We start from the raw sequence: 236,036 nt of genomic DNA, 5'->3' as shown, positions 1-236,036 counted from the left end.
TTGATATGGTACTGACGTATGGATGGCATCCCTTTTAATTTAAAAAGGTGCCAGCTATTTCTAAATTGATAATGGAGGAGAAATTAATAATTGCAGTTTTTGCCTGGCTGGAATTATATTACTCCAAGTCTTTCATCTATTGGAATAGAGTTGTGAAAGAAAAAGCTCGGAGCAAGATTTGTACCGCCTCAACAATTTGCACAGTCTGTTCCAACTGAATGTGGTGGACATGTGCTAGTAAACAGTAGAAAAAGAGAAAGAAGAAGCCCCTCCCTGCTGGTCCAATTGCGTTTAGTGCGTTCTTGAATGCAGATCATAATACTTTAATCTTATCAATAAAATATTTAACATATGTTCATTGTCTTTACAAACTCCACCCTGAGCCAGGCACCAGGGTCCTTTGTATGTATTGTGAGTGCACACACACCATTATTTCAACAGTACACAACCAGCTGGTTTAAACTGAACTTTTCATGCTGGTCTAATCTTGGCAACTCCAACCCTGTTCCTCGTGAGCTACTGCCCTGTTTGTGTTGCAGCTAACCCTGCTGTGGTAATTACTGGGTAGCTGGACTGAGTGAGCCCATTTTATGACCTGATCCAGGGGGACCAGTAATTGCTGAAACAGCGTTAGCTGCAAAACAAGAAGGGCAGTAGCTCACGAGGAACAACGTTGGAACCCAACTCCTCTTTGCTATCACCTCAGACAGGTCGTCCATCTGTCGAAAGGCCACACACAAAGACAGTTAACCAAACACTTCCAAGAGACATTTTCGGTATCTCTAATCAGCTCACAAAACAAGTTTTTGGAATTTGCAAGGAAGCGGAAGTGCTCGAAGAAAACCTTTTCATGTGCAGGGACACCATAACTCCCAGCAAAAAGGACCCAGGCAGAATGTAGACCAGAAAGCATCTTAATGTGAGGGGAAAGTGTTGACCACCACACTGCAGCTTGAAGGTAAAAACAGAACCCCAAACTAAACCAAAAGCCAACATAAGAGTAAAATACTTTTCTATTAATCCTAGTGAAATTCTCAGTATGGGGTAGATTGCCATCTGTTTTCATAGTAACTGGGAGGTTGTCTAGACTTGTTTTTTGCATCGTGGTGTTCTGAAGATCATTTTAAAAAACTCTCTTTATCCTCTTTTCATCTTCCTTGTTTCATAAGAAAACTTGTTTTACGTTTTCTGCACAAGGACGATAAAAAGGTCTGTTAGCTTGTTTATGTCCTGTGAGGGCCAGTCGAATGACAACGTAACCCCCGTGATATTTCTTGAGGAGGAGCGATGCTGCAAAAAGAAATGAACAGAATCATTTCTAAACATGAACACTTGGTACTCTGTTAGCTTTTGAAATCACTTTTCAAAGTTTGTTTGTATGCGCATCCTTTTCAACCAAACAACTCTAATTGCAACACACATCAAGTTGTGGAACGAGATAAAGTAATAACATCTCAAAAAAGAAAAATGCAACTTTGAAGATGGGTAGGTGGGAGAATGTGACATGTGTCAGACTGGTTAAGCTACATTCACATAACTTGATTCCACCACACCCTTCTTCTTTTTATGAAGTGGCAAAAACGGACCAAGCTCACTCAACAAAACTCCTCCAGCACCTGAACTCTCCATCTTCTTCTGCAGTGAGATCTCCAGTCAGGAACAGCCATGAGTGTGAGGAAAAGGCACAGGAGCACACGTGGAACTCCCATTTACTCTCAGGGATTCAGTAGTAAATCTATGGGATCCCACATCTCACCAAAAACCAGCGCTCCTGTCAGTGTTGTAGCTCCAGCCATGGTTGTTGCCACTGATCAAAACCTCCTTGAATCGCTCAACTTGGAGATCGACCCCAGTGTTATATCTGCTTACACCCAAGAGAAAGAGCAGATCAGGACTCAAAACAACCGCTTTATTTCATTCATTGATAAGGTAAGAAGAAGCCAAAACAAAACGAGATGTTGGACCATTTTTGTGACCTCTGTGAATTTTGACAGGCTTCTTTACTGATCTTTGATCTGATGTCTGTAGCTCAGAGATAATGATTTCTAAATAAGGTTTTGCTTTTTTGCTTGTGCTCAGGTTAGAACCCTAGAGCATCAGAACAAAATGCTGCAAACCAAATGGAAACTGTTGAACGAGCAGACTGACTCTCACTCCAACATAGAGTCCAAACTGAAACTGTACATCACCCACCTGGAAAGGAAGCTGGATGATCTGATGACATCCAATAAACACTGCGAGGAGCAGAGGGAGGCTTTGCATCACCAGGTGGAAGAATACAGGGAAAGGTGAGAGAAAAAAACAATAATTTGGTGATTCAAAGTCTAATTTAACAAATAAAGTGATCATATGAAAGATGTTAGGATTGATAACAAAATGTTTGGGATGTTTTAGATATGAGCAAGAGTACAACACGAGGAGTGATGCAGAAAATGCCTTTGTCCTGTTGAAACAGGTAAATAACAACTCCCTATTTGGTTTGATTGGGCAAGTTGAGTCTTTATTCTATTATAACTGAATGATTTTGGAAATAAAAACATAACAGATAAAGCTTTGACAGAAGTTGTGGAACTGTTTGGCCAACAGGAAGTGGATATTGCAACTATGTCAACGGCAAACCTTCATCAAAAGCTGTCTTTATTAGAAAATGAAGAGGAATTCCTCAAGACTCTCCATGACGAGGTACACAATAACCCCAATATTTGCTTTTCTTAAAACTGAATAAAAAAAATGAAGTGACAGTATTTTCTTCTGAATTTCACTTTCTTCCATGTCGTTCCTCTAAAAGGAGCTGCATGAGCAGCAGCAGAGAGTGGCGCCCTCATCCGTGGTGGTGGAGATGGACAACTGTCGCAAGCTAAACATGGATGACATCATGTCGGAAGTTAAGGCTCATTATAAAAGCCTTGTTGCTCATGGTCGTGAAGAAGTGGAAAGCTGGTACAAGGCGAAGGTGAATATTTGAAACAGGGGTATGACGCCTGGCTTTAATGAATGGTGGGGATTTTCCATTATCCCTTGTGCTATCCTAGGCACTTTAACATTGGGAGTTGGGTCATCTAGACCCCACAAGACAGTGCGCTGAACCTTTTATTCTTCAATGATTTGTGATCTTTACTGGTGTCCATGATTACATGAAATCATCTCCACCTTTATCCACCTTTGTCATGGTAGGGAGAACACGTCAACGTAAGGCTGGGGTCATAGGAGAGCACAAGGGGTATTGCAGCAACATTTTTGGGTTTCCTCCAACATGCACAACTGCCAAAGTCCACAAAACAGGCAGCAGTTTGTTTTACAGTGACAGACCTATACTCTTTTTTACACTTCCTGCATATTTGAGGTTTTTGACATAGTAAAATGAGTCAAACATATTCTCCTTTGTGTAAGGCAAACACTCATCTGTCTTCACAAGAATTTGTCTTGAAAACGCCCTAATTGTTGGTTTCTCTTTGTCTCTCTCTTTGGTCTCAACTTACATCAGTTAAATTACATGGCAGCTGAAGCAAGCAGGAATGACACAGAGCTACATGACAACAAAAACAAAGTAACTGAACTTAAAGAAAACATCCGGCATATTGAGATGGAAATCCAAGCTGTATCATCACAGGTAGAAAACTATGAGTACTTGTTTCACTAAATCTGAACAAAAACGTCCAAAAGAAAGAAAGAAAGATTCTCAGATTTAGTTCTATTTTCACTTCTGTGCAGATCTCTTCCAGCAATAGATGGCTCGCTGAGGTGGAACAGAGAGGGGACAAGGCTGTGATGGAAGCCAAAAGCCACATCAAGGATCTGGAGCAAGCTTTGCGTGGCGCAAAGCTTAGCATGGCAAACCAAATCAGAGATTACCAGGGCCTCGTGGATGTCAAGATGGGTCTGGAGATGGAGATATCCACATACATGAAACTACTGGAAGAAGAGGAGAAAAAGTAAGATGTGCCTCTGGATTCTTAACTAGTCTTGTTGTTCTTCACCTCTGGGCATGTTCCTTCAGGGGTCGCCACAGCAAATCAGCTCTCACTGATTCGCACATATGGTTTGGCAGAGATTTTTACACCAGAAGTCTTTCCTGACACAACCGTGTGTTTTATCCAGGCTGGGGACCGGCACAGGAAGACCCAGACTTGGGTCCCCTTGGCTACATAGTAAGGCAGTAGCATGAAGTGTCTTGTCCAAGGACCCACATCGAACGAATCTCATTGCGCCCTCTGGGAATCAAACCCTGGTTTCCCATGTACCAGTCCTCCACAAACAACTGAGCTATCTGCCCAAATTTAAACTTTTTCATTTTAAGTCCTTGATAACCATTTATGACTGAACAGGAGGAAAATGATTACCAGTTTACTAGTTTTATTTACAAGATAAAAACGTTTGCTTTTAGCATGCCAGTGTTTACGTTTTTTGACTCTCATAAAGTTGCAGTTAGACGGTCAAAACGTTGCTCCCTGCAGTCTGCCTAATGTAAATTTCTCTACCATTTAGCAGTGTTCACACAATCTTTTTCTTACTTTATTCCCAGGATTCAAAATCCATCCTTTCTCAACATCAGAGCAGGGGTTGCCAGAGGTGAGTATTTCACAGGTAGCTCAGTGAACTTTGCTGCAAAGCTTAGTTGTGAGTTTTCTTTGACTTTTGTGTTCTTTTCACAGCAGTCACCCCTGTTCAATCACCAAAGTCGGGAGCCCTTCTAATCAAGATAATAGAGACCCATGATACAACATACAGCTGAAGCAGAAATCATTTTTTCATATATATAGATCTGTGATCAACAGACATTTACTTCTTCCTTTAATAACAGCTTTTGTAAAGCAGCACTGCTGGGAAATTAATGGCGACCACTTTGAAGCCCAATTAATCACTTGTGTTGCAGAGAGATTTTGATGCACACCTGTTGTGGGATATGCTGAATCAGCATGTACACCAGAGTGCATGCTTCTTTAATGGGTTCTTGAAAAACACTGACATCCAAACTAATATCACTAAAACATCAAACTCCAGTTGTTGGTTGGTATTATCTTTATTGAAATAATGATGGGAATTAATTTAACACAGGAAGCATTAAACAAATATTTATATTTTGCTTTGTCCTGAATAAAACTAAGGAAATACTTTACTCATACCCTTAGCAAAAAGTAGTACACCTGAGGTATATTTTATAAAGTATACTTGAGTATAAGTTTAGCAGGTGAATTTTAGACCACGGCCATGTAGTGTAGGAAGTATTCTAACTGCATACGTTCGTAGACCAATATAAGTTTTAGATTTACAATGTATAGATAGTATTGTAGCAACCTGGGGGTTAGCCCCGCCTTCAGCCCTTAAGACTCGTGGGAAGTGGGGAATCTTGGGTGAAAACCATGAGTGAGAGGGCTGGGGAGCGGAAGTGTCATCCATGCTGTTTGGCTGTTTGTTGTGTATTCAATTAAATGGGCAGTGATGCTGAAATGGAGATTTTGCTTCTTGACTACTTCTTCCTCTCTGACACTGGCTGGGGTCATGTGGTGTAAAGAGCACGGACAGCTCTCCAATGAAGCCAATTAATTGGCAGCTTGGCTCTCGTGTTTCTGCTATAGTGATGTTCCAGCTGGGTTAACACATTTGTGTCAGAAGTGTGATCCTTAGCCAATTCTGCTATGCCATGAAGAGCGACGACATGGAACAAGAGATGGCTGAGATGGAGTAACAAATTCCCATCATGGAGACAACTGTGACAGTAAGGGCGAAATCATCTCCCTGATGGTACGAGCACCCGCCATCATCTGCAGCCTGTCCCTGCGAGTCCCTGCAGGTATCCACGCCAGTGATGAACCGTCCAGAGCAGTCTGATGATGACGGTGCGCAGCCCAGTCAAACTTTCACAATGCAATGGCTTAACACCACTGGAACCACACCTGGCTCAGGTCAACTTGGCGACCGGCTATGAGGGCTGGAGTCCCGAGGAGACTTGTTACACACCCAGGCCTGGCGTTGGAGGGCGCTACACTCCAGGTACTGCTGGACCTCTCATCTGCAGAGCTGCGAGACCTGTCGGCACTGACAGCAGCATTAGAGCGACGCTTTGGAGAGCAGGGTTCGACAGAACGGAACCGACAGCAGCTAGAGTTTCGTCGCCATAGAGACAACGAACACCTGGGGACCTTCGCTGCTGATGTGCAGCTCTTCACTTGGAGAGAGTCTACTCCACCAAGGCGACGTGGACCCTGAGGGTAGTATTGCCACCGCTGTGGGGACAGTGCTTGATTCTGCTGGCTGGGCACCTACTGGCACGGAACTGTGTCAGTAACAGGTGTGCGAACCCAGCTAGCTGGGAGGAAGATTGTTGCACGGTGGTGGTTGGAACCCAGAATTGTGAGCATGAGTCTTCAGCCAGTGTGTTTTACTGTCTGTGTTGTTTGGTTCTCAGCTATGTGAGGGTTGTGGGGACACTTAACCCTAGTGGGGGCAGTGTAGCAACCTAGGAGTTAGCCCCGCCTTCAGCCCCTCAGACTCACGGGAAGTGAGGAATCTTGGGTGAAAACCATGAGTGAGAGGGCTGGGAACATAAGTGACTTCCATGCTGTTTGGCTGTTTGTGGTGTGTTTGAATAAATGGACTTTGATGCTGAAAAGGCGATATTACTTCCTTGTCTACATCTTCCCAACTGACACTGTTCGGGGTCGTGCCTCGAATTGGACAAGGACAGCTCACGGATGAAGCCACTGAGGCGGCTTAGCTCTTGTATCCCCGCTAAAGTGACCTGCTAGCTGGATTGTTACAGGATATAATAAAACAACTTTAAATGCTCCCTCACTTTTAGTCCATAGACCAAGTATACCTGTGGTACACTCAAATAGACTGCTTTTGGCTAAGGCTAAACGGGTATTCATCTTTGCTTTGAGAGTAACTCGTATTTAAACCATTTGGATGTGTGTGACTGTCAATGCATAGAGGGTGATAGAAGAATAGAGAAAAGGACGAAAAAAGTCAACATTATATCCACTCTTGGAAACTGCCACAAGCTGGGCCACCCGTATACTTCATTGGCTTTTCAACCAATATTTACTTCATGTTTTATGGGTTCAGGGGGTGGGAGAAATAAGGGGGGGGGGGGTCACTGTCTATTTTTTTTTTTGTATTGTATGGCACTTTTTGCAACATTGTTTATATCAATAAAGATTGATTTTATTTGATTTTAAACTGAACATTTCCTGATTTTTTTTCCTTCATACAAAAAAAACAGTTCTTGTACTGTAGCATATTATTTATGTTTGCATTTAAACATGAAGAACATTTTTTCAGATAAATCTAGAAAATCAAGTTGAAAGTTTTAATGTATTAAATGTGTTAAAGTCTGAATCTAACCTATTGACACATAGCCTTTGTACTGACATTATGACCATAGCTGATTATTTAATGTAAATCGGAAGATTTGAAACCCCGCCCCTAAGGTCTCCTTTCCTGCAAGACCTAATTCAGGGTTTCAGTTGTCCACTGCACTTCCTGTTTTTTGCATACTTTGGCCTGTAGTCACGGTTTACACAGGAACCCCACGTTGAACTTTAAAAAAAAAACCCAGACTTTTTACATCAAGTTTTGTCTGTTTTCCATCACCAATCCTGTCAAGGTAACTTTGTATTTTTAAAATAACTATTTGAAGTACCGTACAGGTCTCAGATCACAAAAATAGTTGATCTTACAGTGTGGTTTTGTTAGGAAAAGATTGTTTTCATTTCTTGTAACTGTGCTTCTCAGTGATTCGAAGCATGGACAAAGCTGCTGTGCTGACTCAAATGCTGCGGACAAAGGAGACATCTGCATTACTTGGTGGAGAGAGTCCTATCACTGTATAGTAATTAGGGGCAATAAGTACATACCACTACTCGCCGGGGCAGTCCAGGGTGACAACACTGTTGATTGTGCCGTGGAGGCTGCTCTGCTCGATGAGATCAGAAGCGTCGTACTCATCGGGCCAGAAGGATCAGGTAAAAGCACCGCCTTGCAAAAGCTTGCTGTGGACTGGGCCCAAGACAAGCGTCTTCAAAGTTTTTCATTTGTTTTCCACTTCAACTTGAGAGAGTTCAATTCCTTTGAAGGTACACTTTCTCTAAAGGCTCTGTTGCAAAGCAGTCACCCTTCATTCACTGCTGGTTCTGCGGCCGTGGTACCAAAGAGGTCTGAGGAGGTTTTGTTTGTACTTGACAGTCTTGATCAGTACAGGCACAGTCTAGATCCCTCCATCCATGCCCTTTGCTCTGACCCAAACCAGGAGGCCTCTGTCTCCTGTTTGGTGGCCAGCCTGCTTCACAGGTCCATGCTCAGAGGAGCTGCCTTCATTGTGGCCACCAGGCCAACAGGCAACTTTGAATATCTGAGTGGTACTCGCATAGAAGTGCTGGGTTTTTCAAAACCACAGAGAGAGATCTACTTTAAAAATTTCTTTAAGGATGCCAATGCTGACAAAGCCTTACTCCACATGGAAAGGACATTAGAATTTTACGACTTCTGTTCTTCTCCAAGGTTTTGTTGGACAGTTTGTTCAATTTACCAGCTCCTCCTGGATTCGGGTGCTAAACTTCCAGAGACTTTATCTCAGATGTTTGTAGACATTCTGGTCCACCTGATGAAGACGCTGTGTTTGAATGAAGCCAGCGTCAGAGCGCTTGTGTTGGCCCTCGGCAGGATGGCCTCCCTTTGCTTGCTTGACCAACACTCAAACACCAAGGAGTCAATAAAATCCATTGGCTGTCCACAGCTTCTTACTTCAGTTGATGCTTTCCTGATCGTAGACGGGGACCTGGGGTCGGATAAATGCACCTTCTCCTTCCAATCCCAACTGATGCAGGAGTTCCTCTTGGCTTTAGCCTTCTTCTTGAGCGAGTCAACAGATGAAGGTGTAGAACATTTGCTGAAAAAACACCAAAAGAGGGCAAAGTTTCTAGATTTCTTCTTGTCTGGGCTCTCAGAGGAAGTCCAATGTAGACCACTGGAGACCCTGCTGGGAAAAGCAAACCCTGATCAGATCAAGGATTTCAGGTACTGGTTGAAAAGCAGCTCAACAGAGGCACTGAGGGGATATGAGAAAGCCAAACATTATAGATGTTTTCATCTGCTACACCAAGTACAGAATGAAGCTTTGGTTAAGGAAATCATCACCCCTTCAGCACAAGACGTTGTTTACCATGAAAACCTGAGTCTCTTGGACGGCGTGGCTCTGAACTACGTTGCCATGTCTCTCCATACAATACCGACTTTCAGTTTGTCCAGCACAAACATTTTCACAAAGATGGCAAAAGTCCTGGCTCCAACCATGAGTCTCTCACACATTCTGACGTAAGCCTGATTAATTAAAAAAAAAAACACTTTTTAAACTTCAATAATTCCTTTGATGGTTAGTATGATATGAAAAATGTTCTTTCCACCCTAGCTTTTCACACTGCACCTTTAGCACAGGAGCCATCCTTCACTTGGCCTCAGCTCTCAGCAGTGGAGTCGTCAGCGAGCTGAGTCTGTCCAATTCCCACTTCAGTGATGAAATGCTTAACATTCTTAGCACATCACTCCAAAACAGCAAGCTCCAGAAGCTCAGGTAAGAAGAATGATCTTAAAGCGTTTCTGCCCACCCATCCAAGTGTCTTTGGGCAAGACACCCCACATTGCTTTTGTTGGTGACAGGTTATCTATTGCCTTGCGTGGTAGTGGAGCTGCAATCAGTGTGTGAATATGTATGCATGGTTGTGTTCATGTTTTGCTTTTAGCCTTCATGCCTGCAACCTGACAGAAGGCTGCTGTGAAGACCTGGTTTCTCTGCTGACCTATCAGACCTCTCAGCTGTGCACGCTGGTGATCAGGTATAATCAGATCGGAGATGATGGCCTCAGAAAACTGTGCAAAGCACTATACTGTCCTCGCTGCAGACTACAAGAGATTGAGTATGTAAAAAACGCCTGAATATTTTTGAGTGAATACATTAGACGCAAGTAAAATAGCTTCTTTTTTTTAAAGCATGGAGATGTGCAACTTGACTGCCGCATCCATGGAGGCTTTTGCAGAAGCTCTATGCTCCGGTCAATCCCAGCTGAGAAAACTGAACCTCACAAACAACAAGATTGGAGACAGTGGAGTGAAAGCTTTGTCTAAATCTCTGCAGCACTCGCTTTGTAAGATGCACAGCCTCATGTAAGTCTTTTCTAAGGTGACAAAATTCCACTCTGTGCCTTTTATTTTTTGTTTCACAAGATCCTGCTGTGAAGGATGTTCCTGACATCTGTCCTGATGTGATTTTTATTTACAGACTGTTTGATAATGAGCTAACAGGCACATGCTGCTCTTACTTGAAAGAAGCCCTGGAGTCAGAGCACTTCTCGCTGTTGGAGCTGGATCTGTCGGTGAATGATTTGGGCCAGGAGGGGGCGCTGCTACTCTGCCAAGGCTTACACCAACCCGGATGCCCGATTGAAAAACTCTTGTGGGTCCCTAACTCTTAACTAGGAATGATTTTAACTACCAATGTTTATTATTTAACTTAATTTAATATAGCAACTCATTTTTTTACTCCCTTAAAAGGCCAATTCTTTTTGGTTGTGGAAAAAAATCTATGTAAGTCTTGGTTTAAAGTGTACAAAAGTGGGATATTCTTTAATGGAAACTACAACATTTAAAACCAACCTGAAAGGAGTTTATGCTTAAAGATACAATTCATTGCCTTGAAAAGAAACATTTATTAATGAACTGAATGAATCTGTGTTGTATTTTGGGAGATTTGACCTTTTTGAACCCAGCCTGAGCAGCAGTACTGTAGTTTTCCATTGCTTTTTGAAAGTAATTCTGATTCATTTACGTGTGCGTTAACCAACACTCTGCTTCACCCAACAGTCTGAAACGATGCGGGTTATCTCAGTCCGTCCTCAAGGAGCTAGCGTCACTCCTAATAACCCTTGTGCTATCTTAGATGACCCCACCCTTACATTGACGTGTTCTCCCTACCATGACAAAGGTGGATAAAGGTGGAAAGATTTCATGTAATCCATGGACACCAGTGAAGATCACAAATCATTGAAGAAAAAAGGTTCAGAGCACTGTCTAGTGGGTCTAGATGACCCAACTCCCAATGGTAAAGTGCCTAGGATAGCACAAGGGATAAACGGGACGCTTAGATCCCTGAGTGTGGGTATCAATGACGTGGGAGACCAAGGGGCCAAATATCTTTGGGAGGCTGTTGCGCACCCAAATTGCTTGTTGGAGGAGCTGGAGTGAGTTGACAGAGAAAGATGACATTACAAAGCATTTGTTATTTTTCTTCTAAAAACCATTACCTCTGTATTGCAGTGTTGAAATGACTGGTTTGACGGATGCCTGCGTCGTTGACCTGTGTGCTGCTATAAGAGCCACCAAGACTCTGAAGAGCCTGGAGATGAGAAACAACTCCCTGACGGATGTCTCTGTGCCGGCGCTCGTTCAAGTCATGCAGGACAGCGACGTCATGCAGGACTTAAAGTGCGGATGGTTTATTTAAACCTATTGGTAATTTTAACTAGAAGTTATCGAGAAAATGACACTTCTTCTAATCTGAGAATGGTTTCACTTTCAGCTTGAGGTACAATGACTTCAGTGAGGATGTTCTAGGCATGGTAGCCAATGGAAAAATCCAATACTGAAGGAGGCCAACACCTATTTGCCTCAGGAGGTGTGGTGGTGAACAGGGGTTCCATAATATTTTTTATGATCTTTTTATTATGCATTTAATGGATTCTATACGCATGTATATTGTATTGCAGAAATATGCTTGATTCCTGCACTCAGTAGCAGATAATGTGCCGAGGTCACCAGTAGGCCTGTTTTTGACTTGTGGTCTCTGTTTTCTCTCTGTACTGGAGTGCTTATGGAGCCACGACACCTGCAATAAAGACTAGACAAAAACACATCATTCTAATGACGTATTTTGTAGGTTTTCATCTTCCCTTACTGAATAATGAAAAAGCCTTTTTGCCTTGAGGACGGTGAGAGCGGACAGCCACAAAGCCTAACCGGTCGTGTTTCTCCACCTCTCCCCTTTTGCAAAAGGTCTGAAAATTCATGCAAACTATAGTGTCTTTTCGTTTCCCAACTGCACATTCTATTTTTGGACGTCCTGAACCATCCGAATCTGCGAAGGCCGGACGAGACGGCAAAAGAGGCTACAGGAAAAAAAAAAAAAAAAAGCTACAGGAATGACTGATTCATCGAAACCATTGATGGAAGTCTGGAGTGTAAAGATGAATTTGGCCATTTTACTTAGAAACAAACCGGTTCTGTGATTAGCTGTGAACTTTAACTAGGGGCGGTAATGCACTCAGAAATGCACCAGGAAAAACCTGACCCTAGAGACCATTCCCAGTGACAAATGGGACCCAGAGATGCACTTGTCAAGCAATGCAGAAGCTGGCAGAACAGAAAAACAACTTTTAGGAAGTTGACTCCAATTTCCCTGAAGATACTTTTTTTTATTTTCAAAGTAAACTTGAGTCTTTGTCAAACCAGTTTTATCTCTGAAAAGGGAAACAATTGAGAATGCAGATGACAATTCAGTCTGAAAAAAAAAAGATCCAACAATAAACTAGCAGATGTACAAAAACTTTCATTTTTTTCCATTGCATTTTGAAAGACAGTAGACTCATACACTGATTTGTCATCAAGTAGTCCTTCTGATTTTTGGTATTTGATGTCATAAGTACAAAAGGTGAAGCAGCACATTCAGCATGAATTTCTTGGTATTCTTAAATTAGAATATACACACACAAAAACCTTACATTAACATACACATTTGATGCAGCGATTTCCTTTTTCTCTGCAGTACTATAAGCATTTGTTTCAATGTAGTAAATCCTAAACTCAGAGCATTTGCAGTGTGGGATTTTTCTTTTCCCAAACAAACTTTACTTTCTGCTGCCGCTTGCAAACAAGTGTAAACATCGTGCTGGAAAACTCAAAAGTTTGGGTGCCGCACTTTCCTGAAAATCTCAGCACCTCACTTTGGAGAAACAAAAAAATGTCAGCATAGAGAAGTGGGTCTGACAGGCACTTCTGGAAAAAGTTGGAAAAAATTGGAAATAAATGATCCCCCGCCACACACAAACACCCCTCCTCTATTGAAGTCACAATTGGCTCTGCTGTCCTTTAGGTCTTCTTGTGATTGGGGTTCCCATGACTGTTGGAGTAAACATCTTCGTCTGAGCTGCTCTCTACGTCACTGCGGTCATCTTTAGCCACCTGTGGGGGAAAACAAAACAAAAATAGAAAAACAGAGGGAGATAAGGACTTCAGGTTGAGACATGACTACTTAGGAGCCCATGCTCTGTAAAACTACAGCCGTCTCAACATACTTGGATATTTTATGTTTAGACCATAATTCCCTGTTACACTGAATCTGCTCCAGTCAGAATTAGTTTTGGATGGTTGAAATGGCTAGTTGGCAAAAAAATAAATAGTTAGAGTATGGGGGGGTTTAGAAAAGAAAGGGCAAAATGTGTGTGGAACAAAACTGACCTAACCTCCTTTGCAGCTCCAGATGCTTTTTTTTTTTTGAAGAAAAGTTTTTAAATTTTCTTGTGACACATTTCTAATAATGCATTTCTAAAATTGCATTTCTGAGTATTGGTCAACTCAAATCGTTCAGAATCAGATGAAAAAATCCAGTTGACAAAAGCTTGCAAGTGTGACGTAGAAAATACAACAAACATCTATTCGGACGCATCCACTTGCAGACGACTAGAACCACGTAGGTCTTTGTTTTCCTCGTCCGAGCTGGCATCTGGATCAAAACTGTACGGCTGGATAGCTCCGATATTGCCCGCTGTTTTTTGACGCACCGGTAATGTTAGGTTGGGCCTGTAAGCTAGCAGCAAAGTGTGTAAACAAAGAGCCCTCAGCAATGGGGAGGGGGGCGGAGATGCTCCACGCCAACGGCAACTCAGAGCAGAGTTTCTAATGAGCTACTGCCGCTCTATAGAAACTATGTCCTGGAAATAAACTTTTTTATTTTTTTTTATTTTAGCTAAAAACAGCATTATTATAATAAAAAGACCACTGGGAAAACATTACAATAGATTAAAAGATGATTGGCGTGGGACTTTAAGTATTTGATTCCTAGTCTCATACCAAAACCAGCTAAAAACTCTTTCAGTTTTCTCAAAAAGTTGTGGTACGCGTTCCTCGATTTTTAGCCGAGGTTGCTGTCTCAGATTAGCCGCAGGTTGCACACAAACATTACAACCAGAAGTTCAGATAATGAAATGCAAATCTGAATGTATTTGACTACATAAAAAAAACAATTGTTAAATAGCATAATGTCTGCACTTTCAGTTCCTCTCTGACTTGATGACACAAGTACACGAGTTCCCCATGAGGAAATCAGAGTGACCAAAAGGTTTTAGTATCGATAGCAAACCAAGGGACAACTGACCGTAACAGAAAATTGCCTCAACACAAGGCTAGAAGGTGTACTAACCTTTCCCTTGAAAATGGCTTTGATTGCAATACGAGCGATGAGGTAGAACCAAATGACATGAAGACACTGCAGCACAAGCAGCAACCCGTTCAACAGCCACCATGCTCGGTACGGCCCCACGATCTCCCAGCTCTCAAACAGTACGCTGTAAATAACCCTGCAAAACAAGACGCCTATGACGTCACCGAGCTTGTACAACTTCAGCGTGACGTGGAATTACGATGCACGGATAGGATCTTACCAGAAAGGAAAGACGACAAGTCGAGTGAGAAAAAATATCAGCGTGAAAACCACAAACATGCTGTCACACAGCCTTTGGTATTTGGCATAGTTTGCCAGCTTGGCTGCCTTAAGGAAGAAGAAGATATCGAATTATTCACAACTCAAACAAATTAAAATATTTTAAGGTTATAGTCATTTTAAAATAAAACAGTTGTAAAAAAAATTCATTCATAAATACACATTCATAAAATGTTTTGGTAAAAAAGGCGGCAATTTTTTTAAGAATTAGCAATTTCACATACAGACTTAGTAGACTTAGTTAGATACATCCCACTAAAAAAATAACACCACCAACCCACATGTCTTTACCTCCAGGAAAATGTCTGATGCATCATGCAGAGACATGATCATAGTGCCGACCCGTACCATGTTGTTGGTATAGGAAAAAGTGATAAGCAGTATGGTGGCCAAGTGGTGAACAAACATGATGAAAAAATCCTGTCGTAGGAAAAGAAAAACAAACAAACAAAAAAAAGTAGGGGCATGAGAATGAAAGATGAGTATATGAATGAGTGTCAATTATTCTGCAAACTGGAAGATCAAATGACATAAAATACTGTCCTGTTGACGTTTATGGATAAAAATCAAAAGACTTTTTGTAAATGTATTAAAAATGGTTGAAATGGAGAATAATTGAAATTGTCGCATGCAGCCTTAAGGTGAACATCAAATGCACTAAAAATGCTTGAATCCCTTTCAAAGCCTTTAAATGGCTTTTGTAGTTTGTTAACACATTTCAGATAATATACACCCTTCCCTTTATTTACTAAAACAAAACAAAAAAGTTGACTTTCTCTTTTTTCCCAGAACAACAGAGAGAAAAGCGGGTGGTCTAGGTTTGTGTAAGCATCAGCTTCCCGGTGCCGGTAAACACTTGAGTCACTTCACACAAACCCACAACTGCATGCGGTCATTTCTCTTCACAGGTGTTGGTAGATGCATCACAGACATTTGTGTGTCATAATGTGTCAGAGGAGGCACATTATGCTGACATGAAAACACAAAAAGTATGGCATCCAAGTGTAGTGGGTTCATTCAGATTGGTCCATTTCCAACATGGGCTTATACCATGGTCTGGGTGAATACTCGATTCTGATTGGTTGCTGGGTGTGCATTAAATAGTGATTTACCACAGTGATATACCACGCCTAAAAAAATAGTTCCGGTCACATAGCATAATTGTTCTTAATCACTGCGCTGGCTTCTCTAAAACAAACTTTAGCTTCATCATCTGGACAAAAAAAAGCGGTAAGAGGTGAATTTTCTCTCTGAACTGATGCTTTATTTAACCCATCAGGACGATCAGCATAGATATCTATATCGCTTTATATCGCCGAATCTTGACTGCAACAGTGGTGCAGTGCCTTGTCATGTTACCATGACAACACACCACGTAACAAATAGTCAGCTTTTCGTGAAATAAAGCGATCAAAATCGGGGGGAATTTCAGGAATTAAGGACTAAAAACTGTTTAATATTTATTTCTTTTGTAAGTGACCATGGTATAAGCATGGATTTTTGCAACCATCCTCCGCTTCGCGTCGGACAGTTCAGGCTTCCACAGCGTGCGTTAAAAAGTGATAATGCACACTTCGTCAGCCATTAACCCTTACATAACTTATAACTGAACTATCTACCGTACTAATAGAGTTTTAGCTTCACTTTACTTGTCCACCAAACATATTCCCTTTTTTTTTTACTTTCAAACTTACTTTTTTTTAAACAAATTAACAAAAGTATTCAAGGCAGATGCACTTATTTTTCTCTCACTTTGTATAATTTTCTTCCAAAGACTTCAACAGTTTTGTTTAAGTATCTCTAAAACCACTAAAGCCTTGTAGCTACATTATTTTACAATAATAATCCTTTTGTAATGGCTACTTTTTGAATGAGTGTGGAAAAGTGTCATTAAAAAAATCCCACAAACACACCTACGCTGATCTGTAAGTAAATAGACTAATCTGGCTGTGAGCGTCAGGCCTTCTTATTTCAAGTGTAAAAGGGTTTATGGTAGTTGAGTTAAGGAAAAAGAGAAACTTCTGTGTATTTGCTTTATTTGTAAAGTTGTTTCAACTGTTTGCAGCAATGCGAGAAGGAAGAAAAATAAATGTACAAATTATTTTTTAAGTATTATGGACATTTTTAAGGAGTCGTGTCACTTTTAAGACCAATTTCAACCTGAAACAAACTCCAACATGTATGTGCAACTATGACAAGGCAGCATGGCTGTTGGCGTTTAGCTGCTATGGTCTCACCTTACGTCGGATGTCTGTAAACTGGGAAAACATCAAAGACGAATAGAAAGCCAGCTCTGCAAGGTAGTAGTAGAACTGCCCAGGACTCCGATGCTTTATAGGGAAGTAAAAACAAAACACACCTCTGACTAATGTGGCTTTTATAATGGCCTGGCAACAAAATACTGCTGAAGGTACAAGATCATCACAACTGCATAATTCTGCCTTTGGAATTCATTTAAAACATAGATATATCCACCTGAAAAGGGTAGTTGTGCCAGCACTGTCTGGTGTCCCACATCCAAGGTGACTAAATAAAGGAAAGTTTGTAAAGTAAATGATTTAGAGAGAAAAGCAAGAATGAAATGTTCCGTAAAAGACTACATATTGTTAAAATATAAAGTTAAGAACCACTTCACATCAACAAAAGTCACAGCTGAAATGTCAATGGAGCGCTAAGTTGAACTTACCACCCACAATTGGGAAAGGCCATAGATAAAAATCAGCAGATAAAAGGTGAATCTCCACCTGGAGGCAGACAAAAGCAATGGGCCTAAATGAGGATGTAACTTGTTCAGAGGAAACATTAACTAAACTGATAGGAATGCAGAGACGTTTTACAAACATTCCTCACAACGGCAAAACCTGAAACGCGTCCGTAACAGAAACGTAAAGTTAAAACACATTTGCCTAATTTGTACCTCACGATTAGATGCAGTTTGGGTACAAAATCGCTGTATTAACTCTGGATCTGCAGATAGGGTAACTTTGTGGAAATCTATAACTGGTTCACTATAAAACGAAAAGGAAAACTGTTGCAACAGCCAAAGTCCAGATCTTAACCTTTCAAATGATGTGGTTGGACCTTAACTTGGCTGTATGCCTGACTTAAATGACTGTGTTCTCCTTATGAGATTATATTTACTCATTCTAAGAATTTAAGCAAGTAATATGTAAAATCCCATTCTTATTTTGTTATTATCTGCTGCCATCTGTTTAATTATGTCATTGATTACAGATTTGTCAATCATGTCACATGTTTCACTCGTGTGGAGCAGAAGTACAGCGTTTTTAGTGACCTACATGCTCTCACAGAACTTGGTCTGCATGCTGGGTTTGTCCTGGTTCCGACGGACGCGAAACCACCTCTGGATTTTCCGTTCATCCCAGTCCAGCTGCTTGGAGAGTCCCTCCAGGTCCCTCGAGCTCGGAGACTGGGAAGAACACGGATAGATCAAAAAAGGCTTCCCCTGAGAGTAAACACTTGCATAACACAGAACAAGGTCTTCACTGAATGTGTAACTGGGAGACTGTGGTGAGGTGCTGCTCCCGTGCAATAATGCCATCCATGCTGCTAGCGTGTGGAGAAACACAGTGCTTGTGTACCGTGTTGGACTGATACAGCTTCTCCAGAACGGCGTTGGGCTGAACTCGCCGAGGCACTCCCGCCTGAATCTGAAGTATGTGGGCACAGGGCTTGGCCACTAGCCTGTGTACACACAGAGAGGTGCAAAAAAAGAGAGGGTGGGGTCACAGGGATTGCATGTATTATGAGTGAGATTGAGCCAGTCAAAAAACTATAGTAAGCCAACTGACTCCAACTAACCAGGGGTGGAGAAAGAAAGCATGGCTATAGGGCAAATTCAAGAAGTACGAGTTCCCTGGAGAATGTAGATCCAAACAGACCAAGATGACCCGTCATGTGAGAGTACGGCAGGACGGGCCAGACCAAAATACTAATAGGTGTCACAAGACAATCCGGTTGAGCTGACCTCAAGATAGGCAAAAACTTGGAGACATGTCAACATAATCGGAATTTATTGGGGTGAATAGAACTTTGACTAGATTTTAATTTACCTGATTTATTTGCAAGAAAGTAAGTTTGGGAAACAAACCTTTAAACAATCAAACAAACCAAAAAAAGGTGGAGAAAAAAAAGCTCAGCAGAGATTTGAAGGTAGCATCATCTGACAGCCATGCTAACTCCTCCAGCAGCAGTGACTCCTGCAAAGGTTCAGCTGGATTTTACTTTGAATGCCACGTCACATGGGAAGAAGCCTGTCTCTGTTTTGGATACATGACGCCTGCGGAGACGGGCTCTCCCCTAGAGAATTGTGAAACGTTGACTTTTGTTTCCGTCAATGTATAATGCAGAAGACAACTGCGAGTTATCAAACAGGCTCACGCGCCTCAGGAGGGGGAAAAAGTCATGAAAGTGATGAACGGTAAACTTCAGGTCTGACTTACCTTTCAAACAGTAGTCTCGATAGTAAAATCCCCACCGCCAAAGGCAAAGCGTACACCATGTGACCCAGCTTGGGGTATTCCACGCCGGGTGGTGGATTCTCCAAATCGGCCCAGGACACATTTTCGGGAAGCCAGAATCTCTCGCTCCAAATCCAGTCCGAGATGAAGGAAGTCATCGGAGAGCAGAGGGTAACCGCGGAGTCCGCGGTGAAGCAAGCTAGTCCTGGGAGCCCTGCCTCGTCACCACAGCGCTGCAGTGAGTTAGCATCACTTCTGCTAATCTCTCTTGAGCAAACTGCGTCTGCGACTTGTAGCTCGACGCGCAAAAGTCACAAGCAACTCCCACAACTTTGCCAGTGTGGATTTACCTTCGATGAATCGCTGCTGAGCGAGGTTGGGCTTTAGCTGTAGCTGGCCAATCACGCGCCATTGCTAAAACCAACCCACTATTCCCTTCATCTGCTTTTCGACAGTTCATAACCGATCACGTTTTTTTATAAATATACACATGTATACTTTTTTGTTGTTGCTGAAAATGACAAATGTTGCCACCCATCGTTTTATTTTTATATAGCCTTTTTTTGTACAAAAATGTAAAAACGAGTTTTGTAAAGTTATTTGTAAAATAAAATAAAACTTTATTGATCACACAATCATTGTGTGACAATGAGGAAATGACCTTTTTTCTGTTTCTTTTCTTTTTCTGTTTCAGGGGAAATTACCTGGATACCATAGCTCTATAAAACCAGTAAATAGATAATAAATAAAAAATACGCTTTATAAATTAATAACAACAACAACAATTATTGATGTTGTAGAGTTTAGCTGATAGCTTTGGTGAAGTCTATGTGGAAAAAAATAGCGTCCTGGGCAGAGTTCAGAATTTTTTTAAATGACATTCTTGCGTCTGCTCCTGATTCATAATTATTTGATTAAAGAAATACTTATAAATACTATTGTCATGCTAACTTTCTTTATAAATATCCTCCATTATATGAAAAATGCTACAAAAACATGTTAAAAACATCAGTAATACAATTTTCTTTGGAGTGGAGTCTTTATAAGCACGATTACATTTTTCTATATGTTAAAAAACACTTAATTAAAGTAAATCATTGCTATTTAAAAGAGGTGTAGGCTATGGCATGTTTAGTTTAGGCTATTGATGAACATCTGTCTATATATGTGTGTCATTACCTGATAAGTAAAGCTTGTAAATTCTTAAGTCATCCCTTGACTAACTTTACACAAACCTACATTTCATGTGGAAGTCGGTATCAGATTGACAATCCTTGTCCTTCCAGATCTTCGTAAACTGACACTTTTCGGGTTTCATGGATCACTCAACCTGAACATGCCAAAGGAGAAGTCTCCTCAGTGGAAATCTGGAAAGACCCCAAAATCCCAGAAAGGTATGTTAGTCTTGCAAAAGAGTCGAAGGTATTACAAATATCCTAAAAAGGTGTTACATTTGACATTGAAAAATGTACTTCCTTTAAGATACTTTTAAGAGCATCAGGTTCTGTTTGATGAACGAGATGGCTGAAGTGAAAAAAAAAAAAAAAGCATAATAGTAATTAAATGAATAGATCATCAGAGCTTGTGTATTGTGTGGACGAGTTGTACAAAGCTACAACTCGTCCCCTCCCGTCCAATGTCCCTTCATTCTTGTCACACACCTTTATCCTATTCCTTTAATAAGCATTTTTAGGATGCCAGCCAGCATGAATCTGTTGGTCACTCTGGCTTTAACAGCACATTCAAATCTCTCCTTTCCACTTTCCATTTAGGAAATTTCAGTTGGGTAATAGTTTGTTACCAGGGTGTGACAAAAAGGGATTGCCACTGATTGTTTAGTCTCATCTTTATATCTCTCTCCATGGATGTTGCCGCCAACAATGACCTGCTTGATTTCTAAATTACTTGAAATGTTGCCCCGCACCATGACACTACCTCCACCAACTGATTATACTCTATCAACGCAGCAATCTGCAAAACATTCTCTGGAGTTTTTTTCCATGCTGTGACTCTGTGAACCAATTTTTGGGGGGGAAATAAACCGGATTTCCAAAGGTCTGTTTCTTGTCAAGAAAAAAGGAATATTAATTAAGCATGTAGATAAGTGGAATTATCTACTTTTTATGCTGAGTCATGAAGTGTTTTAAATAATGAAAAATACTAAAGTTACTTAATATATTATATTTCTTAAAAAAAGCCAAAGTAGGTGCTCTCTACACAGAACTCATGGTCATTACTAGCTAGAAATTATCCTTTATAATTATAAATAATGATTTTCTTTCTCTGATTCCTTTTTTCTTCTGATAAGTTACATAGTATTAGTAAGTTACTAAAAATACTGAACATTTTATAATTTCTAACAAAGCATTTTTTTTCTATAAAGTTTATTTCAGGAAAAAATGTATATTTTAGTTTAAAAATAAACCCCTCGCTTGTTTGACAAATGTCAATTCATTGAAACGATGATGGTGTTCGTTGAGTTGTAAAGTAAGGTGCTTATGCAGCAAAATAGTGTTATTAATTGGTCAAAATGTTTGTTTTATAACATTTGCTCAATCCATTTTAAGTTAACATATTCCAGTGTAGAGGCACAGCAATCTTGAGTGTTTTTAACTTACACATAATTTTCGCAAATAATAAAGAAGTTTTCAATGAATAAACATGTATTTCTTTAACTCCTGTTTTGTGAGATCTCATTTTCTATTATTTTTAGTACTAAATCCATTAGTGTTCAATAAAAATGAAAATTTACATTGGGAAATGCATGTTTTAGGTGTCTGACAGTGTGGTTTAACATTTGTAGCATGTTTAACTTTAGTGAAGAAAAATAGTTGTAACCCATCGAGCACAAGATGTCTGCCCTAGATTAGATAACTACTTCTATTGTAGATGTCTACTGGACATCTCAGACAACTCTATTGTGTTACTCTAAGATGGTCTTCCAATGGTGTTCTGAAAGATATCTGCATATAGATATCTTTGCGTTAGACGGTTCTTGCCTCCAATTTATTTCTAACAATGGACACCTCGTCTGGCAATATCCATTACATGTACTCCAACGGCTTTGATACAGTCTATTGAGTTTCCTAAGAACAGACAATCTTTGAAATGAACCATAGCATGCTTTATTCCTGCAGAACACTGTTTGCATTTTAAGGGAAGAATATTTCAGCGAGATAGAGTTACACTGCAACATTCGGATTGCTTCACATCACGAGTTCAAAGTTCAAATGCGGTCAATACCTTGGATTTGAGATAGGCGGAGACAGCTTGTAATTTCAGAGTATTTGCTATTTTTACTGACACCTCGACTCAAAAGGTGTCAACCTTATCTTTTTTGAAATGTTACATTCACACTTTTGTCAACAACAATCCCAAAAGGAGCCACAAAGTCGTGATTGTGGCAAAACAGAGATACCTCAATAGAGGGGTTCTGTGGGTTGTGGGTTCTAAACCACAAAAGCCTAAAATGACACATTATCTTACATACTATCTGCACAACCGAATTACGTAATGTTAATTGAGACACCTAATATTAGTTAGGTATAGGGTCAATATTTTGACCAACTATGGAAATGTATGATGCTTATAAATATATGTGCAGACTTAATTTATCTAAGTACAATGTGATGGGTTCTTTGTACATCTTTGAAAAGAATCACATGCATAATCTTTGCCATAATTAAGCAAAATTTAATAGAAAATAATTAATAAATCCTATCCTATCCTCAAATCCTTGTCATTGATGTGAAACTGTACATGCCCTAATAAGTATAATTACTTAATCAAAAATACATATAGATTAGACTTTTTCTGTCAGTGACTTTTATAATAACTCCAAAATTGTTCTTCTAAAAATCTCAGAAACAAAATGTATTAATATAGCACACCTCACGTCTAGTTATGTAGGTATACATTATTTTAAAAGGATCTAAGCTGTGCATGTAATTCATTCCTCTAATAGTTTCAGCACAATTTCAACCTCAGAACGAGAAGTCTACTTAAAGATCAGTGTGTTCTAGAGTCTAAGTGATACACAATCGAATGCCTGGGTGAGATTTCTACATCAGTACCATCCAGCTAGAGAGCAGCTCAGCACCCCAAACAAAACCTCTCTGTGTCAGAATGCAGCTGCAGCTTCCGTGATGCCCTACACAAATACATGACCCAGTGTGGAGGGGCTTAGGACTTCAGCCATAAAACAGGGGAAAGGAGGCTCCTACAGCTGAGTTCAGCTTTTTCAGTTGCCTCAGTAAATCTTTTATATCATCCTTAGATATTTATCACTTTACTACAACCAGGTTTTTACCTCTGTTTTGCCCAGCGCATGATGATGGAGCTCACAGTTCTTGTTTTCCTGCTGGAGTCCCCCCTTCAGTGCTTGGACTGTTCCATTTCAGGTCTAAAAAAACCTGACAGTTGGGGAAGAGTTCTTCTCCATGTCACGGACGACTGTGGCCTCAGCTGAGTACTGTAGCTCCTTCCTCACATAAGGTAATTATATTTTATTTTGTATTTTTTAAATGTATTCTCTTAGGATCTTTAATATCTTTTCTTTTAGTGGTTAGGTGCACTTAGAGCATTTTTTGGTTTACTTTTTTTTCAATAAATAGGAAATCCTTAAAAGTAACACTTACATCAATGATTGTTTTAACATTGCTGCTAAATTTAAATCTGTAAACTTTGTGTGCAGTTTGTTTTAGCAGAGGAGCAAATGGATCAGAAAGAGATGAGCGATCCTCTGAACAATGTGTCACTGATAAAAGGTAAATCATCTCTTGTCGTTACTATAAATTTTGTATATTAGCACTTATTTGCTCCTTCTAGAGTTATTACTTGATGCAGCATCCCTCAAATTATTATACTGGGGCGGAAAAAGACAGAAAGAAAGCATGAGTCACTGGGTTTGGACCTACATGCAGTTCTGAAGATGGCCTTGTTTTGGAGGTTAGAGTGTCTTGTGTTGACAGGAGGCATTGATGTGTGTTATCTTTACATTTTGGTGACTCGGATATCTAGAAAATCTCCAGAAAGCAAATGGTCAAGCACAGTGAGCCAATGAATTTTGCATGATGAATGAATTTGTGATGGTACCGCAAGGAGTATTACAGAAAGCACAAAGCAGACAGTGTCCACCGTGTCATCTCTGAAGGATGCCACGATTCACAGAACAAGCTGGCAATGGGGAAGTTCTGTTTTCTTGTGTTCAAACATAAAATTGTTGATAATTGGAGCGAGAAGTGCATTGCGCTTTGGACCGCCATCACACTAGGGAGAAAACAAACAGCAGGGAAAAGAGGGGCCGTGATGGCTCCAGCCTACAGCACAGGCGCTAAAAAAAGACGTTATCCTACATTTATTCTGTTGCCACTTGAGGCGATGTGATGTTCAGTCTTCCCTACTAATGTGAAAGGTATTTTTATTCAAGCTAATCCCAGTGCTGCTTTGTCAGGTGTCATTCTGTGGTATAAAAACAGACAGCGGATGTTATAACCAATGTTTCTAAAGATAACATCATGCACCTTTTTTGGTGAAATATCCTTTCAAGCCGTCTGCTATTCCTCAAAGGACATACTTTTCCAGACAAAGTGAACAGGAACAGTGAGCCCACTCACATTCCGACCCTCACTCATGCATATGCATTCATGGGGGAGCACGCAACCACAAACTGGGCAGAGCTCTGCCCTCTCATCCTTTGTCTGGCACATGGCTGAGGTGGTCATGTGCTTCAGTCAGAGTTCCTAGCCTTTGTCTCATGTCGTTTCATTTTGGGTGAAGCTCCATCAAGGCTGTGGCACCACAAATACACTCAGTGACAGCAATGTTTCCACGACATCTGCTGCATTTTACTGCAGTCCAGCTCCTGTGATGTGTCCTTTTATGGCGCACAACTTTGACCCGTATTGGTTGCTGTTGCAGCCTCCAGCAAATGCCTCTCTGCGATGAGGTCATCTCTTTTTCTGGTCAAGATAGATTAGAGGATCAAGGTTTTAGAAAAGTGCAAGTATTAGTGGAGCTTGTTGCCGTCTCTGGGAAACAAAACAGACTGTCAACAGTACAGGGAAGTTTGGACCTGGAACTCTGAAACTTGACTGGAGGATGGGAATTTTAGTTTGATAGCTTGCTTAAAAAATGCAGAATGCAGTAGTTGTGTCTATGTCTTGATTTGCAATTAGTTTTATATAATAGGCTTATTTGGATATTTTGGGAAATTATTTATATATGGGACTGCAAAGTTATCATGATCAAATGTTTTTACAACTGAATTTTTGGGGTAACCCGTTTTTTTAATAACTTTTGGGCTCTCTCCATTCTGGCACAACTCGATTGTGTTTTTTCTATCTGTGGCCGTCAGATAATCTGACCAGATCAAACATGGAATCCTCTGGTGACTCGGACAAAGTGATTCAACGCTTGAATGAAGAACTGCGACAGGCTCAGGAGATGGCCAATACAGAGAAACATAAATGCATGGAACTGCAAGGTGGATGCATGTCAACTACTCCCACACATACATCCATGTCCTGCTATCTTTAAATTAATCAAATGATGCATTTTTCTTTTTTAAGGTGTCTTGGAAGAAGAGCGAAAAGAAAACAAAAAACAAGCAAATGAATCAGCAAAGCAGATAAAGCACCTTCAAGGTAAATTTGCCTAGTTGTGGACTCAGTAAAGTTCAACGAAATGCACGCCGTAAAAGCTTATCTCGCTGATCTTGGTGTTGGCAGGCCAGCTGCAGCAGTTCCAAGAGGAGATGGGTGTTCTCAGGGAGCAGATGGACGTCGCCTCCAGTTCAGCCAATGAGCTGCAGATCGCCCGGGACGAAGTGAAATCCCTGAAGAAAGCCCTGGAGGTGGCCAGTGCTGAGCGCGACCGAGACATTGCTGCCATCCAGTCTAACCTGGCTGCTGCATCAAATGACCTGGACAAGTGGCGCCAGACCGCTAACAAATATGAACGTGAGATTGACGACCTACAGAGGGATCTGCAGCAGCAGAGCAAGCAGTGGCAGAAAACTGCAGAAATCCAAGGTTTAGTATGTTGCAAATGAAAACTTCATTTAGACAAACACATCTTTCAAAAATTTACTACAATAGTTTTGGATAAAATATCTGCTCAACAACCAAGAAAGGAAATGAGCTTCATGTAGATCCCTAAATTTATACATAAAAAGTGAATTAGGTATCAGATTTTTTACTAAAATCAATTCTCAGGAACTGCTTGATTTTAGGCTTTTGTTTAGAAAAATGGATTGAAAACTCCATGGAAGAAAATGCCAAACATGCCAACAATTTTTTTTCTATTTTTATTTTATTTATAATTTTGAATCTTTGTTGAAGCTAATTAAGAACAGACTGTCTGTTCATGTAAAGTGTCATTAAATCAAACTTTTTTCCCCCTTACAGCCAATGAGCTGCAGTCAGTTCAGATGGAGTGCAACAGCCTTCAAAAGGAGTGTTCTGTCCTGCGCTCTGAGAAGCAGGACATGGTGAATAAGCACCAGAAAGAGAAGATCAGTCTGCAGAGTGAGTGTGCCTCTCTCCGGGCTGAAAAGGAGGAACTTCTGAAGAGTCACCAGAAAGAGAAGGCCAACCTGCAGAGCGAATGTGCAGCACTGTGCTCGGAGAAAGAGGAAGCGGTGCAGAAACAGCAGCAGCTGCAGAGGGACCTTGTTAGGTCAGTGCAGCGGCTTACATTACCTATAGCTCAGCGTTGCCCATCCTCCCTCCTTTTGTTCCCACTGTCCCGTTCGGTTGACTCAGCTGCCGTGTGAATAAGTGCATTTATTCTTTTTTTTTTGGGGGTAGTTGTCGTGACCAGAACGCTGAGCTGAATGACAGCCTCAGAGCCATTGAACAGTCTCAGCAGGAGTTACTGAAGAAGCTGGAGGGCCTGCAGCTCCAGCACCAGCAGGATAGCAACGAGCTGCAAACGCAGCTGGGAGAGGCAGACAGCCGCTGCAGAGCTCTGCAGAGAGAGGTATGGCCTTCAAACCGAAGACATCTGTGCAATTTTCCAGATCAACATACCTATGATTCTTTCCACTTTTGCAACACTTTAACGCCTATGCATTGTATTCCTTTTTTTTTTTTTTTCCAAATCTCTGCTGAGGATACAAAATCAAGACAGGTCCCTTTTTTAAGAGATCAGGCAAATAGGTCCATCTGTGAATAGAAGATGAAGTATAGATTCAGATGCTGAGCAGGCCACTTTACAGGGCTGACGTTGATGCAGAGTTACAATATTAATGAAAGGGGAATTTCTGTACTCACAGCAAGGACAGGAAGTTCTGTCTGTGAAAGTCACTCCATACTTTTCCAATGGAGAATTACAAATCGTATCATCTACACTGAGTACATCATCAGTAATTTGATATAAAAAGCAACAACAATTAAAACTGAACACAGGAAACACATCATTTCCATTACATAAAGAATTCTAGTTGAAGACCCATTCCGATTAAAATGGCGTTTTTGGTGTTTTTAACATGTTCTTGTGGCATTTTTCTGATGACGGAGGACATATATAAGAAAAATTATTTCTGAGCATTACTTTATTCAAATTGTTGTGAATCAGGATAATACGACAAAAAATGGTGCTGAAAAAACTGCATTTGTGGCGTAGAAAATCCTCTTGGTGGGCCACAAGCTCCCTGCTCCACTTCATTCTGATGCATCCACTTGCAGACGATTAGATACATGTACATCTTCGTTTTCCTCATCTGAGCTGGTTTCTGGCTCAAACCTGTATGGCTGGATAGCTAAAATATTGCTTACCATTTTTGTTGTACCGGTAATGTCATGTTGGGGTTGTGAGAATCTGTAAGCTAATGAAAGAACAAAACTCAGAGGTAAATTTCTAACGAACTCCTGCCGCTCTGCAGAAACTATGTCCTAAAAAAACACAACATATTTTTTGATTTTGGCTAAAAACTGCATAATCCAAATTAAAAGACCACTGGAAACACTTTTAAAATAGATCAAAAGACTTCATTTTGATAAAAATGACTGTTGTAGTAAAGCTGCATCAGTTCATCTATTTCACATGTGTTTCATAGTATTTTCAAAGTTCCATTTGTGCTTGCAGTTATGATTTTATGTGAGAGCAAACTGAGAAACATCAATTTTGAAGAAGAATTTCCTGTTTGTTTCTAACATGATGAACAGCAGCAGTTTACGGTTGAGAAATCCTTTCGAAAATCGAAATAAACTGACATCATTCTGCCAGTAACTGTCACTCACCACAAAATTCTTTAAATTATGTTCCTCCCCCAGGTTCAACGTTCTTGGAACTGTGAGCCACTCAAGAGATGTAATGTGATCCTCAAAACCACTGAGGGATGTTTCACTAAGTGTGATGTCTTATGATGCCTACGTTGGACATTATCAACACAACTTCATTTGTGGCTTCTTGGAAAAAACAGAAAATACTGCAATGGCAAATCAAGAATTTAGTACATGTGAATTCTGGGGGGAATTTTTAAGATTTCTGCTAAAGCCACAAACCTAAAAAAAATGTGTAATTTTGTGTGAAACTTGTGTGTGTTAAATTCTCCTGCACTCTTGCATGCTTTTAGTCAGAAGAAGCAAGCTTGACAAGTGATCCTCTGCTGTTGCTATGCTAAAACAGCAGCGTCATTGTTAACAGGAAGAAAACCAAGATGAAGTTATTCTCAACTGCATTTCATTCCTCTTGCGTTTTTGCTGCCTTGTCAGTCACTGAATAGAAAGGGGACTGTTTTCAGTCATTTTGTCATAATGTTAACTGGGATTTGTTTGGTTTGAAACTCAAAAAAAGATTCCGCCTTTTTTTTTGTCTTACAGTTCGAAGGTGCTCAGACTGAGTTATCTGACCTGAAGGAAAAGTTGGAGAACAGCCAGCAGGAAAAGCATTCACTCTTAGATCAGCTCGAGGAATGCAAAGCAAGCCTGAGTGACATACAGGAGAAGGGATCTAAGGTTAGTGCTGATACTGCGTAATCAAGTGGGAGCAAAAAAACAAGCATTCAAGGAGGTGCTTTAACTGTTTCAAATGCTATAAAAGACTTTGAACACAAAGATGCATTATTAAAATGGTAACACCTTCACCAGTTGTGTTGTCATGGGAGCTTAAGCTATGCCCCCAAATCTGCAAGAACGTTACCCTGGGCATTTGTTTGCCATGAAATGTGAATCTCTTTGAAGATTCACGATTTCCTATTTTATTTCAGCAACCTGCTCATCTGTTCTCATCCTGCTGTAGCGTCTGGTGGGCCGTTCACATGTGCAGATTCTGAAAGACGGGCTAAATGCAGCAGCTAAATGCCCCCCTCCGTGCAGCCCAGTCGAACACAAGTGACTCTTTAAGTCCACACACAAACACAATAGGAAAATGGCTGTTTATGTGGACATTCTTAGACATGGTGCAAGCTCCACCCAAGGGCCAAAAGTAACAACACTGTTTTTCTTTTAGATAGCGGAGCATAATTTTAGCCTGGACTACAAAATCATGAGCGCAAACAGATGTTATTTAGTTTAGGATCTACTGAAACACCACTTAAACACCAATACTACTCACTGCGTAACTTATTAATATAGCTGTGGCCAACCAGTGTGTCCCTTCCCTTCTGTAGACCTCCCTATTGCTGCCTGTTCAAGCCACAGTCATCGGCCTTATCCTGGCTTTGCTGTATTGGTGTTTCGGCGCATTGTGGTAGTAAAGGTACACATTACTACTGTCAAGTTGGCCTACATCTGTCATTTTCATTAGTATCTTTTGGATCATTGCATGGCCTAGTCAGGTTTTCTTCATTTCCCTGAATGCCTTCCTCATGGGGAGATTTTAAAAAAAGAATCTAAAAATTGCTGCCTTAAAAATCTAACCTCTTTAGTCATCCAGATGCATCGTTTGACATGTTTGTCCTGTCCGAATGGCTAATGATTAACAACTTGTCTGCTCAGCTTGCCTGGTCCTTGTTCACATTTATTATTTTGTCTTTTGGCTTTCTATCATCCGTGCTTTTCCCAGACTCAAAGCTTGTCTTGCTTAAGGGATAGGCTACCTTTTGGTGGAAGGGTGATGCTGAGCTGTTTCCCTGTTGTCCCTCTCTTTTCCAGAAACCGTGGATGATCTGGGGCACCATGGTTGCGGTGGCTCTGACAGCTGTGACGGCTGCTGTGATCTTCAAAACCTAAGGGGAGCGCTTTCAAACATTCACACGCACATTCGGGAAACCCATGTTTGTCACCAGATGTTGAAACTTGCCCCCTAATCATATCTTCACTAATAAGTGGGAGGGCTCCTATTTAATAGTATAATTGTTAAGACGCTTTATCTTAGATGGGATGCTAACAAACGAATGTTGGTCTTTTTTTGAGTGAATCAGTAAGTTTGTGTGTCTGTTACTGGAGGGAAGTTTAGCTATGTTTCATGTCATTTATCAATTTGACTCATAGGATCATCCATTAATGAATGTAAAACTGCTTCCCCAAATAGCTTAGAGTGTTTGTCATCATAAAATAGTCTCAGCCACCGGAGGATGATGGGTAACAGTCCACTGATGGGTGTTTGCTTAGTCAATGGATGTCTTGCGAAATGTAAAGATGGATAAATGTCAAAGTTTGAAAGAGAATTCTTTGATTTCATTTTGTTTCTTCCACTGGAGCATCATTAAACACAAATGAAACAACTTCCTTTCTGAGCCGTAACTTTGATTTGTAAAACCAGAGAGGCTTTTCATTTGAAGCACAGACGGTAAATTCATATTGTACTAGCTGCAGTTCACTCAAATGCAATATGACACATAATGGTGCTACTTTATTTTTGACCCATTTTTTTCCAATATCTTGAAACGTTTTAAGGAAAAAAGATTTGAAGTTCAGATGCCGTGACTCAACTTCACGACAATGTCGCCAGGATAAATGACATTGTTTCAATGAAAATTCAAACACATTTCATTTATTGTATATCAATTATAGCTTCCAATAAAAGAAAGTTGCCAACGTACAACAAAATGTAGCACAATCTGATTGTAATAATATATATTCTTTCCTAAAGTCTCACTCTGATCATCCTTTGATCTATTTTAAAACCTTCTCAGAGTTTTTTTTTGTTATGATTATGCCATTTTTAGCCCAAATAAAAAACTTGTGACATTTCTAGGACAATCCCTAAAGGCCGTAGGTCAGCAGAAATACCCTTCTGAGTTGTGAGCAAAACTGCAGATGTGGAATAAGCCTGCCCTCATTTCCCATCATCCCTTTGTTCATTTATGGTACTGTCCTGCTTGCTTGCAGCCCCTTACAACCCCAAGCTAACATTAGCAGGGCAACAGAAATAGGGGCCAATATTGGAGCTATCCAGCTGTACTGTTTTGAGCCAGATGGCAGCCAAGATGAGGAAAAGAAAGATGTTAATGGATCTATTTGTCTGTAAGTGAATGCATTGGAAGGAAGTACAGCAGGAATTGGCTATTGCAGTTTGTACGTAACAACTACAAGCTTTGTTTTACTGCATTTTTTCGTCTGCTCCTGATTCACAACAATATGAATTAAAAAATACTCAGAAACGCAATTTTAATCTTACGTTTTTATGTCCTCCATCATAAAAATATAGCAAAAGAACATGTTAAAACACTATTTTTATTGTAGGTTTTTTTTTAAATATGCACATGCCTCTAATAATGTAAAGATTTATAGTTAGGAACATATTGGGTAACGTTCGTGAGACTCACCAATACTGTTATCATCCACAACGCTTCAAACAACCACTGAACCCACACAATGAATAGCTTTCATGTCTCAAAAGTTTAAGTTTCACAATAAAAATCTATTCCACCTAGGATTTGCTTTGGATGCAAACTCAGTTAAAAAACTCATGTATAGGTGTCATTTCTTTTCAAAGTAGTTAAAGCTCACTTGCTGCTGTTTTGCCTTTTTCCTGCTTTGTTTCCAATGACATTTACAACAGTTGCTCTGTGCTGACAGCAAGAGACCCAACGTGTTTGTTCCTAACAAATCAGGTTCGTCCTGTTGGCCAATGTACACATTAGCTTATGCTCTTTTTATTTTCCACTTTTTTGCATTATGCTTTTTGTTTTTTACAAAGGCGCACAATTTAGTTGTGGATTTCAGAAGGACTCTCACGAGAAATAGTAAAGAAAACATGTTCTGATGTTTTTAAATCTAAACATTAACTCTCGTCACTCCATTTCTGTTGGCCACAGTTTCACATGACAAAGTTTATATATAAGATGAAAATTCTTCGTGAGACTGTAACCAGAGTTATTGCTTGAATGGGAGAAACCCCACATATTTTTTCTTTGACATAACCAAAGAGACTCATATGGCTGCCTATGTCTCTTGCTAAACGTTATAGAAATGCAAACAATTCTAGCGCAGCTCTTTAGGGAAATTAAGAAATGAAACAGTTTGATCATGACCTCATAAGAGAACTGCTCTGAATTTTAAAGAGAAAATATTTAAGCACTCCAAATACAAAGCGGCTTGTTCTAAGACAAAAAGTGTCAAATTTCGTTGTGTTATAAGGCCCTTTTTTTAATTTCGCAACCCTTATGGTCTGACTTTATCAGTGGCAGACAGTGATGTGGCATTTTCTTTCTATCGGCTCTGCTGTGTCAGGATTTCCTTTCTAGATCCACTTTGCATAAAGCATGATGCGGTAAAAGTCAAGTTTGGACAGAAACATGTGAGTAGATTTGAGACAGCCTCTCTGTTTTATTATAAACTCAAATAGGAGAATTCTTCCAATGTCGGCTAAGCATCTTTGCACAGCTTCGGTTTCCATTTTTTCTGCTCTACTTTGTATGTAGGTCATCCTTAATGGACCAGCATTTTTGCAGGATGACAGTTCAGCACTACTGTAGTGTTATCAGGAGCAAATGACTGTTTAAGAAGCAATGAAAACATGCTGAAAAACCTGTGTCAATGAAACCAATAAATAATTATTTTTTGGTGCTTATAAAACTCTTGTGTTCAAGTTTTTCTTAGCATATCTAGTATTTTATGCACTCATATTTGAGATACTGGGGCATCATCAGGGGATCCACTGAATCACCGTCAGTTTGAGACTGTAGTCTGGTCAATTCACTGTCAATGAGCCCCGATTGAGTCTCTAACAAGCCTCTACCGTGCCTTTGAATGAAGTAAAAACAGGAGGATTGGATGTGTCATTTACAGCTGCATCCGAAAGTGCAAAAATTGCTCACAGCTGCTCCTCCAACTGAAGCAGAAGTGGCCTCTCGTTGTCTTTGGATGAGCTAAATCTCTACTGATCTATGCAAAACAGCAAATACCAGCGTGTAGACAGATCAAAGCTTGCCTCTACCATGACACCCAGTGGTAAGTAATGGCTTTCTGGTTGAGCTGGGAAGACAAATTGCAATGATAACAATCCAGTTTGACAAATCATTATCCTTTTACATGATCTTGTTCTAAACTTGTCACTGAAAACGTTTAATATTTATAAACTAATATCCACAGTATTAAAAGCTAACCGTTGTTTTGGGGGCAAGGGTTAAAACATATAAGCATTTAAGCAGTTGACTTTTACTCCAAATCACAAAACATCCATTTTTGTGAATCTTTGCTTGAGTGTATCAGACATTTTAATATGAATAATCCTTTTCCCTGTCAAACACAATGTCTGATCACTGCGTTCACTTTAAAAGTTTGACCGAATGAGTGGCCTGGATTTCTTTCATGGTAGATACCAATCAATAAGTTTTAACCAGAGCAACCATACACCGATTGGGGAAACAGAACTCCCGCATTTCCTTTTTCAGAATACCATTCTTTCTCTTAAACTTGTTTTTTGAACAAAAAAAGAAGAAATCTCTGAGAGTCTTTGTCAAACTAATCAACAAAACCTTTGTTCAAATGCCTGCAAGTGGCTGAAAAAAAACAAAGAAAGGAATTAATTATCTGAAAGTAAGTTTGGACTCTGTTGTATAGATTTAAATGGTTGGTACCTTCTCCACATGGTTTTTAAAGCTTTAGCTTATGTAACTTTTATGTTGTTCTTCTCGTGGTATTGCATGGTAACGGGCATGTTTCATCTATTTCTAGGTCAAATATGGCAGCTGATTTAGACGTGGTTAATCTGTTTGTTATTGCTGGAGGAACACTGGCTATTCCCATTCTGGCTTTTCTGGCCTCCTTCCTTCTCTGGCCATCTGTACTCATAAAAGTCTATTACTGGTAGGTGCAGTAAATGCTCTAGTTATCAATATAGAGGAAATTTCTGCATTTCCTGATGATCTATACTTATAAAAAAATACACTGATTAGATGTATAACCAGCAATTACGCTGCAATATTTTATGATATGTTTTGTATTGGGTAAAATTATATAGTTCAAATATTTTTAGGCACTTTCATTTAAGTTGTTTTCCCAGTTTTAAAAGAAAACTCATGACAATGTCTTGTAGAGATGCAAGATTTTTTTTAATGAATAGCGAGCACCTTGTACATTTTGACAAAGTTGTTTCCTATATTGAAATCTTTTTCCATTTTTCTGTGGGCCCATGTTGTGGTTTTGATCTATATTAAGTACTTTTGTTTGCTATTGTAGAATCTATTGAATAAATAAAAACATTCTTTAATTCAGAACTATTGAAATGGCCCAAATATATATATTATATATATATTTCAAGATAAGTCCTCATATTTAACATGAGGTGTACATATTTGTGTAGGTACTGGAGGAGAACTTTGGGCCTGCAGGTCCGTTATGCAGATTGTGGGGGTTATCGGTTCTGTTACTCCTACAGAGGAAAGCCTGGATTTAGACCTACTATCTTAATGCTTCATGGGTTCTCGGCTCACAAGGACACATGGCTGACTGTCGTCAAGGTAACAATAACTCTGATCTGTGAGTAACATATAAATGAGGCTGTCCAATGAAAAAAATAAAATGGAGCTAACGTTTGCTTAAACTTTTCTGAAAAAGTTAACCCTTTAACTTAAAAGTTACTTTCTGTGATTTTCAGACCAGTTTCTATTTAAAGTGTCTAAAAATGATTTATAAATATTAACCAACAGAATGTTTCTTTTTTTTTCAAAAAAAGTCCAAATTTAAGTTAATTGTACAATACATGTGTTTTCTCAGCATTGGTCTTTACCTTAAAAACATTTGTCTCGTTGAAAGTTACTATTCACTAGAAATAATAACATTTAGAATGTGTAATTCTTGTATTGATCTAGTATCTACCCAAACATCTGCACATCGTGTGCGTGGACATGCCAGGCCACGAAGGAACAACACGCACCAACACTGATGACTATTCTATTCAGGGCCAAGTCAGGAGGATCCATCAGGTATGTTAAAGGAGAATGCTATAAAAAAGAAAAGTTCACATCAGATACTCAAAAGATTCCTTTTCTCTCCCTCAATATTTTCAGTTTGTAGACACCATTCACTTGAACAGGAAACCATTTCATCTGGTTGGAACCGCCATGGGGGGAAATGTTGGAGGCGTTTATGCAGCCTGTTATCCTTCAGAACTCTGCAGCATGACTCTCATTTGTCCAGACGGTCAGTGACTGCATGCGTCTATTTGTGGCACTTTAGTTAAAGGGACATCACCAGAGTCTGCTCAGTCACCTGATCGGGTCTAAACTTCCAAAAGACAAATATTAAATGTCACAGTGACTGTTTGTTTTTAGGCCAAAACACGTGCTTGGCTTGTGTTACAAACTAAAAGCTGATATTGGTTGGCTGTATTTTGCATTCAAAGTATGTATTGTTCTGTTCTACAAACTGTTCAAATTACTTCTCTGACAACAGATGAAATGGTTCAGCACAGAACGGGACAAAGTAAATTGGAATTTGAGTCCATCTGACATACTATACCAATAACGGTTGCATGGGGGGCCATAAGCCTATTTTTTTATGTTTTTGACTTATTTTAGCAACATACTTTTATTGGAATTAATTTAATTTTAGCATCAGAACTATTAGGTTTTCCAAAGAAAAAGTATTTTCACAGTTTAAAATAAACTTTCACAAGAGAGTGTCGAAAACTCTGGAAAACTTTTATGACTGAAACTGAGGGTGAGTGTACGGTATTCCCCGTGTGGCCTTTTTCCTTTTTTTTGGAAACCTGGGACAAATAAATTTTGTTTAAATGTTGCAATGACCAAAATTATATGTGATGTTGTAAAATCAACAAAGTCCCAGCAGAGGCACTCTGAAAGTAAAACTAGGCACATGTTTTCCTGCACGTTTTATGCACATCACAGATATTTTTAGAGAACTACAATGTTTAAAGGGTGTGGCATTCATAAATACAACTACAAAAAACTTCAGAAAAATATATCATTGGTAATCAGAAGGACTAGAACATGGTTTCGTTTTGAAGTGCTGTGTTTAAAAATACCACATCTGAAAAGTTGAAAAAATATACCAGTAGAGTCTTCCTTTACAACCAATTGCATAAATGCTTTTTTCAGGCTTTATTTAAATCTTAGAAATTGTCAGTGCCCCTTGCAAGGCATAATATTTTATTGAGACCATAATTTCATTCCTAATCCATTATTCTTTTGAGATTTACAGTTGTATTTATTTGTACTTTTTTTTTTCTTTTCTACCAAACAGCTTCCAGGTTAATTTCTTGAGGAAAAAAAATGTTCAAACATCAGTTTACAATAGTTTCTCTGCTGCAGGAATTAGACATCCGTGTGAGACCAAGTTTGACAATCACTTACAGGACCTGGAGCACAGCAATTACTCACTGAGCATCCCACTGATCCCGACCACACCGGAGGAGATGGAGGACATGTTCAGACTCTGCTCCCACGTTCGTTTTAGAATTCCTCAACAGGTCAAGTCCACACCTGTAACACAAGTTTCCCTTTGTGTACTATAGACACCAAAAATGGACAATCTACGGGGAAATAAAATCACAAAAATGTTTGCTACATTTAATGGATACTTTAACCTTATTTTTTTATTGTTTAGATTCTTCAAGGATTGGTAGACGTCAGACTGCCTCACAACACGTTTTATGAAGAAGGTGGGATTTGTTGTAAAAAAAATAATTATTACTTTTTTACTAAAATAACATGAAAATAAAAACTTTTTTTCATTTCTGCAGTATTTATGGAGATTGTTAGTGAGAACTCAAGATATGCTTTGCAAGAGCACCTGCATCTCATAAATGCCCCTCTACAAGTGATTTGGGGTAAACAAGATCAGGTAAATATCATGTTCCAATAATAACTTTGTTTGGTTCAATTTAGGTGAGTGTTGTGATGATTTATTTATATATTACTCATTATATATTCATTAAGGTGTACCAATATGTAACATAGAAATGTCAGTTTAAGACAACAGTTGACTTTATTTGTAATGAAATGCCAAAAGAGATTGCCTTTTGGTCCAGGTGGTGGATGTCTCCGGGGCAAGCGTTATTGCAGAGCTGTTGCCTGGCTGCAGGGTAGACCTGCTGGATAACTGTGGTCACTCCGTGGTTATGGAGAAGCCTTGTCGGACAGCCAGACTCATCCTGGAGTTCATTATCTTGCAGCAGAATGCCAGAGGTGGTACCAAGAAATCGTCCTGAATAGAAGATTAAGGGAACAGATCAAATATGTAGCCTATGTGAGGAAGAAGCACAGAAGTAGAGAAAAATATGAAAAATGATTTATTTGTTTTGTGTCTCCAATTTGACTAATAAAGTTGGATTAGATATGATGTGTGGTCTTTTGTTTACCAAAACTTGATCAATCTGCTTTTATGCTGACAATTCAAAAGATATCTGCTTTGAATCTGTAATAGCCCATGTCTACATTTTTATTTTACATTTTATTTTATATTTTCATTTATTTAGGCATTCGCCGTTTTTTATTTTTTTGGTCAATGTTTAAATTTACATAGAAAAATCATCAGTCCTTTATTGTGCCACCATAATGTATTGAGGTGTTTCCCCGCTTTGTTTGGTCATTTTGACGCGTAAAGCGCATGGGTTGGACTTGGAGGAGGAATCCTTGCGCTCCTGATCCCATGCTTGGTAGGCCTGTGAATCTGTGAAGTGCCCTGTCCATGGATGCGTGGATGAAGCAGAGGAGGCTGTAGCTGCAGCAGGACCTCCTCCCTCCTGCTTTCTCCCCCCGTCAGTGTGCGCAGTTCCGCTGCAGCCTGAAGCAGAGTGCAGCTGCCCGGTGAGACAGACCGCAGGCAAGGATCCTATCAGTGGTCATTTGATCCACCGTTACTGGAGAACAGCGGGGGAGTCTTTCTTAGGAGCCATTCAGGAAGGAAAAAAAAAGGCGCTAAAGCTGGTGAGTCTTTGCTTTATTGTCTACCTGGTTGGTTGATTTGTAAACCATCATGAACCTCAGTAGAGACCGCAGCTAACGTTCTTGGATTGCTAGCTGCTAGCATGCTAGTTAAAAGAAAAACCTAGCTGCTAGCTTTCACACTTACACGTATGTTTGATGTCTCAACGTTAGTATTCACGGTTTATTTCACTTTTTTTCTTCAGAATTGTACTTAATGTAAGCTTACAGAGAAGCACACTATTACCTCTAACTAAAAGCTTGTGTTATTTCTTCTGCCGGCTTCTCTCATTTATTTATGCCTGCGCTGCAGTCAATTACACAGTCACTTCGATAATGCCAAATAACCAGGAGTCAAGATTGGCTTTTGTTTTTCAGAAAACAAATAGTTAACTCTCTGTCACTTTAGTCATATATTTAATGCTTTGATTTTGGAGGATTCTATCCATTTTATTTAGAAATGACCAAAACATATGGGAACCTTTATCCTAACTGTAACACGACACTTCTCTTCTTTTTACTGTAGTTTTGTCCGATTAGGATTAGGTTAATGGTTTTCCTGTTTCTTGCTTATCTTGTCTTTTGCAATTTTTTTCATTCTGGCCTAATGATCCCTAGACTAAATCTGGCATGTTTTACATCAGTATTTGTTGTTATTAATACGTATAATAAACTAATGCAGTAAAATATTACTTGGGTTTTGTATATTTATTTTTGTTTTTAAAGCTTTAACACCCCCCCCCCCCCCCCCACACACACACACACAAACACATTAAGCAAAATCAAGCTCACTGGGACATTATTAAAGACCCACTCCAATGAAAAATGCACCTTTAACATGTCCTTTTGGCATCTTTCTGATGATGAAGGGGATATTTAAAGAAAATTAAGCTTAAAATTGCATTTCTGAGTATTTCTTTAATCAAATTTTGGGGAATCAGGAGCAGAAAAAAAACGCATTTTGAAAAAGATCATATTTGTGACAAAGAAAACACAATCGGCCGGCCATAAGCTCCCTGCTCCGCTCCATTCTGATGCATCCACTTGCAGACCATAGACCCATTTACGTCTTGTTTTCCTCGTCTCAGCTGGCATCTGGCTCAAAAAACCTTTTCCAAAATGACACAGGTTTTTATTTGAATTTTCTTTTTTATTTAGGCTAAAAGCAGCATAATAATAATAATAAAAAAACACTAAGAATGCTTTAAAAAAAGATCAAGAGATGATAGGAGTGGAACTTTAATATTGTCTGATTATGTAAGTAGTTATTGCTACAGAAAGCATTACTTGAGTTTTAATGCAAACTTCTCTCCCATTCTGCTGACAAGTTTTCTTAGTGCCTCGTATTAATGTAATTATTTTTCTTGTGCTTGTTTTACTGGTCCAAATAAAGGGAGTCTGTCCTGATCAAGTTCTCTCCCTACTTTGGTTTCAACCTGGTAGAAATTCTACAAATGGATAATGGAGACTGGGGCCATAGGGTAAGACATAGTTGAAAGTCATAATCATTTTGCCTTTCAGTTCATTTGTTTAACCAGAACCGCGTCACAGAAGAACCAGTCTCAGCAAACTCTACAGAACTTCTCTTTGTATTGATTTCTCATTTCCTCTGTTGGGCATCAGATTTAAACATTTACATCCTCACCAACTGATCAGATATGTAGTTGTGTAGTTCTTTTTCATTTTCAGCAGCAGTGGCACATTTTAAAGATATTCATATTGGTCAGAGACATACCGATGGAAGTAAACAAATGCTAGGAATGAGTTATTTAATGCCAATTCCTTATATTCCCCTTATAACCATTTATGCTGCAACGCCGAAGCAACTCTGCAGAAGACCTTACATCAATACTAATTTGGCTGTTTCTCATTCACCTTCATTTGTTCTTGTGGTGGGGTAACCTAGGTTGTTGTTCCACACTGACAACAAACACCACAATGATAAATGAAGCTGACTTTCTGGACTTTCAATACTTTACATTTATTGAAAGTCAAGTCAGAAACTTGCATAGTTTGTGAAAGATATCATTTGGTGTTAATTTCAACATTGTTCATGGTTTTAGATGCATCTTAAACTGTGTACTTTTTACCAAGCTGTGAGTGTTTATAAGATTATCAATTGAATGAAACTATTCTTTCAGTTTGTGTGCCAAAAAGTAGTTGAGCAAACATTAGTTCCTCTCAGATGGAAATAATTTCTAATAAAACGTTTGCTTATACAACACTCCAGTGTGTGAGCTAACAAAACAAACTCTGCTATCCTCTCTAGATGACCACTCCTGTTACCTTGAATGTGGGAGGCCACTTATATACCACCAGTCTATCCACCCTGCAGCGTTATCCAGACTCCATGCTGGGAGCCATGTTTCGGGGGGATTTCCCTACAGCTCGGGACGCTCAGGGAAATTATTTCATTGATCGAGATGGGACACTTTTCAGGTACATCCTGAACTTCCTGAGGACATCTGAGCTTACACTGCCCGTGGACTTCACGGAGACGGACTTGCTGCGGAAAGAGGCTGACTTCTACCAGATCGAACCTTTGATTCAGTGCCTTAATGATCCTAAACCCCTATATCCTCCTGATATCTTCGAGCAGGTGGTGGAGCTTTCTAGCACCCGGAAACTGTCCAAATACTCCAACCCGGTCGCTGTTATCATTACACAGCTAACTATAACAACAAAAGTTCACGCCCTGCTAGAGGGGATTTCGAACAACTTCACCAAGTGGAACAAGCACATGATGGACACCAGAGACTGTCAGGTGTCATTTACATTTGGACCATGTGACTATCATCAAGAGGTTTCACTGCGGGTTCATCTCATGGACTATATAATGAAGCAAGGTTTCACCATCCGGAACACCCGTGTGCACCATATGAGCGAGCGTGCAAATGAGAACACTGTGGAGCATCACTGGACTTTCTGTAGGCCAGCACACAAAGTTGAAGACTGATTTAGTGCATAGTTGTTGTGACATTACTGTTAAATAACATTGTATTAATAAAGTCATGAAAACAAAAAAAAAATGAACGGAAAGGGCAAAACTCTATTCTGTTGCAGTAAAGTCTGATCTTCATATTTCTAATTTTAGAAATGATGGTGCAATACACAAAGCAATAAAATAAAAACAAATTAATTGTGAAATAAGGATTTGGCGCCCTAGTTTTAAAACCACACAACTCAAGTTTTATGCCTCGGGAAACTTAATTCCCAGAAACTAATCTTACGACTAGATGTTCATAATAAAAATGTTTATGAATGATCCATTATTTATTATAAGGAGCCTAGTTGCTTTATGTAGTTTATAGTTCTGTACTCAATTCCAAATAACCCCTGATCTTGATTAAAACAGTCACAGTTGTGGACTTGGAGGTGTTAGTTGTGTACTTTTGCTATGGTAAATATTATACCAGGATTATTTCTGTTCCAATAGACTTGTGCTGAGTAGGATAGGTAATTTAGACCTCTTAACCCATTTGTATGGTACTGATTCTCAATCCCCTAAAAGTTGTTGCATGTGTCTTGTGTATTATGTGTATCTGCTGTGAACGCTTTAGAATGTTCTGCTTAGCTGTCATATCAAAGAGGATGTGTTCCATCCTCCCGGCCAGAATAAATCCAATTGCTGTCTCATTTTATTCATGAAGTTCTTAGTTGTATTTGCCTTTGTGAGCACAAATTTTGTATCCAAGTTGCAGATCTAACACTTAAAGGTTTGTGCGTTTATAAAGTCATTGCAGTTTGGAATCCAAAAAAGAGGAATCAGCTATTATGATAATTTCTCTGAACTGGATGCATTTTTGTAAACCAAAGTTTTTCTTTGTACATAGAAATCATTGAATAAATACGTTTCAGAAAATACAAGTTTGTTTACAGATTCAACAGATTACAGATATTGCGAAAAATTTCATCTTAATTTCAGTGTAGTTAACATATTTGCATTCTTTTGACTTAACGATTAAAAAAATGAAAATTTAAAGCTGGTTTTGGGTTAGTTATTTTAATGTTAAGGCTATTTGACTTATCTTACACACAAAAAATCATTAAAAAAATATTTTATGCCTAGACAGTTTCTAATCTTTTGTTTTTATAGGGAGAAAAAATAATGGCCCAAAAGAATAAATCCCTACATCTGCTTCCAAACAAATATTTAACTGATCTGTTAACAAAGTTACATAGGTAGTTAGTACTTTCTCACAACTCAGTTACAGTGTTGTTAAAAATAAATGAAAATTATCACTGTCCAATTAAATTTCAACTATTAATCGTTGACAAAAGTAAAATTCTGCCATCTTTTTGGGTAAATATTGTTGTTTTTCTCTAATAGCAAAATTGAGCTTGCGTTAAAACAAACTAAATGTACAATATATATTTAAATAAAATAACTTTAAAAATTGTATTCATATATTTACATATTTATTTGAATTTATGTATGTTACATACATTTTTTTTTAATTGAAATATAATCATTACAAAACTCTCGCCGACACAACCACACTATGATGGAAGGCACAGCTCTTCACGAAAAAAAAGTATAAATAGATAAAAAATATAAAAAGCTTTCCGCATAAATTAAAATACAAAATTAAAATGCAATTAACAATCTGGACCCTAGATCTGTAACCATTCTGTAGCAGATTTACAAATGTCATCAATGAAAGGACTTGAGTTGTGAATACATTTTAATGAGGATAAATACAATCTGACTTCATTTTTAAAACACTGGAAATTCAGCCGATCTTTTTTCCACTTTTTCTTATGAATATTATGTTTTCCCAAAATCAGGAGGATGTTCACTAATTTTGTTGTCTCTTACTGTTATAAAACAAAATATCTTTTTCTGTGAATTGTATGATGTTAATTCTTTGACTAAGCCAATGATGAGAATCTTTGGATCACTGGACATGGGAAAAAAACAGGTGTTGTGTTGTTTCTGGGGCTGTATGACAGTAATGGATCAACCTCAAAGCCAAATCTACTCCTCCATGTCTCTGCCCATGGGTAGTAATTGTTCATAATTTTGAACTGCATTTCTTTATTTTTTGGGACCACTTTCCATTTTATGAATTGCACCTGATGTGACAGCTGTCTCAGTTATTTTATATTTACTTTTCTATTTAAGTCATTGTATAATTGACATTTAAAGGATTTGTTTAGGTGTTTATTATCACATTTTTTTCCACTAAGTTTTATTTCTCCTATTACTAAATTTGGTAGTTTAATTTGAACATTGGAAGACAATATTGTATTTTTATTAAATATATCAAAGCAATTGGAATTGCTCTGCAGGTTTTCTGAAATTCTTTGGTTGAGCATTCAATATCATATTTAGTTTTTAGTTAAGTATCTTAACTGAAGAATTTCTCCATTTGAATCAAGAATATCACTTACAAAAAGAATCTTGTGGTCAAACCAATTCTGATGAAACATTGTCTTCCTGTTTGTGGTAATTACTCTATTATTCCACAGGGGGCGACGTGAGGGGTGAAATTGTGACTAAATATCATTTTCCAGTGGAAAAGTATTTGTTTGTGAAATTCTGAAATCTTTATGGGAAGTTTGGAAATTTCAAAGTCACATCTCAGCAAAAAATCTAATCCACCTACTTTTTTGAAGATGTTTTTGGGAATATGAAACCATATTGAGTCAGGGTTAGCCGCAAAGTCTTTTAACCATTTTATTCTAATAGTTTCAACCATTGATACAAAATCAGTCGTATTTATACCTCCCAAATTATATCCCTTAATTCGTTGAAATTTTCTGATGTAACGGGTCTTTTTTCTCCAAATAAATGTATAAATAATTGAGTTTTTTTTTACATTCTTTGGGTTAATGTAGAGAGATTGGCATGGATATATTAATTTTGAAATTCCTTCTGATTTGGAAAACAAATTTCTTCAAGAAATTGTTAAATCTCTGATTAACCAATGATTTAATGATTTTTGCATTTGGTTGTTTTTTTCCATCATGTTTTTTTCTTATCTTTCTTTTTCATCTCTAATTAATTTAATTCCTAAATATTTCACTTCGTGTTTTACTGGGACTGAAAACAAATTTATTTTTCCAGACAAGAGTACAGGGGGAGTAATTCACATTTTTGTAAGTTTATTCAAAGACTAGAAGCTTTTGAGAAAATAGAAATAATTTGCAGGGCTTTCGTTACCATGTTTTTGTCTTTTAGAAAAAATACTGTGTCATCTGCAAACTGGCTGAGGCGGAACTCAAAATCAAAAACTTTAATGCCTTGAAAATTAGGGTTCTTCAGAATTAAGTATGCTAGGAGTTGAGTACATAAAATGAAAATTGTTGGTGATATTGGACATCCGTGCCTTATTCCACGTTTCATTTATTCTGGGTGTTAATTCTGAGTTAACAGTGATGTAACTGTAAATTTCAGTATAGAACATTTTTATAATTGAGCAAATTTTTTTTCCAAATCCAAAATGTTCCAGCGTTTGAAAATAAAAAGTTATGTTCTACAGAATAAAAGGCTTTGAAATAGTCAACAAATAAAATGAGACTTTCTGTTTCTAGCATAGATTGATAATCCATCATGTCCAGAATTAATCTAACATTATTTTGTATGTTTCTTCCTTTTACAAAGGCAGATTGAAAACTATCCACTACTTTGTCTAGAACCAGTTTAATCCTGTTTGCATAAACCAGTGCCAATAATTCATAATCATTACACAGCAGGGTGATAGGCCTCCAATTATGTAATTTTCTCAAGTCGTTATTAAGTTTAGGGAGTAAGGTTATCAGTCCAGTTTTCAGATGGACTTAGGCAACCTTCCTGGATACAATCTCTGAAAGCATTAATCATTAAATGTTTAATGTCCTGCCAGAAAAACTTTAAAAATTCTGCAGTCAGTCCATCTATTCCTGGTGATTTGCCATATGATTAATCATATTTTTCAATGCAATTTCAATTTCTGATATAGTTACATCTTCTTCTAAACTAATTCTATCATCGTCTTCTGTCTTTTGGATGTGTTCTTTAATTTGGGTAAAAAATATGTTGCAATTTTCTTTACAAAAATTTGAGCTACATAAAGTTGAGTAAAATGAAAATATTTCAGATTTTATTTGCTCTTGGTCTTCAATTAACCTTCCATTTGTGTTTATTTTACCTATTTGTTGTTTTGTTTGTCTACATTTTTCTAATCCATAAAATTATGTTGTGTTTTTTCTCCCTCTTCAATCCACTTAGCTCTGGATAAACGCACCATTTGCTTTTTCTGAATAAATCTCATCAAGTTGTTTTTGGAGCATGTTTAACTCTTCCTCTGAAGGATCAGCCTTGTTGCATAAAATATTCACATTTCTGACAATTTCCTTTTGCTTTATTTTTCTATTTTTTTTACAACATTTTTGCCCATTTCACCTGCTATACGTTTGCTTTTGAATTAAAACCATTCCCACTTCTCTTTGTTTGTCATTTCCATTCCCTTGACTTTCAAATATAGAGATTTGATCTCCTTAGTAAATATATCATAAAGTAAAAGTGTATTGTTAAAAAGTGGAGACGGTTCTGCTTCAGTTTTCTACATCTCCAGATATAGGTTGAGAAATAAGCCAATAATCTATTCTTGATCGCTGGTTATTGTTTGACGCACTAATCCAAGTATAGTTTATAGAATTTTTTTTTTATCTCCAGTAATCAAATGTGTTTGGTGACAAACAGAAGTTTCTGATGACATCATTGTGTTCTGATTGTGGTCCTTTGACAGGTAATCTATCAAGCCAGGTGTTTGACGCAATGTTAAAGTCTTCTCCAATACTTATTTTATCTGTTAGATGAGAAATTTTCCATTCCACCAAAATCTTAGCTAAGTTTTTCCAACATATTCTTTTGTGATTTGTTATTGTACCCATATAAAGTCAGCACAATAATGACTTGCTCATTCATTTCAGTAGCTGCTAATAACCAGTGGCCTTCTCTGTCTCCAAGATGCCTAATTAACGTCCCTGAAAACCTGTTAAACAGAATCATGACTCCTGCTGAGTAAAGGACTGGATCTCCTCACTGTTGTTTCCAAAATACTTCATCTGAGTGGGTTTCTTGCAGCAAAATTAGATTTGCCTTAAGTTCTTTACTAAATAAAAAGAGTGCCTTGCGTTTTGTAATATTTTTCAAACCTCTGGTATTTAAAGAAACAAATAAAATAGACATGCGTACTGAGCAGAATAATTAATGTCTATATAAACACTGAGATTTCCTGAAGATGTACATCATGTAGGAATGAAACAGAAGGTCTGTTCAAAACCATAAAACAACATAACTGGACCTTCTTTCCCGATAACTGTAGTTATAAATTTTTTTTAATATAAACTTTGAATTGCACCGCTCTGAAAAAAAAAAACACCTTTAAACTGTTACAAAAAAAGACTTTAAACTGTTACATACATTCTTGGGACATTTCATCGATTTACTAGCTTAAACATTTTTTTGTTTTGTTAATTTTTTTATTTATCCCACAATGGGGAAATTGTTCTCCGCGTTGGAGCATCATTCCCTGGGGGAGCGGTGGGCTGCCGACTGGCCGCGCTACTAGCTTAAACATTTATGTAGCTCATCTACACCGGATGTTACGTCACGACATGTGTGCGTTCGTTATATCCACTTTCATGAAGAAATAGTGGATCATCTGTTGTTTCTGATGGTCTCCGCCCGTCTCATTTCGGCCTTGCCAAAAACGAGCAAACGCTGTGTCACTTTCTCGCATAACAAGCAGAGGACACATAAGAGTCACACGGTGCAGTGAGCGGTTATGCACGGATGTGTATTTTGAAAACAAACTATGTTTTATCGTAGTAAAACCATCAGAGGTTTGCTGGAAATCGTCCCGGGTAAACGGCGCCTGGGAGCGTACAGGTTCCTTCCTATCTTTTTCTGCATCGGAGGAGTCATGGAGTGGATCATGATCAATGTGAGGATAGGAAAGGAGACTTTCTGTAAGTGCAGCCGGAACCCAACCTCTCATACATTGTGTGTTTCAAAAACAACATTTTATGCCGATGTGACATGTCGTCAAATCGCTCATCTTTTTTGTGGGAACGTCGTGTAGTTTGCCTCGTGGTAAATCTGTTAGAGTGCAATTGAGTTCATCTTTGATCATGAACTAAACTAAGAGGTCAGATGAGTTTCCCAGAAAAAACAAATATGAAATCATTTAAATATAATTAATAAAATGAGGAGAGCAACTTTAAATTTATTTTCCTTCACTTGTAAAGAGTAGTTTTTTTTTTACATAAATCCTAGAGTTCTTCTGGTGATCCCCAAATTTTCTTCTTCCTATTGACAAAATGAGCCCCACGATCCTCTATTTTCGGGTAAGACAACACAAAAATATATTTAACAAAGAAATAGTTATTAACAGCTCTATAATGCTAACCTGGTAGTCATCCATGCTGTTCCTGGTTGACTAGATTGGTCCAAATTAGATGAATGATAGTTTTAGCACAGCAAGAAGGAGCCTGCCAATTGATGGGAAGGGATATGTTCCAAACAGCTGATTTTTAGATCAATACTAGTAATTATAATATCACATTTTGTTTGTATGTACCTTTTTTTTTTAATCTTAAGACATCTTAAGAATTGAAAGCCAACCCAAAAAAGGTGAATCTTAAGCCATAATCTAAACACTGGTTGATCGTTTATGGTGCAGAGGTCAGCTCCAGAGGCGAGGGGCAGATCCGCCGAATGCTCTTAATGATGGAGAGATGAGCAGATGGAGGGGACAGGAGAGAACCTGGGGATGATCGTGGGGAGTGAGAGTGTAGATGCAGCTGGAAGAGATCAGAGATAGGGAGGTGCTGAAACGGACTTCGGTGTAGGACAGGAGAGATGTCATCAATGAGATGTGGAGGAGCTTTCGGGATATGAACCAGGATGCAGAGTTTGGAACCATCTGAAGCTTACAGTGGTCAATACGGGATGTGACCAATGCATGGACCAACAGCTGTGGTGGACGGTGCAAGAAATTGTCAAAGTTAATATTGCTTAGGGACAAAAAGAAAAGCTATTAGTGTGATATTACTAATGTGTGAGGATTAGGTGTAGATGTTTGGGGTCAGAAGACAAGTTCTAGCTTAGCACAGATAGATGCAAACGTAGAGCTTTTCAAAAATCATGTCCCAATATGAAAGATCAGGAAACACAACATTGATTCAGACTGTTAAAAATCACAGATGACACAAAGAAAAGCAGGAACAATCACACTAAACACATTCTTGACAAACGAACCTAAAAAAACTTCAAGTACAGCTGTGGCCAAAAGTTCAAATATTAGTATATGCAAATTGCTATTATAAACACTTAAGCAGGAACTTTTCCAATTTCCAATATTTATGTAATTCCCAAAAACTTTAGCCACTACTGTAGGCTTAATGGATAGCTGTTGCTTCAATAAATATATTTTTGAATACAATTACAGCCACAAAAAGCCTTTAGGAGCCACTGCTTACTGTAATTTATAGTATTTTGCATCACATTTTGAAAAATCCTGATGCAAAGGAATGTGAGCAATCACTTATTGTTTCTTTTGCAAATAAAATGATTATTAAAAAGGGAAAAATGATTATTATCTGCTGAAGCCTGAAAGTCCTTGTGCTTTAAAAACACGGCTGTAGGACACAAAATCACAAAAAAAAGAAGATTCAAAAAGGGCAGTGTAAGCCAAAAAGGGTTTTATTTCCACTGAAAACTTGTTTGGCATTATTCTAGTTGTGCTTGTGTGCTGCTATGGGAGAAATAAAAGGGCTCTAAATCCTCTTGTGATTTAAAACAAACAAACAAATAAATGAATAATTCAACCACAGGCTTAATCCTGTTATTTCCTCTGGCACAAACCGATTGTTTTGTATGTTTTAGCCCCCCAAAAAAGGACCACTTTTATTCCTCATTTGATTAACTTGGTTTGGTTATGAACTAGATTTATGAAAATTTTCTGCACACTGTACCTAAAAGGGTCATCATCATTTACTGCAGCCTAATGAATACGAGTTTTGTGGGGGGAAAAAAGACAAACAGATTTTTAAAAAAGTGCGTGTGCAGAAAAGCCACAAAGCCATTGTGTTACTGAGCCCTGAGAATGCAAGGTACATTCAGCTTCTGCTTTTGATTTTTTCAGTGGAAACCTAAAATGTCTGCTGTAAAGGATGCTAACTTTTATGCTGCTCTGCATGTTTTGGTGATGTGGCCAAAGATTATCCTCTAGAAACTTCTGGTTTAAACAGTTGTGCTGTGTAAACATTGTAATATGTCAAAATGTTTAGTAAATAACGGAAAAAAATGTTGCTCCTAAAGCATAAAATGACTTTTAAATTAATTATTTTATTTGGGGGAATTACTGAAATGTGTTTTTATTTTTTAGCACTTTTACTACTTGAATTTGGTATTACTTTGTTTAAAAAAATACTACAGTACTGTGTCTATCTAATGGTGAACTCTGCAAAAAGCTTCAGTGAGAAACAGTTCAAATCAGTTTGAAGATGTATATTTACCAAATTGCATTAAAATAATTTTTTAAAAATAAGAGCACTCCTTTTTTATAGAAAGATAGATAGATAGATAGATAGATAGATAGATAGATAGATAGATAGATAGATAGATAGATAGATATGCATTTATTGTCTCTGTCCACATTAACAGTGAGATTATCGGCTGTCATCATATCTGCAAAAAAAAATAATACATACAAAATACAAACAGGTATGTGCATATGGTGATTAAGTAAAACATTTATATTACAGATAAAAAAATAATTAAGAGAACAAAAGCCATTTTGACAATGAGGTAAAAGATACATACATAAATAAACAAATACATATTTCCATTTATATACATATACACGGAACGTTTTGTAAAAAAATAAAATAAAACACTCATTTGTTGGGGACCTTTTGTTTGAATAGGCTTGATTTATGACTGAATGACTCCTCTGCATTTTGGTGTCAGTGTTTACTGAAGGATTCCTCCCAGAAACCAGTGTTGTCAAAGACCCCAACAGAAGTTAGCCTGTAAACCATGAACATGGTTTAGAAGGGTCAAGGTTGGTTATTAAGAAATGGGAATATATGCTATTGTCAGGCAGGCAAATTGTGGATTCCATGTCTTCCAGGTGAAAGATGAAATTCTTCTTGTGTGTCACCAGATTTCAGTTCAAGAGTCTGTATCTCTGATGGCATAATCTTAGAGCAAATACTTTTCGTCTTTCTGTGAAAGCTATGTGTATTTCTTGAGGAGAATTCAAGAATCTCATAGTACTGTCCAGAAAAGTTGCAGTTGTGTCATAAATTAGTGACCCGCATCAGGCAATACGTTTGAAATGAGCTTATATCATCCATTATTTGTTGAAGCTCTCAACTCTGATTGCTCTTAAGGTTGCTTATACTATTTATATTCTTTAGATTGTGTTGTGTTTTTATATATCGATGAAGAATAAAGGCATATCAGACAAACAATGTTGTTGTTTTCTTCTAGATGACGTCTACCGCAGAAAACGATCAGAACGGGAGTACCAGCAGAGGATAGCAGATGGTTTGGTAGTTCTTGACCAACCTGCAGCCAAGTGAAGGATTGTGGGACTTCACAGACGTCTGCTAAGGACGCACCGTCGAACTTCTCCCGCTTTGGCTGCTTTCAACAACTGTATCACGTGTCTGAACCTGTTTGAAAATTTAATGAGTGAAAGAATGGCTGCTTTGAATATTGATATGGCTGGTTAAAGAAGAACAAGCAGTGCTCCCTGACGACTTTGCACTGATGCTTCCAATCACAAATGGTGCATCCCACCTGCCATGTCATGTAAAAAATAAAGCCTATATATATATATGTAGATATTTGTTTTTTTATTCTGCAAAATTTGAAACTATACAGTCAAAATAGAATGAAATGTGTTTTTCCGTTTTGCTTAACATATTTTTGTTCATTTTCTCCACCCCTGCTTAAGGTCTACCTGAACTTTTTCACAGCTTTTATTATTATGTTGGTTGTTCCATCAAACCAATTCCCGCAGAAACTTCTATTCAGGTGGAATGCGGAGCTCTGGATATGGTGGCGATGTTGTCAGTCAGTCTCTGGAAGAACAGACGGCCACTGTCTGGAACTGAAGACGCGCAGCAACATGATTTCTGTTATTTCTAACATTCCTCGTCAGTCAGTGTCCCCCCTCACCTGTACAGGATTTGGCTTCCTCTGAGGGTGGTAAGACTCATGGGTCAGCCCGATTTCTGAAAGGCTAAGCTCCTCGGGGTGTGGAGGGGAGGTTGCTAAAGATTTGGCCTCACTTCTCTCTATTTAAATGAAACTTAAAGCTTGAAAATAAATAAAAAGCCTAAAAAATTAAACGTTTTTATTAGTAAAAGATCTAATTTATCCAGGTGACGTATTCTTGAAGTTGAGTCACGGCAAGATTTTAAATTCAGATGCTGTGACTCAATGTCAAGATGAATACTCTTGGCCGAGTCGATTTTGCTTTTTTATGATTTTGGTTTAAAAGAGAAATCAAAAGTGATACTTCATTTTCTAATTAGTAGAATAAATCATAATTGGAGAACCCTACTGCCCTCATTAAATCAAATGTCACACAAAAAACAAACACAAGTCTTTTTCTTCCAATTCCATACAATGTTCTTAATAGATAGATAGATGACTTTATTAATCCCACAATGGGGAAATTTCATTTATCTGTGGCAGCAACACAACATTCAGAAATAATCTATATAATATAACATCAATAAAGGACATCACAAATTACAATTATATTAGATAATTAAAAATATTACTAAAATTATTATGAAAAATTATTATCAAAAATGAGATTCTTATTAAATAAAGAAATAAATATTAAATAAATACAGCTGCAAAAGTGTAAAAATGTTAAAAAACATGCGGGACCGCATGTTAAAAAACATGCGGTCTGCAAAACATGTAAACTGTAAAAAAACATTACAAATTTTTTCAAAATACAGAAATAACTAATGAAGTTCACACCAAGAACAAAAACAAACAACTGTTCAGGAACAAAAAACAATTTAAAATTGAAAAACAACAACTACAACAAAAGTAAATGAATCAATGACTAAACTAAACAGAAAAACACCCCTGGGACCGTGGAGTGTCACTTTGACACGGTGTTGTACAGTCTGATGGCTGTGGGGAGGAATGACCTGCGGTAGCGCTCCTTCTTACACTGAGGGTGCAACAGTCTTGTGCTGAAGGAGCTGGTCAGCGCCTCTACAGTTTTGTGCAGGGGGTGGGAGGGGTTATCCATGATGGATGTCAGCTTAGCTAACATCCTCCTGTCCGCCACCTCCTCGATGGACTCAAGTGTGCAGCCCAGGACAGAGCCGGCCTGGGCTTTTGCAGCCTAAATAACGTGCTTTTGCAGCCTAAAATACAAGTTAACCAGGTTTTTAGAACAAATTTATCCAAATGGGTTCAGATAAAACTGATGACTGTTATATATTTTAGCTATTGTTGACTGGTCTTTTAAATCCTATTTCAATCATTCTTAAAGAAATGAAAGAGAATTTTTTAGCTAATTTTGAATTGAATTACAAATTTCCCTTCCATTCAGGACAGTATTTAAACCTCAGATGATTTATTACTTTTTTTTATTGTTTTCTTAATTCTACTGTATATAACCATGACTTGTATAGGAATTGAATCATGGCCTCTGTCTGTGAGGTTGATCCAGTAGTCTATAACAAATTACAAAGGGTTAGGAACATACATTCACTTTTTGAATAGACAAGGAATTTGTGAACAGTTTGAAGATGGATAGTTGAATACACAACAACAGGAACACTTTGACTGAAGATCTGCAAAACACAAATAAAAAAACCAGAGTTGGGATAAATGCTTAATTCACACAAATAAAATTTGGTCAATTTGAGAAAAAGAAAATATTTTTGTAGGCAATTTCTCTTTTTAAAACCGTTATCAAATCTATAACTTTATTAAACCTTTCTCTAAAAGAGTTTTTAAATAGGCATAAATTAAAGGACAGTGTTGATTAGTGTATTCATATTTACGTATTTTTGAGAAATTTTGAAGACCAGTTTATTTATTTTTTTAATTTGCAAACCACATTTGACTATTAGGTGTATTTTAATTGATAAAGCAATAGCTAAAAAATGTGTAGTTTTTAGCTGATTAATTTAATAATAGTTATGTTCCTCTCCTGGTGTGTAAAGAATCAGTAAAATGTTAAATGGACTTGCAAATGCAATGATTCTGCAATAACAATCTATAGAGAAAGTTGTACTTATCTTAACTTAAAGGTTGGAGCCACTACAGTGACCTTGATCTTTGACCTTGGTTTGCAAGATGGAGAACAAAGCTTTTAAAAGCACAAATTAATGAAAAATGTGCTTTAAACATTTTTTGAAGTAGTTGTGGATGTTTACTGGTGGTTTTAGATGTTTATCGATGTTAAAAATGTCAAAAACAGCAATGACAATGACCAAAAATGTAGTTTTAAAAAGTATTGTGCATAGATCTATAGGTTTAATATAGTAAAAATCGATCTTGTGAGTTACAAACAAGGACCAGCACCCATATTTTAGAGTAAATGTATGTTGTAGTTTTTTTTGTATTTTTTTTTTTTACATTTTTAAAATGTAAACGGGTTTTAAAATGTAGAAATACATAGTTGGATCCTTCAAACTGAGAGGCTGACGAGGTTCCAGAAAATTATAGCTGACAAAAACGTCAGAAACGTCAGATCTATTAGAGTATTTTTGAGTATAAATATTTCAAAAGTTAAAATTGTACTATCTTAGTTACACCTTTGCACACAGGCAGCGGCTGCATTACGTAAGGCAGATGTGCGGTGAGAAAGAAGGAAACAGAAGTGCCAGTGTAGCGGAAGTGGTACTGCCCTGTACGTTGAGCGAGACGGAGGACGGAGGCTGAATCGTCCAGAGAGCGAAAAAAAGCAGGATTAAAAGTCACACATTTTGTAAGTATACCGATCTAAATTGTTCGAATATCGCACGATAATACTGCATTTTCATTGGTACCTTATCGGATGAAGAGCTGTTGAAATTGTGTCCGGTTAAATTAATTTGAGAAGCCATCACCAGCGAGAGGCTAGCTAGCTGGTTTGTGAAAGGCTCGCTTTAGCGCTCTAGCTAGCTGCAGAGCTAACCGACGATCGGATTCCATGACACTTTGTTCTGACAGGCTCGTCTGCTCGGGCGGGCCCTGGTGTAGGAATTTAAAATGTATTTAGTCCCGAAGCAGTACATTAAAATACAGAACGTGAATCACTCACAGTTCAACCAAGGATGAATATATTTCGTAGAAAGCCACCACTGGTGTTTTATTTTATTAACGAGTCTCGCGCTGGCCTGCTTACTTCCATTTGGGCAGCGGCAGTCAGACGACGGTAGCTAACAGATTGTTAGCAACTCTTGTTGTTTTGCGTTATCAAGATAAATTAGCATCTTTAACCAACTGAAATCAGTTTGTAACACCCGTTTAAAGCCCAATTTGTAATAATTTCGATTTAGTTCCTTCTCATTTGTCATTTTTAGGGTTAGTGGACAGTGAAATGAATTAGCCCGCTAACGCTGTGTTAGCAACCCCTAGTAGGGGAGGGCATTAAAGCCTGACCCACCGAGGCTTCGGTTAGTTGTCGCAAAAGGATATAAAAATCAGAAGTAGAATATGCAACGAAACACCCACGAGTGTTTTAAATTTGACATAGTTTCGCTTTTTAGTTTCGGTAAAATTCATAAAGAAGAAAATGGGCGTAAACGGAATTGATAGTAGTTGAGCATCGCTAAAACTAGCTAGCAGCTAACCTTAGCAAATGTTGAGAATTGCTGACCCAAATGCCATGAGGCCTAGTGAGAAGTAAAAAAAAGACTAAATTCAGATTTTTTTTTCTGGTAATATTTACAACTGATTTACCTTTTAAAAAATACAAGTGGATTGTAGGTGGGCAAACACACATACGTGCACACACATTCTTTAATATCTGGATTCTTTGAATGTAATTTGATTTTATTCTGTATTTTCTTTTCTTACAGTCTAGAAAATGGATAAGAACGACCTGGTACAGAAGGCCAAGCTGGCTGAGCAGGCTGAGCGCTACGATGACATGGCTGCAGCTATGAAGTCGGTGACAGAGCAAGGAGCTGAGCTGTCAAATGAGGAGCGCAACCTTCTTTCTGTTGCCTACAAGAATGTGGTTGGAGCACGTCGTTCATCTTGGCGTGTGATTTCCAGCATTGAGCAGAAGACTGAGGGTAATGACAAAAAACAGCAGATGGCACGTGAATATCGGGAGAAGATAGAAACTGAGCTGCAGGACATCTGCCACGATGTGCTTGTAAGAGTTTATTTTATTGTTTTTAGTTTCCCAACTCTTGTATACAGGAAGTGTGAACATCATGTCTTAACTTTGTCTTTCAGGGGCTACTGGACAACTTTCTCATTGCCAACGCATCTTCTGCTGAAAGCAAGGTGTTCTATCTGAAAATGAAAGGTGACTATTATAGATACCTTTCTGAGGTTGCCTCTGGAGACATCAAGAAGGGTAAGTTGGAACATAACTTGTATTTCTGTTGATCTAGTGGGTAATTAGTACATTTAGTGATTATCTAAATGGAAAATGAGGTGTAGTTTTTTTTCCCTCTTATATAATTTCCAGCAACAGCTGCATAGTCTTATTAGTTTTTAGGTATTTTGATAACATTTACACACCTACCAGATTTAGAGCTGGTCATTTTGTGCAGGTATGCTTTACGATTTTGCACTAAGCTGGCAAACCATAAAGAATGTTGCAGCTAAAGAGCTTGTCCTTTTACTGAGATGGTGAAAGTAAGAAAAAAAAAAATGAAAAGGGAGTTTTAGACTTTAAAAGATTGTTATCTGGGTTTTATTTTAGTCTTCCACGAGTGTTTTTTCTAACAAAAAAAATTCTTGTTGTTTTGCAGATACCGTGGATAACTCCCAGCAGGCATACCAGCAAGCCTTTGACATTAGCAAAGGAGAGATGCAGCCAACACACCCAATCAGGCTTGGCTTGGCCCTTAACTTCTCGGTGTTCTATTATGAAATCCTCAACAACCCAGACAAGGCCTGCAGCCTGGCTAAGACGGTATGAAATGCTTTCTAAAGTCATAACTTTGAAGATAAGCTTTATGTTTTAACTATCGCTAAAGACTTTCCAAGCTGTGCCTCCTTCATTTCATGTTTAAAGTTTTTTTTTTTAATGCTTCCTTTCATTCATTCAATCTTTCAGGCGTTCGATGAAGCCATTGCTGAACTTGACACTTTGAACGAGGACTCTTACAAAGACAGCACCCTGATCATGCAACTACTAAGGGACAACCTGACTGTGAGCTTTACTCTGCACACTTGACTTTTTTTTTCCTGTTTCACAGGAAGTTGTAACGTTATCTTCTCTTTTCTTGCCAGCTGTGGACATCAGAAAACCAGGCAGATGAGGGAGAGACCGGAGACGGGGAAAACTAATGGAATTGCACTGTTTATCCACCTACACTCTTATCTTAAACACAGACAGCTTATATACATCCCCCTCCACTCCATCAGCCCCTCCCACTTCTGTATGACAAGCAGCCTGAATTGCTCCTGACAAACTAGTTTACCCCTCTCAGTTCACTGTGAGGTGACAGGGTAATTTTCAGTTGTTAGCAGATTCAGTCACTTTGTGGAAACATGTTGTATTGATTAGTGAGTCCATGTTGCTGTTCTTTTTTTTTTTTTGGTCAGCTTTGTGTGTAGGCCTGTGTGCAGTGTGTGAGCAAGTGTGAATGGATGTGAAAGATTGTGTGCATGTTCTGGGGTGGGGTAGGGGTGGGTGGGTGTTGTGAATTCTAATTGTCCTTCCAAATTCCTTTCGTCCCGGCTAGATTGTTGTGCATTTTTCACCCCATCTTTTGTTACTTTCTTATTTTGTGATTCCTCATATTTGCAGGTTTTATTGTATGGTAATTAAACTGGCAGTTAATTTTCCACCAAACACTGTGATGGTCGGTGTCCCCCCCCCTCCAAAAAAAGCAGGTCTTGTTTTTCCAGATGTGTACAATCCTATATCTAGCTAAATGCAATTCTGCTGTGGACTCATACAGAAGGAGGCTGGCTGTATTGTGACACTGACAACTTGGTGTAATGCTTCTTAAATCATGTTCACGAATTCACAGAGACAAATTTCTGAGGGACCCCATAAATTGTTATGTTAGATTTGTTCAGACATTAGGACATTCCACATTTAGCTTTTGGAAATGGCAGTGCTCCCTTTTTGGTTTGCCTTTTTTTTTTTCCCCTTTTTGAAACTAAGTATGGATTGTCATTGTAGTTTTACTCACTGTTCAGGTGCTGCTTGATCTAAGTACAATGAAAATTGTATGTGCGTAAAGATGTGGTTCCATGTATTTTTCAAGATTGACTATCATCTGTATGTAAAACTTAAAAGTAACCTTTTATTGATGTTAATTGAAAATGTCTTACCACACTGTATCAACCCTGCTTGCAAAAATATTCCTCTTAAAGCGGTTGTTTTCTCCAAAAAATATTGTGCCTGGCTTTCTCTTACAGCATTTAGTATTTTCTTATTAGGTAGCAGCATCCGCTTGTTTGGAGTCATAGAAAAGCTTAGAGCAGCTAAAGTCTCACCTCAATTTTTATCCAGGTGAATCTGTCTACTTGTGGAAAAATGATGGGAATTTGCTTAAAAAAAAGTCTGGTTGGTTTTAGTGGGTGGAAACAGCCATTTTATTCCTCGGGAAAGAACCTCAGTGTCACAATACCATTTTATCACCACTACATTCCACATTACTGTAGTTCAAGACACCATTCCACACCATAGGTGGTGGTCTGTTTACACTGACAGTGCTCCATTGAATTGAAACCTGACCTGTTTGGGGGAAAAAAAATGTCAGTTCATTATCATGCTTGATGAAAATGCAGTTAGTGAATGTGGAACGAAGCCTGTCTGTATATCAGGTATCTATTTGCTTTGTTTTTACTGATAAGTCTTATGGCTAAAATTTGCTTCTGTAACAGTCTATTACCCAGTGCACACACGTGGTTGTGAAAATTTAGAATAGCTATAAAATGCATTGACAACATGGAGATAAACAATGGTTGGTGTAATTCTAGCTTTGTGTTTATGTACTTAAAACCATTCTAGTTTCACTATACATGTAAGAAATAGGGAAGTGTCAAAGACCATTCAGTGAAATAAAGTTTTGTTTCAGATAAGAGGAAAATTACGTCTTTTTTTCTGCTCACGTTAAAACTGTAAAATAACGAGTAAAAAAGAAAACATAAAATCTCAAAAAGTTTTTTTGTCTAAAACATGTGATGACGTGACTAGTTTTAGGGAACTATTTCTTACCGCGGAAAGTGACGTTCCATCCAGGCCTTTCCACAGCCTAATTAAAGTAGTGTTGTGCAGTACAGGTGTGTTGCGGTTATAATTAAAAAAAAAAAAAACTACTGACGTGATCCAACAACTTGCTGCTCCAAAAAGTTAGACGTCCACGCTTTGAAAGTAAGTTTTTAAAAGTTAATTTGCCTGTCCCGCATTTAGTAGATTGAAGTCTGAGTCTTCGCCCTGCTAACCATGCTAGTTCTAATATATATGACGAGAAGAAAATAACCGCACTAAATTAAAATTTCACTTAATATTGTGGACAATTGTTACTTTTTTTAAAACGGTATTTACTCTACTTTAAATTTTAACTTCCCTTTCCACATAACATCCGTTTTTTTGAAATTCGTAAATTTAGCTTCAACGTTCACAGATGTCCGTCGTGTAGAACGCCCCCCCCACCCCCTACAATTTATCTTTCTTCAGGCCTCAACACCGTTAGGCTAAAACTCTGTCTACAAACAATGACGTGTGCTAAAATTTTAAAAATTAAATGTAATAGATATTTTTAATGGGTTTTGATAACACAAATTTATCAAAGGTTTTAATGGGGGGGGGGGGGTAACCTATTAAATACAGCGTACGTAGTCTGAACGTAGAACTGCACGCCTTGATATTACTATAAAGTTGAAGATTTTTTATTTATTTTTTCTTTGCACAGATTTATTTCAAAGCTATGAACCACCTTAACATTTGAAGCGAGGGCTGAAACTACGATGAGGTCACAGGTGTGGAAAATTGACCAAAATTGCAAATGAAAAAGCGGGGGGTGTTCATTTTGTATTCGATCGTCATCGTGTCCTCGCTGAGGAAAACTCTTTAACCCTTGTGCTGTCTTAGATGACCCCACCCTTACATTGACGTGTTCTCCCTACCATGACAAAGGTGGATGAAGGTGGAAAGATTTCATTTAATCCATGGACACCAGTGAAGATTACAAATCATTAAAGAAAATAGGTTCAGAGCACTGTCAAGTGGGTCTAGATGACCCAACTCCCAATGTTAAAGTGCCTAGGATAGCACAAGTTATTTAGAATCATCATGTGGGCAATATCAGTAACCTTAAGACACACGGAATAATATGTGTTGATTTCACTAAGTCTTTAGCTGTATCATCATGGTTTTTGCAAGAGTATGCAAATAAACAATTGTGATGATCCAACGACTAAAAGTCATGTTTACAGCAATACTAATGTGACAATGTTTTGCAGCTGTCAAACACACGATGAACAGCGGTGGACCAGGGTATCCTCTCGCCTCTCTGTATGTTGGTGACCTACACCCTGATGTCACGGAGGCCATGCTTTACCAGAAGTTTTCCCCTGCTGGCCCCATCGTATCGATCCGTGTGTGCCGTGACATTATTACTCGCAGATCTCTGGGATATGCCTACATAAACTTCCAGCAACCAGCTGATGGTAACGCGTTTCTATCTAAACCACTTATGAGTTAACAAGGAGTGTGTACTGATTTACTAAAATATGGTTATTTAGAGTTTAAATGGATGCAGAAATTATTTTAATCTATAATGGAAATGGCAAAAAAACATTTTCTTTAGGAAATCATAGGTCTTGGGTAGATTTGATTAAACTGCAGAAATGACAACCTTTTTGATTTAAATGGCAACTTGCTTGGCAAAAGTCGTGAAATATTTTTTAAAACTTAAAGGGTGTATATCATGCTTTTCTTAAAGTTCCCCTAAGACTTTTTTTTAAATAAAAATGTTCCAAATTGTGTTTTAATTATTATTAAATTTTAACCAAATTCCCACAAGCTAAATGTCTTAAAAAGCCATTTTTCATGTTTTTGCTTGAATCCTGTTTCCAAAACCTCCTCTACATGGGCGTGGCCATTGGTGCTGAGCTGAGTAGCCCCGCCCTTGGCCCCCCCTTTCTGCAAGCTGCGTTTTGATGAGTGAAGAGCTTGACACAATAGGCCCCAAATGACACAGACTGACAGTCTCAATCCTCAAAAGTTTATCTTTAGAGATAAAGAAACGCTGAAAAGTGATTTATTTTTTAAATTTTTATTTTCAAAAAAGGCCATTTGAAAGAGGCTAATTTGTGATGTAGAAAATACGCTGGGTGGGCCACTCCACCCCTCTCCTCCTGGCCTGCTCATGTTCAAGTGTGCATGATTAATGGAAAGATGATGGAAAATAAACACCTATGTACTGTATTAGTCTTAGAAGAGCTGCAGTGCTCCCCCGCTTATTTGCGTTTAAATATTTGTAGTTTCACGTATTCGTGCATTTCTTTTTTCAGTGAGGCGAGTCCTCGGTTCATCCCAAAAGCTCAGACTTATACATAAGACTTTTCAGTCTGAAGGTGCTGCTGCAGGAATTTCTGAGGAAAGGTGGCGGAGATGAAGAGCACACGGTTCTCCGTGTTCATGAATTCTGCATACTCGCCGGGATCTCTGGTGTCTAGCCCTCATGAATATGGGGGAGAATACTGTATAGATGCTAGTATCTGACTCTAAATGTCTTAGAGAAAAAAACACAAGTTTTTAAAATTTTTGTTTAAAATGACACACTCCTAATTAAAATACCACTGGGAAGGCTTTTCTAAAACAGATCAAAAGATGATCGGAGTGGGACTCTGAAGACTTTACAACTTTGATTTGTACTACTTGCACAAATTGTGGGAGAGGTTAAACCCGGTGCAGGACTTTGGTGGCCCGTGACTAACCTCATTATTTTTAAAATAAGGTTTGTTTAGCGTCATTGTCTAAAATCTTGTTTTAGCGGAGTGTGCCCTGGATACCATGAACTATGATGTCATCAAGGGTCGGCCAATTCGAATAATGTGGTCTCAGCGAGACCCGGCTCTCCGGAAGTCTGGTGTGGGTAACATCTTTATCAAGAACATAGATGACTCTATCGACAACAAGGCGCTGTATGATACCTTCTCAGCCTTTGGCAATATTTTGTCCTGTAAGGTAAGTCATAGAACACAGTCCCTGTTGGCTCTGTGAATGGTTCATACTTTGCTATTATATGAAGTGGAAAGTCTCCATAGTTAAGTTTTGCTTTGCAGGTTGTCTGTGATGAGAGAGGATCCAAAGGCTATGGCTTTGTTCACTTTGAGACCCAGGAGGCGGCAAACCGAGCCATTGAAACCATGAATGGGATGCTGCTTAATGACCGAAAAGTGTGAGTTTTTATTTTGAACCCTTGCATAGCAGGTGTCTGACTGAAAAGCTTGGGCAGTGTAGAGAAGAAAGTGTTTAAATTTCACATGAAAATCAATGGAAAAAATGGCATAGACTGTTTGCAGATTACCTCTCTGTTTTTGCTTAGTGAAAAGACAGGTAAAAAGGTGGAACATGGTATTATCAACCCAGAACTCCGCTCCCTGTGGAAAAAATGTCAGTTCTTCCAGAGTAGGTCAGTTGTTGGTAGGCTTTGTATCCAGGGTTTGTTTTATTTTGTCTTTTGTAATTTTTTATAGGGATGGGCATGGTGATGCTAAAAAAGATGAGACTATTTGAAACCCATTTATCATAAGTTCTGAGATATTTTCTGTTTTTGTTCATTTGTATTAACTGTATTGTTTTTTTTTTTTTTTTTTTTTTTTTATTAATTTTTCTCATTCTTTGACTTGTAATTTAGATTTTTCTTTTGGGGGGGGGGGGTTGTTTCTTGCTCCAGGTTTGTTGGCCACTTTAAGTCTCGTAAAGAGAGGGAGGTAGAATTTGGTACTAAGGTCATGAAGTTCACAAATATCTACATCAAAAACTTTGGAGACAACTTGACGGATGAAAAACTGAAGGAAGCGTTTTCTGCATTTGGTAAGAGAAGTTTAAACTATTTCCTACAGGGTCAAAGGATCGTTGTTTAATGCCGTCTTGTCTGCTCTCAGGGAAGACCCTGAGTGTTCGAGTCATGAGGGATGAGAAGGGACGCTCCCGAGGATTTGGCTTCGTGAATTATGCTCATCATGAAGATGCTCAGAAAGTAACATCTGTCTAATAGTTTGTCTGTCAAGCATCATCTAAGAATGTTACTTCCTAATTTTCTTTATTTTTTTTCCCACCAGCAAAGAGCATGCTTTTAAAACCCAACATAAATATATTTAATACGCCTATTTTCTCCACTTTTTTTTCTTTTTGCGCTCTAGATTCATTTTCCCTTTTTTTATTTAAACAAAAGAAACTGCACACGCTTTTTGCATAAACATGAAAGAATACTTTATTTTAAACCCCCTTATATTGGTAAAAGAGACGGTGACTAAAAAGATTTAGTAGATTTGATAGATATAGTTGAGATCTCATGATGCTGCTCTTAGACCACCTCCATTTTTATGAAAGTGTAAACTACTAGTGTCTAACCTTTCTGGTGACCTTTTTAGCATCAACGTCGCTGTTTTCCCCTCATTTGTTTTTGTTTTTTAGACATGCATTAAATTTATTTCAATATAAATGGGCATTGGTGCTGGAAAGATTAATTTAAAGGGGGGGGGGGCTATAATTAAATATTACAAACTTGATGTCTGGGTAATATTGGAATTTCTGTGACTGCATGGTAATTAATATAGGTACATTTTTTTTGTATATTTTTTTGTGTTTAACTAAACGTGACTTTCTACTCAGGCTGTGGATGAGATGAATGGAAAGGAGATGAATGGGAAGATCATTTATGTAGGGCGAGCCCAGAAGCGTCTAGAGCGCCAGGGGGAGCTGAAGCGCAAGTTTGACCAACTGAAACAAGATCGCATACAGAGATATCAGGTCTGTGTGGTGTTTGTAAATATAATTACCGGTAGACAGATTTCTTTTAAGGAAATGAACCTAACATCCATGTCTTTTCTCACTCGAGTAGAATGACAGGCATTTACCCTTTTCTTGTTTCTATTGGCTTCTTTATATTTGCAAATGTCATGGGCTTTGTCACTATCACTTTGGACTTATAATGTTTAAGTACTTTTGTCCATTATAAAACTGCAAACCAATCGATGTCTACAGCCGGTTGGAAGTTTGGTGCCTTGCTGAGGGATGAGACCCTTGTAGAATGCTCCAGTGTTTGGCAGAACGTTCTTGGTCATGTTAAAATAAAGGTTTCTGTGATTGAAGAATCAGTTTGGAGACTGACCTACAAATGACTTCTTCTAGTCACTGTTGTCTTCAGTGTCTTTTTTTTGCCTCAGTGGATTTTTTAAACTGTTAACTTTATAGATTTAAACATCATGCAGTTAGGAGTAGACATCCTCTTCCTTTTTTTTAATAAGTGCCCTGTGTTTAGTGGTGCAAAACACTGAAAAGAAACTTCTCTAAAAACTTTTTAGGGCGTTAATCTGTATGTGAAGAACTTGGATGATAGCATTGACGATGAGAGACTAAGAAAGGAGTTTTCCCCGTATGGAACCATCACAAGTGCTAAGGTGGGATTTACTCATTCAACTAATTCACGAGTAAAAATGACAAGTGCATTGTACTAAATGAATCACTGTTTTGATAAAATTGGGTTCTGGGAATGTTATCATCTTGCAGGGGTGTCTTACAGCCTCTTGTTCATCTGCCTGAACTTTTCTTATTCCACAAAGTTTGTACTTTAAATACTATAGTAACCTTTTCTGAAGTTGATCTCTTGTGCTTTTCACAGGTGATGACTGAGGCCGGCCAAAGCAAAGGCTTTGGCTTTGTGTGTTTCTCCTCTCCAGAGGAAGCAACAAAAGCAGTAACGGAAATGAACGGCAGAATTGTTGCAACCAAGCCGCTGTATGTCGCTCTGGCTCAACGCAGGGAGGAGCGTAAAGCCATTCTTACAAATAAATACATGCAGAGAATGGCTACACTGAGAACCATGCCCAGCCCAATCATCGATTCATACCACCAGTCTGGATACTACATGACTGTTCCGCAGGTATGGACTTAGAAACAATCAGTGGACAAAAGGGCAGCGTTCCCTTGTTAAATAACCTGCAATAGGTGAAGTAGTATTGCTGATGTTTTCCACTCATAAACCACTCAATAAACACTAAATTCACTTTTCTTTGACCGCCATTAACATTTTCTCTTGCTTAAACTCTATGTTCAAACCTTTATATAGAAAAAAAAAAGTCTAGTATTGTAGAAATAAAAAAAATCTGCTTCGGATGAAGATTTATGTAAGTCTGGCAAACTGCATGTGCTGCGTCTCTATACAATAGACTGAAGAGATTGACTGACGAGATCGAAAGCCAATCAGGATTCAGAACACGGTGTGCTGTTTTAAAAGAGCATAAAAATTTGTGGTGGAAAAACAAATCTGCAAAGCAGCAAGACTGCAAAGGTGAACCAAAATATAGCGAGGGAACAGTGTACAGTGCTGTGAAAACTCAACTGCCTCTTCCTACGTTTTTATATTTTCTTAAATATACATTTGTCATACTTGAATAATTTCAATCCCCTTAAGTAAATATACCAGTATTAAAAAAACACATGTAAAAAGTAATATAGAAATGTTAGTTTTTAGTTTATTTTGTTTGTTAGCCCCGTCTGTACTCATTTCTTTAGTAGGAAGACGAGAGTTTAACCGTTTTTATTTTTGGTCCTGTTAAATGTCATAAGTCCTCTGTGGTGACAGAACACTGGTGAGCAGAAAGGGTGGAGGTAGCAGACAGTAAACGTTTAGCTTTATTACTGTTTTCCACATTTTGCATTTTTCTCACCTGTCTGAGCAGCTTCTGTCAGATTCAAGATTGTTTTCATTGAGACATAAAGTAATCTCGCCTTATGAGCTCAAACATTGTTACATCCAAACAAAGATTCAGGGTAGATGGTACCAATAGTTACTGAACTGTTTTCTATACGCTCTTAATTTGTACTAAGCAATAACAAAGTTTATGTCTTGAAGTTTAGTTGTGGTATCTGGATTTATTGTCTTCTCTTTTTTAAATATTTGCAGGGTTCGTACGGTCATGAAAACCTGGAAAAGTTTTGGAAATTAAAAATGCAATTTCTATTTTAGAAAAAGTAATGTTGGCGTTACTATTGCATTCAATAGAAAAACATTCACAGGTGATCTTCGCTCAAATCTTTTGTGATTTTGATTCTAATATTTTTTAAGAACCACAAAAGCAAAGAACTCCAAAAAGGCAGCTACTAAGCTCATCTGCTCATAAAAACGAAGACGAGCTGCAAATAAAAGTTGAAAAGCCACATTGTGTCCGTGTCATAGACACGATCCGTTCTGTTGACGTGTTCATCACTGTCGCCAGTCTTTCTTCTTCCTACTCTATCCTCAAACATTACACATGCCCTCTTAATTATTTTTTAAATTCTTTTATATTTGAAGTTGAGAGCAGATAAAACCACGGTTGAGAAAGATCTCATGAGGGCCCAATTTTTCTTCGACCATTTCTGATGTGCATACCTTGTATTTGAAACCACTTGTTCCTGCAGCCTCCCACTCGCTCTTTCTACAACCACAATGCTGTCAGCAATGTGAGGCCCATCCCTCGTTGGCCAGGACAACCGCAGAGACCACAGGGTGAGTGAGGTCTTATGTCTCTTTAATCCTTTATGTAGCTGCAGGTAAGTACATTTCTTTAGTGTGTGCATGTTGTCTTCATGTTTTCAGACCCTTACTCATCCCATATTGTTGGTGGCTCTTTTGCTCGCCGTGGATCAACTACAATTACTACAGTGAAGCAGGCTTCCACTCAGGCTCCACGCATCATAGCATCCACACAAAAGACAAGTACTTAATCTGTGATGGTACACATGTATCTCACCCGTTTCTAAATGTTTCAGTCATAAAGATGGTTTGTGGCATGTTTGATATTCTTCAGACAACATTGGGACTCAGACTGTAGGGGGGCGCGCAGATGTAGCTGGTGTCCTCAGAAGTGGCCAGTACAAGTACTCCTCTGCAGTGAGAAACCCACTGCATGTTGTGACGGTGCCTGCACCTATGACGAGGTCACAGGTAATGTTGGCTTTGCTCTGTAGCTCTGAGCTGCTAGGTCTGACCAACTGATAACATTTTACACTACACTGCCAAACCTGCTGTTCACTATTATGAAGTTAGGTGAATTCCCATTTGTTGTCTGTTAGTATGACATTGGCTCATCCTGCACAGGTCATAGTTTCAGATCTTCTGGGAAGGCCTTTAATAAAGTTCTCATTGTCGGCTGACTTGCACTAACATTTTATCTGGTCTGCCATTTTGTGAAGTTCAAGTCCTTCCCAATTGGTTCTGCTTTGCTGCGATATGACTGACAGAGGAATATTTAGTGGAAATGTCATGACCGAGTTTCAAGCACATGTTGGATCCTGTCACAGTACCACCCTGGAATTCTCTGATCTCCTAGGGATGTCCCATTGTTCATAATTCAAAGAAAACATGGTTATACTCCCGATTTTATACACCTTTAGTCATTGAGGTACACTGGAATGGTGTGGGCTAAAGGCAAGGCAAGTTTATTTGTATAGCACAATTCGTACAGAACGTAATTCAAGGTTCTTCACAAAACAGGAAAATGCATTAAAATCACAATACATAACCGTGCAAAGATTAAAAACATACATAATCATTAGAAAATTTACTTTAAAAGAAAGGAAAGGGAAAATAAAATGAAAAGAGGTGCGAATAAGGACCATTCAGTTATATACACGGCTGAACAGGAATTCTTTGACTCTGGATTTGAACCGTAACACAGTAGAGGCATGTCTGAACCTCAGGGAGACTGTTCTAGCTTTTAGCTGCACAAGACTGAAACGCTGATTCCCCTTGTTCAGTCCTGACTCTGGGCACCCGCAGAAGGCCGGTCCCCGAGGTCCTCAGAGTCCGAGATGGTTCTATGGTGCTAACATGTCAGAGATGTACTTTGGTGCAAGGCCATGGAGAGACTTGTAAACGAGCAGAGCTGCTTTAAAGTCTATTCTTTGAGCTACAGGAAGCCAGTGCAGAGAGCTGGGCATAGGACTGATGTGATGGTACTTCCTGGCTCTGGTCAGGACTCAAGCAGCAGCGCTCTGGATGTACTGAAACTGTTTTACAGCTCGTTTAGGGAGGCCAGTGAGCAGGCCGTTACAGTAATCTAACCTACTGGAGACAAATGCATGAATAAGTATCTCCAGGTCTGGCTTTGACACTGTATTTAATTTTGGCAATGTTTTTTAGATGGTAAAATGCTGCTGATGTTACTGACTTGGGATGGCTGTTAAAGTTCAGGTCAGAATCCATGATTACCTCTAGGTTTCTGACTTGATTTGAAGCTTTTAGAGACAAAGAGTGAAGGTAACTGCTGACACTTTCTCTTTGTTTCTGTGGACCAAAGACAATGACTTCTGTCTTGTCTGAGTTTAGCTGGAGGAAGTTGTTTTGCATCCAAGCACTGATCTGTTGGATGCAACAACTGAGTGAATCCAACAGCCCATATTCACCTGCTGTCAGTGACACATACATCATCTGCATATTTGTGATAAGATATGTTATTACTGCGAATTAACTGACCTAGTGGGAGCAGGTAGAGGTTGAACAAAAGAGGTCCCAGGATGGATCCCTGGGGCACACCACAGTTCAAGGCCATGCATTCTGAGACACAACTCCCAATTTCAACTAAATATTTCCTGTCTTCTAGATGGGACTTGAACCAACAAAAGGCAGAGCCAGAACTTCCAACCCAGTCTTGGAGCCTGTGTAAAAGGATCCCATGATCATTAGTGTCAAAAGCAGCGCTCAGGTCTAGCAGGATTAAGACAGACTTCACCAGCGTCTGTGTTTAGGTGGATGTTGTTAGTTACCTTGATAAGAGCAGTTTCTGTGCTATGATGGGTTCTAAAAGATCAGAAGAATTGTTTATTAAAAGAAAGTCAGTGAAGTGTTGGTAAACAAATTTTTCCAGGACTTTTCCTCTAAATGGCAAGTTTGAGATGGGTCTGTTATTGTTCAATACTGTGACATCAAGATTGCTCTTCTTCAGGAGAGGTTTAATAGCTGCAGTTTTTAAGGCCTCTGGAAATGTTCCAGATTGAAGCAACATTTTAACTATTTGAGTAATTGGTGCTGACAAAATGTTCAGTACAGTCTAATACATGAATACACTGCAGGAGGGTCTGAAAAGGCTTCTAGCAAAAAAGGTTTACAGTCTGACTTGATGTGCATAGGTTGTTCCTGTTTCCATGGTGGAACCACCTGTACATATCCTTGGCCCAGAGCCGCTCACTGCCTCAATGCTGGCTGCAGCTCCACCCATGGACCAGAAACAACTTCTCGGTGTGGATTGCAAACATTTATTTTTATTTATTTAGTATACATATTGTAGCAGTTTTTGAATGATTGTTTCTCTCCCTCTCTCCCACACAGGGGACCGGCTTTACCCTCTGATCCTTGCTCAACAGCCAAACCTGGCAGGAAAAATTACTGGGATGTTGCTGGAGATCGACAACTCTGAGCTGCTGCATATGCTGGAGTCGCCAGAGTCCCTGAAATCCAAGGCAGTTGGCTTGTCTAGAGCACTTTATGTTGTTATGTATACAATGTTTGTTCGTTAAGATGTGATTTGTGTTAGGAATTAGTTTTTGTTGAGTATGTGTAAAGAAATTATCTTAAATCATTATCAGAAACATGCAAAAGAGTAGAATTGATTCATTTGAAAGATGTCTTGCCTGCATTTCATAACCTGACATATTGCTACAATGGGATTGACTTCTGTTTCACTCAGTTATTTAAATTTGTCCACTTTGCACTAAGTTAAAATTTTAAGTATAGGGTCCACATTCACTACCTTTGAGCTTTATGGTGTTTAATCTGGTAAATACCAAAAGGGGGAATGTTGTGTAATGACTGTATTTTTTGTGTCTGGTAAGGTGGATGAGGCCATTGCTGTCCTGCAGGCTCATCAAGCAAAGGACTGTTCTCCAAAGAAGTGAAGCCATTCTTTCAGGTTTGCAAAAGCTTAATTCAATAGTTTGTTTTGTTCTGTATCCATTTTCTTAACCCGCTACAGTATTCGCAGGGGTTAGGGACCAGAGACACCCGTGAATCCGGAGAACTACACCCCACCCACCCCACGCTCAAAGAATGTTTCACCGATCCCTTTCAAAAACTCTTCAGAAACCTTTCTGATGCTTAATAAAACATGTATTAAATAACATTGGAATATTGCTCAACATAGAGGTTATTATTTTTTCGTTCAGAGCAATAGATTGTAGCACAACGTACTTTATAACACACATTAGTGTGTGCCTGTGCTCCCTCCATCAGTTAAGTGTGAGAGGTCCTGCATCACGATGTGAGCGTCGGGCATGTAACGTCAGTCCAGAGGGGAAACAAATTCTGGCAGGGGAAACATTTTGGCACAACACCGTTCCATCCATTATTCATTCATTCATTCAGATGAAAATATTGTCACCGATTTTTTTTTTTTTTTTTATTTATTTATTTATTTTTTTAATTATCTTCAGCGTTTCAGGATAAATAGGGGACACTTTAGAGAAACCAATGCGATGTAGCATGTTTTTGGATTGTGGGAGGGAGCTAAAGTAACCAGAGAGAGACCACGCATGCACGAGGAGAACATGTAAACTCCTCACAGAAAGGGCCCTGCAAGAACTGAAACCACGGCCTTCTCACTGTAAGGCGAGAGCGCTCACCACTGCGCCACCATACAGTCTGCTCTATGTCCATCAAACACAAGATGGAAATGAGACGAGAATGTTTAGAATGTCTAATTTTAATTTAGATCAATAGTTAAGCTCTAAAGAGCTCCATCAGTTGTTCCCCTCTGAGTCAACCAAGCTGTTTGGTTACAGTTTGTCTTCAGTTTATTTGATTTTATTTTTATTATTTTTAGTAAAAATTGATTTGGTTTTGAAGACATTTAAGATGGCGGTTTTGTGGATTCTGCTTCTTTATTTAATCAATAAGTGCTTTGTTCCCACTTCTTTCTCCTGAGACGTCAGAAACCAAAAAACAAAAGCCAACAAACGGTTGATTTTTTTTAAAAAAAAAATTCGTTTTGTAAGGAAAGATGGAAACAGTTCTCTGAGAAACATGAAGGAACCGCAAGAAACGAGAAACTTTTTAAAAATGTTTTTCATTGTTTTATATGTGAAAAAACGTTTTGTTTATATAATCCAGTTAATGATTTTCCAAGAAATGCCTAAACATTTTCTTTCTTTTCAGGTGTTGGCGGGTTTCTGGTGGAAGTTAAAAGTTAATATTTTGGGATGAAAAAAAAATCCAACTTCATGTTAACATTGAGAGGTTTTCTGAAGTCAAATCTGTTTTGTTGTTCAACTTTTGTTAGAAGATAAAGTTTGCAGGGCATGCATTAAACCTGTGTGGTGTCGTTTGTTGGTGTTTTTGCAACATTATACAATTTTATCTCAATTACTTTATTGCCATAAGCAGAAGTTTCACTACAATTTACTTAATACTAGTTTCTTGCACCATATTTTCTTCTTGGCTAAATTTAAATTAAAAAGGTTAACCCTTGTGCTATCTTAGATGACCCCACCCTTACATTGATGTGTTCTCCCTACCATGACAAAGGTGGATAAAGGTGGAAAGATTTCATGTAATCCATGGACACCAGTGAATATCACAAATCATTGAAGGAAAAAGGTTCAGAGCACTGTCTAGTGGGTCTAGATGACCCAACTCCCAATGTTAAAGTGCTTAGGATAGCACAAGGGTTAATTAATGGTACTCAAATTAGTTGGGTTCCAGTAGAATTACATTTGGTTTTGTTTGTAACTAACATTCATTTTAAACGTTTCTTAAAGCCATTTTGTTGTGGAAAAAGCTCCTTTAAAATAACTCATTAAATATTCGTTGGAAGGGTGTTTAGTTTTTTCTATGTTTTTAAAACTATTAACTTAACGTTTTTGCTAAAACCAAATAAAACTGTTGTTCCCGATAAAATATCTGAAGTATCCGCGGTAAATCTCGCGATAGCAGAGATCTCGTTGCTACACCATTATGTTTGCCAAATATAGCTGATGCACGGGCGCCATCTTCTTTACAGCGCTGATGCGGTAGAAGCTCAGCGCTGGCTCATTGACCTGTTTTTGACGTTTATATTGTGATGGTAGTCCAAATAAAATAAACGCCGACTTTAATGAGATTCGCAGAAATAAATCCCTCTACCGCTCGATAATTTGCCGTTTAACTTGTATTGACTTGAAACTTTCAATTTGGCCATTAGCGCTGGTTACTCGAATACTGAAATGAGTTGCATTTGTCAGTGAAAGATGCGACATACAGCCAACGTGGTCCCTTTAAAACGTGACAATTGCATGAAGTTCCAGAACTTCGTTTTCACCAACTTATGCATTGCAAATCTTATAGAATAAAAAAATAGAAATGAGTCAAATGAGTGGATCAAATGCTGTAAAGACTTTAATCACAGAAGCATTTCAAATTGAACCTGGACTGACGCTTCCCCTAATGTGGTCAAACAAAACCGACAGGGAGCAGTCTAGAAAGAAAAAAAAAGTATAAAATTACAACCAAGTGTTGACATTTATACACTATTTTTGGCATTTTAAGCCTATAAACCCAAAACATTGAACTAGTTGCAATGTATGAAACTGTTTTAAACAAGCAGGCTAATATTTAAAAACACAGACCAATAGATGCCTGCAGATTATTTATAGGTGGAAACTTACAATACAAAAAGCAAAAACAGCTAAGAAAAAAAAGGGAAAATAAACATTTATGGTGAATATGATGCCAATTTATTACACAAAGCCATCTAGCTTGAAGCATTTGCTTCAATGACATTTCCATGACTTCGTACAAATGTATTTACACAAACTGAAGGTGTCAAACTATCGACGAGAAGGCATTAGAAGCTGTTTTGCCGTTACAGAGTCTGGGAAAAGGTTGTGGTAGGTTGGTAAAGGAACATAGGCAGCGGTTATCATCTTGCCTGAAAGGGAAAAAATAATTTTTACACAAGTTCACTTTGATGCATAATTTGAAAGCAGAAATAAATGTTACATACGTGCAAACCAACGTCCGTGAAGTGCGTTTACTGTTGCCATTGCTGCAGGTATTGAGGGACACTTGACATATACATTGCCCTGTATCAAAAATGCAAGGAGAAAATATTGATATTTAAGATAAAAGACCTTCACATACACTTTATTATTTTTTGCCCCCTCCCCCAAAAATGCTCAACATTACTGACTGAATGCTTCCACCTACCTGGGGTGAGTTCTTGTCAACATAGATGTGAACAACTCCTCCATGCTTGTTGCACTCCTCAATTACATCATCTTGAATTTCTGAGGCCCAGGCAGGATCATTCTCACTGGGAGGAAGGGGGAAAAAAAATTGGTCTGTTTTTCCCCTTCAACTAATTCAGAAAAGCAGAGCTAACAGGTTCGTAATTCATCTGATCTTATATTGCATTAACTTGCTTTGATGACGGATTCATTAACACTAAAGCTTGATTTCTAAGTAAACAGAGATTTAGAGTGCAAGCATCTTTTTTTTTTTTGCAGAAGTTCAATATTGACCAACCACACAAATGAAGAATAAACAACAGGAATGGATCTGCCAATGAAAAATTAAAGTCTTCATTTACCACTGAGAATCAACATGTAGTAAATAAGCATTAAGGATTATCAGTTAGTGTGTTTTTTTCCCTAAAAAACAAAAGTATAAAAACGCCTCATGAGAAGCAGAGGATTTTCTTTGTTCTGCTGTTGAGTGATTTAGCCTGGGCTTGCCTTCAAACTAAACCAGGTTTTATGCACCAGGTTCAAAAAGTCACTGCCTTGAATCTAGAAAATCTTTGGTTCCCTTGCAGGGAAATTAAAGAAACTCCTTACGCTTGTGGGTCAAACAAGTTGGACAACTGAAGGCAGTGAGTGGCCAGTGGCTGTGATGGGAGGTTCAAGGCTTGACTTGGAGCCGGAGTTGGAACTGCAAAAATACACAAGATTTCACTGTTATTTTCTGTCCCCCCAAGAAATACAAAACTGTCTGTTGCTTTGACTCACTTGCTGGAGCAGCCATGTTCCCAAAGGGTATGGACCCGGTCATCTGGAGAGCCTGCTGGGCTGCAGGGGGTATCTTCAAGCCAGTTCCTGGAAACACAGCAACAGTGATTATAGATTAACAATTCTCTTGTGGCATAACAAAAACATTGCTTTCTGTCACACACCTTCTGCTAGTCGAGCCATCAGCTGTAAACGGCCTGTTGTGCCGAGGTCGATTCCAGTCCTCTCTAGTTCATCGTTATCCAGGAACGAGCTAGCTGTTGAGGAGTCGGAGCGCTCTGTAACGTGCCCCACCTTCATGGGACGGCCAGCCAGCTCAAAGCCATTCAGCTGCTCCAGAGCCTTTTTTGCACATTCAGCATCTGCAAACTTCATGGCAAAAATATTAGTTGTGTGACTGGCAGCAAACAACTGTGCAAAATATGGAAATAGTTGTTACCGATATGAAGCCATAGCCTTTGGATCTTCCTGTTTCGCTGTCCATCATGAGCTGGATTCCTTCAATCTTTAATGGAAAAACAAAACTTTAGATGGAAAAATGTAAATCTGCAGATATAAAAAGTTGAAACTTTTGGAGTATACAGACCTTTCCAAAAGGCTCAAAGATTCCTCGCAGCATTTCTTCAGTGATGTTAAAGTGCAGTGATCCAACGTACAGTCGCATTGGACCTGCACTGCCCTTCTGCAGATTGTTGGCCGCAGCTGCAGCTCTGTTTTTCTCTGCCTGTAAATTCAGGTAAAACATTTAACTCTGATGATAAGAATTCAAAAATTGCATGTACGTCACATAGAATATTTATATAAACAGTGAAAACTACACAACAGAATAAACAAGTGTTTAAAACATTCTTTAGCAGTTTTTTAGTTTGCTATGGCTGGCCATGTTTAACGAATTTGGTGGCACAACTAAACAGCTGTAATTTCAAACAGTTTCAGGAAGCAGACCTGAGATGCCTGGACAATGATGGGAACTCCCAACAGCCTCTGACCCGTCAGCCCGATTGCCAGCGGTACAGACGACGTCTCCACAAATTCTATGTATGCAATGCCCTTGGATCTCCGGGAGTTTCTGTCAGAGATTATTCTCACATCTCTTACCTACAAAGGAAATGATTAACAGTTTGATTCATAATCCCAGAAGGGAAAGTTCTACGATTTTTGTAAAAAATTCGGGGGAAAACAACTGACTTTGCCGACAGCGGAGAAAAAATCTTCCAGGTCTCGAGCTCTGATTCTCGCAGCCAGCTGCATGCAGAAGACGGTGCGAGCATCTCTCTCCTCGGGTGTTAAATTGTCAATGGGTTGCCTTTAAAGTACAAGAAAGATTTAGTGCAACATTCAACATTATAATATATTCCTAAAAAGGCTTTGAATCAAGTTTTAGTAAGGAGAAAACTTGAATACAAACATTGAAAGTATTTGAAAAGTATATCTGATTTTTTTAAATCATTAAATATCTTCCTTAAACATACATTTTCTGATAACCATTACAGCTCAATTGTAATGAGGTGTTAAAAACTAAGCAGAAATGCTTCTGAGAGAGAAAAAATATATACTTGGGGGTAAAAAGCATCTCATACCTGACAGGACTTCTCTCTTTTTTAGGAGGGCTTCGACTTTTGGTCCGTTTCCGCCTAAAACAAAAAACAAAATATTGTTTAGTAAAATAAAAAAAGACCACTTTTCAATTTTAGCCTATATTCACAGCATCAGAGAAAAAACTACCTGGACAGCATTACATTGTAGAAAAGAATCAATACTAAAGGGGGCTTACACCGGGCTCTTCCGTGCTTTGTAACGTCCAGTACGATCCTTGCTCCGGGATCGGCTGCGATGATGCTCCTTGCTGCGACTTTGCTTTCTTTCTCGACTTCGGCTTCTCTTCTTACTCTTTTTTCTGTCTTTGCTTCGGCTTCTACTTTTCTTCTTCCTTGAGCCTGGGCTCCGACTTCTGCTGCGACTTTTCCTCTTCCTGTAAGAAACCACAACCCAGAGAAAAGTCAGCAAAATGTAAGAAACAATGAGTAATAACAACAACCAATAACTTACTTCTTGTTGTGATCATCATGTCCATTTGCATGAGAGGACTTGTTCTCGTCCTAAGCAAGGTTTATAGAAGAACATCATGAAGACGTAGAGGCAACATTTCAAGTCGTCAAGGTAAAGGGGGGTGGGGTGGGACAAGAGAAAATGTAGAATACATTTAATTAATATAAAACTGCAAACTTTCAAGTCTGGACAGTGAGCTTCCATCACCCCAATAGCTTTCCATCCCACTTTTTTTTCTTTACATAGCTGCTTAGTACTTAATGCAACAATGCAAAGGTAAGGGAGAGTGTCCAACATATTAGCACAAATCAGGAAGCTTTGACAACAGTCATTTCCATCATTTCCCCTCTAGCAGGTCGTACCAATGCCACTATTTGTGCCTAATCATGTGACCACTCATTGCCCATGGACACTAAAAGAGATCCTGTGTGGTTGGTGTCAGTCCAGTGATCTTCACCCATTTTCGTTCTTGGACTGTAAGAGCTCGATGCCACCTCTGTCACACATCTTGCCCTGAAGCAAACAGGGATTCACACTTCTTAGTAATATTGATGCCCAAGAAAAATAAAAAAGATTAAATCAGCCACCTGTTACATTACCAACATAAGTAGTTTGCTTTATTAATACTTACAATCGTTTGTCTTCAGAAGGAAAAATTACTGATATTATATAATTTTAAAACATCTGGTATGCAAACATCTAATTTTACTCATTCTAATAATGTATTTTTTAAAAAGCCTTTCGTGTAGCATGCAATAAAATAAAAATGCTGACTTAAATGTACAGTTTTCCTATGCAAAGAGGCAGTATTCACATTTACAGATAAAAAAGTGCTCGAATTATTTGTCCTTCAAAACCATTACGGGATTTTCTCAGTCTGTCAGTAAAGTGTTGACATCTCTTCTTCTGCGGGTAGCAGGAAAATGGAAGACTTGGGAAATATCTCACAAGTTCTAAAAGGTTTTGAAAGCATCAGTAGCACATTCTATCTGAAGAAGGTAATTTTTTTTTCCTAACAGCATTTTTAGATTGTTGTTTACATTAAACAGTGGATCTAGGGCCGGCATTAAGATGTAGATTGTAAATATGAATACCACCTCCTTTGCGGGAAAGGCAAATATGGGCTTTTCCATTGGTATTCACCTTGTAGCAACCAAATAGATTAGATGATCTAGCTTGGATCTCTTTTTTTTCCTAGAGTGAACCACAGTACATCAGTATATGCACAATAACTACCTTCCTTTTTTTTCACAGTTCACAGTGGAATCAAAGATGAATTCATGGGAGTAGAGGTGAGATATCATTAGGGAAGTCTACAAAGAGAGATAGATGTGGATTTATTTATAATTCCGTACTGTCTTGTTTACACTCACACACCACAACATTCAAAGAAAATTGTTTTTCACGATAGCAAATCTAAAGTTCTAGTAGTACTATAACAGTGATAAACGAAAGCCTCGGGAGAATACATTTTAATCCCACCTTTCTATATGGAGCTTCCAGCATGGCCTCAACATCAAAGTCGTCAGCCATAATGACCCTGCAAAACAAAAACAATCGAGAGAGAAAAGTGTTACATGTGTGCATGAAACCACGCAGAAGCAAACCACGAGTTCGACGGTAAACGACATGGGGCTAGCTGATTCTCACTACATTTATTTCCCTTGTTTTGTATTTATATAACTGAGACGCCAGCCTCAAACCCTCATGTTAAAAAAAATTGAGTTGCTTTAGAATTAAGAATACTGATGGCATTTTAGTAGCACAAGACTGACAAAATGTTGGGATCTGCAGTTTTGGTAATTTGCACGCGCTCATTAAGCTAATGCTAACACAGGCCCCAAAATCTGGTCTACGCGACCGTCGTAATGTTCACAAACTACAAAGCCTGTTTTTTTAAAAAGGTTTGACGGCCAAACCTAGAAAAGAAATTGACACGTTAAAAGCATGTAAATGGGGAACATTTGGAAGGATATAATACTTATAAACGACCAAAGAACCGAAGATTCTAGTTTCTGACGAAGAAAAAAAGGCGATCTCAGCTCGAGGCAAAAATGGCCGCCAGCAGCATTTCCGCGACAGCGCGCAAGCTGAATTAGCAAACAATGCATTTACCGTCAAAAGCTGATCAAACGACGTCACAAATCCAAAATATCACGGCCACCGTGTAGTTAGAGGTATTCGGGGTGCTGCGTGCCTCTGAAGAAAACACAAAGCTTGGGAAAAGTAAGTTTTTGATGTTATGCAACCCTTTGATACACCCCACCAGTAAGACGCGGGCCAGTGTTCTTCTTCCGCTCCGATCCGCGTCTTCCTCTGCAGTTTTTCTCTGCGTGCCGTAGCCGAGACTGCCACCTGCTGGACAAACAGCGTGAAGCGTTCGACCTGCACCGACGACAGTGAAGCCAAAAAACTTAATGCTGTAATTCGCTGTTTGTCATATTGAATGCACTTTATCATAAGCATGTTTAAAACAAATTTAAATTAAATACATCAATATTTTTGAATAATTAAATGGATGTGTGGATTTTGTTTGAAATGTCGTGTGGTAATTGGAAAGCAAATAACCAAGGTTGGCTTTGAAGTCAAAGCTGAAGGATAAGTGCTTGTTTGTCGTGCATGAATAGTAAAAAAAAAACAGTTTATTACAATTAAACTACATTTTACAATTAAAAATTAACATTTCTGAATTTGAATATTGTGTTTAAGAATGAACAGGATTGAGCCCATCACCATATTTCATACTGTGTAAGTGGTTTTACCAGACAGAACAACAAAACATGATCTCAAGGAATCTGGTTTATTGATAAAATAGATTTTGGCTTCCAAGTTCTACTCGAAAAGTAATAACGAATATTTTCTGTAAATACATGTATTTAATTAATAAACTAGTTGGTAAAATTGGTTTTATTGATATGATTATATGGGAAAAGTGGAACATTTTTGTTTTGATCAAAGTGCATTACATCAACCCTTTAATTTTTTACGATGCACTTGAGATACATTATTACTTTCCTCAGCCAGTCTCAGTTTACCATAGTTTACCACAATTTACCTTACCTTACCTTATCTGTTTTCAAACTCTTCTTATAACAATTATATATAAAGTTTTAATAGATAATTAGAATCACTTAAAATAAATACAAGTTATAATTAGCCTGCTCTTTTCTGTGTAGTTTATTTTAAATACTTAGTCTGCTGTTCTGCATGTAGAGTATATGACGAGATCTCAAACATTTTTAGTTATTCATTATTTTCCTGCAGTACTGAAGATAAACTATTTTGATAGCTCCTTCCTGCCATCTAGTGAACAGTTTTAATAATTGGAGCTTGATTCATGTGTGAGTTAACAAATTAGGGCAGTGGTGCAACATGGACTTTAGGCTGGAGTGTACCTGGTTCCAGTCTCGGGACCAACAGGATTAAACCTGGATGTTTCTATCAGAGTTTGCTTCATCTTTGTCACCCTGCTGTGGTGTCCTTGGGCAAGGCTCCTTAGCCTGATGCAGCTATTCAGTGGCTTACATGTTAATCTATAGAAGCTGAGTGGAAATTCATGTAGTTTTGAGTAAGATATTAAATATAATTAGAAATTATTAAATATCAAATGGAGGTAAAAACAAACAAATGAATATTACCCGTTTATATGTTGCGTTTCACCTTTATTCAAAATAAGATTTGATCATTTTTTATTATCTATTATTTATTCTATCATCTATGGATCTTTTTGCTACTTTTTCCCCTGAAGATGCTTTTGAATTGTTTGATTTAAAATATTGATTTTCTTAAGTCATCCCCTTATTTACCGCCTCCACAAAAGATTATATTTTTGATAAATTGCAAAATAATTAAGTATACACATTTTTACAACACACTGCAATACAAAAACATGATCAGTTGTGCAATGAAACACACATAGATAAAAATATCATTTTTTTGGCAGTAAGTAAAATCTCAAAGGTTACAAACTCTCTTGTCTTTGTGTTGGTAATGCACATCATGCAGAAGTCTCTTCCATCATTATGTTATCAATTCGAAGCGGTGAGTCATAATCCCAGGGGACCTCAAAAAATAGTCTGTCATCAAAGCAAAGGTCATCAGAGGGGGATGCAAAATACGGCAACCTCAACACAAAGCCTGTGAGGAGGCCTCCCAGTGCTGCGAGTCCTATTGTGGAGAAAACAGCTGCGACCTGGAAGAGAGCCTGTTCTTGGGCAGTCCTGCCCAAACCTGCCTGCAACCCTGGAATCAACATCTGGAGTTTTACGAGTTGAGGGTCGCCTTCCACAGGGGCTCTGTGGGCAAAGATCTCATACAAGCTGGGGCCATAAACCTCCTCATCAGCCACCAATATGGCCCAGATCCCTGCAGCGCATGATATGAGTCCTGTTAGTCCATGCAAGTTGTGTATGCCACACTGGTCCTGGATTCTGCAGTGCTTTGCCAAGAAGGGGCTCAGATACTTGTAACCCAACATACATGCAGTACAGCCTATCATACCCAAAACATATGCAGCTGCAGGTGAAATCATCATATCCACTGATGCCCCGACTGTCACACCTCCAGCTAGAGTCACATTCTGAATGTCAGCCATGGTGAGTTTTCCATTTTTGTTCAGCAAAGATGAGAGAGCGAAGGCTGTGATGGTGGATGCGCTGAGGCCGATGAAAGTGTGGAGGATGGCTCTGTGCTGGTCGTCTCCTTTGAAGGCCAAAGCTGAGTTGAAGGAGGGCCAGAAGACCCAGAGAAACAAGGTTCCCATGACAGACAGGATGTCAGACTGGTAACTGGTGTTTTCCTTTGCATGTCCTTCATTTAGACTTGGTCTGTGTAGCACAAACGTCACACCCAAACCAAAATAACAGGCGAAAAGATGAATGAGAATAGAACCTCCTGCATCATTGATCTTCAGATAGTTCAGAACAGCCCACTCTGTGACTGCAAACGCCGGCACCTCCAGCAGAGCCATGACGAGCAGCTGCAATGGGCTGGTCTTTCCCAGTACAGCCCCGAATGATATGAGGACCACGGCACAGGCAAACTCTGCATTTATAAGATTAATTACTCCGAGGTGGATCTTACCATCATGGTAAAACTGAAAGTAGCCCTGCACCAGGATTGCCCACTGGATTGCAAAAGTTGCTGTCAGGAAATTGAAAACCATCCCTCCAAAGCCATAGAGTCGAAAAAAGGCCAGCAGGCATCCAAATCCAAGGAATATCATGACCTGTATGTCAGCAAAGATGGGATAGTCCCTGTAGACTGCATTGTACATTGGAATTGTCTGGTTGGTCTGAAAACTGGCATCAGCCTGCTCATCATAGGTGACAAAAGCAGCGTAAAGGGCAACAATGATGACCTCAGAAACAAACACAAATAAAGGTAACCTCACTCGAAGGTTGGCCGCCCGTGTCTTCATCTCAACAGCTCTTTGGATCTAATGAAAGTCCCTCGTTTCGAGCCTCTGATTATCTGTGTCTAGATAAAGAAGGTCAAAGACACCGGCCTAAGCTGCAGACACTGACAAAGCTGTATGTGGTCTGACACAGGGAAGTTTGACTGTCTGGACTTTGTCCATTGTAAACAGTTACGAAATATCAGCATTCCTGCAGCGGATTTTAGAGCACAATATGGACATCTGAAAAAATTCGAATGTGCATCTGACATCCAGGTGAATTTACATCCAAGCTAGTATTGCCAATCCCTTTACAAATACTTTACAAGTTAAAGTTAAAAGTAATTTTTTAAAACTCTAAAATATAAAAACACAGTTTTGCTGCAAAGCTAGTGTTGTTCACATATGTACAAAAAATAAACAAATTAAAGTGAGTACAAAACCCATGACTTTGATATGATTTGGACTTAATCATGAATTATTTTATTTCCGACTTGATCACAAAACAAAAAGTTGTACTTCTAGGGCATTCCTAAATTTCCTATGTTTTAGCACATTGATTGTGACTACTGAGCCTGCAAAGCAAAACCGAATTTTTCACCCTTTTTTTAACATTTTATCTATGTAAAGATTTATGCGGCAACAGAATGCAAGAAAATCCTGATGTCTTTGCTCAATTTAAGATATTGGATTTAGACAAATGAGACATCACTGAAGTAAAAGTGATTCAAGGTTTTAGATTTTGGATGTGTAGCTTTTTTTACTGCTGAGATCTGCAATCATTTTGATGCTGGTGCCAAGACTTTTCCCTTGGATTGTTAATTTTAAGTCACAGCCAGTTTGGCAGCGCAGGGACAAAAGTGAAATAAAAAATACAAATAAGTTGCTGGTTTTGTCAATGTGACTAAAGATTTTAGGATGCTGTTTTTATGAAAACCCAGGTTTAAATAATATGAGATTGACCACATTTTGGTCTGTTGTAGTCAGTCTGAGTGTAGAATGTAGATCTTATGCTAAGCAGCCATTGTGTTCAAATGTTATTGATAAAGTTAAGTTCAATTCTTTTAGAACAGGTGGCAAAAATATTCTTTTAGATAATGATGCAATTAATTTAATTTAGTTAAAATTCAATTTTTTTGTACAATATTTGTTATTTAATTTATTTAAAAAATACCTTGATGTTTGTATTTGTCAAAATTTATGGTTAGCCATTATTAATAAATCATGGAATGTAAATGGAAGATTTTTGAGATTGTGGAAAAGAATATTTATATTTATCGGACTAAAATAGCTTACAATCCCTTAATGAAATCCTTAATTATTCTAAATGTGACCAATTTTTGTTAAAAACAAAGCAGCAAGGTGTGTGAAATAAGCTTTGACAGGAACCTCAAAGTGATCTCTAAGAAAACTTTATGAATTCACAAAGTTGCACCAAAAACAGCTTTTTTTCTGGAGGAGAGTAAAATTCTAGAACTAAAGTTATTAAAAATGAAGCTTCAGGCTAAATAAATCCCTTAGCTAATGTGCAGGATTGATCTGCACATCATTTATGTCTGCAAACACATTCACAGCAGATCCTCATGATGGGTAAAAGAGGAGGAGTTTCAACAGAAATCACCACAAGCCTTTCGTCAGAGAAAGCAAACACAGCATAATGCCAGATAAAACATTTTTTTTATTATGATTTTACACAATACATCCTTTATATATGCTACCTTAAGGTACTTTCATGTAGATGATGCTATCAGCAAACGAACAGATACAACTACGTATGTTGTATGTGGAAGTATGCAAGAAATGTTCTAATGGCACCACTGTTCTTTCATCACCCTGTGCAGTTTTTCAGACTGTGCAGGTCTCATTTAGTACAGAAAACCTCAATTTAATCCATTCAAAGAGGAAACAAAAAACATCTTCGTTTAGCAAACTTTCAGCATTACTTCCAAGCATACATGGAAAGACAAAAAAAAAGACGAACGACAGTCAGAATTACAAATAGAACTTAATTATTGAAGATAGAAAAGCAACGGTCAAACGTGAAGATAAGAAGACGTCTCTTAAACAGGAATAAAATCAAGGAAAAATCTAATACAAAGGGGACTTGAAACTACAAGGACATCAAGATTTTTCTTGGCCTAAATTCTTTCCGTTTTTTGAATTGCCCAAATATTTAACTGGTAGCTAATGTAGAAAGACCTACATGAGTATATGACACCTGGAAACTCAACTGTCTGAGCACAACATAAAGAGTCAGGTGAGAGGATAGGGATACTTTGGGGGACATTTAAAAACCCCTCAAGAGTAAATGGTGATGACTTCACGTCCACCTCCACGCACTAGCAGAACCCGATTGAGACCTTCAGTGAGCACCTCAAGAAATTCCATGTCTGAGAGAAATTCAGAGTAAAGGACTACAATTTTGCATTTTTATCGCCAGATTTGTTTTCTCTTTTGAATTAAAGGATACAGTTTTCATCGCCCACTCGGTTTTTTGGTGGTCCAGGCATGTTAAGCAGGACAAGCTTAGCCTCCTTGGATTTTTTGGTGATGACGTCATTGAGCCTTACGGCTGTGTGCATGCGCCTCAAGTCGACCTGATTCCTGATCGAAGAAGCATTACAATAAAGTAGATTTTGTTTCCAGATCAGCAGACGGAATGTTTCACACTTCACTACAAAATGCTGATACTCACAAGTTTTCCCATTCCCTGCAGCATGATTTGGAGAAAAGTGTTATCAAGTGGTGCACAGAAAGGGGATGTCAAGACACACAGCGAACTGTAAATATTGGTTATTTATTTATGAGAATTTTTACATGTATCAGCGTTTTTCTTTTCTTGGAAAATCTATGAATCCAGCCTCAGATACGTAGATAAGGGATGTCAATTGACAAAGCTCCACTATTCAGCTAACACAGGTAAACTGACTGGAAACAGTTAACCTTTGTTCAGTTTTGACTGACTTTAAAGATAAGAGCTGAGGATCCGACAGAAAGGCAAAAGTTCATGCCACTTTTTGATGTACTTTCTTGCAAAAGCTACATCCAAGAAATAAGTGCAAAGTCTGAAGAGAGAATTGATTCAATTTTAGATTTGATGCAGATTTGGATGACTTCAGAAAAAAACTGGGGAAATGCAGAAATAAATTTCATGGAAAACTTGTACTCGTCTTGTTTTTTTAACTCAGATTTGTATCATATTTAGCTCATGGATTTTAATTTTTATTGGCTGAGAAACATAAAATCAGAGCTAGTGCGGTTCTTTGGAGAAATGCACTGAATGAATTGTAATATGTGTAACTCGACTTGCTGTATTTACACGTACATTTTCACACTAAGACTTGATGCCATATCACATGTTGGGGTCACCTAAAGTTTTTAATGTTCCCACTTTTTCTTTGACTGACACTCAACTTTATGGACAATTTGGATTAAGAAGTTTCTGATGTAATCAATCTTGTTTTTACTTTGTGCAAATATTTTATTGATATATGTAAATTGAAAAACATGTCCTTTGCTTGCCATCTTTTGAAATTACTTTTTTGATTATTTCAAGTCAAACGTATTTCAAACATGAACACGAAAACAACAATTTACTAAAGTGTTGCAAAATTGCGGTTATTTTAGGTTTTCTCTTGCCGTGTCTCTGCCAATGTTGTATTTTTCTCACTCCTCCGTTTTGTTATTGTATGCTCATTTCTGATGAATGTTTTACCCCAACTTGGTTTGTTCACAAAAAGCAAATTAATTTTAAAGAGGTGTCAAAAACCTCATTATCTAATTATCTAAGGACTTTTTAAACGGGATTTTCTAAAATCCAATTGTCTTTAGTTTAATCACACAGCTTTTTGCCACCTGTGGTGCAGATTTTGAGTACAATCGAGTTCCATGTCACTCACGGTCTCATGCTGAAGAGGTCTTTGCCTGCCTCTGCAGGTGCTGCAGGTGAAAGGGTCCTCCCTTTGTCTGCGCCCTTACTGTCTGTCCAGGCTGCAGCGCCTCCTGCAGGGGGCTCAGCAGGTGGCGTGGGGCTTGTAGGGCTGGTGGGTGTGGAGGCGTTCTTGTTGTAGATCAGCTGGACCTGGAAAGGGTAAGACTCTACTGTCAGTGAAGAGAGTCCTCTGAAAGTGCAAAGACAAACCTCTGTGCGGTCATTGGTGTAAAAGAGACAAAAGAACATCTAAGGTAGTTTTTAATCCTCCACACAGTGGCGGTTCTACCCTGAATTACTCCCCGGGCGAGACCCTCCTCTGCCCCCCCCCCCCCCCCCCCAATAAAGTCACTTTGTCCGTTTATTGTAACTGAAACTAAGAAATTGATATAAAAAAAAGATGTTTATCAGAATTCTGCACTGCATTATAACAGTTATCGGAACATAAAAATAAAAAAAAAAGGCTACCAGCATGGCAAAAATACAGTTAGGAAATATTTAATCAAACACAAATAAATAATCTAAAATAAATATTATAAACTACAAATCACACTAATAATACACTAGAATAAATGTAACTGCAGCACTAAGAACAGAAAACACTAACTAAAACCTAACCTTTGTGGCCTTCCTGATGCAAGCTTGTCAATAACGTCATCATATGAAATCTGCTCCCCCCCTGAATGATTGATACTAACAACAGCAGGTTAGTGAGTTGCTCCTGAGACTTTGGTGACCTCAGGTATGACTTGATCAACTGGAGTTTTGAAAAGCTAACAGCAGCAGCAGCAGCAGCAGCAGCAGCAGCAGCAGCAGCAGCAGCAGCAGCAGCAGCAGCAGCAGCAGCAGCAGCAGCAGCTGCAGCAGCAGCTGCAGCAGCAGCAGCATGCTACCATCACAGCTTATTTAACATTATGAACTAATATACAACAGTAAAACACAACAAAAACTTTGATAAGCAGAGCAGACAGACACACGAATCATAACTAATGTTACAAGTTAAGGCAGAGCAAACACTTAAGAAGAAAATCTTAAAAATGACGTTATTTACAATATGTGGGCCTACTTCAGTTTTGGTCATGATAGACCAAACAAGAGATTTTTCCTCTGCAACGTTGTTGTTGTTGGAGGGCAGGTAGCATTCGAATTTAGAAAACGTGCATCTAGCTATGTGATAATACCCTTTTCTTTGTCTCTTTTCTCCTCTTCTTCTCTTTTCTTTCTAAATTGGGCACCAGCTTTGACCTTTTTTTCTCCATATTTCAGATGTTTCTGCATTTAGCATAAATGTCCTGACATAGGTATCAAGTCTGTCGACTAAACCAACTGTCATCTTAGTGAAAACATTGTTTTGTTTTCCCATTTTTATTTGGGCATTTCACACAAAAATAACCAAAAAAGCATGATTTTTTTATACCTTTTTTATACCCGAAGCCCCCCCCCCCCCCCCCTTCGTCACACATTTCCAGCAGGAGCGCGTGCAGCTGCACCCAGGGGCACCAATTCGCTACATGGCGGCGCAGTTTTTATGTTTTCAGCAAGCACTGAGCCCTGGCCTGTGACCGTCGCACCCCTGGAAGAAGATCCAGCCAGGTTTTGCGCTCCCTGCTCGCCTCTCAACCTGCACCCTTCACCCCGCGCCCCCTCCCTTCTCCTTCTTCACCCCGCGCCCCCTCCCTTCTCCTTCTTCACCCCGCGCCCCCTCCCTTCTCCCTCTTCACCCCGCGCCCCCTCCCTTCTCCTTCTCACACACATTTGCGTGTACTTCTCAAAGACAGGAGGGAGCGCAGGGCGGGGCGGGGGCGCCGCCAGGTTTCAGGCTGTTACAAACTCTGTGATATAAAAAAACCAATAGTGGTGCATAAAGTATTTTACAAGGGCTGAGCCGCTGGCGCCGCCCCTCCGTCATTTTTCCGCCCCGGGCGATCGCCCGTATGGCCCGTGCCTAAAACCGCTACTGCCTCCACAGAATCACCTTTTCCTCTGGTTTTTCTGCCACAGCGTCTCCGCCCTCGGCCTTGTGCTGGGACTGCAAAGTAGACGGATTTTTACGCCTTATGGATCCACGAGATGAATCTGTGATGCTTTGTATCTGTAACAAGTAAAAAGAAGTTTTGATTGTTATTGCAAAACATGTTACCCGGCTCAACAATTTCCGAAAAAGATCATTCTCTTTGACCTCTCTCTCCATCTCATTCTTTGTCAGATGCATTTGTTTGAGGATCTGCGATCGTTGCTCCATTACCAGCGTCTTCTCATACGTGTACGCTGATATGTCATTGTCCAGCTTTAAGATACATAAAACAATGAAAGTAAGTTGTAGAAATGGTTTATCTCATAAATGAAATATGGGCTTAATCAAAACTCAACCATTTTGGAGCCTTGTAAAGAATTGTAAATGGACAATAATTGAACAGATTCTCTCACCATCTCCACCACTTCCACAACTGCATCGAGTCGCAGGTGGTAAAGAAACATAATGAGGTCTTTCTTCATCTGGATGCTGTTGTCATCCATTTGAGCCACGGTAAATATGCGCATCTTGCACTTCCTCCACACCTGTGGCACAAAACAAAAGGCTCATGTTTTATGATTTATGGTGCTATATTCTGTCAGCGGTGTCATCAAACCATGTTTCAGATTCTGACCTTATGCTGACGCAGCAGGAAGGGCAGAAGCATCAACATGCCTCCATCATGGACGATCCACCACACATCTATGTGGCCTTCAGTGAAGCGCTCTCCATTGGATGGATAGCTGGAGATATTTTTTGGGACCAGTAATGCCAAACTTGCTAGAGTTGTCTCTCTGACCACCTCTGCAGAAGAACAGTGTAAATGTAAACAGTGGGAGTCTTTAAAAGGCACATGTCAGTTTTTTACAGTTCAGGTTTATTCATAGAATAAACATAAAGTTAAGAGTCCAACAAATGCTGATTTGCTGACTTTTATAAAGAGCAATAAAAATTCAACTGTACAGTTTGATGCATATTTTTATGTAAGCCTTCTTTGCAGCAACTAATCTGGTGATTTTAAATCGGGATAATGCATCATAATTTAGCCATTAAACTTCACAATTCACAAACATATTTATTAAAACTACTTGATAAATAAATTTTTTTACATTGCATATGTTTATAATTTTTGAAAAAAAATTGCATTTCCTTTATAGTTGTCTAATAATGTATCATGTAATCTATAGATTCACCATCCGCACACAGTAATGAAATAATGGAATAATGATAAAGAGTCACGAACAATTGCAGTCCACCATTATATGTGTCTGACTACGCTCTCTCCAGCAGTTGTTAATCTATTTCAGATTATGATCACAGCACAAGATTTGATCAACTTGTGTGCTCCTCCCTCCACTCGTATAGGTCAACCTATGCTCCTATCCGTTTTGGAAAAATGTGTTAACCACAGTTATTTCCATGTAAGTCCACCACCCTCTTTGCTTCTGCACTCCTTTCCTACACTGAATGTATCCATAATTTCCTTATCACTTCTGTTTCCCTCTGTTTTCCACTCTAGGGATTTTCTGGATCACCTCATCCATCTCCCTCCAGAGTTTCGTCTCCTCTAGCTCGCATCCAACCTGGGATGCAGAACCACTAATAACAATTAGCATCTTTAACTTCCAGCTTCAGACTCATCACTCAGGCTCATTCAATTCTCGCATCACTTCCAGAATATTTTTTTTCTTGCAAAGTCCTCCTTCTGGATTGCTCCTCCCTCAGTCTTCTTACAATGATAACTCAGCTTCAACTCTGCTCTATTATAAACCCAGCTCCCCTTCCATCTGATTTATTGAACACACAATGTGTCCACCTTTCTTCATTCCATCACGTCAGGCAAGTCTTTCATGTCAAACCCCCAACATCCAAAGTTCCTCATCTTCCCATTTCTTCAGAAAATGATTCTATGGTCAGAGAAAAACAAACAGGTAGTCCCATTGGAACTGTCTACAAAAACAGACGAGACAGTTAAAAAGTGGAATTAGGAGATGCTTGATCCTTGAAATGCTAAATACTTTCTATCCAAGGGTTTCATTGGATAACAAAGCAAGAGTACCGCTAAGAATGATTGCAGGTTAAAAGTAGAAGAAAGATGCTGAGAAATTATTCCTCTTTTTACTTCTTTGCATCTATATATTTCTCTTCTTGCACTCAGTCTGCTTGATATGTATTTTCTGCCATTTTTTAAATGGCAGTCTTACTTTTCTTCTATTAGTATCTTCATTTTGTGCATTTTTATTTTAAAATTGTCATATTTATGACTGTAAGTCATTCAAAGTTTAGATGTCACAAAATGCATCCTAAAAAATTGATTTTCCAATTCCTCATTAAAGACAAAACTCACTGACTTTTAAGGCGACTAAAAAGATTTCCTCAATTTCTTTGACTAACTCCAATTTTCAAGTCAAACTTAGTATCTGCCACTGTTCTGAAAGCATTTAAATATTTTTTTTTAATGTGTGTTTTTATAGGTGCCTCACATATTCACACAAATGCAATATCCCAGTAAATACGAATCTGAATTTTTGCCACAGAAGCTCAGCAATGATCGATGATTTTTAGAAGCGATGTCTCAAAATGGGATGCCTTACCGATGAAGTTTCTAAATTGCTGGTAGTATTCTGGCTGTTTCCAGTTACAGGGCCAGCTGACCATAACCGTGTTGTGTTTTAGACCTCCAAGCCCTCCAACTTGTATCAGGTGGGAGGTTCCATCTCTTAGGTTGGAGGAAATGACGACCTGAGAGAAGCCTTTCACTTTCTCTGTCTCCATCAGCTTTCGCAGTGACTACACCAGGAGAAAAATTTCTGTTTTCCTTCACAAATTTTAACAAAAATTATGATTTCAATCACTGTATATAAAAGAAGTAAAGGACCTGATCAGCCCTCTGAGCATCAGTATAATTGCTGAGGAAGGTTCCTTGAACGGTGGTACCAACGATTGTGAGACCTTTGCCTGCTTTCAGCTGATTGGTCAGTGAGAGCAGACGAGGCTGTTCCACATTCTGCGTTGCATCCATGCTCACCAGAACCAGAATCTGAGGTCTTACAGACAAAAGGAAGATAAAAAAAAAGATCAAATTGCTTAAATATCTGTTACAACAAAAAACATCCTTAAACTCTAATGGTTACACTTGCTCACCTCCAGTTCTTTGTGTGTGGAGGTCCCTCCTCCAGCCTCATCAGAGCAAACCGTGCAGCACTGAGCGAAATGCCACGTATGCCATCACCCCACTCCTTCTCAGCTCTGTTTCACAGGAGATTGTCAGTGAGATCTGGATTCAGGGAGACTGAATCTAACAAATATGCCATGAATAAAATAGCAAGCTGCTCATGTCACAGCATTAAAGACAAGTGTTTCAACTAACACTTACCCACAAAACTCAATGTATTTATAGATGCAGGTGGCAATGCCCATGGCAACAATGGCATAATACCAAGAGCAAATGAACATGAGCGACAGGCACAAGCTCATGCCCAGGAATGACAGGGCCCTGTGGGTGAGGACATTGTTTGTAAATCTACACAACACCATGACAGTCAAAAATCAAGAACAAAAACATAGAATATATTAGTGTTTTGACTTTTTGGATCAGTTTTTCTCCACTTCCTAACATTTTCTGCTCATAGATTGCCCTCTGAAAGGATTATTCTTTCTCTAAAATAACTTTATGTTGACATAACCATAGTCTTAATCGTTTTAATCTTATTAAATGTATATATCCACATATGTGTTTAGAAATTCTTTTCAACAGAGACTCTTTTGTCAAGTATGTGGGATAAATTAAAACCTGCAGAGGCAGAGCTACAAGGGTTCAAAGGGAGTCAATGCAAAAGGCTTTGCCCCCTCTCGCCCCCCAATTTTTGAGTCAATGTTAATATAATTGTTGACAAAGATTAAGAAATCATCAATACAAGCTTCTTTAAGAACTGCAAAATGAACAAACAGTTTTTAACATGAAATATTAAGCCCTTGGAAACATTTCCTTTGGCAAACCTTAGAGCCATTCGGCCCATCAGGGACATCAGCACTCAGGCCTTGGCCAAAATTTGTGCCTTTTTTCATGCTAGGGCAAGAGGAATTTCTTATTTTAGAACTCAAAATTCCTGTTTTAAGAAGCTAATCATGACATGGATTGGATTTATTTGTTGGGTCTGAAGTAATCAGTTTTACTCAGTTCGTTTATGTGTACAGTTTGGTGAACAACCCTTTGAGCTGAGAGGAGTAATGGTTGTCATTTGCCGCCCCTCCAAAGTTTTCTGCTCCCCTCCTGAACCCCCGTGTAAAATGTTCTAGCTAAGTCACTGAACTTACCAGTGGTAAAATTTAAATCGTGGTCTCCAGTTTGGCGTCCTCAACAGAGTCTGCAGGGCACATGCAAGATTGACGAACATGTAGCACATCAAGAAAAACCTGGACGGGGGGCAGTAAAGGTGAAGTGAAGACATTATGTCGTAGCTGTTGGGTTCAGTGCACTTTGTAGTCCTTACATGGAGAGGATGGGGGCAACTGAATCCAAGGATGCAATGATGATGCCAATCTCACAGATGCTGGCTGTAAGCAGGAGGGCCCAAGTTGGCTCCCCATTGGCTTTTCCATGTCCAAAAACCTGTAATATTGTAAATATTCTATACTGGAGGAACATTTTGTGGATTTTCCAAAGCATTTGACACAGTCGACCCTGTCTTGTTGTTGACGATGCTACGGGATGTTGGGTTCATCCCAAAAGTCCAAACTCAATTCACGTTCAGTGCTGAGAACTGTAGTGGGTTGTGGCTGGTAGACTGTGTGCTGATTGGACTTTCAGCATCATGCAGGTGCATTTGAAGGTTACAGTACACATGTACTCACTCTAAGAAATGGGATGATGCCATCTCTTGAAATTGCCTGAAGCAGTCGAGGAGCTCCAGTCAGACTCTGCAGTCCTGCTCCACAGGTGGAGAAGAAGGAGCCGAATACAATGACCCACGGAGATGGCCAAGCCAGCGTTCCGATCACCAGATTACCATTGACTCCTTCACCAAATCTGGAAGTAGAAGTGGCGTGGACCTTTTTTCTGTTAAAATCTATATTTTTAATTTTGTGTAGTGAGAGTTATTTTGTGGTGTGAGAGTTGACACAGAAACTTCAGACACAAACATTCTATATAAGATCTATTAGACTATTAGGTCAAGGATGATAAGTCATTTTTAAACAATCTTTTGACTCTTCTTGATAGAAAGAGGTGTCTTTTTAAGGAGTCAAGCTTTTAAAATACATTTTGTGAAAGTTTAAAAACTTCTGCATTCTGAACTATGGAATCCCATCAGGAAGTTTCTGTTTAGGCCTGTTTTCAATTTCAAAAATTATTTTGCTTTAAGAATATTTATACTGTAATTTGTTTTTAACGGATATGATGAGTCAACAATCTCTAACATCCATGTTTATTACATTCACAGCAAGTTCCTTAATGGCAATTTCAATTGTAAAGATGATTTATCAAAATAATCAAGATTTTTGAGAAATACATGAATAAAAGGACATGAACAGTGGAGTTGGCTTTTTTTTGTTGAGTTTAGGAAGGCTTTTTTATATTGACATTTTTTTTTAATGAATATGCATTATGATATGAACAGAGTGAGATAGGTATTTTCAAAGGTTCTTTGTTGTTTTACTGCTAATAGAAGATAATCTTGACTCGCTGTCTATTCACAGTCAGACTGGGTCAATGATGTGTCATAACGGTCTTCTGCTGTCGTATAGATTCCCGTTTTGAGAAAGACCTTCAAGCTCAGATCAGTAAGGTAGAACGTGGTAAAAAATGATTTTTTCGAACCTTTGTCAGAAAGTCATTACATTACCCTTCAACATTATCCTAAGAAAATCTAACACTTTTCTTTTTTTGTTTTTCTTGTTTTTCTGTTTGAAAATAAAAAAGCAGGAATCTAGAATTCTAGTGAAGAGGATATTTGAGTAAGCAGCATAATGAATGTTTGCATTTGTTAAAAGCAGCAGTAACCTAAACCCTAACTTCAGCCACAAACACGATGATGTTCAAATATAAAAGAGCTTGCAAAGATAAACAAAGCAGAAGATATCTAAATGTAGCAGTACTGTAAATAAATAAAAACAGGATAAAGAAATCCTAACAAAATTTGCTTAGTCAGACTCACTTGTCTCGTAATACGACTCCTTCAATACAAGCCCCAAACAGTATGACACACGACATATCTGACAAAAAATGCTTGTTAAGGTAAGAGAAACATGTAAAAATTTGAACATCAATTTTCATGAAAGGAACAAATAAATAAATGAAATGAAAAAAATTAGGAAGGTATGCAAGTGTCAGTATGTTTGGCCCACAAAAAAACACATATTGGACAATAATTCCAAGTACATCTCTATTTTATCATCTTATCCATCAACAGGGAGGCAGTGAAAGATACACACAGTTGATGTGGTGGTGATAGCAGCAATGGTGCCGATGGGGATCGACTTCTGAGCATCACGCAGGTCCCCAGAGCGGTTGGATCCAGCCATGATACCTGTGATAGATGAGATTTCACTATGTGACCCCAGAGTGAGAATTATGATCATTTCATTATTTTTGACGTACCCGTACTTTGAATCCATGTTCTAAATATGACAGTGAAATGTTTAGCTCATGAAACTCTCTTTTGCACAGTTATTCTCAGCTGAATTTGCACAATAGCTGATTTGTACATAGGTTTGGTCATTTACTGATGCACAGTAATATTTTATATTTGGTGTGATTGTTTCAGATATCCTGTAAATATGCTATCCTATATTTATTTATATAGCCTTTAACCTTGTGACATTCAGAGTGGACAGCAAAGTAAACATCTCATTGTACAGGGAAACCAGTTTCTTTACTGTACATATATTCAAATTCAAATTCAAATTTTTTTTGTCACACACACAATCATACACCGTACAATGTGCAGTGAAATGCTTAGGCGACCGCCCGCGACCTCAAACAAAGAAAGAATATCAATATGAAAATAGATATAAGAATATAAAAACATAAAAACAGAATATCCGAATGAGTGCAAATATGGTCTAAAGTGACATATGTGAAAGTGGCTTGTGTGTATAATGTCCATGAGTATGGATGTGCAAAAGAAAAACGGGTCAGTACTGTGTGTTGTACTGATTACTGATTAAGAGACCGTATCGCCGTATCGTGTTTATATAATAACAAACACAATGAATCGATGAATCCTTTGAAAAATAGTTTTCACTTAAGAATACAGCATTGGTTAAGGTAGGAGTCTCACCCTAATTGTTCAGTCTAGGGGTTAACGTTTTCAAAGTCAAAATGCATAAACTGAACACTGACATTTATCATTAAAATCAAAGTAAAGGGAGATTTACAGCATGGAATTGGCCAAAAATGAGAATTGTTTTTTTGTTTTAAATAAGTACTTGTTCTGTTTCTTTCCCAACTCTTTTTTTTAAAAAGGTTTTTGTTTTTTGCAAGTCAGTTACAAAACTCTCATGTGGAACTTGTTTACTTCAGTCCTTCTGAAAGTTAAACCAGCAGAGTTTTTGTCCACTTGGTGGCAGCAAATACAACTGTAAATGCAGAAATTCTGACTCTTTAAAAAAAAGGAGGCATTCCTTTTTTCACATGTTGTCTGACAATACCACAACTCTTGCTCATTTCCTTGGAGGAAGTGGACCACTTATCAGATATATTAACTCCAGTCCTGCCCCTGACTGGGAGAGGTTAATCACAAGTGGATTGATCAACTTGATAGTGATTCATTTGAAAAGTTTAAGCAACATCTCTATATGTCTTAAAAACAAACAACTCTTCCACCCCCCATCCGCCCTTCCCAAAATCTGGAAAACTAGTTGGTAAGAAACTTGACTTAGACCTTAATGATCTCTCTATGCATTACTCTATTCATTACTGTGTTTCTTTTGTTTATGTATTCCAGTCACCTGGCTTTCTCGTGAGCTGAACTTATGGGTTTTCCATCATTTCTTTGGAGAGAATAAAACCTTGAACAGAAAAGCAGATGTGCATGCGATCTGATCTTGATAAGCATTACATTTCTGTGATTCAAATAGTACTGGAAATGATCACATGAAGCAAGCAGTTTCACAGTAGGGCGAGTAAGTGTGGATACTTATGAATCTTTTGGGGTGTTTTCTTTTGTGTTTCATAAATGAAGAAAAAAAAATCGACAAAATGTAATGCCATTGGAATTGTGTTTTCAGTTCTGACCTGTGACGGAGGGGAAGTAGATCCCAACCAACAGGGTGAAAAAGCTGGTGATGTCTGCCAGGACATAACGGTTACTGTTGGTTGTGGGACTGTCAGGATCCACATTGGAGAGGAGTCCACGCTTCTCCAGGAACATGCCTTTCTCCAGATAGTAACCAAACAGGTTCTCTGCAACGACAAGGGATAACTATGGTGATTGACAGACAATGAACAGATTCTAAGGCTCTGTTAGTTCACAGAGCCAACAGATAACAGTTGAAATCTACCTGCCAGAATACCACTGGTAACTCCTGGAATTCCTTGTATCTCTGTGACGTTGTTGTTGGTGAAGTATTCATCGCAGGTGGCGTTAAGGGAATCAGAATCGCAGAAGGAACTCCAGAGTTTGGTGGTAACGGTCTCATTGTCTATTTCTATCACCTTTGCGCAGACATCATATCCTTTAGAGATGAGTGTTCTGTTTCCAAGCAGACAAACACTGAAATAAAAGACAGAAGAATTCACTTCACACACCTAGTATCACAACAGATCAGGGGTCCATAAAAACGATGCTTACGGGAAGGTTGGGGGCTCGAAGGCCGTATTGATGACTCCTGCGTAAACAGCCAGAATAGAGAAGATAACACAAGCCAAGAAGACCAGTGCCAGTTTGTTGACGTATTTGACTCCCACAAACACCACCAGTGCCATTAAGCTCAGCACGATGGTGCCATACACTCGCATGTTGTTAAGCAGAGCAATCTCTGCCTCTGCTCCCTCCAGGCCCTCCAGTTTAAAGATGGCAGCCTGAGGAAAAATGTAAATCTGGAAGAGCAAACAAAGAGATATAATGCAGATAGGACTTAATAAGTGCAAATAAATCTTTAAACTGTGACAAGTGAAGGTGTCAGGCATGTTTAGTTTTTACTTTTATCTGGGGGTAAAGGGCCTTTATTTTGTACTAAGGAGGGTTGTTGGATCTCTATCAGGGGTCACCAACCTTTTTGAAATTGAGAGCTACAGTACTTCATGGGTACTAAGTCATATGAAGGGCTACCAGTTTGAATAACAAATTTGCTTAGTTTTCCTTTAGTTATTTATTAATGATTAATGATACTCATATCATTAATATTTGAGTATATGAGCTGGAGGTCATTTTGCAATGTTATGATTTCAATCTCCACTTGTCCAGCATCCAAGTTCTTCGTATTCACGGGTTTTGGGACCAGAGACTCCCGCGAATATGGAGAATCTGCCAATACGGAGAACCACCCCTCATCCCCCCACGGCTGAAGAATGTCCGTCACCTACTCTTACTCATCAAAAACCCTTCTCTGCTATTATCTTCTTCAGCGTATCAGGATATTTTCCGTCTGCTTCTGAGTCAGCTGATGCCATTTCTCCTTCCAGGGACACACTTCGGTCATAGCGATTCAGGAACTGCTGGAAATAGCTGTTGGAAGCCGACAGGCCAGCGTGCTCTTCATCTCTTCCCCCCTTCCCCAGAAATTCGCGCAGCATCATAATCAGTGCATGTGAAACCAGGAACATTGTATAATTAACATATTTTTAAGATATTGTAATTTTAAAATCTATATAAATGCAAGTGGGACTTAAAAAGATTAGCAACATAAAAGTAAACTTTAGACACAGTTCACTGTTGAGTTGTGCTATTTTTTGGAACAGGCCTGCTGACGATGTGGCCCCCTCTGGGCGACCTGGTGCCCGTGGGCACCGTGTTGGTGACCCCTGCTCTACATTAACACTGCATTAAATCTTAAATGTTAAGGAAAGTTTCTGAATAGGAACAGTAGAGGTCTTTCAGAATCTAAATGCCCTTTATATAATGTGATTTTATGTAGCTATGTGAACAGGAATATTGTACATTTCTAATGTCTTTGTAACAAAAAAGAAAAAAAAAAGAAAAACTAGGCTCTGACCTACAGCCAAACAGCCAAGTAAGGATTCGTTCTTCATTGATTATTTATTCTTAATAAATAAATAGATAAAATTTAATTAAAAATTGAATTGAATCTCGATAAGCACTGCAACAAAAAAAAGGTTCATGAGGGTTTTTCCAGTATTAAATGGAAATAGTAATAATACTTTTAAATCTTTTACAATATTTAATACAATATAAAATTTGACAAGAAATGAGAAAAACTGATGAATTTTTGAAATTGTATGTAAAACTAATCTGTGCATTGGTTGTTGTTCACTTTCTGGCATATCCTTTTGGCAGTGACTTTTACATTAGATGCTCTTACTGACACAACCCTGTATTTTAGCTGCTGGGGACCTGCAAAGGGGGAACCAGACTTGGTTGCACCCCTGGGAATCAAACTTTGGTTTCCCATGTGCCAGTCCTGCACTTTACCAACATAGCTATCCCAGTGGCTATATTCCTATTATCAGGGATTTCATGCAGACAGGTAAAACTCTCAAGGGTCAATCAACTTTGCATGCAATTTTAACCCTCCTGTTATGTTACGGGTCAAATTGACCCGTTTTAAAGTTTGAACATCTAGGAAAAATTGTTAAAAGTATTTTTTCAGCATGAAACTTCTTCTGCTTGCCTTAATTGGCGTAATCAACATAAATTATGAAAATGGTTCATCCCACATGTTTGCAACCACACCTGCATGTTTATATCATTTATATCATCATGTTTGGGTCAATTTGACCCAGCAGTCAAACTGAAGGGAAAATGACGTCTTATTATTATTAGTATTCCTTTATTTGCAGCTGTGAGACATATTTCACCCCAATTACACTCATGGACACAAACACACACACACCCACACGCACGCACACACAGGTGGATATGTGTTATGACTTTTGACAGGAACCATTTATGTTCTCGCGGGAAAACTCAACCCACATTCAGTAGACACTTAACAGGGGAGGGGCAAAACATATAAAAGATTCTCTGCATGGGAGTCCTTCCAACATTACACTCTGTCAGGCAGACCTTTAGAAAATGAGCAGCAGAAGTAGAACGATGACAGTCCAGGAGGCTCTGGAAGTCATCAATGATCATGATCAGAAGAAGGCTATCTTTAGCTAAATTCTGATTCTAATGATTTTGATTTTGAACCAGATGAGGGAATTGCTATTCCTGTTCCTCCTAGCAAGACATTCATGTCAAAGAATGGTGAAATACATTGGTCTTCATCCCCAAATATGCGTCAGACAATCCTATCTGCCGAAAACATGGCAGTGACTCATGTGACCATGTCAATTCAATTCAATCTAATTCAATTCAATTTTATTTGTATAGCCCAAATTCACAACAGTCGTCTCGATGGGCTTTGTACCGGTAATTGAAAGAGTTAAACATAAAATCAAAAGGATGATGAATACATAGAATTCAATAGGAAAATACTAAATTGAACTAACAAACTGACTAACTTAAAAAAAACATCCCTGTCCTTAGACCCCCCTTGGCGGTAAGGAAAAACAGATTCCGGAAAAAACGAAGAAACCTCACTGATGTCCACATGAAGGAGGGATCATCCCCCAGGACGGACAGGCGAATTACCAGAGCTCATAGAGAAGAATTAACTTATCTAACTCTACAACTACAACTACATATTTAAAGTCCAGCAGACGAGCTTCATCCAGATATAGTTGGGGGGATGGCCGGGGGCGCGAGTCGAGCCGGAGACAGGATCCAGGTCAAGACAAACATAACCTTTGCGAAATGTGCAAAATTAATTTGCACAAAGCACAGTGTGATGACTGATCACTCTTGTGCTGTGTAAATGTACAGACACACACACAACTTCATATTGCAATTGCTTGTCTGTTGTATTGTGATTTTGTTTTTTTCTGGTTCACGGTGGATGTATGTAAAACAAAATTTCAAGATTATGTTTCAATGTTATGTAAAACTATTGTATTTTATATGTTAGTCTTTCAAAAGTAATACAGTAGTGACATTTTTTTTTTAAAGTTTGAACATGTATATTTTTAAGAAAAACGAGTGAATTATCTAATAATTGAACCACTGCCTGTTAGAGGTAAGGAACACCATTTCACTAAGTTTTGATAGAATAATTAGTAATGCAGTTAGTACTAAAATGTTTACACTGCTTGTTAGGATTTTTTGGGTTCCAGACATTTTTTAATTAATAAAACATGCACCGAGTCAAATTGAACCAGGAACGTCATCTCTGTTCCTCACAAATGAACATAACAGGAGGGTTAATAGAAAAGTCTGAATTAGAAGAGTTGTAAAAGTTTACAAGTTCCAAATAAAATGCTGTTTTGTTGAGAATAAATACATTTATTTGCACTCAGCAGGGATACTATCAAACAGCGAGAAAAAAAATCTCACTGTAATGAATGGCCTTGTCTGATATAAAACCCAAAACAAAAGTTTACAAGATAAAAGATCTGAGATGAAGTCAAGATATAAGACGAGCAAAAAGAGCCTGTTTCACGGTTCATGTTTTAATATGGTTTATTTGGAAGGTCACAGGTGTAGCTAATGAATTTGAATCTAAACCCCATGTTGCCATTTTACTACAAATGGGGCCAGCTCTAATATAAAAAAAATATTGATGTAGAAAGTGTTCTCAATAAAAATCACAACTGTGGAAAACAAGCACAGACAAAAAAAACAAAAAAACAAACAAACTGTAGGGCGAGTTTACTTACAAGAAGAATTTCAATGCAGCCTAGGATGTACATGGCTCCAGCAAATGTTGTGCCCAAGTAGAAACAAATCCCAACAGCTCCACCAAACTCGGGCCCCAGTGAGCGAGAGATCATGTAGTATGAGCCTCCAGCTGTAAGTCACAAACAGAGACAGGACTAATTGAGCTGACCTGTTGTAAGGTACTGAACGCGCCCTGGGATGTCCATTCACCTGGTACAACCCCATTAGTTGCAATAGCACTCATGGAGATGGCAGTGAGCATGGTCTGTAAAACAGCAGCAAAGAGCAGGTAAGAAAACAAACTCTACATTTCTGGTGAAATTAACAAATCTATGCTAAATTGAGAAGAAACATCTGCCAACTAAAAGAAAAGACTGAAATGTTTGTCTTGTTACAACACTTCAAGGATGATAGCATCACTGTGACTCTTCTTTCTTTTGCATCTGGATTTGTACAATATCATCTATTTTTGGACTTTATGTGCTTCTGTCCAATACACAGAATTTATATTAAAAAAGAACTATAACACTGCTTTAGCCTTCAGTACAAATTTAATATATTTTTAAAACTTTCTGATAGTTTATGGATTCTTAGCTGTAGCAGATGTGACGACATGTGTGAATCCCATTTGAACTGTTGAAACAAATGACAACTGCTGCATATGTATACATGGAATTATTTTTTTGTTTATTTAATTAATAAACATAATTATAGACAAATCATTTTCCTGCATGTCTTCTGCTTCTTTTTTGATTTCAGAATTATTATCATTTTATTTATTTGCATTTTGCATTTAAACTTGAAGCATCAGAAGAAGAAATGTGTGATTTTCTATGGGCCAATGCATTGCGGTTGGAGCTTCTGCAGGTTAACACACCGTGGAGCAACACATGAAAACGATTATGAAGGAGCCAAAGACTCCTCCAATCCCAACCATCCACGTCATCCTCAGGAAAAGAATAACCCCAAAAATATTCTGGATACATGGCAAGTAGACTCCCATCAGAGTGCCCAGCTGTGGTGCCTGAAAAAAGAAACAAAAGGACAGACACACAAGATTGATTTAAAATTTCTGTTTATAAAAACACTGTCAGACTCTCACCTTTTAGAAACAAAGGAATTTCAGTGTTGCTCCTCTGTGCAGGAGCCTAACTTTAGAGTCTGTGGACTGTTCTGTGATTCTGAGGTGAATTCATACTTATTTGTCCTCTTAACTGTCAGCTTTTGGCATGAACTTGGGTTTCTTCTCCACATGTCAGTTTTTAAAGGCCAGTATGACGTCAGATTCTTAAGTATTCCTCCACCAACAGAACCAACAGTGCCTCTTTCAGGTGGTCCAAGATAATGAGGCTGCATACAAAAGCAACCTTATCCCTTCCTGTTTGAGGCCAATTTGAAAATGAAAATGAGTGCAACAAGGTCAGTTCACCAGCTATGCGCTGTGAAAGAGTGCTCAGTCACATGTAAAACAGGCCTGTGTTAGAAACAGGAATATACATACACTTCTGAAGACAAGTTTGTTTTTTTCTCTCTGTTTCTTGATTTATTATAATCCACATTTATTATTGTTTCTGACTGACAGTTGACTGTTTTAACTCCTGGCTGGCTTTACTGGTTAAACAGCTGAGAGGCCTGTTTGACCCGTGCATTTCAATTCAATTCAATTTTATTTGTATTGCCCAAATTCACAACAACAGTCGTCTCAATGGGCTTCGTATCGGTAATTGAAAAAGTGAAACATGAACTCAAAAGGATCATGAATACATAGAGTTCAATAGGAAAATACTAAATTGAACTAACAAACTGACTAAGCTATACTGGCATCCCTGCCCTTAGACCCCCCTTCGCGGTAAGGAAAAACTCCTAAATCACATCGAATGCATGTGCGTGCTGGTTTGTCAGTGCTACTTTCAAAGCACTTATAGATTTATAGCATCTTAAGCCCTCTGCTGGGATGTGTATTTTGTTTGAAATATATACCAAATAATTATTTTCGTCCCTATTGAAAACATCTGAAAAGATATTAGGCAAAACACAAAAAACAGTTAAGTGTTGACAACTTAGTTAACATGCAGACACACCACACAAACCACTAAACACTCTCATACATCAATATAGTTAAACAATCCAATCTTTTCAGCATCAAGCATTCATAATTTCTGTTTTGATCAAGTCTCGAACATCTGCAGCAAAAACAACCACACAGGCAACCAATTAAAAAATGAAACGATAAAAGTTATAATCTGTCTAAATGTATAGTATTTTTGTAGTTTTCTGGCTAAAAATAAATCAGATCTTTGGATTTACTTAAAAATATCCTCTAATTTACACTCCTATTGTAATGGACAATAAATACATTGAATTTTCTATCAAATTTAGAAAAATTTCATAAAAACTGAAAACATTTCATGCTTTCTGAAATGTATATATTTTTTTAACTCTCTCAATTTAATTTTTTAATTTGTCTGCACTGAGCAGCATGAAGATAAACAAAACCCTACTATTTACTGGTCTACCTTGACAGGTTTTTTTGATGGGCGTGGGCCTTCCTCATTGTTCTCAGCCTCCTCATGCTCTTTGCTGCCAGTTGGCAGGTTGGAGTAGTTGGCCAGAGTGCTGAGCAGAGAGGAAACCATTGGACTGGTGTCCATCTCCTCCTGTAACATAAACGCATTCTTTACGTTCCTCAAGTTAACCTGTGACGGTATCCGAGCATCTGCATCACGCCCGACGTGAGAACTTATTTCTCCTGGTGCATGCTGACGTCAGACCACACCTCAAACAGTGCCATACTCTTGCTGTCATACTGCTGGCTCTTCTCCACATCAGTGGCTGCAGTGCTGTTGATGAAAGGGCTACTCTCTTTAGGGTTTGCATCACCTGAAACACAAAGAAACAAGCAGAGCATGGGTCAAAGTCAACAGGGATTTGATTCTTCTCTACTTTATGTAAATATAATTGCTTGGACTTAAATGTCTCAAAAAACAAAGAAATGACCATCTGTTTCCATCATGGACACTCCATCACGGACACACTTTCTGTTAATAATGAAATAATTGAACAAGTCCACACATATAAATATCTTAATTGACCACAATTGACCACCATAATTGGTAAATGCCAACAATGCCTCTTGGCGGAAACTTCAGAAAGTCTAAATCCATCCAGCCTTGTAGCTTTTTAAGAATGCTTTCATTCAAAATTTGAGTTTGGTTTGGTTCACTCAGTCTCAGTAATCCTAACACAATTAACAGAATCATTAAAATTAGTAGCAACATTGTTGGCCGGGAACAGGAGTCACTCACCACACACATCCTTCTCAACCACTGCAGTTTGTTGCCCTCAGGGTGGAGATGCTGATTATTACCATTCAGGACAAAGAAGGCTGCATCAAGATTTGTATCAACCTTAATTTGAACGCCAAGAATCTTAGGCTTTTAATTGTTATTTCGTTCAATACATTATTTTTCTTGGTTGCTTCAGCAGGCCTGAGTTTACGTTGTTTATGTCATGCTGAGTGTATGTGTGTTGTATTAATTCTACTGATTTTATTGTTTTGATTTTATTGATGATTGTTTGTTTCTGCTCTGTGTTTCCACCAGCAAAGGAAGTTCCTACCGGGAAAATGAAGTAACTTTGATTTAATTGATTTGATTACAGTTTTAAGGAATTTCGACCAATTGATGCATCACAAAATACTGTGAGTTGTCTGTGTGAAGAAAGGGAAGGAGTAAAATATTTTATTAAAGTTCCACTACAATCATCTTTTGATCTATTCTAAAAGCGTTCCCATTGGTCTTTTAATTATGATTATGCAATTTTTAACCAAAAAATAAATCAAAAATCATGTGTTTTTTTAGGACATGGTTTCTGCAGGGCGGTAATTTGCCTCTGAGTTGTAGGTGGGACTGTTGGAGCGGTGCAACCCCGTCCCCCCTTCCCCTCACCATTTCTGAGAGTTCTCTGTTTCTGCTATAGCTTACAGCCCCTCACATCCCCATCCTAACAAGCAATCGTACAGCGTATTAGTTGCATTAGTCGCATTAGTCGTATTAGTCGTACAACCAGATGCATAATCAGACGAGAAAACAAATACATACATGGATCTTGTCATCTAAACTTGTAGATGACAAGATCCATGTATGTATTTGTTTATCAGAATGGAGTGGAGCAGGAAGCTTGTGACCTGCCCAGCGTATTTTCTACCTTTAAAATACGCTCTTTTTCAAACAGCATTTTTTCATCTGCTTCAGATTCATAACGATTTGAATAAAGAAATATTAAAAAATACAATTGTAACCTTAATTTTTTTTATATATATCCTAAATCATGAGTAAAATTCGACAAGAACATTTTCATCGGAGTGGGTCTTTAACTGTTCATGACAAATCAGCTTCCACATCTGAGAACAAAGACACGTTTTAGTTTTTTGGCATTATAAGGAGTGACTTGATACATTTGAGAGGGTTAGAAATTAAAATGTTGAAGGATACCAACATATATGACATATTCTTGCCAGAACAAAGTATTGAAACCATCAACGACAGTTTGAGAGTAATTTACTACTCTCAGAATGGTCTGTGTAAAAGCATGGGCCTGTGCACAGAAATAGGAATTCTTGGCCCAAAATCCTAGAAATATATTTTCTTTTTCGTCTCAAGAGACATGGTCACAAATGGGTTCCAAGGCTGTTGCTTGTGGGAAACAAAAGTTTCAGGTTCTCATTTATATGCTGGCAACACAGATGGATCAAAAACATTAAGCGAGAAAACAGAGTCATGTGGAACAAATTTGTGAAAAAAGAAATTTGAAGGATAATTACAGAAGATACTAATAGCATGAGAAACAACAAAGAAAAATAATTACGAGAAGACAAAAAAACAAAATTAAGAATGATCCGGATAATCTTCTGGAGAAATTACAACCAAGAAAGAACAAGTTAAGCAGAACTCCCTCCATATTTATTGAGATCTATGAGCTTTTGAATGCTGAGGCTGAGACAGATGTCCGAGATGCAGATGTTATTGACAGTATTTTTAGAAATCAGTAACAAAAGCCATCTTCTCATACAGCTGGTCAGGGTAAACTCTCCAGACACACAAATTTTTGTTTCAGGGTCTTGATGAAAGCACCACCAGGTTATGTCTGCTACTTTTATTAATTGATTTGGTTTTTTGTACCTTTCAAAAAGCAATGCCTTGTTTTTCTTTTTCTGTATTTTTAAAGAAAATTCTTTATTTTGCATTGGAGCTGGCTCAGACAAGAGTCAGAATCAGGACAAAAATGTTGTGGGTAGGTAGGAGCTAAAAGTTCTCTTTGTGTGCTTCTTTTTGACATTTTGAGAGAACAAAATAGATAAAAGTAGGTATAATATCTCATTTTTTATACTATTATACATCACAGGAGTAGCTTTAGTTCCAGCGGAAACTTTTTAACAAGACAGCAAGCAGGAAGTTAAGTTTAACAAAGCTCCATCTGTTAGCTATGCTCACATGAGAAAACAAAAAACATTTCTTTCTACCATTTTAGACGCACGAGAGAAATCATTCACAATCACATTTACATAAAATCCATATTTTGCTATTGAAAGAAAAACTTGAGACCTAACATTAGCATCTGCAAAGCAATCAAGAACTCAGTTCAACTCCCAAAGCCAGAGCAGTGTTATTCGCTAATCTTTAAAGCAAAGAGAATCAAATGCCTGCCAAAATACTTGCACACATCTGATAATCCACTGAAGGACAGACTAAGCCTGAAAAGACACATTTCATTGCACACTAGATTAGAAACATTTCGATTCCATGTTGTTCAGATTTTGTGACCGGCTGAACTCAGTATGCCATCTTTCTGTGTCACGGAGATCTTTTTAGGACCTATCCAGTCGATAAATTCTGGTAAAAGAAATCGAATTATTAGACAGGTAAAAGATATTCTTCCTTGTTGACTGGAAGTGAAAACACCTCTTTTACTTTTAGATCTATAAATATTCTTTTTAAAATTTGTTTTATTTCATTGTTTGTTTTTACTTGTTTAGTCAGATGTCAGAAATGTTGATTTCATATGCTTGTACGGCTGTAATAAATGGAATTTTAAAAGTTTAACCCAATAATACTAACCAAGGTTATCAAATTTTACAAGTTTTAAAACTCAGTAGCTCTTGAAAGGGCACCAAGAAGGAAGGACAGTCACCCATTGATTACAATTTTTCAATCTGACCTCAAAATGATGATTGTGCAGAGTAATCACATTTATCAAAGAAAACAAGATGTTCACAAAATTGTGACTAAACAAAATAATACTCCGAAACATGCTTGGCACAAGGCTTAGTTATTTAATGTAGGAAGATGAAAGAAGAAGACAAAGTTCTAACTTTATGGCTCTAGGAAAGAACAGGAAAGCAGGAATTATTACAAAAGCAGACTGAGCATTTATCAGACAGTGGAAACTGGCAGAGAGATGAAAAATGTGAAGTGTTAGAGTTTCCTCTTTGTCAAATTTGTTTGGATAAACCAATTTAATGCTCTCCCAGTTTATACTTTTTCTCTGAAAGACCTTAAACTTCTGTAATACAGGAACTACAAAAAACCTTTTGTTCTATTATTTTTAAACTCTGAATGAGTCTCATAAAGAAATAGTTGTCAGTAAAGCTTATCAATTTGTTAAACAGAGTTGCATGCATTAATTTAGCAAGTTATTGTAAAATACATTTTATAGAAACAATACATTTCCACAACTATTTGTTCTATTTGTTCATCTATGTACACTTATACAAAATGAAGATGTATTATTAAACCCACAGTCCTGTCTACCTTTGACAAAAAAAATATAAACTATAAATTTACTGTGGCTGTGCATCTGCTTAATGCATGTCAGTCTGAGGAGTCTATGTGAAGTAGGATATGAGCTATAGAGCTCAGGATAATAATAAGACCTGAAAGAAAAAAAGAGATTTGGAATAAAGACAACCAATATAGATTTATCAACATGGAGTAACCTGTCATAACCTGTCACAACCTGTCATAGTTTAGATTAATTTATTACATATGTTTTAAGAAATAAATCAAATACTTCTCTTTGGATCTGACAGTTTGACTGTAATTTTATGTTTTTTTTCTCAAAAGAAGACCTTGCAAAGCTGTGCTATATTTCAAGACCCAATTCTATTTTTGCTAAAGGCCATGAAGTGATCCATATTACAACTTTTCTGCACAATATATTAGGATTAAGGGTCTTGAGAAGTTTAAGCACTCTGTCTGGTGAGTAATCCTCGAAATTTATCCTACCATTCTTCTGAAATCTATATACCCTGAAAGAAAGTGTCTTTCCTTCAGGACTAAAACAGCAAATCTAGCTCTCCGAAAACAAAGTCAAAGCCCACTGGGCAGCAAACCATTTTCCTTCTCTAAACACCCAATTTAAAAGTAAAAAAGTTGTTTACGTAGTTTTACAACAAAAGCTATAAAATGTCAAAGTTTTTTTTTACTTTCATGAATTCAATTTTCTTTTGTGCAGCTGTTGTGTGATAAAATTCAAGATTATTACAAAGGGGTCCCAAGTCCCAAGCAAGTCAGGAAATACAATCTTTACTTTTGCTTGTGTCTACCACCAGATTTACTCTTAGGTTATATTTAGTGATGATCAATTAGCCTCCATCCATTCATCCGTCCGTCCGTCCGTCCATCCATCCATCCATCCATCTATCCAGTTATCCATCCATCCATCCATCCATCCATCCATCCATCCATCCAGTAGTAAGGGTAGGATCAGTTCACTTGGTCTTGCCTTTTGGGTTAGCTCTCTTCTAACTGAATTAGTATGGGCTGGTAAACTGGACAGCTGGGACAGAAATATGGACCCTGAATCACTGGAGACACATCATAGATTTGATGTGTTCTCCCCTCTCATTGATCTCCAGCTTGTAAAAGAAACCACTTCACATGAAACAGTAACTTTTTACCAACCCATATTGACATCTTTCTGATTCTGATTCCAGCAGCACTGCATTCAGTTGAAACAAGCAGCATATTCAGTCACAGTTCAAGGATGTGAACAACAGTAAATCATCTGCAACGAGCAGAGAGGAGATTCTGAGCCCCTGGGCTGGAACCCTTTTATCCTTTGGCTGCACTGAGACGTTTTGTCAATAAATATTCTAAACAGATTTGGGTGTTGGACATGCATCCAAATGTCTCCTTTGTGTACAAGTCGGTGTTTTTAACTCATCTTTTGCCAGTTTGTAATCCTCTCTTGCAACAGACATTCCTGCATTCTGTCAGGCAAGCTTGCTTCTGGTTTTGATTCAGCTTGGACATGTTTGACCATGCTGTATACTGGTTTGTATAAACCTCTGATTGTTGAGCTGATCATCTGGCAAATGACAAAAAAAACACTACTGAAAAAACATGCATGTTTGGAGCTATGCATTTGACTCTGAACTTTAAAGCTACTTGTTTAACATCAATTTCATCTTAATTAAACTAAATAGGAGGAACATCATAAACACAGATCCATCCCTGGAGACCTTCATTTGGGTCTACCTGGTTGCAATGTACCATTACACTTTATGTGAGAGCCAGCTTCATCACAGCTGTGCCAAAGTTCATCTAGCGGGAGGGCTTTAGGAACCAACCCCACCATTTAGAATTCTGAGTACCCAATCCAGTCTGCTGCTCAATTTTCTCCTAAACATTACCACTATTTGGTGAGTATGGTAGTGGATTAACGTTTTTTTTTTGCCATTCAGAGCTGGAGATAATGTATTCAGAGATGGAGCCACAGTTAATATATCGCTTGTTTTGCTTGCAAGAGCAACTTTCTTCTGTTGTAGAGTCTGTAGACACATGAAATGGTAGTACAGCATTTTTGGATGGGTGGCAATTTATTGAGTGAAATATTCAACATTGCAGTGGTGTGTCAGCAATAGCATTGGGAATTTTCAAGCCATCTGGACCAAAAATATGAAAGTGCCAGAAAAAAAGGTAAACTTAAGTTAAAAAACCAGCTCCAGATATTTTGCAAAAGATAAACCATAAAAAAAGAAAATGAAGAACAGAGGCTCTGGGAAGCTCCTTGTCTTTCATGCTCTTGGGGTGGGAGTCTTTATGAAGGTCTGGATGCTACGCATCCTTGAGTGGGTCCCATTGGTAAACCTGAAATCACCTCATCAGACTGTCTCAGGTCATTAGATCTGCCCACCTAGATTATCTTGAGTTCCTAAAAAAATTATTCTGGCAACTTTCAGACTTTGGCTGCCTTAAAGCTGTTGACATCTTTGTTTACAGGTCTGAATAAAGTCTACATCAAAATCCACAAGAGAATTTGATATCACCACCCTCGCTTTTTTACACAGTTATTTAAAAAGAACCATCCCACAATTTCTGGCAAGGCAGTGGTGCATTTTTATTATGTTATCAGTCTGAGAGGGAACAGTGTTTTCTCTGATAATGCCTATAAATCCACTGGGTAACACTTTATATTAAGATTCCTTAACAAGCTTTGTTAATCCATTAACAAGCATTATAATTTAATTTGTAGGGTGTTAGTAAGACATTTATTAGTACAATAAGTCTAATAAGGTTTATTAAATTACTTAGTTAACACATTTACAAGCATTATTATTAGGATGTTTTTAAAGATGCTTGATACATTTATTGGCATTATAGTTCCCTAACAAATTTGTCAGTGTAAATAAGCTTAATAAGATTTATTAACAACCTTTGTTAATAAATTAAGAAGTATTATTATTGTTTGGGGTTCTAATAAGAAATTTATTAGCATTATAGGTGCCTAACAAGCCTAAGTGTTAATACGCTTAATAAGTTTGATTAACTAACTTAACCGGTACATAATCAAAGATGGGCGGGGCTTTTTTTGTCCCCTGTGTGAAAGCTTAGAGAAAGTCTAAGAGGCCATTCAATTGGCTGAAAGCGAGCACGCCTGTTTTGCTGATGAGTTTGATTGACAGATTCATTAAAAAAAAATTGTTTACCTGCCCATCTTTGATTCTGTACCGGTCGGTCGTTAGCGTGTTAGCTTTAGCATGGCTCAGGTAGGTTTATTGCCATGGTCTTCAAAAATTTCTGGCTTGTGCAACTTTCCAGTGGATTTGGAAACAAGGCAACAGTGGTTGAATGCAGTTGGCATTGAATGCAGAGAACTGTGTCCTGGTGATGGGATTTGCAATGAATGTTTCACTCAGGATAGTTTGCTAATACTTTATCCATATTAGCTATGATGCTAGCGTCATCCGACACCGGTCCCTATGTGTTTTTTTTCTTTTTTTAAATTTGTCTGAAATAAATTATTATATTTCTTTTACAGAAAGATTTTTGTATGTTTAGTCTGTTTTAATGTTTAAAGTTCTTTTTACAAGCTTTATGCTTTAGTGTTGTTTGTGGTTGAATGTGGGTCACAGAGACACGGATGTTACCGCTGAAAGCTGCTTTTGCGGCCGGACGGAGAGCATATCCTGTTTATGAATGACTTATGACGTGAATACTTATTTCGACTTCATTATTTTGTTCGCACTAATTAATTATTTAGAGGGAACGAAACAACGGAATAATAATTAGTGGGAACGAGATATATTTTAGTTTTTTTATGTCAGGACAAGGGCTCTGTATTGTTATATTTCTTTTACAGAAAGATTTTTGTATGTTTAGTCTGTTAATGTTATAAAGTTCTTTTTACAAGCTTTATGCTTTATGCATTATGGTTGTTTGTGGTAAAAGCATTTCTCACTTTAGATGAGGTGCTGCAAAACAATTAATAAACTGTTAACAAAATGAATTAATACATTTGTAAAGCTTATAACCAGTTTAGTAATATGGATTTTGAAGACAATGGTTTGACTTTAGATGTTCTTCTTTCTCTTTGGGCTTTTCCCATCAGGGGTCGCCACAGCGAATCATCCTTTTCCACCTCACTCTATCATGGACATCTTCTACCCTAACATTAGCCAACTTCATGTCCTCTGTTAAGACATCCATGTATCTCCTCTTTGGCCGTCCTCTTGCCCTCCTGCCAGGCAGCTCCATCTCCAACATCCTTCTACCAATATATCCACTATCCCTCCTCTGAACATGTCCAAACCATCTCAGTCTGGCTTCTCTGACTTTGTCGCTAACACAGGCAACATGAGCCGTCCCTCTGATGTACTCGTTCCTTATCCTGTCTAACCTGGTCACTCCTAAGGAGAACCTCAACATCTTCATCTCCGCTACCTCCATCTCAGCCTCTTGTCTCTGTCTCACTGCTACCGTCTCTAACCCATAAAGCAGAGCTGGTCTCACCACTGTCTTGTACACCTTTCCTTTGAGTCTTGCTGACACTCTTCTGTCACACAACACTCCTGACACTTTCCTCCACCCGCTCCAACCTGCCTGCTCTCGCCTTTTCACCTCTTTTCCACACTCCCCATCACACTGAACTGTTGACCCCAAGTACTTAAACTCCTGCACCTTCTTCACCTCAGCCCCCTGTAACCTAACGCTTCTACCTTGATCCCTCTCGTTCAGACACATGTATTCTGTCTTACTACGACTGACCTTCATGCCTCTTCTTTCCAGAGCAAACCTCCACCTCTCTAGCTGTTCCTCCACCTGCTCTCTACTCTCACTGCAAATTACAATGTCATCCGCAAACATCATTGTCCAGGGAGATTCCTGTCTTACCTCGTCTGTCAGCCTGTCCATCAGCATAGCAAACAAAAAAGGACTCAAAGCTGATCCTTGGTGTAGTCCCACTTCCACCTTGAACTCCTCTGTCTGACCTACAGCACATCTCACCATACATGTCCTGAACTACTCTGACATACTTCTCTGCCACTCCAGACGACCTCATACAGTACCACAGCTCCTCCCTCGGCACCCTGTCATACGCCTTCTCTAAATCTACGAACACACAATGCAGCTCCTTCTGACCTTCTCTGTACTTTTCCATCAACATTCTCAAAGCAAAAATGGCATCAGTGGTGCTCTTACGGGGCATGAAACCATACTGCTGCTCACAGATCTCCACCTTCTTCCTAAGCCTGGCTTCCACTACTCTTTCCCACAGCTTCATTGTGTGGCTCATCAACTTTATTCCTCTATAGTTGCTGCAGTTCTGCGTGTCACCCTTGTTCTTAAAGATCGGAACCAGAACGCTTCTCCTCCATTCCTCAGGCATCTTCTCACTCTCTAAAATCCTATTGAACAACCTCGTTAGAAATTCCACTGCTGTCTCTCCTAAGCACTTCCATACCTCCACAGGTACGTCATCAGGACCAACGGCCTTTCCGCTCTTCATCCTTTTCAGAGCCTTCCTAACCTCATCCTTTCCAATCTCTGCTACTTCCTGCTCCACAACAACCACATCTTCCTCCCTTCTTTCCCTGCCGTTTTCCACGTTCATCAGCTCCTCAAAATACTCCTTCCATCTTTTCTGTACACTCTCTTGGGTTGTTAGCACCTTTCCATCTCTGTCCTTAATCACCCTTACCTGTTGCACGTCCTTCCCATCTCTGTCTCTCTGTCTGGCAAGTCTGTACAAGTCCTTTTCTCCTTCCTTTGTGTCTAACCTGTCATATAGCTCATCGTAAGCTTTCTGTTTGGCCTTTGCCACCTCTCTTTTCACTCTACGCTGCGCTTCCTTGTACTCCTGTCTACCTTCCTCAGTCCTTTCTACATCCCACTTCCTTTTAGCCAACCTCTTCCTCTGGATGCAGTCCTGTACTTCCTCATTCCACCACCAAGTGTCTTTACCGTCTTTCCTCTTTCCAGATGACACACCTAGCACCTTCCTACCTGTTTCCCTGATCATCTCTGCTGTAGTTTCCCAGTCATCTGGAAGCTCATCCTGACCACCCAGGACCTGTCTCAACTTCTGCCTAAATTCCTCACAAGTTTCTTCATTCTGTAGCTTCCACCACTTGGTCTTCTTTTCTGTTTTCCCTATCTTCTTCTTCCTGACCTCCAGAGTCATCTTACACACCACCATGCGGTGCTGTCTGGCTACACTCTCTCCTGCCACCACTTTGCAGTCACTAACCTCTCTCAAATGACCTCGTCTGCATAGGATGTAGTCCACCTGAGTACTCCTACCTCCACTTCTGTATGTCACTCTATGTTCCTCTCTCTTCTGGAAGTAAGTGTTGACTACAGCCATTTCCATCCTCTTCGCAAAGTCCACCACCATCTGTCCCTCCAGATTCCTTTCCTTCACACCAAACCTGCCCATCACCTCCTCATCACCTCTGTTGCCCTCACCAACATGCCCATTAAAGTCTGCTCCAATAACAACTCTCTCTCCTCTGGGGATACTCTCTATGACCTCATCCAACTCACTCCAGAATCTCTCCTTCACTTCTAACTCACAGCCAACCTGTGGCGCATACCCACTGACTACATTCACCATCACCCCTTCAATTTCTAACTTTAGGCTCATCATCCTGTCTGAGACTCTTTTCACCTCTAGGACACTGTTTACAAACTCCCCCTTCAGAATCACACCTACTCCGTTTCTCTTCCTATCAACACCATGATAGAACAGTTTGTATCCTCCTCCAATACTACGTGCCTTGCTGCCCTTCCACCTTGTCTCCTGCACACACAGTACATCTACCTTCCTTCTCTCCATCATGTCTGCCAGCTCTCTGCCTTTCCCTGTCATTGTGCCAACGTTAAGAGTCCCTATTCTCAAACCTATGTTCCTGCATTTTCCCTTCTCTCTCTGGCCACGGACCCTTCTGCCTCCCCTCTTTCTTCCACCAACAGTAGTCAAATTTCCACCGACACCCTGTAGGTTAACAGCATCGGTGGCGGTCGTTGTTAACCCGGGCCTCGACCGATCCGGTATGTCTAAAGTGTTGTGGATGATTCGCATGGTTATTTTGGCAATTTTTACGCCGGATGCCCTTCCTGACGCAACCCTCTCTATTTATCCGGGCTTGGGACCGGCACAGAGGCAACTGGCTTGCAACCCCTGTGGCTAGATTTTAGATGTTAATGAATCTTATTAACACTTTCAGGCATTTGCAAGACATCTATAATGCTAATAAATATCTTACTAGCATCTGACACATTAATAAAGCCTATTAATTTGTTAAGTTAGTTAATAAAACATATTAAGCTCATTAACACTTAGGCTTGTGTGAGGCATGTATAATGCTGAATGTCTTACTAGAACCCCAAACAATAATAATACTTCTTAATTTGTTAACAAAGGTTGTTAATAAATCTTAGTAAGCTTATTAACCCTGACAAATTTGTTGGGTATCTATAATGCCAACAAATGTATCATTAGCGTCTTAAAAAAAACATCCTAATAATAATGCTTGTAAATGTGTTAACTAAGTAATTGAATAAACCTTATTAGACTTATTGTACTAATAAATGTCTTACTAACACCCTAAAAATTCTATTATAATGCTTGTTAAAGCTTTAACAAAGCTTGTTAAGGAATCCTGATACAAAGGGTTACCTCCCACTGTCATATTTCATTATAGCTGCTTTTCCCAAATTCTTGATTTGTTTTCCATATACATAGGTTTTTTTACTTCAGGTCCACCTTGGTTGTCACTTTCCTTATTTGTTCCTCTGTGGTTGTTCTGAGCATAAAATTTGTTCCAACTCTTGCAAACATTTGTAAAATGTTTGCATAGAATTTGTAAAATGTTTGCAAGTTCACTGTTGTGTTCAAAATATTGTTTAAAATTGAGATATAGGCTACTCATAGGCTACTCATCATCACACAAATGTGACAATAAAGTGCTGCAACTGACCAGACCTATGTAATTACTTATCTGGATCTATATATTTAAACAAATTATGAACCACTGGACATGACATTAAAAAAACAAAACCATAAAAACACATTGTTGCCTCAAATTATTAATTTGTGTGGACAATAGTATTTTGTGGGCAAAAATGAGCATTTTGTGTGGACAAAGTAGTATTGTGTGCACTAAAAGTAGCATTTATCCACACAAATTAGTATTTTGTGCGCTCAAAATAGGATTTTGTATAATAGTAATAGCGTTTTGTGCGCTAAAATACTAATTAGGAGCCACGATTCACAAATTTGAGGGAACAATTCATTTATTTACATTTGAATGTAATGTCCAGGGCTCTGTAAAAAATGAAAACTTACGGCAAAATAATTTTAGAAAAAAATTCAGTATTTTGAAAACTTTTCTTATTGACTTGATTGGACCTGAGAAGATTGGAATAATCTCAGGCTCCTGCTTGATCACAAAGTAAAGCGAGTCTACAAGACTGGAGATAAATTATTGTACAAGCAATCTTCCCAATGATTGTGAAACATATAATAAGGAGAAATGGTATCTTTGAGTTAAAGAAAAAGGCTAGACAAGCCAGGCAGGTGTTTTTCCACCATGGCTACTAAAGCCATTCAATAAACGGCGCCCTGAATCCTTCAATGTTTGACAACTTAGGTGCTGATTTTATTGGAAGAGTGATTGAAAAAGCTGTTTTGATCCAGCTAAACTATCTATTGAATCCAACAGCCTTTTAGACAGATTTTAGTCTTTAGACTTTGGACAGCACCACATCACTGAAATGTGTCCAATTGGCTGTATAAGAAAAAAAAAGTCTTTATTGAGGTGTTGCTTTGTCTGTCTTTCCATTGGAGACTCAGAAATACAGAACTTCCTTCATGACATTTTCTACCACTGTTGTGTATGAGGAAATCTAATTAATTTCTGTCCCAGCTGTCCAGTTTACCAGCCCAAATGACAGTAGTGTTATCTGAAAATTTAACACACCTATTTGAAGAGTGAACTCGGCCATATGGTGGGTAAATCAGGTGGAGCATCTCTTTCATAGGGTATAACGGACAACGTTTTTTATAAATTTGTATCCACTTTCAAATATCACCAGTCTTTTTGAACTTGGGAAAAGTAGAATAATAACGCATTAAACTCCATGTGCATGAAGTTTGGGAAATGCTATTGTTGATAAAACATGAATGAACCAATAAAGCATGACTTTGCTGATAGAAGAGTGTTTGCACTGATGCCGTGACGGCAGCTTTACCATGCTGTGCTGTAAAAAACGCCATGGCTGCATGGGGGGAGATTTGTACCCTTGATGTGACATGGCTATTAAAAATGAACTGTTCATACCAGCTTTTTAAAGCTTAATAGGACACAAGCTCAAGAGGATTATCTAGCAGCTGCTGAGGTTCAGAGAGAAAGGCAAAAAAAATTAACCTTTAGATTGGAGAGGAATGCTTTGGTTAGCCGCAGCACAGCCGCTACAGCAGCACAGCCTCAATAGCAGCACAGCCTAACCATCAATCATTTTTACATTGCCTGCTGCAACCTGGGAATTAAGGCTCATTTGATTAAGTAATTTGTTTAATTGACTGTTTTTTTGAAGGACGTTCAGCTCTCTGCATAATGCTTAATAATATTGACAAATTTTTAGCCAGTGAAGGGCAAAAGTGACTGGATTGGTCCATGGTAGTCTCATCAAACAGAAACTAACAGAAAATTTATTACAGAAATGACATAAAACTTTTGAAGCATCAAACTAAAACTTTGTTTTTTAAGCTTTTATTTGTTATGTTGATCATAAATGTGGACATTTTTAGTACATTACCACACAATTTCCATTTCTCAAGTTGATTTTAAATTTAGAGTCCTTTTATGAATCTTCTCTGAAGCTGTTGGGGGTCCTTTGGGGCGAGGAAACAAACTCACATGCTTGGCAACTGGAATCCATGTCCACGTGTTGTTTGGATTTGGCTGTTTTAATTCTAATTTGTTTCGTCTACAGGTTATTACTCTGAAGGTTTTTGAAATTGCTCCTTTTAGGGTTGCTGCCACTAAACTACCACATTAAGATTACTACAGCATCTAAACACATAATGACCTTTTGATAAACATGTCATGATGTCTCCTCTGCAATTCTGGAAACTAATTTGATCGTTTATTCTCTAGGACATTTGTAATGCAGACTGAGTGACTAAACCTTTTAATCAATTTACCCATTTCAGGTTAATTTGGGAGAGGCTGCCCCTCTTTGGAATAAATGATTCATTAAGTGTGTTATATTATCTGATGAAGTTATTTTCCAATGAAAAAGAAGTGCAAGTATTGTGGTACAATGCACTGAAGAACATGATATCAAAGCAAACAAACAAATGTAATGGTAAAAAATAAGTACTGCAGTTAAACAGTAAAACTGATTTCTGTTATTTTTGTTTTTGATTAATTTTAGAAGTCAGTCAGAGAACGATGCCAAACTGAAAATCATTTCTCTGTGCGGCTTTGTCGTTGTGACCTGTGCTCTGTGCATTTAAATCTTCAACGTTTGCAGAGTCAGCAGGGGATCTGGAGTCTGTCCCCACTGTCATCATGCAAAGAACAAAACAAACAACCACAAACAAATAAACCCTTTCCTGAATCCAGATTAGAATAATCTGCATAAACAACAAACCCCTTTGCAGTGTGGAGCGACTAATGTGGTTCACCCAGGCTACGGACCCCAGTACAGTGCGTTTTTTGAATAAAAGCTATGGGCTGTGGCATAGGGTTATAGTGCTTTTAATTAAGCCAAAGCAGTAAAAGACTATCTAGTATGGACCAGTCATGCATCAATTTCAATGCACTATCAAGCAAGGACACCCAAAAATCTATTCCCTGCAAAAACAGGGATATTATGTTTTTAGAGAAAGCTGTAGTATGTATGTACATAAAAATAACAGAAGGTATGAGAAAGCATGAGAATTCAAGAAAATCATTATTTAGTTGTTTATTACTACAATGAGAGAATGACGATTGAAACCATGACGCCCCATGAGCTCTCCTGGGCCTCAGGTAGAGGAAAGTAAGAAATGAAATTGTTAAAAAGCAGCTTTCAAATTTATTGCTAATTTAATAATCCATTATAGTTTTAGCCTGTTAAACTGAATGAAGTTTCTCAACACTTAACAACATGATAAAATATTGAAAGAAAAAAAAACTGGCATATTTTAAAACACATCTGGTAGTTTTAGTATCAGTTAAAGGAAAATTTGATTTCTTAACTGGAAATACTTACTTTTTGACAGATAGCTGATCACGTAAAAGTTTTTTTTTTAGGCTGATGTTATTTGTACGTATTTTGGTGCGACCAGCACAAAAACTGATGGAAATTCATGTTGGGCATGTGTAATAAGTGCAGCCAAGATGCACACTGCCCGCATGCATTTTAAGTGCGTCCAAGGTTGCATTTCGTTGGCTGCACGTGTTTAAAATGAAACTTAAAGTTAAAGTTCCATTATATGTCACGCACCAAGGTGTGTGAAGTGTGTTCTCTACATTTGATCCATCCCCTGGAGGAGCGGTGAGCTGCAGAAACAGCCGTGCTCAGGAACTATTTGGTGTTTTAAACCTAACCGCAACAATAATCCTAACCTTAACCCTTCAGTTCAGGGCTGGCCACTCATATTTAGAAACTTAAGTGTGAACAGCAACCGTTGATTTATTACGAGTCAGTGTAAATAACACATCTCAGTAGTAACATTGAAATCCTTAAAATGGTATTACGAGAAGAGTTTTAGATAGAATCATTCTGCAAAAAAAGAAAAAAACACAATGTACAAACAACCCTATGCGTTTTTGCTGCCATAGCAACCTAAACCTTAAAAAAAGAAGGATGGAGCTTGTTCTTCATTTCCTTTCGGCTTTTCCCTTCAGGGGTCGCCACAGCAAATCAGCTTCCTCCATCTAACCCTGTCTTTTGCATCCTCTACTCTAACACCAGCTACCTTCATGTCTTCATTCACTTCATCTTAAACCTCCTCTTTGGTCTTCCTCAGACCTCTTGAAGAGGAGCTTAAACTGTCTTCATGTCATGTCAGACACTCTGGGCAGCATTGTTCCATGATGATGAAGTGAGTGCGATCTGATGATTGAGACATTCTGATGAACTCTTAAAAAAACTACCGTTTACCAGGTCAAATACCTGACAGCATAAATCTGATGACACTTTTCAACAGTGAAGCAAAACAGAAAATCATTGTTGACAGCTTTCACTCTGCATAACTAGATAACGTATGGGCAATAAATCAGATTGATTTAGATTTATGCATCATGTGGCTGAGCTATCAACATCTGGCAAACAGATTAAACCACTGACTGCTCTGTGGATGTAATAGTGAGGGACACTAACTGCATGATTGCACAACATTTACTTTATTTACTCGTGCGTGATTAACACATTTACCCGCCCTATAAGATAACTAATTACAAGTGAAAAAAATCCCTGTAGAAAGGAGAAAGCCATATCTTGTGATCATCAGAAGTAATCAGCACATTATTACAGATTAAACAGATTAAATATACTTAGTTTATGCATTTACACTGGGAAAGAATTTCTTATAAATGTAATTGTTTCACGTTTTATGTTAAGCTGAGCTGAAGAGTGAATAGATGAATAAATCCTTTCCTATAATAGTGTCTCGAGAAAGCCAGTGTTTCATCTGATCTGCAATTTTAACTCACCAATTTTTTTTCTCAAAAACAAATTGGAGAGCATTTTAAAATGGTTGTATTTTCTAGCATTTATACCCCTGCAGGGACAAAGGTTTCACTCAATTCACTGACTTTAATCAAATTTTGGTCAGCATGATCCTGATGTCAAAACCCTCTTGAAGGTCAAAATACAAACCTTTAATAATAATAGTACAGTTTGTTTACGAATAATGTATATATACATATCTTTTTTTTAATTTGGCTTCACACTGAGGGACCTGAAACAGAACACCAATGGGGGACCTTTCTGTGTGGAGATGCATGTTCTCCCTGTGCATGCATGGTTTTCTCCTCCTACCGTCCAAATACATCCTTCATAGGTTAATTGCTTACTCTAAATTGTCCATAGGTTTGAATGTGAGTGTGAATGGGTGTGTGATTGTGGCCCTGCGACCAACTGGACTCCTGTCCAGGATGTACCCTGCCTTTGTCCATGAGTAGCCAGGATAGGCTCTGGCAGATAAAAACAGACAATAAGTGATGAAGGAATCATACATTCTTAATCGTTTTACACTTTTTACAGATTTGTATCAGACCTGCCAGTCATTTTCATGTAAAGCAACAAAGTGCCATTTTTTTTATCTGTCCCACATTGTCTACTACAATATTTTTTAGATCTATCTGTGTCAGCTTTATTACATTACAGCATATTCAGATCATCATCTTTGACCCTTCATCATTCACACATGATTTCATTACACTTATAGAGGCCGTCAAATGATGCTCATCTGTTGCTCTGCAGCATCTGGTCCACATGATCAAAACCGTCTATCTGTCTGTCTTTCTGTCTGTCTGTCTGTCTGTCTGTCTGTCTGTCTGTCTGTCTGTCTGTCTGTCTGTCTGTCTGTCTGTCTGCCTGCCTGCCTGCCTGCCTGCCTGCCTGCCTGTCTGTCCATCTATCTATCTATCTGCCTGTCTATCTATCTGTCTGTCTATCCATCTCTCTGTCTGTCTGTCTGTCTGTCTGCCTGCCTGCCTGCCTGCCTTCCTGCCTGTCTGTCTATCCATCTGTCTGTCTGCCTCCCTGCATGCCTGCCTGTTTGCCTGTCTGTCTGTCCGCCTGCTGCTTACCTGCCTGTCTGAGCAGAAACTTTGGTCATGCTTTCAAACTGCAGACTTGTTTCATAATAAAGGCAGACATCTTCAGGCGGATGATCTTAATGGGCAAAGACAAAGAATGGGCCAAACAATAAAAAGCTTGTTCATTCAGAACTCAACACACTTGGAATTGTTTTGCTTTCATTTTGACCTCTGGTTAACTAAAATTCAGATTTTGCCATTTGTTAAATCAATATTTATTTTTTACTAATCTCAACCAAAAAAAATTAATTAAAAAACACAGTGAATTGACCACAAAATAAAAACAATTTGACGGGTTAGAAAGTTTCTAAACATGTCTGCTTAAAGGAGAGTGCGTTCTGACGGCTACAGTTTAAAGACTGTTTTTGCAGCCTAAACCACTTATTTGTAAAAATCTTTTTAATGTTTCTTTATGTAAAGATCATACGATTAAAAGAAATGGCTTAAAATGATCTACATAATCCCTTCTTAATTCTTCCATAAATGTGATCTTTTCCAACACTCACACTGAGACTGAATCACACTTTAAGTGATGCACCCACATGGACACACTCACAGACACATGCTGCTCCCTCATTAGTCTGTGAATGGACTTATCACTCACCCTGGCTGTTGGGTCCTCCTTCTCCCTCCTCACTGTCTGTCACGTTATTCATCATCCTTTGCACAGAATGTGCACATTGAACGGGTTGTTAAATTTCCCAGTAAAAAAAAAAATTCTGGACTGGACGGAGCTTTACTTCATCTGACTGTTTTTCCTCCTGCTTTTATATCACTAAGCAGCAACTGAGAGCTGCTGCAGGGGCAAAGTGGATGCTGGTGCACAGTGTCACTCTGATGCACGCTCTCTACATGCCACTTGCCCCCCAGTCAGTTTAAGCCTGATGACTACTTTCATCATGTATTCAGAAGGTATTATCCTCCTCCTCCCTCCCTTTTTTGCTTCTCTCATGCACTGTCACCATCATCCATCTCATCACGAGAGATGGATGGAAGAGGATTGAGAGATCCACGTCACGTATCAAAGTAGTGCCTACTCATACAAAGCGTCTCTTTTGATGTTCTCTTTGGACAGAAAACAAGGTTACATTTCAGAAATATGTGTTCATCCCCTCTTTGTTGTAAAACCCCCTCTTACACACACACACACGCACGCACGCACACGCACACACACACACACACACACACACACACACGCACGCACGCACACACACACACACACACACACACACACACACACACAGACACAACACACTGCATTTGTCTTTTATACTTTTAATATGGTCAAACTCATGCATGGAGAAGAGCTGGAAATTGCATTTCCATAATTTTGTGTGCTTTAGAAGCAAATTGTTTTAAATGATAAATGGTTTATTCTTTAGAAACTGTGTTGCTTCACAAAGTACTGTACTGCTAACAAATGTTCATGCAATAATGATGGAAAAACTGCCATGCATCAGCAAGGCATTATTTTCACAATTTACACTGACCCAAAATATAAGCGCAACACTCTTGTTATTGCTCCCATTTTTTATGGTATGAACTCAAAGATGTGAAACATTTTCAACATACACAAAATAACCAGTTCTCTGAAATATTGTTCACAAATCTATCTAAATCTGTGATAGTGAGCACTTCTCCTTTGCCAAGACAATCCATCCCATCTCGCAGGTGTGCCATATCAAGATGCTGATTAGACAGCATGATTATTGCACAGGTGTGCCTTAGACTGGCCACAAGAAAAGGCCACTCTGAAATCTTCAGTTGTATCACACAGAACAATGCCACAGATGTCGCAAGTTTTGAGGGAGCGTGCAATTGGCATGCTGATAGCAGGAATGTCCACCAGAGCTGTTGCTAGAGAATTGAATGTCCATTTCTCCACCATAAGCCGTCTCCAAAGGTGTTTCCGAGAATTTGGCAGCACATCCAACCGGCCTCACAACCGCAGACCATGTGTAACCACACCAGCCCAAGACCTCCACATCCAGCATGACCACCTCCAAGATCGTCTGAGACCAGCCACTCGGACAGCTGCTGAAACAATCGGTTTGCATAACCACAGAATTTCTGCACAAACTGTTAGAAACCGTCTCAGGGAAGCTCATCTGCATGCTCGTCGTCCTCATCGAGGACTCCAGTTCGTCGTCGTAACCGACTTGAGTGGGCAAATGCTCACATGCGATGGGGTCTGGCACATTGGAGAGGTGTTCTCTTCACGGATGAAACCCGGTTTACACTGTCCAGGGCAGATGGCAGACAGCGTGTGTGGCGTCGTGGGGGTGAGCGGTTTTCTGATGTCAATGTTGTGGATCGAGTAGCCCATGGAGGTGGTGGGGTTATGGTATGGATAGGCATATGTTATGGACGAAGAACACAGGTGCATTTCATTGATGGCATTTTGAATGCACAGAGATACCGTGACGAGATCCTGGGGCCCATTGTTGTGCCGTACATCCAACAACATCACCTCATGTTGTAGCATGATAATGCACGGCCCCATGTTGCAAGGATCTGTACACAGTTCTTGGAAACTGAAAATATCCCAGTTCTTGCATGGCCAGCATACTCACCGGACATGCCACCCATTGAGCATGTTTGGGATGCTCTGGATCGGCGTATACGACAGCGTGTTCCAGTTCCTGCCAATAGCCACCAACTTCGCACAGCCATTGAAGAAGAGTGGACCAACATTCCACAGGCCACAAAAGACAACCTGATCAACTATATGCGAAGGAGATGTGTTGCACTTCATGAGGCAAATGGGGGTCACACCAGATACTGACTGGTTGTCTGAGTCCCCTGACCCCCTCAATAAAACAAAACTGAAGATTTCAGAGTGGCCTTTTCTTGCGGCCAGTCTAAGGCACACCTGTGCAATAATCATGCTGTCTTATCAGCATCTTGATATGGCACACCTGTGAGGTGGGATGGATTGTCTTGGCAAAGGAGAAGTGCTCACTATCACAGATTTAGACAGATTTGTGAACAATATTTCAGAGAACTGGCTATTTTGTGTGTGTGGAAAATGTTTCACATCTTTGTGTTCATATCATAAAAAATGGGAGCAACAACAAAAGTGTTGCGTTTATATTTTTGGTCAGTGAAATTAACCAGGAGGAAGAAAAAAGTGTCATGTAAAATCTCATGCTGAGGATAATTTTTCATATTTTTAATGGTGGGACAGTTTAAAGCTTACGTCAGTATCTTAGCCAAAAGGTTTATAATTATTTTAAAAATTCCACCAATTAAAGAATATAAAGATTTTTTTTACTCAAACATCTGTTGTTTTTAATTCCAAAAATCTAAGTCCTATTTCATTATTTTTTTAATGGACAATGCTCATGGACTCCTACAACTTTATGCATCTTTCAATAATAATGAAGTCTGGCATTTGTATAGGAATTACCATGTATTCCTATTAGGCCTTTATTTAAGCAAAAGTTTACTGTGTAATTTCCCTCTTAAAGTAAAGTAGGCAACCTCCCCCACCACAAGTAAGTTGTAAAAGTTATGTTCTGCTCGTAAAAAACTTGGATTAAGATTGAAAACCTTTTAAATAAGGTCAACATCTTTGATATGAAAATGTTAAGTGAGTTTTAAAAAATATAAGTTATTGTGAAGGTATTAAATTATTGAACTTTTTTTCTCCAAATTCCATCAAAGAAAACTTTTAAATATAATAATCTGAGAATAAAACTTCATTTTTATTTTGATCTTTTTTTTAAAATCTTTTTCTAGTTGTGTACATCACTTCAGTTGTATGCAATTATTGTGCCCTGGATGACACTGAAATGAATCAAAGCCCCAGTGTCTTTCTTTTTTCAACGTAAGAGGAATGTGGCATCCCTTCATTGGAGAAACAATGAACAGACAGTATAAAAAAGAATTACGCAAAAAAAAGGGGATGTTATTTAGCTGAAGGTCCAAAGTAGAGTATGAAAAAATCAAAAGAGGGTTATTCAGGAGTAAAAGCTGCAGCCCTGGATTAACATCTTTGTATGAGAGACTGTTCATGTTTTTGAAAAACGTTACTAATCCACAGCACCTGTTTCACAAAGCATAATACAATAACCTCAAACACAACATGCAAAAAAAGGCTTTTTAGAACATTACTGTACTTAGGTTTTGCATACTATCCAAAGTAAAGCTGGACTTTACCTAATAACAATCTTTAAACATTACTTCCTCTAACTTGACTTTTGTTGATATTCAAATAAGAAAAATAATCCTCATCTTATCCCAATCTGAGGAAACTGCTCTGGTGAGATTAATAAATTAATATGCTATAAGCCCCGTCAGTAAAAAGGAGTTTTGTCAATTGTAACACAGTAATTTGTTAGATTTCCTGTTAACTGAATAAGTAGTTGTGTCCCTTTAGGGATCACTAATTGCCAGAGCCTCTCCTGGCTACTGTTTGGCAAAGGCAGGATACACACTGGATTCTGGACAAGTTTCCAGTCTGTCGCAGGGCACACAATCACTCCAAAATGCACACCTGCGGACACTTTACAGTAACCAGTTTAACTATGAAACATGTTTTTGGGCTGTTGGAGGAAGGTAGAGTGCCCAGAGAAAGCCCACGCATGCATGGGGAAAACATGCAAACTCCACACAGAAAGGGCCCAGCAGGAATACGAACATGAACCTTTTCACTGTGAGGTGAGAGCACTGACCACTACACCACTGTGCAGCAATAGTATTGCCATGTGTTCATAATTCTTTTATACGTTCTTCTGTCTCATGGTTCTCCCTCTGGTCATATTTAGGACATCTGCAGCTGCATGGATAGTCCCTGCATAAACAACACATGAGTTTGAATGTGTAACACAACTCAATGAGGCAGTACTGTGGCTTTGAAAACAGAAACATCACAATTACCGGTATACTGATTTTCACAAAATCTAAATGAAGAGGGAATGGATTTGAATGGGTTTATTGGCAGTTCATGCTGGCTGACACTCCATAAAAGTAGTCTGATCTTTAGATGAGAACTGTGAGTACTTCTCTGATACAACATCCGGTAAAATATACTATTTCCAAAACAAGAAGGTCTGTGGTCTCACAGGCAAAATGCAATTTTGACAGTGGAATTAAATGCAAAGGCCTGGAAAAGCACAAGAGTATTGTCATAAGTTGTGTGTCTGTCTGAGGGGGTAATTTTGTGAGACAATGTGAGACCCATGCTTGACAGGGGATAAGAAAAAGGAATGTGGGAGGTCAGAAGGGAATAATGGGATGTCTTGCTGGATAACTGCTAAAGGAAGTTGTTGGAGAGCCAGGGTCTTAAAAAAAAATAAAAGTACAGTGGACTGCTGAATTGAAAATGAAAAAATGCAGGAAGTGAATCACAAAAACATTTGCAAAAGTTTTTTCTAGTTCATAAAACATTTTTGCCTTTTTTTTGACAACATTTTCAGGTTCTGTAATTCTGATGTGTGATGAATCACTGCAACCAGAAATGTTCAGAATATAATGAAGCATCAAAACGAGTAAAGAGCTCCTCAGGTTTTCCTGTTATTGCCATAATAAATAAAGCTGTGTGTTGCTGAATTTGACAATCTAAAAAAAAAGAACGTTTATTCGAACATTTATTTTAAATGAAAAAAACCCAAACAGCAAAATATCAAGCTTACAGTTACTGAGATTTATTCAATTTTGCATCTATCAGTAACCACAAAATTTAATTCCTAAATCTCAAACAGATGGTTTTTTTTCTTAAATTCCAGGGTTATCTTTGAGTGGGCTTCTTAAGAAACTAGTTTAAATTTTCCTAAAAATATCTACAGCATATTCCAAATGCAGATTGTAGCTCACATCTTTATCTTCACATACAGACTCTATATTCATCCACTAAGCCAGATTTTAAAACAGAAAATGCTCTGCACTGAGCTCATGTCTGCTTACGTCAACAGGCTTTCACAGCTGGATAAGTGAGCCAAGAGCACAGATTTTAATTTGAAAATAAATGTCTGACGACGAGCTCGCAAAGAACTGCTGGTTCCATGTTTTTTTCAATCAACCCAGATCAGTTCTGCATCACTCTCTGTTGAGCTAATTTTTGTGAAATTAGTCAAATAAGGATGCAGAACAAGTTGTTTGACTCTTTGCTCTTCTTGAAACTTAACATCAAACATCTTGAGTAGTGAATTCTACAGAATTTTAGATACTTTTGAAATAAATACAAGCAAGTTATTGTGGGTTTAAGATGACTGAATAGTCAAGCAAACACTTGACTGTGGTTGTCTTATTAAACTGTAAGCACAATCCTCCTTGTTTCTAGCCATGCTTGTTGCTTAAATGACTCTTTTTCCTGTCTGTCAGTGAGGCTGTTGGCTGAACTCCAACAAGCAGAAAGCCAAAGAGCCATCTTCCTCCTTGCCAAGCAGCTTTTGCTCCTAACTCCTCATCACTTAGCTACTACACATGTGGCATTTCATTAGAAATAATACACATCTTATCTTTGCAAGTGTGCAATGCAAATACAAACAATCCTTATGTACATGTTTATTTTTTTTATGATAATCTTATCTTAAATGCACACAAAAACACCTAGAGTGACCTTTCTGACAGCCCAATCTGGCAGATTAAGGCAACGGAGAGATGAGATGAGATGATGGATGATATTTTTAACCATGGCTGTTTGTGTCCTTAACTGATTCATTTGTTATTGGCAGTTATGAGCTGTGTAGTTGGGGATTCCAATTTTAGGATTGACCGTCTTTCAATCCTAGTCCCCACCTTCTAATCTGAAATTTGACACAAACCAGGAAATGCCAGATGCTGCAATTCCACAGAAAAATCAATGGAGGCGGATTTATTAATGGAGTTATTTTTCTACACCCAAAATAAAGAGTCTTTTCCATGCATATCCCTATATTTCGTAATTAATAATAGCTGAGGGTGTGTGTGGGTGTGTGTGTGTGCATGAACGTGTATACAGAAATAAAAAACTGACGTAGAAGTCAGTAAATTTTTAATAGCTCAGTTTTCTTTTTTGAGAGTTTTTTTTCACTGAGCTTGAAACTTTGCTTTGTCCCGCCCACATGCCTTTTTTAAGTTGAGCGGTGAAAACTCTAGCCAACATAGTGACGTCAAAAATCCAGTTTCATATGTCTGTTGTCCTTGAGGAAGACACTCAGTCCCACTTGTCCTTCACTGAATGACGCTGCTACTCTGTTATAACTATAAGACCTATCATTTCTTCCTTTTCCTTGTGTATATTCAGCAGCTGAAGTAACAGCAGCTGATGAAAGTTCAGTGTCTCTAGTGCATTTATAGTCGCTGACGTACACAGTCTTTCTCTAGTATTTGTTAATTAAAAAAACACCACTCGTTGATTCCCCTTCCCACAGTTTGCCAAAGCCGTTTTCATTCAAAGTAAATTAATGATCATGCTGACTGAGTTACATCCCAGTCAAGGCAATAAAACCCTTTTATTCTCCTGTTAAAAGTTTTTTATACTTGTAAGTTTAATGCTTTTCTCCAAAACTTACCTATTATTTCAACACCCAAGATTTGGATCCTTCAAGTATCTGAAGAATCCTGCTAATAAAATCTTTGTGGGACACACAGCTTTGGTCAAAGCTCCTTTTTTTAATTGATAAATTAGTGTAAAACAATCCCACCCATACCTTATTAGCCACACTGACTTTTTCAAAAAAATGAACAAAAAAACAAAAGAAAAAAATGAGGACAAATTTTAAACTAAAGTAAGATCCTTCCATCAAAAGAAAATGTTAACACAATTCAAACCTTATTTTTTGCAAAGCAAGATGTACCGAGAACTCTGCTGCTGTGAATTAGCTGATTCTGATGTGGAGAAAATCGGCTTTGCACTGATATGCAACACTTCATAAAGTGTTGCAAAACCAATTTTCTCAGAATCAGCTGATTTCCGTTGATTGTGTAAATTCTTCACTACTAAAAAGGGTTGCTTGTCAGTGCAAGGTTACTTTTATCCAAACCAGCATCTGATGAAATTACGTTAACTGCGTCAACGAATGATGAGTCACGGCAGTACAAAGAATATCAACACTGGAGCTAAAGCTACCTTTCTTTTTTAGTTAGGACAAAATGTTTACACTTTGTAAGGCATGGTAAAAACAGAACACAGTGCCAATGGGTAATAGTAACCAATCAAACATATTTTGAATGTGCGCACTTTCTTTGTATTTCCCAAATCAAACCAGCAGATGGTTCAATCTATGTTCCATTCTTTACAACAAATGAATGGTTTACATCTGTTTATTTAAAATGTACTCAGAAAGATCAATAAAAAGTTGTTTCATAAGTGTAGCTGAGTACATTTATGTCATATCTTCTGATGATATTTCTAAGTGGCAGCATGTAAAGATTAAATGGATCCAGCACTTAGTTTATGGGCTTGGCAGTTTATAAATCCCTTTCTGTGTGCACTTTTTTTGAATGCTGTGGTGTAGGTTTAATGATCCCAGTCTCCCTATCCATTACCTGGAATTTCTAAGGGCCTGTGACACCCCACCACATGGAGGTCCTAAAGAAAAAGAGAACTAAACCAATCAAAAGGAAAAAATGAAACTCAAAAACCTGCAACCAATTCCAGACATTCATACATATGGGAAAACATGAAGATTAGTGAAAGCTGCTTCGCTGTGGCGACCCCTGAATGGATAAGCCGAAAGGTGAACAACAATGATGGAAGCTTTCAGCTGCTAAACCAAGCTGGCGCTCTAAAATGGAATCAAATTGAAAAACCCCTAACCCAAACTAAAAACATTAAAGACTATACGATATTCTTACTGAAATATGTTTACAAATCAATATCACCAAAAATACTTTGAAACAAACAGAAATTGCGGCAGAAACATCTGATACAAATTCTAAGTGTTTATTGGTTGAAAGAGCCCTGGTAAAAACCTGCAAGTAAAACACAACAATTAGACAGCAATAGGAAAAGAGCAAGACCTAGGATAAATAAAACACATACCAATATTCAGACATGCTTCAAAAGAGATTTTAACACAAGCACCTTTTTTATGAGCACACATTGTTGCTTTTCCCATGACTTACTGCAGATTCGTTGCAACCATAAGGTTGCAGAAAAACAGCAAACCTATATTTCCTGTATTGGGCAAAAATTGGAGAAATGTTGAAAAAAGTGCATCTCATAATTTACTGAACTAAACAAAATATTATGCAAACCTCTTAGAGGCTGCAACAAAAAATATTAATAAGATTCATAGTGAAAATGGATTCAAGCTTTTGTAATTTTGGGTTAAAATGTCAGTACTACGCATTTTATCGCACAAGGGTTTCAATTTAACACTTGAAATTAAAAGCTATAATGGTTCCTTAATGATCAGTTTTTATGTCATGATTTATCACTCGAAGAACAATTGTCATCTTTGTTTTCAAAATTTTGTGGTACATGTGTTGTATGTTATTTTATACTGTTAATATTCTTGGTGCATGCCTAATATATTAGATATTAGGTTCAAATCATCTTCATATGATAAAAAAAAAAATTATAATCCACTTTAGAGTTTTGTTTCACTACTTTCTTCAAACATGTTTAACATCACAGTAACAAAGACTGTTGCAGGGCAGGATTTTGGTTTGTGCAGCAACTTCAGTACATATTCAGTTCTCCACTGTATTTTTCCACAATCAGTTTTATAAGCAGTTTTTTAGGAAACACGTCAAATAGTGTAATCTTTTTTAGCCATACAATCCTCTTATGAGCACATGAAGCTCAAGAGGGATTGTTGACTGCAGGGAGACATTTTAGTGATGCAAGTCGAGTAATGTCAGGATGTGACACATCCAAATTTCATAATTTTAGATTTTTATTGCTGAATTATAAAAAAGAACATTAAGTATCACTCTTTGACTTATATCTAAGCATATTACAATAATGAGAAATCTCATGTGAGTTTAGACTTGTTTGTGATATATTTAGATGTGAATGAAATAAATGTATAATCCTTGGCAGGTAGAGTTTTGGATCAATGACATCTTGTGTCCTTGGGATAAGCTTGGACTATAAAACCCAGAGTCCTGACCCTGAAGGTGGTTCAGGGCCAGACAACACCAAAGCATCACCTCTAGCGTACAACAGGGTGGAGGAAAGCCAATAAAACATTCTCCAATGCCGAGAGAAAACCATCCATGAATTTAAAGGCAAAATAGGATTGAGATTGGTCGAGAAAAAAGGCAGCAGAGTTAGCCATTTGTTCAGAGTAAAGCCTAACTGATCAGTATCATAATCTTTCTTACTGAAATTGTGCCAAAGCTTCTTTTAGTAAAGTGTCAGGTTGACATCTGAAATTTTAGCCTTCTTGATTTTCACATTTTTTCTTACATTAATGCACATTATATTTTGTCTGTTATTATTATCTTAAAGACCCACTCCGATTTATTTTGATCTATTTTAAAGCATTCCTAGTAGTCTTTTTAATTATGAGTATACCGTTTTCAGCCCAAACCTAAAAACCTGTGTCATTTTCTAAGACATGGTTTCTGCAGAGCAGCAACAGCTCATTAGAAATCCGCTTCTGATTTGTGGGCAGGACTATTGGCATGAAGCAAGTGCCCCACTTCACGTCACCCATCTGTTTACATGTTCTCCCACTAGCCTGCAGCCCCTTTTACTCCCAACTGAACATTACTGGTGCAACAAAAATGGCAAGGAATATTGGAGCTAGCTGCATGGTGGCGCAGTGGTTAGGGCTCTTGCAAGAAGGCCCCAGATTCAAGTCTCGGCTGGAGACCTGAAACAGAACATCAATAGGGGACCTTTCTGTGTGCAATTTGCATGTTCTCCCCGTGCACGACTGGATTTTCTTTGGGAACTTCCTCCCTCCGTCCAAAAACATGCTTCGTAGGTTAATGTTTTTACTCTAAATTGTCCCTAGGTGTGAATGTGAGCATGCATGGGTGTGTGATTTTGGCCCAGCGACAGACTGGCAACTTGGATGTTATTTTGCCCACTACGAATAGGCTCTGGCAGCCCCGTGACCCTGAAAGGAACAAAACGGGTTTAGAAGATGAATGAATGAATGAATATCAGAGCTGTCCAGCCAATTTTATCCAGATACCAGCTCAGATGAGGAAAATGAAGATGTACATGGATCTATTTGTCCATAAGTGGATGCATCATATTATAGCAGACCAGGGAGCTTGTGACTTGCTGTATTAGCTTCTAGATCACGGCTACAAGCTTTTTCAAACAGCATTTTCTTGTCTGCTCCTGAATCACAATGATCTGAATAAATAAATACTCAGAGATGCAATTGAGCTTTATTTTCTTTATATACGTCCTCCATCAAGAGAAAAATGCCACGACAACAAGTTAAAAACACAGCTTTCATGGGAGTGAGTCTTTAACAACTAGATAAATTATGAAGCCAGACTCCACTTTTCAGTTTAAGTCGGCGTGCAGGCTGGTCTGAAGTCTCTTTGTTTTCTGTAATTTCAATGGCAGAAGTAGCAACACAAAACAAACCCTGCAAAAAGCACAATTTCTGTGCCTCAATTAAGTTTTATGCTGATTACCACAGATGTTTTTCATTGGGACTCCTATAACAGGTGACCATGCCAGTCATGCTTTCAGTCAGTCCGGTGCAGGCCTCGTGGACAGGATTCAGTTACACTGTTCTGGTTTGTTAGATGTGTCCAAGTTTGTTCCTCTGCTTCCCTTTGATGAATTGAACTGTGGAGGAATCATGTTGTTTTCTAATAACCAACAGATGGTGACATTGAGTGGGTTAGCTTGCTCCTTGTCTGTTCTTGGTTACATGTCTTTTCTCAGAGAATCATTTTGTATTGTGCTTCGCCCACTGTGTTAGTGTGCTGCATACATAACCCAAACCATTCTGATATTTTTGAATTTGTTTTTAAGCACATCTGCTTTTTGTGCATGCCTGTCCTGAGTTTTTTACTGTTTTGTTTTGTAACACCCCACCGGAATTTAAATTTTCAGCATCCAACTGGGTAGGGCAGTTATAATCTGAGTTTCCACCAAAACTGTGAGAAAGGTTTCTGAGAAATATTTTAATCTGTGTCCTGCAGTGGCATGACACATCTAAAAGGTATGGAAAATATGCCAGGAGACATCACTTCCTCACAACAGGGGGGACAATGGAAATGTTGAGAACTGAACAGATTTACGAGCTCAGTATGCTCTTTTGCCGTTAGCATCATGGACCACATTAAAAGCTCACAACATTGTGGATTACCATCCAAATCCCTGTTTTTCCCCTTCTTCTAATCATCTAAGCTGTAAATCATATATCAGACCAGAATGGGTCCAGTTGGCTAAGAAAAAAAAGCTTCACTTCTCTCACTAAGCTTACACAGTTAGAAAATTGTTATCTAAACAGACACTGACGCACAGATGTCTGTTCGCACACACTACCTTTTTTAAGGCCTTTTTAGCAACAAATATGAAAGAGCTCTTCAGCTCTTCTTGCACTACTTGAAAAAAACAACAACAACAAGACTTTATTCCCTCTGGTGCTAAAAAAGAATACAAACCTACGAGGAAAATTTTACAAATTCAACTGAAAAATTAATTTTTTCCCCACAGAAACTGACAGGAAGTGACACAACTTGCATCAAAGTCTAAAAGACATGTTTGCAAAATGGAAAAAAATAATCTTCCATAACGACTGGTCTGCAAGCTTGTGTAAGTGCGCAGTATGTTTTTGGCAGAGCATCCATAAACTCAGATACTCCTCAGTGGGTTGCTGCAAGGAGCATGGACCCCTGCTGCACACTGAACTAACCAGAGCCAGATTGCTGTGTGCAGCCTGGGAAGACAGTATGTGTGAATTATTAGATGACCCTCTATGCAGTCAAAGACATTAAATCTTCTCCAGATGGGTCCTCTCACTCAGCAGAAAGCAGATCATAGAACTTTGTATCCACAGCAACAAAGCAATATGGATGACATAGCAACAGAGTATGTGCTTGAAGGTGTTTTTCTCTCTTTTCTTTCAGTCTTTTTTGTTGTAATATTTAATCCAGACTCATGCTTCTGATGTGAAGATTTGCTGAATGACGGAAGACTTCAACAAACTGTTATCCATCAGCTGGTTTGTAGAGCAGTTGGAAAGATGAGAAACTAAAGACAACATTAAGAACTTTGAGGAGAACTAAGCCAGAAACTTTATCTTCTTTAACGTTAGAGCAAGGTTAAAGTGTTCTTTCCCTTGAGAAGCAGTCTAACCCTTGTGCTATCTTAGATGACCCCACCCTTACATTGACGCCAGCTCTGGTCCAATTGGAGGCCACACCTTCATTCACCACACCTGCAAATAATCACAAACAAACACAAAGATGCACGAGAAAACAGAAGTCCCACTCCCATACAGAAATAATACACAAAACACAGAACAAACGGAACCAGACAAAACCAAATACGGCCACAGCCGTGACAGGTCTTTCAAACATTAATTCTAGTCTAAACTATTCCGCAGTTGTTCGTCTCTGTGCTCCCCTACAATGGTCTGGGTGTACCCCATCTTTGCCCTTGAGTAGTTTGGTGGTTTCCTGTATTCCCTGGAATCCAAGAAGGAGCAAAACAGGTTCAGAAAATGAAAGAATACATTTTTTTAGGGACACTGGTGCCTGTTCTGTTTTGTCTCATTTTTTTCTTTTTCAGAGTTTTCTCTACATTTTTCAAATTTTCATAAACTAAACTGTCTTGAGCTGACAGGCATTTTCAATTCATTATTACGCCATTTTGCCCCTCATATTAATGAAAATTTGTTGGTGTTGGTGGTAAAAATGAGTGGTACTCTTGTCACTTTAGATTTCTCATGATGAAAGTAAGCTTTAAATAAAACAAGATTCATGTGTCAACAGAGTCATTTGTTAGGGCAAGATATTACTTTTGAGCAACAATAACAAGTTATCTGTTATGTATTATAGCTTAAAAAACAAAACTTGAAAATCATTGCAAACCAATTTTAATCTTCTTAATCCCAGGGTTCTGAAATGTTGTCATTCAAATCATAGTCACTCTAGATGTGGCTTAATGACGACCTTTAATAAAATTTGCTTTAACTTTCAAAACCTGGGTGGTTGGGGCTTGAAATTTCAACCCAAAATTTTGGGAGCCTCAGGTCAGGGATAAATTATAAATCTGTATGTTTAGCATTAAGCAAATTTACAATAATTGAATAAATATTTTTTCTCTTCTCCAAGAAGTGACATGATCCAAATTGTATTTCAAAACATACTTATATGAGGCAATTATTGAAGTTTCTCAGGATGAATTGATAACAAGGCTTTATAAGCTTTCCTAGTGAGTGTTTGGCAAACTAGAAAAATAAATAAAATAGCAAGCTAGACATGAGACTTTAACTACTGGGCCAAAAATAGAAACCTTTAAAACAATTTATCACAGACTAGAGCCAAAAGCAAAGTGAATAAAATATAACATTTAACTAACCTGTCTGATTAACTAGAAAATGTCAGATCATCATCGAATTTTTGAAATGCAAGGAAACAATCTTGACTGGCCCTTAATACTTAATGGGCTTTCGGGACAGCGTGACAGTGTTTTAATACCTTAAAAACTTTTGTAGAAGGATGTAGAAGAAATTCAAATGCTTGAGACATGATGGAAACCCATCTTGGAAGAGCTTTACAGGCCTTTGCATGCGGAGGATGAATAATCCACCAATTTATTTGGACATTAAGTCAAATTTCTCTCATTAAAAAGCTATTTCCAAACTAAAGACGCATGATTAATATTTATATCCTTTGTGTGGCTGTAATAGAACTTGTTGGTGTAAGCAACAAAGCTCTGTTTTAATGCTGGAATGGACAACAAAGCTCCTCAGATTTATGGTCCCTAAACCTCGTATTCCTAACTTTGTAAATGAAATCGCTTGTTAGACTTTTTGCTTACCACAACAGCAAACTGACTTTTCCTACAATGAAGGGATCTTAGCGAACTCTACAAATGTAAATTTGCTGGCCAAGATGTCAAAAACAAGAACAAAGAGCAACAGTAACTAAAGAATAAAAAAAGTTACTACAAGGAACAATAAACAAACAGAACTTTGTTTAAATAGGCAACTTTTTTCTCAGAAAAGTACAATCTTGATGGGTTTTTTCTTAATCAAATGACTAAAAATAACAAATTTTAGAATAAGTGTCATAATTCGAGCACAGATTTTCCATTTTTTTTTAATTGTATAAATGCATCTACTTTCTACTGCTGCTTTTTCCTAAATAAGTTTGTGGGACCAAGAGTTCTTTAAGTTTACATGTATCACACAAATATCAACCACACAAACATTTATCTACAAGCACTTCCTCAGAATCCCCAATCAACCTTCGATGTGTTTTTGGACTGTGGAAAGAAGTCAAAGGATTCATTAAAATACTCCACAATAATCCTTGCTGTAAATTTTACATCTCATTTCTGCAGCTCCTGTATCAACTTCCATATGTTTGAATTCCAGCAAAAATTGTTGGATATTGAACATCAAACAGTGTTGAGGGTGGATTCATTAAGACATTCTAATGAGTTTCTGTGTTTTTTTTCTAAGTTTGTTGTAAAACCTTTTTTTTTATTTCAAACCTACAGGAATTTTAGTGGTTTGCTTCGGAAATTCTATTAGTTCATTTCTACAGCTCATAAACAAATACTTAACACTCCAAGTCCAAGAACAATTATTTTTAACCTATTCCATAATATTTCACATTTAAGTTAAGACACATAAATTTTGACAATGACCAGATGACGCACAGGACGTTTATTAGGCCCATGTTTCTTTAATGGCGTTGCACTTTACAGCTTCATCCATGGAGGTAATCATTATAAACTTTTCTTGATGGTGATGGTGCTAGTAATTTTCCAACCGCACGGTTGTAGGTATTCACCAAAAAACTCGTTTTTTTTGCCAGATGGTAGTGAAACTACGAAGTCTGCTTGAATGTGAGAACAAAGATGCTTCAATTGTTTGTTTTTCTCAGCCATCAAGAGTCATTGTGGCGTTACCAGCTGTGCAGCAGCCTGAGGGGCGTGTTTTTTACTTTGGAGTTTTTGGTGTTCACAGTGAAATGTTTTACAAGCAAGACATGGAAAGTGAAAACTAGTATCTGCATTCCTGCATGTGTTACATGCACCATGGCAATTTCTCTGTTTGGCAGTCTGTCAGCTTTCAAACAACAGATCTTCTGCTTGTTTAAACAGGAAGTCCCCAACACATGTATTTGCTTTGGTTTCAGGTTCCCCTTACTCCCTTGTCCCTTGTTTTAAATCTGGACCATTCTGTGTTTGATTGGTTCAATATAATTGCTTATTTGCAACTATAATAGCTCTTAACTTACAATAACCTTAATGCGGTTCACAGAGTTTAGTTCTTTGTAAGTTTTAGACAGATGTATTGCATAGAATAAGAGAAAAAATCTGTGTGCTCACCAGATAAAAGCATAAACCAATAGTGTTGTATGTGCAGATAATTTTACAATTTTTATTAAATTAAAAAAATATATTTTTGTTAAGGTCCTAAGCAGCTGTTGTGGTTTTTTTAAGGAACAACAATAAAACTGGTTCGTGATATGGAGACAAATGAAAAAAAAAGAAAAGGTCTGAAGGTGGTTAAAGGTAAACTCCAAGGTCAAGGTCTGCATAATTCTGTTGCTGTCTGAGTCAAGGAGGATTTTCTTATAGATGACCAAGAAGGACATCACTGCTGAAGGCAAAACATAGAACAAGCAACATTGGAATATTTCCCAATTCATGTCAATACGTAACGATGCCTTTGGAAGAGCGGATGAGACTAAACTGGAGCTTTTTGGCTTTTTGGTAAAATCAGATCCATGATCACAGAAACAAAAAAATGAAACACGCCAAGGTATCCTGCTGGTTCCAGGGTGGTCTGACGGTTTTCTTAGGACCCGGCACAGGACCCCAGGCATGGTGGCAGGAACTACATCTTTAAAGATGCCAGCTCAGACAAGGAAAAGGAAGACATACATGGATACGTACACGGATGCATCAGTATGGAGCTGAGCAGGGAGCTTGTGGCCTGCCATCTAAAGAGGGCAATTTCTTGTTGGCTTCTGATTCACATCAATTTGAATAGAGAAATACTCAGAAACACAACTTTGATTTTCTTCGTACATGACCTCCATCATGAGAAAAATGCCAGAAGATCATGTTCGGAAAAAAAAAAGATTTTCATTTGGATGGGTTTATAAAACATAACATATCTTCTTTCAAAAGCCAGATAAAACCTTCGTGCATTTCATATATTTTAAAAAATGAAACTCATTCATCTTCTAAACACCTGGACTATTTAGAGTAACCAATTAAGCTATGAAGTATGTTTTTGGACGGTGGGAGTAAGCCAGAGTCCCCGGAGAAAACCCGTGCATGGGGAGAACATGCAAACTCCAGACAACTCTCCAGTTGGGACTTTAAATGAAACTCATTCCAAATGATTGTTTCAGAGACCAGTTTTGCAGGACATGTGAAGCTCCTGTCTGGCACTGTTTGATCTCCAGTTCATATTTTTAGTTTTACTACTGTCATCTTGTCTAACTGCTGGACAGGAAAACCCTAAAGCTCAGCTGCCAAGCTGCATGTTTCCTTTTGTTTACTGCCGCTCAGAAGAAATGAAGGCAACACTGTCGTAAATATCGCTCATGGTTTAATAACTTGTCATTCTTTGGACATAAAATAATTGAAACAATTTTAATCACAATGGCATGGTCGGGTCTGCTTCAACAACTGTTAAGGGGACATTCTTTCATCAGCCTTACTTAACCTGTTTTTCCCCTGTTGCACATGACTTCTGATTTTAACCGAAGAGCTTCGACAGACGAAACGAAACATGGGTGTGGCTTAGCATGTTTCACATGAAGATGCTGTTCAAAGATTCAGTCCAAAAGCATGTTCTTCACCGGTGAGGACAATTTAATGCTGACTGCCAGCTGCGTAAAGCTTCAGTTAAGATCCAGCTGAGCACATTTGGTAGATATCATCCGCTGTCTTTATGAGATGTTTCATAGCTGAGAAGCTCCATTTTCATCCAGTGTCTTCAGGTTCAAACTGCCATGTATAACATACATCAAACTGGTGGAGTTTGTTCATTTGTGTGTGCTTTAAACACGGACAACATGGCGGCATTGTGGGAAAAAAATAGCAGAAAAAGAAGTACAGTGACAAAGTGGTTTATTTTAGCTGAGTTCTTAAAGAAACCAAACACCTTTATTCTGAAATGTATTTATTTATCTACTTGAAATATGAACTAGCATTAGCTCAATGAAATGGCTGATCAAAAACATGGTTTTCCAGGACAGACCATTGTTAAAGTTGGTGATAAAGTCTTGAATTGTCACTTCTTCTTGCCACTTTTAGAAGCTTTGTCGAGTCCTTGGATGTACTTGCGGGCAATATGATAATGGTCTAAAAAGAAAAACAGAGTGAAACAGATCACAGCCTAATTTGGTTAGAAAAAAAGTGAAATTGGTTAAAAAAAAAAAATTCTTTTGTTTGAAATCTGTTTTTACAGCATTGTTTTAATAATTTAGGATTTCCGGGGATTCTTTACTAAAGGTCTTAACTTCCCCATTTTTATGGAGTACTGCATTTCAGTTAGGTTAAGGCCTTGACTGGTCCCATTTTATGGCCAAAATGAATAATCGCTTCAGTTTTTGTACATAATTACCATATGAGTGTTTAAAATCATTAAGAAAATAGTGGCAGGCCTGAAACTTGATCTGCGATTCTCCATCAAGCACACAAACATCTACAGTTTGCTTGAAAATGTTCACTGAACACTTAAACCAGCAAAATGTTTGTTATTTTTTTAATGACATGAACCGTAACATTCAACAGGTTTTCCTTAAATCCTCAATGAAAGACATTTGAGAAAGTGAAGCTTTATCAGATAAGGTTTAGTACATTTTTTGGTTTTGTATAATTTCAGAAAACATTCTTTTTTTATGACTGCATCATTTTAGTCAAATAATCATGGTTCATACCGAGTAGCAAGTTTCCAACTTGATGAACCTGGTTGCCTTGGATCTGGACCAGGACTCTGTCTTTGGCTCCGGGTACAGGTTGCAGCACCGCGCTGGCCTGGACTCTGTGCTGCAAAGTGGAGGCAATGACCCCGGGATTCAAACCATACACTTCCAAGTTCTTTATTAGAGTCACCTACAGGAAACAAAAACAACAAGACGAGCTGTCAGAAACAGAGACACAAAATAAAAACCAAACAAACATCATTTATATTAATAAAAGTAACTACAATATTTGGGATTTAACTGCAAGATAACCTCGTTGAACAAATGTATGGAAGCTAACGGCAGATGTTTGAATGGTTTATTTTTTATCTCCAGATATTTTGTAGATACATTTTCAAAGAGACACAAACAAAAGGTCAGAGTTTGTTGGTGGAGGGGGTAGGAAGGTGAAGCGGTGTAGTTTGACCAAATGTGGATGTTTTACCCGAGTTTGAATATTCAAAAAAGGCTTTTATTCTGCTAAACATTGTTGTTCAGCTTCTTAAAAAGGAATTGATTTCACAAATTTAGACCTCTGTTGTCTGCGGTTCTTTCAGGTGTGTTCTGTACTTGACTTATTCTACTCATGGGTTCAGCTGACTTGGTGATTATATTTCAGATGGCCATCGAGGAGTTTATTTGTAAAATGTGTTTTAATTATCCTGGTGTAATATGATTCCTGCCCTGAGCTCAAATAAACCTAAATTCAGGACAAGGCAGTTGAACATCAGAAGTGTGACACAAGTCTTTATGTTTTAAGCAGCTTTAGTGAACAAATTCACCTTCTTATTTGAGCCTCGAGACGCCACAGAAATATCTATAGGCTCCACATGACCCTTCTTTATTACAGGCGCTCGTCCAGGAAAGACCAGCTGATAGCATTCATTCATTCGTCCCAGAGTCCTGCAAAACAAAAGCCTTTCGGTAAAATCTGTGCCTATAATGACATGGACATATCACTTCTGTCCTCCGTTCTAAATGCAAATTGTATTTACCATAGAGTGTTCAAAGTTCTTCTAGACACAGGCATGTTTTCTCAGCCAAATGCCAAAAAAAAAAAAAAAAAAAAACTCCGTCTCAAAAAGACGGTAAAGTTCTTTCTCAGAAAAAGAAGAAAACTGCTTGGTAATGAAACTTGGACCTGCTTTGAAATGTAATTACAGCCTAAATCTGTTTTTCACTAGAAACTGAGCACCTAAAATTCAGCTAAACAAGGCATAGAGTTTAACGTAATTATAGATCACAGACTTCCTGCTGCACAAAAAGCATCTCATCAATTCAGGGTTTTTTGATTTGTGTAACATTTCAAACTTCCATGTAGTCGTTGTAAATAAGAATAAGTTCTTAATTGACTTTCTTGGTTAAATAAAGGTTGAAGTTTAATTTTATGAAAAAGGAAACACTAGTATTCTATTGTTCAACTAAACATGTACACAAATGTAAAGTTTTCACAACTTTTGCAGGCCACTTCTAGACTTGTAGGCGTTTGTGCGCACACGCTCACTTCATGTTTTCTGCCAAGCAGCCATGCAGATGACAGGTCAGCACAGCTGCAGTTCAACTGATGCAAACAAACCCGCGTTGACAAAAAATCCCTCAGATGATAGATTTAATCCTTACAGGTTTTATTTTGTAAAACATACGTGAAAAGATTTGCCCACCAAACTAAGCATGAAAAAGGAAAGAAAAAACATGTATATAAATGAAAACAACCATGAAATCATGTAGAATAAAGGATGCCTGTGCTGTTTTTGGGTTTGTTTACATGCTGTAAGTATTGCTTCTAGTTTTTATGACTGCTGTGTAGGGTAGCAATGCTGTCTGCAGCTTTTTAGGGATTTCCTCTCTTTTTTATAGCTTTGAGAACCTGCATTAAATTATACTTAAGTACTAGTAAGTAGAATAAGTGTACAAATATGGGCTAAAAAAGATACTAGAGCTCTAGTGAGGGAAAAAGGAAAAAAAACAACAACAAAAAAAGCTTTTACCTGCTAAAAACGTCATCCCATTTCAGAAACTCCACTTCTTGGTATTCCATTTTTTCTAGTAAACAGTCACACAGAGTTGGGTTTATAGTCACGTAACTGTTGAAGCAAAGAAAGGACTTTGGTTAGGAAGGAAAATGTAGCTGGAAACTAGCTTCAAAGCACCAATGGCTCCTTCACAGATTTAAAGTAATTTAATTTAAACACTTGTTTAAAATTGGCTTCGTCCCAGACTCTTCGTTTCATGGTACAAAGAAGAACTTTTGTATTGTCAAAAGTTCTTCTTTCTCAGCAGTGCAGTCACATTTAAACATTTAGGATGATTGTTATTATATTACATGGCTTAGAAGCCATCACTTAACGTGGCTCCAGAAAACAACTGAGACATGAGAGCGTTCGGTTATGTTAGAGTAACTCCTGCCTTTACGTCAGCTGACAAGCTAAAAGAATGCATTAGTGAAATGAATTCAATTATTTTCAAATAGTAACATATGTAAAACATCCAAAGTGGGTCTCCTATGGGGCGTTTTTGTAAATCATGCACTTACTTCTTATTATTTTTGTCCACCAGTTCATTGTTCTTTACATAATCTGTGATAATACTTCTTACTTCAGCAGGATGCAGTGTTGCTCCTTTCCTGCAGAGGCACCAAAACACAGCATATCATAAAAGAAAACGTTTTATAGTTTAAACATCCTACAGATAATGTTTAAGATAGTTTCTCTGCACAGGAAAACTTTATAAATCTTAATTTCACAAACAAAACATTTAAATCTTAAAAGTTGTCTTTAAACTGTTTTTTTTCTTATTTTATGGACTACCACGGTTCTGATCGTGACCTCATTTGTGCAAAAGGAACTAAAGCAGTGATTTTTACTTTTTCAAAGTTGTTCCTTATAAGTCAAATAAATAATTGTCAATAAACAAATTGTCATCTTTTTTTCCAAATATTTTGATTAAAAAATATGTTGTTGGAGGGATGAATACACCAACAAACGTAATAACCTGTCACACCTCAGCATGGGGTGGCTTGAAGAGCAACAATGAATCAAAATTAAATCTTCCTTAAAAAATGGACCATTATTTTACCCAATTATTGATTTTCCTTTAAAGCAATTATCTTGCACTTGATTTTCAGACAAAAAAGCAGATTCTTGTTAGTTACTTTTGTAAGAATTTATAACTATATTATCAAAAAGGCTCCTTTGTTCAGCTTATGTGAAAAATGTTTTTAAAACCCTAAAAATGTGGTTTTAAATGCAATTTTGGCAAAAAAAAAGACATTTAGGTAATCAATTTACATAGAATCATTATTTCAATCAAATCGGCAACTTGTGAATTTTAAATATATATCTGGTTTGCGGCGCCTTCCGTCCGTGAAACCCGGGTTCGACTCCAGGCTGCTCCCTGTTCCCTTCTCTACCTCTGCCGGTCCCAAGCCCGGTTTGAGAAGGTTGCGTCAGGAAGGGCATCCGGCGTAAAACATTGCCAAATCTACCATGCGACTCGTTCGCTGTGGCGACCCCAGATGGGAGAAGCCGAAAGTGGAAGAAGATCTATATATAGATATAAAATCAATATTTTTGCATTAATTTTCAACCATGATTAAACTTTTGACTGAAACATTCTGAAAAAAAAGAAGAAGAAAAAACTGAGTTTAATGAAGAAAACAGGTAAAGTTTTTATCCCAGCACTAAAATAAACATCTTTTAACTAAAACTAGCTTTGGGGATGTATCTCCACATAGTTTATAATTTGGTTTTTAGTCTTACTAAAGATTTCTCATAAAAATACAAATGCAGGCTGTTTGTTGTAGTTCTGTTTTTCTTTTTTTCAAAGTCATGGCAGCAGTGCAATTTGCATGCATGGCAGAGGATTTCTGCACATCTCTGTTATGCTTCTAAGCCAGTCTATGACTTAAGTACCAGAAGCAAATTGAGCATTGGAGGAACTGAGTGAGTCAGACCAGCCTTTAACAATAAAATGATTCTCACTAAACTGACAAGGCTCGGGCTCCCTGCTGTGTTTAAGTGCACACAAATGTTGGTGGTCTCTTTTCTTGAATTGCTAACAGAGGACAGCTGTACTTTTACCAGGAATGTTTTTTTCTTTAGCTGCATGCCATGATCGCCTTGTGAAAATGATCCCACATAAAAAGTTAAAGTGAGGAAAAAGAAAAACAAACAAACCTCTTATTTGCACCAATAAAGAGAGGCTCCACCCGAGCAGACACAGAGTACAAAGTTGTGATCTCTGGAGGGTAATACGATTCTTCTTCCACTTCTTCCTGAACAGGAGTTGTCTCCACACTCGTCTCCTCTGGAACTCTAAAGGAACGCAAGCTATACAATTAAGAGATAACACAAAGGGGGAAATGAGATTAAATTACAATTCAGAGTTTGAATGAAGCATTTCTTGAAGTTGGGTTCAGCTTACTCTGGGTTTTTCCAGTCCACTTCCACGATGCTTTCGACGCCTTTGGAGAGTTCTTTCACTCGCACAAAATGATACTGCTGCTGCATGACCTGCAGAAACTTAGACAACTGTTGAAAACACAAACACAAAAAGATCTTAATAATTCCAAATTAAATATGTCATGCATCTATCTCTCATCCTGCAAACTGCATACCTTCTTATAGCTGGATTTTTTTATATCAAGTTGCTTTCCACTTGGGCTGGAATATTAAACAGTGTCAGACATCTTTCAAATCTACCAGAATAATATCAAAAGGATGGAGCATCATTTACCAGCAGGAGAACATGTGGTTCCGAAGAAAAGTGCTGGTTAACAGAGGGAGCTCCGACTTCCTCACTTTGCTCTTGAGGGCATGAAAGAAGCACTGCAACAGCAGGGCATCCATTTCCTCTGGAAGAGCAAGGAGAGCATTGTTTTACTGAATTATTTTTTTTTTTTCTGAGAAACAAAATCTTTTTCTCATGGCAACGGAAAATATGAATGAAAGAAGTTCTAAAGAACTGGACAATATTTCAGTATCAAAACAGATTGAATTTAAATTTATAACCACACATTTAATTGGACCTAAAGAAAAAATATCTTTAGGTTACTTTTATAAAATATTAGAAGTAGTCAAAATATTGAGAAGTACTTACATTTTTTTAAATAAACTTTTACCATTTTTATATCTGATGATGAAAAGGCAGGTGTGCATTTAACAGGTACCTTGGGGTGTTTTCTTTTCTTCCTGGTGCTCCTCTTCGAGTTCACTGGAAGGTTCACCTTTATCTTCCTCTGTTTGAGTTAGTATCAGTTTCTCCAGACCACAGCATGCTGGATCAGAGACAGTTTCACCAAAGCTCTGGCGCTCCTCACACTTCTCAACTTCTGTCTCTGCTTCCTGCTCACTGGTCTCACATTCCTCGCTGTTCTCTAGATCTTCACTTTCTGTATCAGACAGTGAAGGTGGGCTTGACTTATCCCCAAATGCCCTTAAAAAATAAAGACATATGAAAAGGTTAGCCCAGTGTTGGACCCTCTGCATGACTGGCATTGAGGTGTTGTGACCTGCCTGATGCACTTATGGGGTCTTTTCTCAGGAAACCACCAGAAGAAATGTGACTTCTCTAGAGCTTTAACACCATCAAGGCCTCAAACTTTTTAGAATTTCAAAATTACATGGCATGAAGTCATTAAACCACAAAAATGTATCTAACACACTGCAAAAACTAAACATCAAGAAAGTAAAAAGACACTTGCTTAAAAAAAAAAGTTTATCTGTCTTGTAAGAAAAAAATTCTGATTGAGAAAGTTTTTCCAAAAACTAAATTTTCTTAGTTTGAAAAATCTACTTAATAAAACCTGAGCTGGATGACTAAGACAAAACCCAAAGCATTTATGATGCAGAACAACGTTTTATGCGTAAAGAACAACCAAACTATGTATAAGGAGTTGCAGCAACAGGAAAAATTGTCGAAACAACCAACCAACCTAAAAAAGTCTGGGGAACCCTCCGTAGGATGTTCAGCTCTGAACTATCAAAGTGTGTCGCTCTGCTGTAAATATCAGCTCAGTTTGGGTTTGTGGGATCAAAAACTGAGAGACAACTCAAACAGTTCAGTTTGTTTTCCAAAAAGTTGTTTATGGTCCATTTTCAATTGAAATTATTCATCGCATTTCATACTTTTTACCACTTTAGCATGTAATATATTTGATTCAGATCTGCTGTTTATTACTGTACAATTTTTTTTTTTTTATTACTGTACAAATGTGCCTGGTTATGGTCTAATGGAATCACAGACCTAAAGTTGTCACACGTCAAAATCAACATAATGAAATGACAAAGCAGTAGTAAATGAATTACTGCTGCATACTTGACATTGTGGACTACTCCAAAAAGTTTTTGTTTTATTTATTTTTATTTAGAGATAGCATTTTATTTGTCTTTAAGATCATAATTCTGAATATCATTTTTGTTATGTTTTATGAGAATTATAATATCTCATTTTTGTCAAGACAAATCATAAAAGTAAAAATGATACTTGACATTTCCTTAACATCCTTACCATTATCATTATTAGTTGTTTCTAATATTTACTGATCTATGGAGTGTTGCAAACGTCCGTGGTTTAACACTGGGCTGATATTTTCAAATAAAAATAAAAAAGTGCAAAAATATAACAGAAACAAAATAGTTGGATTCTTGAGCAAAATCAGATTCAAGTCTTTAGAATAGATACCGGTATTTTTCTTTGAAGATGTGAAACTGAACCTTTAGAACCTGATTAATTTCTCAGGTTAACCTGTTCTGAAAAAGTCTGACGATGTGACCCAATACCAGGTTTGCACACATGATTATGTCGCCAATATTTCTTAGTTTATTCATCAACCCAGTAGATCCTACATAAGTGATGCATATGTTTAAAAATATTGTTTTTCTTCTGTGTATTGAACTATGCCAGAAATCCCCCCCCCCCACCAAACAAACAAACAAATAACTAACTAAATAACTAAATAAAAATAAATAGATGTATACCACTAACCAGAGGTAATCCATGTATGTGTGGAGAACAAAAAGTCCTCTCCCTTTCATTTCCAAACTGGTCATCTCTGACGTGGACACCGCTGCTTTGCCAACTGCAACCGGAGCCCTGAAAGCAGTCACGATCAGTGCTGCATGGTGACTGCAATGCCTTCAGGGCTAAAGTGGGATGCTTCAAAACAAAAACAAAAAAAAAGAAACCCTATTATTTCCAACATACCTGTTGTTAACCAGTGTAACGGAACAGCAGTCTCCCTGGTTCACCTCTGGAAGACCACGTGACGGCACCACCACTCCAGGCAGCATGAGATCTTTGGAAACACACGGCTTTATTATTACAAACACAACAAGAGTTAGCTAAATATGTTATCTTCAAGAGAGATCTACCAGCTCCGCCGATTAACTTCTGAAGCACAGGGGGCCATGTTTGAAAAACTGGAAGGAGGGCAGGGTAGCGCCAAAGCAGATACACTGTACATAAAATAAAACAAAACAAATGTATGACAAAGAAAATGACAAAAATGTGAATAAATTAGACTTAATAATATAAGTAGCATGGCTTCATTGCACATGTATGACCTGTGGGATAAAGACGCTTGTCCAGTTCAAAGAGCAGTGGATTTTTCTGCAGTACATAAAGAGTCACAGCTTCTCCCTTGTGTGCATAAATCTTCACAACGTTTAACTCTTCTTTGTTGGGTAGCAGCTCAGAAATGTCATCAGGAGACAAAGAAGGAAACGCTGAGAGAAGGTCTGCTTTAAGTTTTCTCCTAAAAGAAACAACAGTTCAAAATATAAATTAGAATAAAGATTACACTGCATAGATAGTATTGATGATGAAAGTAACAAAAATGTAAGGTCACAACATGTTTTTCTCATTCAACAGTAAAGCTACATTTGATCTTACAAGTAAAAGACTGGCTACCAAATGAAAGCTAACGCTTGGGACACTAACAGATTAAGTATTAAGGGATTTCACAAATTCACAATTTCAATGGAAAAGTTTCTGCGGACTCACCTGTCGGATCCTTTGATGACAATGTTAGATTTAACCCGAAATGGTTTAGAGAACATCTTCAATCTTCTCTTCGTAAAACAAACTAAAGTGTCAGCAAATACATGTGCATGTTCGTCTCGTAAATAATGTCGAAGCCTCTGGACATATGAGTACACAATATTAAAATTTTATGCTCTTCACACGGAGAGTTGTTACTGAATTTACAATCAATTTAAATTTGCACAAGAAAATATCCCCAGTCCTCGCTGGACTCGGCAGTCCGACGCATATTTACGTCCCCCGTGAATCTGCACCGCATTACGTGGAAACTTTCGTTCCGCAAGATTACCTGACTCGCTTTCTTTGATTTCATTTGGCTTGAAATAAATTGAAAATTGATTTCAAGCCAAATTGATTTATTTCAAGCAAGCAAACAATCAAATAAATAAATAGGGGGGAAAAAACCGGCAAGCTAACAAAAACATCCATCCATCCGTCTGTCTGTCACTGCAAGAGATAGAACAGAAACAGATAGTATGAAGGGGGTCGGGAGGCCAGTTCAGTTATGCTTACTCTGTAGGACAGAGTTGGATGTTTTGCCCTATTAGTTTAGCAGGGGAGTTAACTGCTTTGCCCCACACCTTTGGTCTTTGCAAAAAAGAAATATGTGGAGTGGTGCAACACACAAAGGAACACAAGATTCAATTGTTAAGCTACTTGCAGAAAAAAAAAAACACAAGTGCCATACACTTGCACCATTATGCATAAAATCACAGTTGTTCTCAATCTCTTTGGTGCATTTCTCACAATACAATTGAACTTCTCTCAATAACTTCTCACAACAGTTAGTACAACTTACACAACTTTTAGTCATTTTGGCTGAACCCAGTGGGAATTTAATGTTCATTTTATCCAATAGCATATTTTGTTGGACACAAAGCAATTGATTAAGTACAAATCTTTACAAAAGGATCACATTTGACTCGCTTTTGATAGTTATTAATTTGTTTTTATCATGCTTGTCAAAATTATCTAAACTTGTCCAGGATGATTGGTCATTAGGGCCCGAGCACGGAGTGCAAGGACCCTATTGTAATTCGAATGTTTATTATTATTATTATTATTAGGGCCCGAGCACGGAGTGCAAGGACCCTATTGTATCTGTTAGGTTTATTATTATTATTATTATTTTTCTTCTGCCGGAAGAATCGCATTTTTGAGGCCTTTAACATACCCCAAAACTCACCAAATTTGGCACACACATCAGGAGTCGCGAAAAATTTCGTATTTTATGGGAAATTGGCATGGGTGCGCAAAAATGGCTCGACAGCGCCACCTACAGTGACTTTTGTCCCGACGCCCCGCATACGCTTTAACGTACAAGCTTGATTTTTACAGGGCATGTTCTTCAGATGGAGACCTACAAAAAAGTCTGAAAGGACCCACCTGTCACTCGCACAGGAAGTCTGATATATTGAGGTCAATATGTCATTTTTGCTCTATTTTGGACATTTGCAGGCCTCCTTCTAGAACGAACTCCTCCTAGAGATTTGTGAATAATGACTCCAAACTTTGGTTTTGTAAACTAAACACATGTCCGATGTTAAATTGCAAAGCTTTTAAGTTTTTACAGAAGTTTGTGGTCGTGGCGGCGCGTAGAAATTTGACGTTGTTTCGAAAACACGCCATGAAAAGAAAAATGGCCATAACTCAGCCATGCATATTCCAATCTGATCCAAAATTGATATGCATGATTGTAGTCTGACTCTGAACACATCTGCAGTGAAAGAATCTGGAAAAAGTGTAGCGCCACCTGCTGGCAAGATGAAATGACATGTTTTACTTGGAGCATCACTGCTCTGAGTAGGATGAGCCGACACACCTGAAAATGACATCCACCTGTTGAAAAGCCATTGAAGTTTACTCTGACAAAAAACCATAACTTTCAATGCGGGGGTGTGGTCGTGACAGAGCGGCAAAGTTGGGCATCTCGCCATGCACACAAAAGTTGCTCTCACGTGCACATTCCTTGTCCAATCTCACTGAAATTCAATGGATATGATGAAGCTTCTATTCTGAACCCATGGATATGACAATCTTGGACGAGCTCTATAGCGCCACCTAGTTATTGCATTGGGCACATTCTGCCCTGTATTTTCTCTTTGCTTTGTCCGATGTGCATGAAATTAAAACTGGAGATACTCAGAAGGGTCCTCTCTCATAATCTGAAGTTTCATGGGTGTACACCTGACGGTGCCTGCGTAACAGGAAGTGGTCGATTATGTGCACCCAAATAATAGAAATTTATTATAAATCAGCCGTTTGTCTCAGGAAGCTGAGATTTCAGAATTAGATGCCTTTAATAACCTCCAGCTTTGATATGTAACACTATAGGGTCTACGAGAAACTTCATCACTTGATTTTTTTAATGAAATTTTGGACTGAACAAAGATTTTTAGCATAAATTCTGTTTAGGTTATCAGCACCAAGAATTCAACTTTCATAGGCATTTATGTGCTACTGCTTCCTAAAAAAATTCAGAATGATTGAAGTTACAGGTGACATCTTAGAGAGCATTACATCCAAAAAGGTCCGAAAACGTCTTTTTAGGCAAAACTACAAACACCTATTTTTTTTCATAACTTAATCATCATATATCAACACCATTTATTTTTTTAAATGTAGGGATCTGTGTTTGCTGCCTTCCATATTTTTTTCAGAAGTCCAGGTGAAACAGATGATTTTAAAAAAATCCTGATTCATCCCAAAACCTGTGCTTTTTCCGTCTGGACTCCAAACAAGTGTGTTTTAAAATTACTTATGCTTCAAATATCCACACCAAGTTTCACACGCATATAGCTGAACATGTCTAAATGCTTCTTGAATATTCTTTACAGATATAAAATGAACTGGTCAACTGTAGGATGTCATTTCCTCTTACATGCTTAAGTCTTTTCCTCATGCTGCAGCCTGCTCCTCAATCATCCCTGTTGCTGGAGTCAAATTTCACCCCCCCCCCCCCCCCCCCCACACACACACCAGCTGCCAGTTCATATGCTAACTAACCCAGAAGTGAGGTGACAAGAGTTTAGACACAAGAGGGAGGGCAGACTGCTTTTTCATTTGTTTTGTATGTCTTTCATAGATTTTTATGAATAATCATTGCTTTTCTAGTCATGTAAAATGCAATTAACCTAATATTTTATCTTTTTTTTTTACAAACAAAACATATGAATGTGCTCCAAAACAAAACCCAACTCTCAGTACAGTTCTACAGATGTAACATAAGACTTAGACAGTAAATGTCTCTTTTATCCTTTTTTAATCAATGCTGCAACTTCTTTTCCTTAATATAAATCCAATGAAATTAAACTACAAAACCAAAAAACACAACGTATAGCAAATTTCTCTAAATAAATTATGTGTATATACAATATGTAGCACTTTTAAACAAAATAATAACAAATCCTTCCAATACAAGCACAGAAAAATGGAACACAAAATTTAAAACCCAAATTTGAAATGGCAATTTTAAAAAGATAATTTTTTCAGCCTGCTAAAAGTGCACAATTGTAAAAGCTCTTTTATATAGACAACTGTTTGGTTGCTTAGAGCTCTAAATATAAAAACAATGCCTTTATGGACGTGGCACGGATGGCACGGATGTTCAGCAGGGTAAACCCCAGGAAAGCGGCGGGACCTGATGGAGTTCCCGGAAAGGTTCTGCGGGCCTGCGCCGATCAACTCTCCCAGGTCTTCACAAAAATCTTCAACCTGTCGCTAGCTCAGGCTTTCATCCCTGCTTGCCTGAAGTCATCCACTATCATCCCGATACCCAAAAAGTCCTCATCCACAGCCTTCCTCACGGACTTCCGCCCAGTTGCACTCACTGCTGTCATCACAAAGTGTCTGGAGCGGCTGCTCCTGGGACACATCAAAGACTCCCTCCCTCCAATCTTCGTCTTCGTCTTCGATGATGGGCACCACCATCTCTGCTGACCTCACATGGTCTAACAACACCATGACTGTCATCAGGAAGGCCCAGCAACGCCTGCACTTCCTGAGAAAACTTAGGAGGAACGACGTCAGCCAGGAGCTGCTGGTAACGTTCTACCGCTCAACCATTGAGAGCATTCTGTCCTATGGCATCAAAGTGTGGTTTTCCCACTGCACTGAAGCAGAACGGCAGAGCCTCCAGAGAGTGGTAAAGACAGCGCAGAGGATCATCGGCTGCCCCCTCCCCTCACTGAAGGACATTTACCAGTCTCGCTGCCTCAGCAGAGTGACTAGCATCACCACTAACTCCACCCATTCTGCTTTCCCTCTGTTTGAACTGCTGCCCTCTGGAAGGAGGTACAGGTCCATCAGAACCAGGACAAACAGACTAAGAAACAGCTTTTTTCCACAGGCAATTATCATACGGAATGCACATACGTCCACCAACCACACCTCACTCTAATTTTACTACAATGCGTGCAATATCCTGACTGTCTAACCGGGTCACTGTGCAATAACTTGATATTTATTAAGCTGTGCTCACAGCAACTCATGTAATTCCATTCTATTTTATTCACAAATATTTAATATTTAACAGTTTCTGTCCATATTGTTCATTTTTTGTTAAGAGTTGTAAATACAGTATTTCTTTTTCTATTCTATTTTTATTTTTATTTTATGTAACTCCTTCACTCCAAGGCTGCTGCAATTTCATTGTATCCCCATGTACAATGACAATAAACGATTCTGATTATGATTATATCACTTAGACACAGATGGAGAACCATATCAACTGGATTGGTAACAGCAACAACCACCGACCAAGCCGGCAAGCCCTGGCAGAAAAGATCCCCACAAGAAACACTGCAGGCTGTTCCATAAAAAATATAGTTTTACCATTGCCTTGCAGATCACAGTTGAAGTGGTTTAGTTTTCCTAAAAAAATTCAGAATGATTGAAGTTACAGGTGAACTTTTAGACAACATTTGATCCAAAAAGGTCCGAAAACGTCTTTTTAGGCAAAACTGCAAACACCTATTTTTTTGCATAACTTATCTTTCAAATATCAGCACAAAAAAAATAAAAACGGTAGGGGATCTGTGTTTGCTGCCTTCCATATTTTTTTCAGACTTAAAAGTGTAACAGATGATTTATAAAAAATCCTTTTTCATCCAAAAACCTGTGTTAAATCTGTCTAGACTTAGTATTAAAAACTCTCCAAGATGAATGTGCCTGACTCCACCTGCAGGTGGATCACAGACTTCCTGACGGACAGACAGCAGTATGTGAGGCTGGGGAAGCTCGTCTCAGATACTCGGACCACAAGCACCGGATCCCCCCAGGGCTGTGTCCTTTCACCCCTGTTACTCTCCCTGTACACAAACAGCTGCACAGCTGGTCACCTGTCTGTCAAACTCCTGAAGTTTGCTGACGACACCACACTCATCGGCCTCATCTCTGACGGAGATGAGTCGGCCTACAGGAGTGAAATAGCCAGGCTGGTGTCATAGTGCAGCGCTAACAACCTGGAGCTTAATGCTCTGAAGACAGTGGAGATGACAGTGGACTTCAGGAAGGCCCCAGCCCCCCTCCCCCCTGTCATCCTCTGTGACTCCCCGGTGACCTCTGTGGAGTCCTTCTGCTTCCTGGGAACCATCATCAGCCAGGACCTCAAGTGGGAGCAGAACATCAGCTCCATCACTAAGAAGGTCCAGCAGAGGATGTACTTCCTGAGGCAGCTGAAGAAGTTTCACCTCCCTGAAAAGATGCTGGTAGACTTTTACACCGCCATCATCGAATCCACCCTCACGTCCTCCATCACAGTCTGGTTCGCTGCGGCCACGGCCAGAGACAAGGCCAAGCTGCAACGCGTCATCCACTCAGCAGAGAAGGTGATCGGCTGCCACCTCCCGTCTCTCCAGGAGCTGCACATCTCCAGGACCTGGAGGCGGGCAGCCAGGATTGTAGCCAACCCCTCTCATCCAGGACATAATCTCTTTCGGCCCCTCCCTTCTGGCAAGAGGCTCCGGTCCATCAGGACCAGGACCTCGCGCCACAAGAACAGCTTCTTCCCCACTGCAGTCAGCCTGCTGAACAGTACCCCAACTCCCCCAGGTGACCCCCCCTCCCCCACCCACCCCCGCCCACCAAAGGACTGTCGGTGCCACTTACAGGCCCCACCATCCCAGCCCATCTGTGCTCCCACTTTAATTCACCTTACTCTACTGTATATAGTGTGTTGTTGTTGTTAACTTAATTTTTAACTTATTCTTAATTGCACTATACACCAAGTCAAATTCCTCGTTTTGTAAAGTGCGCTCTACTGAACCTGGCAATAAAACTTTTTCTGATTTCTGATTCTATTAATCATTGTTTTTTATTCATTCAAAATGCAATTAAATCAATATTTTATCTTTTTTCTTTTCCTTTTTCTTTTTTTTTTATCTCTTATATCCTTTTTTATAATCAATGTTTGAACTTCTTTTCCTTTCTATTGTCATGGTTTCAGTTTGTTGTCTTGTTTTTCGCTTTAGTTCTTGTTCTGTCTTGTTTGGTTCTGTTTCCTGTTTTATTTTGAAAGGTTTCCTGTCTTGTCATGTTTCTTGAGTTTTACTTCCTTTGGTCCCCATCTGCCCTAATCGTGTTCACCTGTGTCTTGTCTGCCCTGTCTGTATATAAGTCTTGTCTCTGCCTTCCTCCTGTGCTGGTCCATTAACTTCTGCTCATGTTGATCACGTCTTCTTGTCTGGCGTCCATGTCCCTTGCCATGCCACAGTAAGTTTTTGTTTTTAGTTTTGTCATCCTGCTCTGCAGCACTTTTTGTTAGTTAAATAAACCCACTTGCCCTGAACCCGTTTGCCTCCCGTCTCTGCGCCTGGGTCCTACCTGCTCTCGAGCCTCCCCCCCACACGACATCTATACATCCAATGAAATTAAACTACAAATCAACAAACACAACTGATAACAAATGTCTCTAAAAAATGATGTGTATATTTGCAGAACCTTAAAAACACCAAACAAATAACAAATGCTTCCCAATTAAAGCACAAAAAATGGAACACAAAATGTAAAACCCAAGTTAGAAATTGCAATTTGAAAAAGATACTTTTTTCAGCAGCTTTTCAAAATCAATCACCAATTCTACTCTTCTGTGGATGAAACAAAGAACTCCAGAACAATGAAGCCATTTCTCTAAGTCTCTCTCACCTTCAGTTTTAAACAAGGTCTGTGAAAATCCACCATACATTGGTCACATGAACTCAGAGACCTGCTAAAAGTGCACAATTGTAAAAGCTCTTTTATATAGACAACTGTTTGTTTGCTTAGAGCTCTAAATATAAAAAAATGCTTTTCTATCACCTAGACACAGATGGAGAACCATATCAACTGGATTTATAACAGGGTGGCATGTTTAGACAACATGAAGCTGTCCATCACATTTTTGACCTAAACATGTAAACACATCCTTGGCTCTGCGGTTAGGAAATGGTATTTGGGAATCTCTTTATACCAGGAGCCAGCCTGGCCATTGGAACATCGCCACAGTGCCCATCCAGACTGGGACAGCAACGGGGTCCACTTCAGAGCCGTGAGCTGCTGTGTTTAACTCCAGCTGTCCCAGCAAGGGAGACAACTGCAGCAACATCCACTGACCAAGCTGACAAGCCCTGGCAGAAAAGATCCCCACAAGAAAAACACTGGCTAAGGCAGGCTGGTCAAAAAAAAAATAGTTTTGCCATTGTCTTGCAGCTCGCAGATCAAGTGGTTTAGTTTTCCAGTAATGTCAGTCAAGAATGCAAGTTCAGATTCACAATGTTCATATTCACCATATTCAACAGACATCTCCTCCAATAGCACCTTAAAAATCCTGTGCTGTTTTGCTTTGCAGCTGAGGTTGTTTACGATTTTCAGAATAAGAGTCATTATATGTCCAGAGCCAATCACTTCTGCACATAAGGCCTGCTGGTGAATGACGCAGCAGTAATGCAGACATTTTGGAAAGTCTGGGTCAGCTTTACAGTGAGTGATGAAACCTGTTTGTCTATTGATCATAGCAGGAGTCCCATCTGCAGTCACTGCTACCAGCTTTTCTAATTGTACCTTTTTCTGCACAAAAACTCCTTCACCGTGTTATACATTTCAACTCCTCTTGTAGTTGTCTGTTAGGGCAGATGTGTCAGGAGTTCTTCTCTTGTGGAAACCAAAAGCTATGCTGTACTGTTGCCGTCCACAGACTCATCACACTGGACGTTAAACCACCTGCACTTTGCAAGATCCCGGTCCAGCTAATTGGCCAAGTTATCAGACATAGCTGACACTCATCTAGACATTGTAGTGGAAATTGAATGAGTTCTATTGTTCTCATCCTTAGGGACAGTGATAGCAATTATCATCATTGCTTGAATTTTTTTCATGCTATATGCAAAAGTCTTTGTCCCTTAAGGCAACAGATTACAGCCCCCCCCCCCCCCCCAGGCTGCTGTCGTATTAACAATAGCTTGGAGCTCCAGAATGGACAAGAAAAAACGACGAGAATGGCTCGAGCAGGGCGTTGCTCACGGGGCGGTCGCTCGTGCCGTGCGGTCGCACGTGCTCGGGCCCGCTAAATGCTACTTGTAGCTTTAATTATTATTATTATTATTATTCTACCGGAAGAGTCGCCTTTTTGAGGCCTTTAACATACCACAAAACTCACCAAATTTGGCACACACATCAGGAGTCGCGAAAAATTTCGTATTTTATAGGAGATTGGCATGGGCGCAGAAAAACGGCTCGATAGCGCCACCTACAGTGACTTTTGTCCCGACGCCCCGCATACGCTTTAACGTACAAGCTTGATTTTTACAGGGCATGTTCTTCAGATGGAGACCTACAAAAAAGTCTGAAAGGACCCACCTGTCACTCGCACAGGAAGTCTGATATATTGAGGTCAATATGTCATTTTTGCTCCATTTTGGACATTTGCAGGCCTCGCTCTAGAACGAACTCCTCCTAGAGATTTGTGAATAATGACTCCAAACTTTGGTTTTGTAAACTAGACACATGTCCGATGTTAAATTGCGAAGCTTTTAAGTTTTTGCGGTTGTTTGTGACCGTGGTGGCGCGTCGAAAATGGAGGTCATTTTGAAAACACGCCATGAAAAGAAAAATGGCCATTACTCAGCCATGCAAAATCCAATCTGATCCAAAATTGATATGCATGATTGTAGTCTGACCCTGACCACATCAGAAGTGGAAAAATCCAGAACAGGTGTAGCGCCACCTGCTGGTAAAAGGAAATGACATGTTTTACTTGGAGCATCACTGCTCCAAGTAGGATGAGCCGACACACCTCAAAATGATGTCCACCTGTTGAAAAGCCATTGATGTTTACTCTGATAAAAAGCCATAACTTTCAATGCGGGGGTGTGGTCGTGACAGAGCGGCGAAGTTGGGCGTCTCGCCATGCACACAAAAGTTGCTCTCACGTGCACATTCCTTGTCCAATCTCACTGAAATTCAATAGAGGTGATGAGGCTTCCATTCTGAACCAATGCATATGACAATCTTGGACGAGCTCCATAGCGCCACCTAGATATTGACAAATACATTTTATGTCACATTCTGACCTATCTTTTCTCTGTGCTTTGTCCGACATTCATAAAATTACAACAGGAGATACTCATAAGGGTCTTCTCTCATCGTTTAAAGTTTCATGGGTGTACACCTGACGGTGCCTGCGCAAGCCAGTGCCAAACAGGAAGTGGTTGATTGCGTTGCAGTCAGATAATTAAAAATTCATAAAAAATCAGCCGTTTGTATCACGAGGCTGAGATTTCAGAATGAGAGGCCTCTTACATATTTCCAACTTAGATACACAGCACTTGCATGGGTGAACAAAAAACGGCTCAATAGCGCCACCTACCATGTTTGTTTTTGAGAGCCCCGCCATGTTCTTTAACATACAAGCTTGATTTTTACAGGACATGTTCATCAGATAGAAACCTACAAAAAAGTCTCTTGGGACCAAGCTGTCAGTCGCACAGGAAGTCTGCTATATTGGTGTCAATATGTCATTTTTGCTGTATTTTGGTCATTTGCAGGCCTCGTTCTAGAACGAACTCCTCCTAGAGATTTTTGAACAATGACTCCAAACTTTGGTTTTGTAAACTAAACACATGTCCGATCTTAAATTGCGAAGCTTTTAAGTTTTTACGGTTGTTTGTGACCGTGGCGGCGCGTCAAAATTTGAGGTCGTTTCGAAATCACGCCATGAAAAGAAAAATGGCCATTACTCAGCCATAAATAATCTAATCTGATCCAAATTTGTTGTGCATGATTGTAGTCTGACTTTGAACACATCTGCAGTGGAAAAATCCGAAACAGGTGTAGCGCCACCTGTTGGCAACAGGAAATGACATGTTTTACTTGGAGCATCACTGCTCCAAGTAGGATGAGCAAACACACCTCAAAATGACGTCCACCTGTTGAAAAACCATTGAAGTTTACTCTGATGAAAAACAAATCTTTCAACGCGGGGGTGTGGTCGTGACAGAGCGGCGAAGTTGGGTATCTCGCCATGCACAAATGTTGCTCTCACGTTCACATTCCTTGTCTGATCTCACTGAAATTAAATAGATTTGATGAAACTTCCATTCTGAACCCATGGATATGACAATTTTGGACGAGCTATATATGTTCATAAATGATCATGAAGCATGATCATATAATCAAGCTTCATAGGAAATCAGCCGTTTGTCTCAGGAAGCTGAGATTTCAGAATTAGATGCGTCCTACAAAGCTCCATGTTTGAAAAGCAGCACTATACGTACGAGAAACATTTAACCACCTTAATCACCCTATTGTGCTGAAAGCAAATTTTTGGACATTTTGACTCAAGCAAATATTTTTATCATAACTTCTGTTTAGTTTATCAGCACCAAAATAAAAAATATTTACATTTATAAAATGAACTGGTCAACTCTAGGATTTTATTTATTCAATCTTACATCCTCAAGCTTTTCATCAGTCTCCCCTGCTGCAGGAGTGGAGTTAGCCCCCCCCCCCCCCCCCCCCCCAACCCCCGGCTGTGTGCTCACATGTAAATTAGCCAGGAGTGGCAGACAGAAAGTAGAACAGTTAGAAAGCCTAGTTCAACACTAAATTACAGCAATTTCCTTTGTTTTGTTTGTCTTTTATACATCCTTAGCACTAATCATTGCTTTTTTATTCATCCAAAATACAATTAACTTTATATTTTATCTTTTTTTTTTTTACAAACAAAATATATGAATGTGCTCCAAAGCAAAACCCAGCCTCAGTACACTCCTACAGATGTAACATCAGACAGTAAATGTCTCTTTTATGCTTTTTTAATCAATGCTGCAACTTCTTTTCATTTCCTTTCAATACATCCAAAGAAATTAAACTACAACGACAACAAACACAACATATAGCAAATGTCTCTAAGAAGATTGTGTATATACAATATGTACCACCTTTAAACACCAAATAAATAACAAATCTTTCTAATACAATCACAAAAAATGGAACACAAAATGTAAAACCCAAATTAGAAATTGCAATTTTAAAAAGATACATTTTTCAGCAGCTTTTCAAAATCAATCACATATTTTACTCTTCTGTGGATGAAACAAAGAAGTCCAGAGCAATGTAGCCACTTCTCCAAAGTCTCTGTCACCTTCAGTTTTAAACAAAGTCTGTGAAAATCCACCATACATTGGTCACATGTATTCAGAGACCTGCTAAAAGTCCACAATTGTAAAAGCTCTTATATAGACAACTGTTTGTTTGCTTGGAGCTCTAAATATAAAAAAATGCTTTTCTATCACCTAGACACAGATGGAGAACCACATCAACTGGATTAGTAACAGGGAAACATGTTTAGGTTTAAACTTACATCAATAGACAACATGAAGCTGTTCATCACATTTTTGACCTAAACATGTAAACACATCCTTGGCTCTGCGGTTAGGAAATGGTACTTGGGAATCTCTTCATACCAGGAGCCAGCCTGAACATTGGAACATCACCACAGTGCCCATCCAGACTGGGACAGCAACGGGGTCCACTTCACAGCCGTGAGGCTGCTGTGTTTAACTCCAGCTGTCCCAGCAAGGGAGACAACTGCAGCAACATCCACTGACCAAGCTGGCAAGCCCTGGCAGAAAAGATCCCCACAAGAAAAACACTGGCTCAGGCAGGCTGGTCAATAAAAAAATATAGTTTTGCCAATGTCTTGCAGCTCGCAGATCAAGTGGTTTAGTTTTCCAGTAATGTCAGTCAAGAATACAAGTTCAGATTCACCATATTCATATTCACCATATTCAGCAGATATCTCCACCAATAGCACCTTAAAAATCCTGTTCTGTTTTGCTTTGCAGCTGAGGTTTTTTATGATTTTCACAATAGGAGTCATTATATGTCCAGAGCCAATCACTTCTGCACATAAGGCCTACTGGTGAAAGAAGCAGCAGTAATGTAGACATTTTGGAAAGTCTTGGTCAGCTTTACAGTGAGTGATGAAACCTGTTTGTCGGTCAATCATAGCAGGAGCCCCGTCTGCAGGTATGGCTACCAGCTTTTCTAATGGTACCTTTTTCTGCACAAAAACTCCTTCACCGTGTTATACATTTCAACTCCTCTTGTAGTTGTCTGTTAGGGCAGATGTGTCAGGAATTCTTCTCTTGTGGAAACCAAAAGCTATGCTGTACTGTTGCCGTCCACAGACTCATCACACTGGACGTTAAACCACCTGCACTTTGTAAGATCCCGGTCCAGCTAATTCGCCAAGTTATCAGACATAGCTGACACTCATCTAGACATTGTAGTGAAAATTGAATGAGTTCTATTGTTCTCATCCTTAGGGACAGTGATAGCAATTATCATCATTGCTTGTTTCTTAATCTGATAAAAACCTTCTTCTACTTGATGAGAAAATGAGCAGGTCTAAACGAGGCTTAGATTTAAGATTTTTTTTTTAATGCTATATGCATAAGTCTTTGTCCCTTAAGGCAACAGATTATAGTCCCCCCCCCCCCCCCACAGGCTGCTGTCATATTAACATTAGCTTGGAGCTCCAGAATGGACAAGAAAAAACGACGAGAATGGCTCGAGCAGGGCGTTGCTCACGGGGCGGTCGCTCGTGCCGTGCGGTCGCACGTGCTCGGGCCCGCTAAATGCTACTTGTAGCTTTAATTATTATTATTATTATTATTCTACCGGAAGAGTCGCCTTTTTGAGGCCTTTAACATACCCCAAAACTCACCAAATTTGGCACATACATCAGGAGTCGCGAAAAATTTCGTATTTTATAGGAGATTGGCATGGGCGCAGAAAAACGGCTTGATAGCGCCACCTACAGTGACTTTTGTCCCGACGCCCCGCATACGCTTTAACGTACAAGCTTGATTTTTACAGGGCATGTTCTTCAGATGGAGACCTACAAAAAAGTCTGAAAGGACCCACCTGTCACTCGCACAGGAAGTCTGATATATTGAGGTCAATATGTCATTTTTGCTTCATTTTGGACATTTGCAGGCCTCACTCTAGAGCGAACTCCTCCTAGAGATTTGTGAATAATGACTCCAAACTTTGGTTTTGTAAACTAAACACATGTCCGATGTTAAATTGCGAAGCTTTTACGTTTTTACGGATGTTTGTGACCGTGGCGGCGCGTCGAAAATGGAGGTCATTTTGAAAACACGCCATGAAAAGAAAAATGGCCATTACTCAGCCATGCAAAATCCAATATGATCCAAAGTTGATATGCATGATTGTAGTCTGACTTTGAACACATCTGCAATGGAAGAATCTGGAATAGGTGTAGCGCCACCTGCTGGTAAAAGGAAATGACATGTTTTACTTGGAGCATCACTGCTCCAAGTAGGATGAGCCGACACACCTCAAAATGATGTCCACCTGTTGAAAAGCCATTGATGTTTACTCTGATAAAAAGCCATAACTTTCAATGCGGGGGTGTGGTCGTGACAGAGCGGCGAAGTTGGGCGTCTCGCCATGCACACAAAAGTTGCTCTCACGTGCACATTCCTTGTCCAATCTCACTGAAATTCAATAGAGGTGATGAGGCTTCCATTCTGAACCAATGGATATGACAATCTTGGACGAGCTCCATAGCGCCACCTAGATATTGACAAATACATTTTATGTCACATTCTGACCTATCTTTTCTCTGTGCTTTGTCCGACATTCATAAAATTACAACAGGAGATACTCATAAGGGTCTTCTCTCATCGTCTAAAGTTTCATGGGTGTACACCTGACGGTGCCTGCGCAAGCCACCGCCAAACAGGAAGTGGTTGATTGCGTTGCAGTCAGATAATTAAAAATTCATAAAAAATCAGCCGTTTGTATCACGAGGCTGAGATGTCAGAATGAGAGGCCTCTTACATATCTCCAACTTACATACACAGCACTTGCATGGGTGAACAAAAAACGGCTCAATAGCGCCACCTACCATGTTTGTTTTTGAGAGCCCCGCCATGTTCTTTAACATACAAGCTTGATTTTTACAGGACATGTTCATCAGATGGAAACCTACAAAAAAGTCTCTTGGGACCAAGCTGTCAGTCGCACAGGAAGTCTGCTATATTGATGTCAATATGTCAGTTTTGCTCTATTTTGGTCCTTTGCAGGCCTCGTTCTAGAACGAACTCCTCCTAGAGATTTTTGAACAATGACTCCAAACTTTGGTTTTGTAAACTAAACACATGTCCGATCTTAAATTGCGAAGCTTTTAAGTTTTTACGGTTGTTTGTGACCGTGGCGGCGCGTCAAAATTTGAGGTCGTTTCGAAATCACGCCATGAAAAGAAAAATGGCCATTACTCAGCCATAAATAATCTAATCTGATCCAAAATTGTTTTGCATGATTGTAGTCTGACTTTGAACACATCTGCAGTGGAAAAATCCGAAACAGGTGTAGCGCCACCTGTTGGCAACAGGAAATGACATGTTTTACTTGGAGCATCACTGCTCCAAGTAGGATGAGCAAACACACCTCAAAATGACGTCCACCTGTTGAAAAACCATTGAAGTTTACTCTGATGAAAAACAAATCTTTCAACGCGGGGGTGTGGTCGTGACAGAGCGGCGAAGTTGGGTATCTCGCCATGCACAAATGTTGCTCTCACGTTCACATTCCTTGTCTGATCTCACTGAAATTAAATAGATTTGATGAAACTTCCATTCTGAACCCATGGATATGACAATTTTGGACGAGCTATATATGTTCATAAATGATCATGAAGCATGATCATATAATCAAGCTTCATAGGAAATCAGCCGTTTGTCTCAGGAAGCTGAGATTTCAGAATTAGATGCGTCTTACAAAGCTCCACGTTTGAAAAGCAGCACTATACGTACGAGAAACATTTAACCACCTTAATCACCCTATTGTGCTGAAAGCAAATTTTTGGACATTTTGACTCAAGCAAATATTTTTATCATAACTTCTGTTTAGTTTATCAGCACCAAAATAAAAAATATTTACATTTATAAAATGAACTGGTCAACTCTAGGATTTTATTTATTCAATCTTACATCCTCAAGCTTTTCATCAGTCTCCCCTGCTGCAGGAGTGGAGTTAGCCCCCCCCCCCCCCCCCCCCCCCGGCTGTGTGCTCACATGTAAATTAGCCAGGAGTGGCAGACAGAAAGTAGAACAGTTAGAAAGCCTAGTTCAACACTAAAATACAGCAATTTCCTTTGTTTTGTTTGTCTTTTATACATCCTTAGCACTAATCATTGCTTTTTTATTGATCCAGAAAACAATTAACTTTATATTTTATCTTTTTTTTTTTTTACAAACAAAATATATGAATGTGCTCCAAAACAAAACCCAGTCTCAGTACACTCCTACAGATGTAACATCAGACAGTAAATGTCTCTTTTATGCTTTTTTAATCAATGCTGCAACTTCTTTTCATTTCCTTTCAATACATCCAAAGAAATTAAACTACAACGACAACAAACACAACATATAGCAAATGTCTCTAAGAAGATTGCATATATACAATATGCACCACCTTTAAACACCAAATAAATAACAAATCTTTCTAATACAATCACAAAAAATGGAACACAAAATGTAAAACCCAAATCAGAAATTGCAATTTTAAAAAGATACATTTTTCAGCAGCTTTTCAAAATCAATCACATATTTTACTCTTCTATGGATGAAACAAAGAAGTCCAGAATAATGTAGCCACTTCTCCAAAGTCTCTGTCACCTTCAGTTTTACACAAAGTCTGTGAAAATCCACCATACATTGGTCACATGTATTCAGAGACCTGCTAAAAGTCCACAATTGTAAAAGCTCTTTTATATAGACAACTGTTTGTTTGCTTGGAGCTCTAAATATAAAAAAATGCTTTTCTATCACCTAGACACAGATGGAGAACCATATCAACTGGATTAGTAACAGGGAAACATGTTTAGGTTTAAACTTACATCAATAGACAACATGAAGCTGTTCATCACATTTTTGACCTAAACATGTAAACACATCCTTGGCTCTGCGGTTAGGAAATGGTACTTGGGAATCTCTTCATACCAGGAGCCAGCCTGAACATTGGAACATCACCACAGTGCCCATCCAGACTGGGACAGCAACGGGGTCCACTTCACAGCCGTGAGGCTGCTGTGTTTAACTCCAGCTGTCCCAGCAAGGGAGACAACTGCAGCAACATCCACTGACCAAGCTGGCAAGCCCTGGCAGAAAAGATCCCGACAAGAAAAACACTGGCTCAGGCAGGCTGGTCAATAAAAAAATATAGTTTTACCAATGTCTTGCAGCTCGCAGATCAAGTGGTTTAGTTTTCCAGTAATGTCAGTCAAGAATACAAGTTCAGATTCACCATATTCAGCAGATATCTCCACCAATAGCACCTTAAAAATCCTGTTCTGTTTTGCTTTGCAGCTGAGGTTTTTTATGATTTTCACAATAGGAGTCATTATATGTCCAGAGCCAATCACTTCTGCACATAAGGCCTACTGGTGAAAGAAGCAGCAGTAATGCAGACATTTTGGAAAGTCTTGGTCAGCTTTACAGTGAGTGATGAAACCTGTTTGTCGGTCAATCATAGCAGGAGCCCCGTCTGCAGGTATGGCTACCAGCTTTTCTAATGGTACCTTTTTCTGCACAAAAACTCCTTCACCGTGTTATACATTTCAACTCCTCTTGTAGTTGTCTGTTAGGGCAGATGTGTCAGGAATTCTTCTCTTGTGGAAACCAAAAGCTATGCTGAACTGTTGCCGTCCACAGACTCATCACACTGGACGTTAAACCACCTGCACTTTGCAAGATCCCGGTCCAGCTAATTGGCCAAGTTATCAGACATAGCTGACACTCATCTAGACATTGTAGTGAAAATTGAATGAGTTCTATTGTTCTCATCCTTAGGGACAGTGATAGCAATTATCATCATTGCTTGTTTCTTAATCTGATAAAAACCTTCTTCTACTTGATGAGAAAATGAGCAGGTCTAAACGAGGCTTAGATTTAAGAATTTTTTTCATGCTATATGCAAAAGTCTTTGTCCTTTAAGGCAACAGATTATAGTCCCCCCCCCCCCCCCCCCCCACAGGCTGCTGTCATATTAACATTAGCTTGGAGCTCCAGAATGGACAAGAAAAAACGACGAGAATGGCTCGAACAGGGCGTTGCTCACGGGGCGGTCGCTCGTGCCAGGCGGTGGCACGTGCTCGGGCCCGCTAAATGCTACTTGTAGCTTTAATTGTTTATATAACTAATAATCTTAATTTCATTACACAAAAACTGTTGAACATATTGTCAAACATTTGGACATCCAAATTAAAATATAATTGTAATTGTGTTTCCATGACAATGCCCGTAAACTTTTGTAATGAGAACCTCATTATACACTGATGAAAAGAAGTGTGTGCACTTTTAGTTGCAACCAATGGTGAGCCAGTCACTCACAGCTAAATGACATGAATCCCTACTTAACAAGTATATATAAACCAGGAGACAGAATTTTCATGAAGTGCATCCATTTATCAGCAAAATTGGAACATATGTTAGGACAGCTTCAGAGGGGTGAGAATGAGGAAAAAGGGAAAAAAGCCGGGGAAAAAGAGGCCAACGGTATACACAGATTACTGATAAAATTGGGACAACACTTTTAGATCGTGTGTAAAGTCATGGCCTCACAATGACTGAGGCTGGTCGAAGAGTGCAGCCAAATGTTGGGAGAACCACTGTCAGTTCCATTATTTAGACATTTTGTCAGGAGAACAGGTGAGCAAACTGTAATTCACAAAGACATATTAAAGAAAAGAGAATTACAGTACTGAAAAAATTTAGCAAAAATGTACTTTTTTCCTGCACCTCAAAGGACTGCGAGACAACCCAGAAAAGGTGGAAGAGGTCCCCTTTTGACTCCACAGCAAGAGGAAAGCATTTGTCCAATGGTGGTTGCAAACACTGCTATAAGACTGCGAGAAATACAAAGAGCTGTTCTGGAAAATGACAACATCTTTGAAAATATTCAATTAATAGTCATTTCTACAATAGTCAGAGTTTTCAGATGAACAACTGAACAAAGTAAAATTTGAACTGAACATTGACCGAGTGAAGGAGCTCCACCATCATGTACAGGCAAAACTTGTAGGCATCCTTTACTCTGTTGTGTTGCTTTACTGTAAAACATTTATGTATTGCTATGCACTGAACTTCCATTACAGTGCCACACATGTTACCATACCTATGTTTACAGTGCATTCTGTGCAATTTTTTGTCTTATTTATTTTTTGGGGGGGGGTCATCTTTTACTCTGATAGTTTTTTTTCCATATCACCCTTTGTATAGCGTATCCTGAATTTGGAGGCTAGGGGACCACTGTTCACATCCATATATCTTGATGAGGCGGGATTCAATCTGGCAGATAGCAGACGACGTGGAAGAGATTTCATTGGACAGAGAGCCACTATTGATGTACCAATAAACTGTTGACTTTTCTGGATGCCTTTTACAGGAATCCCTGAGAATGGAAGTATTGAGTCTGGTGAAAACCTGACAAAGAATGTGGCAGTTAGGATAATGGAAGCTTCCACCACTCTCCTGCAGTCAGGCAGTGGTTTGCTGAACATAACAGGATGCTTGTGGAGTATCTTCCTCCCTATAACTTACTTTCCTCAGTGCATTATATTTGCTGTGATGTAAATGAAAATATGTTGCCGGACAGACAGGAGCATATAGTTGTCCATGATGGATTTGCACACTCTCATTTTAACAGTATTTTCAGTTTCAAAACTATTTCTGTAAGGTTTACCCAGCCAAAGGGAGTTTATTATTGTTCTTTTTTTTCTTTCCATTTGAACATTGCTGTGAACAGTGAAAAATAAACAGTGTAAAGTGCATATTTAATGTCTTTTTTTTTACCTGAAACATATTTTTCAAAATGCCACACATAGTACATACTGCTGTCTTCACTTATCATGACATTGGGAAGCACTCCCAGAGTAATCGGTCTCAATGAAAGCCTGTTGACATCTATTGATTTAATCGTTCAAAGACGCTGAAGTCATTACATGTCATTTTTGACAACACTGACATTTTCATTGATATAAAAACTCGCCTTTGAAGATATAATGATCCATTTTGATTAAGGGACTTGCTTTTGAAGCATGAACTATCCATTTTTAACTTTGTTTAGTTGACTTTACATTTTGATAAGTGGCTCGCTTTTGCAGGTTATCCACCATGTTTTGCAGTTTGCAATAACTGTTTCGAGGAAAGCCTCAGCAGTGGTGCAAACATTAATACTGTTGTAAGAAATGCACAAAAGTGACTGAAAATGGTGTCAACACAGCAGACACACAGTATTAGCATGGCTCCAATTAAAAACAGGAGATCTCCAGTACTCCAACAGTCCCTATAGTTGTTTCATGTTTCTTTGATGTAAGAGGAGGGAAAAAAACAGGGTTTTCTTTTTTTAAGATTAAGATGGTACTCCTTACTTTTATACATTCACATCTGTGCTTGATTTCCTTCTTTTTAATGTATTTGTTGTACTTCAGGATTTTGACTTTAAAAAAAAAAAAGAAACCAATATTTGACACTTTACTTCCAACAAAAAGCAAACCACAGCTTCCTAAACATCTGGCCATGTTTACCGTTTTTTTTTTTGTTCTTTGACAAAAACCTTCAAATTTTCATAAAAAGACATCTCATCTGTATGTCTTCAGGCTTCCTTCCTTCTGTGATTCATGAGTTAAGAAGATCTATTACACATAGAGAAAAGTTCATTGCAGACAAACATGCTGTGTTTTGTTTTTCGCAAAGGAACACAGAGGCTAGACTGAGAGGGATAAATCATGATCTTTTAAGCCCAGTTTTCCCCTCTGCAAAAGAACACATTAGTGGCCAGGCATGTTCAGATGACTATCAACAGATTGTTCATGTTTTATTTTTTTGTGCAGGCAGGCGTCAGAACAGCTGTTAGCTTTCTCCTCAACTTGAAAACTATCATTTTAAAAAGTAAAATTTAAAGTATGCAAAGAAAGCAGAGAAAAATGAGGTGAGAAAGAGTTGTTTCCTATTTGTTGAAATGTGTTGTGTGCTCTAGACTTTAAGCATTAAGATACTGGAGGTTTAATGATATCTAAGATATGAAAAGTTTTTTGATCCCTAAATGCTCAACACTTCACAGGCTCTCCTTTGAAACTCCCCAAAACAACTTAAAAGGCACGCAGACTTGCAGTGAGTGCAATGTTAATGATAGGGTATAAAACAAAGTTATAAAAACCAGATGTGCTCATTCTATAACAGGTGGTATTCATACCTACATAGCTGAAGGGGATATGTTGTAGTGTAGGTTACACAGAAAAGGAAAAATGTATGTGCTGTAATAACACAGAGTGCTTTGTGGTACAGTTGCTGGGAGGGGACCATCTTCACTCTGTACCAGCAACATATTTTGCTCTTTCAGACAGAAACACAGCCAAGGTGAAGAAGAGAGGAAGCTTCATCTCAGATCAGCCCACTGGTAGGTACTTTTAACTTTAAGTCGATTTAATCATTGATTCATGCAGGGCTTTAGGTTGCACACCTCCTTCCTTTTAAGAAAAGAAATTCACATTTGTTTTCCCGCAGCGATCATGTCAAGAGTGGTACTCCTCCTTGTAGTAGGAATATTGGATGTGAGCTTCGGCCAACACTACAGCTCATTTCAGTGGCTCTCACATCTACGAGGGCGGCGGCAGCATGCCGGCTGGCAGGCAGAGGACAGTAATTGCCCCCTGGAATGTGACTGCCCGATGATGTACCCAACCGCCATGTATTGTAACAATCGCAACCTTCAGCATGTCCCTTATGTCCCATCGCAAATAAAGTATGTCTACTTGCAGCGTAACAAGATTGCAGGCATCCAAGATGGGGTGTTTGACAATGCTACCAACCTGCTGTGGATAGTCATGTCTCACAACCAGCTCAACTCAGACAAGATAAGCAAGAATGTCTTTAGTAAGTTGAAGAACCTAAAGCGGCTTCACCTGGATAATAATGAGTTGAGTCGTGTTCCTGAGAACTTGCCCAGATCTCTCACAGACCTGCAACTAGGTCACAATAAGATCTCAAAAATCACCCCCAGCTCTTTGGAAGGAATGGCCCACCTAACCACTTTATACCTGCAAGCAAATCTCATAGAGGAAACAGGAAGCGAGTTCAAGGGGCTCAACTCTCTAACCATGCTGGATATGAGCAAAAACAAACTGAAGAAAATCCCAGACAATCTCCCTGAGCTGCTGCAGCAGCTTTACCTTCAGTCGAATAACATAGAGAGTGTCCCAGAACGTCTTCTCTCTTTGAATCCTAAACTGCAGTTTCTACGCTTGGCTCATAACATGCTCACAGACAAAGGACTTCCATCCAATGTTTTCAATTCTAGCACCCTTGCTGAGCTTGACCTGTCCTTCAATAGACTGGAGAAGATTCCTGTTGTCAGTAGGAACCTGGAGAACCTTTACTTGCATGCCAATAAAATCAAAGGTATGAACTCTCCATTAAATCCTTGAATATCTTTTACATTACAATTTACATTACAACTTTAATACACAGTTTTTCCACAAATTCAATACAAATTCATCACAGAAAAAAGGTTTTGTTTGTTGAAAATAATCTTTATTTGTTTTGGGAGTTACATAGATCCAGTAAAAAAATTGCTAGGGACAACAGATACATTACATCCCTTATTTGCATGACTCTTTTTTTCTTTCTTAAAACAATGTGATGACCTCCAACATATATTTCTTTATCTCATCATTTAGGGCCTGTGGACACTAAACATTTGTTTGCAAAGAAGTAAAAAAAAAAAGAATTTTCAGAATAATTGAAAAGTACCGTTTCTGCTTTTATGAGCCTTAAACTTAAAGTGTCACTGTATACCACCTCAATAGCTTTAAACACAGATGAGAAGAGGTCAAAGGTTGAACTCCTTGACCAATTTCCATGGTAATACACAAAAACAGCAAGTCAAACACGAGATCTAGCCTCCTCGCACTCATGATAGTCCTGCCTCGGTAGAGCGAACAAGAAATAGATTCAGGGGAGGCAATAACATTCTTATGCATTTGATAGAGACTATTTAAGGTTATTTTAGGGGCGCAATGATTGTGGTATCATGAAAACAAGACAAAGTCAGTTTTCCTTTTGTAGACCAATATGTCTTTTTGTGCTTTGACAACATTAGCCTTCTTTTCCACATCATTTTACTTCTGCATTAACTGGTTTAAATGCTTGGCTGGACAATACAAAGCTTTTAAAAAATAACTTTTTCCAATTTGACATCAAATCTGTGACTTTCCTGATTTTACAGCAGCAGTTCAAACACACACATTCCTGGGTAAATCACTTTTCTAATCACCAGGAAATGTTTGAAATCGCTAGGCAGACTTTCACGGACAGCAATGTCAAGTTTGATTTAAAATTGCCTTAGAATTTTGAATTTAAGTGTATCCCACCTTTTTTCATTTCCTTCTTTTTCAGAGTTCACCTTGAGCAGCTTCTGCGACACAGTTGACATGACAAACTTCTCTAGGCTAAAAGTGCTGCGTTTGGATGCCAATGAGATTAATGCCAGAGACATTCCTGCTGAGGCTGCCTACTGTTTGCGGCGTGTTGCCTTTATTGATGTGTAGAGATTCCTGCTCTCTGTTTTTCAGTGTCTTGCCTCCTCTAAGAAAAACATTTATTCATTACAATTTATTGCCTTTACACTGATACAATTTAAAACGGTACAATTTTTTTTTTAAATATTAAAAGTACAAATATTTAAAATGATAGTAATCAAGCTTTTCCAGCTTTTTATGTTGTTAAAACCAACCTTGTGTAATCTCATGTCCAGATGGTGTGCACATGGCTGTCAGAATAATGAAAAATGTCCAGACAACTGGCAATTATTAGATGAGAATATGTGCTATATTTTACACTCTCTAACTCCTCTTATCAGTTTAACTACTGTTTTTTATCCAGTTTTTTTAAATACAATATCTTTTATCTATACATATATATACATCTGTCTCTAATTTGGATGACACTGATCTTTGTCTCCATCATGTGGAAGGAGATGGACCTCCATGAGAGCACACACTGTTATTCAATTACTACTGGCATTATGTATTTCAGCTACAGTGTGATTTTTTTTAATTGTGGAATACTATACAGAAAACCTAGTATTTTGCTTTGTCTATCCAGCATTTCATTTTATATACTCGTAAAATTAATAGTACCCCTTTTCAAACGAGCCTCTGCATCACTAGTAGCTGCATATTTCCTAGTCAGATAACAAGTAAAGGCCTGTCTGGATGCATTTTAATATAATCTCTGCAAGAGCAGCATGGGATTAAAATACATTTGTATCAATAATATTTTAAAATTTGTTCCCAAAGCTATTTATCTCTTGCGATGCTACCAAATGTTTATGATTGCTTCATAGTTGAACTGCTGTAGCTAGCAATAAATAAAAGTTAAGAGGAACATTAGACAATAAACTTGAATCAAGACATCTGTTTGAGCACATTGTAATAAATCTGTTTGTTTATTTTCTAATAAATCAAAGGTAAAAAGTAATTAGATGAAGGCAATCTGCTGAGAATAACAACAATGATCATGAGTGGACCATCAGAAATCAGTAATGCAACAGCAAAAAACTGGTCTCAGCAAGGAGTCTGGCAGAAAAAGATAGTTGCAGGGGGAGTGGACAGAAAAAAACACATTCATCCTACTATCAAATCCTACTATCAAATCCTACTATCAAATTAAAGGATCAGATTAATTATTTTGGTAAAAACATCTGTTCTTGTAAATGTAATAAGTCAAATGCCTTAAATATTTAACAAGTTAAAAAGTAAACATTTTGGAGTTAATTTCTTCGAAGGTGGTGACAACATAAAGCATGTAAAGATTTTTTGTGTCATGAACGTTAAGCTCTTAAAAGACATGCAGGCTCGCAGGGAGAAAAAATAAGGCAGAAGCCTTTCCACAGATCTGACTCTTATACGTATTCAGTATTGAAAGCAACATGTCTTTTCATCTGTCTATCTATCACACCACAGCTGCCTTTAATCCTCAGAGGAAAGGCACCACATTGAATGAAATACATACTTTCCCTGTTTCGTAATGGAGAAGTGTCTGGGGATGGAGAATGGGCCGCTGCCACCGCAACAAAGACTTTCACACTCCTACGTGTTAGCTTAGTTGGTTAAGTCCAGCACAAATCCCTGTGTTTGCTTTCTGCAGAACCATGCAGTGGGGGCATGGTTGGGCCTTTTTCCTCCTCCCCCTCCTTCTCTGCTTCCTACACAGATTCTTCAAAAACAAAGGGAGGCCAAACCGCATGCACACAGTCACATGAGGGAATCTTTTGACACGATTTACTGATGTTGTCCTTTGAGACACAAAACGTTTCATTTTAATAGTAAATGCTCTTTTCTCCTCCAAAAATGTGCATTGTGTTATAATAGAATATGAGGTGCAGTCATTGCTCAGTCAATTTTAATTTAAGTCATGACAGTATTTCTCAGCTCTCTGTTGCAAAACTTGTGTTTTTTGTCATTCAGCAGTGATTAAAATCTCCTGAGAACCCTTCTATTCGTGTGTGTCCTCCGTAGTCAATGTTATTTTTCTTGAGCTACTCTAAAAAAACTCCTGTTGGGCTTCTGGCCTTTGTCAAGGACATCTTTTTCTAGATGAGACAAGATCAAGACTGCATAAAGTTTTTTTCCCCCCGTTTTGGTTCTGAGGAGGGAAAAAAAAAGAAAGCTAGGAATTCTTTCCGGGGTCTTAAATCCTCAGCTGAGGTATACCAAGGACACTAAGCATTGAACCCAAAGCCACTCTGCCTGATAATCAGTGGGTAGGGGTTTAGATTGTTGGAGTTCAACTGCCAAAACTAATCTTGTCAAATACTGTGTCAAATGCCTGACATGTTTTGACTGATGCGTTCTGTCTTTGCCAGAGTTGTCATCAAGTGGTTGTGCATGACGTACATCATAACAGTTGATTGTCATGGAGGTGGAGTTACCTGTCAGACTTTGACAGGTAACAATCAACTGTTTTTTATGAACGTTATGTACAACCACCTGATGATGAGTCTGACAAAGACGAAACACGTGCGTTGAAAAATGTCAGATTTAAACCCATGTCTGTCTGACAATAAAAGAACCAAGAAGTCTTAAGACAATATATCACTTTTTTTTAAAATGAATGTAGGGTTTTTGTTATCTACCTTTTGGTGCATCCCCACAGGTGTAACCAAGGTGGTTTGGCAGAGATTTTTATGCCTGCCTGACACAATCTTGTATTTTGTCCATGCTGGGGACCGGCACGGGGAGGGGTCTTGCCTGTGGAACCCTCACTGGATTAGGCTAATTGCCGCCATTGGGAATTGAAACCTGATTTTCCGTGTACTAAGGTCTGCTCTTAACAAAATCAGCTATCCAGCTGCCTTCTTAGCAAGGTAAGCCGTTCAGTTTTAATGACCCACTCAATGAAAATTACGTTTTTAGCATCTTTCTCACAAAGTAGGACATATATTAAGAAAAATAAATATTAATTAAAGCTACAAGTAGCATTTAGCGGGCCCGAGCACGTGCCACCGCCTGGCACGAGCGACCGCCCCGTGAGCAACGCCCTGCTCGAGCCATTCTCGTCGTTTTTTCTTGTCCATTCTGGAGCTCCAAGCTAATGTTAATATGACAGCAGCCTGTGGGGGGGGGGGGGGGGGGGGACTATAATCTGTTGCCTTAAAGGACAAAGACTTTTGCATATAGCATGAAAAAAATTCTTAAATCTAAGCCTCGTTTAGACCTGCTCATTTTCTCATCAAGTAGAAGAAGGTTTTTATCAGATTAAGAAACAAGCAATGATGATAATTGCTATCACTGTTCCTAAGAATGAGAACAATAGAACTCATTCAATTTCCACTACAATGTCTAGATGAGTGTCAGCTATGTCTGATAACTTGGCCAATTAGCTGGACCGGGATCTTACAACGTGCAGGTGGTTTAACGTCCAGTGTGATGAGTCTGTGGACGGCAACAGTACAGCATAGCTTTTGGTTTCCACAAGAGAAGAATTCCTGACACATCTGCCCTAACAGACAACTACAAGAGGAGTTGAAATGTATAACACGGTGAAGGAGTTTTTGTGCAGAAAAAGGTACAATTAGAAAAGCTGGTAGCCATACCTGCAGACGGGGCTCCTGCTATGATTGACCGACAAACAGGTTTCATCACTCACTGTAAAGCTGACCAAGACTTTCCAAAATGTCTGCATTACTGCTGCTTCTTTCACCAGTAGGCCTTATGTGCAGAAGTGATTGGCTCTGGACATATAATGACTCCTATTGTGAAAATCATAAAAAACCTCAGCTGCAAAGCAAAACAGAACAGGATTTTTAAGGTGCTATTGGTGGAGATATCTGCTGAATATGGTGAATATGAATATGGTGAATCTGAACTTGTATTCTTGACTGACATTACTGGAAAACTAAACCACTTGATCTGCGAGCTGCAAGACATTGGCAAAACTATTTTTTTTTGACCAGCCTGCCTGAGCCAGTGTTTTTCTTGTGGGGATCTTTTCTGCCAGGGCTTGCCAGCTTGGTCAGTGGATGTTGCTGCAGTTGTCTCCCTTGCTGGGACAGCTGGAGTTAAACACAGCAGCCTCACAGCTGTGAAGTGGACCCCGTTGCTGTCCCAGTCTGGATGGGCACTGTGGCGATGTTCCAATGGCCAGGCTGGCTCCTGGTATAAAGAGATTCCCAATTACCATTTCCTAACCGCAGAGCCAAGGATGTGTTTACATGTTTAGGTCAAAAATGTGATGAACAGCTTCATGTTGTCTATTGATGTAAGTTTAAACCTAAACATGTTTCCCTGTTACTAATCCAGTTGATGTGGTTCTCCATCTGTGTCTAGGTGATAGAAAAGCATTTTTTTATATTTAGAGCTCCAAGCAAACAAACAGTTGTCTATATAAGAGCTTTTACAATTGTGGACTTTTAGCAGGTCTCTGAATACATGTGACCAATGTATAATGGATTTTCACAGACTTTGTGTAAAACTGAAGGTGACAGAGACTTTGGAGAAGTGGCTACATTGCTCTGGACTTCTTTGTTTCATCCACAGAAGAGTAAAATATGTGATTGATTTTGAAAAGCTGCTGAAAAATGTATCTTTTTAAAATTGCAATTTCTAATTTGGGTTTTACATTTTGTGTTCCATTTTTTGTGATTGTATTAGAAAGATTTGTTATTTATTTGGTGTTTAAAGGTGGTACATAATGTATATACATAATCTTCTTAGAGACATTTGCTATGTGTTGTGTTTGTTGTCGTTGTAGTTTAATTTCTTTGGATGTATTGAAAGGAAATGAAAAGAAGTTGCAGCATTGATTAAAAAAGCATAAAAGAGACATTTACTGTCTGATGTTACATCTGTAGGAGTGTACTGAGGCTGGGTTTTGTTTTGGAGCACATTCATATATTTTGTTTGTAAAAAAAAAAAAGATAAAATATAAAGTTAATTGTATTTTGGATGAATAAAAAAGCAATGATTAGTGCTAAGGATGTATAAAAGACAAACAAAACAAAGGAAATTGCTGTATTTTAGTGTTGAACTAGGCTTTCTAACTGTTCTACTTTCTGTCTGCCACTCCTGGCTAATTTACATGTGAGCACACAGCCGGGGGTTGGGGGGGGGGCTAACTCCACTCCTGCAGCAGGGGAGACTGATGAAAAGCTTGAGGATGTAAGATTGAATAAATAAAATCCTAGAGTTGACCAGTTCATTTTATAAATGTAAATATTTTTTATTTTGGTGCTGATAAACTAAACAGTTGTTATGATAAAAATATTTGCTTGAGTCAAAATGTCCAAAAATTTGCTTTCAGCACAATAGGGTGATTAAGGTGGTTAAATGTTTCTCGTACGTATAGTGCTGCTTTTCAAACATGGAGCTTTGTAGGACGCATCTAATTCTGAAATCTCAGCTTCCTGAGACAAACGGCTGATTTCCTATGAAGCTTGATTATATGATCATGCTTCATGATCATTTATGAACATATATAGCTCGTCCAAAATTCTCATATCCATGGGTTCAGAATGGAAGTTTCATCAAATCTATTTAATTTCAGTGAGATCAGACAAGGAATGTGAACGTGAGAGCAACATTTGTGCATGGCGAGATACCCAACTTCGCCGCTCTGTCACGACCACACCCCCGCGTTGAAAGATTTGTTTTTCATCAGAGTAAACTTCAATGGTTTTTCAACAGGTGGACGTCATTTTGAGGTGTGTTTGCTCATCCTACTTGGAGCAGTGATGCTCCAAGTAAAACATGTCATTTCCTGTTGCCAACAGGTGGCGCTACACCTGTTTCGGATTTTTCCACTGCAGATGTGTTCAAAGTCAGACTACAATCATGCACAACAAATTTGGATCAGATTAGATTATTTATGGCTGAGTAATGGCCATTTTTCTTTTCATGGCGTGATTTCGAAACGACCTCAAATTTTGACGCGCCGCCACGGTCACAAACAACCGTAAAAACTTAAAAGCTTCGCAATTTAACATCGGACATGTGTTTAGTTTACAAAACCAAAGTTTGGAGTCATTGTTCAAAAATCTCTAGGAGGAGTTCGTTCTAGAACGAGGCCTGCAAATGACCAAAATACAGCAAAAATGACATATTGACACCAATATAGCAGACTTCCTGTGCGACTGACAGCTTGGTCCCAAGAGACTTTTTTGTAGGTTTCTATCTGATGAACATGTCCTGTAAAAATCAAGCTTGTATGTTAAAGAACATGGCGGGGCTCTCAAAAACAAACATGGTAGGTGGCGCTATTGAGCCGTTTTTTGTTCACCCATGCAAGTGCTGTGTATCTAAGTTGGAGATATGTAAGAGGCCTCTCATTCTGAAATCTCAGCCTCGTGATACAAACGGCTGATTTTTTATGAATTTTTAATTATCTGACTGCAACGCAATCAACCACTTCCTGTTTGGTGGTGGCTTGCGCAGGCACCGTCAGGTGTACACCCATGAAACTTTAGACGATGAGAGAAGACCCTTATGAGTATCTCCTGTTGTAATTTTATGAATGTCGGACAAAGCACAGAGAAAAGATAGGTCAGAATGTGACATAAAATGTATTTGTCAATATCTAGGTGGCGCTATGGAGCTCGTCCAAGATTGTCATATCCATTGGTTCAGAATGGAAGCCTCATCACCTCTATTGAATTTCAGTGAGATTGGACAAGGAATGTGCACGTGAGAGCAACTTTTGTGTGCATGGCGAGACGCCCAACTTCGCCGCTCTGTCACGACCACACCCCCGCATTGAAAGTTATGGCTTTTTATCAGAGTAAACTTCAATGGCTTTTCAACAGGTGGACATCATTTTGAGGTGTGTCGGCTCATCCTACTTGGAGCAGTGATGCTCCAAGTAAAACATGTCATTTCCTTTTACCAGCAGGTGGCGCTACACTTGTTCTGGATTTTTCCACTTCTGATGTGTTCAGAGTCAGACTACAATCATGCATATCAATTTTGGATCAGATTGGATTTTGCATGGCTGAGTAATGGCCATTTTTCTTTTCATGGCGTGTTTTCAAAATGACCTCCATTTTCGACGCGCCGCCACGGTCACAAACATCCGTAAAAACTTAAAAGCTTCGCAATTTAACATCGGACATGTGTTTAGTTTACAAAACCAAAGTTTGGAGTCATTATTCACAAATCTCTAGGAGGAGTTCGTTCTAGAGCGAGGCCTGCAAATGTCCAAAATGGAGCAAAAATGACATATTGACCTCAATATATCAGACTTCCTGTGCGAGTGACAGGTGGGTCCTTTCAGACTTTTTTGTAGGTCTCCATCTGAAGAACATGCCCTGTAAAAATCAAGCTTGTACGTTAAAGCGTATGCGGGGCGTCGGGACAAAAGTCACTGTAGGTGGCGCTATCGAGCCGTTTTTCTGCGCCCATGCCAATCTCCTATAAAATACGAAATTTTTCGCGACTCCTGATGTGTGTGCCAAATTTGGTGAGTTTTGGGGTATGTTAAAGGCCTCAAAAAGGCGACTCTTCCGGTAGAATAATAATAATAATAATAATAATAATAATAATTAAAGCTACAAGTAGCATTTAGCGGGCCCGAGCACGTGCGACCGCATGGCACGAGCGACCGCCCCGTGAGCAACGCCCTGCTCGAGCCATTCTCGTCGTTTTTTCTTGTCCATTCTGGAGCTCCAAGCTAATGTTAATACGACAGCAGCCTGGGGGGGGGGGGGGGGGGGGGGGGGGGGGGGGGGGGGCTGTAATCTGTTGCCTTAAGGGACAAAGACTTTTGCATATAGCATGAAAAAAATTCAAGCAATGATGATAATTGCTATCACTGTCCCTAAGGATGAGAACAATAGAACTCATTCAATTTCCACTACAATGTCTAGATGAGTGTCAGCTATGTCTGATAACTTGGCCAATTAGCTGGACCGGGATCTTGCAAAGTGCAGGTGGTTAACGTCCAGTGTGATGAGTCTGTGGACGGCAACAGTACAGCATAGCTTTTGGTTTCCACAAGAGAAGAACTCCTGACACATCTGCCCTAACAGACAACTACAAGAGGAGTTGAAATGTATAACACGGTGAAGGAGTTTTTGTGCAGAAAAAGGTACAATTAGAAAAGCTGGTAGCAGTGACTGCAGATGGGACTCCTGCTATGATCAATAGACAAACAGGTTTCATCACTCACTGTAAAGCTGACCCAGACTTTCCAAAATGTCTGCATTACTGCTGCGTCATTCACCAGCAGGCCTTATGTGCAGAAGTGATTGGCTCTGGACATATAATGACTCTTATTCTGAAAATCGTAAACAACCTCAGCTGCAAAGCAAAACAGCACAGGATTTTTAAGGTGCTATTGGAGGAGATGTCTGTTGAATATGGTGAATATGAACATTGTGAATCTGAACTTGCATTCTTGACTGACATTACTGGAAAACTAAACCACTTGATCTGCGAGCTGCAAGACAATGGCAAAACTATTTTTTTTTGACCAGCCTGCCTGAGCCAGTGTTTTTCTTGTGGGGATCTTTTCTGCCAGGGCTTGTCAGCTTGGTCAGTGGATGTTGCTGCAGTTGTTTCCCTTGCTGGGACAGCTGGAGTTAAACACAGCAGCTCACGGCTCTGAAGTGGACCCCGTTGCTGTCCCAGTCTGGATGGGCACTGTGGCGATGTTCCAATGGCCAGGCTGGCTCCTGGTATAAAGAGATTCCCAAATACCATTTCCTAACCGCAGAGCCAAGGATGTGTTTACATGTTTAGGTCAAAAATGTGATGGACAGCTTCATGTTGTCTTTTGATGTAAGTTTAAACCTAAACATGCCACCCTGTTATTAATCCAGTTGATATGGTTCTCCATCTGTGTCTAGGTGATAGAAAAGCATTTTTTTTTATATTTAGAGCTCTAAGCAAACAAACAGTTGTCTATATAAAAGAGCTTTTACAATTGTGCACTTTTAGCAGGTCTCTGAGTTCATGTGACCAATGTATGGTGGATTTTCACAGACCTTGTTTAAAACTGAAGGTGAGAGAGACTTAGAGAAATGGCTTCATTGTTCTGGAGTTCTTTGTTTCATCCACAGAAGAGTAGAATTGGTGATTGATTTTGAAAAGCTGCTGAAATAGTATCTTTTTAAAATTGCAATTTCTAACTTGGGTTTTACATTTTGTGTTCCATTTTTTGTGCTTTAATTGGGAAGCATTTGTTATTTGTTTGGTGTTTTTAAGGTTCTGCAAATATACACATCATTTTTTAGAGACATTTGTTATCAGTTGTGTTTGTTGATTTGTAGTTTAATTTCATTGGATGTATAGATGTCGTGTGGGGGGGAGGCTCGAGAGCAGGTAGGACCCAGGCGCAGAGACGGGAGGCAAACGGGTTCAGGGCAAGTGGGTTTATTTAACTAGCAAAAAGCGCTGCAGAGCAGGATGACAAAACTAAAAACAAAAACTTACTGTGGCATGGCAAGGGACATGGACGCCAGACAAGAAGACGTGATCAACATGAGCAGAAGTTAATGGACCAGCACAGGAGGAAGGGAGAGACAAGACTTATATACAGACAGGGCAGACAAGACACAGGTGAACACGATTAGGGCAGATGGGGACCAAAGGAAGTAAAACTCAAGAAACATGACAAGACAGGAAACCTTTCAAAATAAAACAGGAAACAGAACCAAACAAGACAGAACAAGAACTAAAGCGAAAAACAAGACAACAAACTGAAACCATGACAATAGAAAGGAAAAGAAGTTCAAACATTGATTATAAAAAAGGATATAAGAGATAAAAAAAAAGAAAAAGGAAAAGAAAAAAGATAAAATATTGATTTAATTGCATTTTGAATGAATAAAAAACAATGATTAATAGAATCAGAATCAGAATCAGAAATCAGAAAAAGTTTTATTGCCAGGTTCAGTAGAGCGCACTTTACAAAACGAGGAATTTGACTTGGTGTATAGTGCAATTAAGAATAAGTTAAAAATTAAGTTAACAACAACAACACACTATATACAGTAGAGTAAGGTGAATTAAAGTGGGAGCACAGATGGGCTGGGATGGTGGGGCCTGTAAGTGGCACCGACAGTCCTTTGGTGGGCGGGGGGGGAGGGGGGGTCACCTGGGGGAGTTGGGGTACTGTTCAGCAGGCTGACTGCAGTGGGGAAGAAGCTGTTCTTGTGGCGCGAGGTCCTGGTCCTGATGGACCGGAGCCTCTTGCCAGAAGGGAGGGGCCGAAAGAGATTATGTCCTGGATGAGAGGGGTTGGCTACAATCCTGGCTGCCCGCCTCCAGGTCCTGGAGATGTGCAGCTCCTGGAGAGACGGGAGGTGGCAGCCGATCACCTTCTCTGCTGAGTGGATGACGCGTTGCAGCTTGGCCTTGTCTCTGGCCGTGGCCGCAGCGAACCAGACTGTGATGGAGGACGTGAGGGTGGATTCGATGATGGCATCGTAGAAGTCTACCAGCATCTTTTCAGGGAGGTGAAACTTCTTCAGCTGCCTCAGGAAGTACATCCTCTGCTGGACCTTCTTAGTGATGGAGCTGATGTTCTGCTCCCACTTGAGGTCCTGGCTGATGATGGTTCCCAGGAAGCAGAAGGACTCCACAGAGGTCACCGGGGAGTCACAGAGGATGACAGGGGGGAGGGGGGCTGGGGCCTTCCTGAAGTCCACTGTCATCTCCACTGTCTTCAGAGCATTAAGCTCCAGGTTGTTAGCGCTGCACTATGACACCAGCCTGGCTATTTCACTCCTGTAGGCCAACTCATCTCCGTCAGAGATGAGGCCGATGAGTGTGGTGTCGTCAGCAAACTTCAGGAGTTTGACAGACAGGTGACCAGCTGTGCAGCTGTTTGTGTACAGGGAGAGTAACAGGGGTGAAAGGACACAGCCCTGGGGGTATCCGGTGCTTGTGGTCCGAGTATCTGAGACGAGCTTCCCCAGCCTCACATACTGCTGTCTGTCCGTCAGGAAGTCTGTGATCCACCTGCAGGTGGAGTCAGGCACATTCATCTTGGAGAGTTTTTAATACTAAAGATGTATGAAAGACATACCGAAAAATGTCTTTCAGTGTTTAACTGGCTGTCTTTGGATTATGCATGCCTGAGTAATGGCCATTCTTACTCCTCATCTCTCTGTTCACTGCTTGCTAATTTACATAGCAGGGGTCCCAGCAGGAGGGGGCGGGGTTGTAACACGACTCCTTCAGCAGAGCCAGGCTGAGAGAGGCTTTGACATGTAAGATGTTAGATGTTAGAATGCTAGATGTTAGAATGACCAGTTCATTGTATATCTATGAAAATATTCAGGGAGCTATGGGACATGTTCAGCTATAGGTGTGTGAAAATTGGTGTCGATTGTTGAAACATAAGTTACCATAAAAAAATGTTTGTTTGGAGTCTAGACAGATTTAACACAGGTTTTTGGATGAAAAAGGATTTTTTATAAATCATCTGTTACACTTTTAAGTCTGAAAAAAATATGGAAGGCAGCAAACACAGATCTCTACCGTTTTTAATTTTTTTGTGCTGATATTTGAAAGATAAGTTATGCAAAAAAATAGGTGTTTGCAGTTTTGCCTAAAAAGACGTTTTCGGACCTTTTTGGATCAAATGTTGTCTAAAAGTTCACCTGTAACTTCAATCATTCTGAATTTTTTTAGGAAAACTAAACCACTTCAACTGTGATCTGCAAGGCAATGGTAAAACTATATTTTTTATGGAACAGCCTGCAGTGTTTCTTGTGGGGATCTTTTCTGCCAGGGCTTGCCGGCTTGGTCGGTGGTTGTTGCTGTTACCAATCCAGTTGATATGGTTCTCCATCTGTGTCTAAGTGATATAATCAGAATCAGAATCGTTTATTGTCATTGTACATGGGGATACAATGAAATTGCAGCAGCCTTGGAGTGAAGGAGTTACATAAAATAAAAATAAAAATAGAATAGAAAAAGAAATACTGTATTTACAACTCTTAACAAAAAATGAACAATATGGACAGAAACTGTTAAATATTAAATATTTGTGAATAAAATAGAAAGGAATTACATGAGTTGCTGTGAGCACAGCTTAATAAATATCAAGTTATTGCACAGTGACCCGGTTAGACAGTCAGGATATTGCACGCATTGTAGTAAAATTAGAGTGAGGTGTGGTTGGTGGACGTATGTGCATTCCGTATGATAATTGCCTATGGAAAAAAGCTGTTTCTTAGTCTGTTTGTCCTGGTTCTGATGGACCTGTACCTCCTTCCAGAGGGCAGCAGTTCAAACAGAGGGAAAGCAGAATGGGTGGAGTTAGTGGTGATGCTAGTCACTCTGCTGATACAGCGAGACTGGTAAATGTCCTTCAGTGAGGGGAGGGGGCAGCCGATGATCCTCTGCGCTGTCTTTACCACTCTCTGGAGACTCTGCCGTTCTGCTTCAGTGCAGTGGGAAAACCACACTGTGATGCCATAGGACAGAATGCTCTCAATGGTTGAGCGGTAGAACGTTACCAGCAGCTCCTGGCTGACGTCGTTCCTCCTAAGTTTTCTCAGGAAGTGCAGGCGTTGCTGGGCCTTCCTGATGACAGTCATGGTGTTGTTAGACCATGTGAGGTCAGCAGAGATGGTGGTGCCCAGGAGGGTGAAGCTGTGGACCCTCTCCACACAGTTTCCATCGATGTAGAGTGGGGGTGGATCTGTTCTGTTCTGCAAACTGGTGGGGGACGAAGATTGGAGGGAGGGAGTCTTTGATGTGTCCCAGGAGCAGCCGCTCCAGACACTTTGTGATTACAGCAGTGAGTGCAACTGGGCGGAAGTCCGTGAGGAAGGCTGTGGATGAGGACTTTTTGAGTATCGGGATGATAGGGGATGACTTCAGGCAAGCAGGGATGAAAGCCTGAGCTAGCGACAGGTTGAAGATTTTTGTGAAGACCTGGGAGAGTTTATCGGCGCAGGCCCGCAGAACCTTTCCGGGAACTCCATCAGGTCCCGCCGCTTTCCTGGGGTTTACCCTGCTGAACATCCGTGCCATCCGTGCCACGTCCATAAAGGCATTGTTTTTATATTTAGAGCTCTAAGCAACCAAACAGTTGTCTATATAAAAGAGCTTTTACAATTGTGCACTTTTAGCAGGCTGAAAAAATTATCTTTTTAAAATTGCCATTTCAAATTTGGGTTTTAAAATTTGTGTTCCATTTTTCTGTGCTTGTATTGGAAGGATTTGTTATTATTTTGTTTAAAAGTGCTACATATTGTATATACACATAATTTATTTAGAGAAATTTTCTATAGGTTGTGTTTTTTGGTTTTGTAGTTTAATTTCATTGGATTTATATTAAGGAAAAGAAGTTGCAGCATTGATTAAAAAAGGATAAAAGAGACATTTACTGTCTAAGTCTTATGTTACATCTGTAGAACTGTACTGAGAGTTGGGTTTTGTTTTGGAGCACATTCATATGTTTTGTTTGTAAAAAAAAAAAGATAAAATATTAAGTTAATTGCATTTTACATGACTAGAAAAGCAATGATTATTCATAAAAATCTATGAAAGACATACAAAACAAATGAAAAAGAAGTCTGCCCTCCCTCTTGTGTCTAAACTATTGTCACCTCACTTCTGGGTTAGTTAGCATATAAACAGGCAGCTGGTGTGTGTGTGTGTGGGGGGGGGAGGGGGGGGGTGAAATTTGACTCCAGCAACAGGAAAGATTGAGGAGCAGGCTGCAGCATGAGGAAAAGACTGAACCATGTAAGAGGAAATGACATCCTACAGTTGACCAGTTCATTTTATATCTGTAAAGAATATTCAAGAAGCATTTAGACATGTTCAGCTATATGCGTGTTAAACTTGGTGTGGATATTTGAAGCATAAGTAATTTTAAAACACACTTGTTTGGAGTCCAGACGGAAAAAGCACAGGTTTTGGGATGAAAAAGGATTTTTTTAAAATCATCTGTTTCACCTGGACTTCTGAAAAAAATATGGAAGGCAGCAAACACAGATCCCTACATTTAAAAAAATAAATGGTGTTGATATATGATGATTAAGTTATGAAAAAAAATAGGTGTTTGTAGTTTTGCCTAAAAAGACGTTTTCGGACCTTTTTGGATTAAATGTTCTCTAAAAGTTCACCTGTAACTTCAATCATTCTGAATTTTTTTAGGAAGCAGTAGCACATAAATGCCTATGAAAGTTGAATTCTTGGTGCTGATAACCTAAACAGAATTTATGCTAAAAATCTTTGTTCAGTCCAAAATTTCATTAAAAAAATCAAGTGATGAAGTTTCTCGTAGACCCTATAGTGTTACATATCAAAGCTGGAGGTTATTAAAGGCATCTAATTCTGAAATCTCAGCTTCCTGAGACAAACGGCTGATTTATAATAAATTTCTATTATTTGGGTGCACATAATCGACCACTTCCTGTTACGCAGGCACCGTCAGGTGTACACCCATGAAACTTTACACGATGAGAGAGGACCCTTCTGAGTATCTCCAGTTTTAATTTCATGCACATCGGACAAAGCAAAGAGAAAATACAGGGCAGAATGTGCCCAATGCAATAACTAGGTGGCGCTATAGAGCTCGTCCAAGATTGTCATATCCATGGGTTCAGAATAGAAGCTTCATCATATCCATTGAATTTCAGTGAGATTGGACAAGGAATGTGCACGTGAGAGCAACTTTTGTGTGCATAGCGAGATGCCCAACTTTGCCGCTCTGTCACGACCACACCCCCGCATTGAAAGTTATGGTTTTTTGTCAGAGTAAACTTCAATGGCTTTTCAACAGGTGGACGTCATTTTCAGGTGTGTCGGCTCATCCTACTTGGAGCAGTGATGCTCCAAGTCTAACATGTCATTTCCTCTTGCCAGCAGGTGGCGCTACACTTTTTCCAGATTCTTTCACTGCAGATGTGTTCAGAGTCAGACTACAATCATGCATATCAATTTTGGATCAGATTGGATTATGCATGGCTGAGTAATGGCCATTTTTCTTTTCATGGCGTGTTTTCGAAACAACGTCGAATTTCTACGCGCCGCCACGGTCACAAACAACCATAAAAACTTAAAAGCTTCGCAATTTAACATCGGACATGTGTCTAGTTTACAAAACCAAAGTTTGTAGTCATTATTCACAAATCTCTAGGAGGAGTTCGTTCTAGAGCGAGGCCTGCAAATGTCCAAAATAGAGCAAAAATGACATATTGACCTCAATATATCAGACTTCCTGTGCGAGTGACAGGTGGGTCCTTTCAGACTTTTTTGTAAGTCTTCATCTGAAGAACATGCCCTGTAAAAATCAAGCTTGTACGTTAAAGCGTATGCGGGGCGTCGGGACAAACGTCACTGTAGGTGGCGCTATCGAGCCGTTTTTGTGCGCCCATGCCAATCTCCTATAAAATACGAAATTTTTCGCGACTCCTGATGTGTGTGCCAAATTTGGTGAGTTTTGGGGTATGTTAAAGGCCTCAAAAAGGCGACTCTTCCGGTAGAATAATAATAATAATAATAATAAACATTCGAATTACAATAGGGTCCTTGCACTCCGTGCTCGGGCCCTAATAAACATTCGAATTACAATAGGGTCCTTGCACTCCGTGCTCGGGCCCTAAAAATATGCTTCTGAGAATTTCTTAATTCAAAGTGTTGTGAATCAGGAGCAGATGAAAAAATGCCCTTGGAAAAAGATCGTAAGTGTGACGTACAGGTTACTAAGGCAGCCCACAAGCTCCCTGCTCCACTCCATTCTGATGCATCCACTTGTGGACAAATAAACCCATGTATGGTTTCAGTTTTGTTATCTAATCTGGAATCTGGCTCAAAACCGTACGGCTGGATATAGCTCCAACATTGCTTGGCATTTTTGTTGCACTTTTAAAGCTAAGTTGGGGTTGTGAGGGGCTGTGAGAGAGCGGGAGAGCATGTAAACAGATGGATGACTGGAAAGGGGCATGTTTACTCCACGCCAAAAAGTCCCACCCACAACTCTGATGAACCACTGCTGCACTGCAGAAACTGTCCTAAAAGTCCTAAGGGTTTTTGACAATAGATTAAAAGATGAATGGAGTAGGACCTTAAAACATAAATGTCTATGCACATGCGAGTAATAATTGGTCACTAAGGAACTGTGTAATGATAAGTAGTGAATTTATTAGAGTAACACAGGCTTTTCCAGACAGATAGTAGTCTTGTGGTGATGAGATGGAGACCTTTTAATAATGTCATTTTCTGCTATTTATAAGTGCTTTAATATTATTTACATTCTCTTCTGAATAGACTTCTAGCTAAGAGCTAAACTGCATAGTGCATTTGTCTGGTGTCAAAGGTTAGCTTTTATTATCAATAGAAAGATTGAACAGAGTTAAAGTAATAAATAACTTATAGAAATGATGATTTGAAAAAGAGTTGGCTAAATAGTGGTAGACAACACCACAAACATGACTACTGTAAAAAATAACATACATTTTTCAAAAGAAAATTAAAAAATATATCTGCATTCATTACTGCATTATATACACAGCACATTTTTCAACATAGGATTCAGATTTGTTCTCGGTCATAGCAAAGCTTTAGATTAAATCGTTTTGGAGGATACATTGCACGTATAAAGCCTTCAGAAATCTTGTTTAACGTAGATCAAATGTTCTGCTTTCCATGGGTTCTACTGCTGGAAGGGTTTGCTGTTGATTGCCTGTGAGGAGAAAAGCAGATTCATACCATTACATGGGATGTTTTTGCTCTGCATTTGCTGTGGGGAATGTGTCACTTCAATCCATGCCAGCTCCAGATGTTTGACGTTTCCCAACACTTTGTTATAACACAGGATAATACTCACAATATTATTGGTCCATCTCAATGTCCTGCAGGTCGCTTATATAAACAAAAGTACAAATAGAAATTAGAATGGCATAAGACATTAACTTTAAATCTATTGATCTAATTTAATTGAATGAGCTCTAAAATTCTCACCTTGAGTTTGTGTGTATTCTTGATCCAAAGAAGACATGTGTTTTCTAATTTGGAAAGAAAGAAGTAAAGATTCAATAGATACACATCATCTTTTTGTTAAGAAATCACAAAGCAATACTAGTGTATAAGTAACAAGGGATTAAAAGAGCAACAAACTGTTACGTCCTCTTCTGCATTTGGTTAACAAAGAATTTACAAAGGTGGGCGGTTGAAAGCTGTGAAAACAATTCAGAAGATGGCCCAGGGTTTTTATTCAATTTCTATAGTGTTTGAAATTCTTGATGCTTCAAGTTGGAACTTTTGCAACTATTGTTCCAGTACTGCTAAAGAGCATCTTGATAAGAGACATATTTTGGAGGGAACATCTCTGTCATGCTTTGTTTTGTCTCACCCATGAAAGCAAAAATAGGTCATGATTCCAGAACAGATGGGAAAACCCAAAATGATAAGAAATCTTTTTTTTTTTAAGAAAAACATCCTCCAGTAGAGGGGTTAGCAACCTGTACAGTTGGCATGCAGAGGGGGTGTGACAGCAATAAGCACTTGATCTGCCATCTGTATTGCTTGTATCTTTCAAAAAAATAAAAATAAAAAAGGCTTTGAGTGACAATATCTTCTAACAATGTTACCGTGATCCCACCCATCATTACAAATACTGAAATGTCTGCGTCAGCCTGCCTTGACAGGCGATTTAAATTGATGTGCACCGTAGGAAGAAAAAATCACCTAAGTATGAAAACATTATAATGTGAGCTGCTGCACACGTTTATGACTGCACAGCTGGCTTTTTGCGTCATGTTTTTGGTATCGCACAGGCTGTGATGTATGATGTTAAAAGTTAAGTTTTTTGAATAATAACCAAGCAAGGTCAGATTAAGCCCAGACTTTCTTTCTGTTATGCCAAATGTCAATATAACATGTGAACATGTTTTAGAATGAAAATCACAGCTGATTGACGCTCCATTTACTGGGGGTGAAAAAAATTTATAATGACTGTCCGATTGCAGAAAATGTATACTGCTGTAATTTGCACACTTACGTAAAAGTGAAAACATTTAATTTCATTTGAAAAAAAAACACCATCACAGAATGAACTTACGTTAAGTTACTCAGGCCCTGTCACAAAATTTAACAAAAGATGAATAACCCAAAATTCGCTTATTTTTTTTCATGTTAATGGTTGTGAAGTTTTTTAAAATATTGATGGTATTTTATTTTGATATATACAATCCTATTGCTGTTTTTATGGCATACCACAAGTAATAGCCTACTTTTTTGTTTCAAACAAAAATAGTTGCAACGCTATGTCTTTGTATTAGTGTTCCCAGTACAGTTGGTGATGGCACAGCTGTTAAGGAGAACATTTTAAATTGGCACCTCATGTCATAAACATTGCTGACCCCTGCTCTAATATAACTGTGTTTCCGGAGGCCAACATAACTCTTTGTGAACACTGGACGTGTTTAGTGATGTTAAATCAGTCTTTTGAAGGCAGAGCAGTTTTTTTTTATTGCAAAGAAGATCTCCTTATTTTTTACGCTGGTTTCATTTGAATTTAGCCACGTGTAAATGTCCATATGACCACTTTTGACCACTGTTGTTCAGTCTCTCCAAACACAGCACGTAATACACCAAATTTTGACATTAAACTCACCAAAGATAATGCTGGTATTACTTGTGATGACACTTTGTTTACAGTATTTGGAAAGGAATACATGATTTGAAAATATGAGTACCTGAACAAAAATTACAGTTTTCCATTACAGTTACAATTTAAATTAAAGCCGCAAGCGGCGTTGTATGGCCCGCAGACGCAACCCGCCTCCACGCCCAACTCTACGCACCACCGCTGACCTCACCGCCCTCACAGCCCGCAAATTAAAAGCTAGTCAAGGCTGGATTTGCTAATTATGCTAACAATGCTAACTATGCTAATGTGGCTAAAAGTGCTAGCATTGCGATCAGCATCATCAACTGACTCAGAAAAACACATTATCTAAAATGCTAATTATGCTTACTATGCTAGCTACGCTAATGTGGCTTAAAGTGCTAGCATTGCGATCAGCATCATCAATGGACTCAGAAAAATACATTACCTAAAATGCTAATTATGCTAACTATGCTAGCTATGCTAATGTGGCTAAAAGTGCTAGCATAGCGATCAACATCATCAACTGACTCAGAAAAACACATTCCTCCATTGGTGAGAGCTATATGTCATAAGTTGAAAAAAACCCCCACTTTTTCCAAAATGGCGGCTTTTCTGTTCATTTTATCTCCATAGCAACCATTTTATGTTTTGGTCCCCTCGGGAGGACGAACAGATTGACGTCAGTTTCGGACAAATCGGTAAAAGTAAACTTTTTGTCGCCCTTAGCAACAGGGGTTTTATGCTAACCACGCCCACATTCCTTATATGTCCATATCCAGTGTTTTTCAATGTAATCTGTTTCAGGCATGAATGCATGCATTCAATTTTCACTGTATTGTATTGAAATGCATGGGAGTTATAACAGTGCGCCACTTTGCTAGCATGCCACGCGCACGCCGTTCAAAATCTACAACTTCTAATTCCAACATTTTTTCCACAGTAGCTTGCCATTGATGCCCAAAAAGTTTCGAGATGATTGATGAAAATTCCAACGACAAGTTTAAGTTTGAATCCAGTGGTAAAGGTGTTTTTTATATAAAATTCAAAATGGCCGCCTTTTCCCGAGGTCAAAGGTCGACGAAACTCCAAAGGTGATTGTAGACTTACGCTAGGGACATGCGAGTCAAATTTCGTCAAAATCGCTCGAAAAAAAGTTCATTTTTCCATATTGTGTAAAATCGCGAAAATCTCAAAATGGCAGATTTTGGCACAAAATGGCCGCCAAACCGTAGGTCGTGTCGCCATCACGTAATGATTTCAAAACTTTATTTGGATATACCCGACAAAGTTATCTAGGTTTCGTTAGCCGATTCTTAAAAATAAAATCCGATTTTTTTTTTTTTTTTTGCCGAGTCAGCACTTTTTTTTGCGATCGTTTTTTGTTTACCACGGCCACATTCCTTTATCGATTTTGTCGTATGTGATATCGTTTTGTTCAGTGTGGGCCAGGGTATCGCATATTTCAGTTTCAGGCTATTCCGATAAAATATGTGCGAGCTAGCTAAAATGGCGACGGTTGCGAATTCGCCACGCGCACGCGTTTCAAAATCTACAACTTCTAATTCCAACATTTTGTCCACAATTGATTGCCATTGATGCCCAAGAAGTTTCAAAAAGATCGATGAAAATTCCTAGGACGAGTTTTCGTTTGAATACCTTACTAAAGGTGCTTTTTTTTGAAAATTCAAGATGGCCGCCTCTTCCCAAGGTCAAAGGTCAACGAAACTTCTTTGGTAGTTGTAGAATCGTGCTAGTGGCATGTATGTGAAAAATACTATGTGAAAAAACACGAAAATCGCCATTTCTCTGAGTTCGCCACAAAATGGCCGCCAAGCAGTAGGTCGTATGGCCATCCCATAATGATTTCATAACTTCTTTGGGATATTTCCAACACGCGTGTTTTGGTTTCGTACCTGTATTTCAAAATATTTTTTTTGGCCCCATAAGCGATTTTCGGCCCATTCATTTTTTTTACGGGAACGCTCGCCGTGATGTCATCGACTTCGGGGGGTTGACGTTTTCTTTGCCGAAAATTCATTTTCAATTTATCCTAGGTGTGTGCCAATTTTGGTGAGTTTTCGGGTATGTGGCGGGGGTCAAATTTGAGCTCAAAGGCGCAGATAGAAAGCAGAATAATAATAATAATAATAATGAAACAAAGCAGAAACAATATAGAAGTTTTTGCAGTCAGGTGGCCTATGTATTTCAATGCGGCCTGTCTTTTACTATAGGCTGGGCATGTATTTTTGGCTTTAAACCCGTCTTTTAAGGGCTTTTTGGGGCTTTTTTGTGTTTTTGTCGTCATTTTTGCGACTACAATTTTGACGTTTTTGCGTTGGTGTTGTGCGTGTGTGTGTGTATTTTTGTTGTATTACACAATTGTCGTGTCGTTTTGTGCTTTGGGCGACTTTTGACCCCATTTTTTGGCGTTTTGACGCGTTTTTTTGACGTTTTGGACTTTTTGAGTGTTCGACCCTCATAGCAGTTACAATATGGTCCTTGCACTCTGTGAGTGCTGCGGGCCATAATAAAGAGCACTTGTAACACTTTTTTTTTCTTTTTTGGCAACCTTAATATGGTTTGTTTCTAAAAAAAATTAGAAATTTCTTCAGAAGATTAAGCTAAAGTCCAGTGTTATAACCCAGAGCCACATTTCCTGTGTCTGCATACACTTACAGGCATTTGGACATAAATCTGGGTAGAAGCTGATGCAAGGTTTACATTTGGAGATATTGTAGCTTTTCAAATGCTAAAAGAATACTCACAAACTCACCAAATGCAAGAGTTAAAGTTTTATTGTAGGTAGGAGAAAGCATGTTTTCTTCTCATGTAAACAGCTTTTATTTTAGTTGTGTGAACATATTTTGAGTTTCACAGTTACTGTACTAGTGTGTGAAAGTTTTGAACTGACATTCTGTTAAGCAGAATGTGAAGCTACAAGCTAACTGATTAGTCACAAACAATTTCCTAATCTAATAATGACTTTAAGAATAGCTTTTTTTGCTACTCAAGCCAAGAGCATGCATCCTATTTTTCCACTGCTGAAGCTGGATTTGACAATGGTTGTGTTGAAAGGGCACTTTTAAACGGCAGCACCTATTGGAGTGCAAAAAAATAAAAAAAATAAAGCTCCTAGAAATTGTTTTTACAAGTAACTTTGATAAAAATGCTTGGATCTTTGCTTACTTAAATTCAAATTAAACTTCCTGCTAAATGCTTCTTAAAGTGCTTAATGCTTTACATAGTAAAATAAAAAAGATAAAAAACAGTAGTCAAATAGCAATCGTAAATAAAAAAACAACACATAAAAACGCCACACACTTGCACATCCCGCAAATACAATCAAAATACTCAAATGAATTCTTATTAGCATTAATAAAATCAAATTAGAACATGCGGACATGTAAAACTGCATAAAAGCTATACTAAAAAGATTTGTCATCATTTTTTTTTTTTGAAAACCTGGATTAAATTAACACACCTTCCAGTGTGAATTTGAATGGAAATGTGTACCTCTATATAAGGTTTCCAGCAGTTAGGCTGCTGTTGGACCACTGGAGTAGAAAACAAGCTGAGCCAGTCAGGAATCCAGGCATAACTTTGTATATTGCAGCATGTTTTCCTTGTGGCTTTCTTAGTAGGAGGTCATCTGGGTCAAACAACTCCTGATCATCATCATGATATACCAAACATTGTTTTGAAGAAAATGTTTTTGATCCTGTCTGAAATAATCATGAAACAAACTAATTGTTTCTGCATGCAACTGGGTTGTTTGAAACATTGTGGCTATTTGCATTTTCCTGTGCCACTGTGTAAAAATGATGGAAATAGCATGTTTTTTTTCTTTTATAATTATTCAGAGATGTTAAAGTCCCTTTCTGATCATATTATGATCCATTTTAAAAGCATTCCCAGTGGTCTTTTAATTATGATTGTGCCGGTTTAAGCCAAAAAGGGAAAAAGAAAAAGCCATTTTCTAGGATATGTTTGTGCATAGCAGCAGAAGTTGATTAGAAGTTTGCCTCAGAGTTGTGAGCGCCTGCCCCATATCCCATCATCCCTTTTTTTAAACTCTCTTCTGCTGGCTTATATCCTTTCACACACCCAACTTAACATTAGTGGTGCAACAAAAATGGTGGGCAATATTGGAGCTAATCAGCCGTACAGTCTTAAGCCACATTCTAGCTCTGACAAGGAAAACAAAGACGTACATGGATCTATTTGTCTGTAAGTTGATGCATCAGACTGGACAAGGGAGCTCGTAGCCTGCCGTAATAACTTATGCATCACACTTACGAGCTTTTTTCAAGACATTTTTTTGTCGTTTCCTGATTCACAACAATTTGAATAGAGAAATTCTCAGAAACGCAGTTTTAATATATATTTTTTTTATATACAGTATATTTCCTCCATCACAAGAAATATGCCACAAACATGTTAAAAACACCAAAAACACAGTTTTCATTGGAGTGGATCATTGAAGGAAACTCATGGTCACATTCTACATGCAGGAAAAGCTGCGGTGTCTAACATTTTCTACAATTAATCTGTACTCCATGAAGCATGCCATCATTCCAAAGCAGGTCTCCCAAAGGATTGATGACCAAAAAATGTGGTCATTAAGAGTCTTTGCCACTTTATTATAGTTTCCTAAAACCCAGAAAGTTCATAGACTGCAAATCTTGCTACCACACACGTGTTTCCAGGGAATTTTCAAAAGATAGCTCAAATATAACTAAACAATGCTACACATATGCAGACATGAACCCGAGCTGCTATCAAGTAGTTTATCTTTGATTTCTATAGCTAATTGTGACCTTCATGTAAGCATGTGATTATCAGCACCAAGAATGTGGGCTGCATATGTTTTCATCCGTTTCACTGGCAATGTCAAACACTGAAAGAGCAACATGATATTTGGAGGAAGACGAGAAGATCTAAACCCAGTCAGCGGGGCCCCTCTTTGGTCCTCCCTTGTCTAAAGGCTGGATGCACCCTACAGAGTCTGTGGATTCTCAGTCAGGTCATATTATCACAGGATTCTGTTTGTGAAGGAAACTGGACTTTTAAGTTGATCTATGGATATGTTTTGCCACTCATCCAAGCGGCTTCTTTCCAACTGCTGTGAGGAATTCTGGTTATTTACGTCCAAACTAGCTCAGGGGAGAGGCAAAAAGTTATATTTTTCAAAATAGAATGACTATAATTTTTATGCACTGGCCTGGCCAAAAGGAAAATGGCAAATATAGACCCTTTCCAAAAGAATCTGAATATCATGGAGAAGTGTTTTCATTTCCATAATCAAACTTTCCTAGAATATAAATTTAGGGCCCACTGTTTAATCAATTTCAGGTATGTCTTTGTTCATAAATTGGGTTTCTAGCTCATAAACCCCAAAAAACAGGATTTCAGAAAATTAGAAAGCTGTAAAAAAAAAAAAAAAAATCACACTTTACTTCTCAGTTTTTGCACACGCACACACATACAAATCAATCGAAATAAAATATTTTCAAAGGGATTAGTGCATCTTCAACATAGTATGGACAAGGGCTGGATCTTGCTGGAAGATGAAATCTGCATCTTCATCTAGATCCTCAGTAGAAGGAATCCTGAACTCCTCTGGAACATTCTGGTAGACTGTTACAGAGATTTTGGGTTGAAGAAAGCAGAGGTTACCATCACCAGTGCTGGTCATTGCACCCCAAACCATGACAGACTATGGAAATTTCGCGCTGGACCTCAAGCAGTTGGGGTACTGCTCTTCACCAGTCTTCCTCCAAACCCTTGGACCTTGATTCCCAACTGGAGAGAAATGACCAATAGTCCAGTCCTTCTTCTCCTTGGTCCAGTTGAGATGTTTCTTCCGTTGGCCCAGGCTCAGAAGTGGCTTGACCCGAGGAACCCAACAGTTATAGCCCATCTCCTGAATTAATCCAAATGTGGTGGTTTTTGAAGCTGTTCCTCCACCTCATTCCACTATTTCTGGATGTCTGCAGGTTCTTGAGCCTTGTCCTTTTTTGAGTATCTGCTGAAGCCCACGATTGTCTCTTTTGCTGGTGCATTTTCTCCTGTCACATGTTGCCACATGCTCCCCCACCTTTAGACTTTCTGTTGATCTGCTGGGACACAGCTCCCTTTTTATTTACTTAAATTCGCAGCCTCCTTGGCTATGAATTTTTGTGGATTACAAATTCTATGGAGGGGATCAATGATGGTCTTCTCGCTAGTTGTCAAGTCTGAAGTCTTCCCCATATTAAACCGAACTGAGACAATTGAACCAAACTGAACCGACTTAATGACATCTGGAGATGTGCAGGTGCTTTGAGTTTAGTAGATGATAAGGAGGAGAAACTTTGTTTAAAACATTGGTGCTCTGCTAAATTTAGGCAGTTTTCTCCACAGAACTTAATTTTTTTCAAATCCTGTTGCTGTGGGTTTTATGAGCTGGAAACCCAAATTTACATAAAAGAAAGAAGAAAAAAAACTCGAAATCAATTAAACAGCAAACCCTGAATCAAAATTTTATGAAAGCTTTTTTTTTTTGACTGGAATTAATAAAATATTCCATGATATATTTTTTAAAGGGTCAGTACTTATGTATTGCTTCTCTGCCTATCAACACAAGGATCACTGTGGGGTTCAGTGTCTTGTCCAAGGACACTTTGACACATGGGCAATCAGGCAGGAACTAATCTTGTGGCCTTTTTCCCCACAATTAATTACGATGACTTAGTCATCGTAATTCTTCCCAATTGGAAGGGTTTTTCCCAATGACCCTCACTGGACAAAGCTCATTATGCATCCTGGGAATCAAACCCTGGTTTCCCATGCGCCAGTCCTTCACTCAAGCAAATGTGCTACCCAGCCGCCTAAAAAAAACCCAAAACAAACTCCCCTCATCTAAATGTGAAATGTTCAACAAAATTTTAGTCAATTTAGATTTTGTGTTCAACTTCAAAAGGTTTTGCAAAATAAAAATAACTAAAAAATATTAAAGTAATTATGTTATTCATTACAGTTCTGGGACAATAATATTGAAGGTAAGGCATTACTTTTAAGTTCCAATAGCAAGTAGTCTGTCATTTGTACCTCATTTATTGTAGGTGTGACTTGGACCCTGGGCAATGATGCCAAAACACAGTTGTGCTTGGGAGAAAAGGAATGTGTTAAACCCCCACCTCTGTTGAGAGCAGTCTCCATCACTTTGGTACATTTTTGAAAATTAAAGATTAATTTTTTAAATTTTTTTCAGACAAGAAAGAATGAGGCACTTGCAGAAAAACAGTGTACACAGAAGCAGGGAACAAATTTTCCCACATAAAAAAAATAAAAATCACTGGAATTTTGGACAAGCTTCCTATATTTGTATGGTGACATTGCAAACAATCATAACACTGCAAAAACTTTTGGCGGTTTGATGTTATAAAGTGGTACAGAAAATGTCAGATAACTTTATAAAACCCTGGGTTGTTATGTCTCCATCATGTGCAAACCACACATCCCTCAAAGTCCTGGATGTGCCCAGAGTTCTCATGCAGCTTTGCACGTGGATTCAGCAAATTAAAGCTCAGCCAAGAAGAAATCATCACACTGATGTTGCTTTCTTTACTTTTCATTTAAATTCAAACAGCAGCAGGGTTTTTTTGTTTTATCATGAGCTGAAAAAACACCCGCGTGGAGCTGGGTGCTGTCTGTCGACTAACGGCAATTTTTTCCCCACCAATTACTGGTTAACTTTCCTAATCATTCCAAAATGAAGAAAAGTTAATAGTCAATTAAAACCTGACCAAGCCTGCAATTTAACTTGGCTTCAAGAACTACGATTATGTACAGCAAAATTGTAATAGTTCCTGGAATCAGTCTGTAAACTATGCACTGAAAAAACCTTTCCTCACACCATACAAAGTAACTTTATTTGAAACATTTTAAAAAAAGGGCATTATGTGTCTATTAAAGTATTTGCCAATTCATGACAAAAGGAGTAGTCCAAGTCTCCATCAAGTTTTAGAATGCACAAAATTACTGTGCAATTTATAAAATCCAAAAAGAACCACAGAACTGTTTAACACAAGGTAATAGCATTTGTACAGAATGTTACCTAGACAGAAGCAGTTTAAGTTCAAATGTGAAAGTGAGTAAATTCTTACACTCAAACATTAACAGGCTTAGGCATACATTTAAACATATAAGCAGATATTTAGGGACATATTTAAACACCTACTCCAATGAAAATCCTGTTTTTGGTGCTTTTAACCTGTTCTTTTAGAATTTTTCTCATGATGGAGGACATACACATATATATTTTTTTATTTTGTTCTGGCTAAAAACAGCATCATCTTAATTAAAAGACAACTTGGAACGCTTTTACAATAGATTTAAGAAGTTATTGGAGTAGGACTTTTTAAAAAATGAGCAATTCAGACATTTATACTGTCATGGTTGATCCTATGTTAAGACAAGCACGAGTTCTAACCAAATCTTTAAACTTACCAAAATCACAAAAATGCTGTTTATCTGTAAATATTGTTGGACAGTTTAATTTAAACATTACATCTGACCAAACTGACCAACTAAAAAGGCCATCTACAATCCCATCCTCTGTGTACCTATGGTCCATTGACATCAATTTTGAACAAGTAGATTACTGGGATGGTGAACTCCACAATCTGCTGGTTGTTTTATTTTGTACCCTTTGCTAAATTATATATACTATATTTATATATACTAAAACAAAAAAAAATTGCAATGTTTTCTGTTTGCCAGTGTAGATTATTCAGTGGGGCAAAACGTATTTAGTCAGCCACCAATTGTACAAGCTCTTTCACTTAAAAAGATGAGAGAGGCGTTTTCTTTATAGGAATACCTCAACTGAGAAAGACTAAATGAGTAAAGAAATCCAGGAAATCACATTGTCTGACTTTTAAATTATTTATTTGTAAAATGTGCTAGAAAATAATTATTTGTTAAATAAAAACAAAGTTCAAATTTATTTTATATTTACCCTTTGTTGGCAATGACAGAAGTCAAACATTTTCAGTAAGTCTTCACAAGATTTTCCCAAACTGTTGCTGGTATTTTGGCCCATCCCTCCATGCAGATCTCCTCTGGAGCAGTAATGTTTTGGGGCTGTCACTGGGCAACACGGACTTTCAACTCTCTTCAAAGATTTTCTATGGGGTTGAGATCTGGAGACTGGATAGGCCACTCCAGGACCATGAAATCAAATGCTTCTTACATAGCCACTCATTTGCTACCGAGGAAGTATGTTTGGGATCGTTGTATTAATGAAAGATCAAGCCACTTTCATCTTCAATGCCTTTGCTGATGAAAGGAAGTTTTCACGCAAAAGCTGACTACACATGGCCCCCTTCATTCTTTCGTTTCATTTCCTATTTATATAGCCCAATACTACAATTACTAAACTAAACAAACTAAACTAAACTGGACATATCTGCCTGAGACCTTCCTTCTCTGTAAGGTAGGTGTGGTGTTCTTTGGATGCAACTTAGCATTCTTTCTCCTCCAAACACAACAAGTGGAGTTCTTGCCAAAAAGTTCTATTTTGGTTTCATCTGACCATAGGACATTCTCTCAATCCTCTTCTGGATCATCCAAATGCTCTCTAGCAAACTTTAGATGGACTTAAACATGTATTGGCTTTAGCAGGTGAACATGTCTAGCACTGCTGGATTTGAGTCCCTGGTGGCGTAGTGTGTTACTGATGGTAGCCTTTGTTAGTTTGGTCCTAGCTCTCTGCAGGTCATTCACTAGGCTCCCCTGTGTGGTTCTGGGATTCTTGTTCACCGTTCTTGTGATCATTTTGTCCCCACGGGGTGAGATCTTGCAGGGAGCCCAAGATCAAGGGAGATCATCAGTGGTCTTGTATGTCTTCCATTTTCTAATTTTAAGGCTGGGTAGCTCGGTTGGTAAGGTGAGAGGCTACAATGCAGGAATCCAGGGTTCGATTCCCGGAGGGGGATAAACAATGGTGCTGGGTCAATTACCATATCAATTGCGAGCAATGAGCATCACCCAGTGAGGGTCCTTAGGCAAGGCCCTTAACGCTACCACCTCCCAAGCACGGTTAGGCTGCAGCTCACCGCTCCCCCAGGGGATGGGTCAAAATGCGGAGAAGAATGGGGGATCAATAAAGTATCAATTATTAATTATCAATTAATAATTTCATCTTTGAGGTAGTGAAGCTGTGTCTTTTATTTACTTGAGTTCAAACAGATGCCATTAATACAGGTGACGAGTGAAGGAGAGAGGATTCTCTTACAGAAGAAGTTACAAGTCTGTTAGAGTCTGAATCATAATCAGCTACCACAATAAAAGTATGTGGTCTCATGTCAAAGGTTCAAAAACGTTTGATTGACAGATTCTCCAGAGACTGTTTTAAGTAGTGGGGGTATGGACTTCCAACAAGTTCATGCCTGATTGAGAAAAGTAATTGCCATGGAAATGATGACTCAGACAAATCACTGCTTACTGATGATTTCTAGTTGCGACATGGCAACATTCGTAAAAAAGGGGGACTGACTTAACTTAATTTCATTGGAACCAAAAGCAAGTCATTTATGGGTAACATCCCACCCACTCAGTCCAGTTCTCAAATGCAGTTGATGAGTCAAGGACCTACTTAAGACACAAAACACAAACAGAAGACACCAGGTGCGACACACCCTTACATTGACATGTTATCCATTCCATGACAAAGGTGGATAAAGGTGGAAAGATTTCATGTAATCCATGGACACCAGTGAAGATCACAAATCATTGAAGAAAAAAGGTTCAGAGCACTGTCTAGTGGGTCTAGATGACCCAACTCCCAGTGTTAAAGTGCCAAGGATAGCACAAGGGTTACGGCTGTCTTACTGCTACTGCAATACTCCAGGTTGTTAAAACAAGTTTATAGGATCCCAAGAGGAACCACCCAGCAAGTGAAACATTATGTTTCATTACATCTATTTAACAAAGAGGGGAATTAGGCCATATAATGAGCAAATTTTGCAAAAATACAGTATGTTGGTATGTAAAGACTTAAATATATCCAAAAAACCTTTAAATCCGAAGAACAGCCACTATCAGGTGGGGTTTTAATGTGATTAGATACATATTTTTAAAAAGTGTTATAAAATCTATAATATTTTATCAGAATTATTAATAATGTCATAAAATCTGTTATTTGGAGCATTATTATGCAGATTGTTTTGCAACATTTCTGACCAATTGTCCCACATTACTGCAAATAATTTTAGTGAGGAAATTAAGAATTTCAAACTAAGAAAATAATCAAGCATACTATATTATTATTACTTTTTATTTGAAATGTGCAAATTTAAAGTTATGACCATTTTTGTTTTGTTCTTCCATTTTAAAAGTAGAAAAGAGTTATATATCAAAAAGGTCCACCTCTTTGTTTGTTTTGTTTAGGAGCTGCTGTTGTATAGACTGTTTAGCGCTATAAAGTATAATGGCTTGTGGATTTCCAAGAGGATTTACAACCCATCCCTAAACCGCTCTGGTCTAAATGAGATATACAAAGGCTTTTTGGCTGGGCTGGCTAGCCTGACGTAAACACTATCGACTCAAATACATTTTCTGGGTAATTAATAATTTTAAGTCAAATGTTAGAAACTATGTTTGACTCATTAGATGAGAAGTGCATGGATGTAATTAAAAAAAACTAAAAACAGAACTTAGCTGCCAGGAGACAAATAAGTGGGAAAAACTCTGAAATAACAGCTTTTGGAGGTAATGAAAGTTTGATCTATTACGCTAATTACCTCAAGCATATGAGATTAATCCACTGTTTGACAAACATTTTTCAAACTTCAACACTTATTGTGTAAATGAGGAACAATGCAGATTAAGTTTAAAATAAGATGCATTTGTTACAAATTCTGGCAGAAACATAACACAGGGGTGTAAGGCGATGAAAATTTATATCATACACTGCTAGTTTATGAGTGGGCTGTAACATTCTAGCTGAAGCTTTATGTCTTAACTTAACTGTAAAGCTTTTTAATGCATTCTGATGGTGTTCCTGCTCTTACTATAATAAAAAAGAGAAAGAAAGAAAAAAAATGAAAAATCAAAGTAGGATTCTAAACCACAGAGTCTGTCAAAAACCTCAATTATTTTGTCTATAGAGTCCAATGAGAAAAAATTGTGTGTGGAGGTCAAGTCAAAACTATACATTTTTCTACAGGGAATAATAAAAAGCCACCTCAGCTTAAAGCAGTTATCAATTGTCATTCATCCAAAGCTGCTCTAAAAGGCTTATATATATGTTCCCAAACACTTCAATACCTATAATCACTTTAGGATTTTTTTGTATTGCTCAAACAAAGCAAAGGATTGGAGGGTAAAAGGATCCAATGAATCCTGAAGCTCTAACTGTAATTTAAGAAATGTTTTGATTTTTTTGTTTGTTTTTCTGGCTCATCTACTCTGGAATTCACCTTCATGCAGTTCCTTTTTGTTTTTACACATAAAGACGTAGGAGTCAAAGTAGGTTTTAAAGACAACTTATAAGCATTGGTGAAACCAGGACTGAACTGCTGGTCAGCATTATGAATGTACATATGAACTACAAGATAAACGTTTTTCATCGTTTTTGAAGGGTTCAACAAAGTGGGTAAATAAAACAAATAATGACAATAATATTAAATAACTACCTATAAATGTGTAACTTTAACCTAATAAAAATGTAGTCCATGTTTGAATTAAAAAAGCTTTGGAGGGAAAAGAAACAGCAAATACAGTATTTGCATTTTGAGCCGTCATGCAAATACTTTGCAAAACAGCACATCCATACCTTCATAAAACAACGTGTTTTGTCTTAACTAGAAAAAGCCCAGAGAGGAAGCCTTGCTGAAGCATGCTTCACAACAGTACAGATGGAAAGTAAAGCCAAACCTTTTACAGCACATTTACAGAATGTGTATTTGCCCATACCTTGTGTATGATGAGACAGAAGAGAATTACAATGAAAAGCAGCCCTCCAGAGATTGATGCGATGATGAAGCCAAGCTTGAAAAAATCTCTGACTGGTCTTCTGTGAGAGGCTCTGACAAAGTTCCTACTGTAACTCTCTGAAAATATGGGACACATCATCTGTGATCAAAAAGGACATTTGCTGAATTTGTTGCAGATTTTCACAATGTATTGAGTTTCCCACCTGTAAAATAATGTGAAGATGACTCAAAGGGCGGCTCTGTGGTAGATCCAAAACTTTCTGTGTATTCCTGTTCACATCTCCAGTCAACAGGTGAGTCGCTGGTCGTAACCAGTTCCCAGTATATGGCCAACACCTCTGAAGCTTTCTGAAGTGCTTCTGAAGGAGACCCTTTGTGGAGGACCTCAAAGCTCTCTGGCTTACTCTGCGGGACATCCCGTTAAAATGGGTGTTAAAATGTTTATGAAAAAAATCAAGTCTGGCAAATGATATCTCCGCCAATTAGAAATACTAACCTCAACCTCTTCATTAATCTGTGGCACGCATTTCTGAGAATAAATGTTGAGGATGAGAGCTCTTAAAGACTGCACATAGCCATCATTTACAGAACCTCGTTTATACTTGAAGTTGGTTGTTAGCAGCTCCAAGATCCAGGGCAAGGCAGCCTTCACAAAACAACATTTGCTCTGTAGATAAAACACAGTAAGCGCTGATAGACAATTTCACTTTAATTGAAAACATACCAGGCAAACCTATTTTAACCTTACCAAACTTCTCCTCTCTGTGAATGTGTAGGTTATTGAGCAACCACTGCTCAACTGGTTATCCATCTGCAGAAATGACAACAGAAGTAATCTCAGCTGGAGGAATGGAGATCTGATCAGTCTGATGTTGTTTTTACACCTACCAACTGCTTGACTGTCAGCAGGTGCTCCCTAGTGATTGAGTGTCTGCATGGACCAGGCACCTCAGCCATTACCAGCGGGAAGCTCAGGAATATAAGCATATACAGACACTTCACCTGCAACTGACACCGGATGAAAAGACATTATTTTCATACCAGCTAAGTCCATGCAACCAGTGCGCTCTTGACTCAAACGACACGCTGGCAGCCCACAAACTGATATTTCATACCATTTAATTCAATTAGGAAAAATTAAAAATTACCTTAATTGCCGCAAAAAAATTAAGACTGATGTTATCTTCAGACCATTTGTCAACCCAGATTCTGTCACAACTGCCCTTGTCCAGCATTAAAAATCACAAAAACGTTCACTTATAATGCTGTTAAAAATATTTTCACACCAGAAAAACGAAATTTGCCAACTTTAGACACATTTCAGTATTGATGAAGCCAAAGGGAAAAGTCAAAAAGGAAAAAAGAGAAAAGAAAAAAGCTTCTATCCTGCACTGCTCGGGAGAATCTGTTTTGTAAAAGCAAAAGTCCAGCACTGCACATGGTTGTAAGAAACACACCAGCTTTTTTCCTTTAGTGCTAAGTTTCAGTCACAGTCAAATAGTGCCCTCTGGCATTTATAGAAAGTAACATGCACACTCCTCCTTAAACTCACAATATCTGCTTCCAAGCACCCTTTGACAACCATAAAAATCCACAGAAACTTATTGTTAACAAATGGCTATGGCAATTTGTTCTTTCAGCATTTGAGGGTAGTGAAGGTACATGTCCCATTTATTCGTTGCACGAAGCGAGAGCCTCATGCAAAGTAGACAAAAAGACAAAAGTTAAAGCATTGCAAACAAAAAACCTTATTTATGCACCAAAACAAGATGTCTTGGGTTTTGTTTAACTTCCGTTATGTATTTAGAAGAGGGATAAGTGAAAGCGGATGGCACAAGAACAACTATCTCAATTCATATTGTGTGTTTCTGTTTCTTTGCTGCATGGTTTTACTGGTCCGTAAAAATGAAATAAAACCAATATCCATTTTGTGAACGATGACTGCAAAAGGAACAGAAAAAAAAGAAGAGAATTCTGATGCCATCAAAGATTTTGCATGAACATAAACGCACAATTTTATTCTGCATGCTTTCAAAGAGACATAGTACAGTACATTTTTCCAGAGAAAGACAAGCCGCTACAGCCGACCATTACTGGGAACCCACTTATTATTAAATCAATGTAATCTAATAAAACTATTGATTGAACTGGTATCTGACAAATGGTGGCGCACATGATACAAATATCACATGAGCTGTTTTTGCCATGCTTTCAATATCTGTATTTAGGTCATCCAACTGCAAAATCAAGAAGAAAACTTGCTGGAACAATCAGGCTGCCGTCCTTTCTCACACGCATTCAGTGCTGCAGTGTTGAATATCTCTTGGTCATTCTTCTACAAAAGACGCTCACCTACCTTAGCTTTGCTGTGACTCAGGTTTGACACAAGGATGGTCATCTGGTAAGTGTTTGATGATGGAAAACACCAACTTCCTCTGTCACACACATTGAAGCAAAGAAATATTTTATATATATATCCACTTCCACTCCACAGAAAGGAATTTGTTGTTAAGTAAGTTTGACACTTTGTCATGTGGCGTGTTCTTCGATGCACTGCTTCATGTGCTCCTCCTTCTTTCAGCGAGTTCAAACTGAGACTGAGGGAGTTCAATCTGTTTCAGCTGACATGCAATCCTTTCAAAGACCTCCCATCTCTCTAGGTTTGACAAGAAATACTATCTTGGTCTCTAGAGATCTTTTCAACAGTTTAGTGGTTTTATACATATATTGATGGCTTTCACATGGATCATCTATAAAAATTACCAAAAACAGGACTAAAAGACAATGTATAAACTTCAAGTGAATGCTCACATCTGCTTTTGCTTTTGAACCCCTACGCCTAAAAAAAACATAAAAGAACTAACATGCACTTTGTTACTAAGCATAGGTAAAAAATCCAGCAATGCAGTGGGTTTTCATGATACAGTAGCTAGTTGCATGAAAGGAACAAAATCATTGAAAAGAAAAAGTACATTTACAGTTGCATTGTGGTCACACAGCTTTTTGCCAAGACTCTTACTTTTTTTTTTCTCCAAAAAACAGTCAGCATGTGTTTTGGATGAACTGTTAGCAGCTTATACCTTCCTTTCTTGACCGCAGAGTCTTATTTTGTGTAGAAAGATTAAAATAAGGCATTAAATTAGGACTTCACTGTCATGCTACATTGACATGGGTCAATTGTCATGCAAAGTAGCTTCCTGCGTAATTGCATAAGGAACTGACATGTCAGAAAACTTTTTGTGTGTTCAAGGGTAAATCATGTTTATTGGCAGCTGTAATTGTATTTTTTCGGCTGTTTCAACCATGCTGGTATTAAAACATTCAGCTTTCTCTGATGGGGGCTTTTACTTTGCTTTGCTCACTTTTAATAACTTTAAATAAAAAACAAAAAAGCTTGCAACTATTAAAAACAGATCCTTCAAATCAAATCAACACATGTTTCCCTTGAATGGTAATTCAGGTTTTTATTAATAGGGGGGGACTTTTCCCTGTTGCTCAGTTTAATAGTTTTTGCATGTACTTACCTTATGACAACACTTAAGCCCCCAAATGGATGTCACTTGTCTTAAATACAAAATGTTTTAGCCCTCAGTTTTTCCTTTTACTTCTACATTCATCTTTGTTAAAAACAAAATATTAAACTAATTCATTTACTAATACTAATTAGACTGGTTATTTAAGTAATCAGTCTGGTTTCCTTTAACTACTTTAATGTATCCAATGTAGAAAATTGGAAATTTACAGAAATCAAACAAGAGCTGACATCAGCAGATCTGTGTAATTAAACGCTGTGATAAAAAAAAGCACTGTAACACAATCAATCTAAAGAAGTAACATGCACCACTGATACAGAGAACCCATTTTGCATAGATATTGTTTCTCCACACTGACTTTATTTTGTTTTCCAAATTATTTTGTGTCCTATAATTATGACATACACAACCTGTTAGAATAACAGAAAATTTGAACTGTTTGCATTTTAAATGAACAACAATTCTATTTAATGCTTTCCTTAGGTCCCTTTTTCCCCCCCATTCATGGGTATTTTTATTTCCCCCAAGATTTACTTCCTGTTTCTAGTCTGTTGATTGGATTTCTTTCTCATCTATTCTCTGGCTGTAAAAAAGGGTTATTAATCATTTTAGGTTTATAAAAACATTTCATCAGATCATTTATTTTCATTTTTTAGCACTTTCCTATGTGATCTTGAATTGAAATAGAGCAAACTATCATATTTATGATCAACAGAGTTAAATATGATGTAGCTGCAGACAGAGCTAAAGTCATGTGTGAAATGAACAACATGAGACCCAGAGCTCAGCACTGTGGGGTGCCAGAAAAGACTTTTAAACTGCCACTTTGTTCCCTCTCTGATGCATCTTTATTCCGCCACATGTGCTGTGTAAATTACCCCATTTTGGAATGGTGCAGGGTTTCGTAACATTTCTGTGGTTCACCCAGTTGCTGCAATATGTAACGCATGCTGTAGGATTCGTTTTTTTTATGTGCTTATCACTGACAATCAAGAACTAGAATTTTATTTAATAATTTCTTTGTCTTGCTGTATGGGAGCCGGTTTAGCTCGTGCTGGTTTGCGGCGCCTTCCGTCCGTGACACCAGGGTTCGACTCCGGGCTGCTCCCTGTTCCCTTCTCTACCTCTGTGCCGGTTCCAAGCCCGGTTTGAGAAGGTTGCGTCAGGAAGGGCATCCGGCGTAAAACATTGCCAAGTTTACCATGCGACTTGTTCGCTGTGGCGACCCCTGATGGGAGAAGCCGAAAGAGGAAGAATTTCTTTGTCTTGCTGTGTTTGTAGCCAAAAACAAAAAAATCGCGGAAGCGTCATAAAATAAAACAGTTTGAAAACCGAATGTTCTTTGGTTTGGGATTCATATTAATTTCAATTGTTTCAAAGCTGATAAACACCCCAATAAACAATTTAAAAGAAAAATAGATAAAATCATTTGGACCAGACATGATCTCATCTGTTTCACCTGTTTGGTTGTTATTTTGTCTTTGAGGTCACTGTGTAAATTGACATTAGAAGAGAGGAAGTGGATTGAAGGTCCTCAGCTAAGTGTAAATTATGCAACAGATACTATGTGCGTATGTGGCTGGTGTCCACACACTTGGAAAGTACCGGTATGTATATGTCAGCGCAATCATGCTTTTGTCTGTCCTGCAGACGTAAAACGTCAAACATCTGTCCTAATGTTTGTCCCACAAGGTAACATGTACTGCATACATTTTACACAACAGAATATCCATTAAATACCAATTTACTTGATGTCATCAAGCAAAACTCCCACAAGAATGTTAAAAGCTTTGTCTGTGCCAGTACATTGTTCGAGCTTTGAATGTTGTTTATGTGTAACAGTTAGTACAATTGGACGGTGCTTGTTCATTTAAAGGTGACAGTGTTTCTATGTCAAATTTCTACAAACATCCTTTTTAAAAGTTGGTAGCACATGCAAAAATTTGTCTGGTAAAGAAAACAACGATGGGAGGTTGTCTTTAACACTAGAGATGTCGCAGTGGATACCCTAAAAAACATACACTATGACGTACAGTAACCAAACTGTTCATGCAATCAAAGAGAAACAGCTGATTTTGAAGGTGAGAAAAGAATATCATATTGGCTTTACACTTTACAAACGTGCAGTGTTGAATAAAGACACATAGGCAATTTTTCCTGCAACAGAATCAGCCGGTGTATATTAATTGTGGATAAGAAAGCACAGAGTTTCATATAAGGGCAAGGCTTTTCTCTGCTTTAGAATCCTCTGGAATCACATCAACATGGTTGAAGAGTTAGGATAGTTGAAAGAATGTCAACACTGCAGCTAAAGCTCCATTGTTAAATAATTAAATAACAAGGAGCGAATATTTTATGGTCCCCGACATAAGTTTTGAATATTTTGGTTAAAAGCAAATGTTTGCACTTGCATTTCAAGCCCTTAGTCAGGGTATTTTCCATTGGATTAGATTGACTGTGTAGATTGTTATAATATACTTCCACAAAATGTCACAGTCTGAAGCTACGGACACAGAGCATGTGACGCTTGCTTAAGAATGTGCTAAACACGGGTTATTGAACACGCTTTTAGCTCAAGGTGTTCACACTGGACAAGCAGTGTGAACACTTCTTTTTCTTTTTCTACTGTTGACCCAACACATGTCTGCCACCTGCAGTTGCAACAGGCTTGGTGCAAAATGTCAAAGCGATACAAATTTTCTCCAAGCTTTTTTTCCTCACAGCTCTATTCCGATATATGAAAGACTTGGTGTCGTATACCATAATTCCGGTTGGGCACAAACCACAATTACTCATTTCTACTCCGTGGTCCATTTTCAAACGGTTGGCACTCCTGTGAATTTTTGGAGATGTCATCCATTGATCATGCATTTTGAACATAGAGCCTGAAAACATAGAGCCTGAAAACATATGGTAACATTTGTTTGGGCGACAGTGGCTCAGGTGGTTGAGCGGGTTGTCAAATGATCGAAGGGTTGGGGGTTCGATCCCCGCTCCCACCAGCTAAAAATGTTGTTGTGTCCTTGGGCAAGACACTTCACCCTCCTTGCCTCCAGTGTGGCTCCACTGGTGTGTGAATGCACATGAATGATCCCGGTGATGGTCAGAGGGGCCGTAGGCGCGAACTGGCAGCCACGCCTCTGTCAGCCTGCCCCAGGGCAGCTGTGGCTACAACCGTAGCTTACCATCACCAAGTATGAATGAGGAGTGAATGAATAATGGACACAATGTAAGCGCTTTGGGTGTCTTGAAAAGCGCAGATAAATCCAATCCATTATTATTATTATTATTATTATTATTTTAGAAACTTGCATAGACAACGTGTGAAAGCGAGAATTTTGACTGTTGAAGCCCAAAATGCGTGTTTACATAGGCTTTTCATTGGAGGTGGGTGCTTGAACGCGCAATGCATAGATTGCAATCTTGATTTTTTTTTTTAGATTATACAGATTATTCAGATCCCGCTTTCAACTTGTAGGGTCGTGGACTTCAAATAACCTTACTTCTGACTTGGAAGAGTGGTTGTCATAAAAATTTCGACTCTGACCGATTCTGACTAATCACTGCTTAGATATGGTTTCATCATCAACCTCCATATTGCAAAACTAAATTTACTTAATTTTTTTGCAGCTGGAAGTACTGCTGAGGCATTTTCTGTGACGTCACATTCACTCGGTCCACTTGTCTTATGCAGTCAATGCTCATAACCAATGAAGCAGTGTTGCAGCTCTTTAATAACTAATGTAGCATTTAGCTGCTTCCTTGGCTTCAATAAGAAAGATTGTCTTCCCCTTAAGCCCCTTCCCACCAGCCAAATAAACCAACATCTTTCTCAACTTGAAAAACCATCTTATGTCTCACTTTTCATTTTCACACCCCAGTAAATTATGCTCCAAGCCAAGAAATCGATGCAATCCTAATCTACAGTCCCAGTGTTCAACATCTTTTTTAGAATTATAAAACTTAAAGTTTTACAATTAGTTAGTTTAAAAACTAGAATCTAATATGCTTGATTTATACATTTGTCTTTAGCTAGAGGTCAGTGTTGATGATCCCTTTGTTTTTCATATATAAAGGAATATTAACATAATTGAATCTTCAAACCCAACAAAACAAAACCCAGGACAAAAGCTTTGTCAGGACGCCCTTCGATTTGTCCTTTAAGACTTTCTTGTGCCTCACTGTGCTGCAAAAAAAATCATTTAGTGAGCGCCTTATATTTCATTCCTTCATTTGCTCTAGAGGGAGAACGAGTGCTGTTTGATAGGGCAAAGTGGATCAGCGGCACAGCATCTGTGTGACTGCAGAGACAATATGCACTGCAGTGGGCTTGTAATCACTTGGGATGTAAGTATAGAAAAGTGTATAATTTTGTGGCATTTTTCTGATGGTGGAGGAGGACATTTATAAAGATAATTAAGCTGAAATATGCATTTCTGAGTATTTCTTTATGAAAATGTTTGTGAATCAGGAGCTGAAAGAAATGCAACATGGAGCTTATTTCAAAAATGGAAAGTACGCTTAGCAGCTCACAAGTACCCTGTTCCAAGCTCTCAGCAATGGGGAGAGGAAGGGGGCAAATTTTTGATGAACTACTCCCAGTCTGCAGAAACCGGGGGTAATGTGTAAAAAAAAGAAGAAAAAGAAATAAAAGGATAAAGAATAATGGATTACTTTCTAAATCACTTTTGTGTGGTGACCTCCTGTGAACAGCTCCTAAACAATACCATGAACAACAGCCAGTTTGAGAGAACCATTACAATGCTAACTGTGAACAAATTGAGGTTCACTCCTTTTGTCAAAGTGGTAAATGGAATGTTGTGGTAGGCCTACAGCAGGTTAACTACATCATTCAAAGAGCAAAACAAACTTTGCCCAAATGCATGTCATAATTACGTCAAAATCTGTTTTCTCTTTACTGCTTAAATGAGTCATGTTAAACTAAATGAAAGCTAAGGACTTTAACAATAATGCAGAATGTCGTTTGATCTCCAGAACCTTTTTTTTCCCCAAACCAAAGTCTTCACAGTAGGGGGGGGGGGTGTGCTGGGATGAATTATTTCATTCTTCCATTCTATGTTTTGTGTCTTCAACAGCAGGGAAAAAAACCCAAAAAATCAAATCAAGGCAAAAAAACAAAAAAGAATGTTGAGGAAGAATAAACACAGCTAATGAGATTTTCTAACCACAAACTCGTTTTTGAAGTTGAATCCTAAAATAAACAAACTGCTTTACATAAAATGTGGCAGCAATCAAAGTTTGCATCATTTTCTTAGAGATTCTGCTTACCTTCAAAAGCTTCTCATTTGAGTTTGGATGCCATAAATGACTGATTTACTAATATGTTTGAGGTGTGATTAACCCTTATTACATTGCTTAAAAAAACCATTTTATATGATCACCTAAACAAGTAATCATCAGACCCAAAAATCGAATGACTTTTTCAAAAAAGACTGAGATGGTACATTCCATACACAAATACCCTTATCTTCAAACGTTTTTTTGTATAAACATTTATTATTTTAAAATGTTCCCTGTGTCCACTACCATGTCCATAAATGAAGTGACACATGCACAAAAGAAGAAAAAGGCATGAAGGGTTAAGGAGGGTCAAGGTAACAGTGGGGGATCTTCAGTCAAAGATGACCTAAAGAGTGAATTAGAGAAAGGCCATGTCTCAGGAGGTTCAAGTTCCTGTTCCTGAAAAAAGTGATTATGAACATTTGGAAATGGGTTCTTCGCATAACTCATGTCTTGTTTCACACAAACAACTGAAGGATTGAGATGATATCATGGAGACATGTGCAAAACTTTAAAGTTGAGTGGCTATAGATCTGTGTGCCTACCTTTGAGTTTGAATACAAGGTAAATTAAAGGTGTGAAAGAGACTGAAAATGCAGAATGAATAATAAAAAAAAGAAATCTTGTTTTTGTTAATGAGTTAAAATAACGTCATAACTGAATAAAAATTAGTAATGAAACAATGAAGCCATCTTGCTTGTCTCTAATTGGGATGTAATTTAATTCTGCTTATTAAAAAATTGCTAGGCTTATGTGTACACATTCCCAAATTCTTTTGGACTAAAACTAAAAGGTGCTTTTTATTTTCTTCTTATTTTAAAGAATTAAAGGTCTGCCATAAAAAAAGAAAATGTTTCAAGCCTATTCTTCATTTCTAGGAATTCATAAATGCTTCAAATTAAAAGGGTCATTTAAATGTTTGAATGGCTTTGGAATGAGTACAACAAAGTAAAAGCACATTAGATACATAAAAAGGGCAGTATACATAAATACCTTGAAGATGAAGCAAGAACTGGAGGGGGAAACAGCATGGCTATAATCTGTTAAAAAAAGTAAAAATAAAAAAAAAGATGCACCTTATTAGCTACAGTTAGTTCAAGGAAAAACCTGGGAGGGAATAAAAAAATGCACCTATTTAGAGATGTGGAGCCAAGTCTAAATAAATGAAATTCTGGTTGTTAGGTGTTGGTGGGGGGGTTGTTTGTAGCCAGAAGAGGGAGATTAAGCCCAAAAAAACAAATGGCACAACAAGGCCTGTTGTGTTTGTATTAACAGCTACACCAAAAATTTAATAGACGATAAATTTCTGTGGTGCTTAGCATCCTGCTGTGTGGCTTTGAAAGAGATTTAGGAAGATAGAGGGTTTAAATCGGGTAAACAGAGCTTAACAGGAAAAAGCTCATGTTGGAATACTGACAATGGCATGCAAATGCTTGTATCCAAAGCAAAATTACTTTAACTACGAGATGAGTAAAGGGGCTAATACGTGACCTTTCAGAAGTAGGAGGGGAAAATATTAGAAGTTGAGCAAATCAGGGAAAACACATGGAAAATTAAATTCTATTAGATTTGATGTTTGCCTTAGAGTCATAATAAAGTTATAAAGAAAAAAGCCCAAAATGAACATAACATAATGCAATAAACAAAACAGCAAGTTAAAAATAGCTGATCACGTGGCTGCACATACCTCCCTTATAAAAAGTAATCTATTTAGCCATTTTGACGATTTGTCTATCCCGCTTTTGGGGTATTATTAAGAACTTTTTCATTGTTGCGTGTGATTTTTTTTAAAGCTGTGTTGACAAAGAGCCTTTTTTTCTATAAATGTTGATCAGGCGCCAATGTCCACCTTCACCTCACTGCGCTGTCATCAGATAAAAATCCAAAGAAAACAATTCATGGAAATGAGAGTGAGGAAGCTTCAGAGCAGCATGACATGACTTCCTGAGCAGTTTAGAGAAAATGAGACAAAAAAATCTGACAAGAGCATCTGATGAATTTGGCCACTTTTGTTGTTTTATTGTTTTAGAGTGTCTTCTGTTTGCTTGATAAGCAGAAACAGCTGTAACAGCCGCTCTTGATTTAACCTGAAAAAACAAATCTTTTTTTTTCAAAAACAGCAGTTCTCTGATTATTTTTTTTGATGAGTTTCTGTTTGATTCAAAAGTTGTGAAAAACCGAGGAGCCACTGTCAGTACCAGGGAAAAGCTTCAGGATTTAAAACCAGTTGTGTCTTGGGCCTTTTGTCCCTCCCTGGGAACTCAGAGTTGTTATTATTCCAGAAATTTATAGCACATGAACCTGTGGTGCATCTCTGCATCCTCTCTGTTTCCTAATGTTGTTTTACCCTAATGTCAAAACACTTTGCGGCAAGTACAAAGGGAGGAATGAATCTACCCCGATGGAAAACTTTGCAAAGTCAAAGAAAGCATGAAAAAAAGAGGGAGGCACGATTTTTCTATGACGGTTATGACACAACTTATGAAATCTGTTGCTTCCACCCTCAGCGGGGAAGACAATCAGCAGACCTGGACAGCAACTAAAGTGAAAAATCAAAAGCAAAACTGAAATGAAACTCAATGGCTTTATTCTTTCGTATTACGTCATTACATAAATAGATTACAAATTCTATGTTGTTGTCATGCAAAGCAGATCCTAACCAAAAAAAGTATTTTCAAATTGAGGTGTAAAAATATAAAACATACTTGGCATATATTTTGGTGCAAAATAATAGGAAAGAAATGTTAAAGAAATAATATGCAGTCCTCTTTGTCACAATTGTTTATAAAAACCTGCTCATTTCAGCATTAGTTGCATGTGATTCTACATTTGGCTGGCTATGCAGTTATAGACAACCAACATTTTGTTTTCATGCTCAGCATATTTCCCATTGTCTATCCACATCAGTTAGGGGGTGGGAGGTGAGAAAGGGTTGAGGGGTTGTGTGTAGGCCTGGGGAGGGGGGTTCTATTTTAATTTTTGTGTTTGTTTTTACATTGTTTTGTTTTGCATTAACGTAAAGCACTTTGTGTTGTGTTTTTATAGGAAAAGTGCTATATAATGAAGTTTGATTTGACATAAATACTCAACAAAAGAGAAGAGTGAGCTGAGAACAGCAAGACATAATTCAGAAATAAAATCAAAAGTTGTAAAGTAGGATCACAGAAAAGCACTTGAAATTTTTCACTTCCTGTCAGACCGCTGCAGCAAATCCTATCCTGTTGTGCCGGCGATCAAACTCTGTGTAGTATCGGGCAATGAAATTGGCTCCAAGAATCCAGAGGGGCCCTGTGGGCGGGGGCACATCCAGACCCCTGAAAGTGACTGTGCAGACCTCCCCTTCAATCTGAGATTGCTGCAGCCACACAAAACAAATAGAACAAAACTTTGTAAATATTAACAAAAGTAATGCAGTCAAAATATGAAGTGCTTAAAGAAATACCTCAGCTCCAAATGTTGATAAAAATTAACAGTTTTGTAAGAAAAAGAAATATATTACTAGTTTTACGTCCCTGCAGAAATGTAAACCAAATATGTACAATTCTTCTAATTAAAAGAAAGATGTGGGACCCTGCCATGCAGTGGTTAGAATAGGAAGTGCAATAATTGTTTCTGTTGGGTTTGTCCGACTTCTAATCATACTTAATTTGCAAATACTGAAGCAAATCAAAATCAGCCTTTAAAGTCATTATTTTAAAATGTTTATGCTATGCAGACATCCCCAAAACAGTTTCTCTGAGTTTTTATATTTTTAGGTTTTTTAGGTTTTTCTGCAAACTTATAACAGTATAATATTTTGGTGTCAGACAGCACTGTTGCCACTTCTGTTAATGTTTAGCTTCTTGGGGGTGATGCAACCACAAGGGGGCACATCCAGAGGTTTTGCATGCAAATCCAGAAGATTGTGTGATGGGCACCTGATTCAAAACCAAGGTCAAACCAAAATACAAATAATTATTTTTACGCCATGGTTAATCACCACCAATGTTGTTCACCTAAGGGTGCCGGTAGAAATTGGACTGCTATTGGACAAAGACGGGGAGGAGGAAGGCGTGTTCATAAGCACAGAAAGAAAAAGAAAGGCAGGAGTGTCGGCCGACATAATGGAAAGATGGAGGTTGAATATACTGGGTGTTCAAGATACGAGATGGAAATGGAACATTTTAGACAGAGAGCAGGATGCTGAGGTTGGAGCTACTAGAAAAGAGGGTTAGAGGAAGACCCAAGAGGAGGTGAAGGAGGACAGGGTGATGGAGGTTGGTATGACCAAGGAGGATGCGAAGGACTGGTTAGGGGTGGATGATTTGTTGTGGCAACCCCTAAATGAAGCAGTCAGAAGGAAAAGAAGAAAAACCTCTTGTGTAGCGAAGCATTCATGGCCCAATTTAAACAATTTCATTGAGAAAATCATTCCCTATCAAAACTCTATTAAGCATTTCCTGCAGTTATCTGGAGATATTGCAGTGAAGAGTCACACAGAAGGTTTTATTGTGGTGAGATAAAACTGTTATCCTGTTTGGAGAAAATGAAAACCATGTGCCCTGAATTCATTTTTAAATTATTCACTCTTTAATTATCATGAAGAACAAAATCCAGAGTCTGCATCAGCATGAGGTTGTTTTAGTGCCCCTAACTCTATGTGTTGACAGGATGTGACTCGTTCTCAGTAGGGAAGAATTTGGAGCAAATGATTCTGTGCTTTTGAGCGTCATTATGCATTTTCAAGACAACAAAAATAAATCTGGGATGATTCATTATTGATCATAGTACCCACATCTGTGTCTTATGAGAAGAAACTTCAAAATTATTTTTTGTAAAATGGTTTATTTCTAAGATTATAAAATATTAATAAAGACATTAATAACTAATACGATGCAGACATGTCAAGATATTACCATGTCCTAGGCTTTGACAGTCATTAGTGGAACAATATTAGCAGAAATAAGCCTTGTTGATGACATTTTCTTTTGTCTGATCTGATAATGTTGAGAACATTTAATTTTAAAATACTTAAATATATTGGAAACTTTGTGGCAAATAAAAAAAACAAAAACAATCATTAGAGTCTCTTTCTTACCCATAAGATGTAATCCTCATGTGTAAGTGAGTACTGCTGGCCCCCCAGGTGGAAAGTAACACTGGGCAACAACTTCACTGTGTCACAGTTGACTTTGTACTGGTGAGAAGAAATGTGTGACAGATCGTGAAATGTAAAAAGAATGTGGTTTTTACGGGCAATTAAATTTCAAAGAACATGTAAGACTCACTCCACTTTCATCCAAATCTGCCCCGATGGTTTCCATCAGCACGGACACAGAAGAAGCCGGCCCTGTGATGTAGGAAGAACCTGTGTCGATCACAGCTGTGCAGCCCTCTGCACAAAACATTGTACGTGTCCCCACAGAAACCCTGAAACAACAAGTGAAGTGTAGCAACACACACAAAAAACACAGTCTCCCAATGAGACTAGATGTAAGATGGCTACACAAAGATCTTACCCTTTCATTAAAACCTCCCACTTTCCTGTGTCTTTTGTTTTGACATAATTGAAGCTCCCAGTGTAGTAGTTTGGGTCAGTTCCTCCAAGAACAAGCTCTCCACCAGGAGAATGTTTTGGATCCCTGGGGAGAATAAAACAATGACTCAAAGATGAATGATCACAGTCACTGTGTGCAGGTCAAAGACCCCGAAAGTTCATGACAGCTTCTACCTGTTACTGATACATTTACCAATAAAATAGACAGTCATTTCTAAAACTAAAATAAAAGGCATCCTTAACCCATAAAGGACTATTTTCCACTTACTTAAATGTAAAAACTAAAAAAAAAAAAAAAGTGTGTAAATGGTCCAACGATCCACACTAAAAAGAAAAAGTCTCTTATAATTTCTCAAATATAATTAACTAAAATTACAGTTTATAAATAAGAAAATGGATGCCAGAAATGTAACATGATTCTACTGCTAGTGTAGTTTTTCTGATTTGTCACAAAATGACAGTTGTCAGATGATTTATTAAGGTCACCTGCTGTAATAGACAGAAAACACTTCTTCTTTGAGGACATGCTGAGACATGATGCGGTCAAACACCGGAGTGATCCCATCAATGGCCACGTCAGGGTAACCCATCCCAAGAACTCCATCAAATTTGGCAAAGATGAAAGGCATGGCAGACAGAGAGGTGGCTTCTGCAAATACTTGCACCACAGGAATCCCACCAACCTGCCGGGATCAAACGAGGTAAAGATCAAATGTCTCACTCGGTGCACGGACTGTAAATCATTTTAATTTGATGGCTTTTAACTTACCACAACCACATCCTCACTAAGAAACCCCCTGACATTTCCAGAGGCATACTGGATGGAAAATCCTGTGCCATTCTCAACATAAGTGCGAGAATGGGATGCATCGTACCTGTTGTGAGTAACTGGAAGAAGAATTAATCAAAGCAATATCGATCTTGATTTTTGTGTTAAAGTCCATTAAATATTTCATTTTTAAATGTCTACCTTAGATCTCCCTTAAACCATCTTACATCCATCAATTCACTGAGCTTCTCTGTTTACGTTAAGTGTTTAGTGGGGGTCAGTATTTAAAGACGTAAGTGTTGCAAGACAGAACAAATGTCTGCTCCAGCAGCTATTAAAATGGGGAAAATCAATAAAAGGACTTTAAAGTTCCACTTTATTTGTACAACTTTCTAAATTTCACCCTCTAAATTTTTATAGCGTCAAGCTATAAAACATTACGTTTTACAAGACAGAACATATTCACAAGAAATAATGCTAAAATGTAATTGAAACAACAGCTAAGTGAGAGGTGATTACCGCTGATAAAATAAAGACAAAAAAAGCTAAATAAGTCACCATGAAACTAAACTAATAAGTCATGTTTTGGAATCCAAACCATACAAACTGATGGAAACATCTCAAATACATAAAAACCATATTAAAGACTATAATTTATAGAATTTATAGTAAAATTAAATTTTACAGGAGTTCAGTGAAATTTGAAAAAAGCAATACTCGTTAAAAAATAAATGAGTGTATTTTGTCATTGTAAAACTAAACAAGTTGCATTTAAATTTCACAGGAAACTTATTTTTATTGCTGTCAGAACTTCCAGAACAAGCAAGACATTTCATGGAGAAAGGTTTGATTAATAGGGCTCTAATAACAGTCTTTTAACCAAAACAATACAACAACCTTGGAACTTTAAGAATCAAGACAATAAATGAAATTCATATTTTTGATAATGTTATAGAAAACATTGAGGAAACTTTTTATTAACCCTTTTATACCTGCTGAAGCAAATATTCATCAAACTACTCCGGTTCCCAAATAACTTTACTGTAGCATCCGCGTGTAAGCAAAAATGTAATCACAGTTTGTTTATAGCTGGAAAGAAATTCAGGAATAAAGGGGTAATTTTTTTGATGGAGAAGAAAAAAACTTCATTTCCACCAAGTTCTTGATCAAAGTGCAGTTTATTCAAAACTCTAGAAACATAAAGTACCTTTTATCTGGCAAAATTGATAGAAATGGCAACGATAAATTGAGTTTATTTGCATGAAAATCCATTTAAAAAAAAAGATTATGATTTTTCTAATTCTAATCCCGAAATCCGGGAGTGGACTTTGAGCACTTTTAAAATGCAATGCCTTTGTGTGCATTCTTAAATATGCATGGTTCACATCAATATTAGGATTAAAGGCATGCATGTCAGCACTTACAACAGGCAGTGGAAAAGGGTGAGCAGCTTTGGGAGGGCACCCACAGGTTAGCTGAACCAGTGTCAAACACCACATTGAACATCTGGGCTGGAGAGCCAATGCTGATTTCTCCAAAGTACTGAGTCTGTTAGGAACAAAAAAGCATTATTTTTGTCACTACGTGTTAAAAAAAAAAGAATCCCATGTGCAATTATTTCAAAATGCGGTTTGAAGGTATGGAACTTGACATTAAAAGAATGACAGAGAGACTGATTACATTTAAAGGCAAATGCATGGAGTTTTTTTACTCAAGCTGACATTTCAACACCAGGGTGAAGGGTCTTGAATTTGTGAGGCCCTTTAACCCACTAGATGAAAGTCTCTTTCTTTTTTTTTTTTAAAAGCAAGTCCAGGTGCCTTTAATTTACCACATCTTGGTTTCCAAACACCTGTGGAACTTTCACACAAAATAACAAAGATATTTCTATTGAGTTTCAGAAATGTTCCTGATAAAAAGGCCAACAATAAAAAAAAAAGAAAACCATCTCACATCCAAATAGTTGGTTAGAGGAGTAGGAGCAGTCCCATTGTTGTCAGCTGGTTTCATCTGAGCCAACTCGGTTAACACATGCTCTACAGACACTCCCATCTCCTGCAGAGTCTCTCTGATGCTTGGCATCTTCTTCAGTGCAATTCTGGAAAAAAATATGGAAAAAAAACACTGCCTTTAACACCATCTAGTTGAGGTTTTTGCCTATTTTTCTGCCACATATTTTCTCTTGCTTAAAAACGTGTTTTACATTTAGAAGGATTAGTTTGTTACCTTCTTAAAGCGTTGCTTGTAGATGCTGTCAGTGACACAGCAACCAAAGTTGTCCAGTAATTCACCAGTAGGGTCATGATGGCTTTTTCTACAACAGACCAAGCCAGTGATGTCCACTGTATTTGTTAGTTTTTTGTTTTTTTCTTGAATCCTAGTTTTTGAAAGCTTCTCCTCTCAGCGTGGTCTCTTGTGTCTTCGTTTGGTTTTATACCCTGAACCCCCCCCCCCAAAAAAAAGCCTAACTTATAGGCCACTGGTTGTGGATCTTTCTTAGATGGGACTACTTGAAAGCAGTGAAGGTCCCCTCCCCCAGCATCTATCCTCTGGATCAGTCACATAACCTCTAATGTGATAAACAGGTCCCAGAAGGAGATCTGACCTCTGACCTGTTGAAAAACATACTGGCCCTGAAGCTTCAGCGCAGAGCTTCACACACTGCTGACGTTAGTAAGCTGGACACTCTCTCCTTAGAGTTATCAGAAGCTTCAGAGGAAATGAAAGACGGAGTGAGCTGTCGGGGCAGAATAGCTCGATGCTGTTTCCAGAACTTCAACACAGGTAACAGTATAATTTTTATAGGTAATTATGTTAGACACCTGATAATGAAGAACACTGAGCATCTTCACCCTCAAACACTGAAAAAAAACTATTAAAGCCTTCCTTGCCTGGAACAATAAATAACAACCCTCTTTGACTTTGCTTTAATGACAGAGCTAGACTTTTACTTTGTAACGATTTAACCTTTGAGGCTCAATAAATGGTGAACAAAACACAAAAATAAAAAAAAACATGAAACAAAAATTAAAAACAGGTGGATCGTTCATCAAAGGCATCATGGGATGGAAGACACAAACCCCAGACAAAGTTAAGCAGTGTTTAACCGGTAAGTTTAGTCACTCAACAGGTGACGGGGTCATGTTGGGTGATCGTGGTGGACCCCAGTACAGGAAACATAACTAAAATGTGACAAAACCAAAACTTGAGAAGGCTAAATCACTACTGCAGGAGGCAAACAGTGACAAAAGGACTTGACAGTTAGACCAAAGAGCCATAAAAACTGAGAATGATTAAGTAAGAAGAAGCAGGTGAGATAACTTAAAATAATGATAACCATAAACTCAGAAATACTTGAGGTTAGAAATCCGTTGAGGTGTCCTTGACATCAACAAAAGGGAGGATTACCTTTCGTTTGACATGAGCTTTACTACCAATTTATAACTTTGAACCTGTTTCTGCTTTTAGTTTATCAAAGCATGTTGCAGCATCATTAGATAAAAATGATGACCATGTTTGAAACAAAATACTGCAGGACATCTAAAACATATTGAACTCTGTTCACCTTCAGCTGAAGTCATCTCTTTCTAATACAATAAACACCATTTCCAGAACTGATTTTTTTTATAGTGAAATGATTCAACACTAGGGGTTCTATTAGATATTATTGATGAAATCAACATCAAACAAAGTAATACAGACAACACGACTATAAAACTGAAAAAATATCAAAGCTGTGAAGGATTAAAACAAAGTGAATACTCAGGTCAATCTGACACAACACAATGTTTTTAACAAGTTTCCACAGATGTGCTCAGTCTGTGGTTCTGTACGGTCAAATAAAATACACTCAGAGTTTCCATATGTCAGTGATAAATGACTAAAAGGTGAGTCCTCATCATTTTGCATGCAACTGTCTTTAGTTCTTGCACCCCCAACTCCAAAGGTTAAACCCCAACTGTAAGACAAAAAAACAAAACCAAAATAAAACAGTAAGTGATAGAGACAGGGTGCAGAAAATTTGAAAATCATTGTGTTAATGGCTAGACCAAGCACTCACTGTCTGATTTTGAATTTGAAGTAAAACCTGAATTTCCTCAAATGACCCTCGGAGGCTGATTTCAAAAGGAAGCAGAAGAGTTGCAGAGGTAGATGGGAAATTTCTGATCAGAAGGTTGCAGGTTGCCTGCCCATATCATGAGTGTCAAGACACTCTGCCCCACGCTGCTCTTTATATTGGTTGGAGCCTTTGCATGCCAGCAACACTACCATCAAAGAGTGTGAATAGAGACTGTAAATTGCCTTGGACCTTAATCAAAGTAGAAAAGAGCCGTACAAGTTTACGTCATTTCCTGTCTGCAGTGTTAAATCCCAAATTTCCCATAATAAATTAATTTACAGTTTAGTTTCAATGTGGATTGCTTTTTATTCTGTTGAACAAAACTGCAAGTATTTTGATTTTATATAGCATATATAGCAAAATAATTTATGGCATAATTGAAATATATGGTGTCATCAGGATACATTGAGAATTTGCAGAAAACATTTGCTCTGCCTTTTCCCAGAATTTGAAAATCATGGCTGCTGAACATGTATTTAACCTTTAGTGAAGAAGAAAAAGTTGAACAACAGCTTGCATTTTAAAAAGCTGCCCTCACTGTGTATTTTATTTCTTTATAAGTTTCTTCATTTCATACATTTTTGTGGTTAGTTTGATTAAGAATACAACCATGTTTATAGGCATGAAAGAAGAGCCCTGCATTGAAAGGAGGAACACTGTGTACCCTCAGCATAATAAAAGGCTTACCTAACAAAGAACCCCTGCCTAACGTATGAAACACAACTACTTTGTACAATCATTTTAGAGCCAGCGTTTTAATGTATGATTATTTAACCTTTGGGATTCAAGGAAGTAAAATCGTAAAAAAATCAAGAGGAGTAAAAAAAAAAACAGTTAATAAAAACAACAATATACAGGTAAAAACCTGCTTTTATTTTTTAACAAGGTACCAAAACATAAAATATAAAAAAATGGCATTATCAACCTGAGAGGGTAAGATCTTAACCCTGCAAGGCAGAGTTTTAAATTTCTAACAATTTTAACCCTTGTGCTATCTTAGATGACCCCACCCTTGCATTGACGTGTTCTCCCTACCATGACAAAGGTGGATAAAGGTGGAAAGATTTCATGTAATCCATGGGCACCAGTGAAGATCACGAATCATTGAAGAAAAAAGGTTCAGAGCACTGTCTTGTGGGTCTAGATGACCCAACTCCCAATGTTAAACTGCCTAGGATAGCACAAGGGTTAACATCGTTTTTGTATGGTTTAGGAAAAATAGAAAGATGGTTCTACTTTATTTATGCATAAGTACCTTACCTCTTTTGACAAGCCTACAAAGAGAATTTCAGTAGTACTGGTATAATGATGGGAATGAATTTCATGAGTAAAATCTTTCTAACCCCATGAAATGGATAATGAAGTTCACATGTGCAAGAAGAACACAGATGTGTCACAGTCTGCAATGATGTGTCATCATATGGCACATATGGCAACGCCACACTTTCCCTTTTCTCAAGTCATTGTTTAAGTCCACGTGATTTCTCTTTTCCAAGTAGAAAATGAGAAACTATAGCCCTTTCAGTTTATGTTGTAGTCTATGATCCATCTTAATTATAACCTAAACTATATTTAGGTGTTAAATCACTTTTCATTAATTTTTTTAATTAATCTTGTCACTTTTGGTGAAATGGAAACATCTATCCAGAAAGTTACATCTATCCTTTTGTATTTTATTCTTTAACACATGAAGAAAATGCTTATTATTTGAAACAAATTATTACATAACACAAACCTTCATCCTCTAAAGTGTAGAGTCTAGTTTATTGGATTGACAGACTAAACTTTTAGCTTCAGAGTTTTCACAAGTTTTTGCTTTGTGAAAAATAGATTTTTTTTCTATTTTGTTTAAAATTAATTTAAAATGACACCTCCTCCTCTTGGAAACAGGGTGTGAGCAATCAATTAAAAGTACTGTTATTAAAGAAAAAAAACAAAAGTTTCTTAGTAATTGTATAGTAATGTAGTTTTAAAACACGTTTGCCTTGAAAAGAAAGATAACACCTGCCAAATGTGCCATAAAATTATGTACAAACAAGTTGAGATGCACATCACAGAAATTTGACTCTTCCTGACCAGCCATGATTATTTCGTTTTTTTCAATTTCTTTCCCACACTGGTCAGAAACTCCTGCGTCACTCCTTTATGGCCTCCCACCTCTCCTCTTAGCCTAATGTGCTGATGGGCATGGGAAAACCCTAGAAAAAAAACTAGCTTAAGATAATTTAAGTTCATATGTCAGAAAGTTTTCTTTCGTTGCTCAAAAACTCCTGGAAGTTTCTTGATTAATGTATTATTCCATTAATTTAATTCAGGGGTCACGTCGCATGCTATACTAGCTGTCCTTGGATGAAGGCAGGGTAGATCCTGGACAGGTCATACAGTCTATTTAAGGACACTAAAGGTCAATTTAGAATCTTCCGTTATATTTGACATGTTCTTTGACTGTGGTAGCAGATAGACTAGGATAAAACCCCTGCAAGCTTCAAAGGCTCCGGTTAGAACTCAAAACATGCAATTAGACAATGATTCTCGGCATCTCATCATTGCACAAAAAGAAAAAAGCGAAAAGAAAAATAATTCAGGAAAACATGTGGTAAAAAACCAATTGAAGCCTCAACAGGAGGTGCACATAACAAACACTCGAATGAAACCAACACTACAACATGCAGTTAGCACTTTTTAGGATAAAGAGCTGTGGTTCATTATAGGAAATACTTATTTTATTCATGTGAATGAGCCACAAAAAATAGAAGCAGTCAAACATCAAACTCTGAACTGATAGATGGCATTTGAAAAACAAAATATCTGCAAAACTTTGGCAGTTTTCTTTGGAGTTAAATGATCTAATTAAGTTATCCAATGCAGCACACAGAAACCAACGAAGTCAATGGAGTTCAGTTAATTTTCTGTACAGTTATGTTGTAAAACGAACTTCAATAAGGCTGTGATCCCATCTGGAGTCAATATGTATGAAAATGTGTAGCCCAGTCATAGCAACAGGGGGTAAAAAATTTTGAAGTTGCAAATAAAAGAGGCGGTAAAGCTGATTTCATGCACAGCAGCATATCCATTTCAAAGAGACGTCATATTGCTTGAATTTTGTTTATCCAGGATGCCAAATACTTCTCAATTGGTGTTTGAATTTCAGCAATTTTTTTTTTGCCCGAGAGCTTGAGGTCTGAGAAATGTCATAATTCCTCTGCCAGCAGAGGGCAGTATGAGACCTAATGACATATCTGAACAACCTAATTGAAGTGATATTTAGCTTTTCTTTTTTTTGTCCCTAAATGGTTACAGCAGTTGTATCTGGGGGAAAAATCCTGTAAGTGGAAGAGTAAACAGTTTACAAGTTTTAAAAAAAGCACAATGACTTAGTGACAGGAAATAACAAACCTGCAGTTGAACTCACTAAATGTGGAAAACTAAATCAAACAAAGATTTCTAGAGCAAAAAAAAACTAAACAAAAGTAAAACAAGGCAATGAACATAGAGCCACTGACTATTACAAAATAAAAGTGAAAGCATGCGTTGGCCAGCCAAATTACCCTTTGCCTCTAAACAAAAGAAGACTTCCACCTAAAGGTAATGGAGAAAAGTAGTTCATGCAGTATTTGCAACATGATCAAAAGAACTGATCTATAATTCACATTAAATATGAACAGAATAAGAAAATCCTGGCTATGCATTTGATAGCTGATCAAATATTTTAAATCAAGGGAGTCATAAGAAAATTTATAAAATAAGAGCAAAAACAGATGGGTAAAAGGGTTTACAGCAAACTAATAAATAGATGTTCTACTTTTCAAATGTTTTTTTGTGTGTAATGTATAATTTCCTGTGTTATTTTTTCCTTTTACAAGTCAAGTACATAAGAAATGCAAGCTCTTTGGTTTTGCAAAACATTCCTTCCAAAACAAATCTGATACAAACATGTTTTTTGCAGGTTAAAATGCGAAAAATCCTCAATCATCAAGGGTTAACTTCATTGTTTACTTTGTTTAATTTGCTTTTCAGTCTTCAAGTCTGTGTTAAGATAATCAGTCTAATAAACAGGACCAACTTCTATAGTTTATTATTTTATTTGTTCAAGTCTTGTATTTTCACACTTTAAGTCATTACCTGGACTTTCCTCTTTGTTTTAGTCTTTCTAAACCACTTGTACTCGTGTTTTAAGTGTATGGAAGTTTTTCTGTTCCATTTAAGTGCTAGAAATTCAGTTCATTTCTTTATTTTGTATTTTGAGGACAACTTACTTTATTTAATTAATTAAAAAAGACAGGATTTTTTCAAGAGTAACATTCACTAGTTATGCGTTAAAAATATTGACAAAAAAATGCAAAAATACATTAAAATGCACAACAAAAAGAAAGTATTACATCTACACAAGTAAAATACAAGAATAAAATAAAAATCCGGTCTGTGTGACTTCTGGCTTCCCAATATTTGAGTTTACTGGTAGAAAAAGGGGTGATGTGTTCAGCACATTGTTTTAAAGATGCAAATTAAAGCTTTGGCAGCAGTGATGCCTAACTGATTTCATGCATGACAGATAGAAAGCTTCAAAAAGCCAACTGCCCTGCACTTCAAAGTCTGCACAGCAGGTAGTGGTACTTAGAAATCTTTGCAAGGGTAATCAATACTACAGCATTCTTAGAGAGTGTTACTTTTGTTGAATTTCTTCCAACTGCTTCAACAGCCAAAAAAAGTATTAATAATAATTTAAAAAAACATTTATTCCTCCTCCTCTTCATTTTTTTTATCTGTATTGGCCCTGTCAGTAAAAAAAAGGGTGAAAGGGATTCTCAATGCAGAAATTGCATTATTTTTCTTTGACTCATAGATCTGTACACAATCTTCTAAAACAACAATAAAAAAATTGAATGTACAGAAATAATAATTTTTTTGTTCTTTTTCTTCATAAAAAAAGTTTAGAATTTTTATTTTTTTTAATCACAAACTCTAAAATTTTAACATTTTCTTCACATTCCTTTTCCTGAAATTCGACTGAAAACCTGTTATGGAGCATCAGTACTGCCTCAATGATCAGAAAATCAAAAACAGCAAACTCCAAAAACTGAAGCATGTTTAATTGTCAAACAAATTCCACAGCTGCATCATTTAGAGCATGCCATCCTATTGTCCAACTGCATGAAACATAAACTAAGTTAAGTGGCACTTTCTGCAGTGGGTGATGACAACCTGAACAACACATCTTCTCTATTTGCATAATTTAAAAAAAATACTTTAAGTTACCAAAAAATGTCTTAAAATGCTAATCAGCTTCATTCCACAATCAAATCGCCATTTAATCTTATTTTTATCTGTAGTGGTCCTTTATTTTGTAATTCCACTTTTATCCTTTGTCTGTTCTAAAGGAACATCTGAATTATTTGTTGTTTCTTTAGAAGAAAAAAATAAGTAAATGTGTAAGAAAGCAAAACTGGCACCAAGAAAAATCCTCCTTAAAGTTAGACTTAAATGCAAAAACTGAGGAATTAATGTTAAGTGATAAACAACATTTTCTTCTACTTCTGTGTTGCAGCAATCCTTTTTTTTTAACCGATGTAGGTATGACAAAAGTGTGTGTTAAAGAATAAACTGTTGACAAAGAAATTCCAGACTGATGCCTGTTTTTTTCTTGTTCAATATAATTAATTTAGAAGTAATCATTTCACATTTAAATAACAGCAATAAAAACCTTTACTATAAAAGAAAATTGTCATAACAGTTGGTCAAAATAAAATTATGCTATTATTTTTTTTTAATAAAAACATGACAAAGAATGAATTCAATTGAGTTAAATTCATGAGTAAAAGGTTGTTAAATTAAAAATTAAAATTAAAATGTTTTCGTAGGATAGGTAATTTCTGACCAGTAGGACAAGGGAAGTTAACATAGATTGGCCAAGCAACTTGGCAAGCATTGAGTCTGAGAGGAAAAGCCCCATTTATGTGCAGGGATGTGCTCCATCACATCCTTGCATGGACTGTGTCCACAGGACATCCTCTCAAGAATAAAAAAGGCACATCCTTCTCTAATTACTGAGTTTTGTGACTTCCTGGACTACATGTGTCAACACCAGCCACACACCCTCTGTGCATTGCTCCCTCTAACAGACCGACTCACCACCAAGGCAGAAGAGGAATCCCCTCAAGACACATTGTTCTCATTTTTCTTATCTACAACATGGTTTTGTAGTACTTTGAAGTAGTTTAAAAGAAAAAACATCAGGTCTCTGAGGTGAAGCAGACAGGATCCTGTGAGTCAGCTTGGAACAGTAGACAATATAAACGTTAGGGGAGGAAGAAAAGAAAATCAGATCACTGTAAATGTTGTCAAACAACACTAATTTATGGTCATATTGTAGAACAATAACTTAGTTTCACTTTGTTGGCTTTGGCCACTTTGATGGGCTTTTTTGTGCAATAATTAGAAAGATAACAAAAAAAAAAAAGTCTACAGTCCAGTTTGATAAAGTCGTGCTATAAATGTCGTATGTGTAATGTGGTCTCATGTTTATGAGATTGAATGGCTAGAATTGATGTGAAGCCAAAAAAGGAGTTAAAGTCAAGGTGGTCAAGGTGGTCTAATTGTAAGTATTTGGCAGTCCGGTCCAGTTTTAGAACCAAGAAAAACCATCTTGATGTTCATTGCAGATTTAATAAGTGAAAGGTTGGAAGTTTTGTTGGTAAACTGTTGTTGCCACGCTAGATAGAAACCAATATTTTCTTATTTATAACTTATGGCATTTTTCTATGCAACTACAGATGCATGTTATTTGTACAGGCGCCAAACCCAGTATTTAGATAAACTGGAAGATTCAAGAAGAGATTCTAAAGATAAAAGAATTGAGTTGCAACTTTCTTTGATTCTGAAACTGTAGACTAAAAGGTTGTCTTTTAAATACTTTTGGTCTTAGTTTATTCCCTGGATGAACTGAAGTGAACTTTCATGAACAAAAATAAAGTTATTGCATACCCCTTGATGGAATCTGAGATACAGCTGTGTAAGGTTGCCAAACAGCTGTGGCCAATATGTAAAATACAAACAACGTCTTTAATAAAATGTTTTTCTATGTTGCAGTAGTTGGACATGGGATTTTGTTTGCATCATGTATGTTTAAACTTATTGCGTTAATGAGTCAGAATGTGCAGACCAGAATACTTACTAATATTCTGAGGCTGACATAACTTCAAAAAAAAAAAAAAATTAAATCCACTGTGATTCTACCTTTTTTTTACCTTAAGAATTTGTAAAAAAAAAAACAAAAAAAACAAATGGATTTTGATTTTACTTTTATCATTTTTAATCATACCCTCTGAATACCATTGAGATGTAGTCCTCTCACTGATCTTTGACCTTCCAAAGAGCCTTCAGAACTTCATAGGAAGAACATTGCAAATATATAATAGATGTGTTTTATTTCAACACTTCAGTACATTTTCTTGACTTCCAAAGACCCCTGATCTCGGTTTGATTGATTATCTGTGGTGTAAAGAAATCCAAGCTCACTTCACGAAAGTAGAACTTGCAGAATCTGAAGGATCAGCTGAGTGTTTTGGCAGCTGACAAACCACAACAAAATCTTATGATAATTCATTTCTTCAAAAGGTGTTTAAAAATCTATCTTGTTTCAAATCATAGACAGAAAAAAGTCACATGCTGCACTGAATACATGGCTGTAGTAGATTTCAGTGACCCTGGTGTAATTTTGTCTACTTAAATTGTAAGATTTTTCAGAGTGGAAGTTAAAAAGATTCTTCACTTATGTCATTAATTAAAAGAAATATGTTTAAAAGTCCTTTTCCCTTTTTAATCACTAAGGATAATAAAGGTTTGATGCTTCATGTTTCTCCACTGAATAATTCAATGTTGTTCCCTGCCTGCTATTGCTACGTACTGCAAGGTTGAAATGCAATGAAGGGGAAGGCTCAATGCATTGGGACAGGCCTTGTTTTCTACGCCTGCAGCAGAGCGTGTGTTTGTCTCTTATGTAAGGGAAGAGGTTGGATGGCTAGAGTACAGCATCCATTATTGTCTCTGTCATCTTTGAGTTTCCATTTTCTTTATTGAAGTTTAATAACATTTTGAATTTAATGATCATATTTTATGGAGGTGTTAATAGTTATTTCTCTCTTGTTTTTTGCATCAACTCCCTTCCCTAAGGAGAATCAAAATGTTAAAAACAACACAAATTAAAGGGTTATCTGAGACATCTGGAGTATACTTATTTAACTTGTACTGAATGAATACATCCTCTAGCCATCTGATGTTTCTCTGTGCTTCACCGCAGTTTTCTTGTCTTGTTAAATCCCAAAGAGATAAAGTTGAGTTTTTCTATTTGCTTGATTTGTTTCTTTTCGTTAGTCATACCGGATATGGCTTGACACAGATGAAGAGCATTTTACGTACTTTACAAAGTAAGGACACACATGCATTTTTTTTAGATTTACATAAATAAATCTTGCTAAAGTAGATAAACCAACTGCTCAACCGAGCTGCACTAATCTGCATCACATGCACAAAGAAGCACCTGGCTTCCCTCCTGACACATTCATGGACTCTACAGAAACATCAGCAGCTTTGACTGATGCTCATACTGTAGCTGATTCGTGTGACTGACAGATAAACCTTAACTTGTGTTAAGTTTGGACCACTGAGTCAAAACAAGAACCTGTTCAAAAGTGGTGGAGAATGATAGCTCAAAGATCCTCTAGACTTTAGACTCCAGCAAAAAAATATTGTGAGCTTAGTAGTCAGATGCTGTGGAGGTTTGTTGACTTGTAAAGAAGCCAGAGGTGGGAGATGCAGCAATCACCACTGACACCAATGAAGAATGATAGAAATCTTGAAAATCACTTTGAGCTAAATGAAAGGACGATAACTAAAGTAAAAAACAAAACAAAAAAAACAACATTTGTGGCCGTGCACTGTTCAAGTCAGAGCGTTATAACCTACAAAATGCAAACAAGCAGATTCCAGAAACAAGACCTGACACATCATGAAGACTCCAACGAACTGCTTTTCATGACAAATAATATTTATGTTAGATCATCCAAAAGACTAAGGCCTAACTTGAGCTGGTAGATTTCCCCTATTGTGGTTTTGGAATTGGTTTATTTCAAGCAATCAAAACAAAACAAAAAAATGCTAAAGCAGACAAAAATAAAGAGATATACGTCTTTACGTAGATATCTCAAACTGGTTGATTAATTGTGACTTGATTGGAAAATGAAAAAGTTAAAAGTAAAAGAGATGAATGTCCATACACAAGTAAATGATGCCATCATAATTACTCTCATTCATAAGTATACATATTTGCACTGATGCATACACATGACACACATTGAAATCTTTATATGTGAAGTTGTCAAAAAAAAAAGAAAAAAAAGAGTTTAATTCAAAACTTGAGAAGGAGTGGGAGAAAGTGAACTTCCATGATAAAAAAATAAAAATTTTTGCCAAGATCTAAAAACCTGTGTTGTTTTCTTGGACATTTTTGCAGAGCGGCAGTAGATAATTTGAAATTGGTCTTGAACAAATGCGCGGAACAAGTCCACCCAAACTTCCCAACAATGATCTGTTTCCACTCTCTCCCACTTGCTTGCAGCCCCTCACACCCCCAACCTAACATGCGTTTTGAGCCACATGCCAGCTCAGAGGAGGAAAAGAGAAATACGTGGATAATTGTCTGCAGGTAGGTGCATCAGAATGGAGCGGAGCAGAGAGCTTGTAGCTTGCTGTTGTAGCTTCTACCTTACACCTACAAGCTTTTTCCAACATAATATTTTGTTAAATCTATTATTAATGTCTTTCTGACTAGGTTTCAGAAGTCTGTACTCACACAGGCATGCTGATTGTGCTCGTACTTTTCTAATTAGCAGTTTCCCAAAACAGTGTCCCTGTTGCTCCTTGCTTTGCTTTTTTTGTTTTGTTGTGTTGTTTATTTGTTTGCAGGTTGTTGTTGTTCACCTTTTAGCATATCCCTTCAGGGGTCGCCACAGGGAATCAGATTTCACTGAGTCGCACTGATAGTTTGGCAGAATTTTTTTACGCGGTTGCCCAGGCCCTCTAGATATTCACAGAATATACGAAAGATTAGGAAAAGAAGAGAGACATGAGAATAAAGAACTACCAAACTCATGAAGAGTGTTTGACAAAGTACAAAAAGTCTTTCAAATTTGACAATTATTTGAGTTTTGCCATCAAAAAAAAAGTGTCCTTGCTGTAACTAAATATCAATGCAAGCATTTCTGCTAAGATGCTGGTGTTAGAAAATGTTGGAAACTTCCTGTCAGCTAAACATTATTTGATTTTGTAAAGAGATTGGAACAATTTAGCTTCAGATGAAAATGTGTGCATCTTTAGAATAACACTGGAGCACCACTTCCAAATATATAAAAAAATATATAAAAAATATTATGTAAAACTAAATGTGAATAACCTCGACAAACCTAAAACAGCAGACTATTAAATCAGCAAACAGAAAATAATACCGTCTGTCTAAAGGTAAGGCTTTCTGACACAAAAAGATAACTATAAATTTAAAGGTGTGAAACATCTATCTTTTGTTTCCTTGTATCAAAGAAAGAAAATAACCATTTGGGAACTTTCCACACTTTTAAGCAATATGTCTAAGAATGTTAAATATTGAGATTGAGACACACAAAAACCTGAATTATTTTTTTCTGAAATGTTCAGATAAGGTTGCTTTTTCTTTATTTAATCTTTCAATGGCGCAGTTTAACTGTAAACAATCTGTGTAACTGAACAAGCGTGTTGAAAGAAGTAATGAATAACATATGTAACAAAGGAGTGTGTTCAACAGCATGACCATAAGAGTTGAATACAACTTCTCAAACAATCATGGTTGGTTTCTTTGTGATCATCCCTGAAAGTTTTTTGCAGTTTTTCTCTATCCTCTCCAACAAACAACTTTTACTTGCTGGTTAATATATTACTGTTGTGTACTGACTGCGGCCTGATGACATCAATCCATCTCTGTCACGGCCTTAAGAAAGACTGACGAAAAATAAAAGGCTTTAAATTAGTATTTCACATGTCACTGGTGTGTGGTTGCCTTTGCTTATAATTCCAACACTTAACTGCTCAGAGAGGTTTTGTTCATATTCCAATCTACCAATTTTGTGATTTTGCAAATATTGGGAGAACTAAAGTCCAAGTAGAGGTAAAGAAAGGCCATGATTTTCTTTGAAATCATGGCGGTGGAGGTCATCAATGAAAAGGTTCTCTTTGAAATTATGGCCCTGGTCTCTTTATTCTAATATTAGGATAATCTGAGAATTTCACTATTTGTCTTAAGTTTAAAGTTGCAAGACTGCACCTATCTTCACAGCTAGCTATAAGTAGGGGACTTTGATTTTAAAAATTCAACTCTGTCTGCAGTAGTCAGATGGAGCACATCCATAAAAAACATAAAAACCCTAAATGCCACAAGATCAGCACATTTTTAAAAGATTCTTTCTAGAAGGAAAAAGATGTTATTGTGAGGGACCGATGATTACAACAGGACTTTGCAAACTATGATTTGCTTATAATAAAAACATCCAAATATGACAAATGTATAAATTCAGCCATAAATCTGGATAAACCCACACCAATGAAAAAAAGTTTTACTTTACCCACTAAAACAACCAACAAGAAGGTACAATGGGAGATCCAACCACTTGAGAAACATAGAAGAACCTCAATATATTGAACAAATGCAGACAAGACTAAACATTATACTTGGTCCTTCAGACTAAAAAAAAAAAAAAAAGTAATTGCAACAAAAGCAAGCCAACTGAAACAATTTAAAGTAAACAATAACATTTTCAACTGACGACTTTGTTCTCACCTTCCATAAAGGTTGAGTATTGCTGATCCTAGTAGCCCCTTGGTTGACTTGTACATACAAACCCCCTGAGGCTTGGAGTTCCTCTGTGCACTGGTGGTTCCACAGAACTTTTAAGTATCAAAACTGTTGATTTCCTTTTTGATATAAATGATAGTCAGATAAATGTTTCGGAGTAAGAAAGCAAGATTATTTCTGGGTGTACATCACGAGTGAAGACCAAGGGTCACATTCCTCCTTGTTTTCTAACATACCCTCTCTGGCATGTTTTAATTGGCTAGACACACCTGATCCAGATATTCAGCCATAAGTAGGGCAGTGATGAACTCTGCAGACACACCGGCCCTCGAGGCCCGAAGTTACCCACACCATAGCGGAAAGATGTCCAACAGATAAATAGCATATGTAGAATAAATTGAGGAAGGCTGGATGGGTCACTAATGATTGTAAGTGTCTGCCATGTTTTTATCAAAGAAATGAATGACCTTTCATTTATTCACCTTCTACACTCATTTATTTCTGTTCAAAATCAGCAGTGTGGTAGCCTTCCCACCTTGCTGGACCACACAGAAACAGACAACACGCAAAGTCCACACGAAAAAAAAACAAAAAACAGCCAGGATTTGAAACTGGGCCTTTCCATGCAGCTCAATTTGCCAATTAAGGTTGCAAAGCAAATTGCATCATAGGACCTGAAGCATGCTCACTTGCAGAGTTTTCAGATGGCCACTTGTTTTGTGAGGGTCTGTTTTGTGGCAGCGGCCTACATTCCAACATCTAAAGCACTTGAGTGCCTTGCATTTGTGTTGTGTTCTTTGGCCTGCAGCAGTTAGTTTTGCCCACTGAGAGGGTCATGTGAAAGGCTGAGCAGAGCCCACTTTACAGCAAAGCTTACCTACTATGTGTGCACCGTCAACACATCAAAACACAACAATTAGGCCAAAGGTTATTGTAAAGCAACCAAACATAAGGATCAATGATCATATTCAGATTTTTGAGTTAAAAAAACAAACATTTTGGGACAAATGGAGCATGCAGAAGACATGATAGCTGATTCAGTTGGAAAATGCTGGAATGGAAAGCTGCCTGTCATGTGCGGCTATCCAGGCCACTGGCTTCAGTGAAAGAGGGCCAGCCACTATACTGTACAGACCGGAAATACAGACGGCCTGCTTTCCTTTGCTGTGGCATGTGCCTCTCACCTGACCTCTCCTTGTTCTGCCCAAACTGCTGAAAACCTGGGCTCTTAAATAATTGCTCACTTTGTCAGCCACTGACACGAACTTCCTTTCTCTTGTTAAACTCTGATGTGGAAACTTTTATCTTGGAAAAATATGTTGGGAATTAAAGGGAAAAAAGGCAAAAGGCTAAGTGAGAAACATGGTTTTCTGCAATGCTGTGATGATGATGGGACACTGTTAAGTGAGGGTCAATTTGATCTTTCTCTTAAATCTTAACAATCAAAACAATATTTATTTTAACTTTTTATCCATTTCTGGAGGGAGGTTCATCATAAAGCAGTAGTTCTAAGTATGGTGCTGCAAAATCTCATAATAAAGTTACATAAGTAGATGCAATTGACAGCTGTTGACAGCAGTCAAGATGGTATTATGTAGCAAAGTTAAAATTTGAAACAAAAAGAACTTTGTTTAGAAAAGCAGCTTTCACATGGAAGATCTTTCCAGGAAGATGACAGGGGATGGAAGGTCTTCTTTTATCGAGAAATACTCATACACTCATCTATTTTGTCATTTTTTTTCTTTTCTAAGTAAAATAAGAAACTCTTTATATCTCCAAATCAGGTGGCTTTTTACAAGATGGCCAAAAAAGTTGCTAAAAATGTCAGAAAATGTCTGATTTACCGATGTAAACACATCAGTTATGAGCAACTTTTCTTTCTCTGGATCTATATTGATTTAAGTTTCAAACCAAATGTCTGATTTTGATACTTAATGTTATAATACATCCGAGAGACATTGTAAAATCTAAATATTTACACTGCAAACTATTTAATACTTTCAAAGACTTTAAAACCTTGATTTTAGACATTCCAGATATTTGACCAGGTTTGAAGTTGTTTTGTCTTATCTTTTGCTCTACACACCTTTCCAAGCTTTTTCCCAAAATCAACAGTCAAAGTTTTTTTGTCTTATAAGAGTTAGCATAAGGAAATTGTTCTTGACAATAGAAAAACTTGGTTTAAGATTTTAAAAACTGCATTAGCACTGTAATTTTTGGCTTGATTTTTTTCAATAACTGGTGACTAGCATTCACTCTCACTATTTGGGAAACAAAACATTAGATTTATTTCCTAAGAGTAAGAACTGGTTTTAGATTTTCCGAGTATTTTATAAGATGGGCCAACTTGTACAAAGATGATATTTTCGTTTTGTTCACAATTTTTTTGAAATGACTCATTTCCCCCAAATACACTTATGTCACTGTAATCAAAATAAACAACAAATACTAACCGTTTGCTTAGTACTATAAAAAATTATGCATTATT

General features: G+C 38.2%; 16 protein-coding genes across 31 annotated transcripts; 9 read left to right on the top strand and 7 right to left on the bottom strand.

Annotated features, from left to right (window-relative positions):
* Positions 1-1,577: 1,577 nt before the first annotated feature.
* On the top strand, positions 1,578-5,452 carry LOC101166961 (keratin, type II cytoskeletal 8). 2 transcript variants are annotated; one of them, XM_011477239.4, is made up of 9 exons: positions 1,578-1,929; positions 2,080-2,288; positions 2,395-2,455; positions 2,587-2,682; positions 2,789-2,953; positions 3,485-3,610; positions 3,712-3,932; positions 4,523-4,569; positions 4,656-5,452. In XM_011477239.4, exons 1-9 carry the CDS (start codon positions 1,666-1,668, stop codon positions 4,730-4,732), a joined length of 1,266 nt encoding a protein of 421 aa, XP_011475541.1. In that variant the 5' UTR covers positions 1,578-1,665; the 3' UTR covers positions 4,733-5,452. The 2 variants fall into 2 exon arrangements, with proteins under 2 accessions (XP_011475541.1, XP_023812450.1); XM_023956682.2 differs by having other exon boundaries at positions 1,579-1,929; positions 4,653-5,452.
* A 2,013-nt stretch (positions 5,453-7,465) lies between these two features.
* On the top strand, positions 7,466-11,900 carry si:ch73-233m11.2 (NACHT, LRR and PYD domains-containing protein 12). The gene is made up of 10 exons (XM_078950518.1): positions 7,466-7,606; positions 7,735-9,312; positions 9,407-9,568; positions 9,738-9,911; positions 9,985-10,158; positions 10,274-10,447; positions 10,855-10,915; positions 11,125-11,231; positions 11,308-11,475; positions 11,570-11,900. The coding sequence occupies exons 2-10, from the start codon at positions 8,294-8,296 to the stop codon at positions 11,634-11,636; spliced, it is 2,106 nt and encodes a 701-aa protein (XP_078806644.1). The 5' UTR covers positions 7,466-7,606; positions 7,735-8,293; the 3' UTR covers positions 11,637-11,900.
* Positions 11,901-12,440: 540 nt separating this feature from the next.
* Positions 12,441-19,701, bottom strand: LOC101166550 (ceramide synthase 5). Its single transcript, XM_004070520.5, has 10 exons — positions 19,228-19,701; positions 18,367-18,469; positions 18,064-18,194; positions 17,451-17,508; positions 17,240-17,290; positions 17,002-17,094; positions 15,056-15,184; positions 14,706-14,812; positions 14,465-14,621; positions 12,441-13,227 (listed from the first exon to the last, which is right to left on the bottom strand). The coding sequence occupies exons 1-10, from the start codon at positions 19,401-19,403 to the stop codon at positions 13,135-13,137; spliced, it is 1,098 nt and encodes a 365-aa protein (XP_004070568.1). The 5' UTR covers positions 19,404-19,701; the 3' UTR covers positions 12,441-13,134.
* Positions 19,702-20,531: 830 nt separating this feature from the next.
* On the top strand, positions 20,532-30,913 carry slmapb (sarcolemma associated protein b). 2 transcript variants are annotated; one of them, XM_011477240.4, is made up of 11 exons: positions 20,532-20,639; positions 23,570-23,739; positions 23,939-24,011; positions 25,601-25,729; positions 25,815-25,889; positions 25,974-26,276; positions 26,652-26,922; positions 27,054-27,225; positions 29,070-29,204; positions 29,858-29,946; positions 30,342-30,913. In XM_011477240.4, exons 3-10 carry the CDS (start codon positions 23,960-23,962, stop codon positions 29,939-29,941), a joined length of 1,221 nt encoding a protein of 406 aa, XP_011475542.1. In that variant the 5' UTR covers positions 20,532-20,639; positions 23,570-23,739; positions 23,939-23,959; the 3' UTR covers positions 29,942-29,946; positions 30,342-30,913. The 2 variants fall into 2 exon arrangements, with proteins under 2 accessions (XP_011475542.1, XP_011475543.1); XM_011477241.4 differs by lacking the exon at positions 29,858-29,946.
* A 3,145-nt stretch (positions 30,914-34,058) lies between these two features.
* On the top strand, positions 34,059-37,937 carry abhd6b (abhydrolase domain containing 6, acylglycerol lipase b). 2 transcript variants are annotated; one of them, XM_004070770.5, is made up of 9 exons: positions 34,059-34,172; positions 34,311-34,442; positions 34,939-35,095; positions 35,447-35,560; positions 35,645-35,777; positions 36,908-37,065; positions 37,203-37,257; positions 37,339-37,439; positions 37,627-37,937. In XM_004070770.5, the coding sequence occupies exons 2-9, from the start codon at positions 34,318-34,320 to the stop codon at positions 37,804-37,806; spliced, it is 1,023 nt and encodes a 340-aa protein (XP_004070818.1). In that variant the 5' UTR covers positions 34,059-34,172; positions 34,311-34,317; the 3' UTR covers positions 37,807-37,937. The 2 variants fall into 2 exon arrangements, with proteins under 2 accessions (XP_004070818.1, XP_078806650.1); XM_078950524.1 differs by lacking the exon at positions 34,059-34,172 and having other exon boundaries at positions 34,194-34,442.
* Positions 37,938-38,217: 280 nt separating this feature from the next.
* Positions 38,218-42,388, top strand: kctd6b (potassium channel tetramerization domain containing 6b). Its single transcript, XM_004070521.5, has 3 exons — positions 38,218-38,524; positions 39,915-40,002; positions 40,791-42,388. The coding sequence occupies exons 2-3, from the start codon at positions 39,976-39,978 to the stop codon at positions 41,475-41,477; spliced, it is 714 nt and encodes a 237-aa protein (XP_004070569.1). The 5' UTR covers positions 38,218-38,524; positions 39,915-39,975; the 3' UTR covers positions 41,478-42,388.
* Positions 42,389-47,227: 4,839 nt separating this feature from the next.
* On the top strand, positions 47,228-51,363 carry uqcc5 (ubiquinol-cytochrome c reductase complex assembly factor 5). Its single transcript, XM_004070522.4, has 2 exons — positions 47,228-47,479; positions 51,009-51,363. Exons 1-2 carry the CDS (start codon positions 47,326-47,328, stop codon positions 51,098-51,100), a joined length of 246 nt encoding a protein of 81 aa, XP_004070570.1. The 5' UTR covers positions 47,228-47,325; the 3' UTR covers positions 51,101-51,363.
* Positions 51,364-54,305: 2,942 nt separating this feature from the next.
* On the top strand, positions 54,306-58,774 carry LOC101167287 (14-3-3 protein beta/alpha-1). Its single transcript, XM_004070523.5, has 6 exons — positions 54,306-54,492; positions 55,568-55,869; positions 55,953-56,076; positions 56,477-56,640; positions 56,785-56,880; positions 56,961-58,774. The coding sequence occupies exons 2-6, from the start codon at positions 55,576-55,578 to the stop codon at positions 57,015-57,017; spliced, it is 735 nt and encodes a 244-aa protein (XP_004070571.1). The 5' UTR covers positions 54,306-54,492; positions 55,568-55,575; the 3' UTR covers positions 57,018-58,774.
* Positions 58,775-58,885: 111 nt separating this feature from the next.
* On the top strand, positions 58,886-71,203 carry pabpc1l (poly(A) binding protein, cytoplasmic 1-like). 5 transcript variants are annotated; one of them, XM_011477242.4, is made up of 17 exons: positions 58,886-59,058; positions 60,150-60,356; positions 61,685-61,878; positions 61,977-62,092; positions 62,240-62,326; positions 62,591-62,730; positions 62,802-62,896; positions 63,532-63,669; positions 64,224-64,319; positions 64,541-64,801; positions 66,322-66,409; positions 66,500-66,619; positions 66,711-66,847; positions 69,031-69,139; positions 69,230-69,360; positions 69,733-69,809; positions 71,051-71,203. In XM_011477242.4, the coding sequence occupies exons 2-16, from the start codon at positions 60,164-60,166 to the stop codon at positions 69,793-69,795; spliced, it is 1,968 nt and encodes a 655-aa protein (XP_011475544.1). In that variant the 5' UTR covers positions 58,886-59,058; positions 60,150-60,163; the 3' UTR covers positions 69,796-69,809; positions 71,051-71,203. The 5 variants fall into 5 exon arrangements, with proteins under 5 accessions (XP_011475544.1, XP_020560398.1, XP_078806645.1 ...); XM_020704739.3 differs by having other exon boundaries at positions 69,882-71,203; XM_078950519.1 differs by having other exon boundaries at positions 69,873-71,203.
* A 1,039-nt stretch (positions 71,204-72,242) lies between these two features.
* On the bottom strand, positions 72,243-78,282 carry rbm39b (RNA binding motif protein 39b). 4 transcript variants are annotated; one of them, XM_004070525.5, is made up of 16 exons: positions 78,043-78,258; positions 77,410-77,467; positions 77,071-77,121; positions 75,928-75,977; positions 75,653-75,850; positions 75,459-75,512; positions 75,067-75,184; positions 74,824-74,976; positions 74,465-74,602; positions 74,318-74,383; positions 74,043-74,247; positions 73,879-73,965; positions 73,708-73,801; positions 73,079-73,184; positions 72,876-72,954; positions 72,243-72,800 (listed from the first exon to the last, which is right to left on the bottom strand). In XM_004070525.5, exons 2-16 carry the CDS (start codon positions 77,458-77,460, stop codon positions 72,700-72,702), a joined length of 1,551 nt encoding a protein of 516 aa, XP_004070573.1. In that variant the 5' UTR covers positions 77,461-77,467; positions 78,043-78,258; the 3' UTR covers positions 72,243-72,699. The 4 variants fall into 4 exon arrangements, with proteins under 4 accessions (XP_004070573.1, XP_078806647.1, XP_011475547.1 ...); XM_078950521.1 differs by lacking the exon at positions 78,043-78,258 and adding an exon at positions 77,909-77,985; XM_011477245.4 differs by lacking the exon at positions 77,071-77,121 and having other exon boundaries at positions 78,043-78,282.
* A 1,286-nt stretch (positions 78,283-79,568) lies between these two features.
* Positions 79,569-81,467, bottom strand: LOC101168039 (ammonium transporter Rh type B). The gene has a single exon (XM_078950522.1). It carries the CDS (start codon positions 81,344-81,346, stop codon positions 79,925-79,927), a length of 1,422 nt encoding a protein of 473 aa, XP_078806648.1. The 5' UTR covers positions 81,347-81,467; the 3' UTR covers positions 79,569-79,924.
* A 1,513-nt stretch (positions 81,468-82,980) lies between these two features.
* slc12a5b (solute carrier family 12 member 5b) lies at positions 82,981-121,594 on the bottom strand. 2 transcript variants are annotated; one of them, XM_004070771.5, is made up of 26 exons: positions 121,349-121,594; positions 102,922-103,025; positions 102,662-102,802; positions 101,023-101,169; positions 100,356-100,410; positions 100,145-100,275; positions 96,060-96,307; positions 95,770-95,981; positions 95,504-95,671; positions 93,696-93,794; positions 93,423-93,480; positions 92,122-92,296; positions 91,761-91,879; positions 91,585-91,683; positions 90,644-90,763; positions 90,412-90,516; positions 90,146-90,314; positions 89,862-90,057; positions 87,902-88,071; positions 87,681-87,812; positions 87,433-87,540; positions 87,229-87,345; positions 85,222-85,403; positions 84,018-84,032; positions 83,793-83,926; positions 82,981-83,712 (listed from the first exon to the last, which is right to left on the bottom strand). In XM_004070771.5, exons 1-26 carry the CDS (start codon positions 121,401-121,403, stop codon positions 83,621-83,623), a joined length of 3,351 nt encoding a protein of 1,116 aa, XP_004070819.2. In that variant the 5' UTR covers positions 121,404-121,594; the 3' UTR covers positions 82,981-83,620. The 2 variants fall into 2 exon arrangements, with proteins under 2 accessions (XP_004070819.2, XP_020560399.1); XM_020704740.3 differs by lacking the exon at positions 84,018-84,032.
* A 17,311-nt stretch (positions 121,595-138,905) lies between these two features.
* eif2d (eukaryotic translation initiation factor 2D) lies at positions 138,906-148,050 on the bottom strand. 2 transcript variants are annotated; one of them, XM_004070772.5, is made up of 15 exons: positions 147,760-148,050; positions 147,321-147,511; positions 147,129-147,212; positions 146,962-147,052; positions 146,743-146,850; positions 144,926-145,191; positions 144,493-144,610; positions 144,374-144,419; positions 144,181-144,287; positions 143,934-144,086; positions 142,292-142,381; positions 141,747-141,842; positions 140,541-140,661; positions 139,735-139,909; positions 138,906-139,156 (listed from the first exon to the last, which is right to left on the bottom strand). In XM_004070772.5, the coding sequence occupies exons 1-15, from the start codon at positions 147,813-147,815 to the stop codon at positions 139,086-139,088; spliced, it is 1,773 nt and encodes a 590-aa protein (XP_004070820.1). In that variant the 5' UTR covers positions 147,816-148,050; the 3' UTR covers positions 138,906-139,085. The 2 variants fall into 2 exon arrangements, with proteins under 2 accessions (XP_004070820.1, XP_078806642.1); XM_078950516.1 differs by having other exon boundaries at positions 139,735-139,843.
* A 20,493-nt stretch (positions 148,051-168,543) lies between these two features.
* On the top strand, positions 168,544-172,862 carry LOC144994087 (fibromodulin-like). Its single transcript, XM_078950515.1, has 3 exons — positions 168,544-168,762; positions 168,870-169,763; positions 170,760-172,862. The coding sequence occupies exons 1-3, from the start codon at positions 168,615-168,617 to the stop codon at positions 170,909-170,911; spliced, it is 1,194 nt and encodes a 397-aa protein (XP_078806641.1). The 5' UTR covers positions 168,544-168,614; the 3' UTR covers positions 170,912-172,862.
* A 14,084-nt stretch (positions 172,863-186,946) lies between these two features.
* csf1b (colony stimulating factor 1b (macrophage)) lies at positions 186,947-205,033 on the bottom strand. 4 transcript variants are annotated; one of them, XR_013657495.1, is made up of 10 exons: positions 204,771-205,033; positions 203,303-203,422; positions 203,163-203,225; positions 203,017-203,081; positions 202,911-202,943; positions 202,618-202,819; positions 202,395-202,531; positions 187,784-187,827; positions 187,650-187,684; positions 186,947-187,505 (listed from the first exon to the last, which is right to left on the bottom strand). XR_013657495.1 is itself a non-coding variant. In XM_078950513.1 (10 exons), the coding sequence occupies exons 1-9, from the start codon at positions 204,945-204,947 to the stop codon at positions 187,654-187,656; spliced, it is 855 nt and encodes a 284-aa protein (XP_078806639.1). In that variant the 5' UTR covers positions 204,948-205,030; the 3' UTR covers positions 186,947-187,505; positions 187,650-187,653. The 4 variants fall into 4 exon arrangements, 3 of the variants coding, with proteins under 3 accessions (XP_078806639.1, XP_078806638.1, XP_078806640.1); XM_078950513.1 differs by having other exon boundaries at positions 202,911-203,081; positions 204,771-204,849; positions 204,940-205,030; XM_078950512.1 differs by having other exon boundaries at positions 202,911-203,081; positions 204,771-205,028.
* Positions 205,034-213,844: 8,811 nt separating this feature from the next.
* Positions 213,845-233,770, bottom strand: ren (renin). Its single transcript, XM_023956684.2, has 10 exons — positions 233,534-233,770; positions 219,780-219,867; positions 219,507-219,651; positions 218,978-219,101; positions 217,554-217,672; positions 217,271-217,467; positions 216,747-216,869; positions 216,516-216,657; positions 216,326-216,424; positions 213,845-214,603 (listed from the first exon to the last, which is right to left on the bottom strand). The coding sequence occupies exons 1-10, from the start codon at positions 233,538-233,540 to the stop codon at positions 214,442-214,444; spliced, it is 1,206 nt and encodes a 401-aa protein (XP_023812452.1). The 5' UTR covers positions 233,541-233,770; the 3' UTR covers positions 213,845-214,441.
* Between the last annotated feature and the right edge of the window lie 2,266 nt (positions 233,771-236,036).

This window comes from Oryzias latipes, chromosome 7, assembly GCF_053564925.1.
Source record: "Oryzias latipes strain Hd-rR chromosome 7, Olatipes_Hd-rR_3.1".
Taxonomy (NCBI): domain Eukaryota; kingdom Metazoa; phylum Chordata; class Actinopteri; order Beloniformes; family Adrianichthyidae; genus Oryzias; species Oryzias latipes.
Note: the sequence above shows the minus strand (reverse complement) of the source record. Positions and strands in the feature narration are given on the sequence as shown.

Coding starts and splice junctions, on each gene's coding strand:
- LOC101166961 (XM_023956682.2), top strand. CDS start 1,666: ATGAGTGTGAGGAAAAGGCACAGGAGCACACGTGGAACTCCCATTTAC. Junction 1,930..2,079: donor TTATTTCATTCATTGATAAG/GTAAGAAGAAGC, acceptor GCTTGTGCTCAG/GTTAGAACCCTAGAGCATCA. Junction 2,289..2,394: donor GTGGAAGAATACAGGGAAAG/GTGAGAGAAAAA, acceptor GGGATGTTTTAG/ATATGAGCAAGAGTACAACA.
- si:ch73-233m11.2 (XM_078950518.1), top strand. CDS start 8,294: ATGCTCAGAGGAGCTGCCTTCATTGTGGCCACCAGGCCAACAGGCAAC. Junction 9,313..9,406: donor AGTCTCTCACACATTCTGAC/GTAAGCCTGATT, acceptor TTTCCACCCTAG/CTTTTCACACTGCACCTTTA. Junction 10,916..11,124: donor TAGCGTCACTCCTAATAACC/CTTGTGCTATCT, acceptor CAAGGGATAAAC/GGGACGCTTAGATCCCTGAG.
- LOC101166550 (XM_004070520.5), bottom strand. CDS start 19,403: ATGACTTCCTTCATCTCGGACTGGATTTGGAGCGAGAGATTCTGGCTT. Junction 18,195..18,366: donor AGCTGTATCAGTCCAACACG/GTACACAAGCAC, acceptor TGTTCTTCCCAG/TCTCCGAGCTCGAGGGACCT. Junction 13,228..14,464: donor AAGCCATTTTCAAGGGAAAG/GTTAGTACACCT, acceptor TTTCCCCCACAG/GTGGCTAAAGATGACCGCAG.
- slmapb (XM_011477240.4), top strand. CDS start 23,960: ATGGATCAGAAAGAGATGAGCGATCCTCTGAACAATGTGTCACTGATA. Junction 25,890..25,973: donor GCAGATAAAGCACCTTCAAG/GTAAATTTGCCT, acceptor TGGTGTTGGCAG/GCCAGCTGCAGCAGTTCCAA. Junction 26,277..26,651: donor GAAAACTGCAGAAATCCAAG/GTTTAGTATGTT, acceptor TCCCCCTTACAG/CCAATGAGCTGCAGTCAGTT.
- abhd6b (XM_004070770.5), top strand. CDS start 34,318: ATGGCAGCTGATTTAGACGTGGTTAATCTGTTTGTTATTGCTGGAGGA. Junction 35,778..36,907: donor GACTCTCATTTGTCCAGACG/GTCAGTGACTGC, acceptor TCTCTGCTGCAG/GAATTAGACATCCGTGTGAG. Junction 37,258..37,338: donor CAACACGTTTTATGAAGAAG/GTGGGATTTGTT, acceptor TCATTTCTGCAG/TATTTATGGAGATTGTTAGT.
- kctd6b (XM_004070521.5), top strand. CDS start 39,976: ATGGATAATGGAGACTGGGGCCATAGG. Junction 40,003..40,790: donor ATGGAGACTGGGGCCATAGG/GTAAGACATAGT, acceptor TATCCTCTCTAG/ATGACCACTCCTGTTACCTT.
- uqcc5 (XM_004070522.4), top strand. CDS start 47,326: ATGTTTTATCGTAGTAAAACCATCAGAGGTTTGCTGGAAATCGTCCCG. Junction 47,480..51,008: donor GATAGGAAAGGAGACTTTCT/GTAAGTGCAGCC, acceptor GTTTTCTTCTAG/ATGACGTCTACCGCAGAAAA.
- LOC101167287 (XM_004070523.5), top strand. CDS start 55,576: ATGGATAAGAACGACCTGGTACAGAAGGCCAAGCTGGCTGAGCAGGCT. Junction 56,641..56,784: donor CCTGCAGCCTGGCTAAGACG/GTATGAAATGCT, acceptor TCAATCTTTCAG/GCGTTCGATGAAGCCATTGC. Junction 56,881..56,960: donor TACTAAGGGACAACCTGACT/GTGAGCTTTACT, acceptor TTTTCTTGCCAG/CTGTGGACATCAGAAAACCA.
- pabpc1l (XM_011477242.4), top strand. CDS start 60,164: ATGAACAGCGGTGGACCAGGGTATCCTCTCGCCTCTCTGTATGTTGGT. Junction 63,670..64,223: donor ATCGCATACAGAGATATCAG/GTCTGTGTGGTG, acceptor AAAACTTTTTAG/GGCGTTAATCTGTATGTGAA. Junction 64,802..66,321: donor ACTACATGACTGTTCCGCAG/GTATGGACTTAG, acceptor TTGTTCCTGCAG/CCTCCCACTCGCTCTTTCTA.
- rbm39b (XM_004070525.5), bottom strand. CDS start 77,460: ATGGCTGACGACTTTGATGTTGAGGCCATGCTGGAAGCTCCATATAGA. Junction 77,122..77,409: donor TGGAAGCTCCATATAGAAAG/GTGGGATTAAAA, acceptor GGTTCACTCTAG/GAAAAAAAAGAGATCCAAGC. Junction 74,603..74,823: donor TCATTGTCCAGGCATCTCAG/GTCTGCTTCCTG, acceptor CTGAATTTACAG/GCAGAGAAAAACAGAGCTGC.
- LOC101168039 (XM_078950522.1), bottom strand. CDS start 81,346: ATGAAGACACGGGCGGCCAACCTTCGAGTGAGGTTACCTTTATTTGTG.
- slc12a5b (XM_004070771.5), bottom strand. CDS start 121,403: ATGATGAATAACGTGACAGACAGTGAGGAGGGAGAAGGAGGACCCAAC. Junction 103,026..121,348: donor AGGAGGACCCAACAGCCAGG/GTGAGTGATAAG, acceptor TTTGTGTTTCAG/GTGATGCAAACCCTAAAGAG. Junction 87,813..87,901: donor TCCTGCTGCGTCAGCATAAG/GTCAGAATCTGA, acceptor TTTGTGCCACAG/GTGTGGAGGAAGTGCAAGAT.
- eif2d (XM_004070772.5), bottom strand. CDS start 147,815: ATGTTCTCTAAACCATTTCGGGTTAAATCTAACATTGTCATCAAAGGA. Junction 144,611..144,925: donor AGAAAAGAAAACACCCCAAG/GTACCTGTTAAA, acceptor TTGCTCTTCCAG/AGGAAATGGATGCCCTGCTG. Junction 140,662..141,746: donor TGGGATGACGTTTTTAGCAG/GTAAAAGCTTTT, acceptor TTTGTTTTGCAG/GACTCTGGGACGAATGAATG.
- LOC144994087 (XM_078950515.1), top strand. CDS start 168,615: ATGTGCTGTAATAACACAGAGTGCTTTGTGGTACAGTTGCTGGGAGGG. Junction 168,763..168,869: donor CATCTCAGATCAGCCCACTG/GTAGGTACTTTT, acceptor GTTTTCCCGCAG/CGATCATGTCAAGAGTGGTA. Junction 169,764..170,759: donor GCATGCCAATAAAATCAAAG/GTATGAACTCTC, acceptor CTTCTTTTTCAG/AGTTCACCTTGAGCAGCTTC.
- csf1b (XM_078950512.1), bottom strand. CDS start 204,947: ATGACAAAGTGTCAAACTTACTTAACAACAAATTCCTTTCTGTGGAGT. Junction 187,828..202,394: donor TCTGTCTCATCATACACAAG/GTATGGGCAAAT, acceptor TTTCCAAATTAG/AAAACACATGTCTTCTTTGG. Junction 187,685..187,783: donor AGAATACACACAAACTCAAG/GTGAGAATTTTA, acceptor TGTTTATATAAG/CGACCTGCAGGACATTGAGA.
- ren (XM_023956684.2), bottom strand. Junction 217,673..218,977: donor ACCCTTTTCCACTGCCTGTT/GTAAGTGCTGAC, acceptor TTCTTCTTCCAG/TTACTCACAACAGGTACGAT. Junction 216,870..217,270: donor TTTTCTGTCTATTACAGCAG/GTGACCTTAATA, acceptor TATTCTCCCCAG/GGATCCAAAACATTCTCCTG.